This window comes from Myiozetetes cayanensis, unplaced genomic scaffold (genome assembly GCF_022539395.1).
Source record: "Myiozetetes cayanensis isolate MyiCay16 unplaced genomic scaffold, myiCay2020 scf17, whole genome shotgun sequence".
In the NCBI taxonomy this organism is placed as follows: Eukaryota; Metazoa; Chordata; class Aves; order Passeriformes; family Tyrannidae; genus Myiozetetes; species Myiozetetes cayanensis.
The window spans coordinates 4,705,468-4,992,975 of NW_026087378.1; the positions used below are offsets into that span (position 1 = coordinate 4,705,468).

At 48.7% G+C, this 287,508-nt stretch overlaps 3 protein-coding genes and 1 long non-coding RNA gene across 10 annotated transcripts in view; 2 read left to right on the forward strand and 2 right to left on the reverse strand.

Annotated features, from left to right (window-relative positions):
• The first annotated feature begins 52,756 nt into the window (after positions 1 to 52,756).
• Positions 52,757 to 115,796, forward strand: NR3C1 (nuclear receptor subfamily 3 group C member 1). The gene is given in 10 exon segments (XM_050312253.1): positions 52,757 to 52,888; positions 54,852 to 55,013; positions 55,016 to 56,039; positions 91,719 to 91,882; positions 95,870 to 95,986; positions 100,713 to 100,991; positions 103,462 to 103,606; positions 109,251 to 109,381; positions 112,195 to 112,352; positions 113,192 to 115,796. Coding segments are annotated over 9 exon segments (2,319 nt in total). The 5' UTR covers positions 52,757 to 52,888; positions 54,852 to 54,865; the 3' UTR covers positions 113,345 to 115,796.
• A 9,578-nt stretch (positions 115,797 to 125,374) lies between these two features.
• Positions 125,375 to 237,282, reverse strand: ARHGAP26 (Rho GTPase activating protein 26). 3 transcript variants are annotated; one of them, XM_050312254.1, is made up of 23 exons: positions 236,973 to 237,282; positions 218,688 to 218,783; positions 217,676 to 217,737; positions 217,216 to 217,287; positions 215,950 to 216,051; positions 213,212 to 213,322; positions 212,264 to 212,368; positions 211,519 to 211,648; positions 211,054 to 211,154; positions 208,278 to 208,372; positions 200,149 to 200,227; positions 184,737 to 184,773; positions 178,984 to 179,049; positions 178,197 to 178,271; positions 173,381 to 173,468; positions 172,227 to 172,285; positions 171,295 to 171,400; positions 157,566 to 157,725; positions 153,852 to 153,990; positions 149,572 to 149,725; positions 130,700 to 130,810; positions 128,824 to 128,915; positions 125,375 to 126,968 (listed from the first exon to the last, which is right to left on the reverse strand). In XM_050312254.1, exons 1-23 carry the CDS (start codon positions 237,124 to 237,126, stop codon positions 126,880 to 126,882), a joined length of 2,283 nt encoding a protein of 760 aa, XP_050168211.1. In that variant the 5' UTR covers positions 237,127 to 237,282; the 3' UTR covers positions 125,375 to 126,879. The 3 variants fall into 3 exon arrangements, with proteins under 3 accessions (XP_050168211.1, XP_050168212.1, XP_050168213.1); XM_050312255.1 differs by lacking the exon at positions 130,700 to 130,810 and having other exon boundaries at positions 236,973 to 237,255; XM_050312256.1 differs by lacking the exons at positions 125,375 to 126,968; positions 128,824 to 128,915; positions 130,700 to 130,810 and adding an exon at positions 130,817 to 133,501 and having other exon boundaries at positions 236,973 to 237,256.
• A 14,308-nt stretch (positions 237,283 to 251,590) lies between these two features.
• Positions 251,591 to 287,508, reverse strand: part of LOC126638418 (uncharacterized) — a 72,934-nt gene continuing 37,016 nt past the window's right edge. The window contains exons 1-5 of one of the 4 annotated variants that reach the window (XR_007628591.1): positions 276,620 to 278,250; positions 274,828 to 275,021; positions 272,410 to 272,503; positions 252,068 to 252,332; positions 251,591 to 251,711 (exon numbers count right to left, since the gene is read on the reverse strand). This is a non-coding gene — a long non-coding RNA (uncharacterized LOC126638418). The other 3 variants (XR_007628590.1, XR_007628589.1, XR_007628592.1) reach the window with 3 other exon arrangements.
• On the forward strand, positions 253,445 to 276,393 carry FGF1 (fibroblast growth factor 1). Of its 2 annotated transcripts, none has more exons than XM_050312278.1 (4): positions 253,445 to 253,537; positions 270,102 to 270,294; positions 274,189 to 274,292; positions 274,995 to 276,393. In XM_050312278.1, exons 2-4 carry the CDS (start codon positions 270,126 to 270,128, stop codon positions 275,187 to 275,189), a joined length of 468 nt encoding a protein of 155 aa, XP_050168235.1. In that variant the 5' UTR covers positions 253,445 to 253,537; positions 270,102 to 270,125; the 3' UTR covers positions 275,190 to 276,393. The 2 variants fall into 2 exon arrangements, with proteins under 2 accessions (XP_050168235.1, XP_050168234.1); XM_050312277.1 differs by lacking the exon at positions 253,445 to 253,537 and adding an exon at positions 256,134 to 256,213.

A 287,508-nucleotide genomic window follows, 5' to 3' on the forward strand; every position in this document is an offset into this window, starting at 1 on the left:
CTGTGGTCTTTGCACCGTGTAAAGTGTGTTTAGACTCTTTGCTCCAGTGAAAAATGAGCTGTTATCTGTGCCAGGACTGAAGTGCGAGGGAGAAATCTGGGACAGCCACAGGGGCTGCCAACGGAAACAAGCGGTGGAAGATCTGACTTGTTTAATTGAAAACACATAAAGCAGGGACACATATTGAGAGTTGCTTGTAGTGGAAAAGTGACCAAAAGTCAGCAGCAGCTTCGGAGGGGCTGATGGACATGGCCTGGAGGATTCTCTAGGCTGTCCAGACTTGCTCCACACGTGTGAACTGGGAGAGCTGGGCTGCTGAAAATTATGGAAGTGATCTGTATTGCCAATAGTTAGAGGGACCTCTTTGTCAAATCAGAAAATGAAAACCCTGACAAGAGTGTTCCAGGTTCACCAATGAGCAGCTCAACAGCAAATGACCTGAAGTCTTGCTGTGTTTGCAAATTTGTCTAAATAATAATAATAATAATAATTAAAAAAAAAAAATCCAAACAAAGGCCCAGCAGTGGTTGTCCTTGCACTGTAGAAGGGACTTTGGGAGTGTGGTGGGAGTGGCCACAACTGGCAGTGAGGTCACTCCTTTCCCACAGTGTGGCAGGAAGGATCTCCTCAGCACAGGTGAGGCAGCGCTCGCCTGAATACCGACTTGTGCTTGTGGGTTGAGGTGACGTGCAGGGAACTCCAGAGGAGCTTAACACCACCAAGGTGAGAGCTGCAGCTTGGATTTGGGCCCAAGGCAAATAACAAGTTGAAACAAGGTGAGGAACAGGGTCATGCCACCAGAGAGGTGTAAGAAACTGACCCTGTTACACACTGGGCGCTGATGAATTAACTTTAATGAGGAAGCTGACGGCCGAGGCACGGGCGAATGTTGTTTGGTTTGGTACAAACTAAACCCTTTGTTCATACATAGCACAGATTTACACATGGAAAAAAGGCTGCGGTGTGTAGTCAGCAGTTTTGGTTGGTTAGTTGAGTTTTTTGGTTAATGCTGCGTCAAAAACAATTGAAAAGCCACAAGGCGTGTGCAGGAGCTCTTGCATGAGTTGTTGCGGATGCAGGCTCCCCCTGACTCAGAATCTTCAGTTCCACAAAGTGGTGTTTGTGGCTGCAGGGCACCACTAAGTTAGTGGCCCCATGAGGGTGCAGAGAAGCCACACACAGGGGTGGCCCACTTGTACCTTCTGCCACCAAACCACCTTTGGCGAGCCTTTCTCTGGTCCACGTCCCTCGTTAAATACCAAGCACAGCCTTGTCTTTAACTTCTGCTGCCTGATAGCCAGTTAAGGGACCTTTACAGACCCACTTCTGTCTTCCACCCTGCAAGGCACATTCCTCACATCACACATGCAGCCCCCAAGCTCCCATTTGCTTGTCTGCTTTGACTTTGCCCCCTCTTCTCCTGTACTTTGCACCGGATCGAGGTGTATCCTGAAATGCAAATGCATGGAAAGGCCACCCAACAATGGGATAGTTATTGTTTGAGAGTTTTAATAGCAAATACTTTTTTCTTGCTGGCATCAGCAGTTACAGGATGAAAAAAACAAGGAATGTTGTATTGTCCCTAACGAAGTGACATCATCTGTTCATAACCGTGCTCTGATGGGGAGTCACCGGAGGGAACACTGAAGTGATTTGGGGAGTGAAATGAGGAGGTGTTGGATAACCTTTGCATTTGCTAAATCCAGCTACAATTGTCAGGGAAGAGTGGAAAGTATTGATAAAATAGATTTCTCTCTCTAATATCTTCCTTTCCAAACTGAAGGGCTGCTAGAAAGTTCAGTACAGTTCTGTATCTTCAAGAATTGCACGTGCTGTGACAAATGTGAAATTTGGGGGTGCATGGGAGCAGCCTCACGGAACACAGTTTGTATCCTGGGCAGTGAATCCACTGACTGGATCTGGGGAAAAATAAATAGAATAACCACAGCTTTGGATTCTCACAGAGAAAGGGGAGCAGATTTTTTTTTCCCTCTGCCTCCTTTTCTTTTGCTTTTCACGTCTCACACACACACAGGGACAGATGGTCCTTCAAGGAATGTGGAATTGGACTCAATGATCCTTATGGGTCACTTTCAACTCTAGATATTCTGTGATTTTGCTTTGTTTTTCCTGATTTCTAATTTACTCTAAATCTATCTGATGGAGCAGAAGCACCAAAAATACAGAAAGTTGCCATTTCTGTGCCTGATATTTACCAGCCCTTCAGTGTGACAGGCACCCATTGCCTGCACCACGAGCACATCTGTTATTAGAAACAGCTGCCAGTGGGAAAGTGTGAGCAGCGTGTTCTCTATGGTTACCCACAACACAGGAGCTGGAAGATGAAACACTTCAGGCCAGAGGAACAATTCATTACCTCAGACACACAGGAAATGCGCACCAGGGCTTTTCAAACCAACAAATATTCACACTGAGCAGTTCACCTGCCTTTGCCCTTTCGGTTGTGTCACTCCCCACTCATCCCACAACCTTCGCTCATCATTTGCCCCTCTACTGTCTCAGCCTTCCCTCTGTGCCACTTCCCCCCCCATTTTCCTGCCTTCCTGCTGGAGCAAGCCAGGGATGTTGGCTCCTTTGGGATCCTGCTTTGGATCCATTTTCCAGCTGGCAATGGATGGATGAGTGTTGGTGACACCTGAAGCTTGCACCCAACAAAATGACTTGGCCCTTGCGGGTTTGTGCTTTGTAATGTAAGAACACTTTGGCTTGCTCACGTTAGCAGAGCAGATTACAGAACTGGGGGAGATCTGTGTGATTATTCAGTTGGCACATTTAGAAACCATCAGAGCTGGCTGCTGCTCTGCCATGGCAATGAGCGTGTGTGTCACAGCCCTGCGATGGGAGGTGACAGATCTATTTCAGAAGGTGCTGCACAGAGCAGCTCCCTCTCACCTCCCTTGGCAACTCAGTATTTCATCTCTCTAATCTCTGAATTACAGATGATCCTTGTTGCCGTTCGCAAATCCCAGATACTACACCAGCACTATTAATTAGCATTTTTCCGTACACCGTGAGGTGAGAAGTTGAATGCTTTGATGGTAATAAACTGACTTCTCAACTTGTTCACCTCTCATATTCCAAATACTTTTAATGTTAGGTCAAGAGCCTTGCCAGGCCCTATGACAGTGTGTGAGATTTATGTTCGTATATCAGCCCTTGTTTATAGTGGTTGGTTACCGTTCTCTGGGACCTCTGTCACTGAAATAAAATGCAAGGCAGAAAAAGTTTTTCTTGCCAAGAAATCAGTCCGAAATTTCAGAGGAACAAGTAGTTAATGGTCTGAGTTTTGTGATTTCCTCCCCCCTAAAAGTTTACAATCTGTATGAACAATTTGCAACAAAGCTAGACAAGCATCACACATTGCTCTACAAACACACAAAAGACCCAGAATACCCAGAACTGGGGACCTGACCTTCCCCCATGGTGGAAAAGGAGACTAAATTCTGGCTAATTTTACTCACATGGCTTTTCTGATTACTTCACTGCAACAGATGTACTAAAATGGTGGTGTTGAGATTGGAACAGATCCTGCTTAAAAATCAATTAGATCATAGACACTTGTAATTCTTGCTTTGTTGAAGAGCCATGGAAGGGTTTCATGGTCGGTCTGATCTTCAAATGAAGACTTTTGGCCTAGTAATGAATGTTAAGTAAGTAGGAGAAAAGGCTGGCTCTGAAATAGGGATAATCTACACAGGAAGCAAGGTCTGACCCCTGTTTGGCTCCTGTCTCAGACACAATTACTTCTAGAAGCACAAATTAATGTACGGACCAGACCTCATCACAGCACAGGAGTGAAATCACTTCACATAAAAATGCTGGAAGAGAGGCTTTTAGCAAGAATTGCCTGGATTACTCTGATCTGGCCTCTGTGCAGGACTTCAGAGTGACAATGATGTGGCTGCTCATTCCCGGTCACTGCCCATGCACAAAAAGCATTTGTCCAAAGAAACAAATGGAGCAGCCATGGTCACTGTTCTGTCCTTGGGGAACTGCTGGAATTTACACAGAAAGGTCAAATTAATAGCATAAACATCTTCCAGTCTCTACTTTTACTTGATTAAAAAGAATCAGATATTAATTATTGTTATTCATTAGACATGTCAATCCCAAATGAACCGAATGGAAACCATTAAACTCTAAGTTCAAGGATTCATTACCAGAGTGGGAAACCTTTTATTTTTCTTACAAAATAAAGTAGCTCCTCAGAATTTTCGTCTGCATTTGTTGGAAGAGCGATCTTCCAACAGTGATGGTGTTGAGAACCTTTAGGTGTTGCTTCCTCAAGAATCTGAACTGGCACTTTTGGGCCCTTTGGGGATTTGCTTTCCCATCCCCATTTTATTACCAAATACATTTTTCATATTTTTGCTGAAAACTGACTTAACAAGTTACTTCTTTGTAATTTTTGACATTGTACAATGTTTGTTTTACAAGAAAAGTTGTTCTACTCCTCCAGACTATGTTCAGGTTTCTCAAATAGGTGTTTTATTCCCAAGAAATGCTTATATCTGTTCTTATGTGGCATAGCATGAGTTGTGCAATTACAGTGCTTCCATGACAAAGCTTCCCTGGTGTAACTATTAATCTTTAGTCATTGCAGATGTCTCTTTTTCACAGTAAAAACAACCCTCAAGCCAGCTGTGTGTGTGCTGTGTCATAAACACCACTGGCCACTTGTGCTGAGGTGTGCTCTGGGGCAGCTGGGAAAAATACCCCATTTAATCCTTTGGGAGACAAAGGTTTGATTAAACCACTAGTTATTGGTTTTTGCAATTATACCGATGCAAGGAACTGTAGTTGTAAATGCATTTGGAATGATTTGCAGCTGCATCACTTGGTTTGGTTCAAAAAGAGTCATAAAAATTGCTGAGCAGAGGGAAGATGAGCTCTGTGTGAGGGAAATTTGCACTCTGTGAGTACTGAGCTCTCTCTTCTCCAGCATTTTGGGCCAGGCAGTTCATGGATCATATTCCCCTCCTTGTCAGCAGGTCTCTGCCTGAGAATTGGGTCTGTGCCGCTTTCCAAGTCCTGAGTCCAGCAGCTCCTGAGCACAGGGGGACAGTGATCCCCACAGACCTTGCCCCTCAACTGTCCATGGTAAATTAGGGACAGCATTGGGTTAAGTGTCGAGGAAGAATGTACAGGTGTTCAGAAGAGTTAAAAAACTTTCTTCTGAGAACCCTATCAATGAACATCAAATGCCAAAGAGTTTTTGTAACCCCCTTGAGTGAGCTTGGGGATGGCCAAATGGTAAAGTCATGGTCATCACTGTTCTCCCTGGAAAACGTGTGGGCTGCCAGAAGGTGAGCTCTGTGGAATTAATGGTGTCTTATGGATAGACCACCCAGGCAAACATGCATAAAACACTTGGTCCAGGTCTATATTACAGTCTTTTTCCAGTATAGCCATGCTGGGCACTGGGGTGGTAGCCTGGGATCTCTCACCAGCAGAGCTGTGCTAGCAGGAGCAGAACTTTTTGAAAATCTGAAAGAAGAAATTTACTTTTATTTTCATTGGAATCCTCTAAGTGTCTTTGACAACCATTGCCATAATATTGTTTATACAAGCAGAGGTACCAATATATGAAGTATGGAAATATTGCCACAGTATAAACACGAGAGCCTGAGATCCTCTCGAGTATCGATGGGATGTTGCCATTCTCCTGACATATGGTAATGTTTTCTCCCAATAATCTCCTGCAGAAGGAGTGCTGGGCCAACCACTCATACGTTCAAATTCCATAAAATATATAGCAGAGTTTATAAAGTTATTAGAACAAAAATGGGTTTGGAGCTCTCATTTCATTGTACAATATGCGGCTTCAGCAAAAGAAATCTGTAAACAGATATTTTAGCTGAATACAAAACTCTATTTAATATTTACTCTGACAATCCTAACAGTGGATTTCAGCCAACATGTTTATGCAGCTCCATGCCTGAAGGTTTCTACTTCGGGTTTACAGCTGAATGTTTTCCTGTGTGATGGACGATTATTTAAAACTGCTGCTCTCCCCAGTCCTCAAAATGCCAAAAGACAGTTTTTGTTGCAAGCTGTAATTTCAACGTCAAGACAGATTCTGTGTGGACGTCATGTCAGTGTTTGTACACAAGGATTGGATCGTGGAGGCTCCCCATGCAAAAGTAACAGAAGAACAGAATCAGGTCCTTCAGGGTTCAGTTAGAGAGTAATAAATAATATTGATGTGCATCTACTAAATAATTATGTTTGCTAAAATAATCAAACTGAGGCACTATGCCAGAATCTTTATGGCAGTTAAAATTCAACATTAAAATTGCTTTTTACAATTGCTGCCTGTAGATCCAGCACTGGGATCGAGCCTGTGTAAAAGTCAAATGAAAACAGCTTTGTTTGGCTCCAAGTACTTGTTAGTGTCCCCAAAATCCGAAGGAGGCTTCAGGAGAGAGACACAAACAATTCACTAGTAACTGGCTCGTCAATGCAGAGCTAATCAATGCAATTAGCTGAGCTTGGCTGGATGATTAGGCTCAGCTTTGAGCAGACCACTGTCACACGCCGTATGTGCAACCCTTTGCCATCAGCAAAGTCATAATACTCAGAGCTCCTGCCCATCCTTTGATGCCAGTATTAAATTACTTCCTATTCCATCTGCACAAGCCGGGTTGATGTAAAATGATATGAGAGGTGTGCAAAGAAATAGGTTTTTAAGGGTAATTTAAATGGAGCACCCTGTGAAAGGCCTAAGGAAATGCTACTGAGCAGCAGGGAGCAGTTGATGTGATAATGGAACAGAGGCAAAATTATGGAAATTACTGTTCTTTAAGCATTTATTCTGAATATAAGCCAACATTCTCCCCATCTATAGAAGATGTAAAGCAGAGTTCAGAGTGGCTGGGACACCTGAGCTGCTCTGGTTGCTTTAGTGGCTGACAGTGAGTTTATACTGAGGTTGGAATTTCACAAGGATTCTTGTCCATTTGCTTGTCTAAGTCTACACAGAGAAGCAATCAAATAACGAGATTAACACAAATTCTGGTGCACTTTTACTGATTACCACTATATGACTTTATAATTATTCTGTGGCTCCAGGCTGAGGCACCTGTGAAAAATCCTGTGACTGTATTAATGGAGTTTCTTCTTGGAACTTTTCAGAACATTGTTTCCAGAACTTACTCTTCTTAATTTCCTCTCAGTTCTACAGCAAGCCTTTGGTGCTTGGTGAGCCTTTAACTATATGTGTCTAGGTGCTATCACATGAGTGATTGGAAGTGCATTGCATGAGAAATGATGACCTGTGGAGGATGACCATCACTGAAGTTGCATGTTTCTCCAGTCTGTGCAGAGCCTATACTAATTAGAAGGATGTAAAAAAAAATAATTATATCACTTATTCTCATCTCTGAAACAAAAAATTTCAGAAGCTGCAATTTCACTGTAAAAATTGAACTGCTCTACATTTTTTACATGTACAATGAGATGGAGTCTGGGGTTTGACTCCATCTCATTGTACATCAGCTGTAATTTTGAGTGTTTGGACTTGGAAGGACAAACCACTGGCACAGGCAAACTGAGGCATGTGGGCACAGGTGGTCCTTGTGCCTGGGCTGGCTGGGGATTGTGGCGCAGTGCTGGGGATGTGGTGTCAGGAAAATGTGACTTCAGGGTTTTCTTCCTTGACATGACTGAATACAACTTATGTTAAGTAAATATCTTCATGCATTTTACTCCAACCTCTGTAACCAAACCTAAACAGAGTCAATACAACCTTGCCTAAGAACATGTATTTTGGTTTGGTTCCTAATTTTAACTTTTAGATAAAACTGAAGAGATTTGGCTTTTACCATTGTTCTTAATTACGAGCTGGCATCTGACCTCTTGTGAATGAGAGCAGGCTGGCTGCTCTCCGGCAGCTCACTGATCTAGGCCAAGTTGAAACATCTGACTATTATTATGTAGCCTTATTGACATACTGGTTAGAGAGTCTCTGAACAGAATTGGAAGAGACAGTTTTAATATCCTCTGCAACAGAATTTTCCAGGAATAGAGGTGTGTGTGTGTCTTTAGGTACAGTGCAGGCTCCATACACAATTTTACATCAGGATCCCAGAGCCATCCTGCCGGGGAGAAGCCGAGGGCAGCAGAGTAGTAGTAGTTACCTTGGAGTAAATGTGGGCTCCTCCCAGGGACAGAACAACTTCCCTGACCACTACCCCACAGCTTCTCCTTGCTTGTCTGCCCGTGTCCCACCTCTGCCCCTCGGGATCAGGCTGGAGGCAGGCAGCAGTCTGGCTGTTCTTCGCCTGTGTGAATATGAAACACAGCTAGCTCATGGTTTCCAGAGATTTGAGCTAGAAACATATTAACTTATGATATTCTGGTTTTCATAAGTCTGAGGTTTTATGATGTTTTGAGATTGTTGTCATCTTGATTTATTTTCTGGGCTTGAAAGGTTTGAACTTGGTTATCCATCTTTAGGTTTGTGCCTGTCTGCTCAGCACTTCCCTGCGCTGCTTTGGTATTTTATCTTCCTAGAAGATTACTCTGCTGGAGTAAATGTAAGGATGGCAAAACCCTCTGGAGGCAGCTTGGGCTGGTTTATTCAGAAAGAAAAATGCAGTAGATTTTCAAAAACACTGCCATGGGAAAGAAGGGAAGAGTCTCTCTTTTGGAAATCTCTTGCACAAAAGATGTAAAGGGTGGGATCAATACCCTCTTCCCATGGTGTCCTTCTCCCGCCAGAATCTGCACTAGTGCTGCCAGTGGTCTGGTATGTGGGAAATCAGACACTCAAACTGAAATGGTCTTTAAGAAAAGTGTGAAGAATCCATCCACTCATTTACGGTGATTTTAATCTGGAAGGTGAGATGAGTATTGCCGGGAACAGTAACACAGTGAGGTGTGAATGGCACCACTGGTCTCAGGGGCGGTTCTGGTTCTCCTCTCCCTCTCCCCCAGCACTGGTGGAGGGTCTGTAGCAGGACACTTCCTTCTCCAGCCTCACCTTAGCAGCATCTCAGCCTTTCCCACCACCCTACTCCCAGCAGAGAGAAGGTTCTGGAAGGGATGGGCCATGTGGGCTGATCCAGTGCAGATGGGCTGCCCCTGCATCACTGTGATCACTTGCAGGGCATGTTTTTAATACAGAGTTCAGTACCTGGCTTGAATTTTTTGCAACTGTCAGATTTGGTTTAGTCCCCTTATTCTTTGTCTAATGAAGACTGTAGAAAAAAAATTTCTTTTTCTTTTTCTCCCCATCTGTTTGATGCTGCTCCAGTACCGAGTGATTCTGACAGCTCAGGCTGAGAAAGGGAAAGAGCCAGATCTCCCTTCTTGTCTTAACAAAAGCATTTTGGGGTCAGTTCTTCAGCTTTGCAAAAATGCAGCTCAGGAACATTCCCGGGTTTCTTGTGCCAGGAGAGCTCTGTGGCAGTCTCTTCAGAGAGCAGGGGAAAGTTTGTGCTGAGATAAATCACCACTGCCAATTTGACAGCAAATATCCATCTTCAGCCCAGAGCACTTAATGGCCATGAGCTAATCTTCATCATAAATACCAGTTCCAATTTTGCTTCAAACAGGTGGAATGTCAAATGGTGAGTGTTGGCCAGCTGAAATTAGTTTGATCTTGATCAGAACCACAGTTGGAGCTCTGGGTCTGAGGGCAAACACAAAGATTATGTGTCATCCTGCAGAAAAATGATGGATTTGCTGTGGGGGAAGAAAGGAACTGAACTCCTTTTTTCCAAGACCCATAGTTGGAATTATTCCAAGTAGACTTTGTCTGTTCCATATGCAGGTGAAATGCACAGGTTTTCCTAACATTCAAAGAAGATCTGTGAATTTTAGACAAATTATTATCTTCCAGATAGAGAGGGACTTCCAGCTCCAGGGAAGGAGATCTGGTGCCCCAGCTCCTCCTCTCCTGCCTGTTGTGTTGTCATTCGCTTTGTGAGCACAAGACTTGCAGGGACTGTCTGGAGTCGCTCAGGATGGCCAGTCCCTACGACACCCATCTCTGCTCACCACACCACCAGAAGGGACGTGGAATTCCTGCCTGCCTGGCCTCCAGCCAGGCCCTTGGCTCCTGCCTCAGTTTCGCTGCTGGGCTGGCAGCAGGAGGAGGATGGGAGGGTCTCATACCAGCCTGATTCAAGCGTTGGAAGAAGGAGCAGAGGATTCTGCTGCCCACAGTCCTCATGGTCAGCTCACAGGGTGCAGACAGGCAGCTCTGCCATCCAGCTGCAGGAGCATGGACATGGGGCAGTGGCTGCTGGTGCTCTGTGGAGACAACTTCCCAATCCCCAGCTCTCCATTACCCTGCCTGGCTGAGTCATGAGCACATCACTCAGTTGTTTAGGAGCTGCAACTCCTCTAACTCAGCCTTATCTTTTGCCATTATATTTATTTTTTTATATCCTTTCCCCTAGTTCCCTGTGAACTCCAAAATTAGCCAGCACTGTGTTTCCTAGCCTTTTACCAACTATGAGAATGGTGCTTTTTGGGTTGCTAAAAAAGAGTTCCAAGCTTCCCTAACATCATCATGTATTAAAAGCATAAAGGAAGGCGCATGCTGTGCTGGAGGGACTTCACAGGCTTATTTTTTTGTACCAATGAATGGCTTTGAATCAAGCTGTAATTGAGGAGTGACTAATACTGAGGGCAGAGATTGTCTTCTTCTCATATTTAGATCTTGTACATCACTTTTATAATAATGCTGAATAATAACAACAGTACCGTGTTGTGGCTTCTCCGAGGATTTCAATTTGTTTATTAAGATTGCTCTATCAGTCCTTAAGGGCTCTTAGAGAACCAGCATGGCTTGGGAGATGCAGGACTCAAATCAGGATTAAGCAATGGAATGGAGAGCTGGAGGGATGGTGCCCAAAAAGGTGGCTGTGCTCCCCTCCCCTGCCTGCTGTGCCCACGTGTGCATCCCCAACACCCCGGGCATGTCTCCCTCTGGACCCCCTGAGCAGTGGGGAGCAGGGAAGGGGAGCAGGGTGGACAAAGCCAGTCCCCATGCACGGACCACCAGCATACCTGCTTTGTGCATCTGACATCACACAGGGTGGGCAGGGAGGGGAGTGGGCGCTGCTGCTCAGAACCAGACCTCCCCTAGCAAGGTGAGGGAGGTTCTCTGTTCCTGCAGTTGTATGTGTTGTTTATAAATACGTGATGTACTTAGAAAAGTGCCGTTCAATTTACCAATAATGCTGTATTTATTTTTCCCAGTTGTCTCTAGTCACTAAGTCAGAATTGTGCAGCCGATTGGCTGCCTGCAATGGTTTCTCAGGAAACTGGCAATTAAGGAGCAGGAAAAACGTCTGTGAGTCACAGATACTTATAAACAAGCTGAGGGGATTGATTGGGCTGCAGCAGGAGCCACCAGAGCACCTCCAGGTCCCCGTCCACAGCTCTGTGCTCTGTGTAGGCAGCAGGGGCTGTTCCCCTGGCAGGGCTCAGGGAGGGCACAGCACCACTGGGACCACCACTGGTACCACCATCCTGGCTCAAAGGGGTGGCTGCCCCACCAGTGCCATTTTGGAGTTCTTCACCTGTGTTTTGGTCCGTTCCCTGCCCTGATGTGGTGACTGTCCCCAATGCCATCACACTCTGTGTCCCCTGTGCAGCCCTTGCAAGGCCCGTGCCTGTTCTGCCTCTCCAGCTGCAGGCAGGGAACCCACTGGCACCGGCTGTGCTGCAGATTTGAAGAAGGAAAGAGAACAACATTCAGAGTCCCTTGGCCATTATGCTGTGTTTCTGCTGGGAGAGAGGGTTCCCTTTGCCCCAAACTCTTCCCATTGGCTTGCAGAGCCATGCAGGAGGAGCAAGGCTGGAAGAAGCTTGGCTGAGCTGTTGATGCTCCCGTATTGCACTGGCAGACCTGGTGCAGGAACATTTTGGAAGGGAAACAGCCTGAGGAAACCTCGTTTCCCTCCTCTCTCCTAAGCCCCCTAGTCTCCCTCATGGCTCAGTAGCCATTTACTCCTGCACTTTATTTTTTTAGGGATGATTTGAGACTGCCCTGCAGCCTCTTCATCCCCACCTCTGAAAGGCCTGCCCATGGGGTGAGGGTGTCATCCCAGCACCCACACAGCACAGGGCTGGGCAGGGGAACCCTCCTCCCACCCGTGGCAGACCAGTCCCCTGCTCCATGTGCCCTTTCTTCTCCTTCCACCCTTGCTGCAGCTCTCCCAAGGGGGCAGGGAGGGCACAGGCAAAGACAGGGGCCTTGCAGAGTTACCTGAACTAGTAAATAAACCCCAAAAGAAGTAATAACAAAATAAATGCAAGACCTATGCAGAGCCTGTGAGGAGCACACGAGGCAAGGGCCCACCATGGGCAGCCTCACCCACTGGGGCCATTGGCACCCTTGGGAATGGCCATCAGAGCCACCAGGGGTGACCACTGGCACCTGTTGGGATGCCGTGCTGTGGCAGTGGGACCCTGAAAGCAGCGAGGCACCGGCCAGGGCAAGACAGGAAACAGCAACTGCATTTTTACAGCTCTTTTGCTATTTAATCCATATCCATTGGAAAAGCAATTTTGTCCTGAAATAATTCGTCTGCTGTCATATGGGGAGTTGATGATAGAACCAGAAATAGATTCCCCCACTGGTAATGCCTCGTGGTGTGCTGCTTTGAGCGGTGTTACAGACACAGACTTGCTCTCTTTTCTTGTCTTTTATCCCCCAGTTCGACAGAAATGTTCAGAAATTTCAGAAATTTTCTTCTCTTTATTCTTAACCTGTCTCTCAGTGCTACACACAACTTAATTCCTGTCAGTGCTCCCATTATCAGTTTGGTACATTCTGACATACATTAGTCTGGAATATAAAAATCTTATTTCATATTAAAGCTAATCTAGAATTTTGATTTAATAAATTGGATCATGCTCAAGGAAATCAGAGTGAAATATCAGCTTGTTAAATTTCATATCACCAGCTCTCTGATAGGTATAATACGACAATTTCTGGTGAATAAATTATCAAAAAGTTTTATGTGCTGCGTCTAATCTCAATTTCCATCAGATAGAAATTACCACCTACCTCCCAAAGGATGGATTTTTTCTTATTATTCTTCTGTACAACTGCAAAATTAATTATACTGTTTGGGGTGGGAGTTTATGAAAAAGACACAGAGGGTGGTTCTTAGGGAATTCTCTTATTAATGTTACTTCAGCCATCTAAATAAACACAAAGGATTCACTTTGGAGGGAGGTAGAGTCATCAAATGCTTTGATTCTTCACATCAACTCTGTCCCACTTCAAAGCCTCATCTTCATTATTTGGCACCAACCCTCAGCTTTATCAGTTTTTTAAACACCATGTTATGCTCAGCACTTCGGAGATATTTTCCTGAGTGGGTTGTTTTTTCCACTGGCCCTTGTTGAGCTGCATCATTATTCTCCATCTTAGCAGCACTCTAATCTTCCTTCTAATTACATGTAATGAGTATTTTGGAGTTGACAGAAGTACATCAAGACCTAATAATAAAGAAAATTACTAAATCAACTCTTCCAGTTACATTCTATTAGCTCGGATGGTTGGCATCTAGTAGAAATAAAAATAGACATTATTAAAATCCTCCAATATTCCCTTGGTATTTCATCCCCAACCCCACATTGTTCTTCCACAGTCACATCAACAACAGATTTTCTGCTCAAGTCAAAGATTTGCAGAGTTAGAGCAGAGTAGTGTGAGGCCCTGTCTGTGCTGGAGACAAGGCCAAAACACAACTGGCTGCCCTGGGAGCAGATTTATCCCTCATCTGGGAAGCTTTGGATTAATTAAATACACCCATAATGTATGAAGGTGTTATAGATGGTGACCCTCAGCACACAGGAGGAGTGAGGGCACTTAGCACTTTAGGATAAACATCTTTTTTTCCCTGTTGATTACTGAAAAGAAGCAAATTTGGTTCATTCTCTGACTGAAGGGCAGAGACTTTGCTCTTGTTTTCTTATCACATGTTGTATTATGGCCCCTTTCCATAGAGCTGGTTTTAGTGTAAATATAAGAATTAATTATCACAGCTTTTTCTTCCATCCACTGCAGTCCTTCCAAGTTTCCTACCTGGTGATGCAGCCATGGGTCAGTGCAGAATGAGCACTGCAATGTCTACCTCTCAGAACTGGAAAAACTCCAGAGGTTAAAAGAATCTTCGAGCTGACGTCAAGCCCAAGCCACAGCATTTGCACTCAAACTCTCTCAAAGCCGGGAGTTTGGGTTGAAGCTCCTCTGACTTTGGAATCTAAATGCAAACATAGTTCATAAGGTTCATGTCACCCACAGGGTTACCTTGTCCTCACCTTTTTTCACAGTCTTGCTTTTCTTCTGCATGTGCAGCCTGTTACAATGCAGTTGAAGTGTTCAAGAAGCACCTCCTAGCAGAGAGGCGAGAGCTAGAGAAGATTTAAATACTTGACCATGTTCATAGGTCTCTTTATGTCTTCAAGGCAATCTCAGAGGCTCGGACCTGCCTAGCCAGGAGGAAACTCCTGCAGTGCTGCTTTCCCTGGTCCCCAGCTCAGACTGGCCTCAGCTACAGTTTGGAATTGATTCCTTAAACTCAGAATTAAACATGAGCCAAGATGCAGCTTTCCCATGTTTTGTGGCGTTGAAAACCACGAAAACATGACAAGGTCTGACCTGTTCAGCTGCCTCCACTGCTCCCACAAAGAGTTGGCAGATGAGCAGCTGAGTCCATATTAATTTCCAGATGTTTGCTTTCTGTTCCCCACAAAGAGCCATATACTTTTCTTCCTGTCACTCAGGAGTACCATCTCATAACAATGAGACTCATCCCAGCAACCTTCACATAGTCTGGAAAGTCATTTCCCACATACAATGCTGAAGGAACATGTCAGATTGGAGGTGCTCCCTTGTGGAGTGCCATTTGGAAGCAGGAGTGTGATCAGACTGAGGGATTGCACATTAACTGCTTGAGTGGTGGAAATGAAACCTGTTAACAGCTCGGCTGTTCCTCACAGAAATACGGCCCCAGTGTGGCTCAACCCAGCTGATCTTTCCTCAAGACAATTATAGGATGCAAATATTTATAAATCATCCATTTATTTTATGCCCTTTGATACGTTTAACACATTCTCTGTATTTCCAATAAGGCTTGAACAAACACTGCCCCTTATGCCCCATTTCCCAGCCAGGCTGACTGGGGGGCACAGAGAAAGGCTCATGATCCCAGGTCCTCCCGTGTGCCTCTCTGGGCTGGCCAGGGTGAGTGGTGCTCTCTCACAGCCCCTGTGCCCATCCTGCTCCAGCTCTGAGCTCCCCAGCTGGAGAGGTGGGCTGGAGTCCCCTGCCTTTTGGAGGAGGAGGATGATGTCCTCTTAAAATTTTCAGCAATGCACTGGGAAAATTGAACCAAAAAAAAAAAAAAAAAAAAAGGAAAAAGAAAAGAAATCCCTTCAAAGCTGCAGGTGTTGAAATGCAATGAAAATGAAGTGATTTACCAGCTTCCAGTGTCACTAGTGCCATCCTTCCCCTCCCTCTGCTCACTCAGGACTAACGCAGCCCCACAGACCCTTCTCCCCTGGACAGTTCTGTGGCCTTATGGGATAAGGTGGCTTTGTCTTTCCCTCCTTTTCAAGCTGGAAGCTGTGAAACGTCACCATTTCTAGTACATTGTCAGGAAAACGGGAGTTGGGTGCAGAACCTGGACCCACACTGGAAGTGTGTGAATGCTTCTGCATCTGCAGAAACACACAGCCCAAACTGAGAGACTCAAAAACCATCTTGTGGTCTGTGGGAATGACTGTCCCCCTCCCTCATCCTCCCCAGCCCCGAGAATCGCCAGCTCCTGACACTTGGGGGCAGGGGGCCAGGCTTCCAGCCAGGCAAGGGCTGGGGCTCCACTGCCTTGGACTTGGAGCTGGCCACATCAGGGACACTGTGATTTATATATCCTGTCCGAAATAATGGTTTCAGCAGAAGAAAAACACCGATTGAAATTGCTGCTGTCACTTCTGCTTCCTGTTTATAACGTGGGATTCGGTTACGCAGATGTCAGCGGTGGCATCGCAAGCGCTGCATCTGCCCTGGCTTTAGGTAGGGGAGAAAATAAGGGAACATGAGCTCTCAAATCACATTTTGGTGCCAATATCTTCCTTAGCAATAAGGGAAAGAAGAAAAACAATTTCAGGAAAAGGCAGTATATAAGCCACGGTCGCTTCTGAAGCAGAACAATTATTGTTGCTATAAAGGAACCTGTGATGCATCATCTGCTCCTTAACAACTCCTGGGAGAGAAGGAGGGTTATCGAGGGACTCAGGGGGGTGAATCTCTAACCCCAATCTTTAATAAAGAGCTGGAAAGAGATCAGGAAATTATACACTTGTAGAGTTGATCTCAATGGTAAATGCAAGTCTACAGAAATTAATAAAGGATGAGGTCACCCAACAGCTGGAGGAGTTCGCGTCGGTTGGAAAAAAATACTCCAGATGGCTTTTCTGATTTATTTTTTAAAGGAGTAAGGCCTTACCTGACAAATCTGTAAGAATGTTCTCAGCAGCTGAGAGCGGAAATGAGGTGAGATGGACAGGAACAGCAACACACCGGGATCCAAACATAACTCAATATTCCTGCAGACAGCGGGCAGAGGGCTGAAGGGCATCAGCATGGGAGGGGAGCTCAGAGCTGCATCATGATGTGCCCTCGAGCACTGCCATGGAAATTTAACTAGACAGGGATGAGTTACACAGCCTTGTTGATGGTGTTCATGAGAAAAGAAACTTCCGTTGTACTTTTGGGGAAAAAGCCCTCATTCCTCTTACCACCCCTGCCCCACTCCATGCAGCAGCCAGCCCTAGTCAAAGGCTGCAGTGGGCCTGGCAGCAGTGGGGTGGGCCAGGGGCACCCCCATGCCTGGGCACAGCAGCAGGGACCCCACATCCCATCTGTAGAGCTCACTGCTGTGCCAGAGGCTTGTTCCCTGTTGGACACTTGGGAGGTTCATGCAAGGCCAGGGAACATGAGAGTGATTTCATATACATTCATGAGGAATTTCTGGCTGGTTGTCAGAGAGCGCTACAGCGAAACTCCGGCTGTACTCGGGGGGTTTTACAGACTGTCCTGCATAGCTGGATCCGTACCCAGCACGAGCTCGCGTTTGAGGTTGGAGCCAACTGGTATGTACTGGCTTACACCAGGGTTCGACTTGGGACTGAGCAGCCATCCCAGATTACAGCAGCCTGGACTGGCTCCAGGAGGTACAAACTGCAGAAAAACATTGTTTGAGTTGAGCTCAATGCTGTGGTCAGGTTTTAGTAGCAGCGAGACCCTGGGTGGGTGTTGGCTGCTTTGGGGGCTCCTGGTCAGCCCTGGGTTGGGTCTTGGGGCACATTAGGGGTGGCAGAGGGCTGGGCTCATGCTTGGGATCAGTAACAGAGGGCTTGGGAGTGATGGGAGGCTGCCTGGGACCTGCCTGGAACCCTGGAAGTCACTGGTTATTTCTGAAAATTGAGGGGACGGAAATTGCTTAAATAGAAGAAAGTGACTGACTGCATGGTTTCATTCTGTGTGCTGCCCCATGGGATGTTCAGCAAGGAAACAGAAATGTCAGTATTTGCAGGATCTGGATCTGCCCTGAATTAGAAACCATGTTGAGAAGAGAACTTTGTACTGGGGACGTGAGTGAAAATAGGGATGATGCATCCAGCTTGGAAACAGTCTGTCAGCAAGGTGCCCCTCTGTTCTTTCTCTAACATGGTACTTACCCACATTTAGCCATGGGATGGCCAACTTTTGAGATTTTATAATGAATTTCATGGCAGTGTTTTCCTTAGCTGACAAGACTTTTCTTAGCTCTATTGCCAAGACCCACACAATACATAAATTTCTTTTGGTTTTACTACAACATATTCTTGTATTACTTTAGCCCTTAAATTGCATTAAAATTGCAGACTGGGAAATGCAACAGAAAAGAACCTGCAGCAAGTTTTCCCAGCTGGGTGGTCTCTCTGTCAGACTCTATCAATCCTGCAGCTCCAGGCTGCAGCTCCCACATTTTCCATAGAGAGCTTTTGGTGAACTTTTAGCACTGAGCTAATTCTGAGCTGGTGTGAGCAAGCTCTGTTGATGAGAATGAGGTTTTACAAACCACGGATTCTGTCACAGCAGAGTTTCTTGACCTTTCTCTGCTGAAGGACCATCTGACAAAAAGTGGGTCACCCTCAGCCTCCTCCTTGCTCCGCTATTGAAAGAGATGTGATAAGTAAATAAACATTTCAGCATTCAGTGAACAAGATGTTACTGTGCTAAAGAATCGTAACAGCACTGTGGTAACTGCAGAGGCTGTAATTAGTCACCAAGAACCACTGGAAACTGACACCTGACCCTGCTGTGTGCAGGCCCTGACATGCATCTGCCCACCCAACTCTGCTGCTTTTTAAATAAGTGAGTTGTTTTTCAGCTGATTTCTAATGCTTTATTAACTTCTGCATAGCACTGGTGTTTGGGGGATGGACTTTATCCTCTGGTTTTGCTCAGCTGTTGTATCTGTCTCTGTTCGTTAGTTCTGACCCACCAGCCCTTCACACCCTGATGGATTTCCCAGGCCCTGTATACTCATATATTTACTAATATATTTACTATATATTAGTAAATACTCAAATTGATTAGCTGGAAACTCATTCTGTTGGGCTCTTTCTCATCAGTTCCAGTGTGCTCAAGCTGCCCATATGCAACATCCTGAGCTGGGATCCAGCAGCCAGGGAACCCAACTGGGCCCAAAACACCTTCAGGTCTTCTTGTCTGTCACCTTTATGGCCAAGTAGCAAAAGATGTTTCAGACAGTGTCAATGTTACCTTTTGTAATCAAAACTATAATTTCAGTCTTTCTTTTCGTTCTTTGCTCTTCATCCCTGATGACTGATGCATGCAGGGGAAAAAAAGGAAAAACCCCAACCTTTGATCAGTCACCCAGAGATTTCCAACCAGGACAAAGAAAAATTTAGGATTTTAATCATTTTTCTTTCCATTAAGAAGCTGGCATGTAGGTGTATGTCTAAGTCCACACATTGTTGTCTTTCATGTCTTCACCCTCTTTTGATTTTCCTTTTATTTTTACTCCTGGTTTTATTCTGTCTCTCCTTTATTAAATAGTGACAATTTAAACCATCTTTTTTTTAACTCATTACCAGTTCATTAAACCATAATACAAAATTTTTAAAGCTGAACTGCAATGTGCACAGCTGTAAACAGGCAACAAATACATTTGTTTGTTGGCATCTGGAAGTGTCCTCCCCCAACAGACTCTCTTAGAGTCATTTCCTAATTTTACTGCTGACTAACTTACCAAAGTCGTTCTTTCTGTCATTAGGAGAAAAAGAAGAGATATGAAAAAGTAATTTATTTCCAGTGGCATCATCTATTTTTGCTAAATCAGTAGCAGGTCACATTGGCTCAGGAAGAGCTCTCCTTATCCTTCCAGTCAAAATGAACCTTCGCTATGAAAAGCAGCATCGTTACCGTGTGATTTGGGAATGTTGTTAAAAATAAATAGGGATCAGGGAGAGGTTGGGCTAGAGAAGCAGCTCATATCCCTTCGTGTGGCTGCAAATGCCTTTTTTTCCACCATTCTTGAGAAGATGGAACAAGTCAGGAATTATTACAGTAATGTCCCTGTCACTCTGAATAAAACATGAACAAAATCAGTTACTCTTCCTTCAGATTGAAGCAATTATTTCATGTCTCCTTGCACGAGGCCATGTGTAACCTATTTCCGAGCGCTGCAGACAGGGCCATAAAGGATGAAGAAATAACAGCTGGGACTAATTGGAATTATGGTTGACTTGATTCACTACGTTTATTTATTTATTTGTGTGTGTGCAGGGAGGGGAGGAAAGTTTCCTTCAGTATGCAAAATATTTAAAGGGAAAAGAGCCGTGGCAAGTCTGTCGCGCGATGCTGGTGAGCTTGGCTGGTTTAATTAACCTTTCCACATGAATCCAGCTTTCCATTCCGGAGCTTATCACCTCATTAACACGAGTCACTTTCTCTGTGCCATATCTGTCCTCTCCACCCTGTAACACCAGGGGAGACGTGACCTGCTCCCCCGTGACACGGCATCTGACAGCACCCTCAGCCAAACCAGGGCTGACTCTTCCAGCCCTGTTTGCAGGGGAAACCTGTTCCTTGGGAAATTGAAACCCCTGCACTGTGTATTCATCTGCATTGAATTATTCATAGGCATAAGGGGGCAGCTCTGAAAATATTCAGGTTGCTCAGGCTGAAAATTAGGAAGGATTTTGGGTGCCTTGTTGCAACCCAGTGCCCAAACAGGCTTTGTGGGGCTCAGGGAGGTCCCACTCCTGGGGGAGCTCAGGAGAGCAGGCAAATGGCTGACAAGCTTGTGGAAAGTGTCTCAAACCCAGTGTGTTTCTCCAGACTGTTCTGACCAAGTGGCATTTTCTGCCAAAGCCCTCTTTTTTCTCTGGAGACCCCCCCACTCATGGAACATGGGATCTGGCCATGACAAAGGCAGTTTTGCCTTGGGGCCCATCACGGAGGTATCTGTGCCCTGTCTGGGATGTCTGGGAATCAATCCCCATATTCTGAAAGCAGAAAAATGATACTTGGCAACACTGTGGGGGTGTGCAGAAGTTTAATGTTTACAGGATGTTTCGGAAATGCTGTAGACTCCTCATTATAAATAGGTACAAAACCTACTGAGGCTGAGCCTGTTGGGAGCAGAGCACACACTCATTTTGGGACACTGTGGGTTAATGTGGTGGTTTTTCTGCCCTACTTTTTTTTTTTTTTTTTCCCTTAAGATGTGGCAGGATGCTGCTGAAAATGTATAACTCAGGGAGCTGGAAAGAATTCTGTGAGTTGTAGTGAATAAACGCAGAGCAGGGAATATAAAATATATGTTTTTTTAAATATTTATTCATAGATTAAAAAGTCAATATGATTGCTGAGATGAATGCAAAAAACTTTAATTAAAACCAAAACAACAATGCTCTCTTTCAGTTGCCGTAGCAGCAGAGAAAATGTAGGTAAACATCCTTCTTTCTGAAAAATGATCTTGTTCCTAGCAAAGACCATCACCTCCCTTTCCCAGTAGGAATGTATCACTCTGCTGAAGTGAACCATGAAATGACACTGTGCAAAGTCCTCCGAAGTCAACATGAGCCTTTTTGCTGATCTTGCTGGACTCCAGATCAGGAGGTAGAAAATTATCTCATTTCATTAATTAGTTGGAAGAAAATTAATCATCTCCTTCTGATGCATGAAATTTCTAATACTGATTTCTCGTCTCCTGGGTGGTGTGTGCCAGAGTCTGGGCGAGCTGTGGCTCGTGCTGCCGTACAGGCCACGCTCGGCTCAGCCTTTGCCGTCTCCTCCGTGGGGACAGAGACTCAGGACTTGTCCTTCGCCTGCAAAGACAAGAATTTTGAACCTCGCTGCGTTTCCACGAGCCCATGGAACCAGGGTACGCTTAATCCGTCTTACAAAGAACACATTTCATCAAATTATAACTCCATTAATATTAATAGCATATTTCAAGACGAAGAGTTCCGCTGAGCATCGTCTGCTCCTCTGACTTTCACTGCTGGGTGGCTTCTCCCACCCTGACACTGCTGATCATCTCCCACCACGGCGCAGGGCTCGGGTGCTGGAGTGAGGGGGATGGGGACAGGGATGGAGGGAGCTCCCTGCAGAGCTGACACCCAGGACAGCAGGTGCCTCTGGATGCGCAGCTCCCACTGTCCCCACCTTCCAGTAGCCAGCATGGAGCTGCCTCGGTGCAGGATGCCATCAGTGATGGGCAATGACTTCGGGTACACACCAAGAAGGTCCCCTCTGTGTGGGATAGCAGCTCTCTGCTGGGACTGGGCACCTACAGCTTCACAGAATCAGAGAGTCATAGAATGGTTTGGGTTCAGAGGAACCTTAAACATCATCTTGTTCCATTCCCTGCTATGGGCTGGGACACCTTCCACCAGACCTGTCCAGTGTGGCCTGGAACATTTCCAGGGCTGGATTATCCACACCTTCTCTGGGCAGCCTGTACCCAGTATTCAGAATAGGAACTCCACTAAAATTTTATCAACCTGTCCAGCGTCTTTGAGCCTGGCCATGGGCAAGGTGAGCCCCTGCCCCAGAGGGTGCAGAGCACAACTCACACTTGGATTTTAAAGATGTTTATGAGCTGTTGAGACCTGAGCTCCTGGGCCCTTAAACTGAGTATCAGAATTAGAAACCATTACTGAAGAGTTTTACGAAAATCAACTCAACCTTGACTGTTCATAAACATGGCCTGACATTTCCCTCACTGCCTGTACACAGTGGGCATGTTTGAAGAGTCTAACCCTATATAAAGGCTCACTGTTATGAAAAATAATTTACATTGGTTCCTTTCCCAAATATATTACTTACAACCTCAATAAGAGCACGTGGTATTTGCATTTCCAGTTCCAACCACGTGTTTCTATGAGAGCCCACTAGAATAGCTGGAGCACTTTATTCCATCCATATACCTTGGTAGTTCCCAGTTCCACTGGGCTTTCTTTATGGAAAAATAAAATTCTGAGTTCCAAAATCAGTTTTCCTTTCCATGAGGAGACAATACAAATAAACTAGTTAATATAATGCTAATTTCACTCAGGATGTTGGCAACCAGAATAGAATCAGAGAGTCTCAGAATGGCTTGGGTTGGGAGGATCATCCAGTTCCACCCCCTGCCACAGGCAGGGACATCTCCCACTGGACCAGGTTGCTCCAAACGCCTGTCCAATCTGGCCTAGAACACTCCCAGGAGTGGGGCAGCCAGAGTTTCTCTGGGTAATATAATGCAATAATAATATAATTCAGCTTTAGGTTTCATTACATATCAGCAGGTGAAATACCTATTTGCTCATTTTACCTTCAAGTCCTGAAGAAATGAGCACTTACTTTCTTCATTTACTTGTCAGCTCTATTCATTATAGATGCACATTTTCTAAGATAAGTATCCATGTCTGTGTTATAATTAAGACTGGAAAAATGTATTGGGTACAGGTATCATTTAGCATTTCTATTCGAATTATTCCTATTTTCAGACAGTTGTGCAGAATCATAGAATCATAGAGTCATAGAATTAACTGGGTTGGAAGAGACCTCCGAGATCATCAAGTCCAACCCTTGATCCAACCCCACTGTGATTACTAGAAGGGGCATTTCCAGGATTATCCAAGTTGCTGCATTTTCCTGCCTGCCTTGTAACGATGTTAAGAGACAGCTGGTCTTCTGCCTTCCACAGGCAACAGATGCCTGGTTGGATAAAGCGAAAAAAAAACCCAACACCTTATAGCTCAGGTTTGTGTCCTACTCTCAGGAAACAAGAGCAAATGGAGGCAGTGAAGTTGTGATTCCAAGAAAATATTCCCAAGCAGGGATCTAGAAGGGTGCATTCTCCTTCCATCTAGATCCCAGGATATGTCAGGATAGCCCTTCTTCTGTTACCTGCTCACCAGCACTGGTGAAGGTGGCAAAGTGGTGGTGGAGGTGGCAGTGGGTGTGATGGAGGTGGCAGTGTGGTGGTGGTGGTGGTGGCAGCCCTCAAGGACATGCTTGGGCTCTCCAGTAGCTCTGTGCACTGCTGACACAGCTGGCTACAATCCAGGTTGGGATTGGGATGGGAATAAAAAGAATGCAATTGTTATCACAAACCATGATCTCATCCAGCCAGAGACCAAATATTTCCTTGCTGAATAGAAGGTCTGTTCTGGCGTTTTATTCACTGAGGCAAATTGAACCTGACAACTCCTAGGAGAGCCAGAGGAATCACAGAATCATGGAATCAATAAGGTTGGAAAAGATCTCCAAGACATTGAGTCCAACTGTTCCTGCAGCACTACCAGGGCCTCCACTGACCATGTCCCCAGGTGCCACATCCACATATCTGTTAAATCCCCCTAGGGATGGTGGGATGGTTAAATCCCCCACCACGACCCTGGGCAGCCTGTGCCAGAGATGGACAACCCTTTGGGTGAGGAAATTTTTCCTAACATCCAATCTAAACATACCCTGGTGCCACTTTACTCTGGTCCTGTCACTTGTTACCTGGGAGAAGAGACCAACAACCCCCACTGAGAGAGGCATTTCTAAACACCTTTATTCCCCCTCCTGAGTCATGTGCATTCACAGGAGACAACCTCCCTGAATCATAGAATCATAGAATCCCAGAACAGTTTGGGTTGGGAGGAATCCTAAAGATCATTTAGTTCAACCCCCTGCCACAGGCAGGGGCACCTTCCACTAGACCAGGTTGCTCCAAGCCCCATCCAACCTGGCCTTGAACACTTCCAGGGATGGGGCAGCCACAGCTGCTCTGGTCCCAGTAGAGGGCACAGCCCATCCCATGACCACAGTGGAGGGGCTCTGGCCCCAGTTTTTAGGAGCTCACTGTGCTCAGGGGCAGCTGCCTGTGCTCAGGACCCACCGGGAACAACAAGCAGCTTCTCCCTGGCTGGTTCTTCCCTTTAGAAATTGTGAGCTGGTGAGATGGTGTTCAAATGAGTTTTTGGGAGAAGCAGCTTTGCTAATGTTGCTTCGTGGAGTGTCTGAGGAATTGATTGTGCAGGCAAAACGTAATGGTTCTGTTTGAAGGGAAATGAAAACATTCCCTTTTCGGCTCTTGCTGGAGCATAATTATGGGGAAGCTGTTTGTGGCACAAATGCTCTGTTTGCTGTCCCTCCCAGCCGAGCAGACAGCGGGGTTGGTTTAGATTAAGGTCTTTCATGCGGCTCAATTACCACAAATGCATGGTGATAAGGAATAAGGAATATCAAAGGAGAAACAGAATAACAGGCCCTAAAATTATGTAAATAACTGATAGAAGAGTGTGGTAAAGATGAATTTTTTTTCATTTGGATATATTGAGTAGTTATATTTGCGGAATTACAGCATCTCTTGGGGCTTTTCTAACGCTGTGGTTTGTATGTGCTACACTCATGCCTAACTAGCTGTCTGCATGCCAGGAACATTTTTTTTCCCTTTATAAATGACAAGATTTTGATTTCGCACCACAGTTACATCTCCCGAGATCCTCTTAATGTGATGACAATCGCAATATTAGTTCAGGCTGTTAATCCCAGGGCTCCTGTATTTTAGCATCTCCCCAATCTCATCAGAATTATATTATTTCAAGAATATATTGTTGTGTTTATCTTCATATATATCCCATAAACAATGCTGATGAGCATCTGAGCAATGGTCAGGATAAATTTCCAGAGTGGTGTGAAGAGCTGTACGTGGTACATGTTGGCATCCTGCATCCAACCAGGGCAGGCTGTTTCAAAGGCTCTGTTTCTTCACGTAGACTTCTTTTCTTTTACTTTTTGTTGTTTCAATTGACATTAAAAGTAAATTCTGATTATAAATACATCTTTGCCTACACGAAAAGATTTCCACAGTGCAAGTACACTTGGCTGCTCCACCTCCAGAGCAGATGCTAATTTAATTCCTCTCTGGGAGGTGACTATCCTGAGAAAGGGAAGCCAGCTCTAAGGCAGAGGTGAAGGTAATCAAAGAGTAATTTCAGGCCTGGACAGGTCAGCTGATATAAATTAAGCCTTGAGGATGAGAGAGAAATGGTTGTGGGCGTGAGGAGGTTCAGAGGGTGGTGGTGTTTCTCTGTGGAACACAGGGCAGGAGGCTGGAGAAAGAAGCTCTGGAAAGAATTCAAATACAGGAATGACTTCGGGGCAGGGACTTGGAGAACTGGAGGAAATAACTAGTTGAGGAAACAAGGTAAAAATCTTTATGTAAAAATCTTTTCTTCATTGGAAAGCTCAGACCATTGAATCACCCTTCATGTAAACTAACTTGCATTTTCTGTAAGGTGGTTTGAGAAAGGATCCACAGGCATTGTTACAGGATGAGCAACAAGGTCACTGTTTGGTTTGCTTTAGGCTACTGTGGGGAAATCACCATCCAAAACCTCACAGCCCTGCAATCAGGGATGGAATAAAAGAGGAGGAGCAGAGGGGAGCGTTGGTGGCAGTGGGGACAGGACCTCCCTACCCCTCTCCTCTTGCTGCCAAAAGTGGTAAAACTGTGGGCAGAACAACTGCTGAAACTAGAGCAGCAACATGATATGAGGCTTTGTGTAGCCTGTTGTTTTGCTGAGAATTGTTTAAATGATTTTGTTTTGTAAACCTGAGACTTGTCAGTCACAATCTCCCTTGGCTGCACACTTTGGAGAGGGTGGAGAACAAACCAGTGTGTTTTCCCATTGTCACATGCCCAAAACCTATTTCCTAGAAGCAAATGCCTTTCTAATGTGTTTTCCCAATGTCTTTTTCTCAGATTTGCAATATGTGAAGGAAATTAAGCTACTATGAGTGCCAGCCAAAATGCTGTGTTGAGAGCTGCACCTCTCCAGGTGGAAACCCAAGACCTGGAATGGGAGCTATTGAGCAGGTAAGAGGCAGTAAAAAGGAAAACAGTGTGTTTGTGCATGAGATAATTGTTTTCAGGTAATTCCTGTATAAGTGCCATTGCTTTGGGCAGGTCTAACACAAAGCTGAGCTATTGTTTGTGCTCTTGTGGGTTGGCAGTCTGTGTGCCTTGGAAGGGGCCACAGGTATCCACAGATCCTCAGAGAGCCTCAGGGTTAAGGCTGGCAAACAAGAGTTCAGAGGTGATTTTGCCTTTTCTAAGAGCCTTGGAGAGAGGAGTTGCCTGGTGCTTATTGCAGTCTTCATGTTGGGAGCTTCAAGGGAAAATTCCTCACTGAGCCATTCCCTCCTCAGGTGGGAATGGTTTGGATACCTCTCTATGAATTCCTGGGCAAAGAAAAACCATCCTGGTGTTAGAAAACATGGAAGTTACTTTGGTGCTGTGTCTGTTGTGGATTTTGGTTTATTAAAAAACAAACAAAAAAAAGGTGGTTTCTGTGAATACTTTGTATATACTTGAGTATGTTCAAGGTGAGTTTGTGCTTGGTGGAGCTCAGCCATGGATAGAGGCTGAGTCTAAAGCTTTCAAGCCTGGAGAGATGTTTGTGTGTTTCCTTCTCGTGCCAATGACTGTGATTTTATCATTAACCAGATAAAGTGGTGTTGCCTGAAGCTCTGAATAATCTCCCCTATCTTGAGTTGTCTTCTCTTCCTGTATTTAATTAGCCTAATTTTTTTTTTTTTTTTGACCTTCAGGCAGAGTATAGATCTGGCTGTAACTTTAGAAATACTATGTGACTCCAGGAATGACTCTGGTCAATCTGTTCTGTGCCACAATTCCTCTATGCTTCTGGGAATTTCACCTCGTGAATTTGGCAATAATTGAGGAAGAGTGGAGTGGCTATCTCAGCATGCTGTCAAATTAGAACCAACACATGCTATTGCCAGTTCATGCTGTCTTCATTTTTGGTGTAAAGTAACTTACTCCTTCTGATTTGGCACAAATTAGGGAATGTCTCTGGGAGGAGCAGAGGGGACAGGAGCTGGCATGTCCTTCCCTGTGCAGCTTTGGGTCCTCCTAACCCAGGCTGGTGGTTCTTAGCTGAGTAACTCTAGATGTGCCTTTCCCCCTCCCTCCCCTTATAAAAACCTGTCTTTGAGCAAACACGAGCCTGCAGTGTCGCTGTCCCCAGCCTGCCTTTTGTGCAGACCTACATCCTCCTGTTTGAGTGGGAGCCACCATGTGATGACTGTTTTGTCCTGCTGGTGCTCAGGCTTTGAGACCCAGTGATGAACTTGGGCCTCGTTGGTCTCCTCTTCCCGCTTACAGTTTTACAGGCTTTGTCACATTTCCCCATCCCCAGCAGTGGCTCCTCCAGCCTGAAGTCATGCCCAGTCATTTCTCACACAGAAGCTCTTTCATACCTTTGCTCATCTCTTTCTGCTCCCCTACAGTGATGCAGTGAAGCACAAAGCCACTCTCCTGGACAGAACACACAAGGGAGGGGCTGGTTATGTCTTTCCAGAGCAGGAGTGTTCCCTTTAAGTGGCTGCTCTTAGTTCTCGTAATAGTCTGGCAAAGTTGCAAACTACTTAATATATGTTAAGTTTAAAGAGCATAGAATTTTACCTCCCATGCTACTGCCTAGGTCTGTCAGTAACTCAAAATCTAAAACACTTGGAAGATCTTGTAATCACTAAATATTAACCATGCCCAGGGCAACTGGAGCTTCCCAGGGCTTCCTCACCTGGATGTGGGAACTCTGGCAGGCCTGGATTCCCTCTCCTATGCAGGAATTTTACATCCACATTTTAAATTTACATCTCCTCACTGATAAATAGGCTCTGGTTACATTTCTGAGCCCATGCATAGGAAGCAACTCCCATTCCTTGTCTTTGCACAGAAAAGAAACTGGAGCCTCCTGCTCAGCCTGAGGTCTCCAATGCTCAGCTCCATCTCCTTATTTTAGAAAAGGGACTGTTGTTTCCACCAGAACGGTGTTACAGTAGAAAACCTACAAAAATACTTGCAAAGCTCTTCAGAAATTCTGCAAGTGGCCCAGAGCTTGCTTTGTCAAAGAATTTAAACATGTAGTCTTGACATGTAAATATTTCCAGAAATATTTCCTGAATAAATAAAATTCCTTCCAAGATGACCTCACCCCTTGGCAGAGGCGAGCGCCTGTACTGTACATCTTCCAGAAGGATTCATCTGTGCTGTGGTTGGGCTGTGGAGCCCCTGCAGCTCCTGCCAGCTTGGCAGGCTCCAGTGGGATGGGACACAGGAGTCTGGAGTGTGTCACTGATGCCAAGTTCATGGCACTCAGTTCTAAAGTCTCTTTTCCTCTCTTAGTCCCATCCTTCTTCCAGATCTGCAGCACCTCTAGTCCCAGCCATGTATAGTCAAATGTGGGAAAGCAGGACCTGAGCATCACTAGGGTTTGTGGTCCATAAATCAATTGGATTATATAATTTCTATATCTTACCTTGTATTCCAGATAACCAAGGCTGGAATTGGATTTGTCTCCAGTTTCTGGTTACTGGGGGCTGTGAGGAGTTATTCCCACTGATCTGACCTTCCAAACCTTATGTTGGTTCTTCTGTTATTTTTGGAGTTTTCTTTCAGGGTGAGCATCTGTCTCTGCAGCCTCTACCAGCTCCTACATCATGCTCTCACATACTCCTAAGGGAAAGATTTTCCTGCTCTAAACCTGAGGCAGTCACTTGCAGGAGATGTGGGACATGACAGACAATAAATAAATTTTATTCATAAATCTCTCTTACTGCTGAAAGGGGTGTTTCCCAGTTCAGCATTTGGAAACTTTCACCTGACCCTTCCTTCTGACCAGTCCATTTCCTACTACTTCCTACATTCCCACCAGTTGTATTTCTCTCTCTCCAAAGCAGCCCTAATGTGGCTCTGGTGCCTCCCCTTACTCACCTCTTGTGGTATCACGGAGCTGTGTCCGATTTCTTGCTGTGCTGAGCAAAGCACAAACTATTTCTGACAATTAAGTCTTTATCCAGTTATCTTCAGTTACATTTTTGCAGCACAGAGGAAGGGGAAAGCCTTAGTGACTATCTGCAAAGTCTCTGTTCCCCCTGTTGTGAGAAAGTTGATGAGAGATTTTCAGCACGTGCTGCCATTGAGGTGAGCAGCTCTGCCTTCATTCCTTCTCTGCTTGTCTAAAGTAATAAAAGTGGTAAGAAATTAAAGTAAGTTCTTCAGGTTTGAGGAAAACATAAAGAGTTTCCCAACGGGCATCTCTTCAGGGAAGGTGATGTTAAAATCAGTTTAGTTTCTTGGCCAATTTATTACTCATTGCACCAAGCTCAGCCTTCACCGTGTTATCAAAATACTGTAACTGCAAGAATCGAGTAAGGCTGGCTGGAACACAAGAGCATAATTTTTTGGAAGACTTTTAAGACTTTGAAATTTGTTTGCAGTGCACGTTGAACACAACAGAGTACTTATGGGAAAAATAGAAAATATGTGACTCCTGGGTGTGCATTTGCCTCCCAAATAACAGCACGTTGTGCTTATCTGGCTCAGCACTGACACTGATGTCAAGGTGGTGTGTGAGATGTGCTTGTTCCTTGCTGTGAGAAGCCCCCAGCTCCATCCTGTCACATGGGACTGGGTGCTATTAAAGTCTGTTGTGGGGAGAATCCCCTTTTGGCAGGTGCTGGTGGTGCCCCTGGCAGGGGACTGGGAGAGGAGCCACTGTCAGGGCTGAGCTGTGACACTGATGACATTGGGAAGGAAGCCCCGCCAAGCTCTGAGCACAGTTTATTAATCCTCAGTGACTACACAGATGGATTTAATCATATAGAAGTCTCTTCATACGTGAATGTTTGCTTAAATATTTCTTGCTGATTCTTAAAATACTGACTGGAGCTCCTGCAGAACATGAGCACTGGTGTCCCTAGATCCCTCCAAGTATATGAGCTATGACGTTTGTTTTCCACCTGTGGCTCCATAGCTTTTCCCCTCTCAGCTAATTATTGCAGTTCTTTTTAAATGATGCATTTGGTATTGAACTATGGATTTTTAAAAGTTTTTATGCTTGTCTTAGTTGGAAATATGTTCTGGCCTGACTTATAATTCCCTCTGCAGCCTTGTTGGAGTCAGGTAATATACACCAAAGTATGAAGTCAATAAAACTGTACTGTAAGTCACCGTGGATGTAAAGATTTTTTTTTTTTTTTTTGGTAATGAACATCTATCCCAGGCAGCCAGAAATCATTTCAAAAAATTCCAGGCCCTAATTAAGGAAATTGTTTAAGAATGTCTTGGGATTTAAAAGTATGCCAAGGGCCTTGCCTTCACAGAGCTGTGATGAGCAGGTACTTGAGCACAGACTCCGAGGGGTCCAGGAGCCTGACTCCCCACCCTGTGCTCCTGCTGTGGGAGTGGGAGCAGCGGTGAAATAACTCTGGTCAGTGTTAATTGAGTGAAATGGATTTTCCTGCCAGCTAGAAAGCAGAGGGGGAATATGCATCCCTGTGTCTGGGAATTGTCACAGCTGGAGCCACATTCCAGGCTTCCCGTGGACATCATGAGTCTGTGCAGGTATCACAAAATTTGTAGTCAGAATAGAAGAACAGTTGAAACAGAACCATGAGCTCAGGGAAGCGAGTCTGAACCAGAGCGATTCCTGGCTCAGTTTGCAGCCGGGTTTCCTGAGATGATGAAAGTTTGAACACTTCAGTGCTCTTGTTCTTTTCACAAGCTGCCGGTAAAGGATTGCAGCAAACCCGTGACCCTTTGGTAACCTCTGGGTTTCCGGGACACGGAGAAAGCAGCCAAACCCCAGTGTCCTGCTGGGAGCAGGGAATGTAGGGAGCCCTCATGGAGCCGATGGCAGCGCAGAGCTCACCAACCACCACGGGCAGGTCAAAAACCGGGGCTGAGCAGCCAACACCCTGTCCAGGGCTGGGACTCAGGGCTCCGAGCTCTTCCTGTTCAGTGGAAGGATGTTGTGACAGAGAAGCATAGCTGAGGTTCCTGGAGTGGGAGGAGCAAGGCCAGAGCTCGTGCTGAAATCCAAGGGAATTTTTTCACGGTTTTCCCCACAATGCAGTGTCATCCACAGAGATTAAGGGACTGGCTCACCAGGCTGGAAGCAGGATCCTGAGGGGATCCCACCTGAATGCATCCTGGGTGTGGGATGCTGGGATAACCCCCTCTGGCATCAGGATCCACCTGTGTGGGGGCATTCCACTTCATCCAGCAAACAGCAGCTCCCACTCATGGTTGGGTTCGAGTGACCCTGGTTTGGTTACATCTGCAGATCTCACCTTCTGTCAGGTTTTATTTCCATCCATAGCCTGTGCCAGTTTCTCCCACTGGTCCTGCCTCTGGAGTCTGCTTAGGTGCAGGGAGCAAATTCCTTGATCCAGTGGGGTCCAGCTCCAATGGAAATACCTCAGCCATTGGCCTCTCAAGTGTTCAGGAACCAGAGGCAAACCTGCCAATGGCTGAGCTTGAGGCATCCCATTTCAGCTAACACCTTTATACTTGGGGAGGAAATAAGCACATTTCAGGCTCCCAACCCTTCTGTGGGCTTTACCTCTGGGAATTTATGGCAGGTAGCTCTATGGGAGGGTTGTTTGCATTCCAATCCAAGTGTGGTTATTTATAAAGCCAAAAAACAAATACAGCACTAGATCAGTGTGTACAGATTTGTTTTGGGGTTTTTAATTGCCTTTTTTATTTGGCTGCCTCTTGCAGCTAGGGGTGGCGTGAGCTGTGATCCTAAAAAGCAGCACTTGCCATAGTGTTCCTCTAGAGAGGCACTGTCCTGTAAAACCATGGTAGCATAACTTAGAAGTAATATTTTTGTTGAAATGATTAATTCCACCTAATTCAGAGACCCCCTGACCTCAAGCATAGGTAAACCCTTCCTAAGGAGTGTAAGACATGGCTCAGACCATCCGTGGCTGGAAGCATCTCTTGTATTATGCTTAACGTAGAAGTATTTATTTTTAGACATAATTTGAAATAATGTATTTTGGTTTAGGGATAACTCAAAAAGAATAATTCCAGTAAATGGATCTGTTGTAAATAGTTCATCCCAGTGTCAGTCTTGTTTCTTCAGAGCTGATAAAACTGATAGAGTCAAAGCTTATTCAATCTCATAAAGCAAATGAGTGATTCACAGGCTCTGTCTCTCCACAGCGACTCTATTTATATGATACGAGAATATTATATAAATACCACGTCTTAATCATACATCTGCATTCACTTTGATGGGAAGGCAATTATTTTTCCCAAGCACAGTCCTGTTCAGTGACTTCCTACCACACCAGAGATTAATTATTCCAGAAACAAATGTTAAAATACACTTCAAATGGTCAATAACATATCGTTGTTCGCTGTCCCTGTCCCCCCTCCCGTGGCAGGGACAGATGTGTCCCTGCAGCTGGCACTGACAAGGGCTGGTACCTCCATCTTCTGGTGCTGCAGCAGGGTCAGGCCATGGGTGTGTACCATCAAATAATCTGTATTTAGATCAGGAAGGACTTGTGGGTGGGTTTCTGTCATAGCCCTGGGGGAGGGACCAAGGGTTCAGGATAAACACTGTGTTATGCTCTGCAAAGCAGCCACTGAGTGGTACCAGGGACCCGAGGGGAGAGTGGAGCTGGGCTGTGGGGCCCTGGGCTTTGAGGGACTCTGCCACCACCACCTGAACTGCCCCTCACCACAGCAGATGGAGGGGGAAACAGGCTGGTAAATGCCTCAGCCTATAACGCATGGAGGAAACCAGGGCTCCGACAGCTGGGCCTTGGGCCATCCAAGTTAAAGCTTCTCTGTCTTCCAGAGCTGTTATGCTTGTGTACACAAATATCCAGAGGCAGGGAGAGATGATCCTTAGTGCTGGGGAGCCAGGCTTGGCTCGTGGCCTGGGCTGTGCCTGGGACTGAGCGCACAGGCTGAAGAGGTGCTGGTGACACGCACAAGCTGGTGGTGGGGGATTCTCCCACGTTCTTCTAGAACTGTGCCAACTGCTGAGGCACCCAGAGCTGACCCTGGGGGAATTTTGGAGGATAACAAAGCCCCACCACTGAGCTCACACAACCAGAGGGCTGGACCTTGAATGGGACAAACGGCAGCTTGGGCTGTACCTGGGTTGTATCTGTCCTGAAGGCATCAACCTTCCTGGGAGAGGGACACGTTGGTCTGCTGCTCACTCCTCCAGCAGAGGATGTGTTGGGAGGACCAGTGCAAGGACAACAAGCTTGTTTGTAGTCAATTGTTCTCAGCAACTTCAGACAGAAGAAAAAAAAGATCAAATCCTATCATTTGTATTTTTCTGTTCTGGGGCTGATGCACAAAATGTTCTCCGAGCTATTTGTGAGGTATTTCTGTCACCATCGTGTGTGTGAGGCAGCAGGAAAGGCCGAGAGCATCGTTCCTATGGTGCCCCCACCCTGGGGAGATGCAGGAGCTCATTCCCTATGCAGTGACAGCTCCTGGTGTGTGGATAAAGGGGGGCCTTGTGGTGGTCCTGCCCACCCAGCACTCCCTGTCTTAGCCCTTTGGTTTCTGTTCTATGTTGCCTGCTTTCTGGTTTGGGTTTTTTGTTGGTGTTTGTTTTAGTTTTTTTTAAAGTAGGATTGGAAAAAGGAAAATGAAACCACATAATTGTGCAGGCTCAGGGAACAAAGCTGGGATCGGTGAGTAGATTCTAGCATTGATTTTTTGAAAAACATCAAAGTGACTCCAAACCAAGCACTGAGTTTGCAACATGGAGTCAGGTTTCATTTTAAAATATTTTTTTTCAATATCCAAGAATTACTGTTAGTCTATGGCCAGTGGCAGATGTTATTTAAAAACACTCGTGTTTGTTTTCTGAAGGCAAATTGTAGATACTTGAGATTTCAAAGCTGTTTTCTCTGAGTTGGTGCACAGAAATATAGAGACACATTCTGGACCAGCATCCTGGTTCCCATAAGTGCAATTCCATAATTACAAGCTAATCTGTAAGTGTAAAAGAAACAGAAACACAAAATAGATTCAGCTTTAGCAGCTGAAGGAGCCCAGGGAGATGAAAGGAAACATGTAATGCTTTAAATATTAAAAAGCAGAGCAAGGTTTCTAAAGGGTTGTGAGGAACTTGGGGGTTGCACTGCCTGTCACAGCCACACAGAGGCTTCTCTTCCTCTGGAGTACACAGGGATGGGCACCTGTTGTCTCTTTGCATGTCTTGCTCTACTGCAACTCCCAACCATCCTGGCAGATCCATGGGGAACTCCAGGCAGTGAGGGCTGGCCATCAACTGGACAAAACCATCCCCCTGGTAGGTGGGAATTGAGAGGTGCTGAGGCTCCTCCCTGGGTGCTCTGGGTCAGCTCAGGTGAGCCTCAGAAAAAGGCACCTGGCAGCTGTGAACAACTGCCTTGGATTAATCCTTATGGAGGCATTGCTGAGTTTTTTAATTTTTCAGTGGTATTTGGACTTGCCCATGGGAATGTCTGTGGAGGGTGCTTCACAACCTCCCCCAACAGAGCAGTGATCCTCTGCTGTGAGATCATCCCCCCAGAGCCACAGCATCCCTCAGAGCTGGAGCACTGCCTCTTCCACCAGTGCCAAAGGCTGTGCAATTGTCTATCCCAATCTCTTCCAGAAGCAACTTGCTCCCATTGATTGATCTCATACACGGGCAAGGAGTTAATTTTCCTTTTTTTTTTTTTTTTTTTAGCTTACATGTGATCTGAAATTCCAAATGACGATTTACTGCTCAATTTACCATCCCTGCAAGGTTCTCATTGAAGTTTATCAGGCAGGGCTTTGGCCTGGGAAAGCCTTGTACCCTGAGCACCTGAATGCCGCGGAGCGTCTCGCAGTGAAAATACCGCTGTGCTGATGTCTCAGGTGCTGTCATTTCCAGCCCTGAAATTCCTTCTTGAGCACAGAGACCTGTCACCATTATGTTTTTTGTTACCCACGAATATTGTTTTCAGCCCAAAGCATCCCATGGAGTGCACCTGCCTCACCTACTCCCACGAGCGATGCCGGCAGGTCCCGGCACTGCGGGCGTTCCACAGATCTGTCTGCAGAGCTCCATCACCCTGACACATGATCTGTTTTTTTCCTAAAGATGAAAAGAGCAGTTTCTTTAGAAGTTTCTTATTAAAATGCATAATCTTGTTGAGCAAAACTATCTTGCTTTTAACTTGTTGGGCCTTTCATCGCACGTTTGTTCTTGCTTGATCTACAAAGTGCTTTAACTTCTGCAGAATTCCGTGGGTGTCAAAGTCTGTTTTCTCGTGCTTTTGGCTCAGGGAGGTTGGGATGGGAATTATTGCAAAGACAAAGCAAATGTCCCAGTGTTGGGCAGGTTCTTCAGGCATTTGTGGCCTCAGGCTTTGTTGTGTTTCCTTCTCATAATAAATGGGCCAGGGCCATCACCCTATCTCAGAGTAAGGATGGCAACCATCCTGTGCTGGACACTGGGCAGAGAGGAGGATGGAGATAGTTTCAGACCTGTGTTTTATTGTAAACTGTGTTATCTGGGACCTAGAAAATTTCGGATGCCAAGCTGTTAGGATTGCTGCTACAGTCACTCAGGCAGATAATTAGCTCACTCATTCACGACATTAACAGGAATCAGAAAATTAACATGAGTTGGTAATTGTGCACTGAATGTCTCTGCAAGGCAGGGGCTGCCCACAGCCTCAGTGTACTGGGATGGAGCTGACACCTAGATAAAATATCTGGACTCTATCAAATATTCCCATCATAAATTAAGGTCGTTCAGGTACTAATTTCAGTGACATGATCTTATTTCTTTTTTAATTTATCCCTAAATCCTTGGAATTTATGTAATTTCATCTATATTTTAGCCAGGCAAGAGCCTTTAAAAATACTCTCCTACCATGTTTGGGGAAAAAAATAAATAAAAAAAAAGAAGAAAAACAATCTATGAAAGGAAGACTGGCATTAGATTACTTCTGCAGCCGGAGACCATCTTGCTCTTAAAATATATCAAAAGCCCCTCTCATTGAATTGTGTACATTCTGTCCCTGAAGATCTCAGAGCAGCACTGACCTCAGAAGGTCTGTGGAAGAGAAGCCCTTTATGTTTGAATGGGTGTCCTGACATGTGATGAAGAGATTGCCATGGAAAACCTGCATTTTTTTGATGTAATCAGAGAAAATAAGTGAAGAAACCACGTAAGTCTGACTCATAGTTACTGCTGCTCAAGGCGGTAGTAATCCCTTGCTCTCAAGGCATGGTCAGAGCTTTTTCTGATTAAAAATAATAATAATAATAATAGGCTGTTAAATTTAAATAAGGACATTTAAATCCAGTGGTGCTCCCTTAGCCTCGCGGGTTCAGAAATGTTCAATTAGTGCACAAAACAACCAAACCCCTAAAAGCTCCTCCTGTAGCTCCCCAGCACACACACAAGCATTAGGACTGACAGGTCTTTTGTGCTGAACGACTGCTCTTCCCAGGGGAAACAATCCACACTGTGGATACAAACAGCCGGAGAGCACTTTGCATTTGGCACTATTATCTGATTATATACACATAAATCTGCTTATAGAACTCTACCCCAACAGCAGAGCATTGTTTTCCAGCAATTTGCACTCCCTGGGCTGAACCCCTGCAGACCTGCTCAGAACTGGTTAACCCTTGGAACTTCGGGGGCACCAAGGTTGTTTTTAATTTTGTTTTATCTAAATTATTGCAGTTATATTTCATTCAAATGGTCTAGTCATAGGAAATGTTAAATTTTCAATGCACACTGTAAATTAAACTGAATTTCTGATTCTGTCACTGGGCCGTGACTCTGCTGCTATGTGACTCTTGGTTAACAAAGCCCCAGGTCACTGAAAGGAAAATTATTTCAAAATTGTCTTAGTGGCAGAGTGGCCTGAGACCTGTCTCCACAAGGAAAAAAAACACAGGATCAGGCCTTAAATCGGTAGATTTTTTTCAGTCTATAATTGGAAAAGTGAAGAGAGTTTTGATGAATGAAACAGATCAAGAAAATACTGATTTTTTTTTTGGTGGAAACTTCGGACTTTTTCAAAATACCAGTATTTCAGGGTGGGAATGCAAATCATCCTGACAAGCCCCTTCGAGGGAAAATTTATCCGACGGGGGGAGGAGGGGCAAATAAGAAATACCTGAAGAGGAGGTGGAATGTCTGTGGGGTGGGTGGGGGTCTGGTCCTCTCCAGACAGGTGGTTGTGTGTGCTACCTGCAGGCACCTTATGTGTACCAATCTCCAGAGATGTGTGTGTGCCATGCTTAGCCACTTTCCCATTCACTCCTTCCCTAGGGAGTTCACACATTTTCCCAAAGGTCACTTAGGCAATTAACTTAATAGTCCACAGTGTCATTCAGCAACTATTTAAATTCCCATGAATGACTGGAGCCCAAATGTTCCTCCCCTTGGTTAACTCTTTGCACTGCTCTGTGAATACTCCAGGTGCCAAGAGGGCACATGGTGGGATTCCTGGGGTTGTCCTGTGCAGGGCAAGAACTTTAATGATCCTTGTGGGTCCCTTCTAACCCGAACAGGGATTGAAAGGATGGGATGATGTGGACAGCAAATGGTTGAGGTCTGAGAGGTAAGAGAAGGAGTTTAACCTCATTAAGTAGCTCCATTACAACAGGAAGGGTGAATGTCTCAGCTGGTACAAACATTCCCCAGCTTACAAGGCAAAAGTGACAGCCCAGCAGAATAATTGGAGAGACTCTTCTTGTGGCAGTGGCAGATTGTTTCTGGAAGCGGAGAAATGGCTGTGTAACGGGAACGGCAGGTTTTCCTGGAGTTCTGGATGTTGTACAAGCTCTTTTCAGACCCAGCAGACACAAGCGGAGTAAAATAGGGTTTTTGAGTGGAAAACTGCCAATTATTCCAGATTGTTGTGATAGTTTAGTGATTCACACAAGACTTTAGTAGACTGTTAGTGAGAGCTCCTTTTACAAATGCTCTTCGGGTTACAGAGCCTTTTTGGGAGTAAAACATACACATTTGGAAATCAGTCTTCTATGCAGTTTTTTCAGCTTCCTGAGGATTTTCCGTGTATCAGCAGGATGGGCAGGGGGTTCCACTTGGCCATGAACTCCATGGATGTGCCAGGGGCACCAGGAACTCCAGCAGGCACAGGACCAACTCCCTGACAGCAGGGGGGAGACAAGTGGGGTTCAGGCTCTGCTGCCATGGAATAAGTGACAGAACAAGAGGAAATGGCCTCAAGCTGTGGCAAGGGAGGTTCAAGTTGGATATTAGGGGAAATTTCTTCATGGAAAGGGTTGCCCAGCCCTGGCACAGGCTACCCAGGGCAGTGGTGGAGTCACCACCTCTGGAAGGATTTAAAAGCTGTGTAAATGTGGCACTTGGGGACACAGGTTAGTGGTGGCCTTGGCAGTGCTATGATTCTCTTATTCTCTCATGATTCTCTTATTCTCTCATGATTCTCTTATTCTCTCATGATTCTCTTATTCTATGAATACACAGGGAATGCATTCACCAAAGAGGCTGCCAATCAAACAAGTGTGTTTTGAAGCTGACTAACAACTTGGTATCATGGCTTGTATCCTCTGTGCATCAAAATATTAACTGAGGGGAGGTAAAGTGGCTTCTTTCAAAAATCCAAAGGTGCTGGATGGAGTTATCCTTGTGGTTAAATGAAGGTAGGAAGAAAAGAAGCACTATATTCACATTTTGTTTACCTTACTTAAACTTCTCACTAATGCAACGTCATCAGATATGAGTGATAGAATGTACATGTGACATCAATTCTGTTACAAATGCCAAAAAAATTCTTTGCAGTTTATAGAAGCCATGACAGATCTTTAAAATAAATGATTTTTGTGTTTTTTTTTATTTTTATTTTTTTTTAACAATTTTGCAGTGTTGGCAGTTTAAAGGATCTGAAAATTGAATCCATCCATCTGGCACTGGGAAAACAAACATCATATTTGTCTCTGTATTCTCTTTTCACTCCAAGGCTTAAAGATGCTAAACACAACCAAGTAAATGTGAAGTGGCAGGGGAAGGGAAGGCTGAAATCTCTTACTCCTCAGGATATTAGCTTGGACAGGTTCTAAAGAGATGATTTCACTAATTTACCGAAATTCCTCCTTAAAACTGAGAAATTCCAAAATTTATACAACATCTGAAAAGTGCAATATGTGTAAATTCCAGGAATTCATCAGACAGTGCAGGGGTCAGTCTTATCCTCCTGAATGCAAGGCTGAGTTCCTTGGCGTGGAACCATCAGAGCCATGGAGGGATACATGAACCCATGCTGGTGTCCAGGGGTATCATGGAGGCTTTGCCAAGCAAGGATAAGTGGCAGCAGTGCTGTTCCAAGTTAATTATTGACACCACAATAGCCTGAAGCTGCTCGCTGAGGACTCCGTGGATGCTCTGCAGCACTGTTCTCACTCTCTGCCTTCTCCAGTCTCCTGCCTCACAGTTCTTCAGCCATTTCAGGGGCGATGGAGATGTTTTACCACCACTTTTGTCTCCTTTTGGATGTGGGAGGAATGACAGGAGATGCATGACGGTGTCTCACCAGTGAGTCCACCTGCTCCCTGCATAAGTTGTGCTAATTAGTAAACGCAACAATCCATAGATTCTCTTCTTCCATGTGCAGAATGAAATAGTTCCAGAAATTCTGTTATCCCTGGGCCTCCATCCTGAAGTGACCATTCCTGGATCCCCTCAGGGCTTTATGCACTCTGCTGTACATGGTTCTATGGGTGATTTCTTTCATTTTTCTTTCCTGGGCTATAACGGGTATGGCCATCAGGAAAGCTTTGGCTGTGGAGAGCAGGTCCTGGGGCTGTGGGTGTACCCTGAACCTCTGAGCTGGAAACTTCATATGCCCAATGCATGCAGCTCCATGTCAGGAAAACCTAATGATTAACCTGTCTGAGGGCCTGACCCATGTTGTCTCACCTTCCTTTTATGTGGCAGTGAGTTGTTTTACTGATCAAAGCATCACCCAGCTCTTCATGGGTCAAGCTGAAGATTTAGCAGCCTCCCATAGAGAAGGATAACCCTGATACTGCTTCCCTCTAGAGAAGGTATTTTAGCCTTCAACAGAAGAAAATAATTTCATTCAGATACTGATGAAATTCTGAGGAAAGCAGTCAGAAATTGAGGTTGTCAATATTTATACCTGGGTTCAGGTCAGTTGAGGATTGATCACTGTGCACTTGTTAAATGAGAGAAGCTGTGAAGAGTTAATCTTTATCAGAAAATCATAAGCACCCTGGCCACATTATTTCCATTAAACTCCCTCTCCCCATCTATAACCTTGGTCACATAATTGGGAATGAAAATCATTATCTATTTCATTCACATCTGCTATTAATTTTTTTGAAACCTCCTTTTAATCTGATTAGAACTTCTCCTCTAAAGCAAACAAATTCTAAACTCAAGGCTAAAATATCAGGTTAGCTTAGTAATTCACATAATATTTTTATTTTCTCTTCCTAATTGAATTTGTACATTGATTTGTGTTACTGTTCTCCTGACCAGTTATTATCAACCGTTTACCAAATGCCAAGGGTATGCAATGCACTGGGAAGACACTGATGGCAAATTGCTTTCCAGTTAATATATCCCATCACTTCTGTCCCTGCCCAGGCAACCAGCTGTGCGTCTGCTCTGGCTTTTTCTCCCCCTGTTCAGCTCTAATAAGACTTTTTCTTTATAATTTACTGGGAATGTTGTCTGAAATGGTAACTCTTGAGGACTGGCTGTGTATGGATGCCCTATCCCCGGGAATGTTCAAGGACAGGTTTGGACAGGGCTTGGAGCAGCCTGGTCTAGTGGAAGGTGTCTCTGCCCATGGCAGAGGGATGGAACTGAATGAGCTTTAAGGTCCCTTCCAACCCAAACCATTTTGGGATTCTGTGTTCTAATTTTGAGGGAACATCCTGCCTGGCCGGTGGCAGTACAAGTAGAAAGATAAGACAATTTATTATGTGTCCTTCATCTCCTCATGAGTATTCCCATTATTTTCCATGGCTCCAGGCTTGCCAGAGCAGCACAGCAATGTCTGGAAGGAGCAGACACGTGGAACGCACGTCCGCTCCACAGACCTTTGGTTTCCTGTTTTCTCCGCCAGTTATTCAGAAAGGTCTCTCCATAAAAGCAGCCACAGGTCCCTTCAGGGAGATGCCTTCTGACAAGCCCAGAGTGCCCAAGAGGATCCTGCTGTTGGGAACAGCTCCTGGCCCCACTGGAACTCAGTGGGGTGGTGGCTCCTCACGCCAAGGGCTGAGAGGAGGGACAAAAATAACCTGTTGAGTTTCACTTTCATTCTGGGTGAGGAGAACTGGTGGTCTCAAATAGTTTCACTTCATAGAAATATCTTAATAAAGCTGCTAAATACTCATGTATGAGCTGACTTAGCACTTTAGGAAGAGCTATTCTGGAGGAGCTGGGGGTGGTGGGAGGCAGAAATCCCTGAGCCCCCCTCAGCTTTTGCTCAGGCTGATCGGAGCAGCGACAACATTTGCTGTCATCTGGTCTCCAATTTTCTTGTCTCTTTATCTCAGCCTTTCAAGGGTTACAGGCATAGCAGCATTTTGGCAAGGAGACCAAATGTAATGCCTTTTTATTTGCCTTCTGCAGTTGTTTCAAGACTTGTGCCTTGTTATGCAGTAATGGAAGAAGTCAAATACTGACCTTTTGTATAAGCACAAAAGAGCCTTTTGGGGCATTATAAAAACCTCTGAGGATTCCTGTAGCTTTTACACAAGTCTGTATAAAAGTAACTGTTTATAATTGGCTCTTTCCTTCCCCTCTGATGATGACTGAAAGTTATTCTAAAATTAGTATTTATTGTTTTATTAGTAACTATTTCTCTAGTCTTTACCTTCTGCAGATCACAAAAAGGATTCACGATTATAAACGCTATTTATTAAAAAAATATTTCTCTAGTCTGTAACTTCTGTGGGCCACAAGGAGGTTCAAAATTTTAAATTATGATAAATGTTGCACTAGTCTTGTGAAGCAATGCAAGTTTAGAGAAGGGAGAGCTGAGCTGTCAAGCCTCTCTGCCTTCAGTCTCAATCATCCAGTGTGTTCCTCCCCTTTTTAAATTCTCTGACAAAGAGGTGTGACCGACACGGTGATTGCTGAGTTGTGAAGCTGAAGTGAGAGCAGTGGGTGAATCTCTCCCTGTCTCCAGGGCTGTGTCAGTGGTTCAGGTGTTTTCCTGTCAGGGCAGATGGACTCGCTGTGGTTCTATGAACATTTCCTTGGCTTTCCCGATGAGGTTAATGCACGCCATGACCGCTTGGAAAGCTTTGAGAAGGCTGTGCCCATGGATGCAGGTGGCATGCAGGGCTGCTAATTAAGACACCAAAGGGAAGTGATGTCAAGGTTTGGGTGGCATCAGACCATCTCCTGCAGCCAAATGATGCAGCAAGGCTCAGTATTTGACTGTTCAAAGCAACCAGCGAGCTCCAGCTCCTGGGAAACCTGCAAGAAATGTTTGTAATAATTTCTAGCGAGTGCTAAGTCTCAAGTTTTCTTGATCTGTGCTAAATCCCATAAATCATCACACCTGTAGGACTTCTGCCATCACGTAGCCCCTTCGGCTGTGACAGCAGGGGTGTGGTTGGCTCTTACCTGCAAATTAACAAGAAGTTCCACACCATACTTGAAAAACCAGGGAAAACTTGTTTTGCAGGAGAACCTTTTTTTTTTTTAGGAAGCTTTGCATTGATTCAGGAGAGCCCAAGCCTGCAGCTTTATTAGTGCCTCTAACCCAATTAACCTTGCTCATGTTCTCTTGGGTAGAAGTTTGCAAATTGAGGAGTTTAAATCCTGCATGTGAGTCTGTGCTGGGGCAAAATACCCAATTCCTCCTAATTAGCCAGAAGCTGAGGGTTGCTGTCATCTCTCTGCAAGGGCAAACCAGGTTCTTGTTCATCTCAGCATGAACCTGGTGGTTTCCTTGTACTGACACTTAGAGCAGAACTGGCCCCATCATCTGTCTTTGCTGGTTTTTAATAAAAGGTCAGATTTGTTCCTCTACTTTCTTGCTCCTTCAAGGCAGCTTTCATCTAAGACAAATTGAGCTCTCCAGAGAAAGCAAGAAGTTCCTTTAAGGGGTCCAAAAGTGTTTAAAATATGGAAGCAAAAGGTAGGAGGAAATAGATCCTATCACAGCAAAGTGGAGTCCCACAGGGATCTGTGCCATTCCAAATACTCATGAATGACTTGGAAAAGGAGAGGAGGTGGCAGGAGGTGACAAACTTGGTTGCTGAAAATAAGTTATTCCAAGTAATAAAACCAAAATCTAACTGTCAAGAGTTGCAGAAGTGCCTGACCATACTGAGAGAGCAGGTGATTAAATGCCAGGCTGAATTTACTACCAGAAAATTAAAATACTACAAGGAAATGCAAAATGCACAAAGAAAAATATATGAAGGTGTGCAATGACAAGCTGTAAATTAGGTATTAGCATTGAGGAAAGAGTCACTGGAGATACAGAGTTCTGTGGAAACAACCTCACTGCTGGCTATCAGAAAAATTAACTGGAATGTTAGGAATTATGAGGGAAGGAAGAGAGAAGAGCATTGTGTTACCACGTCTTGTGTATTGTGTGTACATCTGCTCCTCTCAATAAGTATATTCTAGAATTAAAAGGAAAAAGTCAATAAATGTTAAGGCAAAAGAACAGCTTTGGAGACCACACATTCCTGCTTGATTCCTTGGAGCTGGAAATACAGGTGACGCTCCTGTCACTCTGCATCTGCCCCAAGTGAACTTTGTGACACATGGAGCGACATCAGACCCATTTCAGAGCCATTGTTCCCACATCCTTCAATAAAACTTAAACTAAATCCTGGCTGCAGCAAGGCCCAGATGTGGGACACATCAGGAATCCCCTGCTGCCAGTCCTGCTGAGGGTGACACCAGCCAGCCCCACCTCAGGCACACATCTGGAGGGGAAAAAGAGGAGCTGAAGGTGGCTGGTTTGAGGCTATTTCTGAACAAAGAGTGGGAGAGGCCCTGCTCTTAAAAATATTCTAAACGAGGCTGTTTCTGAGCGAGTCGCTGTTCATTACACTGGAGTGTTTCGGAACCTCTCATAAGCCTGGGTTTTAATGCTCCTGCCAGTGCAGAAACTCTCAGGTAGCAAAATAACCACCTCTTCTAAAGGGCTATGGGTTACCAGAATGTTTAGGTTGTCTCTAAACTTATCTTCGAATAAATGAGACAATATGATTTGATTTTCTTTTTATTTGTCTTTCTTTCCAGCACTGCAGTGTCAGCACCGATTTCTGTGAGTTCGGGCTGATGCCAAACACAATCCTACCACGGAAATACCTTGGTAAGTCTTTTGGTTTTTTATTAGATCTTCCAACTAAAGTCACAGAAGAAGCCAGCTTAAAACTGAAGTCCTTTAAAAGTTATATCCATGTAAATGCTGGAACAACACAACACAGGGAGTCAGTAGGATGGAACGCAAAGAATAAGGACAATTAATTGCCTACAAGGACTTTTTCCATAAGAAATTAAAATATGTAGACCTTATTCATTTACACTCTGTTCTCTTCTTGTCTCCAGAAAAAGCATTTTAATTTTCATGTCCTGTCTCCTTACCAACTGCCTTTGAATTCTCCCATTTCATGTGTGTGATATTTAGGAAAAGATTTAAAAAATCCTTTCTTCATACAGAGCACCTACTGCAAGTCCAAGAATTTTTCCCCTTGGCTCTTGGGTTTGGCTCACACTCTGAAGTAGGACCCATCTGGGGTACTAAACATGGCAGAGTTTGGAATTATGTTTTCAATTTGAACAGGGGTCATATCTCTTGCAGTAAAGGCAGATGTTTTAAAAGGTATAGGAAATTTCATAAAACATTTTTTTAGTGGTAACACTTTTGTTTTTCTCATACCTTTACTTATATATTTCACTCCTGAGTCTGAGCTGAAAACTCGCACAGCGTCACAGCCTGAATTTCGTTTCACTAGTGAACCCAGTTGCATATAATTCTGGTTTATTGCTGACAAGCCCTAGATTTATAGAACGTGATTTGAAATCATGAATGTGAGGAAGTAGGACTTGCTTTAAAACAAAATAGGTGTCAGCCTACTGTGTGGTGCACTCCTGCAATGAATCTGCCATGTTGGAGTTATACAGGAATACACACCTCCGTTCTCTGAGATTCCCATGGAATACACACCTCCTCCTTCTCAGATTCTCCCAGCATGTTGGCACAGCGTCTGCTTTGGAATTGTGTGTTAATTTGCCCCTTTGCAGCACCATGACCACCAAAACATTCCAGAGCAAAGAGAGGAACATCAAATCCTGTTTTTTAATCATTTCCACCTGGCCAGCTCTTTACACATGGCATTGGTGGACCTCTCACAAGAACTGGTGAGCAAGGTCAGTCCTTCATCCCACAGTACAGTTTACCTGTCCAGGTAATTCCACCTGTACCGAGCAACAGTTGAGCCAAGATAAGCCTGCAGCATCACAGGGAGCTCCCACAGTGCTGTTGGGTGTTTGTAACACAAGGAGCCTGTACAGCCCTCCTGCTCACGGAGGAGCTGCATTGGTGATGCCAACTTAGCCCAGACTCCACTAAAATCTGTGTGCCGCTGGCTGCTGGTTTTTATCAGGCATTGTGCTGCAGGAAAAAATAAGGGTGCAGTCAAAGGTGGTTCTTTTCTTGCAGGCATCCTGTAATTAGCTCGAGTTTTCTTTTCTTCATAGAGAGGTCTTGATGCATAAACCAAAAGTTTCCTCTTCCTTGCATGTTGTTGCCAGATGTTTCTGGAAAACTTCAAAACAACAAAGTTGTTTGTGTGTACTTACACATGACTTCACCCCAATGCCTGTCACAAAGTGCTCCTCCTCAATTAACCCAGTTAACACCCCTGTTTCTGACCAGTGCATTTCCACTGTCTGTCACAGCATTCTGGAGTTTCAGCCCTTTGTCACAGATCTAAGCCCCAGCACTCAGAAAAGCTTTACAGAAGTGTAACCTCCTCTGATGGATCTCCAGCTGCAGTTGTGATTTCTTTTTTACACAAACCAGCTGCAGAAGGAAACAGCTCTCACTGTTTTTCCCTGTAGATCCTGAGAGGGAAGGATTCAGAGCTCACAGTTGTTCTTGGGGCTTCAGTAAACCCTGAGGACCATCTCTGGAAGTGTTCATGGCCAGTTTGGGCAGGGCTTGAAGCAACCTGGGCTAGTGGAAGGTGTCCCTGCCCATGGCAGGGGGTTGGAGCGAGATGATCTTTAAGGTCCCTCCAACCCAAACCAGTCTGTGATTCTATAAGGTGAAGAAACAAAGGGATTCAAGATAAAGCAGATCAATACATGTAAAGTATTGAAAAAACAGTGAAGGAGGATGGCACAGTGGAAGAACTAGAACAGTGATTCATGTAGAAACATATGACAACAGAAAAGGGTTAGCATAGGAATAAAAGACAGAGAAAAAATGGAAAAAGTAGAAAAATACAAAAAGTTATTAAACTGAGGAGGGCACATGGGGAGCACAACACAGCCCTTCTGTGCCTCAGTCTGTGAGCTGCTAAAGTTAATGGCAGAAGCACCTTAGAGTGAGCTCATACCCAGGAGTCCTCTCTGACACATAAGTTTGGAGCCACGAGGATGATGCTGACGATTTGCTTGTGAAGGAGCACACTCCTGAGCCTGTGGAAACCACAGCTGGGGAACGTCGTTGTTCCATTCTGTCTTAGCTACAAAACTATTGACAGGCTGCAGGCACTGGCCAAGAGCCTTTGATGGATATTTGAGAATTAAACAGAATTACTCACAAGCTGATATGAAACAAAACTGAGCTCCTTACAAGGCAACTGAGATCTTAAAAGATTTGGGTTTGGGAAGAGCATTAGACATTGGGCATATCACTACCATTTTGTAAGAGACAGCAGATTGCAAAGGGAGGAGCAGTTCTTCCTATAAAACTGTGCTCCACCTGACCTGTCCATGGCACAGCTCCAGAACTGGCATTTCATAGGAAAAGGCAATGCAATCCTTATTTTTGGGAGTACTTCCAAGTAGGCTTAAGGCCTTCTGTGATTTGTTATTTGTGGACTTCATAGAGTATTTATTCCAAAAGCGCAAATTCTTTTTTCTGTGTAATTCTGAACAATCATCTTCCAATAACTGATATCTCTCCAAATATTTATTTAGTAAGATTTTACTTCATTGATGTGATTTTTGGTCACTGGTGCTAACATGTCCTTGGTTTGACGAAATTAATTTCATTCCCCACTGTCTTTGAGATGTAGTTCTGGTTCTTCAGCATCTGCTCCTTTAGCTTATCTTTATTGGTTGAAGATATTGAATCAGAGATTGAATCCACCCGTTGTGTCCATTCCAGTATTTTGAGTGAAATGCTGGCAGATCAGTCCCTCAGCCTGCAAACTTCTTTGTCCTGCCACGGTAAAGGAGATCCATTCAGCTGTACTGGATCTGCACTGAGCAGCACCATCTCATACACAGATTTCTGAAGAGTCACAGAGAAAGTTGCTGCTATTCTAATCCATGAGCACATCACTTCATCTGGAAAAACTTCAATCCTTTTTTCCTAGGCTGCTTCTAGCTCTGCAATGATTTAGTGCAGGCCCAGGGTGGCCCATCCGTGTTTGCCAACAGGGGCTCACGTGTCTGTTTTGCTCCTGCTGGGCTCTCAGCAGTGCGTAACCAAAGAGATTTCCCATACTGAGACCGTACTGCTGAGTGATCATTTACAGTTGTTTCCTTGAGTCTTGAGGGGGTTAATTTTGTCCCCACGTCACTCCATATCTGGATGCCTCCTGCGCAGTACGTTCTGCACGCTCGCTTCAAACTCAGATGTGACATGATCTACTTATCTCTGGGTCCCCCACATTGTCCATAGTGTCCCCAGGCAGATTTATGTCAGCATCTGGCAGCCACAGGAGTTCCCTTCAGTGCTTCAGATGTTCTTTCTGACCTTTGGAATGCTGTACACAAAGCTGAAAGTGGCTCTTGCTTCCATGAATCGCCTGATCTCCTCCATGAGAGTCATAATTATATATTAACGATTTAGTAAATTACTGCTCTTCTATATTTTAATGTCTATATTTAGTGTTTATTAAGGTCAAGGCTCATTATCTCTGCAATATTATTACATTGTGGCATAGGAGTGTGTGGTCATTTATAGATTTTTGAAATCTATTGTATGACAATTGGCAACACCCCTCCCTGTAGGCTCCCCAGGACTCCTGGGGTGCTGGGTTCCTGCCAGACCAGCGCTTCAGAAAAAACAAAAATTACAAGTCTTTTAAAACCTAACTTATTTAATGCATTTTTATAAACTAGAAAAGATGGGTTTTATTTAATTGTGACCATCACCATATAACACATTTGAAGTTGTTACGCATTGGGTACACGTTACTCTTGTAAAACAGCCAGGACACGCAGCTTACCCAGTTTTTACATTCCATTTATTTTTACAGTGTAGGAGTGCCCTAGGGAACACTTCTGACTGGAGGAGAATGAGGGAACGTGGTTTGCTGGGGTTGTTCAGCCTCAGAGGATAACTGTGTGAAGCCACAAGGATTTACCCGGTGCCAGGTGAGCCAAAGGCAGTGGAGCATCCCTTGGTCACTGCCCTGTGTGACGCCATGGGCTCTGGGCTCCTCCTGGCTCAGTAGCGCTTGTAGATGAAGAAGTGAAAATCAGTAACATTCTCTTCCCAGTTTTATATAGAGAAGCAGAAAATATCTGACATATTTGATCTACTCAGTTCAATACAAAACATTTAAAAGGGAACAAATCTCAGAGACAGAATCCATGCGGATGCAGGAATGTGCAGACCATGGACTCTAATGCCGGATTGAACACAACCAGAGCTACAGCTACAGATCGTGAGTTTCACCAACAACGACCTTGCACTGAATGCTGCTGTGCTTAGCAACAAGGGAAAAACATCCTTCAGGAGAGGGAGAACAGGAATCATTCTGCCCTGGCCAGACCTCACTCCTGCATACACCACACTCCAGCCCCTCTGTATTCCAGCATGAAGAGCCTGTAGGATGGACTCTGTTTCTGCTTCCTTCTGTTGTATGGGTTCCCAGGCTCATGCTGGTGGATACATTCATAGAATCATCAAGTGGTTTGGGTTGGAAGGGACCTTAAAGCTCGTCTCATTCCATCCCCTGCCATGGGCAGGGACACCTTCCACTAGACCAGGTTGCTCCAAGCCCCGAACAACCTGGCCTGAACACTTCCAGGGATGGGGCAGCCACAGCTTCTCTGGGCAACCTGAGCCAGGGCCTCATCACCCTCACAAGAAGAGTAAAATTCGGTATAGTAATCTAAAATTGAGTCATTTTGGATCAAAGATGACATTAAGATATGGAACTATTCATTAGAGAAGGAATGTCCAACCCATAACTGTGCAAACCCAGCTGTAATTAAGCATCTTAGCGGGTGTTTATAAACAGATGTTCTCATCTAAATGTCTTAGAAACAAACAGCTTTGTTATACCAGTTCCCCATAACCACAGAAAGCGACGTGATGCTGGCAATGAGCAGAGTTACAGCTCTCCTCTGTAGGCTGGTGTTCTCCCACATGTACCCTCATATCTGAGCTGACCTAATTTCAGGGGTAGGATGGGTCCCTAAATGCAAGACAGTTTCTGCAGTAGAATATTCACAGACCAACCAAGTAAATTTTCCAGGTATATTCCCAGGAGCACATTAGTATTTTGTGCTTTGAGACACATCCTTGCCTTTATTTAACACCCAGGGCCCCTGCAACATCCCCATGCTGGTGACAGAGGTTTCACAGTATCTGAACATTGACTTCTGCTATTCTGGTTCCCTTGCATGGGAAGAAGTGTTTCCTGAGAGCTGTAAATCCATTGCATCATTGAAAATGTACCACAAGACAGTTTTGAGGGTTATTTTAAAAACATCTTTCAAAAATATATTAGAATAAAGAGACAGCAGAGGAAGAGCTACAATTTTTAGAACCATTTTTAATAATTTTTTTTGGAAAAGAATAATATTAAGCTAACATTGCATGCATGTGTTTTGCATTTGAAAAGTTAAACAGCATCTTCCAAAAGTCAATGTGGCCTGGAAAAAAACTTAAAACTTTAAAAAAAAAAAAATGAGGGCAGATAATTGTACTGTAAAATCCATTCTTCTTACAGAAGAATCCCAAAGTCTGCATTTAAACAACTGATAAGACAAAACCATCTTTCACTGACAGAACCTGTATTGTGTAATTTGTAGGCATTTTTAGGCACCCGCTGCTGGGCAGCACAGTCCCAGTGCCAGCATTACCAAGTCACTATCTCTAAGCAAAATTTATGGTCCCAAATCAGAACGACAGATCTTCACAGATGGACAATTGTCATTTCTCTTTCCCTGTCATCAGAGTTTCTTCCAAAGCCAAGAAGATGCCTGTCCTACATTGACAAGACAATCTCTTCTCCCTCTCTTTCTTCTCCAAGGCAGCAGGATATTTTACTTTGCTGTTTTACTTCATTGACATTTTTAACTCTTGGTTGGCTACTGTATTGACAGTTTCATGTCTTTTCTTGCCCAGCACATGTCCCTCGGGAGCAGTGGGTGGAAACGGCTGTCCCTGGAGTGGGCAGACCCAGACACTGGGGATGTCCCACCACCCCAGCACTTTGTTCTTCAGGTGTTTGCAGTGCACACCCAACATTAGGCCAGTGCACTACACATCTGCTTTTTTATTTTATTTGAAAAATGTCAAAATTTGTTCACCTCTCAGTGAAATGCTGCCATAATTCATGGTGTTCACCCATTTGTCTTAATGCAAATACCCATATGTCCAGTGCTTGCCAGGGGACAAACAAATGCTTCTCCCTGCCCTGCAGAGTCTCAGTCCCACAGCTTTTTGTGGGGAGATTTTTGTCTCTTTTCATGGATTTGCCCCAAAACACTCATGCAAGCAGACACCTGCCTCCAGAGCTGCCCACGAGCCCTGAGGTGCCTTCTCCGTGGCTTTGTGCCCGTCTCCAGTGCAGACCCCCACACCTGGAGCATGGGGTTCACTAGATGAGAACCCGGTGTAGTGGATGTCCCTGTCCATGGCAGGGTGTTGGACCAGGATCTTTAAGGTCCCTTCCAACCCAAACCATTCTGGGATTCTATGAACTCCACTGGGTGCCCAGGCGCTGTGCTGGGGAAGTGGGCAGCTTGTGAGGCCTCATCCATCCATTGTGGTGGGGACAGCTGGGGAAGCAAAAGAGGAAAGAATCACAGAACAGTTGGGGTTGGAAGGGACCTCTGGAGATCATCCAGCCTAACTCCCCTGCCCCTGGAGCAGGTGACACAGGAACCTGTGCAGATGGGTTTGGAATGTCTCCAGGGAGGGAGACTCCACGTTGTCCCTGGGCACTTGTTCAGTGCTCTGCCACCTTCCATGGAAAGAAGTTCTCCCTCATGTTGAGGCAGAACTTCTTTTGTTTTAGTATGTAGCCATTGCTCCTCGTTCTGTCACTGGGCATGACCAAAGAGAGTCTGGCACCATCCTCTGACACCCGTTTATGATATTTTTATGGATTGATGAGTTAGATCACCTCTCAGTCTTGTCTTGTCTTGTTCAGACTAACGAGGTCCAGCTTCACAGTCTCTCCTCATAAGAGAGATGCTCTAGACCACTCATCATCTTTGTGGCTTCTGCTCCTTGTCTCTCTTGTGCTGAGGAGCCCAGAACTGGACACAGCATTCCAGATGTGGCCGAGCAGAGGGGGAGCATCGCCCCCCTGACCTGCTGGCCACACTCTTCCAGCAGCCGCTCCGTGGGGCGCGGGTGCAGGCGGGCGCGGGGGGCTCGGCCAGGGGGGAGCCGGGCGTGCGGGGCCGCGGGCTGCACTTTCGCTCCTCGGCCAACAGGTCGCACCGTTCCCCCTCGGCTGGGGCGGGCGGGCGCTGCCCCGCGGAGACGATCGAGGAGCGGCGGCGGGCAGAGCCGAGCCCGGCTGAGCCCAGCCGTGCTGAGCCGAGTCGAGCCCAGCCGGGCTGAGCCGAGCCCCGCCGTACAGCGGTGGCCGCCCCTCCAGCAGCCGGCTGTCTCCACTCCCTCTGCACGTCGGGGAGGCGGAGGGAGGGAAGGAGGGAGGGAGGGAGGAGGGGAAGAGGAGGAGGCGGCCGCCGCCGTCGTCCTCCATTTTGTGGCGGGGGCAGAACCGCCGAGTGCGGCGCTGCCCGCGGAGGGACGGGGCGGGGAGCGCGGGGGGGAGGGGGAGAGGTCCGCGCAGGCAATTAGCGCTAATTAACAGAGGGGGCGCCGCGGCGGCGGGCGGGGTTGGGTCAGGGTCTGAGGCCGGCGGGAGGAGCAGCAGCAGCGGTAGGAGCAGCAGCGGGGGGAGCGGTGCTGTCGCCGCCGCGGCCCCCGGAGGGGCGGCTATTGACTCCCCCCCCCCAACCGGCTGCCGCCCCCCGCCACGGGTGCGATGGCTGTGGGCGGCTGAAGGAGCCCCAGCGCCCTCCCCCGGACGAGGTAAGGGCGGTGGGGGTCCTGCGGGGGGCTTCGCTTCCCCCTCGGGAACTTCCCAGGAGGAGGGGAAGGGGGGGGTGGCGGCGGAGGCGCCCCCGCAGGAATGCCCGGGGCGGGGGGAGCCGAGCCGAGCCGCCCCCGGGAGGATCCCGGGGCGGGACGGGAGCGGGGGCCGGCGGCGGGGAGTGGGGACCCCTGGCCCTTGGCCCCGGCGTGTGTCCGTGGGGAGCGGGGGACGCGGAGGGGGAGAGGGAGCCGAGACCCGTGCTGGGCTGGTTTTGCAGAAGTGGGTGTGCCAGGAGACGGCTCAACAGGTCCCGACACATTTCTCTGAAAACTGTACTTTGTAAAGGCGATTTTATTGCAATCCGGTGGTTTTAAGTGTTTGCAGCGTTTTCCTCCTTTGGGCAGACTCTAGCAGCTGGTTTTTGACACGTTTCCTGCGCTGGATGGTTCCCTGCCTGGGGGATTTTTTTGACGTTGGGGGAATTGTCAGATGGAATAACTATATTTTTCCTTCCCTTCATGTAAAAAAAAAAAAAAAGAAAAAGAAAAAGAAATAAAGAACTAGGCAAAGCTGGAGGTAGATAGTTACATTTTTCGAATCGCTGTTGCGGTGTCCACCTTAAACAGCCGAGCAGTTTGGGGGTGCCCCGTTGCCGTCGGTGTCCCGGCTCCCTGGACACGACCAGGAGACCCATCGCCCCAGGAACCGGGGCACGACACGCACGGGACCCCCATCCCGGCACATGGCAGGGCCGCGGGAGGTGCTGCCGAAGGCCCACGAAGGGTTTTGGCGTTGAGCCTCCCCCGCTCGGGACGATTTCCCCAAACCAAAGCTCGCCGGGGCCACCTTAAAATTTTACACGTGGGGCCTTTTTGTTGATCGAGCCTTAACTCTGGCACACAGAAATAGCAGCGGTGTCGGGGGCTGGGGAAAATGGGCGGCAGAGCCGCGCGTTTATGATTAAGACGACTGCAAACTTGTGAGTTGGGTCAGTGCGCTCAGGGCGTGCAGCCGTGGCCGGGCTGGAAGTGGGGCATTGCCCCTCCGCCGGCTGGGACTGGGCGGTGCGGGCTGAGCGCTCCGAGGGGGGCCGTACACAAACTGTATAGGAAGTTTGCCGGAGAATTTACAGTGGTTCTCCAAATATTTATGCTCTCTGCTGGAAGAAAATGTAGTAAATACAAACAGACGAAACTTGGGAGATTTGTTTTCGGTGTGTTTGTTGGAGAGCCGCCGTGAGCGGGTAAAGTGCTGGAAGCTAATAAAAAATCCGGCTTTATTTTGAACTAGCTTTTATTTATACATTGGAGATGTATTTAAAGAATTATGCACGGTTTACTTCGAGATTAGTGAGTTGCATTTTAAGCTGAACCCGTGCGAAGATGGCAAAGGCTGTTTCGTGGTGGGGAGGTTGTGTGACTTCTGGAGGGTAACAAACCACGGAGGTTCTGTCTGTCTGGCTCCGGAGGCTCCGTGCTGCTGTGAGTGGGGGACCTGCAGGCAGTGAGGGAGCTGACTGGGAAAGGTAATAAATGTGCTTCTCCCCTGCTCAAGGTGTAATTAAATACCAGGAAAATTTACCTTGCAAAATTTGTAAACCAGGTCCTTTAACAATCCTTACACTTCCTTTGAGCAGGGATGGGTGACAGAGCTGGAGAGTGAGTGCAGAGAGGTGTCATGTGCTGTAGCCTGATTTTGAGTTGTGTGCAGATTTAGCAAAGCTTTAAAATATATGCTTCCTCCTGACCAGACAGGAAAAAAAAAATTTAAAACCCCTGAAAACAAGCACTGTGTTTGAGGGACATGGCACGTGTCAGCTCATAGCGTAGTCTGCCCTGCCTTCTTTCTCAGAGCAGTTGAACTAGGCTCGCCAGGCGAAGGATTTAGAGTTTATATTTTTAAGCTGTTATTAATGTGTCCTTGCTGTGCTAACTTTGACTCCTTCTGATCTTTTTATAGTTAATGGTAAAGTAATGGATTCCAAAGAATTGCTTAACACGTCGGATCAAGACGAAACAAGGAAAAATGCTCTCATCAGTACCAAAGGAGGGATCGTGATGGACTTCCATCCACCCTTCAGGGGTGGAGCTACTGTCCAAGCCCCTGTGTCTACATCTCCTCTCCCGCGTCTTCTCAGTCAGATTCCAGTCAGCAACCTGCTTTGGCTGACTTCTCAAAAGGATTAGGAAACAATGTGCCTCAGCCAGACCTTTCCAAGGCAGTGTCGCTCTCGATGGGACTGTACATGGGTGAAACAGACACAAAAGTGATGGGAAACGACCTTGGATTTTCGCACCAGGGCCAAATCGGCATCTCTTCTGGAGAAACGGACTTCAGGCTCTTGGAGGAAAGTATTGCAAGCTTGAACAAGTCCTCGAGCCTGGCCGAGGACGCAAAGGGAGCCGTGTCTTCTGAGGTGCCGCTCGAGCCGGATTTCCCAGGCATGGCCGGCCGCAGCGCCCCTTTAGAGTCGGGAACTGCAGTCCAAAGCCAGGTTGGCTCAAATGGTGGCAACTTGAAGTTGTTTTCTGAAGACCAAAGCACCCTGGATATTCTCCAGGATTTAGAATTGCCACCAGTATCGCCTGGCAAGGAACCCAACGGGAGCCCGTGGCGGCTGGACCCGTTGCTCGATGATGGTGGTTTGCTGTCCCCCATATCTGCAGATGATGCCTTTCTCCTGGAAGGAAATCTCGGCGAAGACTGCAAGCCTCCCATTATATCTGACACTAAACCCAAAATTAATGACCATGGTGACCTTTTACCCAGTTCCAAAATGCCAATGCCTCAAGTGAAAACAGAAAAGGAGGACTTCATTGAACTCTGTACTCCTGGCATCAAGCAGGAAAACATGGGCCCACTTTACTGCCAGGCCAACTTCTCTGGGTCAAACCTGCTGGGTACGAAAGTCTCGGCCATCTCCATCCACGGTGTCAGCACCTCTGGGGGACAGATGTACCACTATGACTTAAATACTGCATCACTCTCTCAGCAGCAGGATCAAAAACCAATTTTTAATATCATTCCATCTCTTCCTGCCGGGTCAGAAAATTGGAATAGGTGCCAGGGATCAGGGGACGAGGCGTTGGCTCCTCTGGGAACACTCAACCTTTCTGGCAGACCTGCTTTCTCTAATGGCTATTCAAGGTAATTAGTTTTTGTTGCTATTTATTAAAATGCTACAAGTGTGTTTAGCACAACCCTGTGCATGCTGGTTTGCTGTTTGGTTTTTTTCCTTTTTTTTCCTTTTCTATTTGTACGTGTGGCTGATCAGACTTCTCTGGGGAGTATTTATTTATTGCCACAGTATGACAGTAGTTTTAACCAACTACTCAACTATTGGTATTAAAGGGATAAAGAGAGGAGGGGAGCTAGCATGCTTTAAAAAGTAAATAAAAATAAAACTTTCAGGATACTGCCTAAAGGGAAAATTGAGTACGTGGTAGCAGGATCCATATGCAGACAGTATGGAAGGAAGTATTTAAGTGTATACAAAAGCTGCTTCGTTCCCAAGGGTTAGAGGATCAATCACTGTGGGCTTTTTTTTCCTTCCTAGTGTTACTTAAATGTTATGCACAAAAATAACTTGGTTGCCGGGTAAATTTCTAGAATTACATTTTAAGCTGAACTCGAGTTTTCGTTGTGCTCAGTATCATATTTACCTTACATGGACAAGAAGATTCCGAGTGGGAAATACTCAGCAGCTTGTTCAATAACGGCGTTAAAAGAGATAAGAGTATTTGCAGTCAGATTTAAACTCTAGAGTAGAATGGTAGAAGGGCTGCTGGGAGAGGGATTTGGGAGCAGAATGGATTAGGGGAGCTGATTAGTAGTGCCTGTGGCAAGTGCCTTGGTAGTTGTATTTTCTATAAGTAATCCAGAGGTGCAGATATTCGAACGTTCCTTGAGGAGTGAACATGGCCATGGCAGCTCAGTGGGCAGCTGTGGCCGTCTCCGTTCTGATTCCAGTGGGAACACCCAGTTGTTTGTTTTCAGGATCAATACCCAGTTGCAAGTTTTCCTTAGGATTTCTGTGTGAACTCCTAGTTGTAAATTTTCAGTATGAATACCCAGTTGTAGGTTTTCCTCATCTGTCCTGTGTTTGAACAACTGCTTGAAAGAGCAACGTTTGGCCTCCGTAGAGGCAGAGGATTTTGCTTTGGAGTCTGTTAGAAAATGGCTCTACAAGTCCCTATACATAAACCCAGTATTTGTAGGCTTTTAATGAAGTATTTGGTTTAACTTTCTGGGTTTTATTGCCCTGCTGGCAATCAATCCGCAGGGTGTTCCCTGCCAGTCCCAGGGCTTTCCCTGCACGATATTTGCTCCCTTTTCCCGTAGTTGGAATGAAGTGGGTGAGGATTTCTTCTTTGTTTCAGGAAGACAACTTTTAGCTTAGTTTCACTCTTGATTTTTTTCATAGATTTTGATTTTTGTCATCAGTACATGCTTTTTTCTTTCTTTGAAGTGTTTAGAACAATTTGTAGTGTAAGGGGTCCAGAAAAGAAAATCAAAATTAATGGATAGATTTCATTTTGATATATGAATATTGAGCATACCTCATTGTTTATTTTGAGAGAATAGAAATCCTTTCTGCTCACATTTTGTATCATCAGTGCAGTTCTGCGTTTAGTTTGTTTCGTGGGGATTTTTTGGTGGATTTTTTTCCCCTGCTCTCACTGTATCTTTAATGACAATCATAAACTCTGTGTCAAAGTAAAGTATTTCTACACTGGGGAGGAGGGCATCAGGGACTGTTTAACAAAGCAGATTCCCTGGAGATAATGGAAATGTCAGTTTTGGGAACAGTTCTGGGAGTTGCTGCATTGGTTGTGTTATGCAGAGCCCAGCACACACAGAGATGTTTGTCCAGCTTTGGGGAATTTCAGACACCAGTATTCTGTCCTGTGTGTGTAATCCTGGAGGGATGAAGATCCCACTCAGGCTCTGAACGTGGGCAGAGCTGATCCTACAGGGAAAGGGCCATCAGTGGGAGATGTTACCGGTGCTCTGTGGGGCAATTTTGGGAGGGTGTTTGTGTTGGCAGGGGCAAGCAGAGATGGGCAGGAGTGTGGGGATGGCTGGCAGAGTCTGGAGGAGCTCTCGGGACAGCCCAGGGAACGTCCTGGGAATGTCCCGGCAGCACCAGCACCAGCTGCCTCCACCACTGCCGGGTGTTATCCACGCTGGGCCTCACGTGTTGACGTTCTTGCTTCCTGCAAGGTCGTCTTATATTTTATTGCTTCCTTTTTACTGTAAGATAATGGACTTTTATTTTTTTTTTTCTTTATGGAATGTGTAAAGAATTTTGAGGTGGCTTCTAACTGAGTTTTGCATAAAAATTCTTTATTCTCGGCTTTAGGGAAGGTGTTCTTCCTTCCCGAGGATTTTTATACACTAAAACCGCAAAGTCCAGTTCTAAAAACAGCATTGTTTGGGTTTGCTTTATTATTTTTATTCCGTAACATTCAGGCAGCTCCATCATCTTTTTACAATGTTTGGGATACTAATGAACCATGGGTTTGATGCAGGAATTCTCATTCTTCCTGAACCTTGTCAGAAATATTTGGTCTAAACTAGGTTAGTTTAAGGTGATGTATTGTGGGTTTGTTTGTTTTTCTTGCAGAAGATTTAACAAAATTGGCATTTGTTTTAGAAACAAAGGAAGGGCTCTCTTGCCAGGTTCCCGTGGTCTGTTTTTTTTTTAGGTACTAATTGTGAGAGGTGGAGGCCAGGATTTTGAGAAGCTTAGGTTCCAATAGGAAATATTTCTTGGTGTTGGTAGAATTATTTGGCTATTAGTAACATAATAATTACAGACTGAACATATGGGAAGAAAAGCTGCAGTTCAGTCCTGGTGTTCAGGTTGTATTTAATCTGCCTGTTTAATGGGAAGCTTGGAATGTCTCTTTATATCCACACAGGCTGGAATTGATGTCATGCCATTTTTGAGTGGTTTTGCTTCTAAGGATAGCACAGCATGCTGGCTTTAATGAGACAAGTGATAATCAGGCCTGAGAAAACTAATCAATTTTAGTGAGCAGCAGGAGGGATTCTGAAGTTAACAAGCAGAATGCAAACTTCAGGAATTTGATTAATGGGAATGAATTGGCAACGATCAATAAATAGCTGTCTGTGGAATTGTCAACCAGTGCTTGTGCTGATGCGCAAATTTTGATGCTAAAACACTGAGCTGCAGCTCCTCAGACTCCAGATCTTGAACAGCAGGGAGACTCTGGCTGGCGGGAGGGCTTCGTCTGGGCTCACTTTGGGGTCTCCAAGCGGAGTGAACACGAAAGGTGGATAGAATAAAAGGGAGGAAAAAAGTAGGCTAATGGAGGGATTTTGCCTTAGATTTTTCTTTAATGGCAGCGAGACAGCAGCTGGGAGAGGAGTAAATCGCATTGAAAGCGTTTGGTAGATGCTTCACTGAAGAACTAGAGGGTTTGCTGGGGTCTGTTTCTGATGGGATGTTGTGATTTATTACAGGTGAAATTCTTCAATTTTAAGGAAATGGTTTTAGCAGCACACACTCATAGGGCTCTTGTGTGGTATATACATTAAATCCATTGCTCAGCTCCTATTCCTCTGATTTCCTGGAGATGTGGCTTGTTGCAGAGAGAGTGAAGGACCTGGGGAACCAGCCTAGCAATGCAGAGTTTGCTCTGTGTTCTTGCTCGGAGTCTACAGCCAGAATTCACAGAAACTGGGCCCCACTGGCAGTGTTACGGCTTCTCTTATTACAGTTGAAATCATTCCTAGTACTTAAGCTTGTGGGGGATAAGGATCATTAAGGAAGTTTAAGAAAGGGCAAGAGCTGAGAGAAGCCATTAAAGAGAAGGAGAGTCTGGAAGGGGGAGAAGTTTTGCTGATCGGTCACAGTCCAAAGCCTTGCTTCCAGAAGTAACCTTTCTGCCCTCACTCCTGAACTGGGATTCTTCTTGGACTCAGGTGTTGTACCAGAAAGAAGGGGAAAAAAGGGATTGTTTGCCAGCAGTGGTAAAGGTCAGTTGTCCGTTTGTCTTCCCGCTTTGTTGCTCTCGGCTGTTGGCCAAGGCTGGTGGCTTGGCAGGGCTGGATGCAGTGCTTTAAGTGCTGCCTGACTCAGCGGTATATAATGTATGGGACATCCGGAATTTGGTCTTTTTTAATAATTCTATTTTGATATGAAACCCAGACATGTTATTTGGAGTGCTCGGGGTTCCAGCAGTCTGTGTTGTGATTTGTCAGCTTAATGTAATACCGTACTTGGGGTTTGAGTCTGGAAGTGCATGGCAGAGAATCCAGTTGTTTTGGCAGAGAGGGGTGAATCAGGAATGTTCTGCAGAATGTGTTCTAAGGTGCTGTGAGAAGGTAGCCAGGTAAATGAGAGGTCATCTAAGATGTAATCCGCTTTTCGCAGTTTGGGCTGATCCTCTCATTGAGCTGATTGCTGAGTAGTCTAACCCAAATTGTTAAATTATGCTAATTTATTTCCCTTTATAATGATCTCTATTTTAAACTGAGTTCTAGCTTCTAAAACAAGCTGATTTTTGTTGTCCACTGAGCTTTTTTAATCTATCTTCATGGTTGAACCTCTGGTACTCTCCTGCTGCCAGTGAAGGCAAAACTGTAGTTAATTGAGCCCTACTCACGAATCTTCTCAGAAATGTGAAATACAGGTGTTACACGACTCCTACATTATATATTTACCATGATGACTTTATTGGTATATTTACCTATATGACTTTTACACTGTGAGAGCAATTTGTCCTTGAGAAGCAAATTTCCCTTCTTTGATTATTGTTGCTCATTTTGGAAATGAACAAGCTGTGCCTCTTCTACATGTATAAGTAACTGCAAGGTGGAATTATTTTTATGATGTAAAAGGTCCCCAAGTCCTTCTGTCTTCCTGGATCCCCTTGTATCACTGCTGCTCAGCAGGGTACTAACTCTTCTGCTCCCCAGACTCTTGCTTGTGAAGTACTGGAGACACAACTCTATTCATTTTGGGGTAGGTGAATCCTGCCTCAGCCACTATCCCACCCTGATATGCTGGTCTAGCTTAACATATGTGTTCTGCAGACAGTTTTAAAGGTGTTAGCCTTAAGGTAAACAACACACCAATAAATCCTGTTTTCAGTCCAAGTCACGAGCAGTGGGAAAGCTTTGTAGAGCCGTAGTTACAATTGTCTTGGGTTTGTGCTGTTAAAATAACTGCAGGTATGTTACCTCTGTCGTACAGAAACGAACCTGGAAATGCCTTCCTAAAGTGATCAACTTGGAACTGTTCTCAGAAACACAGAATGAACATGCGTGCAGCGATGTAGTTTCTGGGAAGAATATTTCAGTGTACTGAACACTGTGCACCAGGCTCAGGGAGCTTGGGTTAATCTGTCTTTAGTTTTCCAGCCTTTGTCTCCCAGAGTCTCCAGTATTCACAAACTTTAATCTTATTTACTGAAGTATTAATGTGTGGCACTGTGGCATGTACAGATTATTGTTCTCATCCCAATGGTTTTCTAGCTGATTCACTCTAGTGTGATATCCATTGATACCCATTTATAACACAGCCTTTGCTTAAATAGCCAAGGCACCCGCAGACCAGGAGTTAATCCTGTTCTCAGTGCTGGGTTCTGGAAATACTGGTCAGATGCTGTCAGTGGATGGCCTCATCCCCCTGGGACAGGAGTGAACCAGTACAGCTGGAATAGATGACACATGCAAAAAAAGTAATTTCAGCTCATTGTCTTGGCACTGACTCTGGAGCAGCTTATTTGGGTATCTGTGGGAAAAAAATGAAACGCAAAATCTACAGCTTCTTTGCCTGTTTGTGAGGGTGTGACAAATTGTGACCGTGGCATTGCTGGTCCACCTGCAGAGGGATATCAGCAGAGGGTGATCTGCACAGAGTATGCTCCATCCATGTGTTGGAGCAGTTTGGATATCACAGACTTAATTAAAAGGAAACGGGGAGACTGGATGTGCAGCTCTTGGTGCCTTTGGCCAGGAGAACGTGGACGTGCAGGTTGTCCCCCGTGTGTAACCAGCCCAGCACCTTGGTAGTTACTGGAGAGGCGAATAATTTGTGCCTCCAGAAGTGACATGTTGAGTTGGGAAGACCATTTAGCACAATTACTGCGTCTCTCCTAGAGATTTACCTTCTTACCTCACCTTCACTCCAGAGGTGTGATATTCCGCCCGTCCCTCCTGCATTCTGACCCGACTCAGCTCACGCTAACCTCTGCCGTGATGTTTTCTGCTGGAATTCCATCCTTGGCTGAAGCAGCGTCTCCTTGCGCTCAAGTCGTGCCCTGTACTGCTTGAAATAGAATTATAAATATCATGACAAAAGATTTTCCTTCTGCTGCCTGTGACCTGTCTTGCCAGGCGTATCACCCGGCTACCTCACGTGTGCCAGAGGTGCGTTTGGCAGGAGCAAGGACAAGTAGCTGCAGCTTCCCAAGGTTTTTCTCTGGGAGAGGTAATGCTGGCAAGCACCTGGAGTTGAGTCTTGGAATGGAGATGATGTCAGGTTTGCTTGTTGCTCGTGTGTGAGACACGAGTTTGGATTCCAGGACACGGTGTTACTTACCCAGGATGTCATGTAGAGTTTTATAATACTGGTGCCTTAAATCAATAATCAGCACGATTGTGTGGATTTCTGGAGGAAATTGTGCTCTTCAGAAGTCATCTCGACATCTTGTGTGGAGAACATTTCCATACCAGCCAACTGCCCTCTTAATATAGTCTGTGTCAGCTGGTCACCATGAAACCTCCATATTCCAGCTGTACCTACAGAGCTCTCAGTCCATACTAAATCTTCCTAGAAAATGACAGTCCTGAGGCACTTTGAAAATTGATATCCAACAAGCTACTGATATTTTGTTGTGGAGATGAAATATCATATGCAGCTTCCACTTTTTGATCAAATATCTCAGGTTTTGGGTTTTTTTTGAGATTGCAAAGGCAAAACTACTGGTGGGGAAGGATTTCTAAAATAATAATCACATCTTTCTTGAATTCAGTTGACTGCTACTGTAATTTAGTAAAGAAACTGAGTTTCATATTGGATTATACAGTAATACATTCTTCATACTATTTGTAATATGTTTGTACAGTTACTGTGTGTCAGAAAACAGCTGGAGATCATCAAATTTCTGTACCACAGTCACAGAAGATTTAATGTGAAACTTGGGAACAGCGGGGCACCATTTATTCTCGTGTTGCTTCATTCAGATACTTCTTATTTCTGGTTGCTTTTATTTGTGTAGCTAAGTTTAAAGTTAGCAAGTACTGCTCAGGATGTGAGTTTAAAAGAGAAATGAGGGCACAAATGAGTAGTTTGTCTCAAAATACTGCCTGGGAAACTCAGAAATGTGTCACAGTGTCAGGGAAGAGCAAATAATAGAGTATCAATGAGGTATGTAGTTGATTCAAGTAAGCAAATAATAAAGAGTAGCTTGGTTTTCTTTTTTGTTTGGTTTGGGCTTTTTTTGGAGGATCTGAGATCTGATACTTTGATTATTGGTCTCAGGAAAACTGGGGAAGGTCTTGCTGTTGTCCTTATCTAAAAGATCTGTTGTGATCTGGCTGCATTGGGACTTTGGTCTTTTCTTATTAGAAACTTGGGGGTGGGGGTGATTTGGGGGATTTAATGTGTGTGTTGCTGTCTCTGAATATTTGAATCCCTGTTTCTCCTGGCAGTATTCATGGAGAAGAGGGGTTGGAACGTGGATGACCTCTTTGTTCACAAGTGGGCAGTAGCTTGGCTGCATCTCACTGGTGAGAGGGGTGTGAAAATGGGACGTCTGTGGTTAGAAATTCTGTGAAATTTTTAGAAAATGAGGTTTTGGTCTTGGATGAGGATCCTCCAGCCATTACATGTCTCTTGTCCAGCTGTGTGAGTTGGGTATGACGAGAGAGGACTGTGGTGGCTCTCCTCTTTCCCAGCTGGGAAGGACACGGCTGCTTAGGGCATGTGTACACCTGGCCTTGCTTTGGACTTCAGCCCCTTGGGAGCTCTCCAAGCTCTGCTTCTTCATGATGGCTTCTCCATGGCTTCCCCTGCCATCACCACCTGCTTTGAGAGCACCAGTGTGAAGTTTTGGGGTCCTCTGTGATATTTGTTGCCAAGCTCCAGCGGGTCCACTTTGCTGTGGGCTGCTCTGCCCTGAGCCAAAGCTGGAATCAGTGACGGAAAAGAGCAGCTGATGTGGTTTATTTTTGCTGTCACGGCCTGGAGAACCTGCTCGCCTGGTGTGATTGTGTGTAGGGATGTGGTAATAGGGTCTGGTACGACTCTGTGTCGGCGGGGAGCTGTACCAGGACCGCACTGCCAGCGTGTCCGATGCCGCGAGTGCCGATGGCACATGATGGAGCACCATCAGGAGATCAGGAGCCTCTCCAGGGTGTTTGGGGTGGGGAACAGGAACAGAGGGTGCCACTGGGCTGAGGAGGCTGTGCTGGAGCTGCTGCTGTGCCAAACTCCATGTAATTCATCCACTGACACCTTTAAGAGAGGAGAACACGTGGTGTGGCTGTGGAGGAATTTGACATTTCAGTGGATGCAATGTCAGGAAAGGGTTGAGGGATCTCTCCCATCACTTAAAAACAAGATGTGTGTGGATACAGCTGTAATGTGTTAAACGCTACATTTTATTTTTGATTTCTGTAGCTTTTCATTTGGTCAGATGGTGTAAATGCATTACAGTATCTTTTACACCAGCACACCTATAACAGGCACACTGTCCATTGCTGTGTACCTGCATATTTTTAGCTTGTGCTTATTTGTTTGTTTTCTTCTTCTAAGACTTTACTCTTATCTTTCTGAAGCAATTAACTTCCTCAAGCCATCAGCAAAGGCTTTGAATAAATCAGTGCTGAAAACGTGCATGTGCTGCATGCACACGTGTGGATTTGTTGTGCAAGAACACAGCCCAGGCATGTTAACTTAAAAAAAAAAAAAAAAAACTTGCAGACTTGATAGTTTCATGTCTGATTTCAGTCTGCATACTGATTGCAGTTTCATATTACCTGGATGTTGTTTTCTCTCTTATATGTTTTCTGTGGGTTACTTTGGCTGCTGGGACCTTTGATGGTTTGTTTTGCCTGTTGAATTTCTGTCAGTACTGTGTTATGTATGAATTGCTCCCAAATTAAATGCATTGCTCCCTATGAAAGTGGTGCACTTGTAGATATAATTAGACTTCTTTTTAAATAAAGAACTCTGCATTGTGGTTCTCTTAAAACATGGAGCAGATTAGAATATAAACCAATATAAAAAAACCCAGTCTTATCTGATAACAGGCATTTAAAAGGCTTTAAAAATTGGAGATTGCAAACTTGGTATCCAGAATAGGTTTTGGATGCTGGATATGTGAGGAGGAGTATGGAATTTCACTTCAGAGTTTAATTTTAGTAAGATAATTAAATGTTTATTGAAATAATAATACTATGTATGAATGACCAAATCAGATTCCTTCTGGGTGCTAGAATTCCTTATAAATTGGTCTTTAATCAGTGGGATAAACTTTACTTAAAACAAGGATTAAACCAACAGGTGAGTCAGCTGAAGTCTGAAGTTGGCTGTGGGAAAAGAGAGAGGTGGGAGTGGGCTGTGGAGCCCTCTCTCTTGGGCAGGGAGCTGAGTTTTCAGGAAAGGTGGAAATCAGACAGTGCTGACATGGAACATGTAAACTGGTGCCTAGAGGAAGTAAGCATTGGCATTGACCCTCAGCAAGGGCATTAGAGGGGTCTTTGGGACCCCCCAAACTTGGCCTGTCATTGTACCCTGTAGTAAAAGCATCTTCCAAAAAGACTCAAATAGTCACTGAGGTTGGAAAAGACCTCCAAGATCATCGAGTCCAACCTGTGGCTGATCACTACCTTGTCAGCTAGACCAGAGCACTCACTGAGTGCCACGTCCACTCATTCCTTGAACACCTCCAAGGGATGGTAACTCCACCAGCTCCCTAGACAGCTCCTTCCAATGCCTGACAACCTTTTCAGTGAAGAAATTCTGCCTGACTGACCTTTTTTGTATCGACAAGTGGTGAGACAGAGCTTGTGTGAAACAGAAACTGAAATGACCAAGGTCCTGTGGCGTAAACAGGTGGAGATTGACACTTGCTGGTGTGTTGAGGTGAGATCTGTGTGTGTAGGTGGTGGCACCATCGCTCACAGCGAGGTGTTCATGTCGGAGCCCACCAAACCAAGTCTGGCCAAGCTGCCGACTCGGCAGTTTCTGGTGGATGTGTCGCCCCTCCGTAACGCGAGTGAGACTCAAATGTGGAGGGCAGCTGGCTGTGTATAAGAGATGGGGCTGCACCTCGTGTGTTCAAAGGGAAACTAGAAGTGGGAAGAGCAGACAGTGCAGTCAGGCTGTGCTGCTGCAGGTTTAGGGCCCTGTGGGGTTGCACAGCCCTTCCCTGGTGCAGAGAGGCATCTGCCTTGGGCAGAGGCCGGGAAATGACCGGGTGGGAGGAGGTGGCTGAGGGGAGGAGTTTCTGCTCAAAACCAGAAGACAAAGAAATTTTGGTGGCAAGAGATGGAGTTAGTTAAAGACTGTCCTGAGTTGCATCTGGAAGTGGGGGGGGGGATGGTTTAAAATGGCCTAAAGAAATTAGCTGGTTTTTACTGTAAGTACTGTCAGAAACATATTCATCTCTGTGAAACAGTTTTTTCATGAATGCAAGAAACTGTTACCAAATTTCAATTTTAAAATGTTTTAAGATCTTGATAAGGAAACTCCAAAGAGATACGAATTATTTTTAGGATGCTGTTTTCATTTATTTTTTTCTATGATCGTCTCTGGTTAGATGATCTCATTTCTTGATTCCAGCAGAAAACAACTGTGATGAGGCTGAAGGTTCACACCACTTATTCTTAATGCTTCAATTTCTGTAAAAGAAATTACTAATTTCCTGTATTTTCATTCAGCTCAGTAGGATTAGATCTTACTAATATGCTAAATTACTGAATTGAAGAGAGTAATATGTACTGTGTATGAAAAGAGTGGTTGACAGGGAAGTAAAATAAAAAAAATCAACAAAAAGTGAAAGGCTGTAAGTTAATACTTAAATGAAAATAAATTAAGTAAGTTGTTTTTACTACCTTACTGGGATTTTCAAACATAGATTAAAATCAGTTTGTAGAGAATGATCTTACATCTTTGCCTTTTGATTTATAAATGATGTAGTCCCTTTTGGGGGAAAGGGGAGACTTGTAATACTTTTTGGGTTATTTGTTTTGACCAAACAGTACCAATAAGCTTCAGGTTCAAAAGAAAACTGAACATTAAATTTGTGCTCTCTGTTATTTGAAGCAGCACAAAGCATGAACGTGATCGTGGACCACAAATACGTTCTCCCTCATTCTCCCTTGGTGCTGGAATAGAGCTGTTACTTTAATCCGTATTTCACCAAAAGCCTTTTCGCTGACCTACTTTGTCCCAGCCCAGGATTCTGAGAGGTCGTTTGGCCACCCTGACTGTGTGGGAGGTTATCTGGTGTAGGATCTGACTCCTGCTGTCATTTGAGGTCCCTTGGTTTCATTTTCGTGTCGCTTTATGAATTCTGCCCTTCCTAACCACGTGTTTCTGCTAAGCCCCACACATCTGCCATTTTCTGAACTGCCAAGGAAGTTCCTCTGACACCTTTTTTAACAAAAACCATCTGACAAGTTCTGTGCTGAATTAGTCTCCAGAGCTGGAGAAGACAAATCTGTTCTCATGCAGTACCAGGTGATTTGCAAGTTTGGTGCATGATTTAATGAAAATGAAATTTAATGCTCCAACTCTCTCCTACAAAATGTAAGTGTTATAAAACCCTGCATGCTCGGAGTTCTGTATTTTGGGTAGCAGAACTTTCCTTTTTCAGTTCCTATTGAAGGGAGCAGTTAATATTAGGATTGCCTGCATGGCGACATCCTGAGTCATCGAGATACTTGACAGCTACTTTCCAACCAGAGCAACTGGTTTGACAAATGAGCTTGGACCTATTTTATCACTTTAGAGATAAATTTTTGAAGACTCTTTTAACGCATTAAAGGTTGGGACAGCTGATATTTTATTAAGTAACAATCAGGAGGTTGCTAAGTCCATTTATTTTTGTGCCTTAGTTTGTTCCGTGTTGCAGATCAAAGCTCCGGTTCAGTCACACACCATACCAGTGGGGAGGAGGAAGTGACTGGGTTTCTATTCCTGGCTGACCCCAGCCTCGGAACCGAGGAAGAGCTTTAAAGGAAATGCAACATTCAGCTCTTTGAATCTTTCCAAGCATTCAGAAGTGCTACCAGCACTGGCTTCCTGCATGCAGCATTTCAAGGTGTGGACCTCTTAAAACTGCTGTCCTGATTTCAAAATGAAACCAAGGGAACAAGGGAAGCCCTAAAACTTCATGCAAATAGCAGAATTGCGGTTGCAAATTTTATCAAAAACATCTAAAACATTCTATTTTTACCCAGCAGGCAGCTGTGCAAACCAGCCGGGGTGGGAAGCAGTGGAAGGAGGTTGGGTGGGCAAGGGATGCCCAGAGCCTGATGCGGCTGCTGGCACACTGTCTGGAGTCCTTCAGTGTGGGCAGGGAGAGCTCTGTGGGGCTGAGGGAACATCTGCGTGGGGTCACTGCAGTGTTAGGGATCTGCTGGGTCTGGGTGGCATTTGCCCAGCAGCTTTGAAGGATCTACCAACTGCAAAGATGTCCTCTCTGATGAACCAACCATGGTGATGAGGCTGCTGGGGGACCTGAAGTTCCATAGGACCTGGAGCGCTGTGGGTTGGCGAGCCCAAGCTTCAGCCCTTGGCACAGGAGTAGGTTGCAAACCTGTAAGGTCACCAAGCACGTGGAGTCTCTTGCGAAAGAGCCATCCTTGCTCCTGGAAGGAAAACACCGCCTCAGCTGATGTCCTGTGGGTTGCTGTGAGGTTGTCAGTGAGCTGTAAATCCAATCGACCTGAATAGATTAAAATTTTTTTTTTTCCTTTGGGACTTTGACCCTCTTTCTTGCCAGAGACCATTTAAAAAGAAAGAACTCAATGACCCCCACCTCCCCCAAGTTGTCATGGGACTGGAAGAGCAGTTCTTTTGTTGTCCAGAGAGCTGGGGAGAGAGTCGGAAGTGAAGGGCAGGATTTAGTGGTGGCTTTTCAGGATGAGGAGTCACCCGCCTGGTTCCCTGTGGGTCAGTGCTGAGCAGGGGACTGGAAAGGGAACATGTGGAGATGTTTCTGGGTTAGCTGATATGGAGCTATTTAGGTTAGAAATCTCTGAAAGCACCGTGAGCACAGAGTCGAGCAGAGGGGGAGCTCCAGCTGGAAAATGTGAGGCTGTAAGCCTGGGGAATATTATCTATGCATTGCTTGCACAGTATGGAGCTTGGAGCTGGCAGCTGGGACTTGGGAGGGCGTTATGGGTTGTCACTGGTAGTTTTGGGAAGCCCTCAGCTCAGTGTGCAGGAGCAGCCCAAAAGGATGAGGGGTTTTGTTACCAAGAAGGATGAAGGGAACAACCCATGGCTGTATTCGATGAGCCTTGGTGCTCTTGTATCCCAGCGCTGTCCCTTCCGTACTGCCTGGTCCTAGGTGGGGATAAGTTCTTAATTTGCTACCAGAGCACTTTTGTTGATGTGTTTGACTCCAGTGCTTAAGAAATTGCCCCCAAATGTCATCAAGATAAACAGCCAAAACGGAGGGGAGAGAATGGGAAATCCAGGGTGGTTTTGGTGATGTCTTTCTGCACAACATTTGTTCCTTTCCTCATTTTTAATACATGGGTGTGAATTCCCCCTACCCCGTGTGTTATATTCCATACTTCATTTTGTCTTTAAAATTGCAAATAAATCAAGGTGATTATGGGAAGCAAGCTTTTCCAGCTGATGCCTGGGGAAATTCCTGGGCTTGAAAGACATCCTTCACTTGTTTCCTGCTGTAGTCATCGTTCCAGAGACATGTAGGAAATTAAAATCTTCTGTTATAAAGATGGGTTACTCTGTCATACATATTATCACCAGTAGTTTCCCTGGCTGTCCCTGTCGTCCCCACACACTTTGGATTGCTGTACCAGCACTGAGGAGTTGTTTTCCCTCCTATGCTGCTGCTGTGGATTTGCCACCAAAAGCAGCCAGACCCCAGTCTGAAGAAATCTAAATTCTTCTCACTTAACATCTCTGCTTTCTCTCCAGCTTAACTGCAATATATTTGTAGTAAATAGAGTAAATACAAGTTTATTAGGATTAATACAAATTTTTTATTTAAATGTAATCTTAAGAAGTGATTTCTCCAAATGCAGCATACATTGTCCTTCAAGAAAAATGAGACGTTGATCATGTTTTAGCCATTCCAGTAGCTTATTTTTCTTGGTTTCCTAACAGCAAAGGATAGAACTCGGTTGCTCTTGTATCTCTAATCGCCCTTTCCCAGGGAAGGTGATTGTGTTTGTTGTTCCTGTGGTAGCAATGGGCTCTGGTTCTTCCCAGCTCCTCATTCCATGGGTGCATTAATCCGGGGGGTTTCCACACTGAGAAATTGTCTGTGGGGAAGGAGCTGGTTCTTGTTTCCCATGTGCAGTTGTGTTTGTTTGGAACGTGCTCTGGTTGAGTCTGGAGGTGCAGAAAGTGCTGTCGGGAAGATCTGTGGGATCCCACCAGCTGATCTGAGAGGCCTGACCAGGTCCCTTTTCATACATTCTCCTTGTGTGCAGTACATTGTGTTACTGCTGTAACACATTCATCATCATTTCCCATGAAGATGAATCTGTAAGTTTTCCCAGAATTGTAATTTTAGTGAATAAAGCTGTTCTTGATGCTGAAGCAGGGAATGGTATTGGGAATCCTGTGCGTATTTGTGCCCTGAGGGTTTTTCCAGTTCTTTCCAATAGAAAGTCATCGTGCAGATACTGCAAAGCATTAATTGCTTGGACTTACCCTTGTACAACATGTGAAAATTAGGAGTAATACAAACAAGCTGACGACTAGATGCTGTGTTGGTAGAGGGTGCTGTTAAATGGGAATTATTGGCTTCTCCAGATGGTACTTTGAAGACTTTTTCATGCCTCTAAGTGAGACCAGACTGGGAGCAGTCAGTGGCCCCATCTTCCCTGGCTGCTGCTCTGCTCCAGGACATGTTGCTCTGCTCTTATTTCTGGAGCTCGATCAAGCAGTGTTCTCAGGTAACTTTAAAAAAAGTTGTGGGTTTTTTTTAAGTTAGTGTTTGGACAGTGATGTCCTTGCTGGAATATGTCACAGTTTGTCCACAGAAGTGGAAAAGCAACACTGTGTGGCTACACATTGGGGCGGTTTCTTCAGGAAAAGCTGGGCTACTCAGTATCCTCCTTCTCACAGCCCTGTTCTCTTGGCCTGAGCATTTGAATTTGTTTTGACCCTTCAACAGTACATGCTCATGTTGGTTTGTCACCATAATTTTCCATTTACAGAAGAATACAGCAGAATGTTATTACTTTCCTCTTTCTGCAGGTGACTGAGTTGTCACCTGCCTTTATTAATGCCTTTAGAGCATCACACTCACTAAATGCTGATGTTTGGTGGGGGGTGCTGTAGATGTTACCATCCCTCTCCTCAAAAATTGGAGTCAAATATTTGATTATAATTTTGTAGCGCTCCTAAGATTGAGATCATTGGATCCCTGAGTTAGTCAAGTCTCTACTTTCTTTTTTTATTACTAGTGGCACAGTGAAGACAGGATCCCAGAATGGGTTTTGTTGGAAGGGACCGTAAAGATCATCTCATCCCACCCCCTGCCATGGGCAGGGACACCTTCCAGTAGATCAGTTTGCTCCAAGCCCTGTCCAACCTGGCCTTGAACACTTCTAGGGATGGGGCAGCCACAGCTTCTCTGGGCAACCTGAGCCAGGGCCTTACCACCCTCATGGTGAAGAATTTCTTCCCAGTATCCCGTCTAACCCTTCCCTCTGGCAGTTTAAATCCTTTCTGTCTTGTCCTGTCTCTCCATGTCCATGTTAAAAAGGAAAGCGGCTTTTGTCTCCTTCCACATAACCTTTTGCCACTCCAGATTTCATTTTTCAGGCCAGTCAGTGTGGATTGTGTAATTGCCTTTGGTAAATAAGCAGTGTCTGAGTTTGCATTTGACAGGACAGGCGTGTTGGCTCCTTCTTCCTATCCTAGTGATGCTTGTTTCTGTTATATCACCAGCTGTGGTTATATCACTTAGTATATGCAAGTAAACTGTACATTCTTCATTACAAAACTTGTATTTAATTACATTAAAAGGCAAGCCTAGAAGGGCCATATTTAGTATTTTTTAGAGCAGTAACGTGTCGGAGTCTCAGTAGACATGCAAATGTAAGACAAACACTTTGAGTCATGGGTTTGAAGACCGTTGGTCAGTCCCAGCCTGTGGGACAAGATTAGGGTGTCTGGTTATGAGAGATGGTCGAGGATCAAGTCTTCTCATTAACAAACTTCGATTTTTGTAACTGTCCATCTAGAGCAAGAAGAGATCGAAGCCACTGTCACTGGCCAGCTCCTTATCACCTCTCCCCCAGCCTGGTCCCAGCTGGAATCACGGGAGCACGATTAGCACTTGCCGATGGGCATCACATGCAGGTGCAAATCCAGCCCAGCTGCTCTGGGCACGAGGGACAGAGCAAGGATCAAACACTTTCTCATTGTCTCTGAACATCCACGGTGCCTTTTAGGCTCATTAACACAACATCTATGTGCTGGCAGTGGTTTTTGGAATCTGTGGTGGGTTTATGCAGTAGCTGTGTTTGGCTCGGCCTGCCGGACTGGGGGTGCTGTGACAGCAGCCCATGCTGTCAGTCACTGTGGACCTTCCACAGCTGCTTCTCCCTAAAGAGCCCTTGGACACTCCCCCAGTGCCTGAGGTCAGTGAGGGTTGCAGGCCCCAAAGCTTTATCTGCTTTATACAAGTAGAAGCGAGGAGAAGCTGCTTGGAAAAGCCACTGCTTCCCGGTTTGGGAAGAACAGAGCCACTTCCCAAGGCCATCCTGAGGCTCCAGCTCGTATTGGCACATGGCAGGTGCCATCCAGTGAAGCCAGGACTTGGGCACCAGGACTGCAACTCCCAAACTTTGTGTGCAGTAAAACAGACAGTGTTCTGTGTACAGTATAAGACTTTGCCTTTGGAATATTTACCAGCACCCATAAATTGGTCTTTTTCTCTTGAATCATAAGATTAAACCTGGTCTTAAATAAGGTAAGAAATGTCTGTGACATTTGTCTGCTTCAGGTTTGAATGTGCTCTGTGCTTGTGCTTGCTCGAGTAGCACAGAGCCCTGAGAGAGGGAGTCTTTAATGGGGAGCATGTACATAGCAGTGTTATTTCTCTATAATAGTACAACTCCTGCTCGTATCTAAATGCTTTTGCTTATGTGATACATAAGAGTTTTAATTTTACATTAAATTTTTAATATTTTTTTTTTTAATAAAAGCTATACCAATTCAGAAGTGGCTGTAGTAGACATCAGCGGGGAATACTTTTATCATTGTCTGCTTTGTTCTTCCTTCCTCTCTGAACAGAAAATTCGGTTCTTTTCTGGATCTGTGGATGCTCTCTGGAGTTATCAGTGGTTAGTCAACAAGTAAACACGTACTGTACGCGGGCTGGCGGCCAGCTGGCCCCGTCCCTCTGCAGCTCGGGACTTGCTCTCAGCCCCAAAGAATGCCTGTTTGCTTGGTCATTTCCTTTCCTTTCAAATACAAAAAAATAAAACTTTTTTTTCCTCCAATTAAATTGCTTTCCTGGCCTAAATATTAAAATCAAGGAAAGAGCCACTTAGATATTGGGGCTTGGGCAATTTGGAAGGAAACTTTTGAGTTTGCTCAGAAGCCTTCGTGAAGCAGTTGTGCAGATGCTGGGCTGGGAAGTAGCTGCGCTTGAAATTCATCTTTTTCTCATCTTTTCTTTGTGGAGCAGTTTTAACACTGATCTGCTGTCCCAAGCCAAGGCCTGCATTGTTTGTGGGAGGTGTTGGGGCACACACAACCCTCGATGGCCTGTCCCCTGCCCCTTGGCCACTCGGGCACAGCTCCTGACCACAGGCTATCTGTGTCCCTGGCACTGAGCTTACTCTGCTTGGAAAATCACCTTTCACAGGAGTATTTTCTGCATGTTTTGAACTCCAAGGTGCAGAAGGTGGCTCAGAATGTCACATGAAGCTCTCTGGTAACATAAAGTTACCAGGGCACACCTGGCCACAGTAACCTGGCGTTTTGCACGACCCTGACTACTTTTCTTCCCATATTTGAATGGTCAAATTTCTGTCACGTTGAGTTGAAAATATCTGTGTTTTAAGCTGGAGAATAATTAGACTGAATGCGTGCCTGTAATTGATCTCTTTGCCGGTGTAATTATACTAGAGATTTGCCAGGAAATCTGCTTCCTTTCCCGTATCCCTTTCCTTCCCCCCTCAAAACATGCTCACAAACTCCAAAACAAAATCCTTCTGCTGGGAAAGCCTCAGCACGTGGATTGAGAGTCATGGTTGTGGCTCCATTCTTTGACCAGAGAGGGATTTTTTCCAAGGGCACCAATGCAACGCGTGTATTATTCCTTCCAGCTCATGGATTCTTCAGTCTGGGATAATGTATGGGCAGGTTTGGAATGGGCTGCCCAGGAAGGAGGAGTCACCATCCCTGGAGGTGTTCAGGGAACGACTGGATGTGGCACTCAGTGCTCTGGTCTGGTTGACAAGATGGTGATTGATCACAGGTTGGACTCGGTGATCTCAGAGGTCTTTTCCATCCTCAGTGATTCTGTGAATCTGTTTGCTTGATGGCCTCATTTCACCAAGTGCTACACATACCAAGAAATTTATCACTGAATGTTAATCTGCTTTTACAAGGAACTTTACAGTAATTGTTTCTTAAATAGTACTCTTAGATATAATCTCTGTTCTTGGCCTCTAGTTTGAGGTCAAAAATCAGAGGGTGCCTTGGCAATGCAATTGAAACAGCAGTGCAAGTATTCTTGGGGTTAATTTACTTCTTCTACAGAACAATATTTCCAGCTTAATTTGTCCCTGTTTAAAAGAAGATTCTTTGTCCCTGCAATGCTGTTTTGTAATAGCAGTTGCACTTCTGGCAACTACTGGGCTGGTTTTGCCTCCTTGGGGGTGAAGGAGCTGCCTCCACACCCCGCCAGTTGTGCTCGCTGTGACAGTGGTGAGGGGGAAATTTTCTCAAGCCTCTTGCAAGGCTTGAGAAAGTCTAAGGAAGAGACTCAACATTCTGTATCTTGGGAATCAAAGTAGTGGAGGTTTTTAGAAGAGTGAAGACTGGTAGTAGGAGCCACCTTCTTTTCCAGCTACCTCCAATAAGTGTGAAATAAAATGCTTATCTTACGCAGGAAGAGTGTGAGGGAGCTCGCCTTTAAAAAGTGTGTGAAAACTTTCTTTTCACATTGTAATTCAGGATTGAATTTAAAGGCTGTTTTGGAAGCAATAATGCTTAGTAGAAACTGGTTTTGAGTATTTTAAATGCTTTTCTCCATTATTAATTTTCCATTTGGAACACTTTAAAGCATATGAAGTCCATTTCCTATCTCCCCGATCATGTTAAGATTATTTGGTGGTTTCTCTGATCTCAAGGCCTTGGTTTCTGTAAATGACAGCCCCTGTGATATTTGTAAAATGCTGTTTTTTACTTGGTGGTGTTATTAAAAAATGTTGAACAGAAAAAGTCAGTCTGAAAGGAATGAATGTGGGTATTTCTGACTTTGCAGTGCTCTCAGGTGGCTCTCGATGTAGGATAAGGAAGGAGCTGGTGCTGCAGCAGGAGAGCAGTAACCATGGGTTTATTCCGTGTCTTGAGAGGTTTGGGGAGAAGAAAACTGAAGCTGAGCACACTCATTACTGGCTGCAGTTAAGGCTGTAATTAGTCCTTTGTCAGGCTGTGCCATGTGCAAACCCTGTACAGCTTCAGGCATCTGAGCATGTTATATTCCCATAATAGCCAGAATATTTAGAAAAGACGTGCCTGTATGTGTAGGGTGTGTGCAGGTGGACACAGCCACAGGTACGTCCCCCAGGGCTGGTGATTAACCTCTGACAGCCCATTAATGGTGTTCTCCGTCTTTCTGGAGCCAGGATTTCTCACCTGGTGTTAGGACTGAGCCATGGAATTTGTTTCCTCCTTCATCAAAGTCCTTTAAATATTTCAAGTTTTGCTTTTAAAGCTTGAAAACACTACCATGTCATGGTTTGAAGCTCAGTTTGATCATGAGATTTAGTAGGTCATTTCCTTTCAAATACTAAAACATTTTTTTTTCTCCAATTAAATCACTCTCCTGGCCTAAACATTAAAATTAGGGAAAGAGCTCCTCAGATATTGGGGCTTGGGCAATTTGGAAGGAAGCTTTTGAGCTTGGCTTAGAAGCCTTCAAGAAACAGTTGTGCAGATCATAGAATCCTGGAATTATTGAGATTGGAAAAGACCTCCAGGACCATTGAGTCCAACCTGTGACCAATCCCCACCTTGTCACCCAGACCAAAGCACTGAGTGCTACATCCAGTCATTCCTTGAACACCTCCAGGGATGGGGACTCCACCACCTCCCTGGGCAGCTCCTTCCAGTACTTGACTGCCTTTTCCATGAAGAAATTCCTCCTGATGTCCAACCTGGACCTCCCCTGGCAGAGCTTGAGGCCATTTCCTCTTGTCCTGTCCCTTGTTCCCTGGGAGCAGAGCCCGACCCCCACCTGGCTCCCCTCTCCTGTGAGGGAGTTGTAGAGAGCGAGAAGGTCCCCCCTGAGCCTCCTTTTCTCCAGGCTGAACACTCCACATACCGAGCTTGGAAGCAGCTGGGCTTGAAACCACCGTTGTTTTCTTTTTCTTTTCTTTGTGGAGCAGTTTAACGCTATTTTCTGAGTCAGAAGTGCTGCTTTTCTTCTTTAACCCTGTGCATTTCTCAACCCAGAACAGATTTTCTGAGAAAAGAGAGATTCTCCTAATTGTCAGGCCTTAAGCGAAGCTAAAGGAAAAAGTGCCAGATGCTGCAGGATTCATGATTAAAATTGCAAGAATAAGCAATCCAAGAAAACACTTATCATTGTCTCCTTGGAAAGGCCGGCCGGCTTATCTCCGGCGTTGGCCTCACCCGCGCTGGCTACAACCGAGATGAAAAACTACAGCCCTTTGGCTTGATTTGTTACTTCTTTATGGATTATTGCAGGGGACAAATGGCTTAAACTGTGACTGTTCCAAGCTTTTTGAAGCACCACAGTTTCCGAAATGCAGAGAAGTGGCATAAATAATGGAATTCGGTGGGTTTGTTACTGTTGTGTTGTCAGAGACAGTTACTGTATTTCTCTCATGGTGCTTGCTTGGGTTTTCTTCTGAAACCAGGGAGTCCTCAGTGTCCACAGCTTTAGAAGCCACTGGGAAGTGACAATAGGTCACATCTTGGAGAATCAGTTCTTAGGCTGTGCATACAGAATAGGGGTTAACAGGGAAATCTATAGTACCGATAGGAAAAGCTGTATTAATGATGATGTGTTCACCATCAGGAATAAGAAAATACAGAACTTGAGATATTCCTTCCTATCAGTTTCAGTATAATTTATATTCAGGTCTTGGTAATCTCATCTAAATTCAGGTGTGCTGAGGTCTCAAAGTCAAGAGCATAATTATCCAAAGTTTAATTTTCTGCATGAAGCAGTAGCAAGGAGAAATAGTCTGGGATTGTTCTTTGCTGTTCAGTGTCTCTCTGTACTGCCTGTGTAGTACCTCTTTTGGTTCCTGAAGTTGGGTGGAATGAATTTGGATAGTAAGTCTGACCCTAAATTTACATATCTTTTTTCACACATATTATTCTTAGGATGTGTTAGATATCAGTTATTTTGATTTTTCCTTTTCTGTGATGGTGGCTAATTTGTTGATACTCTCAGTTGTATTTTCAAAATTGGATATCTGGAGCACTGAAACATTACGACTGTGTCCATCCTGTATGATCCAGATATTGCTCTCAGCCAGATCCTGTATTGCATAGTCACGAGTAGATTAGATGGAGGAGGCTTCCCCAGGCAAGGTGAAAAGAGCAGCCCTGTGGGCTCCTTTTCTCAGGGGAAGGACCAGCACAGCAGAACCCCATCTCACACCCCAGTGGGTACCACCAGTGGTCCTGCACATGCATTCACAAACCTGGATGAATCCCTCTCCAAACAAGTGTTTATCTGCAGGTTTAAGCAGGGCTTTCCTCACACAAAGAGTTAAGTGTGCAATCAGTGCAGGGTTTGTTCCTGTTGCAAATGTTGTGTTTGTCGGTGTGACCTTTGTTTAATGTTTCTCAGATGGAACATGTAAGTGACATAAGAGCAGTTAAGAAATAATCTGACAGATTTTAGTGCAGCCTGGAAATACTGCAAGGCCTTGATCATACCCTTTTTACTGCAGCTTAAAAGTACTCCTGAGTTGACTGTACCTTAGCAGAGGCTTTTGAGAAGCTGGACTGGGAGCACAGTGCTGGAGGAGCCAGGCTGGTCCTGTGTCCTCTGCTTTCAGAGCCCTGTTTGTGTTGACATGTTTGGAATCTCACATGATGCTTTGGTCTGAACTACTGTTGAAATAAGGAAAGATTAGCCACTTTCCCATTTCCTAAAGGTGTTTCGTTACTGGGTTAATTCCTCTGAAGCTTCACTAAGCTTCTCTTATTTGGAGTGAAAAGCTTGTTCTGTGTGTATGATTATGCCTGTACGGGGTCTGCACTCTGGGAGTTTCAGTGCTGCTTTGGTTTGTTTCTGTGGTACTTGCTGCTGAAAAAGCTGATTGTAAAGCTGGGACTGAGGAAAACGATGTGTACCACAGTGGGGTCTTCGCAGTAATGTCCGACTGAATTGGATCTTTTTTTGCTCCTTGGCTTTATGTTAATATTTTTAAAAGGTAGGATTTGACTGATGGATGAATTGACTGATCATCTGACTAGTTGAAGGAATTGGCAGATAAACCTTTTTTTTTTTTTTTTTTTTTTTAATCTCCCTATCCTGCATTTTTAGCTTTGCCAGATTTTGTCTCTGGCATGCTATTTTCAGGTACCCATAGCACTGTCTGTGCTTTGAAATTCTTTGTAGCTGCAGCTCAAGAAGCGGGTTTTTGTGTCTTTATATTGTTTGGCTTCATCAGGAAAACTAATGCCACACCTGTTCTCTTACAGCCTGGAGCAGAGTCTCTAAACTGAATAGGAATGACTTAAAAACTTACTGCAGCTGTGGATGTAATATACATCTCATACTACGCTGAGTAAATCTTGGCCAATGACCATGGTTAAAATGTTCTATTCGAGATACCAGGGCCTCTTCCACTGTGGCAAATCTGAGTTGACCAAATTGTCAGTGGAAGATAATGGTGGATAGTGAGGAGTTGTAAAATATCTGTCATGGCCATCAGGAGCTTTCTAAGAGTGCAGCTAGTTGTGAAGAATATTGAAATTCAGGAGAAGAAAAGAGAGTTTCCCAGCAGGGAAGTTTTTAATTCTTTTCTGAAAGAATGATGGAATTCCCACTGTTTGACACTTGCAGTAAGTGCAGCCCCAAAGACACACGAGGTGCTCTGGGAGGAGAGGGATGGAGTGGAGGTTGATGTATAGGACTCGAGGATTGTCTGACTATTACTGTCCTGAGGGTTGTGTGAGAGAGGTAAACAGCCCATTAATGAAGTTTACAGATGGAGTTTAATTGGGAGGGGTTTCCAGCGCTGCTCAGGAAGAGAAAATACACAAAGAGGCAGAGATGAACAATGTGGCCAGGAAATGGTGTGGGGTTCAGTGAGGAAGGAATAGAGCTTCCTTCAGCTGACAGGGAGGGGGAGAGGAAGATTATGGAGGAAAATGGGTGAAATAATGTGAGAAACCCAAGAGAGTGAAAGAAGGCAAGAGCTAGAAGTATCTTGGAGGAAAAAAAAAGACAAAAACAAAAAACCAAACAAACCATAAAAAAACCCAAACCACCAAGGCAAGAATTGCTTGTAAAGTCCGGGCGTGTGCAACAGGAGGGATGTGGTGAAACATTTTTATAGTCTCGCGTGTGTGACATGGTTGCCAAGTGGAAATAAAAGCAGGTAATAACCTACAGTGTGTGCATGTTATAGCAGAAATTGTATCTGTAATTGCTTAACAGTGTTGACAAAAGTAATTACAGCCCTCTACTAGATCATTCAATAAAGTTGACTTGAAAGTGCCATGGAAATTACATACAATATACACGTCATACAGGTCTGCGGTGCTATTCCTTGTGTGACCTCCTGAGAATATTACACCAAGTTTAGGTGCTTGATATTGTGTCAATAAACAAACTCATGACATGCTTTTCTTCCTGTTCATGTGGGGAAGAGTGGTTTCGTGTTTGTTCTTTGCATCATCCACTGTGTCAGAGGCCAGTTAAAATGAAGTGAAAGGGTGTTCTGAAGGGTGTTAAAAGTGGTTATAAGAGTTTGGGAAATGCCTTTTAGACAGGTTTGCTTGGTTTTAAGCTCTGTTGTGTGCACACAGAGATCTGGATATGAAGGATAAAATGCGCTGAAAGGAAATGTGAATCATGAAGAAAAACGTTTTGGTAGCGTTTGCGGGGGGAGGCCTTGGCCTTTCCCTCAGGGGCCTGAGCCATCACCGTGCTTGCCCGTTAGCAACTTTCTGATTTTTAAGTCGCCAGGAATTTCGAATTTCCTCCTTTTCTTTCCTGCAAACGTTCCTGTTCCTTCTCTAAGGTGGTAAAAAAGAATCTACGCTTTCAAGTGATGCTGCTGATGACTAAGTGGGGAACATAATCCACATGAGTTGGTGCTGGACCTCAATTTGGGCCTTTGGTGCTGAGAACATACTGCAGTCGTCATCCTCTGTGACTAAGATCTCAAAGTCGTCAGAAGTATTTTTGTCTTCCAGCAAAGTACCCAAGATATGATGATTGTATCGTTTCTTGTTTGTTTTTCGTGCTCTTGAAAGCTGTCACGAGAGCTGATTCCCTCCTCGCTGGATTATTGTAGCAAAAGCCCAATCTCCCTTCCCACTGCTCTGCTCTCATTAAAGCCAGCTCAGGCTCCTCCTCAGCTTATGTCTTTAGCTGCTCATGAGTTTGCTGAAAATAAGTGGATATAATGTTGAATTTCCCTCACAGGGGATCAGAGCATACTGAAAACACACCTGAAATTGGGGTAGAACAGAATGGAAAAACAGTGAGTCAAATTGAAACCAACAGGAATGAACCATTACTACTCCCATTGGTAAATGCGGAGCGCCTGTGTGAGTTCATTTCAGGTCACATCCATGTGAAACACACCTGTGTTTTTAAAACATACACCAGGAGTATTTATGGGCATCTCTTCTCCCAAACAGAAGTCTGTCTTCAGGACCAAAACAGTAACTTCTGGGGTTTACATTTTTCATTTTCAGTTTTAGGTTGAGCACTGGCTGAAGCGAGTGACCAGTGTGCACATTGACCATCCAAACTTTCAGGAATATGTCACTGTTAAAATCCTCATTCAGCGATTGATTTATTTTGGAGGGGAAAAAGTTTGCTTTTCCTTTCTACAGACATTGGGAATATAACAGAGATTTTTTACTGTGAGATAGGTTTTGGTTTTTTAGCTGCCTCTGCTAAAAGCAAATGTCATTTAAGGAGAGTATTTTTCTTGCTTGAGAACATTGTTTAAACTCTGGTTTGGCCTCTTTCTTTTGGTTCATTGGTGTTTTTTGAGCTTCTGGACTCCTGTTCAAAGTTTAAAGAACAATAACCAGTCAAATGTAAAATAATGTCAATTGAACCAACCTATGACTCAACAGTCAACCAAGTCATCCTGGACCTGCACCAAATGGACTGAGGCCAAAACCTAAAATTGGCATGTGTCCCTGTCCCTCTTCTCCATAGATTTCCACTGAAGCAGAGCCCAGGGTGCAACATGCTGGTTAATATTCCATAATAAACTGCTCCATGTGTAGATGTATGTTTGTCATTGACAAAAACCATGAGGGCATGTTGTGCAAGGCTCACCTGGAGACGAGGAAATGGGGTTTGTGCACTGAGGAATTCACCAGCTTCAGTTTCTTCAGTATAAATTCCCCTCTGAGCAGGACTTCCTGGAAGGGCTGGAGAAGGAATTAAGGAAGAAACATTCCTTTCTGCTTCTCTTGCCCTCTCTTCATCTTTCCTTTCTCCTCTTCTTCTTCCTCCTCAGAGTTAAGGTTTTATTTATGCTCTTTTATTTGTGTTTATTGAGTTGTATTGCTTTTAATGTCTTTGTTTAATTCTTTTTGTTGTTCTTATTGTAAAGCAGAAATTAGCTCTGCAGTGCTGCTAAAAGCACAAACTGGTGGGTAAGTCTGTGTGTAAAATTCATAAAAATCCGTGTCTGGACCTCTGTTAGAGGGTTCTACTGGAAGCAGAAGAGTTTCAATTTTATTGTGGTTTTTTTTTCAGAATAGCAGAAATGAATTTTCTAGTTACCAGTCTAAATTTATTTATAGCTTTGTGACTATTTATTTGACTATGGAAGGATTATCCTGCAGCTTTGGGGCTGTTCAGGGTGGAGAAGAGAAGGTTCCAGGGAGACCTTGGAGCCCCTTCCTGTGCCTAAGGAGGCTCCAAGAGAGCTGGAGACAAGGACCTGGAGTGACAGGACAAGGGGGAATGGCTTCCAACTGCCAGATGGCAGGGTTAGATGGGATATTGGGAAGAAATTCTCCCCTGTGAGGGTGGTGAGGTCCTCCACTGGTTGCCCAGAGAAGCTGTGGCTACCCCATCCCTGGAAGTGTTCAAGGCCAGGTTGGATGGGGCTTGGAGCAATGTGGGATAGTGGAAGGTGTCCCTGCCCATGGCAGGGGGTGGAATGAGATTATCTTTAAGGTCCCTTCCAGCCCAAATCCTTCTGTGATTATATGTTTCTATTGCAGTTTAGTTTAATCTTTTACTGCCTTTCTTTCAGTGCCATTAATATTTTTCCATGTACGTTAGAATCAGCTTTCCAGATGTCTCTCCTCCTTTCCAGCAGCATCATTTTGGCTGCACACAGTCCTGTGATTGACACAAGCACTGCACATGGCTAACACTGAGGTCATTAATGGAACAAGTCCTGTTAAATATTTTAAGTTCAGTTCCTCTGGTACAACATTAATGTGTGTTGGAGTTAAGGGGTCAGATCCTTTTCCGATATATGCTGACTATGTAGGATGAGCCAAAATGCTGTGGCTGGTCTGAGCTCGTGGGTCTGTTCTAATAACCACAGAACATCTCGGTGCAGGGGTTCTGCTGCTGCTGAGTTCAGTGTTTGGCATGTGGAATTAGTGTGTTAAAGGGCCTGTGTTAAGACAGTAAAGTTTTGAAGGGTATATTGGCTCTTGGTTAGTTCAGAAAACTAAGAAACTGCTTCCAAGACAGTGTCATAAATGTAAAACACACCTCTGGGGCTGCTGAGATCCAAAACAGAAATCACAGAATCACTGAGGCTGGAAGACCAATCACCACTTTGTCAACCGGACCAGAGCACTGAGAGCCATGTCCAGTTGTTCCTTGAACACCTCCAGGGACAGCGACTCCATCACCTCTCTGGGCAGCCCCTTCCAATGCCTGCAACCCTTTCCATGAAGAAATTCCTCCTGATGTCCAACCTGAACCTCCTCTGGTGCAGCTTGAGGCCGTTTCCTGTCGTCCTGTCCCTTGTTCCCTGGGAGCAGAGCCTGACCCCCACCTGGCTCCCCCCTCCTGTCAGGGAGTTGCAGAGAGTGAGAAGGTCCCTCCTGAGCCTCCTTTTCTCCAGACTGAGCCCCCCCAGCTCCCTCAGCTGCTCCTCATTCTGCATTCACAGACTGAGTGGACGGGACTGTTTCATGGCGTGCGCTTAAAATAATAATAAAAAAAATCTAATTCTACTCAAGATGTTTGCACTTTATTCTACAGAGTGCATTAGTCTTCCAACCATCTTAGTTCAGGTGCACCTCAGTCTGTGAGCACCGAGTGTGTACCTGTGCACAGGGAGTGGGATGTGTCTGCAGGATTGAGCTCTTGAAGGGCAGGTTTTAGAAGATTCATAGCCTGCCTGTAAATATGTATAGATTGTCATCCAGCAAAACATAAAGAATTTGGAAGACCCAGGATGATTTTATTCCATATTCCTATGTAAAGTTTTTATTTAAGTATAAGGGTGCTGGCTTCTGTCTGGCTCTATTTTTGCTACCTCTTTATTTAGGGAAGCAAGAGTGCACAATGAAATTTAAAAAGAAACACAACACAAAGCTTTGGAAAAATATGTTTGACTTGATTCGTATAGAAATGAATTCTACCCTTGAAGGTAAGACTTTTTGGCTGATTTATTGGAGCACTGTAATAAATATAAAAGTTTAGAACACATAATTTAATTATCATATTCTGGCCATAAATGCTTTAGGTCTGTAGTACATTTGAAATCCCAGGAGTTCTGGCTGAGGTTGCAGCTGCAACATCAATTACCATTTATCCATTCCAAGAAAGCTTTGCCTGTGCCCTTGAAACCTTTACGTTCTGGAGAGTATCCAAACGGGAACAAGGCGTCGCGTCGCTCTGTTCGTGCTCCGCTCTCCTCCTGAGCAGCTCCAAGATGGGAGCGGACGCCATTTCATGGCGGGCCCTTGGTGCCGATGGCTCTGGAGCTGCCAGCGGCTCCTCCGGGCCCGCCTGGCACTGCTGTGCTGCTTCCAGAGAACTCTGAGTCACCTGTGTGTCCTCGGCAGGTTTGGGAATAGGTGTCGTGCAGGCTTGGAGAGAGATGGAAGCGGCCAGTGGCCGTGGGGAGCCGCGCTGTGTCCCACGGTGGGTTTGCTCCATGCGCTGTGTTGGGAATCGCCACAAATTTCAGTTCTCATTCCGTGCTGTTGGTACTTGCCTGCCCTCTCGCTGTTTATTTTTATTTAATAGAGTATTGATTGATGAGAAATGAGCTGGCAGTGCTCGGAATGACAGTCCCTGCGGCCTGTGCTGAGCAGGGCAGACACTGGCTCCTGGGAAGCCTGTTCCCAACAACATGTGTTTGGCACTGAAGCACCACTAAACTAAGGGAATTGCTGTCTGTGCCTCTCCAGAGAGGCCATGGTGTCAGGCATCACGTTTTGGGGTCTGTGTGTGTCCAGCATTCCTGTCCTGGGAGTGTGTGTGCCCCTTCTCCAGCACCCCCAGCCTGATGTGATGCCCGTGCTCCCGAGAGCTTCCCGAGAGCCCTTGGGAGTGGAGGCTTTGGCTCAGGACTGGCGAGGGGAAGGCAGGACTTCCTGTGCATTCAGAGCCTGTGTGTGCTGGGTTTTCTGATTAAATTTATTCATATACATAAGGAGAGCAGAGCTTAGATTTGCAGTACAGGTGCTTAAGACCTCTGGATTGTGCAGGGATCAAACCCCACCAGTGCCAAGGTGTGACTGGTTTGACATGATAATTTCAATTCATTTTGTTTTTCAATAGTAAGTGTATTTTTATACATAAAATCCTACATAAACGATAGATGTAAAGCCATTTTGTGAACGGAAGTCACTTTTTTGTCCTGAACTCAGTGTGGATACTTTGGTCAAGGTCCTTGTTAGGATGTACCCGTGCTGTTGGAAACATAAGCAGAACTGTGTTGGTGTTCGAGGTGACCGTACAGAACCATGAGTCCTACAGTTTTCGTTGTATGAAGGGATGATAAAATGTGCGTTGTGCAATTGGAGGGTAATTCTGAGACTTTGCTGCTTTAGGAATGTTTCATATTTTAATTTCTTCTGTGAGTTAAAATCCCAATACTTCGCTGGCAGGATCATTTACCCTGATGGTGTCAAGAGGAGGCACAAGAGTACCTGCCCCACCAACTGCACAACAAGTGCTTTTCTATCTCCAGCAACGAAGGAAATTTGGCCATGGCCTTCCAAAGTGACACGTCTCATGTTGGCCTTATCTTGGCCGTGTCATAGACATGTTGCACAAGATGAGACCGTTAGTTCAAAATCTGGTTTCCTGGCTTATCAGGGATTTTTTTAATACAGTGTTTATCTGGGTGTGTGATAAAGGAAACGGTGTTAATCGTCCTGGCTCTCAGAGCGGCTGGAGACCAGGAGTGCTGGGGGATTTTATTCACAGGCTTTGGTTAAATACTGTAATCCAGAGTAGATTTTTAGTTTATTATGGCATCATTGAGGACGTGTTTGTCATTGAGACCAGCACTCCTACCAAAGCAATCCGGTCTCTGTTTTAAATATGAAACAGGAGAGAAATCTGAAGAATAGGTGGGTCTGTAAGGAAGTTGTTTGGAGGGTGGGGTTATGGGTGCTGAGTGCAGTCAGCACCCCAAGACGCTTTGGCTTGGGGTCCATGACCACGTGTTAAATGCTTCTGACAGTCCCTGTGTGTCCCCTCAGTGGCACTTGGCCATACCAGGGTCTGGCTCTGTGTCTGCACAGCTCACAGGCAGCCTGGGAGGAAAACGGGGGTTCTTACCAATTTTCAGTCTCTTTAAACTGAAATAAGAGCATTGAAAGAGACAGAAGAAACCAGTGATTCAGTTTCTCAGCAAAATGAATTTCTGGAATTATTTTCAATTGGCAAACACACTTCTGGTTTAATAGTCATGACAAGTCTAGTGTCAACAGCCTTGGTTTAAAATTTTTTCCTGCTTAAACTGAAAACTACTTTCCTGCCTGAGTGGGTACGAATAATAATTAATAGTTTTTCTAGTTAATGAAGAAATAAATAAGCAATTCAAAAAATCAGTTGGTGTCTGCAGCCGAGTGTTTACATTGTTCTCATTGCTGGAAGATAAGGAGGAGGCCCAGCTGGCAATGACATTGAAAATGGTTTCTTTACTCTTAGTTCAGTGATACCACTTACACCGATAAGTAACTGCCTTGTTAAGAGTGTGTTCACTCCTGAGGTGAGTTGTGCTGCAGAGCCAGCATGTGCAGTGGGCCGTGTTTTGGGGTCTGGGTGTATCAGGAATGAAGGAAACTCAGAGATTTGAAACACTGGAGTAGAAACAGGAGTGAAATGAATAGTCCCATCAAAAGCCTAGTCAGAATAAACATAGTAAAATTCTGAGCTGTTTCTGCCCATCCTAGACGTGCTCTATTCATTGTTTTCCTTGGAGCTGGCACTTGGGCATGAGCAGCATTTTCTTACAGGTGTGTAGGAGCCAGTTGCAGATGTTCTGGGTTTGTAATTTATAACGGCACTGGGGAATCTTTTAGTAGTCTGTAACTCTGAAAAACCCTTCCATGATGCATTTCCCCATAACTTCTTTTTGTTAAGGGTGACAATTGCTAAGCTGATGGCTCCTTTTTGACTGACAGCCCCCAGATTTCCTGAGCTGCTGCTGCTCTTACTCTGCAGCTTGCAGCCATTTTCCTTAAATGCAGAGTTTTTAACCAAGTTCTCTTTCTATTGCACATGCATAATTTGCTGTTGGTGCAAATTTAATTCACATTTTTAAGAAGACACTACCTAGTCTTCACCAGAACTGTGCTCGGGCATGGCACATTTTGGGCAAAACGTGATCCAGGCTGATTATTCCAAGCTTTCATGTGGTGGTAAAAGAGTTGCATGTTCTAGACTGTAAATGACCAGTAATTTTGTTCCTGAAAGTGTTCATCTCGTCATTATCTTGCTAGAGTTGTTTCCCATAGAATCATGGAATCCCAGAATGGTTTGGGATAGAAGGGACTTAAAGCTTATCCTGTTCCACCCCCTGCCATGATCAGGGACCCCTTCTATTGGACCACGTTGTTCCAAGCCCCATCAAACCTGGCCTTGGACACTTCCAGGGATGGGGCAGCCACAGTTTTTCTGGGCAACCTGTGCCAGAGCCTCACCACCCTCACAGGGAAGAGTTTCTTCCCAACATCTAATTTAAACCTAATCTTGAAACTTCAGTGGTTCTGGGACTTTCATTTTAATAATGCAACATAGCAGGAAGGGAGTGTGGTGGTCCCTGTCCCTGTTCTCTTGGCTGTCACAGCCTGGCCAGGGACTGAGGTGCTGGAGTGTCCGACTTGCCCGGCCCCGGGACCGTCCCATGCGGGAGGACAAGGGACCTGTGGGAATGGAGACCCCAAGACAGGAAAACCTCCCACCACCATAAACGTTGCCACACCCGGCTTTAGTGCAGTTTGACCCTTGAGCTGGGTTTGAAAGTCTCTGGTGAATGATTAACACTGAAATGGCTTTAGTTAAACAGCTTGATTTCTGCAGAGCTCGTTACTGGGGCTGCATCTTCGTTAAGGTTTTCCATTTTACCCTCTTCATTAAGGTTTTCCATTTTACCGACTTCGTTAAGGCTTTCCATTTTGCCCCCATATGTTTCCTTGACTGGAAATGATAACTATATCTATACAAATAAATAAAATCAGATTATATATAAATAGTTTTGAAAGTACGTGGTAATGGAACCCACGTAACAAGTAACACCTTGCCTCTCAAAATAAAATTTCGTCAAAGTTTTTGCAAATTTGGAACCCTTAAAATTTGGAGGTTTTTCCCCTCTCTCATCTATCATGCTTGACTTTTTTTTTTTTATTATTTTGATAAGGCTGATAGTTTAGTAGATTTTTGTTGCATTTAAAACCGTTTCTGCAAATACTGCAAGGTAGCTTTTCTATTATTATATTATCTCAGAGTGTAATTCCCCTGTCTTACCTCTTCCTTAGGAAGTGGTTGGTTGTCTTTTACTGCATATAACTTTATTAGTAAAATATTCGTATTAAACATCAGTCTGCTTAGTTGTGACTCTTGCAGGAGCCCTTGTGCATGATAATCCCTCCTGGTTGTGTTTTACAACTAGGGGCTGTTGGTGGCTGGCAGTTCTCCACACAGTTAGCAAATATTGCCCTTATCTGATACAGCCAGGCTGGGAAGATATGCCAGGAGCCTGGATTAGATTGCTGGCTACTGCTTTATTAATCAATGTAATAATTTATTTTTAGTTTTCTAAGTCATATCATCTGTTTTCTTTCTCATATTACACTTTCTGTGGTGCTGGTACAGAAAATGAGCCCTGTTTAAAAATTAAAGGTGATTGAAAAGTTTCATTGGAATATGTTTGGCACTGCCATGGTTTCCCTGACAGCTGATGAATGTTTCCTTAAAAATGCTTTTGTCAGAAACTTGAGAGGTATAAAGGGTTTTATTTTTGTATCTAAATTAGCTGTCTTCAAAATTATACATAGAAAGATGTTTCGATCTTATTCTGCTTTTAATCATTTTAATGAAGCAAAGTTCTCAAGTTATATTCCTTATTTAAACTTACAGGCTCCCAGCCTATACTTCAATACTTAGTCTGAAATAAGAAAAGGAGTGACTGGGCCTAAAACTTAAGAGAAAATAAGGCATCTTAGAGTAGCTCTTGACTGGCCAGGGATTATTGATTGTGGGAGGGGGGTTGTTTGGTTTTGGGGTAGGTGCTGGGGTTTTTTAGTTGGGATTTTTTGCATAAGACTCTACAAAGTGAAGAAACAATTCAGTTCTTTTTTCCAAATGGATCAGTAAGCTGGAAAAAAAAAAAAAAAAAAGAAAGAGAAAGTAATATATGTATCACATGAAAGTAAGGAAACCTCCATGCTTACAGTGTTCATTCCTAGAGGTCTCTGCACTTGAGGAAGGCAGACGTGCTGGGTACAAATCAGGATGAGCGTGTAATTAAAGATGCATGTTTGTAAGGACATCAAATAGAGGGAACTGGGTTGAATTACATTCCACCATTGCTTGGATGCTGAGGGCTGGATTGTGCAACCATAGGGTTTTATTAGACCTTTCTGTTCTTTAAAAGAAGAGAAATTAATTGGAAAACCCAGCAACGCCATCCCATGGCTCATAAACAGGGATACAGTCCATCAGTGAGCTGACAGACATGCTGATGGTGGTTGTCAGCCTCTTGGTAGAGTAATAGAGAAGTGCTGCAGCATTCCACAAATATTTTCTGAATGCAGAGGAGCAATGTGACAGATTTGAGCTCCATTCCAAGTTCTGGAAAGAAACATTCTTTCCTTTGGGAAAAGAGGGGCCTTTTTCTTCCCTTTTTCCTCAAGGCTTACTCATTCTCCTTCATTCCCACTGCTGGCCTTGCCTGTTGAGGCCTTTCCACCACCCTTTTTCTGCTCTGCTCTTCCCACTGTTCTTCTAGCGTGTTGGAGCTGTTGCAGTGCCCCTGTCCAGTGTTTTCTTTTCTGCTCAGCCCTCTACTGTGGCTGAGATACAGCTCAGCTCCTCTCCTAGCTCAGACACACTTTTTAGGGGGATCTACATGTATCCTACGTCTTTGCCTGCCTGTGTTCTCTCATTTTTTCCCCTAACCCAAGTAATTTTCACTTTTCTCTGCCCTCTGGTTCCGTTTTTTTCGAAGTGAGGACTTCATTGACACATTTATTCTGGTTTGACTTTGATCCCTCTGTATTTGAGTGGGAGCATTCCTGCTCCTTTTTATTGCCTAAATCCCTCTTGGAAAGAACAAACACGATGGCAAAGTCCTTTGAATTGCTAGAGGGCCATTTCTCAGGTACTGTGGGGATGGGACATATGGACCAGTTCAAAAGCAGAGACTCCCAGGTGTCGAGATGTTCTAATTTGGGCTGGAATTTAAGGTTTGTGTGAACATTTGAGAACGGGGTGGGGGGGGGGAGTTTGAAATGTGTGACCAAATCTGGTCAGACTTTTTTGAGGAGAGGTAAAGGAATTTTCCATGCAAAAGCTAGCCCACATACAAATGTTAAGCCCACACTGGGGAACGTGGATGGTCTGGAGAGTTTCCAAGCAAAGGCACCAAAGTCTTTAAAAAAGTGTCATTTTTCTAGCTTCATCTGGAGAGTGGCTGGAACCCTGGGGAACAGGATTTTCTGTGAAAAGCATTTTAAGTGAAGCAGACGGTACAGAAATTGCATTTTAGGAGTTTAAAACTCTGTTGGAAATCACATAATCACAGAATGGTTGGGGTTGGAAGGGACCTCTGGAGACCATCCAGACCAACAGCCCTGCCAAGGCAGGGTCACCTGGGGCAGGTGACACAGGAATGTGTCCAGGTGGGTTTGGAATGTCTCCAGAAAGGGAGACTCCACCCCTTCCTGGGCAGCTGTTCTGGGGCTTTGCCACCCTCCATGGAAAGAAATTCTTCCTCATGTTGAGGTGGATAAACTCAAGAAGCTGGGCCTTACAGGAGGTGTGGGGCAGCCTCCACAGCACTCCACAGCAGGGAGTGCTGTGGCTGGGGCTGTAGCTCAATAAGATCAACCTCTGAACTCTGGCCCAGCACTGCTGGCTCAGCCCTGAGGATTAGGAGCAGCTCCAGGGTGATTACGATGGACTGTTTGTTGTTCTAACAGGAATTTATTTTTTTTCTTAACGAACTAACCCTTCGTTTTTAGCTGGGCTGTGTGTTTACATTGGAAAACCAGGTCCTGATGTTAGGAATGTATATATGTTCTTCTCCTAAACTGCTGTGGTGAAGTGATCACTTGTTACTATGAATATTTATCAGTATATGGCCCAACTTGCACAGCTTCTTGCATAACAGGATCCCTGTAGAAAACTCGGTGATGGTGCTGGAAGCGGAGCCCTTGTGCAGATTGCGGGGAATGCGACAGTAATGGAAACAAGATGGAGTAAGAACGCGTTTTAAGAGTCAATTTTAAAGGCTGGGATAATTGTGCAAGAAACTTGGCTTCAGAAATGTGTAAGGGAAGGAGTCTTGACCCAGCCAAATAGGCCATGAAAAATCCATACAGTTTTCTTAGGTTTTACAGAATTTTTTGTTTAACTCATTCAAGAGTCTGGTGCACTTTGTGTGCAGAACTGTCCCGCTGGAAGGCGAGGGCAAGCCATTTCTGCAGGTACCAACGTTGTGTTTGCCTCTATCCCACAGATCTAAATGAAGTGTTTTTCTGCTTTGTTTCAGCCCTGGAATAAGATCAGATGTAAGCTCCTCTCCATCCACAACCTCAGCTACTACGGGACCACCTCCCAAGCTCTGTCTGGTGTGCTCCGACGAGGCCTCCGGGTGCCATTACGGGGTTCTGACATGTGGCAGCTGCAAAGTGTTCTTCAAAAGGGCGGTGGAAGGTAGGACGTGCTTTGATGAGTTTGCCGTTTAAAGATACGAAACTCCCTGTACATATCCTCCACGTTCAAACCATTAGATCACTGATCTTGTCATAGTAAATCACACTGATAATGGTCCATTATCCGAAGCGTGGGTTCCATTCACACTGATAAAATGCTCCTATTCAGTCCGTGTAAAAGGATTTATTGTTGTCTTGGCTTTTGTCTGTTTCATGTTCTTTCACTGTTGTTTTTGTTTATTTGTCCCATTTTTATACAGATATTTGTCTGTGTGCATTAGATTTGTAAAGTTTGTGATTTTTCAGTTGAAGGTTAGCTGGTCTGTACAGAAAATTGTACGTAAAAACTTGGTAAATCTGTTGTGTGTGAGGTTGTGACATTTTTGCAGTTCTTCTTGTAAGCAGTGTTGGTTGAACTGCATCCATGTCACTGTGTGAGTTGCAGGTATTTGGGTAGCAGGGACATGTGTGTGGTTTTGGAGCATTGAGATTTCTACCTAATTACAGAGAGAAAATCAGTGTAGAAGCTAGAGATGATAGAAAACTAAATGTGATTAATGGCTCAGTGATTCTGGGGCTGCATCAGTAGCTATTTTGTAATGGACTAGCTTGTACCTCAGGGTGTGACTCTTGACTTCAACATCAGATGCAGTAAAGTTGGAGCATATTCCCAGTGTCTCTTAAAGGATGGTGATTCCTGAGTTCTGAATAAGAATGTCATTCTTAGTTAGAGCCTCCAGGGTTTCCTGTCTCGTGGCTTCCTCGTGCATCCTCCACTGAACCAGACTCATTCTCTGCTGATGTTTTTGTAGGCTGGGATCTCTGGAGAAGAGGGAAGGCTGTTTGATCAAGACAAGCCATCTCTTCAGTCTTTAGAAGCAGCACTTTCCCCCAGTTCCCAGCTAAATGGGTGCCATGGGGAGCTCTGTGGAAGTGCAGAGCCTCTCAGAGGGACCGGAAAAGTCAAGTTCACATCACAGTTTTTGCCTGTCACAAGGGGAGGGATGTTGGCCCTGGGGGAGCTGAAGCTGTTCTGAAGTATAACGAGGCAGTAGGAGCTCAAGTGCAAAGCACTTTATTTAAAGCAGATAATCATCTGTGCCTTTGATTAAAATCAGGTCACTGGAGATCCCTCAGGAGACATATTATATGGCAGCTGGATATGTGACATAGCCATGATTTAGCCTGCTCTCAAGCTTAAATAAATCAGAAAAGTATTGATACAGGAAAGAACCAACCCAGTGATTCCTTCTGATCAGTGATGCAACTTGACTCATCGTATATCAGTTGTATTGGTATTAAAAATGTAAGCAGGCTTGTGGCTGAAAAATGGCAATCAGTTCCTCAAGGCTTAATTTGCTTCCATTTTTATTGTTCCGCAAATTATCCCACCCTTCACAGGATCACAGAATCATTTACATTGGAAAAACCCTCCAAGATCATCAGGTCCAACCTTTTACTGATCACCACCTTGTCAACTGGACCATAGCAGGAAGGATTAAGGGCCCTTAATCCTTCCATCAGATATCATGGATGTTTTCAGGAGCCCTTTCAGGATCTGTTAGTCCTGGTCTTCACTTTAAGGAACAAATAATTTGCTTTTGTCTTTTATAGGCTTTTTTTTTTTATTAGTAACACATGTAAAAGGAATTTGTTTCTGCAATATCCTTTTTATTAGTAGCTGCCAGGCACCTGTTAGTATTCAGATCAAGCTGACTCTGCACACTGGTTATCCAGCCTTTAGCCAAAGCCCTTTTTTCCACCTTTGCCTCCAAGCCTGTGGACTGTGACAGAAATAATCACAGAAACTGGAAGTGTCAGTGTCTAGAAAGTCCATATAAACTGTATTCCTTTCAGCAAAGAATAGAACTAGAGGAGAAGAGGGAGGATGAAGGTGGGAAAGCAACTATATATTTATGCACAATTCTTCACACAGACAGGCCTTCAGGAACCCAGAGAGGCCAGAGGTCTTGTTTTAGCTCTGATTTTCATGGTGTTTCAGAGTCTAGAGCCCTCGTGATCGAGTTTCTCCTGTCGCAGAACCAGCCCTTTTCACCTCCCAACACGTTATCCCAATATACCAACCTGGATCTTCAGCACTCCTCCCACCTTCGCTTCCTCGCCTTGGAGCAGATCTCACACCTCCCTCCACTGCAGATTCCCCCAACACCTCTCCCTCCTGCTGTGCTCCAGATTGGCTATCTTCGTCAGCAGTTTTAATTCCATCCTCCAGAGTCCTTTGTCTGCAAGTTCTAACCTTTTTATGGGGCTGCTAGGCTCAAATGAGCAAAGAGTTGTGCAGTGTCATAGAGCATCAGAGCCCCCGACACCGATGGACGCTGCAGACAGTGCGACGTTGTGGAATGGCCAACCTCTCTGTAAAATGCCCCTGTGTGCCCCAAATCCCCTTGGAAATATCTCCATTGGCTCACTACTGGTTTTTACCAGGGTATCTGTTAAGTATCTTTGGGTTTTGAGCAACAAAGAGAACTGAAGCGCTTTCCTTTGGCACGTCCTCTGGGCAGCACTCAGGCACAGAGATCAGTTTCCCTTCATTTTCCCACAAGATGTTCATGTGGCAAGAAGGCTTTAATATAATGTAATTCAAATAAACAGTGTAGCTTGCCTCCAGAAAAGGCAAGAATAGATGAGAGAAGTAAATAGAAGAAACCAAACCTTCATGGAGAGGAGCCTCTTTGTTAGGAATAAAATGGCACAACAGCTCAGGAAAATCTTCACCTGAAGTATCTGTATTGTTGTGTGAAACTGTGGTCTCATCAGACATCTTTGAGAGACATGGAATTGTAGTCTCTGCTCCTCTGCAGTGCTGACAAATTGTCATCAGTTTATATTTCTTGTGTGTGTACAGGTATATTTGTTTATATGTAGTAGGGTACTAATGGCAAACAGAATGGTGAGTCCTGGATCCTTTGTCTAGGTTGATTAAACACAAAGATTACACAAGGGTCAGGAAGGCTCCTCTTCCCCAAACGGAGGAGGTGGGAGAGTTCATTCAGAAAAATGTTCAGAGCTTCCTTGGAATATCCACTTGAGACACTTCACTGAAGAAGTTTCACCAAAGCCATAGGAATGGACTCTGCCTACCCATAATTTTCACAGCTGACTTGAAACAAATTCCTTACCCAAGCTGTTTTACTGTGAGAAGGCTCTTAAACTCTGTTGTTAATAACTCTGTATTTGGAAAATACATTTGTTTCTCACAATATTGTACTGTCAGGACTTTGCAATATGGTGTAAAAGCCCAGACTGCAGCTTTCTGCCCTGTAAAGAAATGTATTTCCTGATCCCTGTCTGGGAGAAGGATCTATCCTTTAGTAATACCTTTCCCTTAGTAAGTTATATGGAGGTATTTGGTCACATAATTCAAATAATTAGGACTATATGCTCTTCTCTTGCCATGCTCTTAACAGCTAAGAAATAGTTACTTAATTTCTGTAGTTCAGGTTGTGGTTTTAGGGTCACTTTTGCTCTAAATCTGTGAATCCAGAAAAACGTCAGAGAACTTGGTTTGTCCAGGTCAGGCTGCAAGTTAAACACGGAGAAGGTTTCATGACTTGCAGACTGATGAGGCTGTGTCTGTTCTCTGTAGAAATCTGTCCAAGTGTATTCTCAAGATGTGCTTGTGAACGTTATTTATGCCTCTTGTCAAACTATTTAGAGAAATGGGAAACCTGCTGTAGAAAAAACATTTGGTAAATGTAAGGGAGAAACAGTTTTAAAAATAGAAGCCTGATACTAACAAATCAAAAATAGGATTTTGAACTAAATTTATTGGCTTTGGGGTCTAATTATGAGAAATCTGTTTGGATATGTGAAATCAGATGTATATTGATATTTTTGCAAGACATGGAGTGCAGTAGGTAAAGGTCTTACATCGTCCCCAGACCCTTAATGACTGAAGGGATGAATGGCTTCAGCTACTGCTCTACATGGGGAGCTTACAGTTGCTTTGCTTTTGTGCACACAGGGCAGCACAACTACCTGTGTGCTGGGAGGAACGACTGCATAATTGACAAAATCCGGAGGAAAAACTGCCCTGCGTGTCGCTACCGGAAATGTCTGCAGGCTGGCATGAACCTTGAAGGTAACCGTGTGTCCACATCCCTGCTTTGGGTTGAAATCCTACCCAATACCCAGTAAAGGCCAGGCTGCTTAGGAAACAACGATTGGAGCAGCACTTTATTATGTTAAAAGCAAGTGCTGCATTTCATGAGCATTTTAACGAGAGGCAGGAGGTTCTCGTGCTGTTTCTCCTGTCTGTGCTCGGTTGCTCTGTCTGTCGGTGTGTTCAGTTAGAAGTGAGTCATACACACAAGCCGGGATTATTTTTTATTCCTGTCAGCACAGATATATATATATGTATCGTTGCTTTCTCGTGGAATATGAGACAGGAGAGTTCTTGGGGAACACCTGGAGGGAAATGAAACACCTGCAAGGAGATGTGCTGTCTGCCCATCCTCACTCAGGAGAGTGACTTGACACTGAAACCAGTGGGGCAGGAGTGGGGATTATATCTTCAAACCAAAGAAAATGGAAGTATTTTTGTTGGTGCTGTGGATTCTTCCTAAATACCTGTCAAAATCTCTCTAGAAAAGGTCGGTTAAGTAAATAAATTTAACGTACCAGTACATAGTTGTTCTCTGCTGAGTCCTCAATGACTTGTGAGAATCTGAAGGCCATGTCAACTAGAGATTTAGCAGCAGTTGTAAAATGGCATAAAACACTTTTATTAGTGTCAGCTACATTTTATGCTCGCTATTTTTCCATGAGCAGCAGAGATTAACACAGTACTTCCTAACACAGTTATCCATGTGGTACTTGTAAAATGAAAATTGTCAGATAAAATGAAAATGTCAAAAATATATTTGTCAGCTCCCAAGGATGAACAGAATTCCATTTCAGTCAGTGATAATATCCTTTGGTAAGATGTAAGTGGTGAATTAAGTTAAAGAGAGAGATGAAGCACATGCTGGAGTCCATGTTAGCACGTCCTTTCTTCCTCCTCTGCTTCCAACCTCCTTCAGCAGGATGGAGCACCAGGTTTTCTGTGCTGCAGGTGCCTCGATCTGCCCCTTCCTTCAGAGCAGAGGGAACAAAGCTGAGGGTCTGCAGTGCTCTAAGACCCACTTATAGGCCCATCCCCTCCTTCAGGATGGAGATTTGCTGGAGGAAGGGATGTTGCTGCTGGGTTTGTTACCATGATCTGTGTGCAGGATGGGAAGGCACAGCCAAGATCTACAATAGTGGGGTCTAAAATAAATCCCTAAAGCACATGAGGTCATCAGTGAGTGTCTCCCAGGAGCTGGATTTAGGTTTTGGCCACTCCCAGTGGGCTGGACCTCACACTTCAGAGATCAGAGCAGGACAGATCTCTTGCCTACTCTCGGTACCCACTGGGGGCAGGTCACTGTCCTGCTGGGACTGGTGTGGCTGGCAGCAAAAACAGGGAACAGCAAAGACTGAAGACAGTTTAAATTATGCAAAACCCCAGAGTTTTTGCTTTGAGATGGAAAAGAATGAGTTTTGGTTTAAGGCTTGTTTCTGTTTTTATTCTTCATAGTTGTTTTCAAAATACATCTATGATATTCATGTATTTATTTTTAAGAATGAAGCACTTCATTAGGTATAGTATTGTGGTAGTAAGATATAGTGCTCTCATAGTAAGCCTTTCCCTTCCTGCATCAGTTTGAGTAGACACCAATATCGCTGTGTTAGGACACAGAATCAGAGAATCATGGAATGGTTTGGGTTGGGAGAGACTTAAGCTCATCTTGTTCCACTCCCTGCCATGGGCAGGGACATTTCCAGTAGACGAAGGTTGCTCCAAGCCCTGTCCATCCTGGCCTTGACACGTTGAGTGGCCCCTCTGCAGCAAAGAAAATGAAATGGAATGACATCGGATGTTTGCCACTTCTCCGCTTGTAGGTTGGAGCCCTTCCAGTGTAGTTTGTCTGAATTCTGGCACAGAGAATCCTAGAGAATAGTGAGGTTTGGGAGGATGGAGATTGTTATGTAAGTTGCTGGAGAAGGGCGGGGGGCGGGGAAGTTTTTATATCTGAGAGGGAAAAAGAGTCTTGAAATTCAGCAACACTAAAGTGGAAGAACTCGGAGCAGTGTGAAAGGGTGAAAAACACCCTGAAAACAAGGATTTTTGGGACAGATCTGAACAGATGGGGAATAGGTCGTGCAGAAAAGCAAACTGGGAGGCAGCATAAAGTGCAGCAGAGACTAAAAAGCAGTTTATTTTATCTTGTCTATTTTAGGGTCACAGTTCAGAAATTACTGTTGTTTAAAAGAGAATTAAATTTGCATACTTTTTAGACAGTCATTTCTTTTTGACAAATCCCTTGCTGCACCCTCAGTGCATAAATAATGGTTATAGCAAACCGGTGAGTGACCAAAAGAGATCTCAATATCCAGCCTGTCGGTTCTTCAGCCCCTTTCACTCACCTGATGTGCTGCTGGACTTCTTCTGTGAACCCACCCCAGCACATACTGAGGGTATCTCAGTTTCTAATACCTACAGTGGACTGCGCTAATGTATTTTAAAAGAAATTTAAATCCTGACCTTTTCCTGTCCTGAGATAAAAGTGGCTTCTTCTACCTTAGAAAAATATTACTTGCTGATTTTCTATTGGCCTTTTTTATCACAGAATCAGTAAGGTTGAAAAAGACCTCCAAGATCATCAAGTCAAGTCATCCCTTTGGCCCTGCTTATCACCCTTTTCTAGAACTTTCTTTATTCTATTGCATGTTTTTTTGGGCATAGGGGACTGGAAAAAGAATCAAACTATCAAGCTGCAGGTACCAGAGAGTTACACAGCAGAATAATGATATTTTGTACTCCAGCCTTTATTTCCTTGAGTTCTCATTTCCGCTCCCACCGTTAATTGGTGTTCTTTGGCACCCTTTCTCTTTGTGATGTGTTGGAAGAAAAGATTTATTGTTAGGTTTTATGCCTGTAAAAAGTTGTCTCATAATTTTTTTGGCTTTTCATGCTGCTTTTTACTAGCTAAACTTGGCAATTTATGAGTTTTTTCTGCAGTCTTCACTTGGAATTTATTTCAGATTTTTGAAGGATCGTTTCTTCTTTCTAATCCCATTCCTTGCCCTGCTGTAACCACAGTGGGCTTATTATAAATCTCAGTTCAGCAGGAAAGTACCTGGCTGTCTGGGGTGGTGGTGGCAGGTCCGTTGCCCACCTGGCTCAGGTGCAGGACCATCTGCCCACGGGGCAGGGAATAGGAAGCCTGTGCAGCCTGGGTGGATGCCAGACTGTAGGAGGTTGGGGGTGGTTTGTTTGTTTTTAACAGAAAATTTTGGATGCTTTTCTCTCCGTGCTGAGTTTATCTGTGGGGGTTATCTCCTGTAACGTGCCCTAAGGAGCTGGGGTTAAATTAGTGGTCTTTTTATATTTGAAAATAAATTATAAAGCAATACATTATCTCAACCTTCTTTTTTTTTTTTTTGTGAGTTACAGTTATATATCTAAGTCAAGGCTAGTAACACAGCCTAATAAAAATTCTTGCATAATAATTCACCTTATCAGATCTATTTATTTTGATTATAATTTTATTAGGCTTTCTGGGCTGGAAGTACTCCATCCAGGTGTCTGCAGGAAGCTGAAGGCATGTGCTTCTAAATTTAAGTCAAAGCAGTTCATTTGCTCCTCAGAACATGGATAATGGGGCAAAAAACAACAGAACGTGCAAAGGATTTTGGAGCAGCCATTTCAAAATTAAGGCAATAACAAGAAGCTCTTTACTCCAAGGAAATAACTGTTGCTAATCCCCTATGGCAGGTTTGGCATATGTAGCCAGTCTGCAAATATTTGGGAAAATGCAATTTATGCAAGATCTGTAGAGAATTCCTTGTGTTTAGCATTTGGTTTCTGAGGGCCATGTTGTAGCCAGTGGGTCCAGGAGGGATTTTCATGTGTTGTTACACTGCAGGGTTGGTGCATTTTGGATGCTGAGAGATTCTGAACGGGTCCAGAGGAACTTTGAATGTGAAACCACATTACGTGATGCTTTTATGGGCTACTGATTTATCTCAGAAGTTCCAGAGCAGAAATCAATTAATTAACTGAGGCACACAGGGAAACAACTGGTTTCATTTGGTCTCTGTTAAATAGCATGTTCTGTGTGGCCACCTCCATCCAGGAGAGCCAGAGCCAAGCAGGAGACTCCATTATGGACAAGATGCTAATAAAATTGTTGCTCCAAGTTTTTGTAGTTTACAGTTAACCTCTCTGTGTGATGTTTTATTTATTTGGCGAACGAGTTTTATGGTTTAATTATGCAGCAGTGATTTATATGCAGGAGAAACTGGCAAGAGAAAAAGCTCCTCCTGCCCAGCATTTTCAAAAAAAAAAACAACCCTGTTTTCCCTGGCTCACCAGATCCAGTAATTTCTTACCCATTAAATGTATTTTTTTTTCCTTTCTTTTGCCTGGTTCCTATACTTAATATCTTCAGGAAATGCAAATATTTCCAATGGTAGGATTTGGCCTTGTATTTTAGGATCAGCCTTGTAAGGTACCTGCAGACATTACTGAACATTTGGAAACAGTAACATAAATGTGACTTTCATTAAAATGTAAAGCAAACTTACTTTCAATGGAGTCTCAGTTAGAATTCATGTGAAGTTATTTACTTTATGCACAAATGCTGTGCAGGTTTCAGTGGCCTGGTCCCAGCTGCAGGGGAAAGGAGGGGAGAGGAGGGAAAGCAGCATTTCCTCTGCTGTGTTTTTACTGCTGTGTGGTCACTTTCCATCATCTCACCTGTGGCTTACCCAAACATTCCTAGCTCGAAAAACAAAGAAGAAGATCAAAGGACTGCAGCAGGGAAGTGCCACGGGAACACGGGATGCTCCCGAGGCATCCGGGAACAAGAGCATCGTCCCCGCGTCGCTGCCGCAGCTGACGCCAACGCTGGTGTCGCTGCTGGAGGTGATCGAGCCCGAGGTGCTGTACTCGGGCTACGACAGCACCCTGCCCGACTCCAGCTGGAGGATCCTCTCCACCCTCAACATGCTGGGAGGGCGACAGGTGGTGGCTGCAGTCAAGTGGGCAAAGGCAATCCCAGGTAACACACAAATATGTTAATTGCTGAGTACTGTCTTCTTATGGCACTTAAAATCTGTATTTGTTTTCCTTCAAAGCTGTACAGGTAAAGTTTTAGTAATATCTGGGCTTGTTCATGTCTCAAATGCTTCTGGAGTAGAAAAGTAGAAAAAATACAGATGCAGAAATGTGTTTACTGCAAATTAGGTCATTTTTCTTGAACACTTTGACTTTTGGATCCTAAAGTTCCTATTTAAATGGAGATTTGTTTTAAAAGTAATATAGAGAACTATTTTTATTAGCTCTGTGTCCACTTTTTAGATCACAGAATCGTTTGGGAGGGACCTTAAAGCCCAGCACCCTGCTACGGGCAGGGACAGCTTTCACTAGACCACGTTGCTCCAAGCCCCATCCAACCTGGTCTTGAACACTTCCAGGGATGGGGCAGCCACAGCTTCTGTGGGCAATAAATAATTATTTTTTGAATCTTTTTAGCAAGTCCTCTTGACTTTTACAGACCAGCACTGCTGTACTGCTTCTCTGGGTCTGTGTTCATGGATGGTTCTTTTTTCACTCCCCTTCACCATATCTGCAGTTTTTTCTTGACTGTGAACAGGTGTTTGAGTGTCAAATTCCAGGGTGGAAGTCAAGATGTTCATTTTTCTCCCCAGCTCTGAGCAGCACAGTTAAACTGACTCTTACCTGGGGAAGGGGAGAGGTTTGTTGGTGTTTTGGCTCCCACCTGAAGGCACAGTTAGACACGGAAGGAGTGATATCATATCTCAGCCTAGGACATAACACATGGCATCTGTCTCAGGAGAGGCCAGGGCCAAGGATAGCTGAAGATCTGTTTATTCCTACAGAACAAAGACCAGTGTTTATGTCCCTCTCGCTCCTGTCAGTCCTGTTACCTACCTATTCTCAGAAACCCTGGCAAAAACACCTCCATGACGCATGTGTAGCCCAGAAATAACATCACAGAACAGGTCTGCCAAAAAAAAAAAAAGAAAGAAAAAAAGAAAAGAGTCTGATAATGAGATTTATGAATCATAATAGTGCCTCTTTGAGCAGAGGAAATAAATTAACAGTGGGAAAGAAAGGCTGGAAAACTCAAATATATCTGTATCCAGCAGATATGTGACTGGAGAGGTTTGTGTGTGTTCCAGTTGACAAGGTGGTGATTGGTCACAAGTTGGACTCGATACCCTTGGAATTCTTTTCCAACCTCGGTGATTCTGTGTCAAGGCTGTTCACACTGAGCAGTTACATGGGATTAGCTCAGTCTGCTCTAGGAGAGATTCACATGCACACACTTCCTTCTGGGACAGGTCTTTGAGAGACCATCTGGTATTCCCAAATCCAAATTTAGATTCCATTTTATAAAACACATCGTCTCTGCTGAACGGTTTTCCTAATTAGCCAAACCCTTCAGGTTAGAGCATATGCTCTCAATGGAAATGCCAATCTTCTCTTTAATAACTACATTAATAGCAACTATTCTTATCATTTTTATCTCCTTTCTTTTGTTGGCTGAGGCGCTTCCTCATGAGTGTTTAATTGTATATCCTGCTCCTGGTTGTAGCCCATCAGCCATGCTGATAGCACGCCAGCATTCCTTGCCAAATCCTTTCGCTGGGATTTCAAAATAATCTTTTCCTGAGGAGGGTTTGAGCACAGATTCAAGGTTTGACCCTGTAAGATTGGAATCGCTTTGAAACCCTTTGTATTTTTGAAGCAGTACCTGGTTGTTCCTGCTGTCTCCAAAGCCAGGAGCTGTGTTTGAAGCTGTCAGACGGACCAAGTTTGTTCTGTATTCATCTACTGGCTGCTGTCTGTTGGCACATCTTCAGGAAGCAGCTTTTTAGATGTTCTGAGCTCTTTAGATGTCAGATGCTTAATAAAATTAGATAAAATCAACTTGAATTCGGGCTCTAATAATGATTCAGTGTGGCATGATAGATTCCTACTAAATGTAGGCAGGATCTGATAGGAACTTGTTGTAAATCCAAAGCTGCCAGCATTTTCAGACTGTTTGAGGGACCATTTGTCAGATTTTACCTATTTCCTCCTTGCTGGCTTGGCTCTGTTCGTGCTGCATATGAGATCAGAAGCAGTTAATGCTGGTAACTAATGCAGTACTTATTTTGTAAGTTCTGTGTACAGTGGTTGAATAAGAGCAAAATTTTACAATTCGCCATTTATTGTCTGGTGGACTGCTCTCGTGAAAAGTAGGAAGCCCTGTTATTTTTGGAAGGCAGCCCAGTGAATTATAGTGTATATGAAATACAATTGTTGCCTCTATCTGACTGACCATCAGTTCTAGATAACCACATACACATATATTATGATTTTTAAATATTACATCCCCTTTTACTCCCTGTAGTGCTTATGCACTGATAAGACAGCAGTTGTGCTGCTCATAACTCTGGTCCTTTTCCAAGTCATGCAAGTTACAACTGACACCACCCCCCCCTCAATTTTTATTTTTCTAGGTTTCCGAAATTTGCACCTGGATGACCAAATGACCCTTCTGCAGTACTCCTGGATGTTCCTAATGGCTTTTGCTTTAGGCTGGAGATCCTACAAGCAATCCAATGGCAATCTCCTGTGCTTCGCACCAGATCTCATCATTAACGAGTGAGTAAGACCTGCCACAGCATTTCTGGGGTTTGCACTCAAGGGGTGAATCACTGGGTAACAAATCCTTGCTGAGATCCCAGATCTGCCTGTCATTTGCAACTTGTTTTTCTTTCAGCAGCTTGCTTAGCGTTTTTAACTTAAGTCAAATGAAAGAAAGGTAATTGAGATATTAAGTGTATTTATATCCAGGAGTTTTTGTGGGAGGTGTTTGTGCTTAAATGTTCCATATTGTGACTGTTCCAGCACCATTCACTAGAATCATTCATGTTATCAGAGCCAACACAGTCAGAGCTAAAAATATGTTTGGGATGGAGAGAAAATTTTGGCAAATTGCATAATGTTCTGTCTGTTTAGTGTATAAATGTGGCAGTATGGTCCTACCAGTTTCCCAGAGTTCCTGATTCCTTAAACATTTCTATCTGAGCCTGATTAAAGTAGGGCTGAAAAGACAAGGTTATAAGTGGAACAACCTGCCTGATTTATATTTTCTTGTTGAACTTTGTTATCAATTTTCAAGCAGAGTTGAATTTGGTGGAATATTTGGACTTGTATTTTTCTTGCACCACACATCATTATCCTTGTATTTTTCCAAATTTGTGTTGTGAAGTAACTACTGTAGAGGAGGGAAAGAGGGAATTTGGGATTGTTGAAGTGATTGCATCTAATTCATGTCTCTGTTCCCTGGCCTTACAGTGGAGGCAGTACCATTGGCATGCTTTGACACAGCCAAAATGTTTTTGGTTCTGTTGCACTTCAGAATCAAATCTCCCAGATATTTTCCACGTTAAAAAAAAAACATAATTGTTGCATTTTCTGTGGGATCAACCATTTACATTTCACACTATTCCTTTGTCATGTTTATTTATTCCCTTCCTTTATTGTTTCCTCAGCGTAAATATTTATTCAGACTTCTATAAACTATAATCATTACCTTATAATATTAACTTCAGAAAAAAGGTGTGCAGGAGATGGCAGGTGAGGGCCCATGTGTGTACCTGTTGTTTATTAAAGTGCTTAGAATGTATCTCTGGAGCAGAACAGTGTCTGTGTGGTGAAATTGAAATAACTGATGTTGTCACTAAGTGTAACAACATCTACTTTGCCTTACGTCAGAGGTCTCCTGCTGTTTTATCAGTGAATCAAAACCATAGATCTTCACAGCCAGGTGTTGATACTCTTAAAAAACACAAAACTGCAAGGCTAACCCTGTTATAACAAACAGTAATTCTCAAATTCCTTCCAGTTACAGTTTGGTACATAAATTGTAGATCAGAATGATGTTTGTTTTCAATAAAACACATCGACTGAGAGAACTGCAGTTTCTTTTCCAGTGGGCTAAAGGTTCTCCATAAAACTCTCTGGTCATAACTTTTTATGTCCCATCCCTCAATATAAAACAGAGCCACCTTGGAGTTCAACGTGGCAATCACTGACTAAAAATAAAACCACTGCAGGAGTTATAAGAAGGTTTTGGAGCAGGGAAAGCTGGAGGGGCACCTGAGGGCTGGGATGTTGGGCTGGACAGGAGAGGCATCCTGGCCACGTAAGCAAAAATGGACTTGGATTTTACTGCAAGAAGAAAAATGCCCTTGGATTTGAATGATCAAATGTGGCCATGTAGGATAGATCAGGTAATAGTTGGTATCTGACAATGGGGCAGGGGGATAACACAGACCAGAGCGTGCAGAGTTACTTCCATGGTTACAGAGAAGTGCAGTTACTTCTGGTTTAATTTTCAGGTTTCTAGAAATCATTCTTTCCGTTTCTGAACTTTAAAGCCTTGTTATCATATTAGGTACAATTCAGTGTCTTCAGCTTCAGGAAGGGAACTCCCATCTTGGAAGGGGCTCCAGGCCTTGGTGGTTCAGTTGGACCTAACTGCAAAATACTTTTTTAAGATTGATTTATTTATGGGATTAATTAGACTTTCTTTAGCTTCATATATCTGCTTAAGCATCTGAACAACATCAGTCTTTCATGGATTTATCCTTGGGCCAGCCCTGGCCAGTATCATCCTGTGTAGTTACTGTTTACTTACATGGAGTAGCAAGATCAGGTAGCTCATGCAGTCTGTGATGGGAAAGAGGATTAAATTCTGTTCTTCTTAAATCTTAGGATGGCAGCTTAACCATTTACTCAGTCTTCTCCTAAAAATTGAATATTTATTGAATATTCCACTTTTATGTCTGTACTTCTATAATTTATTTATTTTTTAATGGAGATACGTCTATACTAGCTGATAATATACGTGTTCACACACAAAACTCAGTTCAAGTTGTTGAAATATGGCAACTGAATAAATCTTAGGCTTTAGGCCATTATTTACTACTTGGAAATGGTTTAAACTTGTGATTTTGCAGTATTGTATAACTCTTTCCCCAGTCTGTGATTCAAAACATGCCCTGCTGGAACTGGCACTGGTGCCGTATCAGCTTTTGGCCTCTAGGTATGTCACAGTGTGCCCAAAACTACAGTGAGCACAGTGACAGTGCACAGTTTTGTTCATCAAGTAGCAAATGCCATTTAAGTGCTGCCCAGCTTGAGAAAGAAGTTCCTGTAAGTCCTGGGTCTCAGGATTTTGACTCCAGTTGCATGTTCATCATCACAGCTCCTTGCTCTGAGATGTGAGGTCACTTCCATGGTCTTGTTTGTCCTTCCAATCTCATCTGCCATACAATAGAATATCTGTATTGATGTATTTGATTAGAAAAATAACCAGTGATTACAGTTTTATAAGCAATGTTTTGTCAGTTCTCTTATTCCCCAAATTTTTTCCCCAGTGCTCTTTTGTAACTCCTTCTGTGGAGCCAGTGTCATCTGGTGTTCAGAACACCAGTGTCTTGTTTACTGGGTTTTAGTCTTTCACAGACTTGACTGAACTGAGTGACTCACAGCAGTGTTGAAAACCCATCACGTGCTTTTATCATCCACACACGTCCCCCAGAGCAAGCACACGTATATCCATGTGTTCCATGGGCTGGGCTGAGCTGGAACACCACCAGTGCCCCTTGGGGAGCTGGTCCCTAAAGCAGAGGGGTATTGGATACTTACAGAGCAGGGAGGTGATTCAGGTTGGACTCAAATGTGCTGTCACTACAGCAGGATGCCTTCACAGTGATCAAATGCTGCCAGTCACCTCTTTGAGGCTTTTTATGTGCCTGGCAGTAATTGCAGAAGCCTTGAGCTTCTGTAGCCCTGCCAGTGTCCCTGGGGAGCTCCTGAGGCTCCGTCCGGGCTCAGCAGCTCCTGAACTGCCATGGGGTGCAGCTTCCCTGGGATTGCTGGTCCTGGGTATCCCAGAGCTCTGCTTGAGAGCCAGCATGGTTCTGTGGGTAGTTTCAGCTAAGAAGGAAGCACTTGTGGTGTCCTCACTGAGTAGTACAATGCCTATTTTAATTAAGTATAGCACTGAGTTGAAGCATTACATGTGCTCTGTGTGTGGGTAAATTAATCCTTGGAGGTGGTAAATGGGCTGTGCAGGGAGGGGAACCAGGATCCTGGGCAGGCAGGGAGAGAGCCCCGAGCCCTGCCCTTCTCCAGGTCTGTGTCCGTGACCTGAGCCCTGTCCCTGGGCAGGCTCTCTGTGGCAGCTGAGATCATCTGATGTGCCCTGGCCAGGAGATCTGAGATGGGAATGGCTGGGACCTCTTCCCAGAGCATCTGCCAGCATTAAGGACGAGGCAGTGAATCAGCCTCCTCGTGCTCTGACACAGCCAGATCCGCAGCCTCCGGGGCACAGGGCAGAGCTCATCTGTGTGCTCAGACCTCGCTGAAGGGAGGGGGCTGTGCCTGCTCTCATTTTTTGAGAGCTACAGTTTGCATAGCCCCGGTACTGCCCAGAGCTGGCATGTCTTCCTGTGGATTCTCAGCCTTGTGGATACGGTTGCATTTACAGCAGACAGAAACAAACGACAGGCTGACCCATTTCATAATGTTTATTTTAACCTCCTGCCCAGAAATGGGCATAGTTTTACGTGAGGAAAACTGCTGAGCCCTGTCAGAGAATGTGTTTAAATTACTCAATTTCAAATCTCTGAGATGCCCTTTGATACAGCCCGGAGGGGTCAGGACAGCATTTGCCAAGCAGCCAGATGGTGGCTTTGTGTCAAGTGCCCTGAGAAACATCCCAGAGCCCAACATTGCACTTACTCCTGTTTCAAGCAGCTTTACCTTGTGTGCACTTTGTATTTGTGCTGCTACTCCTTGATTATGGAATCTACCGTAAGTCCAGTGTTTCTGGGTTCATGTGCAAGCCCACAGACTGTAGCTGTAGATACAGACACAGGCAGTGCCTGTTCCACTCGAAAGGAATTGTCTAACAGCTCCATTTGGAAACAGTGGGGTTTTACACTTGTGCTTGTTCTAGTTTAATACTGTTTCAGTAGCTTGTATTTCTGTCTTTCAAACCCCCTTGGAATTCCTATTCCCTCTGGTTTTTGCACCTTGAGAAAGGTGTAGTTCTTCTTTCCTGTCAGGGTTTTTTAAGATGCTTGTTGAGGGTGCATTGCATACTCCTCCTGCAGGGCTAAGGAAGGGATAACAGAAAACTGACCAGCTTTGAAGGAACTGTAGTTTCATAACCAAATCTTACTTTTAACTTTCACAGGGATCCCTTTTTGTCTCTGTGTAGATTTTAATATTGAATAGGTGATGACTTAGGAAAGGTGACACATTGTTAATGAGAAATAAAGTGCTGACATCACTGCAGAGAGACTGTGTACTCACTGCATGGGAAACAGATTATTTTGCCTGTCTTTACCAAAACAAAATCATGGAAAAGCATAAATCTGTCTTACCCTCTTCAGAACTAATCTGTTCTTCTTCATTTCCCACCCAAAACTAATTCTGTAATATTCACAGTACCCAATTGTTGTGTCAAATGAGGTACTACTAAATAAAAGGAAGTGTTCCCATCTTGATGCAAGGTTTTATTGAAACAGGGAAAAAACCCCAAAACAATATATAATGTATTATTCTGATTCCAAGATTTTCCTTTGATTGTCAACATGGCTTTCCATTTATGGTTAGAAACTTGATTATTACACTACAAAGGTAATGACATTTAACTGCAGCACTACTCATCACTTCATGAATGTGGAAGGATACAAGTGTAAAAAATTGAGAAGTTACAGAAGGTTGCTGCTGTCAGTACTGAGGAAATACGTATTAAATTGGGTGCATTTTGCAAAAGTATTTAAAGAATTAGAGAAATCTCATCTCTAGGGTAGCACACCATCATGTTTCGTTAGAGAGATGAAACACCTTGGGACTGCCAGGCTTGCAGATCTCTGTCACACCGTGAGCAAACGCGATTTTTGTGTCAAGTTTGTGCTGACGTCTGTTGATAACAGAGCTTTGCTGATGGTCCTTGGTAGAGACAGGCTCCCTTTGTGGCGCTGGGATTCAGCACGTCAGGCTGCCTCGTTCCGCAGTGCTGGGCCGTGTTTATCTGTGTAACCAAGGCAATCACCTCCGTGGGCTCACGAGCAAAGGGAGCGTCACTTGGCTGTGCGATGGCTCACGTACAGCTTATCGTCTGCCTCTGCGCCCCCCGCTGCTCTGAGCACAGCGTGGAAACCCAGAGGTGTAGAACCTCCAGGTACCTGGACATGTCACTAATTTCTGTGCTTTTATTCCTCAGGCAGAGGATGAATCTCCCATGTATGTATGAACAATGCAAACACATGCTTATGGTTGCCCGAGAGCTCTCACGGCTTCAAGTCTCCTACGAGGAGTATCTCTGCATGAAGACATTGCTTCTCCTCTCTACAAGTAGGTGAACAGCTCAATTCCCAGCTCTTGGCATTTATATCTACAAAAGTATGTGGTGGACTTGCAATAGATACTGTAAGATAGATTTATATAATATGCTGCGTGGTGGTTTTTATCTTTCAGTAAGATATGCTGGAGTAAAGTCACAACTTAGTAAAATTCTGTCTGTACTGCAGGAAAGGTCAAGTGTGGTGTCACAACAGTCCTTTTAGAATATACAGAAATAAACTAATATGAGACAACATAACTAATACAGGTTACTGTATGTAAATAACTTTTACAGTGTTATTTTCCCCCTCTGTTGACATCACTGTTACCCAGTGACTTTGTTTTTGCTGTGCTCTGTGGGGCTGTAGCTCCCTGAGGATCTCAGCTGCAGCCCTGGCTTGGCTGCAGTCCAGAGACTCACCCAGCAAGGAGCACGTGTGTGTGTGTGTGTGCCGGGAGTGGGTGTGAGCCGGGCACCTCGCCTCACACCAGGAAAGCCTGTGCCTCTGTGTCCTGGGAAATCCCATCCCACGGCCGTCACGGCGATCCCTGCAGTCCCACGGGGCTGAGGGAGCTGCCAACGTGCTCCTGCTTCTGCTTGTCAGATTGGTTTCAGTTCAGTGCAGTGACAGGTGTCAACGGGCTTGGGAAGAAGCAAGAGCAGCAGTGCAAGTCAGGATTTTTCAGCGTAGTACTTCTGCATGGGCTTCATCGGATGGTTTGGGCTGGAAGGGACCTTGAACAGGATGAAAAGTAAATACTATTGAGTTTAAAGAGTTCATTACACAGAGGGTGTAAACATTCCTTATCTCTAATATTTCCAGGGAATAACAGCATTAATTCTTCCAAAGAAATGAGAACTTGTTCACTTTGGTCTTTTCCCTGATAGGAGCAGGAGGAATGTGCACCCCAGCGCTGTTCACATACAGGGCAGGGAGTGATGGGTGTGGGCAGGGGCACTGTGGTGCCGTGGCCAGTTCCCCCCAGTCCGGTGCCTCAGGAGTGGTGTGGGGACCACTGGGCTGCCATGGCCCATTGCCCCCAGCCCAACACCCCATCAGCCTGGCAAGGCCCGGCACAGCCTCACTGCCAAGCCCAGAACTGGAACAAGGGCTCTTTTCACTGGAAACTTTCAGCCTCTCACAGCCGTGGGCTTTGTAGGAACTTAAAACCTCCCCAAAACTGCAGATTTAGAACATTTTCTGGTTGATTCTGAAATCTCTCCCAAAAATTCCTTGAGTGTCTCTGGTGTGGTGTAGGCCAACTTTCCTTACAGGAATTGGAAATTTCCTTAGAGAAATTTCCATGGCAGAAGTGGTGACAAGGCAGCGCTGGCAGATTTCAGCCCATTCAGGAGCGAGACCAGGCAGGCGCTGGTGCTGCCCCAAGAGGCCTCTCCATTTGATTTACAGTGAAAGACAATATATCTTCTTTTTTTTTTGAGTACATACATTGTGTAAGTGGTACATTGTGGAACTTCTGCAAATTGAATGGCTGAAAATTGTACAGCTCTTTAATCCACGACTTTGCAATTTTAATTGGTTTATTGTGTTTTTGTGTTAAGTTTTCCAAGAGAAGAGGAGGGGGAGGAGTAAAACAGGAATCCCACACAGGTCTGGACATGTAGCTCACACACAGACATAGCTCACAGACCTTTTACGTGTGAATTATTGAAACAACAGATGACTTGTTTCATCTCCTGCATAGGCAAGGCAGACAAGAGACTTCAGCATCTCTCAGAAGCTGACAGTGCAGTGAGGGTTGAATTTTCTGAGAAGGGGAATGTGCTGTATGGCCTCTGTCCTCTCTTGCTTTCAGTCGCCTTTGTCTCAGCTGTTTCTCTTCTCTGTCTTCAGCTCTTTCCATTCACTTCACCAAGGCAATCAAAGGCTTCAAAGGAAGGATGTTACGAACCACTGGAGTCCATGTTCTCCTTTGTCCGGGTTAGTCCTTGGCCTTTAAGGAGGACCATCCTCATAGGAGGATGTAGGCACAAGGACTTAACCTGGATTTGACTCCCCACACCTTACGTTTTTGACCCCCAGATCCTCATCTTCCCAGCACTATCTCCATGTCCCATCCCTATTCCAAAAAGCTCCGTCCATGCCCCGGTTCCTTCATGGCTTGGGCAGTCAGGTTGTTGTCCAGTCTGTCAGTCCTTGCCTGGATGCGTTACTTGATCCATGTCAGGAGGCTTGGAACTAGATGATCTTTCAAGATCCTTTCTGAGCCAAGCCATCCTGTGATTCTGCCCTTGCTCTTCCGCTGGCATGCAGAATTTTTATGGAATCTTTCTAATGTCACGTTTCCTCAGACATGGAGAACACGGGAACTCCAGTCCTGATGGTTCTTCATCAAGGCACTTCCAGGCCTCCATGGACTGATCTCTTCCCTCTTGGAAGGATACCTTTGGGGGTTTTAGTTTTACTTTGCAGCAGTCCTGTGCTTTTTATTCAGCTAGTCATCAGTCCCAGTTCCTGCTCTTTCCTTGTCTCTCCGCTGTCATTTCAGTCAATCCTAAGCCCTTTTTCTTCTGGTCATTTTCATGGAGTCACAGACTGGTTTGGTTTGGAAGGGACCGTAAAGCTCACGTCATTCCAACCTGGCCTTGAACACTTCCAGGGATGGGGCAGCCACAGCTGCTCTGGGCTGCCTGTGCCAGGGCCTCACCACCACATCACAGGGAAGAATTTCTTTCATATTTCTAACCTAAATTTCCCCTCTTACTCCTCGTCCTATCACTGCAGTTTCTGATGTAAGAGAACTTAAATAGTGACACAGTTCATAGTTTTATAATGTCTTAAAGGTTCGTATCAATGTTACAGTTCCCAAGGAAGGCCTGAAGAGTCAGTCTCTGTTTGAAGAAATCCGGATGACGTACATCAAGGAGCTGGGCAAGGCCATCGTGAAGAGGGAAGGGAACTCCAGCCAGAACTGGCAGCGATTTTATCAACTGACTAAACTGCTGGACTCTATGCATGATGTAAGTCCTGAAAGGAATGCTGTAGGCATTCCAGATAAATGTGTTGGGGCGGTGACAGTGATCTCCTCTAGGCTTTTATTATTTAAAGGGATAAATATCACGGGGGAGGAGGAGGTCATGCCCCCCTACTGTCTAACTAAAGGTGAATTGACAGCCATGAACATGCTTCTCTCAGGCTACTTCTGCAGTGGAATCCACAGCAATTAATTTTATAATTCATTTAATTTTCAACCTCTTTAGTTTTTAAAAATTATATTGCTTTGAAATGGAGGAACTCAGAAACTGTAAATAATTTGCAATAGTAGCAGAGATGTGAAGTTTAAAACCTACGTTGTCTCAGAGACAACTAGTAAAGAATTTATGGAATAGTTTGAAATAGCACTGAAATAATTCCTCAGTGCTGTGTGTGGTATTAGCAGGACTCATTTGGCAAGGAATTTCAGAATTCAGTCTGTCTCCTTTGGCAGTTTAATTCTAAATTACACAGAGCAGTCCAAGCAGTGTTTAAAACAGGAAACTTTGGGACCTCAAAACTACTGTTTTTTTATTTTTTGCTGTACCAGGCATCTGGAAAGATCTAATTAAGCTTATTCATGTATATGTCACTTATCTGCTGGAATGGGAATTGATACCAAATCTCTTTGGTGTTTGCATCTGTTTGTTTGGTTTATATTGGAGTGCCATTGACAAGAATTAATTAGTTAAATGAGGATACCTATGCCTGTCCTGTTGGAGCAGGAGGTGCTGGGTGGGTAGGGTTTGGGTGGGAGGAGGATGGATGTGAGTGGTGGTTCTGTTCATCTTCGTGTGCAAGTAATTCTTTGCCTTATCACTTGTAGGTGGTTGAAAATCTTCTGAGCTTTTGCTTCCAGACATTTTTGGATAAATCCATGAGTATTGAGTTCCCAGAAATGTTGGCAGAAATCATCAGCAATCAGATACCAAAATATTCCAATGGAAATATCAAGAAGCTCTTGTTTCATCAGAAGTGACTGCCTTAACACAAAGGGTTGCCTTAAGAAACCGTCACTCGATAGCTTTGTTTTGTAAAGAGAAAACCTACAGAACTTGTTCCTTTTGTCCTCGCAGCGGTGTTTCTTTTGTAATTATGCACTACATGTGGTTTACAGAGGGCCAAGAGTTAGGCTGGAGAAGCAGTGGATTTCTCCCATTTGGGAAAGAATTGGGGAGAAAGGAAAGGCAAAGAAATCATAAATCGTATTTGTAAGAAATTTTCTCTCTCCCCTCGTGCACCATCCCCGGATGCATCAAACCACCGGTGACAAGCTCTGAGGCTGTTACGAACATTCTGCTAATTAATTAATTGCTGCAGTTGGCTGGAGACAATTTTTTTAGGCTTTTTTTTTTTTTTTATTTTAGTAAAGTGTTTTGGATTTTTTTTTTTTTTTTTAAAGTTAAGGTAGCATTTTGGTTTATGCATGTAACCTGAAGAAAGTTTACAAGTGTATATCAGAAAAGGGAAGTTGTGCCTTTTATAGCTATTACTGTCTGGTTTTAGCAATTTCCTTTAACTTTATATACCGTGAACTCGGCTTGTTCATTTTTTCTTACATAATTTTTTTGTAATACTTCAAGATGCCTATTGTACAGCTGGTTTTTTAAGGTGGGGCAGCTCGTAGCTTTCCTAAACGACCTCTAGACAGTAAATCCTCGAGTAGATTCGTGTGAAAAAGGGTTGGGCTTTTCTAACCTAATCGCTTTCAACTGTCAAAGCGGCTACAAAAATTTGGCTTTTTTAAAGGGCCAGGGTGGGTGGGAGAACACTCTCAAATCTCATTTCAGTAGATCCAAATGAAACGAATCCTTTTGGTATATTGCAGAAATGTTGGATATGCAGATTCATAGAAAATTAACCCAGTCCTCACTGGATGTAAATGAGCAGGTTATTTTATATATTGAAAAAAAAAAAAAAAAAAAAAAGAAGCCTGATTTTTGCATATGATGCAACAGCCATAACGCAAAGAGTCATGGGCTGCATTGATGCCAAGAAGATCAGTCCTGACTGCCCATCAGGAAATTTTCATGAAAATATGCATAGCTTCAGAAAAGTTTACTACTGTGTGGAGAAACTCACATTTTCTATACACTTAAACCTGTCATCACACGAGTATATCTGGAAACCCCCACGGACAGGGGAGGTGGACATGTGATTGCACCCAGTGGTTTGGGTTTGTTCTCCTGGACGGATTCCAGAGTCCTCCTCTCCGGGGAGATGTCCGAGCGGCCGCACGGCTGTGACTGGATATCCCAGCTCCAGACTCACCTGGTTAGAGACCCAATTCCACATCTCCACCCGTCACTGACTGCTCCATCCTCTTTCCTGGAGAACAGGAAAGCTCCGCTACTGAGTTCGTGGTCTTAGAGTTGTCCGTCAAACTTTCTGTCTTTGTAAGGCTGCAGCCCTTCACACTGAATTCCTGGCGTGCCATAAATTCCCATAGGCCTTGTGGATTTCTCCTTGTTGCCATTGATAAGGATATTTTCCGACGTTTAGAAGCTGTAGTAGCCTTTTCTACGTGCACCTTAACAATTTTCTGTATCTCAAAATTGAAATATTTACTAAGCCACTCTAAAATTTGATTTTTACTCAAAGTGGCCAGATTATTTGTGTAATAGAAATGAGAAAGATCATCTGAGAAAATACAAAACCTAATATATTTTTATATTTAGTTATAGTTTCAAATATGTATAATCGGTATATTCGCTGATCCGAGAAAAGAAGGGAAGGGCTACTGCAGCTTTAAAAGCAATTTATTAAATGATTGTAAAATAAGCTTGTATAGTGTATAATAAGGATGATTTTTAGATGACAGATTGCTTTATCATGATACATGTAATTATATTTTTTGTAGGGGTCACAAATAGATGAGTGGGAACCCGTTCTGTGTGGTTTGGCTGGAGGCAGCACCGGAGGCATCGGTGTTCGTATCCAAAGAAGTGCTTTGTTCCGAGGGGAAAACCTGTGCTCCGTGGGTGTTTGTAGGGTTGGGTTTGTGTTTATTGAATCACTGTGTAAAAATTCCTGTTGGCTTTGGGGTGGGATGCTCCTATCTGTATGGTCGGGAACTGCTCCCGAGGCATGGCTGAACCAGAGCCCTGCTGCAAAAACCGTCAGCCAGGACACCCAGCTCTGAACTCCCCCCGGGGGAATTTCATACACAGCCTCGCTCCCACAGCAAAAACAGCTTCAAAATTGGGCAATAATCCACATCCAGGTGCCAGCAATATGTAAATACAGAGCATGGGGTGTCCACAGCACATTTCTACTTTCAGCAAACATTGGTTTCCAACTGAAATAGGAAACTCAAATTCTCCTTTCTTAAATCTCTTTTTGAATGCTATACCTATTAAAAAGGATCCTATATTCAGTACTTTGGAGTAAAATAGCACCTTTAATAAAAGAAAATAATCATTCTCTCCTTTGATCTGTACAAAATATGTGCATTTTGTAACAGTTAAAGGTCGGATTTTTTAATTATGACATCCAGCCCAATTCCATGGGAATCCTCATGCGCCCGGTTGCGATACAGATACAGATAGGAGTTTGGTGCTGTTGGGTTTTGGGGGGGCTCTTTGGTTCAAAGGAAACCTGTTGTTACTTTTGAGAATGTTTTATAAACTTGTATCCCCAGAGCCCTCGGTCGGAGCCTGGGGCACAGCGCGGGTCGGGGTGCACGGACCCCAGACTTGGCATTTTTGCCAGCAAAAGCAACTGCAGTGAACTCCAACAGATGATGATGGAGTTGGGGGTTGGAACTGGATGAGCTTTAAGGTCCCTTCCAACCCAAATTCTGGGATTCTGTGATCCCCCTGTGAGAGAACTGGTCACGTAGGAGGAGAGGCTCTCCGCCCCTTGTGTCTGTTTGCCTGTATATTCATTTTTAGTCTGTGGATTTAAGGAAAAACAAAGGAAACTGTGACGTTAGAGAAAGAATCGTCCTGTACGTGCTGTTCAGTTCTAAACTTCACCAGTGAGAAAACGTAGTGCTTTAGTCAGCAGTGAGAAGTCCATGTCCTGTTATCCGTAGTCCGTGTAGCAGTGGGTAGTCCCTGCACTCTGGATAAAGCAGGGAGAATTCTGACTTTGGCTCTTCAGTGCCTTATCACAAAGTGCACGGATCCGCCCAGGGACGGCGGGGGCAGCTCAGGACGCGCCGGGCGCTCGCAATGGCCTTACGGGGGGACACCGGGACAGGGGGGCGCTGGGGGGCAGCCACGAGGGAGGGCAGAGGGAGGGGGGCTGGGAATAGGTGCCAATTGATGCCGAAAAATGACCTCGCCATTTTCACAGAGGGAGGTAGGAAAGAGGAGGAAGTGCCTGGATGGACGTTGGCTGCGGGAGCATCCCGTAGTCAAGTTTTAGCGAGGGAGGACTTCAGGGACATGACTTAGAGTGAGATTTTATAAAGATTGTATTATTCTATCCCTGGAAGTGTTCAAGGCCAGGCTGGATGGAGCTCTGAGCAACCTGGTCTAGTGGAAGGTGTCCCTGCCCATGGGTTGTAATGAGATGGTCTTTAAGGTCCCTTCCAACCCAAACCAGTCGGGGATTCCATGATTATATACCAGTCACGCTCTATCCTTCGCCCAGTCTGCAACCAGGGGTTGCTGAGCCATCGACATCACATAGGAACCAAATTTTCCAGGAAGGTCGAGAGCCTCTCCAGCCGGAGGCCTCGTATCCAAGGAAAGGCTGTGTGTGTGTGTTTGTGGAAAACACCCCACCTCCAACAACCTGCACAACAGCAGAGTCAAGCGATGGGTCATTACTCTATTTTGTATATTAAACAAAAAGATATATACTGGGGACAAATCCTATATCATACCGGTGTATGGCATTATTAAAAAAATCATTATTTTTATCACAGCGATTTTAAACAGCATAAAAGAAAAGAAAAAAATTAAACCAGTGACTCCTGTTTAAAAATAAAAGTTGTAGTTTTTTATTCATGCTGAATAATTCTGTAGTAACAAGTCTGTAGTTTTCACCTACTCAGTGAAATGTTGGACTGTAAAAGCTTGTGTGGAATTGTTGAACATTTATTTTTTCATTTAAATTTGCTGTTCTGGTAATACAAAGCCACACATCTGTACAGAAGTTGCAGTAAATGTGAGCCATTTACAGCAATGTCGAATAATGGACAGAAACCATATAATAAAATTCTGCTTTTTTCATTAAATGGCTCCAAAATGCTTTTGTGGAGTTTTTGCTGTGATCCTGGAGAGGGTTGGGTCCAACAGGGAGTTGGTTCATTTGTGTTGGTCTCATCATTCACCTCATATGCAGGAATCATTTGCACTGGAGTGAATTGCCACTGTAGAAGTTCTGGAGCAGGAGAATTTCTGATCGTGAAGTTCAAATTAACAATTTAATTGAAAATCACATGTTTTGCCTTTGCATTCTAATGTCTGTTTTCTGGAGGAAAATCCAGAGCAGGAATGTGCCTTGGAGCAGCCTGACCTGTGCCCACCTCAGAGAAGGGCTGAAGCTGCCGGGACAGTTCAACTGAGGAAAACAGCACAAAATGTTTTATAACTAAATAAAGAATTGATTTAGGTTCCCAGAACAGCTGCAGCTGCTCCATCCCCAGAAATGTCCAAGGCCAGGTTGGATGGGGCTTGGAGCAACCTGGGATAGTGGAAGATGTCCCTGTGCATGGCAGGGGGGGTGGGACAAGAGGAGTTTAAGGTTTCTTCCAACCCAAATCACTCTGTAGTTCTATGGTTTAAAATATAGTCTGTCACTGCAGTGGTTCTCAACTCTCTGATATTTGTCAAAGTGTGATGAAAGCTCCTTCCCAAGGCAGGTACCTGATGCTAAATATTAGTGATGGAAACAAAGTGTGCTACAAAGTCTTGGTCATCGCCTGGGGGAGGGTGTGGATTGGGGTGGGTGTTCTGGGCAGGGGATAGGTTATGGGAATCCAGCCTAAGGGGTCCTGTGCAGCAGGATTATACCTTCCCAAAGGCAGGATTTAACCCAAATTGTGAAAAAGGACTTCCTGTATCAGCAACACTGAAAGGTACTTCTGTCTGGATGTGACATTGCACTTGGTTCCAGAAAGTCTCAGCCCCAGAACAGAAAATGATGCCATGAGGTTCCTTCCCTGCCATGTGGCTATTGGAGTTTTCAAATATCAATGTCTCTCCAACCCATCAATAACTCAAACCTCAGCACAGCTCACGCCTTTACCCCCTGAGCAGCAGAGTGAATCGTGCTGTAATAAAATCTCACTTAACTGCAGCGTAAAAGGCCGAGTTCCCAGCAGGGAATGATTTCTCTGAATTGTTTGCAATTAAAACAAAGCTTACATAAATTTCCCTTCGGTAATTCCCAAGCTGGATGGCTGTGGATGGGGGTCAGAGGCAATACAAGAATGGGATTTATGATAACCACGTTTATTTGTGAAACAATTGTGGAAAGATTCTTTAAAGAGCGACATCAGACATTAGGATAAAATAACTGCTCTGTGGCTCATGAGCTCCAGCTTCATGGCAAGTGCATCAAGTCCTCGATGTGTTCACGGTCCACATGAAATCCCACTTGTCCCATTCCATTTATGAAATCATTGACATCAAAAACATCTGTGGAGCAGGTTCTGATTCCTTGCAGGGTTTCTGCCCCTCCAGTGCTCTGTCCCACCACGCTGGCCGTGGCTGGAGCGTGGCCACGGTGCTGCCCTGCCCTGGGAGGGTGGGTTGGGGGCCATGGGGCTGCAGCCCCTCCTCACCTGCTGCCTTACTTTGCAATTAGTTGCTTTCTGGAGCTCTATCCTTAGCTTCCAAGAAATTCGGATGAAGCCCAGCGTGAGATGGTAACTCATGATTTCTGTTGTGTTCACATTATCCCAATAAAACAATGGCATTTCAGACTGGTTTGGAAAAGACGCCATTAAATGCCATTTTTACAATTTTGACATTTAAGATTTGAGCTCTTGAGTTTGTGTTTGTCCCTGGGATGGTCCCCAGCAGGCCAGTTTGTCCATGGTTGTCTCCCCTCTGCAGTGGGAGCTCACAGAGCTGTGCCATGTAATGCACAAATACTGGGATACTGCAGAACAGGAGACTCATTGCCTGTAAATTACTGGTTATTCCAGAGGGGCTCCCAGACGTTCCCAGTGTTCTTATCATGATACCATCAGGGACTAGACTGGGAGGGAACCCAGGACTCTGCAGGTTCAGGTCCTGCAGTGCTGCTGTAGGGATCCAAACCATTTCAAGTCCCTAAATCCAAGATGTAATCATGCCTTCAGACCCAGCTGGCCCTCATTCCAGGGGTGTCTGCTGGTACCTGTGCCCATCTTGGCACCAATTGGATGCTGAACTGCACAAGGGCTCTGGCCAGATCTGTTTCATGGAACCACAGATTCATTTGGGTTGGAAGGGATCTTAAAGCTCATCTCATTCCACCCCCTGACATGGACCTGGACACCTTCCACTAGACCAGGTTGCTCCAAGCCCCGTCCAACCTGGCCTTGGACACTTCAGGGATGGAGCAGCCACAGCTTTTCTGAGCAGTGGTGGGGTCACATGTCAACAAGTGTGATTCATTTCCTTGTCAGGGTTACAGATAATTTCAATTATCGGTAGACCTGAAAATAATATATCTACTGCATGTCCATTTTAAAATAAAACCCTGTAAATATTGAACTTGTCAAAGTGAGACTGGAGGAGCTGCAGGGAGAGGAACCCTCTGAAGACATTAGAAGTTCCCTGATGTCCAATGCCCAAGTCCATGGAAAAGCGGACAAAAATCAACCTGGAGGAGGGGTAAATATCCTTGTCCAATCCATCACAGGCCTGGCACAGCTCCAAAGCATAATTAAGGATATTCTCCGAGGTCACAACAGGGAACTGAGTTTACAAAATAACGAGTAAGTGGAGTCCTTCTAATTATGGGATCTGCTGATTGGAGATCAAACCACATGAAAAGGTAGGGGGAAAACTGCTGAGGCAGCATCGAATGTGGGCAGTAATTGCGTGGCTGATGCAGGAGGATGGGCTGAGACTGGGAAAAGTGGCCTGGTGAGCCCAGTGACGGGCACTGGGAACGGGGGATGTGTCCCCAGGGAGTGGAGCATGGAAGAAATGAGTCCCTAAGGAGCTGAGCACAAGGGGGATGCATCTCCAGGGGACTGGACACGGGGGACTTCATCCCTGAGGAGCTGAGCACAGGGAACTGCTGCAGAGCAGGGGTACAGGCAGTGACACAGGTCATGGGGAGAGTGCTGATCCTGCTGTCCCTATCCCCCCAGGGTGACTGCCTTGGCCCCAGTGTGCCCACATCCAGGCTCCTGCAAGAACCCATCCGAAATTAAACCCCAGCGTTTTTAATTCCTCATTTCTCTCACACCCTTTCCTTTTTTTCCCCTTCTTGGCTCGCAGGCAGAACTTCCACAGCTGAGCTGCAGCCAAGCTGCACGTGTTCCTACCCCAAACAAACACAGGACTGGCCTACGAGGCTCAGACCAGAGCAATTACTAAAAACAATTTAAAAAAATCCAACCAGCCCAACCCAACCCTTGACAAGACAAAGAAAACCCGGGGGACGAGGCTCTCACACCCTCCCCTTGTGCAGAGATGCTTCTCCCCGCCCCCGTGTGGGTCCGTCCCTCGCCCACCCGCACCCACTGCCCTGGGGCAAACCCAGCCCCTCTCCGGGCAAGGGGAGGTCGGGGGTTCCCCCTTGGGGTCCCGGGGGGCTCATGGTGCTGCTGCCCCAGCCCTGGGCAGCGCTCCCTCCCATCCCGCTGCTGGGATTTGCTGAGCATAATGGGGCTGAAACAGCTCAAAGCTGCTGGGCTAAATATATCGTCGTTGCCGGGGAAATAAATAATAAACAGCGGCTCGATTAGGATCTGGTGGTGTAATTGGTTCTGCTCAGGGTGGCTGGAGGGCAGCCCCGGGGCTGGGAGCAGCAGCACTTCAGGTACCAACACAGCAACAGTTAATGAACAAAAGACCCAACAAACCCCAAATTTTTTTTTTTAAATAAAAAAAAAAAAAAAAAAAAAAAATAATAATAAAAAAATAAATTCAGAAAACCCCAAACCAATTCCCCCCCCCCAGCAAAAAAAAACCCCAAACACCAAAACCATCAAAAAAACAGGATCAAAAAATCCCCTAGAGGCAGAAGCAGCACGTGCACCTCCCAGACCCAGAAATATTTATTATATATAGATAATGGCTGCAGCAAAATGAATACGCTTTACAAAGCAGCACAACATCTCCGGGATCTGTGGGAGTGGGACAGGGCAGGCAGCTGTGCCTCAGGAGCAGCCAAGCCCCCGTCCCGCAGTGCCCGCGGTGCCCCCAGCCCCGCACAGAACGGGATCCCGGAGCAGGTGTGGAAGCGTCGCCGCCCGGCTCGGCTGGGTGAGGAGGACACGGCAGGCGCTCCCTGCTCAGCCCAGCCCTGGCCGCCGTCCAAGCCGGTAGCTCTCCCTCAGGAGTCATTGTAGGTAAACAGCATTAGAATGAGCTTGTTTGCACAAGAGCTGCTCCGGCAGCGGCTGGAAGGACGAGTTACAACCAAACCCACAGCCCGCAGCTGCAGCAGCAGCGCAGCATCCCGGCAGGATGGGCTGCAGGGACATGGGATGTCGCCGGTCCCACCGGCACAGCCCCGACCCCTCAGCTGGCCATGGGCACCTCCTGCTGCGGCAGGGCCGGGCACGGCAGCACTTCCCGCTGCAGCCTTGGGAAAAGATCCTCACTGGCCGCTGGAGCAGCAGGAACCAGCCCAGGCGGCCCACGGTGCCATCAGCTGGACAGGAGAACTTACCTTTAGGTGTGTTTGTGGAAAGGGACTTTGGACAAGGGCATGGAGTCACAGGACAAGGGGGAACGGCATCACAATGACAGAGTAGGGTTAGATGGGATATTGGGAAGAAATTCTTCCCTGTGAGGGTGGGGAGGTTCTGGCACAGGTTGCCCAGAGAAACTGTGGCTGCCCCATCCCTGAAGTGTTCAAGGCCAAGTTGGACAGTGCTTGGAGCAACCTGGGATAGTGGAAGGTGTCCCTGCCCATAGCAAGGGGTGGAACAAGATGGTCTTTAAGGCCTCTTCCAGTCCCCTGTGCCAGGGAGACACTCTCATTGAGGGTTCCTTCACTCCTACATTCCAGCCTTTCTGGGGCTCATTCCCAGAGCCTCTCTCATCACCCATCACTCCTTCACTGCTCTTCACTCACAGGTGGTTGTGAAGGAAAGCTCTGACCAACCTGCAGATATTTGACTGCCCTGGGTAACAGCTGAGCCCCCAGGGCAGGGAGGGGGAAGCAGCAGGCAGGAGACGATGAGGGCTGTGGGGTCTCCCAGAGAGATGGACCCACAGCAGCAAGGGTCCAGAAAGGGACACAGAAATCTCCCTGTGGAGATGGGTTTGTTCAAATTGCACCTCGCTCCCACCTCCAGACCCTGTTCTGCCATCCCCTCCTAATCCAAGCCCACGGCTGGTCTCCAGGACACCCGGCTGCTGCAGACTTTTTCCCCTTCCTGCGTGCGTCAGTGAGTTTAGAGCCCAGGTGTGATTTTCTAGACCCTTTTGTCTGAGGTTTAGAAGCAGAATAAGCTTCATTAGCAGGAGGGAGGATTTACAATAAGTAATAGGTAGGTGCTACCTCGTGAGCCGTCAGCATTGTGCTAAATTACCAGCTGCTTTGCCAAGCTCATCTGCAAACAATCAGCTCCTCACCCAGAGAATAGAGCCTTAAACAGCTATTTCTTAAAAAAACCCCTTTGCTTTTAATCTTTATTTCCCAAAAGCTAAAATTTTGAATTAGCCCAAATGTACAAATTATAATTGCTTTGAGATTTCTGGTTCATTAAAATAATTAAAATACCACATGCTCGCTAATAAAGCACCACGTCCTTCCACCAGGCTCTGGGTTTGTGCAGGTAAATTCTTCCCTTGGCTACAGACCCACCTGATCCACTGATGTGCTGAACTGCTGTCAATGAACCAGGGGGTTTGGATGCTTTTTTTGGAACCCCAATCCAACCACAACCCAAATCCAACCCAATCCAATTCAACACAACCCAATCCAACCACAACCCAACACCAAACCCAATTCAACCCAACCTAATCCCAACCCAAACCCAATCACAACCCAACAAACCCAGCCCAACCCAATTAATCCAACCCAAGCCAATTCCAACCCAACCCAAATCCAGCCCAATCCAAGTGCAACCCAACACCAAGCCAAAACCAATCCGAGTACAATCCAACCCAAATCCAACGCAAACCCAACCCAACACAATCCCAACCCCAACCTGATCCAAGCCAAACCCAACCCCAAGCCACTCCACCCCACCCAAAGCCCCAGCAGGCAGGGCACTGGGAGGTGTGACAGGAGCACTGGCAGTAGTCTGGGTGCTCCCAAACCATCTGAGATGCTTCACTTGCTGATTCAAAACTCCAGAAAATCAGTAAAGAGACAAGGGCAGCCTGGCCACGGGCAGCCTGTGAGACTTGTATCCTTTGACCTGAAACATGGCAGGGCCAGGGATGGCAGGAGAGGCTCTGCCCATGGGCAAGGCCACCACCCAGCTTTCGTATCACTTTGACCGATGACTTCAATATGCCCCGTCAGGCTGGTTTAAAAAAGTACTTCCTATCTTTAATTTGTCTTGGAATAAACCGATGTTTACGACACTATTAAAGCTGGCCCAAAATGGGAACATTTAGCAAAGCGTTCCAGCCAAATTTTTCTTTTTGGAAAGTTTTAATTAAAAAAAAAATATTCCACTGGCTCTCCTGTAAGAGCAATAACTTCTGCTTCGGCTTGATTTCCCTTTCCTCCAGGAGACGTCTCGTAAATACGTCTGCGTGGGACTTTTGTTCCCAGAAACCCTCTAGGTAGCACATCCAAAAGCTCCCATGTGCCTCGGAAAAGGAATTTACTCCCGTCTCAGTGTAACAGGAGCATCTGAGGAGCCAAAGGGGGACACTGCATGGAAAGGTTTTGTGGGGACACGGCTGGCAGCAGCCTCCTGGCACCGGGTGGGCTGTGCTGGTGCTCACACAGCATTGCTAAACAGGCCCTTAAACACTGTGTCCCTAAATAATGCCTTTTGGAGTGGTTTTGGCATGTTTGCCATTCCCATTCATCCACAGCATTCTCTGCTCTGGCAGCATCCCGTGAAGGCAGGAGTGATGATGGAGGAGCAGCTCTGGATGGGACGGTCCCAAACACAAGCAAACAGTGATGACAGATGAAATATGAAGCTTTTTTTTAAAAATCCTTTCCATTAGTCCTTCCCACTCCTCTCCTACCCTCTGGGAAGGTGTTTTTTTACATCTGCCCCAGGCAGGGCCAGCACCAGCTCCAAGCACCAGCACCAGCCAAGGTCCCAGCACCAGCCGCAGCCATGGAGTGATGCCAAGGCAGGATAAAGCCTGGCCTCATCCTATGCCAGGACTGGATAAAGACTGGCCCCATCCTCAGCTTCAGGAAAACCAAGAAACAGCACAAATGATGACCATTCAGTCCAAGGATGGACATGAACCAGCACTGTGCCACTGAAAGGCTGCAATTTACCCTACAAACCTCTCGCCCTCTTTGTCCAACACCCCAGAGCAGAGACCTCCAGGCAGGTGGGGAACTTCACCCCTGCCCAAACCACACCAGCCAGGTGAGGAGCCCAGAGCATCCCCCAAGGAATCGAGGTGTTGTGGAGAGGGTGTGATCCCATGGGAACAATCTGTGCTGCCAGCCCTGGAAATCAGGAAAAAAACGATCGACTTTTTCCTATTTTTTTTTTTTTCCCCCAAGACAAAAGCCCAGGAAGTTTAATTACTGTGGAAGAAACGTGAAGAGGGCTGAAATTTCAGCTCCCTCCTCTCTCAGTGACACCACGGAGCAAATGAAGCAGCAGCCCAAGACTCAGGGAGGTTGGGTGGTCAGGGTGTTTGGGAGCGTCTCTGTGACCGGTTTTGAATGTCCTTCACTTCTCTCATTACAGCTCTTCTAAAAATATCAAATATAGATCGTTGCCTCGTAATATTTTAAGATACTCTATTTATACATTAATTCTTTCAAAAATAAAAAGTGACACATACAGCAATTCAGTCACTCATAGTCTTAAAAATTGTTACAAAAAGCCACGACATCCATCCCCAGGGCGGCGGCAGCGGCGCTTTGGTGCAGGACTCACCACCATGGGCTGGGGGTTCTTTTGAGACTTTCTTTTATAAAATATAATAATTCCAGCTCTCAGTATCCTGGCTCTGCAGTCAAACAGGGCTCCTTCTTCCACCCTCCCCCGTAAAAATGATCTGGAATGACGAGGGATTTGCACAGTCGCTCTGCTGAGCCCTCGCAGTGTGTCCACGGAGGCAGGCACTTCCTCTGAGGGCAGGCAGAGCTGAAGGGCTCATCCTCTGCTCTCCACAGACCCCAGGTTGGCCACAGCAACAGCAAATGCTCTGTGAGGATGGAAATAATTCACCTTGCACAAGCAGCACTGCACAGACTTGGCACGGACAGACAACACACCAGGCTGCAAGCAAGGAATCACCTAAAAAGCGCTGGAGAGTGGCAGACGCAGCTCCAACACGGCACATCAGCGGCCTGGGCACTGGTGGGAGCATGGATGTGTCTGTGCAATGGGAATTGGGAAGTGGAGGTACCAAATAGCCAAAAACCAGGAGCAGGGTTTCTCTGGGACTGCACCAGGAAGGCAGCATGGGCTGCTCACCTCGCCCAGCACTGAGGTTTATCTCACAAAAATCGAAATCCTTAAAAAAAAAAAAAAAAGAGCTTGAGAGGTTTGGTCCAAAATATCCTCACGCTGCCATGCCAGCACCTGCTGAGCCCCACCAGCCCTGAGCCCCCACAGGGCCCACCCAGGGCTCGCTCCTGCCTGCAAGACCCGGCACTGCGGTGGCACGAGGAGGGCGGTCACCTCACCAGGGCTGCCCCAGCCACCACGGGGGGCTCAGCCCCCACAAAGCGCTGCTGCAGCCCCAGCCTGGGGTTTGGTGTCAGCTGAAAGCACCCCACCCCTTCCCCTGCCCCCAAGGTCTGGGTGCTCCCTGGCAGCATGGAGAGTGTTGCTCAGGCTGGCTGGAATGCAGGGAAGGATCTGGGAGCGCAGGAATCGCTGCTGGCCGTTCCTCCTTGGCAGGAACACTGGTGGGTAGGGGTCCCCCAGCTCCCACTGATGCTCCATGCAGCCAGTGAATGGTCCTGCTGTGAGGAACACCCGGCTCGGGGGCTCTCATGCCATTCACAGTCCGCAGGCCCAGAGCACGTGGCTGCAGTGTGGAGCTGTCCCTTTCCTGGTTTTCTCACTGGGATGTGGGCTTCGGGCACCTCTCCATCTCCTCGGGGCTGCTCCCACCCAGCCCTGGCGCACACTGGGAGGAGAGGAGCATGTCACGATCCACACAAACATCCATCGCAGTGGGCACAGGGATGTCCTGGCCCCACGTCACGCAGGGGCCTGCAGGACTCGGCCATGGATACCATGGAACACTCAGCAGTGGCGCTGTGTACACCCAGTTATAGGAACTCCACATAGTTCTCGGGGATCAATCCTGTCTTGCCATTGAGGGTCCCTTCCAGCCAGCCAGGCTCCTGGGATGGGTGAACTGTGGAGAGAAGGAAAGGGCAGGTCACTGCAGGAGGGGATTGGGGCTGCTGCTCCTTGTGTGCTGACAACGCCAAAGCCGCTCTTGGAAGAGAGTGAGACCTTTAATTTGTGTTTATTTTCAAGAAAGGAAAACTAACAGAGTTAAAAATGAGCTTTGGGGTCCCTTCCAACCCAAACCATTCTGTGATTCTGTGAACACACCAAGGGGCTCAGACAGCTGAAGTGCTCTGTCTGTGCCTGCTCTCCCGTGGGACTCCTTGGCCTTTCCTTCCCCAAGCGAATCCCACCACAGGACCAAGTGAGCAGCACACTCGGCTGCAGATGGCGTGTCCACATATTACCTGGAGCTGCTGGGCTGAGGGAAGTGAAGCATTTGGGATAAAAACAGGGGGTTCAAAACTTTCTCCAGATTTGGGCTAAAATCTCTCTGATGTTGGAGAGAACATGATTAACTCCATCACATGGTGAACTCCATCACATCATAACCCTGCACATCCCGGCTTGGCCTTGGCCCAGTCTGGGAGGGAAACTGCATTAGTGAATGCTCCTGGTGGGAAAGCAAACCCTGCAACCTGATTGTGTGCAACCAGAAACCTCATCAGTCCTCAAAAGCCTTTCTTTATTCAATCAACTCCTGAAAATGTGCTGATTTTGCAGGACCCAGGCCAGGGTTACACCAATGCAGTGTTTTGGAGCTGCCCCAGCCTCACGTGACTCTGCAGGTCTGACTGTTCACACCATGTCTGGAATCAGCGTGAATAAGACATGAGTTTAACCAGAGCTCTCAAACATGCTGTGATTGACCACGTGGGTGTTGCTCAGTGTGGGCAGCAGTACCCCAGCATCCTGTTGGATAAAGCTGCTGCTCGGTCACAAAGCTTACAGTCCAACTAGTACCTGTCTGCATGTATTTCTGAGAGCCCTTTGCCTTTGCTGGGGTTTGTAAAGCCCCCTGACCACAGCAAGACCCCCACCAAGCTGTGCTGGTTCTGACTCCAGCCAACGTGAGCCCCGACTGTGCTGCTGAGTGACTGGAACACACTGTGTACTTTTTCCCTTGAATAATCCATTGATTTTTATCAGCAAACATAATGTATTTAATTCAAACTTGTTCCCCTCCTAATTCCCCTCCGAGCTGCTCTGATTCCCACGGGCTCTCAAAGGGGAGACCATGTTTATTTATTAGATGACTATGGAGCTGCTTAGATGAAGGGCTGTCTTTAATTCACATGGATTCATTATCTTCCCCTTTCTGCTGTATTCTCCTCTATATCCCAGGGCAAAACCAGTGCCTGTGGTAGCAGCTTCCCAAATGACAATGCATAACATATAAAAGCCAAGAACTACTTGGAAAGTAGTAAAAAATCTTTTCTTAACACTGGGATTATAGCTAAGCCAGAGCTGCTCAGTTCCATGGGGCACAGACACTTGGTGCAGGAAACAGCAAAATCTATGTTCATTAATGTTGCCTCTGACTAAGCAAAGCCCACCTATTCCAGTGCTCAGTATCCAGAGGGACAAAGCACATGATACTTTTCCATCTTCTGCATGAAACATGACAGCAACTGCATAGAATATTTCTGGTGCTGGTACCTGGAATCTAATCTCTTCTACCCAGAAGCCATCCAAGAACGGCTCTGTGCGTGGCAAACACTGGGGCAGTCCCAGCTCACCGGGTTCTCCCCTGAACTCAGAAGGGTCCGTGCCCATGGGAGGATCCGGCACAGTCACACAGCCTCGCTCTGCCGGTGGCACCGGGCACAGCTCTCGCCATCCCGCCTTCCCAACACTCCAGGAACCACATCCTAAACACTGCACTGAAAAATGAGCCCACGTGTAGCCCCAGGACTCACCGTTGTCGAACACAGTGCCGGCCGTGAAGGAGAGCTCCGAGTCGTGCTCGGCTTTGCAGGCGTAGAGGGCGCGGGCCTTGCGCAGGGGGGAGCTGCAAAGAGAGGGCACAGGTTGGTACAAAACCACCCAGACAGACCAGCACACCCTCCTGTGCCCTGTGGTGCCCACAGAGCAGCAGCCCAAGCCAGGGTTCCCAGGAGAGCTCCATGCACTGGGCTGGAGCTGGAATGTTCTGTGAGTCTCTGAGGGGCTGTCACCAACCAGAGGCTGGCACAGAGCAAAGGTGTCACCAGCCCCGCTCTGCCAAACCCATCACTCCCAGGTGCAGCTGCAACCACAAGATTTCTCAAGGAAAAATTAGCACCGGGGGAAAGGTATTTCAAAACAGAAAACCAAGCAGGTCCGTGAAGAATTTGCTGCACTTCTTTAGAGACTGTACCTGAAAGTAAAAAAGATTTAACAGCTATTAGATTTTGCTGGAAGTGTCAGTGTGCCCACGCTGTGGGGGAGGGAATCGGAGCGCAGAGATGCCAGGAATGGAGTGATCCAATGGAAGAGCAGGGAAAACGAGGGACCTCAGGGTCCCAGAGCAAAGCACAGGCGTACAAAGCTGTCCCCACACATGGAGCCTCCTGGGTTTGGGATGGAGCAAGGCTGGTGCAAAGCTGGGACACTGCCAGGCTATGGTGATGGTGACAGTGCCAACCTGCCCAGGCACTGGGACACCCTGCCAGCCAGATCCATCCAGCACTCCACAGGCTGCTCAGCCAGGACACGGCCAAGAGAAGTGATGGAAGTGCCCTCCGGGAGCTGCTGGGGTGGGGAACAAGGCGTCACCATTCCCAGGTCAGTGCTTTCACCAGCTTTTATCTTTCCAAGGACTTGAACTTCCTCAGAGTTCCCTCTGAGCAAGCCCAGGGAAGCAGCAGTGCTTTGTGACAAAACCAGTTCCCCTTTCGCAGCAAATCCCAGACCAGGGGAGCTGAGAATGGTTTTGGCTTTGCTGTGAAGAGAGCCCCGAAATGGAGGTCTCTCCTCTCAAAATTCCAGCTGCCTGACACAAGCAGCTCCCAAACACTTAAAACCCAGGATGGGCAAACAATCCTTCCTCTCCAGAGGGTCCTTCACTGCTGGGGAGGCACCACTCACATGGAGTGCTTGAGAGACCATCAGATGAAAAACAAAAGGTATTTTCAGACTTATTACCTCGAATTACTCAAGTTGTTGGTTTTCTCCTCAAAAAAACACCTTTGCAGCCTGGTGACCCTGGGCCCAGCCTGCCCCTTGCCCACTGGCTGCTCTCTGGCTGCCACTGTGCCCAGCCAAGCCCTGTGGGGCTTTCAGGGATCAAAACACTGGACCCTGATGGTTCCTCCCGTTGGGTTCGTCCCTCCAAGCACACAGACACGGGCAGAGAGCAGCAAACACCTGTGCTGCCCCATGTCCTTCACCGTCCTCAGATCCCAGATGAAGCAGTGGCCAGAAAATGAGGGATGACTGTGCTTTCCAAAGGCTCTTTACTCCTTGTAGGACACTTCTTACCTGTTGCAGAGCAGAGCAAAGCCAATGCAGGAGCTGAAGTGGCCAGAGAAAACCACCGAGACCGGCAGTGACACCGGGCACTGTGGCCATGACCTGTGAGCACCAGCTCCTGCTGGCCTGGGCAGGAGATTCCCAGGAGAGGCCCTGGGGGGGTCCAAAGGGTCTCTCCTGGGGCAGAAGGGTTTGAAAGCTCCTCTCTTGCTGAGTGCAGACAGCTGTGTTGCAGGGGTTCGAGCAGGATGCGAAGGGAAAGGGAAGTGAAGTGGGGGAAACCGGGGAAATTAAACAGAAATAGCAAAAGCAACAGAAAGCAAAGCGAATTGTGCAACAGACCTGATGGGGGATGAGTCGCTGGACGTAGAGGAGGTGGGCATAGGACTTGATGGCGCGGAGAACATGGGCCAGGACGGTGAGAGGGGTGACGTTGGGCTTGGATTCTGAGGGCTGCAAGACATAACCAGAGACCTTATCAACGTGCAACCACAGCAACAAACAGCAACCGAGAGACAGAGAGACGACAGCCGACGATAGCAAGTGCCTTGGGAATATTCAGAGCATGAGACACAGCTACGAAATGAAGTGCCAAGACCTTGGGAAGTGTTTCAAGGCCGGATCTGCATTTCTCTGGACAACAAGAGCTGGATCTTCCAATTAACCCCTGCTCCATCATCCCCTCTGCTGAGGAGGGGTCTCACTGCTGGCAGCCCAGCCACTTACCTGCCTTGTATTTTCCCCAGTGCTGCCAGAAATAGCTGCTGGTATTTCTGGACATTATTTCTGTGACCAGTCTCCACCCCCTCTGTATGTCACTCGTTGCAGTGCTCATGCAGTCGGTGCTATAAAAATGTCATTGATTCTGTTTTCAGTGTTTTACATGGTACAACTCTTTTTTTCCCCTCATGCAAACAGCTCTGATTCTTCACTTTCAAGACACAGCTGTCAACTGAAGCTGAATCAATTTACTGAACTGGTAAATGCATGCAGAAGTGTTTGGTTCCTTCAAAACTGTTCGATTCAGGTCATTCTCGGGTTCACTGAAAAACAATTGTACTAAAATACCAATTTGACTCTGATTCATCTACTGTTTCTATGTTTAGGAACTCATTGGTATTCCCTGTCCAATTCAGATTATAAACTCCATCCATGATAAAAAATCCATGATCAGAAAATCCTCTCCCCATGCAAATGCTTCTGTAAAAGCAAGAAGTTTTGTGAAAGGATCATGGTTTATGTTTTTTTCCTGGAGAGAGGGATGGTACCTCTGATCACGCAGGCCTGTGATGAGGTAGGCACGACCCACTGGCACCCCCCAGGATGCCCTCATCCCTGTCCCTGAGCTGGGGCCTCCCAGGGGAGAGGGAAGGGATACAGGGAATGGGGGCTCCAGAACATGTGGGAGAACCTCAGCCCTGCAGGAGCAGTTCAGACCAACAATTTAACCTTCTGTAGTGTCCTCTGGCTGCCACCACACAGGGATATTCATGACACAGACACTTTCCCCCTGGAAATTGGACTACCCCTGCTTAAGGCCAAACTCTTGGCTTTACTCCTCACAGGAGCTGTGTCACTGGATTCAACAGACACTGATGAATTCCCTCTAGAATTACAGGCAACACCTTTATTATGTCAGAGGATTACACGTGTATAGAAACGGGATATGACAGTGCAGAACCAGAGGCTGGAAAACAGGGAATGCTCACAGGCAGGCTATAACCAGAGATCCTCAAAATGTTCTGCTAATAATAATCATTATTTAAGAACAATCTTTTTGCATTTTTAATCAATAAAACTGTCTTTTGAAAAATGAGTAATTACCTGTTTTCCTTGATCTTCAGCAAACCTGACAGCCATTGGTACTTACCCGACACTCAATCTACTCCCACCTCCAAAGAGAAGGACGTGCTACCAAGACCACCAAGTCATCCCAAATTGCCAAAATGAACCCTTCAAGCACCAGATCTTGTGAACAGATGGCACAATAACTCCCTTCTCCAAGAGGAGCCTGGCCAAGGTGGAACTTAGAGGGGTGATGAGCTGGTGACCAAAATGTGGCTGGGCCTGACCCACTGAGAGTGGCCACCAACACCCACCAGCCCTCCTGCCACTACACCCACCGTGGCTGCAGGCAGAGGGCCTGGGGTGCAAGAGGACATCTCACTGAGTGTGCCAGTGTGGGATGGGCACCGTGACATCCCACTGGGTGTGCCAGCGACGGGACAGCCACCACCTCCACCACTGACCCTGGTCCTCCTCACTGCATGACAGAAGGAAAATCCAACTGCACAGGGCTCTGGGACTAGACATTCCCAATGCACTCTCTGAGATGAAATCATGTCAAAAGAATGCAGCTCTCGCTTCCCCTAAAGTCGCTCTGTCATCGCTCCACAACTGCGCACCCGCTACACTCATGGCAGCGGGGAATGCAGTCAGCAGGGTTCTCACTTATCTCTGCAGTGGTGGGTAAAAAAGCCCAACAGCAAGCACTGGCACTCAGGCCAGCCTCTGCCTAAGAAGTTATCAATGATTTGGAGTGGGATTTTGGTGTCTTTGGATCCTTGGTGGCAAAGAAAACACTCTCCATGCCCACCACACCAGCAGAGAGAACTGTTAACTAATTGGTGTGCAGACCACTCTGTTCCCATCAGGTTGCTCGCTGAAGAGATGAACATGGTCTTACAACGGCCAAGCTGCTCCTGTGCAGCTCTGCAAGTCCTTCCAGCACATTTCCTCAAGAAGAACCCATGGATACCTCAGGACCCACCTGAGCTGCACCCCAGCACTTACAGACCTCAGGGTATGATGCACACAAAGGGTTCATCTCCCTTCCATGAAATACAGGTATTTATTTTCAAGATGCTGCTTGAGTATCTCCCTTCTGAGTTTATGTAAGTGCAAGACCTGAGTCCTGTCTCGCTGGAGATGTCAGTGCACGTGATCAAACGGACTATCCCAATGTCTCTGACATTTTGGAAAACAGTTTTCTTGTAGGATCCAATTTCCTTTGTTTCTCATGGAAAGAGCAGAGGTGGTGAGAGGCTGGGGGGAAGTGCTGGCTGCTGCCTGCAGGCAGCAAATGTCATCTGGACCTTTTTTTTTCCTTCTTCTTACTCGGGAGGGCTTTGCGAGGGGCTCTTCCTGTTGGGTGCACAGTGGAAACAAAACAGAGAAAATTGCTAAGAACCAAAACCACCAGAAGCAGCAAACAAAGAAGTGGCTCAAATTAGAGTCTTCCAAGGTGGGAATGGACATTTCCTCAGCAGAAGCAGCCAAGGGAACTCCATGAGTCTGCAGTCCAAGGCATCTCGCCTTTCCTGCTGGTCCATCTGTGCCCTTGGAAGCAGCGACTGAGACCCCCGTGGGGAGGAACCTCTGCCAGGCACGGGCAGGGTGAGGAGGACATTGTGCCACAGCCTCTGTGGGGGACACCTGCACCTTCCACTGCATGTGCCCTTCTGGCAATCCCACTCTTCCAGCAAATAGCATACTTAGAAATGAATTTAGGAGCTAAATCCTCCTCCCTGCTTCTCGTGCCTGCTGTACACACTGCCTTTCCCATGCAGATGTTTAGTTTGCTGCCCAAACATGTTAAAAAAAGCAGTAACTCTTGCTTCAAAACTGCTGGACTTGCTGGAGCTAAAAAATGTCTTTTCTAACCTGTTTTCATAACCTGCCTTTTTCATTCCTCTTCCTCCGCAATCTGCCCCGGCTGCCTCGCTCTCCTCACCCAGCTCAGGCCCTCCAGGCATGTGCAGCTCTGAAGGGCTGTTCTCAGCAGGTTTCCAGACAACTTCTGCTGCTTTGTTCTCTGGGCTGAGAGGACATCGTTTCCACTTCAAACATGTTTACAACTTGTTGTTTATTTTTGTGGAACTGGGGGCTATTTCTGACACAGAACATCTCACAGCTATGGATGGGCAGAGCCCACTGAGGGATTAAAGCCCTTTCATGAAATCACCTCAAGAAAAACAACAATATTCCCTTTCTGACATGATCAGTACCTGACTGCAGCATAATACATCAAGGACCACCCAGCCCTTTACTCCCTGATCTGTTCCTCTAGAACAAAGCTGCAGAACATAAGGTTCTTCTCAAAGATAACCAGAAAAAAGAAAATTACAGTTTTATATAATGCCAGGGCAGTTCAACTCTGCTGAAACAAGGACAAGACTGCAGCTCCCCAGCAGACATGGCTCTGTTGCCTAAATGAAATGGGATGCAGCCTTGGGTTGGGAAGCTCATGGAGCTCATGCAGTGCTGCAGGTCCTAGCAAAGCTTGGAGTGGCTGCACTGTGGGTCAGTGAGACACCACCCCATCCATATGTGACTACCAGCTCACAGGGCTCCAGACTGGCAGTGTTCTTCCTCTGTTTGGTACTTTAACACAAGAAAAATTATAAACTCTCTTCAGAGTTATTCTCTTGGGAGTTATCTTGCTGCATGGTCATTTGCTTGGAAACAATGACACACTTAGGGAAATAAATGCTGTTGTCAGCATTGCTTGACCAAACTGGTCCAAAAAAAGCTCAAATTCTTCAGCATGGACCTTCCCCACATCTCCATTTACCAGTTCCCTATTTCCATCTCCAACAGCACAGATTACAGGATCTTCTTTCCAATAGCACGGACATGTCCCTCTGTAATCCTGGTGACACCCAGCACATGGGTTTGTCTTGTCACTTTGCTGCTTGGCTGAGTTCCCACATGTAGAAATATCTCCCTGCTTTAGTCATTTCATAAACCATCTAAAAGCTTTTCTACTTGAACAAGAGAGAGGCCAGATGAGTTCTGACTTTGGAGAGGAGAGCTGTAGTTGTTGTCTCACTTAATAGACATTCCCATTTCCAAACGCAGCCGGATGATGCTCAGTGGTGCAGAGGGATGTGATGACTGCTGGCTTGGTACAGAATTCTGGCATGGAGCTTACAGCCTGCTGTTAATGCTAGAGAAAGTGAGTGAATAAGCAAAGAGTCAGCAATGGATGTGTTTTCAGCATGAGTAAGTGTTGGAGGCATCGCAGGAAGGAAGTCTGCAGGGCCAGCGTGGTGTCAGCACAGGTGTCCTCCCCAGCAGATGAGATCCAGGTGATGGGAGCATCATGTCATCTTAACATGGAACAGTATTTCATTAATAGTTACACAATTTGTTTATAAGAGAGAATTACCAGCATCACCAGCAAGCTACCGACCCACCAGTCACTGCTGTTATGTGGGACCAGGATTGGAAGTGGGATGGGCAGAGCAGGGGAACAGAGGCAACCACAGGTCCACACTAATGGGGCTTTGGGTCCTACCCAGCACCCAACCTGGACATGATATAGAGTCACAGAACGGCCTGGGTTGGAAGGGACACCTTCCACTATCCCAGGCTGCTCCAAGCCCTGTCCAACCTGGCCTTGAATGCTTCCAGGGATGGGGCAGACACAGCTTCTCTGGGCAACCTGTGCCAGGGCCTCACCACCCTCACAGGGAAGAATTTTTTCCTAATATCCCATCTTACCTTGCTCTCAGTGGGAAATCATTCCCCCTTGTCCTATCTCTCCAGGCCCTTGTAAACAGTCTCTCTCCATCTTTTCTGCTGGCTCCCTTCAGGTACTGGAAGGTGCAATTAGGTTACCCTGAGGCCTTCTCTTTTCCAGGCTGAACAATCCCAATTCTCTCAGCCTTTCCTCACAGCAGAGCTGCTCCATCCCTCTAATCACCTCGCTGGCCTTCTCTGGACTCACTCCATCCAACAGGTCCATGTCCTTCCTGTGCTGGGACCCCAGAGCTAGAGGCAGCTCTGCAGGTGGGGCCTCACCTGTGTGGGGCAGAGGGACATGTTCTGCCTTGCTCCACCATTTGCTCAGCAGTTGTATTTTCTGTTCCATCAATAACCCCCTCCCTCTTCCCCTCTGCCCAAAAGGCTCTCAGTAGACTCAAAATCGAGCTGGAGGGTTTTATGTTGAACTGAGTGCTTTCAAACTGTGTTAAAGCACTCAATTATTAATAGAAAAGTTGTAATGTGGCAGTAGGAAGCCAAACTGGCAGTTTAGGAGGGAAGTGTTGGTAAATCAGGAGCCAGCATCTTAGTCACGGCTTCTCCATCGTGCTGCAGCTTCTAGCACGAGGTAATTCTGCAAGTCTGGGTGCATTAGTCACCAACAAATTGTGTTCACAATTAAGGAGAGCTCAACAGCCCTCCAGAAATCGCTCATTCTCTCTGGCATTCAATGCACTGCTATCTTACGCCCCCCAGAAAAGAAAACTTTCCCATCTGCCATCCCAACAACCATATGGGATTCTTGGAAAATGAAGGAAATTAAAGTCCCTGTGGGAGCACAGCTCCCAGATCAGCCAAGGGGGAGGGGTTGGTAGGACCAAATATTTGAGCTAAACATATCCCATGCACCAGGAGGCCCCGCTGCGATGCTGAGCCAGGTTTGCCAGCCACAAGCAGCTCAGACCTGAGGTATGTGGGTGAGGGTGGCCTCGTTTTGGGAAACTGGAGCTGCAGGGAAGGTGACTGATATGGAATGACGCTGTCCTTGCTGCCAGCCACTGTCATCTTGCAATGGGGGAGGACAGACCCGACCCCCTGCCCAAGGCTCTGTTGGGACCAGCCCTGCAGCACCACCCTGGGAGCCCAGCTTTGAGTGCAGGGCAAGCGGATTTGGTCTTTATTTCCCAAAAACAAGTCTCCCTTTGGCTGGCAGAGCCATTCTGCTGCAGGGAGCCAGGAGGGATGCCTGGATTGCCCAAGGGAAGCGATGCCAGGAGCCGACTGCTCTGCCCCAGGGAGTCTCAGGCTGTCACACAAGCCTCAAAGGAAAAGCCATGCTCTGCAAGCACCCAAGGAGGGCAGAGATTTTGGGATGAAGGAGAGCAGAGATTTCAGCACTGCAGCAGCAACCCTCCCCACGAGCTGGTGATATCACCTCTCCAAAGGGAGAGAAGTTCCCTTTACTTTTAAAGTAATTTCTGGAAATGACCAGAACAGCTACTCCCCACCATAAAAAATTCATTCCTGGCTAAGGAATATTCCTTGCATAACTTGATAGGAGGCCATTTCCAGGCTCAAATCCTAACAGAAAACAAAGACAGTTTATTTAAGCCTCATCAGCACCACAAGCTCAAACTCTCATTTTTTTACCATACAAATATTCTCCCCGCAGTGCAAGGAGCCAACACCTGCCCACGTAGGGCACACGCAGTGGGAAAAACAATGGGGATTATCTGGGCCTGAGAAGGTGATTCAAGAATAACAGATGAGTAAAGCCACTGCATAATAATTTTCTACATTTACTTGATTTCCCTGATTTCCTTTTGTTCATCTAGCCTTGTGCTGCTTTGCTTTGCAGCTTTCTGCAAACACCAGTTACGGAAGCTGAGCGGGGCATTTCACTGCAGAACCCAACCACCACAATACTGAAATGATCCAACTTTATCATGTTTATCAAAAGAAATACCATTTTTGTTCTGTTGTTTCTTTTTTCTTTCAATTGAAAACACCAAACTTCATAATAACATTTTTGCCTCAGCAGCTCTCACCAGCAAAACTCTCCTCTTCCTCCTCCAGTCACACATCCCCTCCCAGTGCAGCCCAGCTGGGAGGTGTGAGCACCACAACCCTCCCAGTTTACTGGCCCAGCCTCAATTCCTCTCCCTACAACCAAGCTGGACATGTATTCTTGGAGAACCCTTCCCAGTAATAAAATACAGTAAAGATTTTTACATTCAATTCACTTCTTTTGGTGGGTTATTTTTCCACTTTTTATTCCTTGTGCTCTCCCAAATCTCCATGTGCTGCACTAACTGCTCTGCCCAGAGTCTCCCCAGAGGTCTCCAGCACAACCTCCTGCTCAAGCAGGGGTTGGAAGGGGCCTTAGAGACCATCCAGTTCCATCCCCCCACCATGGGCACTACACCAGGTTGCTCCAAGTCCTGTCCAACTTGGCCTTGGATACTTCCAGGGATGGGGCAGCCACAGATTCTCTGGGCAACCTGTGCCAGTGTCTTACCAGCCTCATAGGGAAGAATTTTTTCCCACTATCCCACCTAACCCTGCCCTCTAGCAGTGGGAAGCAACTCTTCCTTATCCTCTCACTCCAGACCCTTGTCCAACGTCCCTCTCCAGCTCTCTTGGAGCCCCTTTAGGCACTGGAAAGGTCCCCAGAGTCTTCTCTTCTCCAGGCTGAACAGCCCCAGCTATCCCAGCCTGTCTCCAGAGCAGAGGGGCTCCAGCCCTCAGAGCATCTTTGCGGAAAAAAAAAAAAAAAAAGGGGATAAACTTTCCCTGCTCCTCAGGGTTCCCAGAGTCAGTCTGCAGTGCAATCTCCAAGCATCGTTTGAAGCAGGTAACCCTTCCCCTGCCCACATCTCCCTCCCCTCTGCCCGCTCCCACCCCTCAGGCTGGTGTGGTCAGAATCCAGAGGGATTTTCCTCTCCTCTGCAGGGGACACAGCCACCGGTGCTTCTAGCAAGTGCTGGTGCAGGCAACAACAAAAGATGAAACACTGCTCCTTTCTCCTGTCAGCTCCTTTCCCACTGCTGGCTACACCAGCCGGGACACCTTCCCTGCTGGACGGCCGTGGATCCCTCGCTCCCTGCGGAGCCGCGGTGCTGAGCAGGGAGTGGGATCGGTGCCAGTGTGCGGGGGCAGGCGGGGAATTGGCAGCGGTTCTTGTGCTCCTGACAATGTCCCAGCTTAGCACAGCCCTGTCACCAGTGTCTGCACAGCAGGGTGAGCACGGCCAGGGGATTGGGTTACCCCCAGGTGAGATAAAGCGGTGCCGTTACAGCTCCAGCTAATTTATAAAGTTAATTAGGCACAGGGATCTCCTTTCAGAGGAGACAGGATGTCTTTGTGAGAGAGCAGCCCTGTTCTCCTCGGCCCCTTCGGGGGGAATTGTCAAGCCCTTTGCTGGGAAATCGGATCGCCCGGGAGGGGTGGTCACCCCGGGACAGCCGCCCCGCGGGGGTGGTCCCCATCTGAACCCCGCTCACGCTCCACAGCCCAGCTCCTTCCCAGCCCTGGCAGCTGGAGCTGCCGGGCCACTGGGGAGGTTTGGGACGTTTTCAGCACTTCTAGTGCCTGTGTGGTGCTGCTGGAGGCCAGCACTGCCTCAAAAACACTCCCACAGCCGTCAAAAGACTTTTACAAGACAGAGTCTGGGCTACATCCTCGATTTTGAATTCGATCTCCCCATAGAAAGAGAAACCAAAGAATGCGTTCGGCCGTTTCGCTAATATATTTCATCCAAGGTGACATTTATAGGTGGCAAGAAGACCTAATGTACCATCATTTTGCTTTCAGCAGGCTCAATAAAAATTTTGGCTGGGCTTGAACTTGAGATTCTGCCCGAGGGAAACTCAGATGCCAACTGAGCAGAAGAGCCGGGAGTGGAGTTGGATAAGGGGGCTGAGTAGACTGGACCAAACAGAACATCCCAGGACTCTGAAATCAAAGTGGGGAGGCAGGCAGGAGAGGAGAGAGAGAAAAAGAAAGGCAGGATGATGATCCTGAACTCCATACACCAGTGTAGAGCACTCAGCACACACACTCTGCACACATAGTGCCTGCAAGTGCCCTGGGGAAGGCTTTGTTGCAGCATCTTTGATTCCTATATCCATCCCCCCACAATGACCAGGACGTGTTTCAAATCCTGCTCCATTTGAAAGTAAAATTTCCAGTAGCCAATATTTGTCTGAGGCTATGCAGCGATCTCCACACTAATTACAGGAATTAGGAAAGCAATGGGAGTGCAAGGTCTGTGTTGTTTTTGGTTTTTTTTCCCAGGGCTTTCCAGAAAGCTGCCTTTTAAGCATTATGTGCTGCTGAAGTTTAAGGTGCTTTTTTTTAAATCTCTTGGAGGGAAATCTAATTTAATTCAGCTTGTGAGAAGCACCCTTAGATGTTCTCAGAGCATCACCCAAATAGAACAGTGTTCTTCAAAGGCAGAAACTTCTGAGAAGTCCCCTGAGAGGCAGCACTGGGAAAAGCTGTGGATGGTGGGAGTCAGGCTGGAGGAGCTGCAGGATGTCCTGGAGTGTGGAGCCTCTGAAGAGGCTGTCGGTCTGTCTGTCCCCTGCAGACACCCACACATCCCACATGCAGAACAGTACCCACACACACAGTAAGGCAGTGGATTCAAAGCTGGGAAAGGAATGACGGGCACCTGACCCCATTAGTGAAGGGCTCTCAGTCTGACAAATTACTCTTGTTTTTAATGGATGAGCCTGGAGAAAATATTTTGACATATGACCACTGGATCACATGGGGTTGGCCACAAGGCTGGAGACTTGTTTTACAAGAATATTTGGCTTAATTTTCAAGTTCAATTTGTGGAAAGTTTCTAGACCAAGAGCCAACTGAAAAGTGAAAGAGCTAAAGCTTTGCACAGTTGTTGTGCCAAACTCCAGGGCACGTGAAAATCCCACACAGCAAAGGAACAGATCCCAACTTTTCCTCCTACAAGCCCTGAGGGGCTGGTGGAGGCAGCATCCCGTCAGCACAGGGCTTCTACTTGCCCAAACATCCCACCTTGAATGGAAGTTTGTCACTTCCCTCTGCCCTCCCCAAACAAATCCTGGCTGCTGTGGCCCACCAGCATCGTTCTTTTCCACACATCTTAAAATACCTCATGGAAGCATACAGATGGCTCAGAAAATAAATCCTGGATTATTTAAATGCAACATGGGAAGGAATTCATAGAATCATTGAGATCTGGCAAAAGACTTCCAAAACCAAGATCAAACTTTTTATGAAATATATACATATACATGTACAGAGAGAGAAATTTTAAGACATATGGCCATCATCAAATAAGCCTCAGGTATATGTATCTGTGGAGTTTACTGAGTTTGCTGCTTGTGTTTTCCATGAGCCAGGTTTAAGGACATTTGCCAGAGCCCTGAATCACTCTGGTTTATGGAGCTTTCTCACCACAGGCACGATCTAGGACTCCCAAGCTAAAACTGTTTTAAAAGAAACAAACATGCAGACACTCTTGAAACAGTCTGCACCAAAAAAAAAATAAATAAGTCATAAGATAGTTTGAATATTATGTCATTTGGAATCAGCCAAGCAGCAGACTGGGAATTTAAGGAGCTTTTCATAACTAAAAGGACTGGGAGATAGGCGGGTTCTGTTCTAACCTGGCAATGATCTCTGCTCCTCCTGAGCTCGAACCAATCCTTGTCTGAGACACAAAATCCAGTGCCTGCAGCCACCTGCTCCACCCCTATCTCCTCCCTGTCACATACCTGCAACATCCCTGCTCCTGGGAATGCCCAGGGCCCCCAGAAGATCCCCAGAGCAGGATTTGCTGGCTGGAGTATCTGCCTTTTTCTTCCCAAAATTTGGCCTTTCCTCTCTCCCAGGCCCCAGCCCACCCTGCAGTGCTGCCAACCACCCTTCACTGTGCTCAGGACGAGCCATTGCAGCAAACCCGGTTTTCTTTTGGACACAGAACTTGACGCCTCATTTTTGCTGTGCTGTCCCCATTCTTTTCTCATAAACTTTTAATATTTCCTGTCACTCCAAACAGGAGAGGAAACACATTTGGGGTAACTTCAGTCCACTCAATGTCAAATGCCACAGGCTGACTTTCAGCTGCTGGGACAGTTCCTGGCCACAACCACTCTGCCCTCCAGACAAAACGATGAGCAGATCTGGTTTTAGGGGTGTCCCAGGGTTCTTCCCCGTTCCCACGAGCAAAGCAGCAGCACCTCGGATCTCTGTGAGAAGATGGGAAAGAAGCCACACGAGAAGGTATCTCGAGGGGAGGGGAGACAAAATAACTGTGTATGGTGACACTGCCCGGAAGGCAACACTGTAAGCAGCAACTTCCCTGAGGACCGAGGGCTGGTGACCCAGGGCTGGGGACCATCCAGGGCACTTCTTGCACCAGCTCCAGCCATCCCACCCCACTGCGACCACAGATTCCAGTCGCAGCCAGGAAGAGGTCTGCTCCTCTTATAAAGCAATTTAGATAAGGCGTTTCCGGAGCAGCTCTGATTACAAGATTTCACATAATCCCTAAAAAATGCCATTTATTGTTTGGCAGCCTGAAGATCCGCCCCTCGGGGCTGGCCTTAGTGATCCAAACCCAGATTAGGCAGAAGCCCAGAGTTCTGGGGTCTGGGCTGAGCTTTGCAGGGCTGCACAGAGCTGGGATAGAGGGAGATGCTGCCCTCCAGCCCCATTTCCCTCTGGGGTTTGCTGTACCCCACCTAAGGGCGCCTGGCACGCACTGGGTGCTCAGAGAATCAACTCCCCTGACCAGGGGCAGCAGAGACACACAGTGGCAGAGGAGGGTCCCAGGGGGACCCCAGCCCTGTGCTGCTGGCCCTGACACGCCTCTCCAGCTCTTGGCTTTCTCTGGAGCCACAGTGGCTCCCAGCCAGGCGGCCACAATGCGGTGGAAGGAAGAAGAAACAGCTTTGTTTTACCCAAAGCCTCGCAATTAATCAAGTTCCTATTTCCTCGCGGTCCCACGTTCTCCACCCCAAATGCACCAGGCAGCTTCCACCCGTGCCAGAGAAACAGAAAACAAAGTAAAAAAGAAATGTCTTTACTATGGCAAGCACCACCCGGATGGCATTTAGAGTCCAGAGAAATACAGGACCCTCCCAGGCAGGCTGGCAGCCCCATCCCTGCCAGCCTCTGGCCCCTGAAATCCCCTCCTGGGCACCAGCTCTTCCACCCAGGAGGAATCACAGAATCATTCAGGTTGGAAAAGACCTCCAAGATCACTGAGTCCAACCTGTGACTGATCCCCACCTCGTCAATCAGACCAGAGCTCTGAGTGCCACATCCAATCGTTTCTTGGACACTTCCAGGAGTGGTGACTCTACCACCTCCCTGGGTAGCTCTTTCCAATGCCTGACAACCCTTTTGTGAAGAAATTCTGCCCGAATTGGACTCTTCTGAGCACAAACCATCCCACTTTTAACATGACACGTGGCAATACAAACCACCAGTGCATTTTCCTGGTCTTTTTCCAAATTAAAACTGGGGCTGAATATCAGGGTGGGGAAAGAGCAGGTGATAATTCAGGTTACTCGGGGACAGGAGCATTTGATTTATGAGCAGATTTCTTAAACAGAAGTCTCAGAGATGCCATTTCAGAGGGACGTTCCCAAAGCAGCTGCCAGGAAGGCAGGATGAGGGTGGGACCTGCTCCTGTGTCTCTGCACCTCTAATTGCCATTATTCTTCAGGAATATAAACAACAGGAATGAGAGAACAGAGAGCCATGAAACCTCAGCATAACAAGGGCCTGGGAGCAAAGGGAAAGGAATTGGAGGTCAGGCAGGTTAAGGGCTCATTTCTGGCACACCACAGCCCCTCTGGATGAGGACAGATGGGCAGACACAGAACAGCAGGCACTGCTTGGTCTCTCCTGTGGCTCCATCCAGCTCTTCCAGGGAGGAACCAGCAGCATTTAAAGGTCTGTTTACTTCTCCTCACGTGCTTTTGTGTGTCACAGCTGATAACTGACAAAGTTATTTGCATATTTAAGGGATCATTTATTTCAAACAACCCTACCCTATCCTGTTTGATACATTGCCTCTTCCCTGGAAGGGTTCAAGGTCAGGTTGGACAGGGCTTGGAGCAATCTGGTCTGGTGGAAGGTGTCCCTGCCCATGGTGGATGTTGGGACTCAATGAGTTTTAAGGTCCCTTCCAACCCAAACCATTCTGGGATTCCATGATTCTGCACTGGTTTGTTTCCTGCTGGACTTGGATTTGGGATGATGAGGGACTTCACAGCAGAGCAGAGGGATGGGGCAATGGGAAGAAGGGGCTGTCTTTCACATGCTGCAGCATTGCCCCAGTCCCACGGCTCTGATGTGCTGTTCCCTCTCCCACTGCCCCACAGCTTCCTCCCAGCCACTTAGAGAAGTCCCTGGTGGAGGCTGTTTTGCAAATACAGTAATATTTGAAATTTCTCTCATCTTCAGGCATGGAAGGAGAAATGCTCAATTTTAACTGGGATGCTTAATGAAGATTTATTCCAGTCCCGTAAATCAAAAGCATGTGGGAATAACTGCTCTTCCTTGGATTAACTGGGTTATTTTTTCATGACCACTAGACCTTAGATGGGCTGCTTGTTTCTTTCCATACCCATGGAGGGTAACAAATAGCCATACTTGGTCAGTGAGAAAATAAAGTTAAATGCAAATAGAAATGCACTGACTAAATCTGAGTTTCCCAAGGTTTCTATTTCCCTAAATGCCAAGTCCCTGTGGTGAAGGAGGGGCAGCAAACAGCCTGGGGGCTGGGGGGAAGGAGTGCAGGCTGGCAGCATGAGGGGCTCAGCCTGGTCCCTATGCCACCAGTGCCCTGAGCCCATGGGAATGCTGATGGACCTTGAGAGCTGTAGAGAGCAAGAGACACTGAATATGGGCAGGGGCATTAGGCTGGTGTTGCACCTCCTTCATTGGAACCATCCAGTACTACTCACTGCCATGGGCAGGGACACCTTTCACCAGATCAGGGTGCTCCACACCCTGTCCAACCTGTCCTTTAACACTTCTAGGGAATGGGGCAGCCACAGCTTCTCTGGGCAACCTGTGACAGGGCCTCACCACCCTCATGGAGAAGAATTTCTTCTCAATATCCCATCTAACCCTGCTCTCTGGCAGTATGAAGCGATTCCCCCTTGTCCTCTCGCTCCATGCCCTGTCCAAAGTCCCTCTCCAGCTCCCTTGGAGCCCCTTCAGACACTGGAAGTTGCTACAGTCCCATTTTCTGGGCACAAAATAACAGCAGCCTGTCTCCACTCCTGTGGAGCAGCAGCAAGAAAGGGTGGATGGAGCAGCTCATCCTGGCACTCACCCATGACAAGATGACAGAGGGGTGCACAGCTACTGCTGAAATGGGGTATCCTGGGACCCAGGCAAGCATCTCACGGGCCAGCTGGGAATCTTGAGTGCTCTGCCACCTACCCCAGCCCTCCCTGTGTGCCTCTGGCACTCCCTCCCATCCGAAAAGCCAAGGCAGCAGCCCGTGGGTACCGTTTGCACATGGAGTTCTTGGCTGACCCTCAGCTGGCCCCAGCCCACCTTCACCAGCTCTGCACAGCCAGAAATGACTGTGAGAGCAGACTGAATTCCTGTGACTCCACTGACCTCTCCAGCCTGTTTTGGCTGCTGTTTACTCCCCAGGCTGCACACACAGGTTGCTCAGTTTGCAGACAGCGTGACAGGAGGACATCCAGGAGCACCCAGCACTGCCCAACAGCTAATTCAGACCGAGGCATTATGGTTATTTTAAGCACTAGAAGGTGATTTTAAGGAGGCTGTACGTGTAACACGACCTGGCTACTGCTGCCCTTGTTTGCAGCACCCACCTCTGACCTGCCCTCAGCATGCTGAGCAGCTGCTCAGACCCACAGCACAGCAGGGCCGGCACACAGGGAAGGCTTTGAACGATACAGGTGACACAGCGAGACCAACGGACAAATAAAACAGAGGAGAAAAAACAAGTAAACTCCAACCAAGGTGTTGGTTATCTACAGCAATACCTCCACACCAGAGGCTGCCCAGGCAGAGCTGCCAAGGCACTGTGCTTCTCTTAAAGGGTTTAAAACTCACAGTCTTAAATATTTCGATTTTAATTGCCATTTAGTTTGAAAACTTTCTCCACTTCAGCTGAAGTATGTGTCTGTGCTACAAGCACGGTGCTTTCTGCTTCAGGTTTTGCCATGTTCTCTAAGGAGGATATTTTCTGCGCAGGGAGGATAAAGAAATCTGACGGGATAAAGAAACCCAGTGGGATACAGAAACCCAACACTGCCTTGGACACAAATGCCTCCCTGGGGTTTGGTGGCCCCAGGAACCACTCGCGGTCTCCAGGCACCCACAGCCGCAATGACAGCTCCTGGCACAGGACAGTCCCGCTGACTCACCCGGTACAACTCCTGCCCAGAGCAGTTTTTCCATAAAAATAAACCCAGCCCTAATAAATAAATGCATTCCCATCGTAAAAGCCCGATTGGTGGCTGGGAAGGGAGAGCCTGCGCCCTGCAGCAAAACCATTTCCCTCTGGATTGGTGAAAGAGGACTGTGCTCCAGGGAAGGCATGTCAGAAGGACCCCATTCCCCTGGGGAAGGGGACAGGGGTACCAGCACTGAGGTTGGGGGATTTAATCCCAGCACAGTCACTGCTGTAACACCATCGCGCCCAGAGACCAGGGAAGAAGCGACACACGCTCATGAGGGGGATTTAGGAACTGGCGCAGCTCCCGGTGGAGCAGACCTGGGGGATACATGAGCATTTAGCAGGGAGCCAAGAGGCTTTTGTAAACAGAAGCTCAAACAAACATCTCTCATTTCACAGATGGTGCTCACAATTTACAGCGTTGCACATTTAAAGGCCAGCTTGGGCACATCGGTGCTCCCTGCATAAGAAATCCCCCAGACCTGCAGGTCTCAACGCTTGTGCTCCAAGGAGCCTCCCACTGAGACCCACAGGAGTTATTTCCACAAGAACATCAGTTTTCAACCTAGTAAGAAGTAAGAACATCAAAATGTTCCTTCCCTGTTCCCCAGTTTGTGTGAGTGCAGGCTCCCAGCTCAGTTGCCGGTCAGCTCGTGGGGGCTGCCAGGAGAGCCAAACCCTCCTGAATGGGGCCTCAGCACGATGGTCCACAGCTAAAAAATTACAGAAAATACTGAAGAGTGCAAGAAAAAGCCCAAAGTCCTGAAGCAGAGCCCAGAGATGAGTCTCCCAGGACCAGCAGAGAATTTGGCAGAGTGTTTGAAGGAGCTCAAAGGCCAAGGCACCTCAAGACCCTCACCATGGCCACAGACCCTAATTGTGGGCCCAGTAATTCCAGGGGAGCACCAGAAACCCTCGCACGGCAGCACCAGATGCCACAGCCTGTGGCAGAGAGGCTGCCCGAGGCTTCCTGCAAAGCCCAGATTACTCAGCTGCTTGGAAAAACAGAAGCAGCTTTATACAGACATTATTTGGGCAGCCCCGCTGAGCAGCAGGGATGGAGCCACTGGACACTGGCACCATTCAGACACCCTGCCCCGACCCAGCCCGCAGCCACAGGGCAGGGGTGGGGACAGACCCACTGCTGGCAGCCCTGCTCACTCTCCTCATCCTCACCACTGCAAAGCCACCCCCCCACAAGCACTGCCCATGGAAGGCAGAACCCCACGGAGCTGTCAAAACCACAGGCACAGCCTTTGCTCCCGGGCAAGCAGGCACAGAGGGGTGAGTGACGTCTGAACACACAGTTTAATCACAATAAAATTAAGTCAGATGCCTCACTGGAAGATTGGATTAAAGGGATTTGATTTAAATATTTGGGGTCATAGTGGATATCTGCCTCGTGGTACTATTCACTTTAACACTTACTTTTCAAACTTTAGCTCAACATGGACCAAAAAAAACCTCATGTGTTCCTGCATGTGCAGAAATTATCCCATAATCACTGGATTTGAGGAAAAGCACTGAATGCCACAAGCACTGTCAGAGCCATGAGCTGCCAGAGCTGCCCTGCTTGGCCCTGTTTTACTTTGCAGAACTAGAGGCCCCTGAACTGGCACAAGCACCTGGTTCAGTGCCAGTCTGCTCACCTAATCCCTTGGGAACAGCACGGTGCTTCCGCTCCCCAAAGTTTCACACAGCTTTAACTGATTTATTCTGCTGAATTTCTTCATAACTTCTGTTAAGAAAGAAACTATTAGGAAGAGGCAGCTCTTGGAATCTGAAAAACTGTGAATTTGGCAAACAATCCTTGTAAGGTTCCAGCAAGACCTGAGCTCAGAAACCTTGCTCTCTGATAAGCCACACCATTTTTTCCCTTTAAAGGGTAAATAAACTGAAACCATCCTACTGGGGGAATGGGATGTGAGTGACTCCAGAGCTTCAAGCAAACATGAGACAGAGATGCATCTTTACTCCACATATAACATATGTAAAGCACAATCTTGATTTGGAAGTGTCCTACCTTTGGATGCTCTATCCTGCCCCTGGCAGGCAGCTCTCCCACAGTGGGAAAGTCCACAGGGAGCAGGCATGGCATGGGGCTGGGCCTCACACAATCTTGCTCCCAGGAATGCTGAGGAGAGGCCGGTGTGGTGCTCATGCAGCTCAGGGTTTAGTGGCAGCGATGATGAGGAGGGAGGCAGAGCAGATGATGAAGCTGGATGAAGCCTGTCTTGGCTGCTCCACACTTACCTTCCTGCTGGGAGACCCCGGATGGGCAGGGCCTGTAGCCATCCCACCTGCTGGAGCGAGGGCTGGACCCTGAACCTCCAAACCCAACCCTGGTGCCATCCAAGCCAACAGCCAAGAGATTCACCATCTCTGCAGCACCTGCCCTGGCACTTGGCCGAGCCCTCCACCGGCATCCAGCTAAATCAGGAATGTCCCTGTCGGCTCTCAGGGGACGGGGGCTGCTGGGGATGAACAGGAACTGGAAGTGTTTGAGGCCTGTGGGAGGACCGGAGGGGTGGGAAGGAAGGTCTCCCTGAACTGAGAAGGTCGCTGCACGCAGCGAGGCCACGAGCTGCCGTGGTGGGAGCAGCGTTCCCGCCGGCCGATCCACAGGGATGTGCAGGGGCGTGCCGAGGAGCACCAGGGGGAAACTGGGTTCAGCTCCTGAAGATCTGAGCAGATCTTCACATGACAAGGAGGGGAGGTTCTGTGGGAAAATGCTATCGGGCCCGGCCAAGCCGCGGCAGGAAGGAAATTCCCCCAGCGGAGCCACCATCGCGCGAGGGCTCCGCTGCGGCAAGTTCAGGGACTTCGTAAATAACTCGGCCATCCCCAGGGAGGCATTGCTAAGGTCGCTGTTTTTTCCCTTGAACTTTCCAGATGAAGGAAGCAATAGCAGAAGCAACAGCACAGATTTGGCCGGAGATCAACTGTACTGACAACAGTCAGAGAATTGAACTCAGAAGAAAAGTCCTTTGTGTGTGTTGGAGTTATCACCAGATGGGCTGAGCAGCACTGGGGAGTTCTGCTCAAAAATATTCCACACGGGCAAAACCCCCAGAGCTGGAACTCACTGGCAGATGTAACTCACAGTAACTAATTCCACCATTTAGACCAAGTTAAAAATGCAGGGCACATGCTTGGTGCCCATTAAAAATTAAAATGTTAAATTGTATTCTTCAGCAAACTGCTGGGATTCAGAGTAAGAAACAACCCTGATTAAAGATTAAGGATGGAGAGTCTATAAAACACTAATTACCACTGTACTTACAGGGAATTTGGCCTGTTGGGCTTAATTACTTCTAGTTCAAGATCACTCGAGTTCAGGCTGGGCTGGGGAGCGCTGTTGGAGTTGAGGAAGCTGTTTACATTTGAAGAGATGACGGATTCCAGGCTGGAGTTGATGATACTGTTCCTGTTCTCCTCTAAAAAACACCAAAACCCAAGAATCATCAGCTGCCACTGAAGGCAAAGTAAAGAGCAAATGGCTGCAAAGTCATCGAGTGTTCCCACCAAACCCCATCCCAGGGAAAACTGGGAGCATCTCCCCAGAGCTCACAGCTAGTTACAGAGATATTATACATTAAACCACAAGAAATTCCAGGAACTCTTTGGTTCTTTCAGTTTTAAGGTACATTTAAAGCACCGTTTTTAGTAAGAAAATACGCACTTTTCTCAAAGCATTAATATTTTATATTCCCAAAGACGTCCAAAATGCCCCAACCTGAAAGAAATTAAAATGTCAACTATGCACAGGAATGGATCTGTGTGACTAAAATCAGCTCCCAAGGGATGGAGTGTTTGGACAAGAGAGCAGGACAACACTTTAGATCAAGAACAGGACAGATCACCCTAAGCTGTCTAAGGACCTAAGTTTATCTCAGCAAAAAATGCTTCAGTCTCATACTTGATGTCACTACTGTTGCTCTTTCCTGTCCAGGTCTAAAGGGGAAAGGTAATGGGGTCTCTGCTCCATTTCAGCCCAGCTCTTCCAAAATGCAGAGCCATGGTGGGACAAAAGCCAGCTTTGTATCTGAAAGGGAATGGGATGTGCTGGGCATCCCCCAGCGCTGGGGGGATTGCTCTGCTGACAGTCCAGAGCTTCTCAGAGATTCCTGTTTCTCTCAATCACATTAAGAGATTTCCTCATTATTTGTGTAACTTCAGCAGTGAGCACTGACAATATTGTGCATCTCAAGCCGACACCACAGCATGGGCCCCTCCTCATCTCTGCCCCAGATCCCCTAAAATCCCATTAACTCATTTCCAGGAGAAGCTTTTTCCATATGAGCAGTAATTGTAATTGTGAGAAGCAATTAGCAACACTGATGGCACGACAGCAGCCCCAGGCAGAGAACTGCTGCTTCTGGAATGATGCTTTCCTGAAAGACAGGCAACTGCTGGAAAAGACAGAGAGCCCTACTTCAAGGATACATCTTTCCAAAATTATTTTTCCAGCGCACAACAATATGGTCCAACTACAACCATAAAGCACATAGAAATATGGAAATCCTTGTTCTCAATCCCCCTTAATTGCCACCTCTGTCTGTGCAAGGAGAACATGCAATATTCATCCATATCCTGTGCACGTTTAAAGAGTGATAAATGAGTACAAGAGGAACTCCTAGGATTTGTGAAAAGTTAATCCTGAGCACACAGCAGAAAGGAACTGCCTGTAAAACAGCCTGGCAGGAGTGTTGTCTCAGAGTTTGAGGCAGCTCTGCCACTGCTCCAAAGGGAAAAACCATATCAGCCACAGGTTTGTGAATGTCCAGAGCAGGGTCTGACACTCTTTGTCCTGCTCCTTTGCTGGAGCTGCTGCAATTCCCAGAATTCCCAGATACCTGGACAAAATCAGCAGCTACACTGCAGCAGGACAGGGCTAAACCTTGGTTTATCTGAGGTTGAGCTTATCTGCCAGAGATGAGCCAAAGCCCAGGATGTGTTAATTTTGTTGATACATGTCAACACGTTCCTGAAATTGGGTTTCATTAATCTTGATCTGCAATGAGTCACCATGGGGACAAGCAGCACAGACACCTCTCTGTCCCCAGCTCTGTGAAAGTTGAAACCTCTGGGTTCAGCAGGCACCAGCACCTTGTGATGAGAAAGATTATCTGTGCAGAAGACAAAGACAGAAAAGTAAAGAAAAGCCAAGTGTGGAGCAACACAAACATCGACATGCAGACATAGGAGCCAGCAGACGAAATGAGAGAGAAATAAGCTGCCTAAGGACCTAAAAACCCCAAATCCCTCTATTTTTGTGTCTGCCAGAGCAGGTTTTGGGCAGCCTGTGACAGACCACCTAAACACACATGACCAAGCCCAGGGATTGCTCGTGCTGAGCCCGGCTGGACCCAGGGCCAACCTGAGACCCTGAGTGGGGACTAACACTACAGATTATTATTTCCAAACATTTTCTACCCAAGACTGAAGTGCAGGAATAAGCTCCATAAGCCTGACAGATCAGTGTGGATTGTCTGCCTAATCTCCACACCAGCTACCAGCCAATATCGAATTAGAGTCCCCGTCAGCCACGGAACTGGAAGTGTTTCAGTAAAGGGGAAGGGAGATGAATGGCAGAATCTGAAACTCCTGCTTTATTTTATTTCCTCCTTTTTAAAAGGCTGAAACTGTGTTTTGCTTCATGTTTTTAAATGCTTATGTGGAGGATTCTTCACTGGGAGATTTAATTTGGTCTTACAGCTACAAGAGCAGAACTGCCTTTCAGCTAAAGAGCACTTGCAGAGTGCAGAAGGGAGAAGAGCCACTTTGCAAAGAAGAAGAGCAAGAGATCCTATCAATAAATCAAACCTGCAACTTTTCTCTGAGACCCCCCTGGGTCAGTTGTGAGCAAAAATGGAAATGTTTAACAACAAAATAATCACTATAATCATAGATTAATCATAATGATCTAATCCACTCCCTTGCATGACCTTGTCTTCTGAACATGATAAATTTTGACTTACACACAGCTTTGTATGATGAATTCTAGTGAAAATTTTATAAAGATATTGGACTTCAATAAACAGATTTCTAGTAATGGAAAATTCACTGTCCCACTTCACTTCTTATGGTAAAATCATTCTCAGTCTTAAAAAAATATGCATCTTGTTCCCCTTTTGAATGGTTTTAGCTTCAATTTTCAGCTTTCAATTTCTGTGGTGCTCAACTGTGCTTGAGCTGCTGCCCAAGCCCTCGTGCTTCAACCTGATTTTGAGCCTTGGCCCATCTCTGGAGCAGTTAGAAAGAAAAGAAATGAAAGAAGAAAGGAGTAAGAAAGGAAGAAGAAATGAAGACAAAAGAAGCCTCACATTATTCCTCAAGTGACATGTGCAGCCGAGATAGCACACACTGAATAAAATGGTAGTGGCTTCCCAAAGACACAGGAGGAAAACTGAGAAAACATTGCTTCATCTGGGAATAAATAAATGCAGAAATAAATACATGAGCTCAGTTCCTCTTCTAGGCATGGGGAGGATGGCACACAGAGGCTCCAGCAGCCCATTGACCCTGGAGTGTGAGAAGCAACTGCTTAGTTAGCAGAAAATAAATTACTGGGGCTGAATTTTTCAAAAGGAACTTCTGATATTTGAGGCTCCTCCGACAGTTGTGCTACACCATTCCCAGAGCACGCTCTGGTGCCACCACTGCTTCCTCAAACTCACACGGATCGTTCCGGCACCCTCCGAAAATGACAGTGCCTGGTAATTAACAGTAACTCAATCAGACAAACCCACATGTTTTGAGAGTCAGCAAGTCCACAGCGACCACTCTGTCCACGCTGGCTACCTCCAGCCCTCCCCTGCTCCTTGCTCCATGTGTGCCTGTCCTGCTCACCAGGACGCCCTTGCTTTTTGATCAAACTGGGGGAGCTCCCAGTTGGTTCCAGGAGCACATGGTCTGGATGAACTAGAGAGCTGGGAATTGGGTTTATGCTGTAATGTGAAGCCACAGCCTGAGCAGACACATTTCTGCCACCCCATGAGCAGGGATGGGGCCTTGGCTCTTTCACCCAGATATCTGGAGCATCAATTAGTGACATAAATGGAAAGATGAGCTCCAATATTTTTAAACTGCCGTGGTACATAATCCTCAGGAAAATGCCAAACCTCCTGGCCAAGTTTTCCTGTCTGTAAAAGGCAAAGTGCCTGAGGGCATCCCGAAAGGGTTGCCCCGTGGGGATGTCGGCGGGTGGCCACCCTCGGCACAGGTGTGGCACCCGCGTCCTGGCAGCTGATGATGGCGATGATGGGGGCGAGGAACATGAGAAGGGGAACAGACAGGGGCCCGTCAGGTGGGGAAGGGACAGCAACACTTTATCCCGTGCTACGGCAGCCTCGTGTCGAGCCCTGGTTAAGGGCTCAGATGCCAGGAGAGCTTCACACTCCCCACCAATGCAACAGCAGAGGAAACCGAAGCCTGACCCCGTTATGGAATCATCTCTTCCACTGGCAGCAGTAGAACTGCATGGGAATGGCACGGGAATGACAATCTGTTAGGCATGATTAGGACAAATATGGAGGGCTGGGAGGGCGGCTGGGCACTTACGCTTCTCGTTGGGCTGGGGCGTGTGGAAGAGCGTCAGCGGCCGCTCGCTGCAGGAGGGAGGCTTCGAGTCCGTGCTCTTCTTGCGGGATAACAGCAGCTGTGAGTTTGATGCCGGAGTCTCTGGCGCGGTGTTAAATATCTGTTAAAAATAATAAACAAGTTGTTCTCTGGCATCATCCTTCCAACAGGACAGCTGCCCACCTGCCTGGGCTGCACCGCTCTAGAACCGCTCCGCAGTGCAGCCTCTGCAGAAGACATGTGTTCAATGGGGCAACATTTTGGGTAGAATTTCCTAAATTCCACATTTCCACTCTGTCTGCACTCCTCTATTTTGCACCCAAGATGCACACTGCAGAATGGGAAGAACCCTGACACTCTGGCACTCTGCTGAATTTTTGGGGCTGCAGACGATGGCGAGTGTCCCATCCCATGGACAGACCAGCCATCACTCCCCCCATGCCCCCTGTGGCGCAGCCTTGGCGCCCGCACTCCCACGCCTGCAGGCCAGCTTGGGAAAGTCTCTGCAACTTCCAGCCACAGCTGTCAGAAAACTGAGTAATCACATTTTTCTCAAGGGGATGGAATTTTAAAACTGCATGAACCCAAAGAGAAGCAGTTTTGTTGGCTGTTGATATTTGGTTATTTGTTGTTCCTTTTCTGGATCCCCAGGCTCAGACAACAGCAGCCTCCAGATCAGCTCTCTCAAGGTCTCCCTTCATTGCTAGAGCCCATTAAACCCCATCCCTCAGTGTCTTTCCCCCTCTACCTGCCCCTGCCAGACAGTCGACCAGCATGGACGGGGTTCCCAATGGGAAAATTGCTTTTTGGCAAAGCTCACTGCCCGCCGCAGCATGGGGTGGTTCCTCTGGAGCACATGGCCATTGCCACAGTCACTGGCAGCCATCACAGTGGCCACCAACAGCCATGGCCAAGGTCACCATCAGCCCTCTCCAGTGGCCATTACATGCCACCAGCGAGCAGAGCCGCTGCCAGCAGATAATGGGTTTGTTTCATGAAACAACAACATCATCTTCACACACACACCAGCCCTCCACGATGATTCCTACAAAGCCCTGATAAAGTGCCAGGATGCCTCAGCCAAAAATGTCAATGTCCTGTCCCTCCCAGAAGCGCGCAGGGGCAGCGGGAAGGGCAGCACTTGGCCCTTGAGAGGAGTTGATGATCCACTCCCAGCAGATCGAGCACCACATGGCCAAGGACATCCCTCTCTGGCCTTTCTGAGGACATTGTTCCCCAGCCTCTCTGTCCATAGGGACTCTGTCTGGGCTCAGGATCAGCCCTGGAGCTGACAGCTGGGGTGAGGCACAGGAACTGGAGCTGAGTCCCTGTGTCCAGCTCCTGCGCGCGCAGCAGGGCCCAGCACCGGCCCGGTGAGCGCTTGGATCCGACTGCACGGTGGGACAGACGGAGAGATCATTGAGCCCTTCCTGGGGAGCTCTGCTGTGCTCATTCACACATTCCTCATGGGTTCAGGGATTAGTGGAGAGAGAGGCAGCCCCATTCACGCTCTCTGCAAGAAGCACCGAATGTTGTCTCCCACACGCCTGCCCACAGCCATTCCCACTCCGCAATGGCTGGTTCCCAGTCTCCCCGTTGGAGTCTGGGGGATGGTGTCTCCCCAGCCTCTTGCACGGCTGATGCACCACGTTCTCTGCACCCCCATCTGTCCTCCTCAGCACCCAGCAGCTCACTAGCACCCCACCAGCCCTGCCCAGCACATCCCACAGTCCCAGTTAGCCGGGCTATTCATGGCTCATTGCTTACCACGTTAAACCCGACACAGCTGCACATGCTTCAGGTGCCTTCCTTGGCTCTGGGACCCACCATGAGCCCTGTGCTCAGCAGGCTAAATACAGCTCCTGGGGGGCAGGAGCCTCAGCACAGGGGTTGAAATTGGTCCCAGGGCACCCTGCGTGCCCTGGGCTCCACTCCCCACACCCAGCACGGCCACTGCCTGCTTTAATGTGCTCTTGCTTTCAAATTGCTTTTCAGTAATAAATTCAACTTGGGAAATATAATGAAATATATAAACCAAGCAAGATAAAAGTATTGATTTATGAATTGCATTTTATACAACAATTCCCACAGCACACTTGAAAATAAACTTCCAGATTTCTGTTTCAGGTTGGGTTTTTTTTTTTTGGTCTTTTATAATAAGAGAAGATATAAATGCTCTTCAATGAGGAACTCAGTGACTAAAAGCAGCCTCATTTCAAATGCAGCTGGAACATCATTATGAAACTATTTTGCTAAAACCTTCAGCACTGAGATCTTACCATAACTTTGTATTTCTGTTAAAGCCCCCAGTCAGCCCAAATATCTCATGACCTGCACTGCACCCTCAACAAAGGCTCTCCAGATGCTCTTGTGGAAGCAGAGAGAGGTGTGGGCAGCACAGGAGGCATTACAGAGAATTAGGTATCTTTTATAATACATTAATGTATCGTAGTCACAAACACATGGAGGAAAGGCTGAGAATCACTCATGGATAAATCCTGTTCAGCAAAGTGATGCTGGGGTTCGTTAGGAAGTGCTGAGCAGCAGAGCAGGGCATGTGGCTCCTGCTCAGCTTCCTTAGGCTCCTGTTTGCTCTACTGCAACACCTGACAGGCAAACAGAGCCATCATCCCTTCCTTACTCCCCAGGCCCGGATCCTACTCCCATCCCAAGGTTACTCCACATTTCCAGAGGATCTGGTGTCAGACCCATGGGAGATGGCCCAAAGGGCAGCAGTTCCCAATGGTAGCTGTAATGTAAAGCCAAATGCAAGGGCTGCAACACTTTGATGCACAGGGACCTTCCTGAGGAGAACATGCCTGAGCTCCTCCATCCCAAATCAATACCACAGCCTTTCTGTGCCCACAGTAGCAATATCTCCAAGAATCACAGATCCTGTCTTCCTGACCCCACTGGCTGCATGTTTGAGGCCCCATTGCACCACCACCCTGGTCAGGGCAAGCTGATCGCTACGTCTACCTTTCCAGCCCAAATGCACAAATTAAATACTACTTTCCAACCAAAACCAGACTAACAAAAGGGCATAATCATGGAACTGGATGAATTTAGAAGAAAATGGTGTATTTCAGCACATGCAGCCACCCCATGCAGCCAACTGGGAGGGACATCCAGCACCATGGCCCCACCAAGCCAACACTGCTTCACCGACAAACAACATCCTCATGGCCAACAAACACAAATGCATCAGGATTCAGGAGATCAGTGTTGTGGATAAAGCCAGTACTTGATAAACCCAGATTTACTTAGCAAAGCAGGAGCCAGCCAAGTAAGCCATCTTGCACTGGCTTCCTTTAGTGCTCATCTCTCTTGAAACCAAGGACAAATACCTATTGAACAGTGGAAAGGGGGAGAAAGAGTATTTCTGTGATGTAGACACAGACATGCTGACTCATACTGGGATGCCAGAAACAGCCTGTTTACACAACTACAGCCCAGGAACAGGCAATTTTGGGACCTCTGTGCCCTCCCCTGAGCTGTGTCCCTCACTAGTGACAGTGCCAGGCAGCTGCCAGCTGGACCTTCCCTGGCACAGCCCCCCCACCTGCAGCAAAGCTGGCAGCGCTGCTGGTTACAGGGAATGTGGGGGGCCCTGGGAGAGGGAGCTCCCACTGGGAAAGAGAGGTCAATTCCTTCCCATAAATTGATGACACTGAAAGAAGCCAGGGAAGCCATTACCTTCTCGTGGTTTTCTATTAAAATCTCAATCACGATGTTCTGGAATTTGATGTCCATAATGGCAGCGACTGTTTCCTCTTGAGGTCGAAGCAGCGTCGGCCCAAACACCACACCCAGATTAGCAACAGTCATCAGGTTCTGCTTGTGATTATCTGCAACTCTGGGAGAGAAAAAAAAAAAAAAAGAGAAAGAAAATGAAGTAGGTGATGGAATTAATCTGCAGGGAAACCCCTCTCTGCTCTCCCCGACTTGTGGCTGGCACAAGGCTTACAATGCTGTTTACATTTTTTACGCTCCTGGTGAGCTCCTTGAAGGCTCAGCCATGTGGAAAAGTACAAATTTAACTGTTGTGTTCCTGGAGACCTTTCAGCCTCCATGAATTGACTAATCCCACAAAACCCCAAGCCCGCACCGGCCACTGAGCCTCATGCTGCAAACCACTCCCAGGAAAACATCTTGAATCATTAATGCTTAAAACCCTTCTGAAAACAAATTGTTGGACCTCTGACACACGCTGCTCTCCAACTCAATGAGTGACCTCATATGTTCCAAAGGCCAATTCCTTCTCAGCCATTCCAGCTCTGGGCTGCACCAGAGGTCAGCCCCATCCAGGCCATCCAGACTGGCTGGGAGGTTACAGTGGGTCTTTAACCCCAGATCCCCATGCCCCACATCTGCCCTTCTCCATCCTGCTGAGGAAGCCACCTGAGATGAGAACCTGCTCACCCAGGGACCCACCAGCACTCGAGCTTCCTCCCTGCCACCTCCATCTCTTTTTTGTTCACAGGAGGGCACAGACCAATTCAGAAAAGTGAAGCAGTTCACACTGAGGATGTGGCCCTGGTCTTAGTGGTGCAAATCCCCACCAGCCCTAATGGGGCACATCCTCTGCTCTGTCTCACCCCGAGGACATGCCACTGTGCACTGAGGACACAATGCATGCAGGACGCAGCCCAGCAGCCCCCATCCATGTCAGACCATGGATGCAGAGACCAGGTGCTCGGCTGCCCCGTGGTAAAAGCCTGGTTGAGGCATGGACAGAACTGTCCGGGTACCGTGGACTCTGCTGAGTCACACGGGGACACGTGAGGGCGGCGCAGCCGGGACCTGCAGCACAGCCCTGCAGCCCCATCTCCCCGAGTCTTTCTTGTGGTTTCTCCTGACCTCTTCAACCAGGAAATGCGGCGGCTTCAGGCTGTGTGCTCACACAGTTTCAGCCGGAGGGGGTTATAGTGTCTTTTCCCTTCACTCTTTCTCTCCTGTTTCCACGGACAAATGTAGGGGAGGAGCACAGACTGGGCTGCCCCAAAAATTCATTGCCATGAGCCTTTACTATTGATCTTGGGGCCAGGATATTTGTGTGCATGCTCAATGTATTTCAGTACACTGTAAGCACAGGCTGGGCTTAAAAGGAAAGATGCTTTTCATCCTTTTCCAACCAAATCTCACTTGAACCAGCAAAGAACTCATTCCTCATCTCTATATACAGCTCCTCAGGCAGCAGATGGGGACCTCAGCACAGAGGAGGGCTCAGGGCTGCTGGTCTAGCTTCTCGAAACAGCAGCATCAGCCCTGCTTACTGCCCAGGCAAAAAGCCTCACTCCAGTGCATGCTACATCCCTGGAGAACAGCCAGAGCTGTCACCTCCACCGAGTCTGTGCTCAAAGGTGGGAGGTCCTGGCCAAAGCCCCTTGGGAGCTGGTGGAACCTCCCTCTTACCCGTAACTCCCCCCACTGTCAGGAAGCTCTGAATATTTTATTGCAGGTGTGTGGGAAATCTCCAGTGTCAGTAAAAGCTGTGGGAGATGGGCTGCCCTGGAGACGGGCTCTGGCACAGAGATGACAACCTTGCCAGTGCTGAGGTGATGTGCTGCCCACAGGGCTGCTCTCACCCCATCCAGGCTGGACATTGCCATGCCCAGATGGGCACAGTGCCTCTCACCATCCCCGTTCCCGCCACAGCCAACCTGTGCACGGTAATGCTGGCACCACCCACCGTGACTCACAGAGCCCTGGAAAGGGGGAGCAAACTTGCCTTGGGGAGTCACAACCCCATGCATCAGTGAGAAACTCAGAAGTCCAGTAAGAACCATTATACACTACATAATACTTCTGTGAGGATTCAAACCTTCCCCTCACTCCCACCCATCTCCTCACCAAGACATTTTCGCATTGCAACATCTACATTTCAAACACACATTCACGTGCTCCTAACCGGATTTGGAAAACGCAATTCAAATGGCTTTGAAAAGTACTAATAAAATAATAATTTTAGTGATCTTCTGTGGTTAGTAAAACAATGTTCATTTATAAAAAAAACAACCAAATTGATCTAAGTCATACAAAATTAGGTCCCTCCATTTCTCATTACCGTTACCATGTCCTACATCACTCTAATAAATTGCACTGTCACCGGCTCATTACGGCGAGGCAGCTGTGCGTGGCCTGGGTAATTATTTCAGACTGAGCTATTAATGGCTTCCCAGGCAGGACATGGTCCTGCAGCACCAGCCTGCCCAAGGAACGTCCACACATCCACATGGGTGGCCCTTGCCTCCATCACCAAACTCCACTGTGTTTTATTTTGCCTCTGAAAGTGTGGGAGCCATTCTGCAGCTGTGCAATCTGGCTCCTTTCTGGAATAAACCCTAGTGGCACATGAACTCCTGATCTGCATCCCGGGTGCTTCTCCAGCAATAGCCTTCCCCACACTGGGTCACCACAGCTACGCTCCAAAACATGATCCACCTTTCACATCCTTCAAATTCCACATCCATTACCCACAGGATGATTTACTCTAAATTATAACTCTTCATCATCTTTTGTACTAGGAAGTAATGCCACAGTTTCTAAAGATGGGGTGTTCTCAGCCCAAAGTGAGCTTAATGCTGGGGCTGTTCAGCAGGGACCAGCAGTGCCGTTCCTCAGCTGCCCTTTAGAAGGTTTCCAAGCATTCACTGTATTTTCCTTTTAACCTGCTGTTTCTTCCCTGCCCTCAGTGCACTTTGAAAGAACTGCACTAACATTAACTTTGATGGGCCCTTTTTCCACTCCCTCTCCATACCCACTTTGGAGGAGTCACATCCAGCATAGGGAAGAAGCAACAACTAATGGAGGAATGTGCAGAACCTCTTCACTCCTCCTTGGGGCCCACAACGGGCTGAGCTACCACTGGCTTTTGGACTCTGGGCTGTGCCTCCTCCTCTCAACACAGGATGGTTCCCACATGCCTCCCTCCAGGATCAGTGGGAGATCAGCCTGGCAGCACGGGACAGTCCTTGGCCAGGGGAATATCTGCACTCAGCAGTGCCTCCCCAATGAGCAGCTCCACGAAGACCTGACCCACTTGGTGCTGACCCAGGAGCCATGCTGGATGCTGCCAGCACCCAGCCAGTGGTGCTGAGACCGAGCCCGGGACACCCTGGGCCGGGAGCCCGGTGCTCCCGTGGGAGCTCCATCCCTGCAGGTCATTTCCCGGGGCATCTGTGGACGCCGCTCATTTTACACTCACTTTCAGCGAAACAAAGGAGAATGGGAGCGGAGTAAATCCATGTTGTGTGGTAAATTAGATTATGCCCAGGTTGCCTGGATACCGTATAATCACCGCCATGACCAACCGCAATTTAATACAGGGTAACTGGTAGCCAAGGATCAGCACAGGGAAAGCACAGGAACAGTAAATATTCCCTGGCTGCGCTGGCTCGTGGTCGGCACCGTGTAGGGGAGGAGAATAGCAGCGGGTGCCATGGGCGGGCAGCACAGCACGGGCCCTCACTCCTCTTACTGAGATTAATGAATTTGGCCTTTTCAGCCTGCTCAATGGCTCAGACTCATTTTCATTGAGACCCAGTCAAAGAACTCATTTGCTTCTCCAGCAACCTACACAGGTGCTTCCAGTCCTCCCAGTAAGAGCCAAGATCCAGCACCAGCCCAGTGCTGGGACCGTGCAGCTGCTGCCAGCACCACAGCTGAACATCAAGCACAGGGCCCAGGACAACACAAAATGGACCAGCATGAGACTGCTGGGCTCTGACCTGGCACCAGTGGGATCACTTGACACCGGTGGACATGGTCCAACCCCTGCCCACTGGGCACCAAGAGCCACAGAGCTCCATGGGGGCTGCTCCAGTGGATGCCACGGGGGCACCCAGCTCTGCTCCCCACAGAACTCCTGTTTCCTGTGTCTGGAATACATACTTTGTGCATGTATTTTATATATGTGTATACAATTTTATATATATATATATATATACACACTTTTATGTATGTATTTTATATCATCATCATCATCATCATCATCATCATGGCTAGGCTTCGCGAACGAAGATTTGAGAAGGGCTCTACCCACGCTTGCTACAAGCACCTGATGGCTAAAAAGGCCAATGCGAGATAGACAAGTCCGGTTGCATATTTTATATATAAAAAATACATGTATCTGAGTATCAGCCAGAAGCACCATTATTAGTTCAAATATCTTCCCTGATTCAGAACAAAATCTCTGAGCAAACAACCATTTGAAGGGAACAAAGGCAAAGTCTGGAGTGTTTCTATTTCCGTGTCTGGGACAAACCTTTGAAAACAAAGTGCTTGTTGTGGCTGGCCTAGCAAGTCCTTAGAGGATGGAAAATAATGCAGCTAATTCCTATTGCTACAGGTAAAAATCCATCTCCTGTCTGCCATCACCAGTAGAGCTGTTTAACGTGAAAAGCCAGTCACGCAGAGGCCAGCAATTCCCAAAATTATTTAGGTTGTTCTGGGTAGTTTGATAGAAACTAGCTTTGACTCCGGACATGCATGAGAAGTAAAAAGCAGAGGGAGTGCAGGTAGCAAGCTGGGCTCTGAAGGGGACCTGTGGATCCACCATCCTGGGTGGGGTGTTGGCGTGTGGCAGAACTGCACTTTCCCACACTAGGGAGAGCCCACCAGGGCAGCAACTGAGTTCCCACCCGGTTCATCCAAAGAATCATAGTATCATGGAATTATTTAGGTGAGAAAAGCTCTCCAGGATCATTGAGCCCAACTGTTCCCCAGCAATGCCAAGGCCACCGCTAACCCACATCTCCACGTGCCACATCTCCATGGCTTTTTAATTCCCTCCAGGAATGGTGACTCCACCACGGCTCTGGGCAGCCAGGGCTGGACAAACCTTGGCATGAAGGAAATTTCTGTTATATCCAACCGAAAACTCCTCTGGGATAACTTGAGGCCATTTCCTCTTGTCCTGTCATTTGTTATCCGAGGAAAGATCAGACCTCCACCTGGCTCCATCCTCCTGTCAGGGAGTTGTAGAGCACGAGAAGGTCGTCCCTGACCCTCCATTTCTGCAGGACGAGCCTCCCCCAGGCCCCTCAGCTGTTCCTGGTGCTCCAGACCCTTCACCAGCTCTGCTGCCTGTCTCTGGACACGATCCAGAAAGCCCCCCTATGGCAGCACAGGCTGTGCTCGGGGAGGCTCAGCACAGCCAGGCTTTGTCCAGGTGGAACCCCACAGTTCCCTGCTCCCAGCTGCCCCCACTTCCAGCCATTTAATCTGGATATCACCCAGGAATGGACCGACAGACACAGACGGCTGTGAGCGCACACAATTGCTGGTATTTATCAGACACAATCTAATGAGTTCTGGGAAATGTTCCTGGGTGCATTTAACTCATCCCTGCACATTATTGAGTTTAATTGCGCTGCAGCGAATGAGTGTGTAGGTGGAGAGTGGGTGAGGGGCCGGGCTGGTCCCCACCCGGCTTCATCCCTCTCTGAGGGGCTGGCAGAGTTGTATCCCAGGAGATGATGGCCCTGCAGGTCCCTGGGGATGACTCACTCTTGCTCAAACCCACGGTGGGTTTCCCAGCCTCGGGAATGTGTCCAATGGCTACAGCAGGTGTTTATTGCAGGTGGGTTGCGACCACGGCGCCCAGCTGGTGAAACCACCTGTGCAATTCCACCTGTAGCAGCACCCACTGGTGTCCCAGGCAGCTAAACTGGTTAATCACACACATTCCTAAATCATTCCTAAAAAGGTTGTGTGCATCATAGGAGGTGTCAGGGACACCGGGCTGCAGTGGCTGCTGGGAGATGGCCATGGAAAACCAAGGAGCATTGCCAGCTCTGCTTCTGCTCATGTTTGAAAGGCACCTGGGACAAGGGTTAGTGGTGGCCTTGGCAGTGCTGGGGTAATGGTTGGAGTCAACGACCTCAGAGGGTTTCTCCAACATTCACGATTCCCAAGCCGGAGCACACAAGCACAGAACTGCCACACTTCCAAACTGCACAACCACCCCTTTATCCTGCTCTTGGGGGCTCTGGACTCGACCGTACTCTTTGGGCTGCTCTTGGATGCAGGGAGCTCTGCAAGAGCCAGAGGAGTCTGGAGTGGCATGAGGTCACTGGGCTCACTCAGCCACACTGTGGGAATTGGGAACATCTGGAATATGGACAAACCCTGCTGCCTGAAGCCCAGGCTCTGCAGGCCACAGGCTTACAGCTCCGCACCCTCCCCAGCCCTGCCGCTCTGGCGAGGAGAGCCAAGCCTGAGGAATGCAGATGGAGGCCAGCGGATCCACAAGGAGGACAGATCACCAGGGAAAGACAAGGGGAAACTTGCTGAAAGCAAAAACCTTCAGAGGCAAAATTGGGGACTAAAGGGGTCCCAGCAAGCAGCCACGCTGCTCTCGGGTTCCCTGCTCAGGCAAGGATCAAACCTGTGCCTGCACTGATTCCAGGCGCTTTGACTTGCTCCAACAAGACTCTTTTTCCTCTGGGTGAATCTGGCCACAGCTGGATGCTTGGGTTCACTCCCAGGAAAAAAAAAAAAAGGGCTCATGTTGCACTGAGAAGATGCCGAGGCCAAATGTGAGGTTCAGTATCAGCGAGTCCGATCAGTGTGAATTCCAAACGTGCTGCAACTTGCAAGGAAAACACAGAGGGACCTGCAACACTGCTCCAGTTCAGGCTTACCAGACCAAGCCAGGGTGGTTTCCAAAGCCATCCTCTCTGTCCTTTCTGGTTTTGGGCAATCTGAGCTTACTAGGGGATCTCAGAGGGATCCCAGACCTGCTCAACAACCCACAGCCCAGGGCTGAGTGGTGCCGGGCTGGCACACTCCCTGCACCCCATCACTGCATCAGCATCACCCCATCACCCTGGTGAAATCCACAGGCATGGCCACGACTTGATGTTAAATGTCACTGTGGTTTCCACCTGCACAAATACAGAAGCCAAAGGGGCCTCACCCTCAAACATCCCCAGGGACAGGGTGGAATGGGGGCTGCCACGGCTGCAAACACCATCCCCTGTGCCACTGCCATCCCCAGTCCCAGTGCCCCAGCACAGCCCCTGCTGAGCGGGCAGGTTTTTCCTTCAAAAACAGAACTCACTGCTGCTGTCACAGTGCAATAACAAACCCACACGGCCAGCAGGGCAATGAGAGCCCCAAGGAGAGGTATAAGTTACAAACAATCCTTTGAAAGATCTGCCGCCACGGTAAGCGCTGTGCCCAAGTCTACAACCTGCTGCGTGGAAAACAGCCAAAGTAAACGGGCTGCCTGGGAGCCTCCTGTCAGGAACTGGCACTGGGGTGAGCAAGTGCAGCTCCCACCGTCCCTGCAGGGAATCATTCCCAGCTGGAGCCAGGTCATGGGGCCACACGCAGGACATGCCTGGTGCACACCTGTATGTTCACACGAGTGCAGTGGCCACGGGGAAGGAGAACACAGAGGGGGTTTGACTTTTTTCTTTCCCTTACAGGTGCTTTGGAGCACATTCACTTCACAAATGCAAGGTTAGTGGCCACTCCTCCAAAATACTGCATTTCATAAACCAACAACTTTGGAAGAAAGGGAATACAGGAATAACCAGCTTTGCAAAATAAACTCAGTCTTGGTGAAAAACAGCAGGAAAAATGCTTGTCTCACCTTTGCCAGTGGGACAAGGTTTTGCCCAGTGATTGAAAACACCCCTCAATCCCCCAGTTCTGTGTACCCTGCCACGCACACATGGGTTGGAACAAGATGGCTTTAAAGGTCCCTCCCAACCCAAACCTTTCTGTGATTCTGTGAGCTGGAGATCCCGTGGAAAACTGCAGCTCAAAAACAACTTGGTGCTGGTGATCTCTGGTCTCCTTCCTTCTGCTGAATAAAGACTGGACTAAATATCTCTGTAACTGAGTTTGGTTCAGTGCTGGGTCTACTCATACAGAGCAATCAAGGGATGTGCTCATTAAGACATCTGCATCCCACTCTGTCTGAGGGGGACGGCGCAGACGCCACCAGGGAAAGACCAGTGAGTTATTGGAAATCTTTTGCTCGCTCTCAATTCAGTCTGTTTCCATACACAGTTTCAGTTTCACTGTGATAAACAATTAAAAAGAATTATGTGCTATCAACAACCTCTATCCACAACACCAAGTTCAAATGCAAGCCCACAAGCATTCACACACGAGGAATGCAAAATGCCTGGAGATCCTGGGCATCAAGTGGGAGCTCATCAGAGATGTTCAACCACAGAAACTCCCCAGCAAACCTGCCATGTGCTGCATTATGAGCTCCTAAACCATCATTACAGGTTGGTGACATCAGCTTTAGTCCAAGACCCCCCTTATCATACCTACAAACATGAGTCTTGTGCGGGAAGAACCTAACAAGAGGTGCTGGAGGCTCCAGAGCTCATTCCTCTCCTGCTAAAAACTGGGGAGCCTGCAGAATATAAAAGGACCTTTTGGAGAAGCTTGGAAGGAAAAGCTACCGGCACACACACAGCTGCTCCATGGACAATCCAGGCTGAGGGGGTTAAAAGTTCATTTGCAGAAGCAGAACAAAATCTTTTGCTAATTTACACATTACAGGAAGCCAAGCCCAAAAAACCCAGTGAACACCTACAGGGTTTTTTGTGGTGGTTTTTCTTTTTAATTCTGCAGAATCTCAAAAACAAAACCAGAGGAGTAAAAGGGAGGCAGAGCAGGCAAGGGGAAGGCAGGTACAGAGTGCTGCAGGGCACACTGTGCTGTCTGAACTCTGTGGAAGCATCACCAGCTCCACCAAAACAGATAAGGGAGAGGAGAGCAAAGGGGAAACCAAAGGTGTTGCTGTGCTCTGCAAGGCTCTGACACCTCTGGCTCCAAAGCACAAATCATACAATCGTGGAAACACAGAATGGGTTGGGTTGGAAGGGACCTTAAAGTCCACCTATTTCCAACTAGGGAAAAAGGGGCAAAGAAAGCACGTCAGGAGCCTGACACGAGCCTGAACCAGGACAGCCAAGCCCCAGACAGGATTCTCCCATCTCCAGAAAGGCAGCACATGCCTACAGGGAGTCACCTTCCATATGACCTGCCTTTTGCTACCTATGGGAGCACCCAGATCCTTTGGGTCACTCGAACTCCCAGGGCTTTGTCCAGGGGTCAGCAGTGCTGTGATCCAAAAGGAATAAAAACAGACACTGGGCAAAAACATGGCATTCCCAAAGGCAGCAACGAGGATCACTGCCTGGCCCGGCCGCACCGGCTCAGAGAATGCTCCCTGTTCGCTTTTGGCAGCCAAATCAGGTGAGGAGCATATGAGAGCGGAGCATCTCAGAGGCCTCAGTGGCTAGTGGAAATTTCCAGAATGTCCGGGACAAGAATGACTTACTGGAAGCAATACATAAATCAAGCAAATGAATAGTTACCAGACAGCAGCATAAACAGCTGCCACGGGGATGAAATCAGACCTGCTGTGCCAAGAGGCGTCAGCCTCCTCGCAGGCTGCACCTTCGGGGAAAACCAGGAAAACAACCCAAGGAGAAGCACATTTCTGCCACCCCTGGTCTCACACAGGCATCTTGGTGGGTTCCTGAAGTCGTGGGCACAGAGCCCACCATGGTGAGCACCGGGGGCCGGTTCCCAGGGGGCTCTGCAGGGCAGCACGGCTGGGAGCGTGGCACGGGGCTGCCAAGGCCGGGGCTGCTCCACGCCGAGGAAAACAAGCACTGGTTGTATTTTTAGGCAGAAGACCTGGAGGAATTTTTTTCTTCTTCTCCTTTGCCAACAGTCCCTCGTACACAGCAGTGAGCCCTCCGGAACACACCACACACCATGTCCGGCCCCTGCCCTGTTGCACCAACATGGGTTTTGCTGGATCCCCGACTGCAGCTGCCCTGCAGAGCCCATGGAAACCATCGTGCTAATCAGCAACAAACAATTTGTGCTAGAGATAACAATCACTGTCTTCTTGGTTAAAAAACGTAAACTAGAAAACACCACTGGAGCAAAACCAAAAGGAACCAGTCGGTGTTGGCCAGGTTGCAGCTGGGAGAGATTAGAGATAATTAATTCTGCTAAATACACGTACACACAGCTCAGCTGCAGCCTCCTCCATGTCCTGACCTTGGCCAGGAGAGGAGTGGGTGCACGGGTCAGGGGACACCTGGGGCAGCGGCAGCGATGCTGGGGCAATGCCAACCCACAGGAGGGTCTGGGAGCCCTGCAGAGGATGCACGAGCTCACCACCACCTGTGTTGGAGAACTGGACTCACTGTCACGAGAACAAAGCAAAGCTCAGGTGTCAAATTATGGCCGTGCACAAAAACTAATTCCTGAAATGCTTGAAACATAATCAGAGTGAAATCCTCCTGCTCTGCACCTCCACAGCACTGACTCCTGGGTGAGAATGTACATTAAAAAAAGAAGAAAGAGATAGGGATGATATTGCAGCTCCACAAATGAAAACGGCAATTTTCTGCAACCAGCTCAACTCTGGCAGTGCCTCTGCCAGCCCAGCAGCACTGTGGGAGCCTCACTTAGCTTTGACTTACTGGACAGAAAAAAAAATTGGTTTGACCATAGAACACCTGAATGGTTTGGGTTGGAAGGGACCTTAGATCTCATCTCATTCCACACCCTGCCATGGGCAGGGACACCTTCCACTAGACCAGGTTGCTCTAAGCCCCATCCACCTCTGGGAAACCTGTGCCAGTGTCAATCCAGTCTCACTGACTGTCACCAGGATGCAGGAACAGGCTCAGGGGATGGTCCAGGCTGTGGGTGCTTAGGTTTTCCTAATGACATCTCCTCAGAAAAGCACCAGAACAAAGAGATCTTCTTGCTCTCAGGAACAGCAAATCACAGCTGGGTTTATTACAGGGATTCTGAGAGTGTGAACATGTCCCAGCAAAAAAAATTAAAGGGTTTACCTACTCACTGGTCAAGGAATAAAACTGTTATAGCAAGTTTCACTGGAACCAGGGTCTGCAGAGCAGGGGAGGGAATTGCAGCATTACACTCTGGATGAAGGAGCATGGACAGGAATCACTCCTGCTCTGTGTGTCTTAATGGATAACTGCCTGGACACACAGACATAAGATAGTCTGAACAGTCTTGGAAATGCAGTAAGAGGCAGAAATCATGTTCACTTTCTACTGATATGCACTTTTCTCTCCATCCCATCTGGGCCTGTTCCTGAGATCTGTCCTCTCCTTCCTCTGCTAGTCCCTCTCACTGTACTTCGATTTTGGGGGGCACCCAGCTGCCACAGGGAACCCACTGCATTCCTCTGCTGTGCAGGAGGAAGGGCACTGCTGAATTACCTCAGAGGCACTTACCCTGTCTGATATTGGTGTTAATAATTGCCATTTCTCAATGTATCTGCTTTCTTAGCACAGTTTTATTACTGTTAATAACTGCAGCCCCATCACATGAGGAGCCCCACGTCCCTCGTCAGAGCAGCAGTGCACCGGTGCACGTACACCCCAAAAACCCAGAAGCCATAAACCAGCGAGGACAGGCTCTTTTTCTATTCAACTGACACAGCCCAAGTTCTGTTTTTAGTGTCAGAATTCTCAGCAGCAAGACTGTGAGAAATATTTTTTTAGCTCATCTGATAAACACGCAAATCTTGATTATTCATATGTTACTTAAAATAAAAAACCCAAACAGAAACAGATGAGACAATCCCCTCCAAGCAGCGTGGCCCAGTTTGGCAGGGCCAGGCAGCAGGCCTTAGCTTTGCCCATGTTGGCTATGGGTGCCCTGCTCTCAGCAGCACCCAGACCCCGGCTGGTCCCACCCCTCAGAGCACCCCGTGGGACAGCCAGGCCCCATCCCTTCTGCAACACAGTCCCTCCCTCCAAACATCTGTTGCAGATGTGCAGATTTATCTCCACTCATGCCTTTAATATGGTTTTATGGCACTGCAGCCTCAAACAGCTCATTTAGAAGAGTTGTGGCAACAAGCCCTGTCCCCAGCTGCCCCGCAAGGTACCCCTTGAGCAGGGTGCTGTTCCCAGATCAGGGTGATGCTCCTGGAGCAGGGGCTGCAGGACTAACACCAAAGGGATGCTGTGAGTCCATGCCTGGGGCTGGCTGTGCCTCTCCCTCCGCAGCCCAGGATCCCCCAGAAGTGGCACCAGGGCTGGGAGAGCTCAGCAGAGCAGGCTCTCGCTCCTCAGCTTCCTGCCTTTCTCTGAGATAATTTTTTTCCTATTAAATAACAGTATGATCTGTTTCTCTTCCTAAAATAGCAACACCACCACACTCGCTGTTTGTTTTGTTTCAGTTCCTTCCCCACCAAAACAGCACAAACCCCACTGTACACCTGCCTCCCCCTCCGTGTCTCACTCCATCACCAGGGTTTCCTTTAAATGGAAAACACTTAAACAGTTTTGCATTCCTCGCACACACAGAATCCCCAAATGGTTTGGGTTGGAAGGGACCTTAAATCTCATCTCATTCCACCTCTCTTCCAGGGATGGGGCAGCCAAAACTTTTCTGGGCAATCTCATCTGGCCAAGGGGAGCACCCAAAAGAGCCTGGCTCTGGCTTCAGGCTGTAAATACGGAAGGTTTGAAACCAACACCTAAACCAGCTCTTTGGTTTTTAACAGCCTTGCCAGGGAGTCCATGGAGACACAAACCCATGTCACAAGAAAGCATCTGGAGTTGGTTTTAAGCCTATTTCAAGCACCATTTGTTATTTTTTCCCTTAAACAGATAACTTGGGTTCTCCCAGACCTTCTCCTAAGCAGTCATCCCGATTAACTCAATCCCCAGGTTTCCCAGTCCTGCCTCATCCCTGCTGCTCTTGCAGCACCAGTGCAAACTGCAAGAGCAGGTCCGACCCCGCAGCCTTGAGGCTGCCACAAACATCTGATGATGCTTTCACTTTTAAAACACTAATCAAAGGTTTCCATGGGAACCTGCAGGAGCAGGAAGAAGATGGGAAATTACAGGTCAGCTCTATCGCTGAAAGAAAAAAATTATTCCATTCCTTTGCCCTCGCAAAGTTTCAAGGTGACCCAGAAATACTGATTCATGGGGGTGCATAAAGGTAGAAAATACGCCCCAGAGTAGTTGTCTGTTGGGCAAAGAAATCACTTTTAGTCCTTCAATGCCAGGTTTGATCGGAAACCCTGTGAGGAGCTGCACGTCCGCTCTGCCTCCTGGGCAGCCAAACCCCACTCCAGGCCATAAAAAGCAACACGAGATTCCCAGTAGCTTACGGGTTCCTGGTGCCGACACAGGGCCGGGGGCTGGTCGGGAAGCCCCCTTCCCTCATCCTTGCCTCCCTCATCCCTCCCCTCCTCATTCCTCCCTCCCACCCCACTCTGTCGCTCAGCCCTTGGTTCACTCACACATGGGTTTCCAGTTTCTTGCCAACCAGATATGACTCAACACCACACACACACACACAAGGAAACTTTTCCACCACTACTAACTTTCAGAGGAAGTGGAAAAAGGAGAGAAAAACACATCAGTCATAAACGTACTTTGCCAAGTGGTTCATGAGCAACTGCAGCATCTGCCTGTTTTTCTCTGGCAGTCGATGAACGAGGTTGTGGATCTCTGACACTCTGGATTCCTGATTCTCCAGTTCTGCATGGGAAACAGATGATTTATCTCTGCATCAAGGGGCTTGTTATGGGAAGACTCATTAACACTAACCCCAATGACATCCCGAGGACCTGCTCACACCCAGGCATGGTGTAGATACTCTCCATGGCACTGCTCCATCCTACCAGCTCCAAGCAGTTGTTTCCAAAGGAAGACACTTAATGGGCTGAAACTGTGAGCCAAGAGCAGATGCCACGTGAACAGCCAGTGGTGAGCAGGGCAGGGCAGAGCTGGCTGTAACCAGAGTGACTCCAGCAATGGGAATATTGTCAGGTTCCCTTTCTGTATGTTCAGTGTGCCCAGCAAAGGTCAGGCTGGAGCATCCATTTGGATTCACAGGTACTAAATGAGAGCTGGTGGCAGAGGCCACCACCGCTGTGGCCACGGACCACGTGAGCCCCTCATGGCCCTGGCTCCTTCCATAGCTGCCAACAGAGAGTTACCTGCTCCCAGCAAAGCCCCTTTTCCCAGGAAAGTGACAGGAACACAGCACAGACATCTGAACCACCACTGGTCCCATCAAACACCCGTGGGCGTTGTTTGAACAACAGCCTCCCCCGCCTTGGCAGCTGATGGTCACAACAAGCGGGAGCCGCCGCCAGCTCCGCGCTCCCAGCACCATCTGTGCTTCCTCTTCATCTGGTCACCTCCCAAACAACAACCTGCCCCGTGGCTCTCCATTCTTATGCTGCTTTCTGGGACGGGAGCCCGGGAGGTCGGTGGGGAGGCAGCAGGGCAGAGGGAATCTCAGTAACTTGCAAATGAGGCTCCACTTTGGGAGCAGGGCCATAAACATCAACAAACTCACTCGCTGCTTTGATGAAGCTCCTTTGAAACTGGTACATCATGAGGGGCCCTGGGAGCATTCTGGAAGATAAAAAGGAAACAGGCACAAAACACATCTGGGGAACACAATCCACACACAGAAAGCTTTGCCTCTACCAGAAATTCAGCTCCATTTTGAAAAGTGCAGAATTAAGCAGCAGCAACTCTAATTAATTCCCCTCATCAGAAGGAATAAGATCTATGCAAGTACCTTTGATTTATTCATCACTAAATTAATCTATAATTTTAGCATTCCTTCAGTAATATGGAGTTTCACTGCATTACTGAGCCCGTGACTTCCAAGTAAGTTTAAAAATAAATTAAAAAGATAAACAAGCCTAGGTGTAAAACTTTCACTACCTCCATTCCCATTCAATTCCCCTTGCCCCCTCCCACTGCTGCATCCCTTCAGAGGGTCACACTGGTGCTGCCCACATTCCTCTTTGCTTTTCCAACAGTTCAAACTCTGGAGCAAAGGTTGCCAATCACGCAGAATTCTGTAGTGTTCTCAGCTGAGCTCCACCATGCTAATTACAGTCATCACCCTAATTGGATTTAGCCTCTCTCTTGTGCTCCCTCACTCTGTCAAACACAACCCAGCACACACAGCAGCCACAGAGAGCAAGAAGCTGCGGTCACAGCAGGTAGAAGCATGTTGTGGATAATGAGATGCTGCCGGCTGCCAACACCCGAGCCCGGTGGGAAGATACCCAGGACGATAAAGGCATCGACTTACACACAGAAATTATAACTACAATAAAGCTCAGCACCGCGTCTGGAAAAGCTCTACAGCTGCTGCCCTTTACACAGCACTGACCCCACCTCCTGCCACGAGCTCAGAAGGTGGAAGTCCATTGGGAAAAGCTCAGGGAAAAGCTTAAATTAAGGCAGGAAATGCAAGAATGAACTTTTAAAATCATGTTTGTATGATACGTGCGTCTGTCAGAGATGAGTGTGTTCCCCAGATTATACTCACACACGCTGGAAGGTCAGCAAAAAGCCAGAATAAATCACCTAAGAGCAGTTTCTGCTCTGTTTCTATCATAGTGCTGTCGCTAAAGGTTTGCAATAATGGGCAGTAATGTCCCAGACCATCACTGAACCCCTCCTGAAGCCAGGTGAGGGTTTTCTCCTTACCTCAGGTATGTTTTCAGTGCACTAGTAATGGTCTTGATCTCCCACTCTGCACAGATCTCTGTGTCTGTCTCTGTGGCTGTTTTGGGATCTAAGGAAGAAGACAAAAAAGACAAAAGAGAAGCAAAGTGAAGACAATTCCATTTTGTGCCAGCTCAGCTGTGTGGAGAGACTGTCACATCCCATTTTATTTGCTATTCCCAGCCCAGGGTTCACAGCCGACCCCCACAGACATGTCAGCAGGGGAATGGGGTTCATCATCCGGGATGGACAACATTCACTGGGGTGGGACAAGAGAAAGGAAAGGGAATCATCCATCCCAAGCAAGGACATGGGCAGTTTGGCTCTGAGGGCGACAGGACAGAAGGCACAGCAGCCTGTGGTGCTCAGTGACAGCGGTGACAGCCGGGCACAGACAGGACATGGACCCAGGGCACAGGGACATCATCCTGCATCCACCTCCTTGCAGAGGCAATTACAGCCCATCTCCTAAACAGCCACCATCAGGCCAGCAGGAAGTGGCCTGGCCATGGATACCTCAGGCACAGCACTGAGTCCCAACACGGCAATGGCTCCGTGCCAGGGTGAGGAGCACCACGCCGGCCACAGCCAGGGAGAGGCAGGGCATGGATGTGCCCCCTGTGCCCCATCTCCCCTATGTGGATGCTCCTCCCCAAACACTCTTTGCTAACTCAGTGCTGGAAACGCAGCCAGGATCCTGCTCCCACCGAAATCCCAGGGAAGCCTCTGCGGGGATCCCGGGATCCCATCAGTGCCAAGCGTCCCTGGGGAGCAGCGCAGGCGCGGGGGCTCCCACCATGCCCAAGGCCAAGGCTGACACAGCCACAGCTGCTCGCACCATCTGCTCCTACAGGCTCAGCTCAGGGGGTATTTCTGCCTTTTCACAGACACAAATAATGCACTTTTGAATTTTAAAGCCCCAGGTAAGCGTTGGGTAATTTTCAACCTACTTAAAAGAATGCCCTGATTAGAGTGTGGCTTTCCCTTGGAGCAATGGGTTTATTTTAATTTTAAAAAAACCCAAAAACATCAAGAGGTGCACCTGGAAAAGTAAACATGTGAGAAATGTATATTCACACAAAGATCATGTGTGTCTCAGCAATCACACAAATGAACTCCATCCTCCCATGTCAATGCTGAGGAAACTTCCTACTGCACTGCCTTTATAAGAAGGAAATTTTAATAGAGTCAAAATAAGCTTAGCATAGTAAAAAACAAACAAACAAAACCCATCAAAAAAGTTCCACCTTTTTTTAAAAGAAACTTTTTAACTGAAGGAGAATAGACAAGTCCAGACTGTGCGTCTTTGCAAAACCTCATCCAGCAGCTTCTAGGCAGGATCATGGAACGCGAGGTGAAATTCCACAGTCGGTCCCATGAAAAGGCTCAGAGCAGCTAATCAGTTCCCCTTGACCTTCAAATTTATGAGTCTGCAAAAAGTGAGCGCCGTGGGCTCCAGCTGCAGCATCTGTCTCCTCAGGCAGCGATGCCGCAGCCAGAGCCGCAGCTCTGCCTCCCACAAGGACACACTTCCACAGAACTGGGGTCAGTGTGGGGTAGAGGCTGGAAAGGCACCCATAGCCCAAAGTCAGCATTAACCCTGGAGCTGCTTTTTGCTGCCAGTCACTGATCTGATGTCTCTAACAAATTTCTCCAGGGCAAGAGGAACCACCTGGGGCACCACCTCATCACCCAGTTGTAATTCTCACCAAGAGACTTCCAAAACCACCACAGGGACATTCCATCCCAGCACTGAGGGGCCTGAAGGAGCCTGTTCCCAGCCCTTATGGCCCATATGGGCAAGGAGCAAGAGCAGATCGGATGCTGTAACTCATCCCAGTGCTGAGTTCAGACCTGCTGGTGCCCCCACTGTCCTCTGACACACTACCACAATAAATCCTTTCACAAGAGCTCCCACTGATAAAAGTTTGGTTATCTGTTGGGTTTTGTCCTCCTTTTGATGGCACCTGGTGCCGGTGAAGGCTGAGGAGATGACCTGTCCCTGGAAGCACCTCCCCACTGCTTCACCCTGGTTCAGACCGTGACAAGCTGTGCTGCCTCAGCCTGAAACCCACAGGCTGGGGCTGTCCCTGATCCAGCTGCTGCCTATGGGGAGATGGTGCTCCACAATCCCTGCACCGACCTCCTGCAGGGACACCTCATGCCAAAGCCCTTCCCGGCAGTGTCACTGACACCAGCTCAGGGAAACTTGATCTTTTTGCCATTTAAACTGTATGTGAAGCAGTAATGCTGCCCACATTCATTTCTAAATATAAGGGAAACCTGATGTTGTAAGTACAATTTGGCTCCTCCGTTCACAAGGGCTGGATCCGAACCGGAGTGTCCGAGCAGAGCGGTGCCGCTGCCGGCAGGATATCAGAGCCCTGAGGGCAGCAAGAACAGATGGGGTTTGACAAGAGGCATGTTTCTGTGTGACACTGACTTCACAGACAGCCCAAACACGGGGGCTGAGGAAGATTTAATCACCCACAATTTGGAGAAAGACATGGAGTCATGGGTTTGCAAAGCATCCCAACAACGGATGGCATGGGGGATCCCCAAAGAGTGTCCTGCTTCCAGCCCCCACTCGCCTGTAACAGGGCTTCCAGCATCAACAAGTAACGAGGACACGCCAGGACAAAGGAAAACCACCAGCAATATATCACGGTGTTATGAGACACGAGGTCGACAGCTGAGTGGCTTCAGTCGCTGAGGAGATAACGGATGCTGGATGGCATCCAAAACTGAATCCCTCCCAGCTCTGGAGAGCTTCACCCAAGCAAGTTCTGCCATCTGTCACAGCCCCAGGACTCACCAAGACCAAGACCACCCTTAGAGGAGAGTTCAGGGTCCATCGCTCTGCCAGCCCACAGGATGAGGTGCAGCAGCATGACAAGCATCACTAGAGGACCTGGTTGTGGACCTGCTGCCCCCCTGAGCACCCACCCCAGAGCAATGCTCTTCATCTGATGCTCCAAAGCAACCGTGCCCAACGTGTGCCATGGGAGAGCGCTGGCTCCCCCGCCAGACCTGGGGGGCCACAGGGCACCTTCATGTGTCCCACAGCCTGTGCCAAACTTCTCTAATAAAAGCATCAGTCACCAGCTCTCGTGACTGCAGCAAACTTTCCAAATGCCAGAGCAAAGCTGGCACACGGAGGTCCCCTGAGCCTGGATTTAGTGCCGTGCCCTTCTGCTCCAATCACCCCTGGATTATCAATTTTCCATAGGTTGATGCTGACAGCTGTAACAGCCACCAGGGGCTTGGATCAGTGAACACCTCAATGGTGGGAAAAGAAGGGGGAATTGGAAAAGGAGAAGGAAAATATGTTTAAAGTGAAACACAACAGATTAAAACTTCCTGTGAGGAGAAATGCGTAGAGAAAGGAGCACTGGAGTTTTGTGAGGGCAAGGAAAATGAATTCTTGTAGCAAAGGAATGATAATAAGTGAAGGGAAAGACGAAAGAGACCAGAAATGCCACTTATTTCCCTCAAGGAGTAACAAAACACATTTAATCGGGCACTAACAAATTATTAAGCATTTGTTTTCCCATTCCCACAACAATTTCATAGGTGGTTTCGCCAGGTCTGAGCAGCACCAGACAGGACTGGCCAAGAGGCAGCTGCCCTGCTCCAGCCCAGATGTGTTCTCTCTTCAACCGTGTGTCCAAGACATGCCTGGACAGACTGACAGACTGCCTAGGGCTACAGCTGTGGGATGGAAATGCTGACTGCGATGCCAGGGGCTGAAATGGTTTTGTCCCATATAGCCTGAGCCAACCTCAGCACCAGCCTGGACCACAGCGAGCAGGGAAGGTGCTCTGGAGGGGCAGTAAACAGAGCAGAGAGTGGGAGGGCTGAGTTCCTCTTTGGGTCAAGAATAACCCCCAGGCTGTAGCTGACATGGAACTGGACTGGGAGTTAGGATAACGATTTCTTCAGTGCAGCCCAAAAAGTGTGACCCAACACAGGGCTCTGCACCATGGTGGGTGATGGAAGCACGATATTTCCAAAAAGGAACCACTCCAGGAAAAGTCAGCCATGGCGTCCCAGACCTGCCCCAGGAACAACAACCAGCTCTCAGACACAAGACCTATTTGCTCCTACACATTCCAGTGCTCAGATCCAGCCCACAGGAATGCTGGTTCAGAGCACAAAGGCACTGGGAGCAAACACATCCTCTCTCCGACCATCACATCATGTCAGAGGTGAGAGGCTCTGAGGCTGCTGGGCAGACACAGGGGGCTGCACAATGTCAACACCAAGCTCTGTCATGGCGTGATTCAACAGCTTTTCTCTCCCAAGCATCCAAAACTGCAAGGTCCAATGCCTCAGGCACGAGGGAAACACATGCTGGAAAGGTCTGGGCAAGACTGTGATAAACAGGCACAAGAAGGTCCATGGGGAAAGCAAGAAGTGCCACAGGCAGCATGCGACACGCAGGAGAAAATAATTTCAAAGTGTGCTGGGAACAGGGGGCAGGTAGGAGATGAAAACCCAAAGCTTTCAGCTATTTCTTTGAAGATTTTGGTTTGCATTTGGGAAGGCTGCCAGAACTCAGAGTGCATGTGAGCAGGACACCAGTGACTGCACCAGAGACCTCATAGAGCAACGTCCTACACGAGTCCTACCTTCTGACCTGCCAGCGGTGCCCAGGGACCTCCCAGCCTCTACCAGCACGTGGTCCTAAGGGCACATTCACCACAATTAGGGACTCCACCAAGAGCCTCTGCTCCCAGCTGGCAAGACTTCAAAGCCACACAGTCAGCTTGCCTTTAACAAAATACCAGATACTTACCCATTAATATACTGAGCAGCTTTTGAACTCTGGAGTTTACTCCAACAATCCGGTAGAGACCCTGCTCATTGATCCCTAGGAAAAATAAGGAGCTTATCAGGAGAAGGTCACAAGAGCTGCTAATATTTCTTTCATTTCTTTGGCTTCTCAAATAGCAAAGCCACTGAAACCTTCTCACCAGCTACATACCAAATTATATAAGAGGGTAAAATTTGGGGTTGATATAAAGGTTTTTATGTATTAGAAGTGTTACACTCAATTAGCTCAGGAATAAGGATCTAAGAATGCCTTTCCTCCTCCCCACGGCCATCAGGGGAGCTACAGCTTGCTCCGTGAAGGATCTGCACTTAACAAGGGCAGTTTGGGAAAATTTTACTGTGCCACAGTCTTCAGGTTGAGGTCTGTGCCTTTTGCATTTCTTCACTCCCCCATGTGGGGCCAGGATGGAGTCTCCACAAGGGGCTTTGGGGAAGCAGTGCTGTGCCCACCTCTGTTATCCCACGTGCTCTGCAGCATTCCTGCAGCAAGGATGCTCAAATGAACCCCTGGCTTTGGTCTCATCCCCTCTTTTGCACACCCAGTGTGTTACTGCCCAACTCTGCCCCAATGTTTGCTGAGTCCAACCACAGGGCCAACGCGTGTCTCGGCAACAGCATCGGCCCAAGCACGTTACTGGGTTCATCTGATGTGGGTCTGAGGGTTAATGAGTCACTTTTGTCCATGAAAAGAGCAGGAAAGCAACTGCTCCACTACCAACAGCTGCAGGGCTGCCCCAAAGCTGCCCTACCTCTTGTTTCCACAGCGTGGATGCACTTCTTGATGATGCTGAAGCCGATACTGTCCAGCTGGGCAGCTGCAGGGAAAGAGAAGAGAGAAGTGATGAACACCTGGCAGAGAGACAGAGCACAACGCTCCTCCTGAATCCCTGCCATCCCCAGCAGTGCTGCACCACTGCCCAGAGGAGGTAGGGAGGAGGAGAAGTAGATAAATGAGGTGTTCAGGGTAGAAAAGCCTGAGTACAGCAGCTTGTACCGGGTGTAACCCAGGCAAGCACAGACACTGACTGTCATTCCAGCCTCCATGTCCCTCTGAACCAGCCCCTCCACACCCACTGAGAAGCAGAGCCCTGGGCTCTGCCAGGCATCTACCTCTGTGGATGGTCAAAAATTACTTTAGGATCAAGGTGAGATAACCCAAACTTGTCTGGAAAGTTGACAACAGATTGCTTGGAAAAAAGGAAATAATACATTACTGACACAACAAATCCCCAAAAACGGCAGCTTTCTTGATGAGTCCCATGGAATTCCTATACATCCTTTCTGCTCTGCACCCAGCCAACCAAGCCACACGTGCTGGAGAGCAATCCAAACCAAACAGTTCTGTGATTCTATAAAACGTGGAGGTAAAAACATCACATGGAGAGGAGAGAGCTGACAGCATGTGATGATGGAAGAGCATTAGGAATTGGGAGATGGGAACAAATTTTGGGTCAAATCCCTGTCTGAAGCATCTCCTATGCCCAGTGGGAGGGAAACTGCCCCTGGGGTGCCCATCAGCACTGACCCTAATCCCTCCTGCACAGCCCAGGCAGCTGCTCCTGCCCTCAGCGAGGCCAAAGTCCCATGAGCCATCACATACCATCCTGCTCAGCCTCACCCAGCACAGATGTGCACAGTTCAGATTCTTTTATTAGCACAAATGACATATTTATTTGAGTAAATTAGGGTGTCCCAAAGGCAGCTGACTCTGGCTGAGACTGAGAGCTAAAACATTGGAGTTAATGGGACGTACAACTCAACTCACTCGTGCCAATGCAGGTTTTCACTTTTAATTTCAAGGAATTAACTGCACACAGATCCAAACACCTGCTGGAAAAAATTCATCCCACAGACAGCTTTCCACCACTGCCTGGAAAACACTGCTCACAGACAGCTATTTGTTATGGAAAATTACTTCCTTCCTACAGAAAGGTTTGGGAAACCTTCCATAGGAAGGAGACCCACAGAGAAGGGTGTGCAAAGCTTCCCTGGGCTCCAGACTCCAGGGAATGCCGTGTTGTGAGAGACACAACTCATTCTATGGAGAGCAGGGCAGAAAGGGATCAGAGCCCAGGGCTGGCACTGCCCTCACAGCAAGGCACGTGCAACTTCCCTCCTTTGCATTCCCCCTGCTCACATCGTTTATTCACACATGGATCCACTGCTGCTCCATGACCAGCTGCCAGCTCACAGTTGCATGGAGCAGTCCCTTCCTAATCCCTTGTTTTGAGTTCTCTGCTGGGGGTGTTCTTTGTCTGATGAATGGCACAAGGACCCAAAACAGTGCAAAGTAAAACAGCTCTATTGTGTTTTTCTGGGCAAGCAGGCTTTAGTACCGAGCCAACATAAGCACACGAGTTGCAGGATGCCTGTGCCATAGGACATGTGGATATCCAGAAACTGCAGGGCCCTTTCCTGGGCACCTGGAGGGCTCCCAGCACCACTCTCCAAACACAGATACAGAATAAAACCAATGTGCCTTCTGCATCAGCAGGGCACAGCTGCCATACCCCAGATCACTCAGGTACAAGGGTACCTGAGAAGCACAAAACCACAGTGTGGAAACTCTCTTGTACCAGCAAACCTTGTTTAGCAGGTCTGATCAGCCTTGGCTTGGCACTGATATGACCCTGACCTTTGGGTGTCCCTGCGTGGTGCTGTCCAGCCAACACGGATCACTGTTTCAGGCTCTCTGAAGAGAGAGTTTGGTTTATGCAAGAGCCTGGTTTATGCAAGTGTCAACCCATTTCATAAAACAACAATTTTCCTTTTGTCCCTCACATGTTTGGACTTGAGCAAAAGACACCTACAACTCCCAAGGCCAAGTTGGACATGCCTTGGAGCAACCTGGTCTAGGGGAAGATGTCCCTGCCCATGGCAGGGAGTGGAATGAGATGAGCTTTAAGATCCCTTCCAACCCAAACCATTCTCTGATTCCATGATTCTATAACCCTGCAGAGCCAACTGCCTCATGGCCAAGCAGGGCTGGGATCCCACCTCCCTGCAGCAATAGCAGGGGCAGGAAACCCAGAAGTCCCCCTGGATGGAAGTGACCTGGAATAATCCCTCTAAGCAGATGAATAAGCTCTTCCACTCACTGCCGAGCTCTGGATCAGGAAAGGTCGGGGATTTATTTGCAGTAGTTACATCCAGAAATAATATCTGATTAAATATCCAAAGTGCCTTTATTCATCCTTAAATTTAACTTTTAATGAGCATTGTAAAAGCTTGATTTCCCCTCTCACAGAGCAGCTGCTCTTTATCTCAGTCATTTACCCAATGATTCAGTTCAGCAACAGCCCAGATCAAAGGCAGATTTGGATCTACTGCTGTCCAGATCACAGAATCATGGAATCGTCTCAGTTGGAAAAGCTCTCTAAGGTCATAGAGTCCAACTGTTCCCTCAGCACTGAAAAGGCCACCACGAACACGTGTCCCCAAGGGCCACATCCATACATCTGTTAAATCCCTCCAGGGATGGGGGACTCCATCACTGCCCAGGGCAGCCTGTGCCAGGGCTGGACAACCCTAATTTCCAACAGTCCCTGTCTGCCTGTCCAAGGGCAAGCGAAAGAGGCTCCCTTGAGGCTCTCTTTCCCCAGGGAAGCATGCGAGACCCAGCTCCGAGCTCTTCCTACAGCAGCAGCATTCCAGTGCCAAGGAGATGCACTCCCCAGGCTGTAATTAATCTACCAGAGAAACATTTTACATCGGCAAGAGTGATACACATCACCTGTACTGCAGCTGCTGCCCAGACACACCCCCACACTCATCTGACCTTCAAGTAGCATCACATCTCTAGTGCTAGTGAGTTGGTCTCATCCCATTCTATTTTTGCCTAGCAGATTATTTCTATTTAATCCATTAATTCCTTTACTTTACGCTGATGTGGCATATCAGAGCATCAGGAAGGGGGCAGGACTGAATCAGCTCTTTGCAGCTTGGCTGGCTCCAGCTGTGTGTCGGTCGCAGCAGTGCAAGGTCAAAGCAGCTCCTCTGCCTCCCCACCACACGTTTTTGTGCCATGCAGTGATCACTGACTTGAATTGTTTCAAAGACTTCAAGGGAATAAGAGCCACAGAGGTGGGGAGAGACCAAAAAGCAGAGACCAGAGAGAAATGAGCTTTCAAGTCTTACCAGAAATGAGTTTTCAAGTCTCAAACTATCAGTGAGCTGCCAAGTTTGGGAAAAGGAAGATTCAGGGTTAATTTAGGTTAGATAAAAGGAAGAAGTTTTTTACAACAAGGGTGGTGAGGCCCTGGCACAGGTTGCCCAGAGAAGCTGTGGCTGCCCCATCCCTGGAAGCGTTCAAGGCCAGGTTGGATTGGGCTTGGAACAATCTGGTGTAGTGGAAGATTCCAATGCCCATGGCAGGGGGTTGGACTAAATGACCTTTAAAGGTCCCTTCCAAACCAAACCATTCCGAGATTTCGTGACTGTGCCTGCTGAGAGTAGCCAGATCCACACAGATAAGGGCACTGCAGACAGGGCAGCCAAGGGTTTCAAGGCACATGAAGAGCTTGTGAAAATAAAGACAACTTTTGATGGGGTCCTCAACTAATGGGGAACCAAGTGAATGCGGAAAAAGGAGAGGGAAATAGGGAGAGAAGCGAAAGGAGTTCTTCTGTGCTTTTCCATGCAATAAGCACAAATGTCCTGGAGGATTTGTTTCCACAGAGCAGGACAAGTCCTTCTGGTTTGCAAACTAGTTCATCTAAATCCTCCCGGCTCGCGTGGTTCAGTGACACCCACTCACCCCCTCGGCACGGCTTCCTCCCCCTCCCAAAGCAGATTAAGATAAATCACCTGTGGGCCGATGGCCATCTGGCCACTCAGCAGGGTGTAAAACCAAAAGCTCTGTAAAATTAGATAGTGGCCAAAAAGTGCCACTACAGCACTGCGAGGTGCTTTCACACTCCCATAAGTACGAGCAGGAAGCAGAGGTATAGAGGTTTCCAGGGTCAGGAATTGCATCCGGACCCACTCAATCAACACACTCATTTCAAGTCCTTATAGGAAGCTCCTGTATCAAGGGCTGCTGGCAGAAAGCCAGTCCCTGAATCAATTTTAGAGTGGCTGGTGAGGCAAGCAGAGCTCCAAGACATGGATTTAATGAGGGCTGAGGCAGTCAGATCTTTGACCACACCAGCCCAGCCCAACTGGAGGGTTCAGGAGCATTGTTATGTACACAGCCAAGGGTTCCAACCCTCTTCCAGAGCCAGGAAGGACAGTCTGTGGAGCAGACAGGGAAGATCCTTCTCATTTTTAAGACAGACCATCAAAATGGTCTCTTGAGCCAAATCTCCAGGTACAATCCTGGCAGAGTCAGGGGCTGTGTGCAGGGAACACAGAGCGGTGACAGCTCACAGCCAGGTAGGACAGAGCTGAGCCAGTCCTGGTCTCTGTACCTCAAAATCTTCTTTTGCCCCTCTGGAAAACTGAGACAAGATGAGCTGTTCTAGTAGAGTTCCTACCCCACAGGGCATTGGCCATGCTGCCCTTCCTGAGTGTGAGGCACAGCACTGAGCTCTGTGAGGATCACCTGGGATGCACAGAGCCAGGAGGAACACATACAGGAAAGGATGGATGTGCAGCTGATGCCAGGGAGGATCAAAGGGAAGGAAAAACCACGGCAGAGAGAGGAGAGAGGGGAAGAGGATGCTTTGTGCAAGGGCTGAAATGGGTGTGAGGAACATTAGCTGCAAATTATACCGATTACTGTGAGAAAAATGCTTCGGCTCAAGATGAAAATGGTGCGTTGGAGGCAGCACAAAAATGAACCATGGACTGACCGTCAGCCCAGGCCGGGCTCCTGCATGGCCGGTGGTTTTGAGGGAAGGAGGGAAGGGATCGAGGTTGGAGTATTGCAATTATGGCAAATCAAACCTACTGGGAAATGGCTCAATTAAGGGTTTTAAAATACAGGACGTCAGAGGCAGGACCAGGTGCAACTGCTCCTCTAGGAAGAAAAACAAGTGCTTTCTTGACTCTAGGCTTTGATTACCTGAACTACAATAAAAACAGCTTTTTTATTTTTAAGGGCTCTTGTTGACAATCCTGATGAGATGGGACCTCCTCACTCCTGTATCTGTGCTCCAATTCCCCTCTGGAAAGGCATGTTCATACCATACATTCTGGCTCAGAAAGGAAAGCTGGTGCCACCTGAACTCTCTGTTGAGCATCAGAAGCAGGTTCCAAGGCCACCCCTGCACTACCCTAGGGACATCACGGTTGGGGCAGGACGGGACACACCCTGAGGGGCAGAGGGAACTGCCTCACACTGCTCTCTGTGGCCCCAGGTCCCACCATCAGGTTTCTGCCCCTGGTCCCTGCTGGGTACCAGACACAGCTTTCCTTGGGCTACCCTGTGCTGCCCATGACAATTCTTGTCACCCCCTAGCCCAGGGGAGCCCAGCACAGCCCAGTGTCACCAGAACCTCCTGCTAACCCACCACACAGCTCAGTCACCTCATAGGGATCAGGCTTGTGAAGAAATACTTACTGCCTTCACTCTGATTGTCCTTGTTCGAGTTGTACACCTGGAAAACACAAGAAGAAAGTCTTATGAGGACCTGGGCTCCAGCTGGGAAGGGTCTGCTGACATGCCTGGTGTCACCCCCATGGTGTCTGCTGCCAGGACTTGCCTCCACCTCCCCTAGCAACAAGGTCCCCAAAGACCACACACAACCTTCTGCACCCAAAGGCCACAGCTCTGGAATTGTATTAAAATAATAACTAGGATAGAACTTACAACAAGAAAATGCAAATAGCGTGGACCAGGTAAAACCAGAACTACAGGGCTTTTTAAACGAAATGAAGGTGGGGTTGGACTAGATGACCTTTAAAGATCCCATCCAAGCCAAACTATTCCATGATTCTATGACTCCTGTTCTGGAAGACACACATCAAGGATATAAACCTGGAGCAAAGCAGGCTTTGCCTTACGGGCATTACAGGAACCTCTGGTAGGTGCAGGTCAGACATGGAGCAGGCAGCCACCCTCCTCAGGTGCTTACAGCCTGAGCAAATGAGTCAGGCAAAGAGTACAAGAGGAAAAGAAATGTCATTAACTTAGAGAAGACATGAAGTGCAGCAGGGTGAGGCAATGCATCCAGCACTGCCCGCAGCAGAGCCACCGCCAGACTCCATCCCAAGCCTCTCCAGCCTTCCAATGTCAGAGCTCCTCCTCCCATCCCCATCACCACCACAGCTTGGCTACTTGAGATGAAAGTGATGTTTCAGTGGATACAATTAAAAGGGAAAAAACACAGGCAGAAGGTTTTAATCATGGTGTGAGGGTGGTTTAAAAGTCCAGCATAATGCCTATAACAGCTGTAAGAAGATCAGCCTTTAGACAGGTTGTATTTCTCCAGCTCAACAGAGTAAAATGGTTTAAAATCATCCTTCAGTACTCAGAGTCCCTACAGGAACACACACATACCCCCCCTAGAGCTCCAGCAGTGTCCCAGCTGGAGCTGACTCCTGCACCATCCACAGGGCAGGACAAAAAGCCAGTGCAGGCTGTTGGAGCTGCATCGCTCACACCCTTCCTCTGCTGGGAACAGGGCTGGAAGCCCCCTTCCATAGGGAGCCGGCACAGGGAGCTGCCTGCATCACATGCTTCCTCTCAAAATAGCCGGGGGGGGGAAGGAACGTTTCCAAAGGCCGTGTTGATAGCAACACACGGGCAGCAACAGCCGCACGGGAGCGGGGACGGGAGAGGCGCCGGGCTGCAGGCTCGGCTTTCCCTCCATGGGATCCCAATCCCTGATATTAACACTGAAGGAGGGAGGGTCTGTGCTTCCAGCGGGGTCTCCAGGAACTCCAGCAGAAGGATGAGGCTGGGGAGGTGTGATGTCCTCAAAGGTTCAGTGACAGAGGCCGCCAGGCACGTGCTGTTCACCACAGCAGAGGTCACCATGGTGCCCACCCTCAGTGCCCCAAAACCAGCCCAACACCCCCCCATCCAAACCAAAAACACCCCAAAAAGGCTGTGTGTCACACAGCACGTCACCATTAGGGCACATAAACAGCTTCCTTCCCTGCAGGTCACTGAAACACAGGCTATTCCTGTGCTCTCCTGCCTGTCTGGGCACCAGCCAGAGGGCAGTAGGACACCTTGGATCAGATCTGTCATCCAGGACATGCTCAGGGAAGCACAAATCTAGTGGAACAGCTCAAAACCAGGGGTTTGGGCAGACACTAACCCTTCAACACTAATTCCTGGAATAGTTCCCAAATAACACCTTCACCCTCCCTCCCTCCCAGGGCACAGGGCTATGCAACGCAAGACCAAGTAGAGATGATTGTTTGCAGGAGAAAATCCATCAGGCCACATCTGGCAAGCAGGGGATGATTCAGCAGCAAAACCAGCTGCAGTCAGCAAGTGAGTTTTCCTCTAGGAACAGTGTTTATATCAAGAAAATAAGTGAAAAGAGGGAAGGAAATCACCCGTGGGTTCCCCTGCCAGTAGTGCTGCCCAGCAGCCCCAGCCATGGTGTCAGCCTTCCCTAAGGAGGTTTTTCTCTCCAACCTCTGTTGGAGGGCTTGTTGAAGGGACCAGGGACACAGCCTGAGGTGACTCTTACTCAAAGGCTTGCAGACACATGCTTGGATCACACCCAGGCTTCATGCCCTGGCTCACCCCAGACACACAGCTAACACTATATACAGCGAAGGATGGAGCTTGGAGCCACCTGGTCTAGTGGGAGATGCCCTTGCACATGGCAGGGGGTGGAATGAGATGAGCTTTAAGGTCCCTTCCAACCTAAAGCATCCTGCTCGAGTCATGGTGCACAGCACATCAGATATAGGGAGATCATCTGCCTGCGCATTCGCTGTTCCAGTTTGGATCCACGAAACAATAGAGATTGTTAATCACCAGAGACTGCTCCTACAACAAGGGAAAAGGGCAGGTAAGGAAACAACATGCTTATGCCATTAATTGCAAAGTGTGCACACAACAAGAAGTTTCATGCAGAGGTCAACTGCAACCATAAAACAAGGAGACACTGTGATCCTGCATCCATCTTATTGAGGACAAACCTTTAATCCATTGTCTGTGTTAATCCACTAACACCACTCTACATCATCAGGGTTTTAACTAAGCCCCAAATCTTTTTGCAATGGCTAATATCCTTTAATATCCTTTTGTTTTTCAAGAAAAGCATTACTTTTAAAAAGAAATACTTTTCCTAGACTGCCTCAAATCTTTTGGAGAGAGATTTTTCAGGGTAAGAGAAAGTTTCCAAGTCTGAGGAAGGGGCTGCTGTGTAAGAGGTCCAAGAAGTCCAAGAGGAAGGCTCGTCCAGTGCCCCAAAGGTCACATCTGCCCCCTCGACAAACCCTTGGGCTCCTGCCCAGCTTGGATCTTGGGATGTTAATATTCTATTCTTTCCAAAACAGCTCTGATAACATGCTTAAAGCACAGGCTTAAAGCACAAGGATGCCTCTGAAGATTAAGCCTCACATATAAGACAGTCAGTTGATGAACCAACCTCCCCCTGTGAAAGGGTGTGGAATTTTAAAGAGGTTCTTGCTATTCCCTACACTACACACACAGCACCGAGCCTGGGCCTGTGGCACCTCTGTCCCAGGAGAGATGGGCACCTAGCTGGGAACACATGGTCCCAGCTCTTCTGAGTCCTCTTCCAAACAAGTGCCAAGGGCTGGATTTGATTTTTTCCCACCCAACATCCTCTCTCTTGCATGTCTGCACACAGTTCCCGTGCTCATGTTGGCTGTGGGCTGCCTCCCACGGGACACAGCACTGGGACGTGGGGCTCCCAACGCCTGTGCCAGGTAAATGCGAAGGGATGGCGCAGTGACACCTCACAGGCTGACAGCACCCAACAAACACCCAACGTGGGAGGGCTGCCAAGCACAGGAAAAGGCCAGGCAGGAGCTCTGCAGACACACACATCACCCAGCATTGAGCCAGACAATAAAACACCATTAAATAAGTGTATTTTTATACCCACATGCTGTTTTCTTGTTGTTAACACACTCTGGAGAAAACAGACCTAAACCCAGAAAGCTTGCAGTGAAATAAAAAGCTTCTTTCACTTTTCAGTATTAGTCATGGACAAAGGGTGGGAAATCTGAGGGAAAGAACATCACTCAGAGGTGAAGAGCCCATGTCCCACAGACACGTGTGGGAACAGGCTGGGTTATAAAACTCAGAACTCGGGCTAGTGACTAACTTGGAGACAGATCCCTGCCCTGCAGCGCTGCAATGCTTTAATATCACCCTCTCACTAATTATTCCCATTTGAGTGCCAAAGAGCCAAAATATCTTTACTAAGCAGTTTCAGAAGTGAAGTATATAGAAAAAATATATATTAACCTAGTGCAAAACCTGCAGACCTTGATGACTTGAATTTACTTTCCTAAATTCACACTGTAGATGGTCAAATATCCTGAACAAAACCAGACTGCATCGTTTCATCAGCAGAAGCTACTGCTTTTTCTTTCCTGTAGGATCACTGCTGTTTGGAGGCTTAAACAAGGCCTTTATGAGCTATTATTGAAAAATTCCAAGATACATCTCTAAGTAATCCAGAAGGATAAATTTTATAAGAGCACAACAGCAGTTGCAACTCATGACTACTTTAACACTTGCACTATGCTCAATTATGAACTTGATATTTAAGATAATTCATCAAAGAACAAGTTATTTCCTTTGGTTAGATTATTTCACCAAATATACAGGAAATCATTTTATAGGGATGATTAAGAGGTCTACAGTGTTCAAGGGTGTGCTAGAGGAACACACAGCCCAGGAAGCACCTCCAGCCATCGTGCTCCCTCGGAGCCGGTGATTTGAGCCAGAGGGTAACTCACTCACAGCCACAGCCATGTGTTTGCTCCTCAGTCCATGTCCCCACCTTCACGTGCACCAAAGTTTGGGTAGAGGCAGCAACACAGACACCGCATCTGCTCCTGCCCCCTCCAAATTCAGTCCTGCCATTACCACATCTACACATGATGCCGGAGCTGTGGGTGAGGCAAACATCAGCTGTGGATTTTCCTAATCAGAAATGCTCTGAGAGCCATCATTCAGAGCTTAAAGAACCCTTACAGCCACTGACAGTCACCATCAGGAGCCTAAAACACCTCTAGAGACACCATCCAGAGTCTAAAATACTCTGCAGACACCAACAGCGACCACGCAAAGCCTAAAAGACTTCCACAGGCACCGATGCCCACCATCCAGAGCCTAAAATAGTCCTACAGCCACTATTCATCATCTGATGGCATTTTCTGCTTGTGCACAGATAAACCAAGAAGAATCTGATCCATCAGTCTTCCAACCTGATCCTAAATAAATTGCACACGTGAGCGTGCAAAGAGCAAACGGGTGTGTGGGTGGTTTGGGATGAAACTGGATTGTGGGAAAAGAAAAGGAAAAGGAAGTAGCTGGGGGTTGGAAGGGGAACTACAAAAAGATGATGTTGAGTAATTTAATGTTTATTTCCTCATTTCAGGGGTCACACTGCTGTCCACAGTGTCCATTAACCTCCCCAAGACACAGACTGTGCTCTCGTAAGGCACTTTTAGGGGTGCCACGAACTTTCTGTGAACACACATTTTATACAAAAAGCAACTTCTCATTTAAAATTCCAAATCCAAAATGGCCCAACCTAAGCTGCATCTCTTAGAGCTTGCACAGTGTTCAGCAGAGTTCCCAAAATCGTTCAGGTTCCAACATCAGCATGAAATTCTGTGCAATGGCTAAAATCTAGAGGAAAGAATTGTCCAGTTTCTCAGATAGAACAGAGATTTAAGGAAAGCCTCAGAGACCATGAGGCCAGCAGACCTGGTTTGGAGGGAGTGCAACCTCCATCTGAGAAGGATTTCAACCACTACACCCTGGAGTGGAAGATTCCACCTCACACTTCTTTCACTCGTGCTGGGACCTTCCCTTCAATCCAGACTTTCCATCTGGACTATCAGAAGGGGCCAGTCCTGCCAGAATTCCCTGGTCTCCCTGGAGAAGCATGGTGTTTGCAAGGCCCAGAGCAATGGGAGGAAATGCTGCAGTATTATGCAATTTCCTTGTGATTCATATTCAAAAATCCTCAAAACAGCCAGGAACAAGTCTTTCAACTTTCAGCTCAGAAGATGCACGAGCCAAAAGGGTATAAATAGATACTCTCTCAGATTTGGTAGCCCAAGTGGCTTCCCAGCCACCCAGGATGGTCTGAGAAGATATGGGCAGGAGGAGCACAGACATTCCATGAGGGTGTTTTGCAACCCTTTTATAAAGGAAAAGGGAAAATGGGCTTAAAACCAGCCTGGAGGCTGGAGTCCAGCCATTCTGACTGACTCAGCTGGTGCTGGGGGGTGTCTGCAGCACCCCGAGCACCCTGGAGCTCCAGCAGAGCCCCTGCACAAGGCCTCACTCAGCCCAGCAGTGGCAAACACAGGATGGAACTCTCACACATCCCTTTTCCCACCTGTTAATTGCCCTACAACAGAAGATCCACTTGGAACAAGTCTTTCCCCTTAATGTCTTTCTCACTTGGACACCAGTGATGCACCTGATTGTGTCCCTGCACTCCAGAGCGTATCCCATAGACAGCCACACCCATGGTGCACACAGGGATGCCCAGAGTGGGGCCAGAGCCTCTGACCACCCAGGGAGCCCTTCAGAGATGGCATAAACAAGCCTGGGGAGGGGAGGGCACCCCGCAGCAACAGGGAAGGGGAAAGAGGAAGGATGGACAGGAAGAAAGAAGAAGAGAAGAGTGAGATGGCACAGGTATGTGCCACGCCAGGATCCTCTGCACCTGACACCCGAGCTTGGCACAGCACTGCAGAGATGCTGCGTTGGGACACAGCCCAGAAGCAGGATCCCAGCAAAGCACGGAGCAGGGCAGATCATGTACAAAAAGCCTATTTCCTTATTAAAAGCAGGACACCTGGCAACCTTGATGAAATCAGCCCTTGTTTCTGGCTCTGCCTTATCAACCCTGTTCTATTTTTGTCTGACAGCCAGGTTTTTGTAGTACAAGCAGGATTTTCAGAGCTAGACTACACTGTGTTGTGGTTAGAAATAACCTTCCTTGCTCTGCGAGCCAGAAGGATACAGATAGGAGTATGATCTCTCCCAGCCCACATCCTTGCAAACCTCCCTGCAGCGGCAGAGGAGGAAAAAACATGCCTTGCTTCCCAAGTGGAGAACTTGGCAGGGCAGCAGAAACCCACTGTGAAATGCTGGTTTATGTCATTCAGACGAGGCTGTTCATTTGGAAGAGGGTGGCCAGGGACCCTGGCAGCTTCTTCCTTCCTTCCTTCCTTTCCTCCCAGCCTACTGTTCATCACTGTCGGAGTCATCTCCCACCTTGTGTCCCCCTTTCTCTCTCCTCCTCCTTCCTTCCAACACGAATTTCAGCTCACAACTCCCACCCAGGGCCTGATTAAAAGACGAAGAAAAGAAGTCTATCAGAAGTGAAGCATCTGGGGGCTTGAATCCTCTACACGGGTCCTGCTCTCCTGCCTCTTGGAGCTGAACTAAAGGATGGTTCTAATTAAAAACAAGCCCACGTTTTATTACAAGTGCAGGCATTCCCAAGGGCCTCCGGAGCCGAGGCCGGCCGGGCTCCCTGCCAGCCAGCTGGGCTGCTTAGCTCAGCTCAGTTATATAACCCACCATGTTTGTCACCCAAGGAAACAATTACCTGGGTCAAACTAAAGGAAAAAATTACCTGGGTCAAACTGTCAACTTCCCACGTGTAACTGCGGAAAGGGAATCCAGCAGCAGCTACTCTGGGGGTTACACGGACGTAACAGAGGATAGCATGTCAGATCTATGGCAGCCTCAGAATAACGCAGCTAAAGGTCAACTGCTTCAGTAAAATACATTTTTGGAATAACTAAAGTGCCTGAAGTTTCCCAGAGCAGCATTTTTAGGCAAGCCCAGGAGAGCAAATACGTTGGGATCACTCAAATGACTGATTAAAAGTGAAAACTTCTATCAGTCTAAGCTTCCCCTAAGTTTTCTAGGATGCTTGAGCAACAACTTGCACATCCTCCTCCAGCAGCTCTGCCCTGGAGCCCAGCCAGCCCCAGCCAGCACACACGCCCTTCCTCCTCCCAACGTCTGCTGACGAACACGGGCTCTCAACACATCAAAACCAGCCTAATTTTAAATGACAGTGTCATCTTTATTTTTAAAATAACTGTAACACAGCCATGCCTGGCGCTCCTCCTCTGTGAAAGAAGTTTGACACTGCCCGGGTGTTCCGAACAACGCTGGTGGCTTAGTGCCAGCACTGGTTAAACTACCACTGGCTGCTGGTTTAAACACTGTGCAATCCTTGAGCTGAGACCACTTTCAGTCCCCTGTTGGCACAGCTGTTGATGAGGGGACTCCTGGGTCAGCCATGGGGCTGAGGCTCTGGGAAAGGCCAGTAGAAAGGGGACACAATTCCATCCTTCTGCTCCCATGGAGACCCCTGTGAGCCCAGGGTGGCTGCAGAGGTTTCTCGGAGCAGCCCTGGGAGGCAGCATGGGTGGTTCCTCCCTGGAGCTGGGAGCCAGCCCGATGGAGACTTAAATGGTGGTGTCCCTCTCCAAAACTGCAGCAGGACATCTGCCCCTTTCCAGACAGAACCTGAAATTCCACAAAACTAATAACCTCCCTGGGAAATCACTCACCCCAGCACATGCCCAGCACCCACAGCTGCACAGCACTCGTGAGCAGCATTTCTACCATGTGGTATCCAACAAACACTGGTTGAGGCACAGAGTGGGACATGTCCACCTGCACACTGGCACGGCCTGAGCCTGTTGCCTGCTGGCTCCTGTCCTTGCTCCCAATCCTGCTCCTGCCAGAGTCCAGCATCCCAGCTCTGCACAGGGATCTGCCAGGAATGGCAAATCAAGGGTGGAACAGAAGAGAGACCAGAAGGACAGAAATAAGATGATTAAAACAGTTTCAAAGGACAGGCCTTCTCTTGGGGCTGCAGCTGGGAGAAGAAAACCCCCTGGGTCATGGACAGTGGTGAGGCTGCAGCAGGACAGGAAATCACTGCTTAAATCCAAATGTAAGAACCAATAAAGGAAGAGGGCAGTTTTGCAACTCATTGTACGATGAAACATTCACTTTAATTTTTAATTTAAAATAGGAAACAATACTTTTAATAGTCTATTCAAACTGTCAGGGGAGTTTGCTCTCCTAAAAACTAGCTATTCTCTAAATTTCTACATGTTTCTTGAAGTGCCTGATCAAATCATTCTAAGCAGACGTGATGAAGAGCAGAGAGGAAGGCAAAGCAAGCACACATTCTTTGGTCTGTCACTCCAGCCAAGGCTCTGTGCCTCCCTGCAGAGGTGCCAGCACAGCCAAAGGGTGGACAGCAAGTTCCTACCAAACTATGCAATGAAATCTCGGGATGCAACCCCTCTGCACCCTTCCCTTAGGCTGGTTCACCTCTCCAGGCCCAGACTCACAAACAAGTTGCCACATGTAGCTGATCCGTCCTGTTCCACACACTGTGCTGCAATCCAGGTTCAATTAACCAACATTACCCAGGTACTCTGCAGACTCAACCCACCTCTCACCACCACGCTCACCTCTGGCCTGAACCCCCAAAAACCCCAAACCCCATGGTGCAGTGGAGCTGGTGGGTGTCCCACACAGGAGATGAGTGTTGTATGATGTCCAGTGGATCAGTGATGGGACCTGCACTCGCATCCCCATTCCTCACTCCTCTGCAAGTTTCCCTTGGGGGGGTATCAGCAGTAACACAACATGGGAGATGTGCAGCAGAGCCAACACCATCTGCCAAAATCCAGGAGAGCAAAATCCAGCTGGTCTCCTGGGACCAATTGAACCCATTTCCAGGCAAAGCCAAATGTTCGTAGCCAATTTCTGCAGCACAGACCCCCAAGGAGGAGCAAGGAACGCATTAAAGAACTGATGAGGTATTCACAGGAGAGCTACTGCTCTGCTCCTGCACGTCCCCAACAACATAGGGGGAAGAAGAGGTCAAAACTGTGTGGCAAGGCACTTTTAGGTGTGTAAAAGCAATCCAGAGGGCTCTTTTCTCTTTTAAAAATCATCTAGAATGCTTCTCTCAGTATTGCTCTCTCTATCACCCAAGCAGCTTAAGCAAAGGACAAAACCTGCCAGCCTGAAGCCAGCAGTGACTGCAGCTGGGTGAGACAACAGCCAGTGAAGCAGCAGTCATTGGAACCAGGAATAAAAGCCTGAAGTCAAGGCTTAAGACCTCACTGGCTTAAGTGCTTTAGAAGCAAAATAAAAGCTTATGAACTCCACGTAAAGTTACTGCTATTACAGGCTTAAATGAGTTACCAAACAGGGGAGGGAGAGGGAGGGAACAGTGGGAAGAGCACGTGATACAAGAACTAACATGGGAAGTGATGCATCATTCCGTCTGAAAGCTCCGGCTGATTCTCTGAAGATCCTCTGCTACCACCTTGTCTCCAAAAAAGACTATGAATTTTCTGGAGCGATAATCTTGAACTGTGGGATGCAAAAATAAGCCAAGCAGGAGTTCCCCCGGGCCAGGTTGGGGCCCAGTGGGACTCACCACCAGTGCGGCTCCACCGAGGCAGTGCTGCCGCTCCGGGAGGCAGCACGGATGCTCCCAGGGCAAGGAGAGACTGGGCACCAGTTCAGGGAAAGTTCACTGGGTGAACTTAAGAGATTAAGAGCAGGCAGAGTGGGGAAAAAACGTTCTGTTGAGCAAAGAGAGAGAGACAGGGAGATGGAAAAGCAGCAGTGGGAATGACTCAGGTCATGGAGAAAAACAAAAAAAAAAATTGCTATAAGAAAACAAACCCAGGCAAGATGAAGGCCTTGAAAACCTGCAAGATAAAGAGTACACAGAAAAAACATCTTCTCCAGAAAGCTGACAAAAACACACGTCTGTGGGATCGGGAGTGTACAAAGATCAGCATGGAAAAGGCTGTGAGGAAACAAGCTGGAGAGACAGACATGGACCCAGCCCTGAGGCGAGCAGGGGGAAGAACAAGGTGATCACTCCAACACTTGTCCCAGGCTCCCCGTGCAAAGAGAACTCGGCCAAAGACACCGTCTGTACGCAAAGATGCTCTGGGTGAGGATTTTTCTCCCTGCGTGAGGATTTTTCTCTGACAACTGAGATGGAGTGAATTAAAAGGGCAAAGCAGATCTGCAGCTCCAGTGAGTCCCAGCCCAGTGAGGGGGTTGGGCAGGGGTGTGGTGGTAGGTGCAAGGTTGCTCCCCAGCAGCCACACGGGCGCTGGGACTGAAGTCCTTCAAGTTAATTTACTTTTTGAATGAGCCAAAATGACAGGAATGCCGAGGTTGAAAGCACTGGAGTGAGTTCAAAAGACATCATTTCCACTGGGAAATAAATCCCTCACCATTTTGTATAATTAGACAAGGAAAATGAAAAACAATTTCAGAAAGAATTCCCAGCAGCAATATCCAAGGAGGAGGTGGGACGTGCATTGGGCAGGAATGCGGGGCTGGGCTCTGCTGTCACTGTTTGGCACACAAACACCACACAGCATCTCCAGAGCAGCAGGGGTGAAGGAGCTCCTCGATCACTGACCTGTTGTCCCACCTGGAGCGTGGCTGCGGGGCTGGGAACAGGACCACAGCATGGAGAGCTCCAGAGGAATCACCACCAGCCTCAGTGCACGGCCAGAGCTCCTGGAGGGCCACTGCACCCAGCCCACGTGGAGGAGCCAACAGAGACCCTGAGTGGGACACCCGCAGGGAAGGGAGTCCTGCCCCACGGTGCCAGACTGGCAGTGGGTGGAGAGATGTGACCACACTGCTGCTGCTTCACCTCTGCTCCTCTCACCAACCCAAACCCACCACCAGCACCACAGCACAGCTCCCAGAACGGTGGCAGAGGTCACTGTGGAAGCACCCAGCCTCAGACTGGGGGGACGTGGAGGGGCAGGGAGAGGGGAAAGATGCCCATGGCTGTGGAGGGAGGAACCCAGAGACCTGACAGGTTCTGAAGGTCTGTACTCTCCTTCTCTCAGTGCACCCAGATTAAACGCTGCCATCCCAAAACTATCAGCTTCTTGTGTAGGGGCAGGAGGGAGAGGTGGTTCTGATTTGGGGCTGTGCCAGGTTTCGGGGGAAAAGCCGGGAAGTGAGCACTGTCCCCATCCTGAGCAGCCCAAATGCAGGAACTGGGGGCAGGCTCGGGGGGCACGTCCCTCCTCCAGACCTCCAGTTTGTGGGACAGGGGGGAGGGCAGCCCCAGCGACCCCGCAGAGCCCTGGGGTGTGGGGGGTCGTGGCCAAGCCCACACGTCACAAGTGCCATGAGTGGCCGGTCTCAGCTGCCCTCTAGTGGGGAGCAGCTGCAGGGCACCGACATCTCTCCAGGATGGCACAGAGTCTCAGAATCATTTAGGGTGGAAAAGACCTCCAAGATCACGGAGTCCAACCTGTGACCCATCCCCACCTAATCAACAAGACCAGAGCACTGAGTGCCACGTCCAATCATTCCTTGGACACCTTCAGAGATGGGGACTCCACCACGTCCCTGGGCAGTCCCTTCCAATGCCCAACAGCCCTTTCCAGGAAGAAATTCTTCCTGATGTCCAACCTGGACCTCCCCTGACACAGCTTAAGGCCATTTCCTCTTGTCCTGTCCCTCGTTCCTTGGGAGCAGAGCCCGATCCTCACCTGGCTCCCCACTCCTGTCAGGGAGTTACAGAGAGGGATAAAGTCTCTCCTCCACTCTAGCTACAGGCTTGGCAAGAAAACCACAACCTTACCAAAATGCTTACCTTGTTCTTTGTCACAAAATACACTGTCTAATTTGTGCCTCTCCTAATCTTGCAGCCCACCATCAGCTAACATAGCTTTTATTCCTGACTCAGGTTCCAAGGAAGTTTCAGAATTACTCTGGCCTCCACCATATACATTTACAAACTTCATCACCAGAGCAGTAAATCTACAGGAAACTGACCTCAGTATCTTAATAAAACCAAACACCACTGACCCACCGTGGAGTTAGCAATTTCTCCTATTTCCAGCCTCTGTAATACCAAAGAAAACCCAAAGTCAACACAGGGGGTTTATCCAAATTAATAACAAGTGGTAAGAGTTAACCGTGCGATGAGAGTTGTCTGGAGGCTGCTCCGGCTGTGAGATACAGCATAAATCTTCTCAAGTTGTGACAAATGTCTTGGCTAATGCAGCCACATTCTATGTTTAGATCTCACTAAGATGTAATTTGACATTTGGGTTTACTTTCTTCATTATAATTAAGAAATAAACTCCAGTCCACGTTAATCTCTTCACAGCCTGAATTTGCACATGGAATTACTGCCCCCGCCATGCCAAACCTTCCCCACACTCAACAGTCAAATCAAAGGAAAACCAGACATTCTTTCCAGTAGAGTTCTTCAGTTACAGAAACAAAGTCAAAGCATAGGATGGATATTTCTAGGAGTCTAAAGGTTAAATCCTTGTCTCTTGTTCAAGGAAATCTCTGTGGAGAAGGTAACACACCCCACCCTGGTGTTGCAAGATAAGAACCCAAACAGAACAGCCCACAACTCCATTCCTGATGGATGCAGGAGGATAACTGAGGACAAGGAGGTGCCTCATTTGTCAGCACGCACCACCTTCGTCAGTTAAGTGCCTCTTGGATCTGTTTCCATATGGGCTGCATTCCCATGGCTCCCACTCCACACCTGGAAGGCCAGTTTAAGCCATTAGCATTTAAGAGCCATGAGGTGTTGCATTAACGCGCAGCCACAACCCCTGACACGCTGGATGAGCAGGCTGCCCTCAGCTGATGGGCATGATAGGGAGGAACAGCAACACACAGGCGGCACGAAGACCTGCGTGTTTTTGAAGGAGCTCTCATAACCACATTCTGGAACAGGATAATCCAGGCAGTCCTGTGCTGGTTGCCCCACAGCTCCTTTCGCACGCACAGCGCTTTGCAAGCACCCAAAAGTCTCTGTCTGCACCTCTACAGAGTGGCTCTGCTCGTGTGCCACATCCTGGTAACATCAGCAGGTCAGCACACAACTGGGTGACAATATTCCAGCAGTTCCTGTTGCAGGTGACTGGGTTTCCCATCCCTGCAACAGCAGCTCCCAGCAGAGGTGGGCAGTGGGAAGCAGGTGAGCAGGCCGGAGCAGGACAAGGGAGCAGACTGGGAGCAACAATGCACATTTTGCTCCTGAAGAAACGGAAAATATTATCTATTCGGTCTCCAGGTACAACCAGAATCAAGGCAGGGATTCATTTAAGAGGGATCAAGACAGCTGGCACCTGGAGCTGGAGGGGGTTGTCTCAGTACAGCTTCCCCAGGGCTCAAGAGCCAAGGTGGAGGAGCTGGCTGGTTGTCCCAAGCAAGGGTTTCAACAGGTGATAGAAAAAGGGAGCAGAGGCTGTCACAGAGTCATCAAATCATGGAATGGTTTGTATTGGAAGAGACCTTAAAGATCATCCAGTCCCAAACCCCTGCCATTGGCAGAGACACCTTATACTGGACAAGGCTGCTCTGAGCCCCGTCCAACCTGGCCTTGAACACTTGAAGATGGGGCAGCCACAGCTTCTCTGGGCAGGGGTAAATTGAAACAGAAGAGGTTCAGCCCAGAGATCAGGAGGCCATGATAGCAGCCAAGCTCGAGCCCAGGCAGGTTGCGCCCTCTCCTCCCTTGAATGCTCTCAGCTCCCAACCAGGTAACACCCCGAGCAACCTGCTCTGAGCAGGAGGTTGGACTAGAAATTTCCCGAGCTCCCGTCCTACCTGAATTACCTGATGGATCTACGATTCCAGGCTGGGACCTGGCTGTAATCCACAACGCAATCCTTTCCCTGAAATGCAGGGCAGCAGCCTTCCACACCCAGCCTCCCGATCTCTGAACCGCTGTGTGTTCTAAAAGCGAGTGCTTGACTAAGCCCAGCATGTGCTTTCCAGCACTCTCAGAACAACCCCACATTTCCACACCTCACCTGGCTTCAATGAACATTTTCTGTGGTAAATAAGAACCTTTCCATGGATTTGGGGGGGGGATTTGCTCAAACCAGTACCAGTCTGTGGCAGTGGGCTGTGCTGGGATGTGACACCATGCTTGCCACATGGACTCCACTCCAACTGCCAGAGCCTGACTCGAGCCCAGAGCACAGACACCCAACTCCAAACCACATGAGCTGTCACAGAACAGCCTGGGCTGCTCTGGCTCTGTGCACGGCTTCTTTTCGTGTCCTGATATGCTTTTGGCCACGCCAAGGAATGGAGGTCACAGGCTGGTCTTGGCTGCTCGGTGGTGCCGTGTGTGCCACGGGAGAGCCCCACGCCGAGCCAGGATGGGCCACACCAGCACCTGCACCCTCCGAGGGACCCACTTGGAACCAGTCAAATTTTGAGCTGGCAGGAAGGTTTGAAAACGCATTCAAAAATAAAAACTGACAACCTGCAAACCTCCAGAATCCCTTCCAGAGGTGAGGAAGACTTTGGCAGGGCAGGAGCAAGCACGGGGAACAGGGGCCACGCTCCTCCGCTCACACGAAATGTGCAATTCTCTACCAGACTGAGAAACGGCTGCCAAGGAGTCGCAGGACTCAAAAAGCCCTCGAAATCTACAGCATATTTTCTTCCACTGCTCTTTTTGCCATGTTTTCCTTTCAGCACAGCAGAGCAGCGTGTTTGTGCTGGCCAAGCCTACCCTCCTCCTCTCCACCGCACCTTCAAGCAATCCAAGCACAGGAGATACAGTATTACCTCAAATATTTAACTAAGGGATTAAACTATTCTCTTGGCAGGAGGCAGGAGCTGCCCCACGGATACAGCTCTCACGCTGGCTGGCAGGCACGGCACTGCGTGACAGCGGGCTCTGCAGCAAACAATCTGCCCCGGGCTACCAGAAGCTCTCCACAATTTTCTCTGCTTTTTGGGTACTATCTCTGCTCACCGGTTCCCGGCCATCCATTGCCTCCATCCACAGCCTCCGGTCTTCTTCCGAAAGTGCCTGCATGGTGATGACGCCCGGCCTGCAGAGAGAAGGGGGATGCCGTAAATAAACTGCCGGATGGAAATCAAAATAAAATTAAATAAGCAGAGATAAATTTCCCATGAGAAGAAGACAGAAAGAGGACAAGCTTCTTTCTAGCCAAGTCCCAGCAAATGGGGCTGAGCCCAGCCTGACCTCTCCCTGGACATGCCTGCAGGTTCTGACCAGGATCAGCAAGCAAGCAGAGGACATCTCCAATGATCAACACACCTTTCCAGTGGGTTTAGTGTAAGAGCTGGATGCCAAATTCCTCCTCTGGCCCTCAGCCAGACAGTTCACCTGCCCTGGGCTAAGCAGGTCCATCCAGCAGCAGCAGAAGGCAAGGAAGGTAACCAAGGAAGGTAACCAAGCAAGCAGGAGCCCCACACCCCAGCCCTCCATGTCCCACCACCACCTCATGCACCAGCTCATGGAGGGGACCTTCTGCTGTGAGAAGCATTACATCCCTGGAATGTTTATGCCAGCATTGCTGTGCAAGTGCCCTGACCCTGTCCATACCCTGCTGTCACAGGCAGCAGTGGCAGTGAGGCTATCCTGGACTGTGCACCCCTTCAGCAGTAGGGAAGTACTGCAGGAATCCTGTCTGCCCCAGGGTGCTGGTCCTGCCCCTGCCATCACACACACAACAGCCCTGAGCTGCCCTGTAAATCCAGTCTCCAGAAAATGATGGCTCATTTATTGTAATGAGAAGGGGAAAGGCCTGAGTGCTGCACACACAGCAGAGGAGCCAGAGGACAGCACTGGTCCGTCCCGCCCTCACCCAAGGGCCAACGCCACCACCACGCTCCTGAGTGAATGCTACATCCTCTCCATGCAAGGAGTTAAACCTCAATTACCTGCCCTGATAAGCACAATCAGCAAGGTCAGGATGGATTTAACACACAGGAGAGTGTTTGCACAACCCCAGTTATGGTGTGTGTTTGCACCGAAGCCAGTGCTGTGCTCCCACACCGTAGGCTGGCGACTCACTGCACCTCGCTCGGCTGCAAGCTGCCAGGATTTCCATCTCCACTTCCCAGCTCATCCCACAGCCAGCTGATCCCAACACACACAGCCTGGCTACTGCTGTACCTCCTCAGCATCGTGCCTTTGAACCAGGTCTCCAGCTCCTAAGGGGTGGCCGCATCCCATCCCACCACTGCTCCCCACAGCGGGGCTGGGCAGAGCCCCCAGGCTCAGTCAGACAGTGAGATATGTTCTGTGTGTCTGCTCTAGTCCTGCTGCTTCCTCCTGGGCTATTTTCAGACGCATTAGCAGAGCACAGAAGCTATTCCTGCTGGAGAGCAGGCAGAATCCCTGGCAACGGGGAGACAGAGGCACGGCCCGTGCGCTGCGTGGCTCAGCAGGCTCGGGGGGGCTGCTGGTGCTTCTCTGCTCCATGGGAACTATGACAGTGGAGAACCTCTGACACTGCTCTTCCCACTCATGGCAAAACACAAGGCTCCAGAATGGCAGAGGAGTCAGGATCACTGCTCTGGGGTCCCAGGATGCCGCGGCACAAGGTGGGAAGAGCGATTAAACCTTGGGAGCTGCCAACCGCCTGCGGAGAGCAGGAGTGTTCCGCAGAGCACGTAGGCTCTGTTCAGAACTAAATCCTCAAAAAGTGATAAAGCCTGGGAAGAGAGGTGATTTGCAACTTGCACTTCCCAAGGGTGATTCAGCAGGAGAACGTGAGCTGCACCAACAGTCTGCAGAAGCCCTTTGGTCCTTGATAAGAGCCGGTCCTCTGTTAGAAGAGTAAACATCAACGGGGGCTTTCAAGTGGTGGGTTTGGCCCGTCTTCTGTTGCTTTGTGGCACGTACAGGCAAGGAACAGAGAATTAACCCCTCTCCCTGACTCTGCTCCCTATCCAACCCACCCAGCCACTGGCTTTCAGCACGTGCAGCAGCCCAGCATTGTCCCACCAGTGGATGCTGTGTGCTTAGCCTTGCACCAAGCCCAGGTCCAAGAAAACCAGACATAATGTGCTTGATCTCTGTTAATCCCATTGGTGAGTCAGTCAATATTCACCAGCTTAGTGGTTTGGAAGTTTACTCACTTTGAAGGGAAGAGGAAACCACTTAACCATTGCCCCATCTGAGAGGGAAAATACTCCACATCTAACAGCAAATATGTCCAAAACATGGCACAAAGCTCCTTGTTGTGCAGGTACAAAGCAACTGAAGAGCAGTCCCTGGTACCTGGGGAGCTGAATGGTCGCTTAAGACAGGGCTTAAGTCTAAGCCAAGCTGCTGCTGAAGACACAGATATCCCAGGCAGAAAGCCCTGGAAGGGCTCTTGCTGAGCTAGGGAGACACAGGCAAATGAAATACTGGGATTTCTGTCTCTTTAGCCAAGACATTAAAACAAAGAATTTTAAACCCTTTATTTAGGGTACACTGGAGCGGAGTACCAGCAGAGTTTGGTTCTGGTGTGGCAGTCCTGGTATCTGACGTGCCAGGTTCCCTCAGAACAGGGCAAAGAGGTGATAACACAAAAATGTTTTTTTCTGACTCTAAACAGATAACAAACAATTCCTCTGGCTTCACTTCAAAGTCAGACTTCTTTACCAGCATAAGAGGAGGGGCTGCAAAACTGAATTAAACCAAATTTCCATTGCAAATAGCTCTGCATTTCCTCCCCCAGTGTTTATTTGCCAGGGCACCCATTGCATCACTTTCCTGAGCAGAACCATCTTCCTGGTTGTGATAAATTTAAAATGCACCCACACATTACGCCTCATTCATAATTGATGTGGCCCATGCCCACAGAGCACCCTGTGCTTACAGCCAGGTCTGATGGCTGGCGCTGGATCAGCCTCCTGCCAACACTGTCAGCATCAGCCTGGCTTGAATACTGCCTGCAGCCAGCCTCATCCTCATGGAGTCCTCACCTGGAGTCTCCTGGAAGATCAACTACTTTCCAAAGTGTGCTTGTTAGATTAGGGATATATCTCAGCTATCCAGCCATGGGGAATATATCCTGCTGTGACTTATCTCCCCAAAAGATAAACAAAACGGATCTGTCCTTGTCCCCTCCCCCAACAAATCACCCTGAATACTGGGGGTCATTTATGCAGATAATTATTTATACAGGTAATATACAGCAAATACAGATCCTGCTATGGGGCAGCTCCCATCCTCCCCCAAAGCCTGACGTGGGATCCAAAGCCTGACATGGGATGCACCGGATCCACACGGAGGAGCCTGCCCATCCCAGCCAGCCCACAACTGTGGGACAGCAAATTGGGACAGCACAATGCCCTCTTGGATCTGTCATCCAAGATGCACAAACGGGAGCTCTTGTGTCAAACAACATCAAGGAGCTGCTGATTCATTCCTGACCTGCATCCTGCATTTCCACCTCCAGGCACCAAACACCTTTGCCTTCTTCTGAGATGCAAAGTGGAGATTTGGGATCAGAAGGAACCCATTTCTAAATGGAGTGGCTGCAGGAGGGTGAGACCAGAGCAGAATATGGCAAACACTTCACAAGAAAGTATATTTTCAATATGCTACAATCTAAAAACGGAAGACTTTTCCATATGAGACCACACAGGAAATTTGAATTTTCTCAATATCTCAGCTTTTGTGACAAACAGCCTGGCCTTAAGGAGCTGTGACTAAGCACGCCGAGAAAATGAGAAAGTCCAATAGCTTTTCCTTCTTCCAGAAAAACAAATAAATAAGGAAAGTAATAGAAACAGATAAGAACTTCCAACTCTTACAGCAGCTTATCACAGTGAGACAATCTAAACTGCTGGATGAAAACACATAAGAGTGGATTAATAAGAGGGGTTGAGGGCTGAGCGGAGCCGAACATGCAGAGATATTCACAGTCCCAATCTGAGAAGAGCAAGGACCCCAGACAAGACCCCACGGCCACAGGCCAGGGCACCAGCAGCCAGATGTGGACCCAAAACACAGAAGAGGAAAGATGGAAATAAGGGGCAGACTGCGCTCCTGAGCTCAGAAAGTCTCAGTGTCCGTGTAGAGCTTAAAGCACCATCAGAAGTACAACAACCACCAGCACGTTCTGTGGGTCCCTGTGGCTGCCGACAGGAAAGGATCCTCATCCCTCATCACCAGCCCGCCTGTGACAACCCCCCAATGCTTTGTTTTAAAGGTCACTGGAAAGGCGACACCGGCAGAGGAACAAGCACAAGTTGAACTGCACGTGCTGTCCAGAGCACCGGTGAGAGCCACCGTCGGAGCCACGGACACCAGCAGAGGTGGGGTCCCTGCCAGCCACCCAGCCTCAGTACAGGGAAGTGGGGAGCAGGTCCTGCCATGATCAGGGTGGCACTCAGAGACACGCAGGTCTGTCAGGTGCTTAACCAGAGCAACAGCCTTCCTAGGGAAAACCATCTGGTCACGGGAACGCTTGGCAGGGTGCCTGGCAGCTCACTCATCCCAATTCAACCACCTAGCCACTGCCATGCCAATCCTTCTCTCAGGAAGAATTTCTTTGTGGAAAGGGTTGTCAAACATTGGAATGGGCTGCCCAGGGAGGTGGTGGAGTCACCAACACTGGAGGTGTTCAAGGAACAACTGGGCATGGCACTCAGTGCTCTGGGCTGGTTGACAAGGTGGGGATGGGTCACAGACTGGACTTGATGATTTTGGAGGTCTTTTCCAACCTCAGTGATTCTGGGATTCTATTCTACAATCACACTGCCCACAGAGCACAGTGACAAGCCCCCTCAGGAGCAGCCCAGGGGAATGGTGGTACCTGCAGAGCTCACTGCCTTTGTGAACGACCAAACCCCCATTTTGAAAACCGCCTGCTCCCAGAAAAGCCAACTGGCACGTAGAAGCACTTTGCTTCTGTCCCAGAGCAATGACCTACATTATCCTAAATGACAAAGCCTTTGTCATCAGTCAAATGGGATACTCCTCCTCCCCAGGCTCATATTGTAAGACACCGGCTGTCATCCCTGTTTACTTTGTTTACAAACCTGATTTAACGTGCAGAGACTGTAAATAAGTTTAGTTAATGAAAAAAGAGCATTAACAGTAAAACACAGTATCCATCACAGCCAGTATCCATCACAGTATCCATTTCAGCCAGACACTAGAACACCATTCTGGGGCTAATTTTGCTGTAACAAAGCAATAAAAAACTTGCTACAGTGAACAACAGAACTATTTGCAAATGCCAAGGCCAGGCTGGATGGGGCTTGGAGCAACCTGGTCTAGTGGAAGGTGTCCCTGCCCCTGGCAGGGGATGGAACAAGATGGCCTTTAAGGTCCTTTCCAACCCAAACCATTCTGGGATTCTCTAATTCCATGGCAAGGAAGCAATGCTGTAATAACAGATTAGGTTCCAGACTTTCATCTCAGCAGTGCTGAATCATCTTTATAGGAGAAAAAAACACATTTTTTTTTTTCCCCCCTAACAAGGAACAGCTCTTAGCTGTTGCTATTTAGGGTGTTATTTATAACCTCCAGCCCTGCACCCCATGCCTGAGTACCAGTTTCCCAAAACGCAACACTGACAACAAGCCCGTTTCTGTGTGATGCCTTTTTCGAGAAGGACCAGCCAAGGCTGCCACCTCCAGGCTGTACCGAGATCCAGGAGCTCCAGCTCCCGGTCCCTGTGCCTGCATCAGCACAGCACCAGGATCACACTGTAGGACACCCTACAACACCCTCAAGTCGGCATGGACAGTCAGTGAGACCAACACAGCCTCTGACACAACCTGTCGGGCCATAATTAAACAAACTGAACTAAGCCAGTGTGTGCACAGAGAGCTTAAAACACAACTGAATAGGCTTTAAGAGAGTCTGGGAGTGAAATGGACTTCACATTGTCCACACAGCACCAAGTGACATGAGGAACTCACTGAAAGCCACCGAGTCACACCTGTGAAAGGGGAGAAGTGCTGTAAGTCAAACCCAGAGTGTATGGGAGACAGAGAAGCACCTTGGGCATGTTTGCCTTCATTGTATCCAGACTTCCTGCATGGGCCCCAAGAACAAGACATCAAGTTTCTAACCTCTCCAATAGTAGAGACAATAATAAACCACCAAAAAAAAGAAGAAAACTATCCCAAAAAAACCCAGCTTGTGGCAAAAAAGCCCACAGATTGGCATTCTGTGAACACAGGCACAGCTCCAGCCAGTCCTTGGGCAGAGATACCCCATCATTTATGGTCCCACACTTGGGTGGAGATTGTGAGCTGAAGTTATTGCCTCTGCTTGGGTCCTTATGCTGGAGATGATCTCTTCCAGCATGAAATGGAAAGTGATGCTTCCAGGGAGGATAACTCCCTGCTGCCTGAGCCTGGCTGCCCTCGAGAGCAGCAGGATGGTTCTCCCAGGTGAGCCCCAGCACCTCTGGCTGCAAACAGGCCCCTCTGCACCACAAGCTCCAGGTCCTCCATGTCCCCAGAGCCTTGCACACTGCCAAGCCCCAGTAATCCCAGACTAACAAGGAAACCATTCCTCAATACACAGGATTCTGTAAAACAGGCCAAACCCTGACTGCCAGGCAAGGTGAAGGTGATCTCCAGCAAACTCTGACACTGACAGCATCACCCAATGCCCTGATGGTGCCCAGATCTATCCCAGGAAGAGGGAGACAGGCTGAACACATCACACTCCCTTTTACACATGACAAAACCTGTTGTTTCCTCTTCTTTTTAGTTTATCTTGGGAATAATCTATATTTTAGATATCTAATGAAAAATTCTGATAACCAAAGTATGCAGAGCTCCCTGTATACTGGGGAGAAGCAGCCTTTTCTTTCAGGCATCCTGTTCCCCTGCCCTCTTGGACAGGAGCAAATTCCTGCAGCAGGAACAAGTACATGAAACGAGTAATTCCTCAGGTGCCGCTCCCCTGCCATGATTACATGGAGCAGGCAGATTTTTGGAGCAGCTCTCGATCCCATGCCTGGCAGGCTCCACACATCAAGGGAAGGTTCATTTGCCTCTGAAAAAGCTGCAGAAGAAAACTATTGTGGTGGTTCTATTCTCCTCCTCCCACTTTTAGTTTGATTTTCACATTATAAAAAAATATCCTCAGGGCAGAGGAAAAAAAAAATCCCTGCGTCAGCTGAAATACTGCAGCTTTTTGGAGGAAAGCACAGCTCCAGAGAGTGGGAGGCAGCCCCGGGTTATCTTATCCCTCAGCCAACACAGGCACAGCTCCATCACCCCAACCCCTCCCTGCCACGGGCTGGCACCAAAATGCTGCCGAAGCACAAGCTGGAAAGACACCATGGGTTATTCCAGCATTATTCAACACCTCGGATTTCCATGAGCTGGGGTTTTTCCAAGATCTCCTGGGCATTCCTGCAGAGGGGAGGACAGCTGGACCACTGACAGGCACAAAACTGGGAGGACACAGACACTGAGTGGCTTTGGAGTGGGCTTTTGTGAACCATGTGAACTTCCTGCAGCGAGAGAGATCCAAGGCAGTGACTAATTCCGCTTGGAAGAGCAACTCCAGCCTGGCTTTCCTGTTTATATACATAACCCATGCACGATGCTAATTGATATGGTAACAGGCTGCTGTAGAATGAATCCACACATATCTCTGGTTCAGCTGCTAAGTGAGAAGTCACAGCAGAAGCATTTTACTCCTTCAGGAAAAAGAAGTGAATCCAAAGTGCCCAGAGGCACGAGCCAGACATCCATTATCTGGTGGACCAGCAACAGCCACGCTCCAGCACAAAAGCTGACCAACGCATACCCAGAGCTGGAAAGAGGCATCACATCCCTGCCAAAACACCCACAGATCATCTTTTCCAGACTGAAAACCATTTCCCTTGCATGGCCAGAGCCTGCAAAAGTGCTAAAGCACCATTAAAATCAGAGAGACTTGAGTAAACTCGGCACCTTGTAAACTGAAGCACCAAATCAATACACAGAGAGCATCTGGCTGAGAGAGGTGTGATTCCATGGATTAATGCTTTCCATTCACAGAGGATATGACTAAAGGAGAAGAGAAACATGGAAACTGCACAGGAAAGCCAAGTGCACATGAGCACAGCCCTTCCCTGCACACGGTCACCGTAACCCCGGGTTTGTCCTCTGGGCACTCACCGATCCACAGCTTCCACATCGAAGCAAAACCTCTTCTCGATCGAGTCTGTTTTCCGCCGTGTGCAGGATTTCAGGGTAACGGCTTCGTCTTCTCCCTGAGAAGAGACAAAACTGCAACTGAGGCCAAGAACACCTGCCTGTCCCCAGCACCCACCGCTGTCAATGAACAGGTTCAGACCAGGGGAGATTTAGGAACATCACCCTGTTAGAAATACCTGTTTATACCTCTGACATAAGAAGTAGCCTTTTCACTCTTGTTTGGACTAAAAGTTTCAGGAGGAGCCTTCCCTTCAGGATGCCCATGATCAAATCTGTGCATTAAGCATCACATAGCCCATGTTTCAGGCAGGCAGGGAGCGCTGAAACACAACTTCTAGGCAAAGTCAGCTTTATTTTCCATTACTGAATGATACACCATAGACCTGGCTGTCAGTTTTCACTCCAGGCTGCATTTTTGGCAGCATTCTGCACACAAGGACTCTTAACAGGACCAAACATGCCTTTAAATGTTTATTATATAACAAAGCAATGACAAAACCATTCTCTCATGCAGAAAATGCCTCTCTGCATCCAAGTTGTACTGGCTTTCCACAGGCTGAGCAGCAATCCAGCAGGATCCGTGTGCACTGCTGTCCTCTGCTGGAGGAAATCCTGGCTCAGCCCCTGCCAGCACAGACATTTCTCCTGCAATTGTTAAATTCCACTGATGACTCAAGAGAAAATGAATTCTGAAGGAGTTCCTGGAGACAGACACTTTTCTGTGCTCTCTGTGCTGTTCCTGATGACACCTTGGCTGACCACCCTGTTCCCTGACATCCCCATTTTTCTAGGAAACATATTTATAATCACGGAATCGTTTAGGTTGGAAAAGACCACTGTGATCATTGAGTCCAACTGTTCCTCCAGAACAGCCAAGCCCTCCACTAACCCATGTCCACACATGAGACAACTACACATCTGTTGAATCCCACTAGGAACGGTGACTCCCCTGGATTCTCACACAGAAACATCCCACCCCACCATCAGACAACCGAAACACTCTCCAACACACAGTCCTGCCTCACCATCCCCTCTCCCTTGCTGATCCTTTCTAAAGAGTTTGCAACCATCCAGTTGCACCAGTCTTCCTACCATGTCTCCGGGATGGCAACTATGCCATAGTTTTCCTGCTGGCTTCCAGCACCTCCCGTTCCTTGCCCATGTTGCAGGACATGCCACCTTTCGGGGAAGAAGCCCTAACTCCTATGTGACCATTCTCATGTGCTTCTGTGGCTTCTAACACATGAATAACCCTCGTGTCCTAGACAAGGGACCCAGAGCAGACTCAGGAAGACAGACCTGAGAGCTTCCTGCAGGGCATCTCCCTAGGGTTCAGCAGAGGCCACCTGCCCCTGGTCCTTCCCAGCCTGGCCTGCTGCCAGCACCAGGCTGCTCCCATGTTGCCCAGCTCCCTGTCCAGTATTCAGGGAATGCCCCCATTTCTATCCCACTAATACCCAGCTCCAGCCACAGCTCAACGCACAGTCACGAGGGGCTGATACCATGAGCAGTGTCCTCTGTGACCCACGAGCCATGAGTCTCCTCCTGCAGCACCTTGGCACCTGCTCCAGCCAGACCATGAAATTCCCTGCAGCACAGCCCCCAAGTCCCTGGGCTGCTCCACGCTTGGATGCTCATGCCACTCATCACCAACAGACCTTGGGGCCCAGCCAGAGCTGCCCTGGCACAGGCAGTGTTTCATGCCAGGGTGGTACAAGTCACAAGTCTCTGGGTGAGCAGCCACAGTGGCATGGCTGGCACAGCACTGGAGTGGGGCTCCTGCAAGGTGTGAGATGGGCAGTGCCTGTGCCCCAAGTGCAAGGGGAGCCCTGGAATGGGAAGAGCCCAGATGAAACACTGTGCAGCCACTGACGATTACAGGGCTGGGATATATTAATGTGGAGCTCTAATGAAGATGCTCCAAGGCAAGAGGAAATTAATTTTAGAAGCTGCCCTCCCCACAGCAGGAAGCCATGTGGGAGCCTGTCCAGCTCCCGAGGCGCTCCCTGGCAAGGGAATTGTGTTTGCAAACCGTCCCAGCTGGGAACACTCCGGAGGAGTCTATTGTTCCTGCAGTATAAAGGAGCAAAGCCAGTGCTGGATACAGCCCCAGGAGCAGTGGGCACATGGTGTTTGCTGGTCCCCCACATCCACTGCTCCCCCTGCTCCTCACATTCCCTCGGGGCTGAGGGGAACTCCAGACTCTCCTGCGGCTCTGTCCAAAACAAAACAACTTCACTGGCCAAGTCATAGGATCATCAGAGAATCACAGAATGGTTTGGGTGGGAAGGGAACTTAAAGCTCATCTCATTCCAATCCCCTGCCATGGGCAGAGACATGTTCCACTAGACCAGCTTGCTCAGAGCTCCATCCAACCTGGACTTGATTAAGTTATAGGCACTGGGGAAGGTGCAAAATAATGAAGAGGTTCTCTTGTCCAGGTCTTGGAGCAGGAATGAGGGACTGAGAAGCAGGCACCAACGGCACTGCAGCATAGTGGGTTCATATGGCAAAGATCTGAGGGCTTTGGGGGGTTTGTTGACTTTTTTCTTTCTCAAACAAGGTGCCAAGTTAATTCCCATATGGCACCTGATCAGTGAAGTCCCACTTCACTGCACTTGTGCCACCTTGCCATAAAGGTGACACAGTCTGGCTCCCAGGAGAGCCTGCAGCCAGCAGTGCTGCATGTTTCCCAGGAGAGCCCTGGGACAGCATCCTGCTCCATGCCAGCACTCACCCCTTTTCCTCCTGATTTCTGGTCAAATGGCACCATCGTGATCCGCTTCGATTCCCTCTGGTACGTGCAGTAATGCTTCACCCAGGAAGTCCCAAAGTGACCTACAGAGCAAATGTAGTTTTTATTCCCAGAACCAGTGCCCTCCCATTAACAACTTGCTATGTTTAATGATCATTTAACATGACAGATTCCTATACCTACACTTTCCAGTTGGATTAAGTGTTATCACCCTCCTTCTGTCCAGGGGAAAGACTTTTACGAGGCACTGGCAGTGACTCTCCCTCCCAGAGAGAACCCAGCTCCTGTATTCCCACCTTAATATCCCACCCATTAGGCCAATCTCTTTCTTTCAGGGATTCTGTACTTGCTGAACCAGCCTTCATGTCCTACACCCCAACAAACCCCTTCCCCAGACTCCCACCCACCACATTCCCTATCAGGCAGCTCCGCCACCCCAACACCTACGCTTCTCCTGCACGTAGAGATAACCCTCCATCGTGTAAGGGCTGATGTTTTTGTGCTCGTGAGGATTCTCCTTCATCTTCTTCATCAAAGCTTCAACCTCTGATCTTGTTCCTTCAAAACGGTTTCTTGTCTGCAAATTAAAACAGGAATGTCTTCCCCAGTGCATGGACCCACAGTGGGCTCTGCAGCACAGAGGCACCACAAGGAGTGGGACCTCAACTGGATCCTTACAGCCATGTGGGAAACAGGACAGGGGAGCCCACTGACAACAACAGGACAGGTTTGCTTCCTGGGCCTGAACTGAAGCTAAAGCAAAAATATTATCGTAACTCGCAAGGGGCTTCCAGTACTTAAAGGGGACTTACAAAAAAGAGTGAGAGTGACTTCTTCAACGGGCAAATAATGATAGGACAAGTGGGAATGAATTTAAACTAGAAGAGGAGAGATTCAGATTGGATGTTAGAAAGAAATTCTCTGTGAGAGTGGTGAGGCCCTGGCACAGGTTGCCCAGAGAAGCTGTGGTTGCCCCATCCCTGGAAGTGTTAAAGGCCAGGTTGGACAGGGCCTGGAGAAACCTGGTTTAGTGGATGGTGTCCCTACCCATGGCAGGCAGTCGGGACTAGATGAGCTTTAAGGTCCCTTTCAACCCAAGCCATTCTGTGGTTCTATGACTAAAATACATCAAAAGGCGAGTTAGCTTGGCTGGACAGTGACAGCAATGGGCACGTGGCACAGGCACACTCACGTTCTGGATGCTGATTGTCAGCTCTGTCTTGAAATCGCTGAAGTCCTTCGCAAGCTCGTAGCCGTGGTGGTAGAACGTGAAAAGCCCCTGCAGAAATGCCAGCAGCTGTTTTGGGGCAAAACGAATGAAGATGGTCAGTGGAGACCCACAGCTGACCCCAGAGCTGCTGCTGCCAAGGGGAAGGGGTCCTGCAGCCCCTCCAGGCAGAGGGGCTCACTGGTGGGCCCTGGGGAGACGCCCTGCTCCTCATTTCACTTTCACACCTCCTCTGAATGGGCCCCGAAGCCAAGGCTGTGTTTCCCCTCCCCAGAGTCAAGGCAAGACCCCAGCCCAGGACCCCACACAACTCTGTCCCCCTTTCTGCATCACCCAGGCCCTGGAGTCACAGGGAGCACAGCCAGGATGTCAAGCACAGCAGGCAGCACACTGTGCCTCTCCCAACTCCAAGTTACTCCTGGATCAGCAGGAATCACCTTTGCAAAGAACTGGAAGGTCTGGCCTCTCCCAGAGCCGCTTTAAAGGACTTAACACCTGGACAAAGGTACATTTTAGAAAATATTTTTTTCCTTATTTCTGTCACTTCTGCACTCTTCTTTCCTTGTGAACATTAGTTATAATTTGAGGTTTTTTCCCAAATCAAAAGTGTTTTTCTTTTAATTGTTCAGGCCCCTCAGCCTAGCCCATTCCAATAAGAGTGTCTCCACAATAAAAAATTAAATATTGAAATGCTTCCAGCACACACATGGCCACTGAGCCAATGGTTCTGTGCCCCAAGGCTCCCATGGTGTTTTCGCCCCTCAAACCTCCCTCTGTAAGAGGGGCTGTGGGGTGAGGCTGGAGGCCCCAAGCCTTCCCACCGCAAGAGAACCCACACCACAGCCCAGCTCCCCATTTCACCACACAATCCCCTGGTCTTTGCAGGCTGAGGGGGCTTGAGCACTCACTTACAGGTTCCACAAACTCAAACATCTTCCTCTCCTGGACCTCTTGCACCTTGAAGACGTACTCTAGAGAGACTTCGTAGAAATGCTGGCGAACCTGGTCCACCTGGCTGTCTGCCTGCAGATGGATTGGAGAGGAAACTCAAGCTCAGTACCGAATGGAAACACTTGACCTTCTGACCACAGCACACCTGGGTCTGATGGCAACGTGGCCGTGCAGAACAAATTCAGCTTCAGCCCCCAGTCCTGGATTGGCCAGATGGCATAGTGATAAATATAAACCTGATTCACATGAACATGCTCTTCCTTCAGACGAGAAAAATGTTTTTGGTGACTCATGTTCTCACCTCCCCGACAGCTGTGCAGAAAACACGCAGGAGAGGCGAGGAAAATGGGAAATCATTGCACACTTGACAAGAAAAGGCAATCCTCCACTTTCTGGAAAGCACCATGACGGAATCTGCCAGAGCATCCCAGGGCAAAGGCGGGTGGCACATACACCCACCACCAGCATGTCACTTTGGTGGATCAGCAGACAGCAAATCCCCTCTGCTTTGAAAGCCCAAATGAGCAAAAATAGGGATATGCCCCAATCCCAGTGCCTAAAAATAACCTGGTCACACACACGGAGTGGAGCTGCTGCACCAAAAGCAGTGTGAGGGACACAAGTATCCCTGGAATGTGACACAGAATCTCCAAAGTGGTTTGGGTTGGAAGGGACCTTAAAGACCATCTTGTTCCAAGCCCCTTCTATGGGCAGGGACACCTTCCACCAGTCCAGATTGCTGAGGTGACATTTTGCAAGTGACACTTCGCATAGAGCAACCCAGGGTGTCACTGGGGTTTTGCACTCACAAAATCCAGCTGGCAAACACCCTCCTGGATGTGAAAAGCAGCTCATTCCTGTGACACACCCATGAAATGTCCTGTTTTTCTCACTGACCTGCCACCATTTTTTGTGCCCACAGGGTGCAGGCTGAGGGAATCAGCAACCTGAGTTCTGAAAAGCAGAAAACATGATGTAATCATGTAGCTCTGCCAGGAGTTAAATGGCAAATTAGACTCTGCATGTTGTTTAACTGGTCAACAGCCAAAGCAGCAGAGAATTCCCATGGCCTCCTCCTCTCCCCGCCTCACCACAGCAGCTGCACATGTGGCTGCTATCACCCTCCAGATGTGGACAGCAAGAGGTTAGGAAACAGAAACCACCAAATCTCCTGCACACAAACACTTGTCTCAGGACATGCGGGGGTCCAGTGGTGCTCCAGACTCTCAGAAACAGGTGGTGTTAATTCCCAGAAATCCTGCAGCCACCAGCACCTTTCCTGTGCACTCACCTGCACCACCCCAAGAGCCACGTGGCCAGCAGGGATGGTGATGGGCAGCCCCCAGGGAGGTGCCAGATGGGTCCAGTGCTGCACCACGCCATGAATGCCACATCCACGTTTCACAACCCTCATGCTGGATACTCTTTCAAAGGCATTCCTCTTCAATGGGGCCTGAGCCATCAAAACCATGTACACTTGCCAGTGTCTCAGGGAAGCAGGCCCCAGCACCCGAACTGGGAGCTGGTTCCAGCAGGCTCCAGCCTCCCTCCTCCTGCCTCTCCAGCAACAGCCCAAGTCAGTGTCTGGGGTGGGAGATGCCACCAGATGGCACCAGCAGCCAGCACTGATCCAACACACCTGCACAGCATCCACACACAGCCACTGCCTACATCCTGCACACATCCCCACACAGCCTCCACCTACATCCCACCTGCATCCCATACTGCGTCTCCGGGCAGCCCCGCAGGGCCATGCTCTGTCCAGGGCACAGGATCACACCTCTAAAAGCCACCATTGTACCCTGACAGCCATGAGTGGATCCTTCTCTCTCTGGACAGAATTCTTTCCACTCCTGTGCCCCACACCAACGTCTTAAACACAAACTAAACCAGGGGTTCAGTGGTCATTCAAAAGCCATCATCCCCTGGGACACAGGGGTGCTTCCATACGGGAAGTTATTTACCAGCTGGCTTTCAGGCATATCTTCCTGCATTCTGACCCCTCCTCAGCTCTGATTTGGTGGAAGATGATTATCTGTGCCACAAGTATTTCTGCTCTCAAGTTCCCAGCTCTACTGGGCATTGTCCCATCACCTGTGTTGTCCTGGTGCAGGAGCCTTGTGCCCACCAGTGCCCCCAGTAAGGGATCAGCAGCACACCAGCACCATGCCCAAAGGCAAGGGCATACATACTGAGGGGACCAATTGCAGCATAGGGAATTTCAAACTTGGAAGAAGTGACTGAAAACTCAGTGTAGTCATCCAGTAAGAGCATTTGGCACCACAGCAACCCACATCCTGAGTCAGGGTTGGCTCCTAAAGCAGTTTAAGGCACTAAGCCTGATCCCTCCTCCCCTGGAGCCCAAAGCAGCACAGCCACTTGCAGAGGAGATCAGACATCCTTGATTTGTGCTGGCACACGGGAAGCCTGCAGCAGAACCAGTTCCCTTCTGTTACACTCTTTAATTATAAACCCTCTCTCCTTTTTGATTGCTATCCCTTTTGGGATCTCTCTGATTTACTCACCAAAACAGCTCCATTCCCTTTCATTAAGGAAGAGGGGAAAACCCAGCACTCGCAGCCAGAATGAGGGAAAAAATGAGTTTACAGTCAAGGGAACCATTGTTATAATCTGGGGAAGGCATTCAAAAAGCTCTCCACAGTGACAGCCAGACATGAAAACCCAGAGGTTGCTCTCACCTCCTGAAGCTGGGATTCCTTCTTCTTAGAAGACAAGTTCAAGTGCTTTTCTAGGACACCACAATACTTCTCAGTCTCCTTGTCATATTTCTTTTTGGCGTCCTACAAAACAGAACAAAATGTGTGTCACTGAACACAGCGGCACTGGATTAGCCGTGAGGACCCATGGCATGCCTACAGCACCCGGTAGGACAGCACATCCCAGCTGGGAGTTAACATCAGACAGGACCATGGCCTGGGGGCATCAGCTGGAAGCAGGTGAAGCTGCTTTTATCTGTCAACATCAGGCACCTACAAGAAAGCAGCTTATGCTGCCAAAATCCAAGGCTTGAGGGAGCCCCTCCTCTACTTCTGGGGACCAACGCTTGGTAAAACATCCAGACCAGGCCTGGTCCAAAGACAACACAGTGAGGAAAGTGCTTTTGAACTAGAATATTATCACAATTTCACATCCCACCCTTGTCAATCCTCGCAAGAGCTTCTCCTTCGTGTCACTCAGGACTATGACACAGTATGGCTGTTTATGGCAGGAGCGTTAAAAAAGGATGTCAACTTCACTTTCTTTTGTACCTCCCATCCCAGTCAGGCAATCCCAACACACCAGTACAAAACCCATGCCGGCACCTGCTTATAACCAGCTCCCTTCTGGAGGACTCCTCTCTGTCTTTTGTTTTCAGCTGCATGAGGCAGGGCAGCACTGCTGGGCTGGGCACCCTGCTGCCGTGCAAACGCAGCCCCAGGCACTGGCATGAGCTTCTTGCAGGCAGCAGCAGGTTGTTATAACAACAGGGGAGCAGCAGACAGTGGTTTTCATTTCAGAACAAAGGCAGGAAAGAAAGTGGGGGGGTCAGGCTGTCTCACAGCCACTCTCAGCCACACTGGCGCTTCCCCGTCCTGCCAGAAGCCATCTGAGTTCCCGTGCAGCCACCCAGTGACACACCAGGGTGGGGAGTGCAGACCAGGGAGTTTGGGTGATTGGGAACCCCTCCAAGAAAATCCTAATTCTTGCTTGGAGTAAGGAGAAAGCTCACTTCAACTGGTATGTGATTTTTGGCCCTCGGCATGTTACTTGGTTGTGGGTGAATGCAGAACTCCCAGGTGAACTCCTGGCTCTTCCCGGGAGCTGGTTCATCTCTGTGTCCCTCCCACAGCAGCACATTGCCTCCTCCCATGCCCGTGCCCATCCCTGCAGTGTGCCAGGTCCTGGCCACCTCTGTGCTCCTCTGCCTGAGCTCAGGCTCCCAGAGGGGACAGTGGGTTGGTTACCTTGGCGGCCCCGATCTGCTCCTTGCGGAATTTCTCCAGCGGCGTGATCAGCACCTCACTAGCATTCTCGATCTGTGGGCAAAGACAGACACAGCTCTGCTGACCTGTGCTGCTCAACAGCCTTTCCACAAAAACCCTCCCACAGTCCACAGACACTCACAGGCCTCACCCCTCCAGCTCTGCACTGGCTGAGGGGCTTGCACCAAACCTGTGAGCCCTCCCAGCACCAGCACCGCCCATTTTCCAACAGCAAGACTCCATTTCTGATGCTTTTCAAGTGTTCCCCGGCCAAGGCCACCCTCCCCTCCCTCTGCTCTCTGCTGTGGCTCTGCCATGGGTGAGGGAAGGAGCACCGGGGTGGCAGCCACTGTCACCTCAGTGCCCAGGGTGCCACAACAGAGCTGTGGGCAGCAGCAGTGGTGTCACCATCCCCTGCTCCCGGGGACAGACGGGGCCCTACCATGCGCATCCGCTCGTCCTCCAGGTTCCGCAGCACCGTGGCAAACTCCTGCAGAGACTTGGCTGGAAGGGATACAGTCAGCATTTAACATTCAATTTTTTAAAAAAGAGAGAAACTGAACAGTTGGGTTTTTTTGTCTGTCTGTGTTTTGGGGGTTGGTGGTTTGGGGTTTTTTTATCCTCTTTGCTCTCTCCCTAGAAAGGTTCCAGCTGCCTATGTAATGAACTGGCAACAGAGCAACCCCAGGACCATATTCCCACCTCCAGAAAGCAACACCCTAACCTCAAACCTGCCCTAGCCAACAGCTGGTCACTGACCAGCCCCATGGCACAGCACCGGTCTCAGCTGTACCCAGGGCACAAGGGACAGGTCACCAGCACAGGGACCCGGAGCCAGTGAGGAGCTATTTCTGCTGAGAGACCAGGCACAAATAAACAAGTGAAGTTAAATCAGGGCTAAAGCTCCTTTGCTCTCCTGGCTCCAGACGATGTGCACAATAAGCTCTGAAAGTCCAGCTAGAGCAAGAGCAGGATAATGGGGAGAGGGAAGTGGCTGAATCTGCTGCCCTGTGTCAGGAGAAGCTCCATGGTGGAGCGAGGCCCAGTTCAGGGAGCACTGCCAGGCTCAGCACTGCTGGTTCCCACCAGCACAGGGCCCTGTGCTCCTGCAGCCAGCAGTGAGACTGCTGCTCCTCTGCTTCAGGTCACAGCCCCTTGCAATGTATGGAGCCACAGCCACACCCAGATCCTGCTCTCTAATACAAAAGGTCCAGATAATCAAGATGGTTTCAGATACAGGCAATCTTCTCACTTTCTTATCTGGCAGTGACAGATTTAGGCCAAAAAGAAACAAGTGATTCCCTGGGAAAGGCTTTGCTGATGTTGAATCAGGAGGAATATGCCATTTTCAGAGAGCAGGAAAGCACACAAATTCCTGCACGCCTTGGTTTCCCCCCGTGCCCTGCTGAAGCATCTGGAGAGTGGTCCAGGGCACCAGGAGTACCAGGACTCACCTATGCAGATCTCATCATCCGTTTCAGCGTCGCCGATGCAACGGAATTTGAACTCATTGAGGGAATCCGCAAACTTGCGCTTGGCAGCCGACAGATCTGTGAGAGAGTGGGAGCAGGGAAAACAGGGATGTTAGAAATGGAAAAGTCCCCCAACAGCAGGATACAGGCAGGCACGTAATCCCAGCTGGCAAACACGCACAGAGGGACCCGTTCAATGGGACACAGAGAAACCCCAGAGCACCTGGGTCCTTCTGCCCTTCTGCATCCACCCCAGGGACAGGGCCCTACAGCAGATGAAACCTCAAAACACCACGAGAACACCATGGGAGCCCAAGCCCAGAGCCACGGGGCAATGCCAAACGGTGACACACAGTGACACTGCCCGTCAAGAGATGGCACCTCTGCCAGGCTCCCAGTCCTGCTGAGGGAAGGCCCCACAGACAGGCAGTAATGCAGAGGTTCATTCTTCTTCCCAAGCTGCAGATTCTCTCTGAGATCTGGATCCTATTAAGTTCTTACTTGCAGCGACCTGAGTGGATCCAGGACTGGCTTTTCAAACCGGCCCCATAACCCAGCACATGCAGACACGGTCCTGGGCACCACGAGGCCACTGGTTCCAAAGGGAAGACACAATGCTCAGCGCCCTGAGCATTTCTTCACTCAAAGCCCAAAATTCAGTATTTTTTTTCCCCCTTTCCAAGCACCGGAGGAAAACATGCCTGCACACAAAGGCTGTTTCCTCCTCTCAGACACCGACAGCCAAGAGATAATCACAGCAGAATCCAAGTGTTTTGCTTTTCCCATGGGATAAGGCACTTGGCAGCTTTCTCCAAGCATGAAAGCTCTTCTCCCAGTATTCCTGCTGACAGGCCTGGGGTTAATCCTGCCCAGTTCAGTCCTGGCTGCCTTCACACAACTGCTTCCTAAGGCAGCAAAAAACCACCAAGACACGGCAGGCAGAGAGAGGGAAGACACCAGGAGCTTTCTCAGTGGAAAAATTCAGAGAGGGGCTTCTCCAAGAAGGTTCACACATAAACGGATTTGCACTTTGCTCCCTGGAGGATGGAATGAGCACAGCTTACACCCTGCCAGTGCCTGGAGCTGCTGGGAATCTCCATCAGCACCTACAGATGCAAGTCACATCTTTTTCAGGGGCAGTTTCCCCAGGTGCTTCTGTCAGGGTTGAAAAGAGAGACTCGGGGGTTGGAGGGTTTGCTCCAGCTCTGGGGCTCAGTGAAGGGCACTGGCACAGTCCTGGGCAGCTCTTCCCACTCCCCACCAAGGGCTCATGCTGGTGCTGGGGGGCCTGGGGACTTTCACCCAGTCCCAGAGCCAAGTGGCCTCCTGCCTCCTCTGGAATAATAACAAAGATGACGTTAATGACTCAAGGAGCCACTTCCTCCCCCCCAGCCCCTTGCTGACTGGCAGCCACCAGCCACACTCTCTTCACACATAGCGTGGCTTCCCTGAGCTCTTGGCCATGTTACATGTGACACATGCCCACGCAAACCCAACCACATGTGACACCCCTTGTGCCCACTGCCAGCTGGGCAGGACCCCAGAGCCAGAGGCTGCTGCAGCACAGGGATGAACACCCAGAGAGAGCCAAGCTCCCATGGCCCAGGGCAGGGTCACCATCCCTCCCACTCAGAGTGAGGATGAGGTCGGGGCTCTGGGACCAGGCAAGAAGCCCTTGGAGCCAGCAGCACTGACAGCAATAGCCCAGGGTGCTTATAAATAGGCAAGGGAAAGGCAGGGGGTGATGGAGATAACTCCCAGTGCAACAGCGATAAAGGATAAAATTAGCAGCAGGATCGGCCAGAAAGGGAGAAAGGGGCACCCATGCCCGCCCTGTGGGGCTCTGTTGTCCTCCCTGTCAGACCCACCCACACCCTAGCATCCCCTTTTCCTATAAGTTGGAACCTCTCAGCTACATTTGGGGAAAACCCCTCCAGTGGAAGCTGGAACACGTGGCGAGAACAAGGCAGCCCCTCCACAGGCCAGCTCAGCTCCTGAGGGTTCTTCTTCCCTAGGGCTGTGAACAAGAAAACCCAAAATCCTACAAAGGCTCGACAGAAACTTCTGCTTCCTCTCATGCACGGGTAAAACCACCCAGACACTGCACATGAGTCACAGCTGGGCTGTGCCAAGGGCTCTGGAAGTTTTCCTTCCAAGTTCTCCACTGGCTTGATCGATCAACTGCAACATCAGGGAAAACCACCACAAAAAACCTGAAAAATCCTTCTGCCTGAGCAACACAACCAGCTCGGGTCACAGTCCTCCTCCTCATCTTCATCACCTTCTACGGCTCCCCCTTCTCATCAGTGCTGCTGGGGATGGGATGATTCCCTTCGGGAAAGTCCACTTGACAGGAAGCAGGCACACTCACTACATGCCAGAGGCCCAGCTGCACAGCTGTGGCAAACAAGAACCTAAATAAAATGCCCTTTTAAATGTGATGCATCCTCCCCATCCACTGAATCCTTGACATCCATGGCATCCTCGACATCCACCACAGGAACAGCAGGAAGGAGGATGGCTCCCAGCAGGACAGAAGGCAGCAGCCTCACTTAACCCCTTTGCCCGTCCCTCCTCCCTTACGCCCAGCTCAGGGGTCACCCCACATTCCTCCTCCCTCTGCGGCCAGGGAGCCAGGTAATTGCTGGCTGGATTCCTGTTCCAGCCACACATCCCCAGGCTCCCTCCAAACCCAGCTGAAGCCAATGCTACTCCAGGCCCCAGCAGCCCTGCAAGGGATCAGCAGCAAGGGAGCCCCTCGTGCTCCCTCAGACCCTCCTCCTCAGCTACTGAGGGTCAAATCTTTCTTGGAAGCGGTTGCTGCGCAAGAGGATGTCAGGCAACGAGCCTGACGTGCTTGGTTTTTACATAAAAAGCCCCTTCCAAAGGAATTTGGAACTACTGGGAAAGGCCGTTTCTAGAAGGAAGATGTGATTTCACAACCCCCAGCAACAACGGGATGACCCCATCCCAGCCAGGTCTACAGCTGGTGCTGCAGAGGGGCAGCCCCCAGGACATGCTGCTGTGAGATGGGGCAGCTCTGCTCCCCAGGGCACAGGTGCCTCATCTAACGTGTCCCTGGTTCAGGTGATCTGGCACAAGGAGCCTCTACCACTTTAAAAAAGTTAAACCACAGCCTTGCCACAAGCCATTCTCTCCTGGTCACTGGCTTCCAGCTCCTTCCTCAGCTTTATTCCTCAGCTGGACACCTCACCTCTGTGCAACACCCCTGCCACACCTCCCTCTGAGTGTTTAAAACCTCTTCAAGCTTTTCCAAAGGGAACAGAGATAAGCTGTGCTGAGAGCACGGACAGATAAAGAGCAGTTGCAGTTCCCTTAAACCAAAACTCATAAGGAGTAGAAAAGAAATTGGAACTCTTCCACCTGCATGTTCTGGATGGACGGCTGGGAAACGTGACCCAGGACACAGAGGGGAACTGCAACACAGCAAAATGAGATGTCGAGCAGACAAATGCCTAGTCCTGCTGCCTGGTCCCGTGTTGGAAAGATCAGGTTGGCCAGAGAAAAGTGAAACTGCTGGCTCAGAGGCTGGGGCTCTCCCCACAGCTGACTCTGCAGCCAGTTTGCTACGTAAGCTGGAAAAAGCAAAAGGCTCAGCTGGGCCCAGGACAGGGGCAGGAGCAGGACGATGCCGTGGGTGGTTCAGGTTAAAGATAAACGTGCTGCTGGGTCTGACCACGAAGGGTTAATGCTGCTGCAAAGGGGAAGCAGAGGATGCTGCTGCAAGGCAGGCTCCAGACTCTGACAGAGGCTGTGCTCACACAGAGCAGGATTTCTACACTTCCTGCAAAGAAAATTGCTTAATAGCCTATATTTAATGTTCAAGTGGACAACAGGAACCAGGACTCCTGCCCCTTCCTTCCCCCGTGGCAGGGAACAGCAGGAACAGCAGGCTCAGGCTGCATGTCCCCTGCAAGCCCCCACAGAGGGACAGGAGGGTCCCCAGTCCCCTGCTCCTGCCAGCAGTGACACCGCCCATGTCCCCAGATGGGTCTGCCCTGGGAAACACCCCAAATGCAGGAGCCCAGAGAGAGTAGATCTGGGGGTCACCACCAGAGACCCCGCATTTGGACGAAGCAAAAGCAGGACACAGCACTTGGCCACTCTTGAGGCACCTCTGCAGCCCCACAGCTCCCCAGCCACGCAGCCGGCACAGAGCACCCCCACGGCAGGCAGGGGCCAGCCAGGATGGGTAATCCAGGGAACAGCTGCTCTAATCAGCAGCCAAAACAGCCGGATTACAGCCCGCCAAGGGTGCTTAGAAAGCAGCAATATGGTGTCTATCCCCACAACAAGCACCCAGTGAGCTGGGGCTGCCGGCACAACGCCAGAGTGAGCCACTGTGGGGTCACACGACACCTCCCGGTGCCCAGGGATGGGGGTTGGGAACGACTGAAGCTGGGAATGGCCAACTGGACCTGACCCATAGATGCATGCGAGCACTCTGCATGGGACACTGTCCAAACCTGGCCCTGCAGTTCACACAGGAATCTAGCAACAAGCAACTGGTGCCTAAAAATCAGTATTTGCAGCTGCCAGCATCAAGTTTTACCCTCCAGTCCCAGCCCGTGCACTGCAGGGGTTGGCACCAAGCATCAGGGCAGCATCGTTAAACACTTCATTTGCTCCAGGAGGTTTAAATCCCCTCTTTGCACTTCCCAGCGAGGTCAGCAAAGCCCTGCTCCCACGAGACACCGCAGTCCTCTGGACCCAGCCCAATCCCCAAGTCCCTTCCATAGAGAATTAGCACTGATTTGTTTATTAAACAACTCCACTAGGCAGTTGGAGTTAATCAGTGATTTAGGATGGGACAGCAGCTGCTGGCAGGTTCCCCCTCTGAATCATCATTGAGTAAATACATAAACCCAGATGGGCAGAGCCTACCCCACCTCCAGTGCAGCTTCTGCTGTCATGTTCCCACACAAAAGCCCATGGAGAGGCTGCCCTGGCTCAGCACGTGTCAGACATGGAGGTCTGAGGGTGCCAAAGGCAGTGAGGTGAGGACAGTGAGTGGTGCAATGGGCTCAGTCCCTGCCGTCACCCCAGGCAGAACTCCTGAGGTGGGGAGAGCATCTCTGCCATGACCCCACACTGCCCCCCAGACCTCATTTTGGTGCCTCTTCCACACACACAGCCTCTAGCTGAAGTGCAGCACCATACCTCAGCTCAATGGCACACACAGGGAGGCCAAACCCCTCTTTCCCAAATCCCAAAACCTAATTTTTACCATGGGAAGTATACAAACACACACACTCCCTACAAACCAGGGAAAAACCCAGAGCTGCTTGGACGTTCTAAAGCGCAAGAAAAACTGAATGACCTGTCCAAGACGCCCCAAGACTGCAGATCCAGGAGGATGAGCTCCTGCCCAGCCTTTCCATGCAGCCACAGCACTGCTGCCAGCCGAGGCATCCCTGTATGCCTCCCTTGACACACTCAATGTGGCTCCGTATGGCAACACGTTTGCCAGAGGGACAGAGAACCCTTTGTGGGCTGAATGGCACCATTGACCGGGCTCAAACAGCAGATCAGATTTGAGTAACACGTCGAAGACATGAATTATTTCCACGGTATTTTAAGGGATAAAGGTTCTGCGCTTCATGAAAACAAAGTTCTCCCTTGGAAAGGACTGCCTGGCTGCACAGTTAAAATTATCCCCCGCTGCCCACCAGCCCAGCACCCAGCCACGTCACCGTGCCACCCCCAAATCAATAAAGTTTGGAGTTATCTTGGGAGCTTTGCCAGGCCAGGACATTCGTGCAAAGCTTCCCAATATTCCTGATGAAAGGCAACGAAGATCCAAAGGAAATGAAGCCAGAAGGATTGTAAAGTCCCAAGCTGCCAGCCCTGCATGTCCAGTGTGACGTCCTGCAGTGGGACTGGGGCTGCAGCAGCTCTGAGGTGAGAAGCTGCTCCCTTTGGCTCACACTGCTACAGCCTCCCTTCCATTTCCCCCCAGTTTGAGGAAGCTGACAGTCAGTCAGAGTCCTCGCCCTTCTGCCCCACTTCTCCACTCTGCACCAGCCCTGGACTTCTCAGGCTCTGGAGCCCCAAGGCCAGGGCTGAGCCTGCTCTGCCTCAGACACCCAGAGCAAAGGTCTCACCACTGCTCTCCATCCTTCCTGTTCGCCTTTTCTTAGCACTTGTCCACCACTTCCTATTGCAACAAAGCCCCAGCAGCCACTTTTGTGACTCAGATCCTTATCTCACAGTGGCAAAGACGCTGCAGAAGCCCAGTTCATGCAAACAGCTCTGCCTTTCCCCACTCACAGCCTCGCCAGGTTGTGACACTGGTGGGAGATAAACTGGCCCAGGTTTATCAAAACAAAGTGTCCCTGACCACTGCCAAGGGTCCCACCCGAAGAGACCCTCACTTCAGCACTGGGCATGGGAACCATCAAACCTCTCTATCCCATCAGGAAAGGAAGGCGTCGGGAGACTCCCATCTGTCCTGCATGGAAACTCCGGATGATTTTCTCTACTTGCCCAAACAGGATTTTTCAGCAGGAACCACTCCAAAGTGAAGTGCTCTGTTTTGTGCCCGGCAGAGCCTGGCCCTGGCCCAGCTCTGCATTAATCAGGTTATTTTAATGAGCTGCTTAGGGACATGGGGGAGGGTGGACAGGGGTGATGCTGGGTGGGGATAAAGGACAGCCACAGAAGACAAAATGTCCCGAGAGCTCCCGGCGCAGGTGCAGGGTTGACACAGCACTGCAAGCCAACCCTGCCTGCAGTCAGGACAGGGAGGAACATAAAACCCATAAATGATGCAAATGAACCCCGGAAAGGCTTCCCATTCCTGGAGAGGCTAAGGAGACAGATGTCTGCAGCTGCAGGAAGGCACAGCCTAACACAAGTCCTCGCTCCCAGCAAGGAGCAGCCAGACTTGGAGAAACACGAGAACCTGTCAGAACCCTGCCAGCAGCACTGGGAACTGCTACAAGATTCCTGGGATGGCCCTGGAAGATAAGGGGCCTGAAGCCAAGTACTGCCAACCCAGCAGGCAGCTTCCAGGCTGACCATCACTGTGTCAGAAATCAGCCCATCAGATCAGCACAGCCACTCTCTGACCGCCCAGCACCGAACAGAGCCCTCCATGCCCCCTGCCCAGGGGGTTTCCTGGTGCTCTGCATGAACAGGGCAACATCCCAGTCCTCCCACAGCCCCCAGAGCATCACTGCCCACAGTTCCCAGTGGATCACAGCCCATCTGCCCCCTGGGACAGGGTAGCATCGCCCAGGTGCCACCCCCGCTCTCTTGAACTCACCCTGGACACGGAGCATTTCATGCACTTAGCAGCAAAACAAAACAAAACGGGATTTCTCCACTTCCCCACCCAACTCCATGTCTGGCACTTCTCCCTGTGCTTATTTTTGTTCACATCCTGGTGTTGTTTTATGACAGAGCCCCCCGTCCCATCCCAACCAGCACAGTTTGCTGGGCGGGTGGCCAAGCATTGGAGCAACAGGAGCTCAGGTGGGAGCAGACAAGGTCTCTGAATGAAATCAAATGTAAATATTCACCACTCCAAGACAGAGAAGGGATGCATCCAAACAGCAAACACAGGCAACAGCTTAAGTGCCTGGAAAACATCAGGGACGTGGTAATGAAATGGAAAAGTACTGCCCCAGCTGGCATTTCCATGGGCAGCCAACTGCACGAGTGAACAATGTGAGGAAGCAGCAGTGAAAAATCCCTGTGTCCCAAGCAGGGCCAGGGATTTAGGCACAGCACTGGCTCAAAGAGAGAGATGGCAGACCTGCAGAGCACGGCTGTCCCACTGCACCAAGCTGCCTGACCTGCAAACCCCAATCCCTGAACACTATTCCCAAAACAAGGGGTTTGAATATCACATTTACCTGCATGCTGCCCCACTGCTGCTGCTCCAGGCAGGTTGTGTAAATGCCTTCAGCCTTACACCTGTAAAGTGCCTCTAAAAAGCAGGTGGAAATGCCATGTTTTTCCCAGAGCTCCCCATTTCCCCTAGTTCCCTCGATGGGGAAGGCAGGCGAGTCTGTGTTAGCGTAACACTGCCTTGATAACTGTAATTTCTCCTCTAAGCCTTTTCCTCACTGTGCCAGGGGAGGTTCAGGTTGGACATTAGGAAGAATTTCTTCACAGGAAGGGTGGTCAGGTCCTGGAAGGGGCTGCCCAGAGAGCTGGTGGAGTCACCAAACCTAGAGGTGTTCAAGGAACGACTGGATGTTGTACTCAGTGCTCTGGTCTTGTTGACAAGGTGGTGATCAGTCACAGGCTGGACTTTATGATCTTGGAGGTCATTTCCAACCTAAATCATTCTGTAATTCTGTGATTCCCCTCCTCTCCAAACCCTGGCACAACCCACAGGAAGGCTGCAGATGACTTTACCCTCGTTGCCACAATATTTCATCGACTGGAGCCTGGAATCACATTTCATTAGGACAGAATGCCCTGCCCGAGACAGCTAATCGATTTAGAGGACACTAATCCAGAAGAAATTTGCTCCTGACCGAGGCAATGCCCATTAGCAGAGCAGAAGGCCAAGTAGAGGTCTGGCTGGGAGGGGGGTCCTGGGATGGGGGGGCTATGGCAGAGCCCCCCACCAGGCATCGTGCAGGGCAGAAGCAGATGCCTCAGGCACAGGCCCCACATTTGGATTAGTCTGTTATTAAACCTAATTAGTTAATAGGTGGGCCGCAGGGAGCCAGCTTGTTTTCTCCAGGGGCAGGCGCCAAATCATAGGGGTTCCCAGGGTCCCTGTGCTCCATGTGGGGAGGGGACCCACACCCTGTCCCTGCAGGCAGGACAGGAGGCTTTCCCAGCACATCCCAGTTGGCCCATAGTGTGGGGCAGTGCCTCCCCTGTCCCCCCCTCTTGGGTCCCCATCCCAGGGGCTGTGCCCACAGACAGGGCAGGGAAATGGGGTCAGCTCCCAGCCCCTCCAGAAGTGGTTCTGCACAACCTGCTTCCTTCTCCTCCCAAGGAGGCTGCGGAAATCCTTTTGTCTCCAGTGCTCCACCACGTCAGCTGTAAGAACAGGAAAAATCCCACCGTGTTCACAGGAACATCACTGGCAAGTGAGTCAATTTTTCCTGCTCTGGCAGGAAAAAAAATATAAATTAAAATTTCCAGCAGAGCCTAGGGAGGCACGCAGGGTGAGAACAAGGATGCACAGCCCAGGGTGCATCATAGAATCACGGAATAGTTTGATTGGAGAAGCCCTTTAAGTCCTCAAATCCAGCCGTTCCCCCCCAACACTGCCAGGGCCACCACTGACCACATTCCCAAGAGCCACATCCATACATCTTTTAAATCCGTTCAGGGATGGTGACTCCACCACTGCCCTGGGCAGCCTGTTCCAGTACCTGATCACTCTCCTGGAAAGGAAACCTGGATTTTCTCCTGGAATTCATGGGAGAGACACCCAATGCTCTCCTCTGCAACGGTTGGATTTTTTTTTAAATATTGCTAAGCAACCAGCACTCAGCGAGGGCATCGCTTTGGACAGACACTGTTTCAGCTAGAAAAAGAATATAAAAACAGCAAAGGGACACTGTGGCGGGCAGTGTTGTGGAAAAGGCACATGCCAGCTCGTTTTACAGGTCACTCAGCTGGTGCACAGAACCCTTCACACTTCCATTGTTATGGATAATGGAATAGCAGAACAGTTTGGGTTGGAAGGGACCTTAAAGCTCATTTCATTCCACCTTCTTGCCATGGGCAGCGACACTTTCCACTATACCAGGTTCCTCCAAGCCCTGCCTGAGGGTCCAAACCGCAGGGAAGGGTGAGGAAGCAGCATCCAGACCCTTTGCTGGCCCCCTGTCCCCATGCTGGCACAGGCAGCCCCGGCCCCCACACGGCACGGCTGTGCCCGCCGCTCCACGTGCGGGAGCCAGATGGTCCGGAGGCTGGTGTGCTTCCCACAAACTCCAGCTAGAAACCATCTTGGCATCACCACAGAGACATCCCCTTCCCCCTTGGCATCAGAGTCTCCACAGTGCAGAGCATCCTGCAGCTACCATCCCTCCCCAGTAAACATCCTGCACCCCAGACATGCCATGACCCCCCAGCTCCCACCAGCAGGTGGGAGAGGAGGCAGAGCAGTGCAATTCCCAGTTTCTCCAAGCCACACCTGGGACCATCCTGGCTATTAAGAGCTTGGGTGATGCCCTAAAGATCCCATCTCGTCAGGAGTCCGCAGGCCCGGGGTCACCAGCCACTTGCACAGAGCAGGTGGAAGCACCTTTGGCACAGGGAGCATGCCAGGAAAACAGGGAAAACAGCCTCGTCTGCGCCGGCCGCGGTGACAGCCGCTCGCGTGCCCGGGGGAGGAGGAGGATGATTCACGCTGAAGTGAACAAGCTGTGCAGGTTTTGGTACGAGCTCCCCCTCGCTTTGCCTCCCCTCCCACCCACCTCGGTCACGCTACAGCTACTCATCACACCGCAGCTGAACCCAGATCCTGAAAAGTGATGGATAAAAAAAGGCGGAACCCGGCGATGGATCCCTGGCACAGCCCGTCCTCCTGCTGTCCCCCACCGCTGTGTGGTGCAGAAGGGGCTCAGAATACCCCAAATCAGTCCCACAGCACAGGCAGGGTTTGCTTGGCCACACTGCCACTGCCCCTCAGACAGGGTGGGGGGACTGAAGCCCCTCTGCTGAGGTGGAGGGATGCCAACCCCTGAGCACCCCTGCCCTGTTTTGTGCAGGGATGCTGCCCTGGCCATGGCAACCCCATGCCTGGTCACGGAGTTCAGGAAGAAGCAAGAAGCACACAATGATTTTTTAGGGTGCCTGTGCAGAGAGGGCGCAATCAAAGGGGTTGATGATCCCGCTCTGCCAGCCAGGGAGGGGGCTGGCAGCACAGCAAGGGCATACATTCCATCCCAGCTAAGGGCTCCTGTGGGCTGGCATCAGCCACGAAAGCACCACGTGTGCCAACCTGCAGAAAGCACAGGGACACGCAGAGCCAGCACCGCTGCTGCCTCCCACCCTCCCCGCAGCAACCATGGGAACGGCATTTCCTCTCATGGATTCCCAACGTCACTGTGAGCTGCTACCCTCAAAGGAAAGAAAAAGAAAAGAAATCTAAAGAGCCCACTGCCTCCAGCCTGTGTCCAGGGCACACAGGTGATGCCACACGTTGCCACAGGTGATGCCATGCACGTTGCATGCACCTCTCAGTCTGGCGGCATTGCAGGAAGAACAAATGGAGACAGAAGATGCAGCTATGACAGCACACCTGCAGCCTCGGAAAAACACTCTCTTGACCCAAAACAGGCAAATCTGCTCCATGCTGGAAGTGTGAGCAGGATGCAGCAGGTACCTGGCTCCCGGTGCTGGAGGAACACTGGGGCATCCAACCTGCCCCTTCGCATTCCCCTCCCCAGGACCATCCACCTCCAGCTCAGATTCACTTCCTGGACCCTGGGGTGTGACCTAAGGCTACACCAGCTCTGGCACCACAGCAGTTCCAGCCCTTGCCTCTTGAAGCTGCTGTTTATCCCAGTCCATCCCCCTCCAACCCAAAAGGCTGGTTTTAACCCACAGTGGGGCACACGCTCAGTTGCAGGTGCCATGGCCAGGCAGCAGCACACACAGAGCCTGCGGCTTCTCCAGGCTCTATCACCACATCAGCGTCAGGACATGTGCCCAGAGGTGCTCTGTGGCACACTCCCAATTAAGGAGATCTCCCAGCCCTGTTAATGAGCCTTCTGTCAGGATAATTTAAAAGATGTAATCACGACACAGCCTCTCCTGCACACCCAAACCCTTCCGCTCACCAGCTTCCCTCTCCAGCACTGCCAACAGGCCGGATCTGGCTCCAGCTCAGCAGCTCATGGTATTCGTTTGGTGGCTACCACAGGACTCAAGAAGTCCACCCCAACTGGGAGCTTGGCTCCCACCATCAGTTCACAAACTGAAGGGTCATGGCTGGGGCAGGGGTACCCCTGGGAGATGGGTGAATGGTCCCTAGGGATGCTGTGAGGAACCTCCAACACAGATCACAACCACAGCAGCGCACATGGGTGAGCCACTGCAGCATCCAGGCAGGGCAAGTTTCCCTCTCAGGCAGAGGCAGGTAGGGTAAGCATGCAGCCCTCTGGAGCCAGCACTGCAGGCATTACAATTCCTCCAGGGCTCACAGTGCAGGCCCACCATCACAAACAAAGAGCCTCTCCCAAGCAGGAACACATTCCTGTCACTAATTTCCACTGGGAAGGAAGAGCAGGAGCTTTAAATTTGTCCTGAAAATGAAGCAGAGTATTATCACCTGTCCTACTCCTCGTTTGAATAAAATCCCAGGCAAGCTATTAAAGATGTGGCTGCACAAGCCACACAGGTCATGCAAAGAAGAATTCCTCAGTGCCTTTAGCCCTGACTGGGCTGTAATCACATCCCTCTCCTTGGCCCAAAGTATTCCCTACACCAAATGTTTACCACAGGAAGGAAGAGGAGAAAAATACATCCTGACACCACAGGGGAGCCACGTTACACCTTGGCTGGGTGAACAAAGCAGGAAAAGTCAGAAGCAAATCATTTTACCAATCAAACCCCAAACCCACGTGCTTTCCCCCAGACCAGCCCTGCGGTTTGTTCGCCTGGCCAAGGTGGGGGAAAGCCCACGGGGGGGCCTGGCTGTGCCTCACCACACTGGGGGTGCAGGCAGGGACTCCAAACCCTTCTGAGCACAGGGCAAGCTCCTTGAGCAACACTGGCTCCCACCACCCAGGAAGGTACTGGAGTCTCTTCCCGCATGGACGCTCTGGGAAATCCTCCTGTGCCGCAAGGCAGCAATTCCCCAGCTCTGGGAAGATGCCACAGGTGACTCACCTTGGCCACCTCGCACCCAATGCTGCTCATGGGTGGCTGGCACCAAGTGCTCAATGGCAGCAGCCAAACATCATTTCTCACGGCACAACCAGAGCAGAACCAAGTGCCAGCGGTCACAGCAACCCAGAGGGGGGTTACTTTTGCACAATACTCCTTTTCCTCCAAACATGAGCCTGCAAAGTCCAGGACTCTCCTGGCCAGCAGCACAGCTCTGAGCACTCATGTTTGCACCTGCACAAACAGGGAGCCGTCCCTGGAAAGACCAGATCTAACTTTGATCACTCCACTCCTCTGCACAAACGTGGTGGGAAGCTTTGGGCTTCGGGGACCAGAAGGGCAAAAAGGATGAAAATAACCTACAATGGGCTTTGGGTTCCTCCTCCTCAGCACCAGTGGGGCACAAGGAACTGGGTTACAAAGCAACCCAAGACAGGGCATGTCTTCCAATACAGCCGAGGGCTTTGCCCCTGCAGAGGCACACAAGGGCATTTTGAGTGCACGGCACTCTGTTACAGCCTACCTGCCCTCTGCCCACCTGAGTCAGGGCTCCCCCAGACCCACTCCCCACGGGGACCGAGTGTGCTGAGCCAGGGGCCGTGCAGAGCAGGAAGGGAGAGGCAGTGACGGTGGCAAAGTGGGCAACTGAAGGTATCGTATTGGCCAGTGAAACGTTTCCTTATCACCCGCCTAAGCCTTGTTTAGTGCAAAAGGGAATTAAGTAAACACTGGGCAAAAGTTTCACTTTCGTTTCCAGGCTGTTGCACAATCAGTGCCAGCTCCATTCACTGCTGCCCCACAGCCATGGGCACAGCTCTGGGTACAGCATTGCCAGGACACAGCCACGGCCGTTTCATAAAGGATTGGCTTCACCAAGATGCTGCTGAGATGTGGAACAGAACCTGTGTGCAAGAACATCCCCGAGCCCAGCACACCAACAGCATCACCAGCAACCACCCCACTACCCCACTTCACGTTTTAAGCTGCACAGCAACCCTGGAACTGGATTTGTCGCAGGAAAAACCCCACAGCTGCAGCAAAAACCCTGCTGGCATCACCGGCCACCACCGCCACCCTGGTGCAGTGCAGGCACACAGGGGTCATCCCGGGGGGGCAGCTCATTAAAATCACACCCTGCAGGCACAGACAGAAGGGCGACCACACTTCTCAGTCAGCCACATGCACCAGCTGGAAACCTCAGCTGGGAGCAGGGGAAAACCCCAGGTACTCACTGCAGCCAGGATGGGACATGCTGGTGGAAGGCAGAGCTGGTATGAGACCTGTGAGACAGTACCACAGCATCTGCCCTGAGAAGCCAGTGGGGCCAGAGAAACCCCAAGGCTGCTGCAGGATCAAGGTCCACACCAGCATCATTCCTTTCCTACATCCCTCTTCAGTCCTGCCCTTCCTCACTGCCAGCCACAGCTCTGAAGTGACCCAGACAAAAATCAGCCAAAGCAAAAGTGATCCAAAACACCACACCAGCCTAACTTTGCCTTTTGGGGCAGGGCACCTCCACCCTTCCCATGGGAGCTCAGGGCACGGTCCAGCCCCTCGGGGTCCAGCCCTTGTGCCCCTCGTGGGGAGAGGGTTCACAGAGCCAGCCCCATCCCAGTCCCACCACATAAATGAAATTGCAGCCTCTGCCATGGGAGCGCGGCAGCAGCCGGGGTGTGGACGGGTTCGGTGGCTTCAAATTAGTGCCTGGGAGTTGGAAGAAGCAAAACAAACCAGCAGAAACGTGGCAGGGCACTGGGCTGCACCCAGCGCCTGAAGGGGATGACAGCCCCACTGCCACGGGGACACGGGCAGGACAGGGAGACAGGGAGGAGGAGGGACAGGAGGAGAGTGCCCAGCTCAGCCCCCAGACTCAGCATGGGGGAGATGATGGCTGGCAGCCACCTGCACCCCCACTCCTCCATCTTTACATGTGCTGCCTGTCTTCCAAAGCAAGCTGCAGGCATCTCTGCATCACCATCTGGGCACCTGGGCTCCATATCCTCCTCCATGGAAGCAAAAGGTCTGGGACAAGCTGCTGGCTGGGACACAGCTCCCTGCCTACCCCTTTCACAAGCACAGGGGCACACAAAGGGACAAAATCCTTCAGCATGCCTGTTCCTGATGGTCACCACAGCTCCTTCACTAGAGAACGAGTTTCACGGCATCCAGGCTTCGAGTTCATTATTTATGTCACACTCGAAGTCTTTGCATCTGCAAAACTTTCTGAATAATTTATGGTGGTGGATCAGGGAGGAAGAGGGACACGTTTTGCTGAAAACCAGGTCACTCCGAATACCAGCCAAGCAGCGAAGGGAGACAATGGAAACGGGCACAGAAACTCACTGGGGAGAAAAAATCCAACAGCATTTATCTATATACACATACACACACACTCCAGAGATGCCCCCGGCATCTGAAGACATTTAGGAAGACCAGTCCTTCAGCAAATGAGGATCATTTTCAATCTTCTAAATTTATTTTTTCTCTAAGGGAAGGATAAAGAGCTGTGAAATCAGTCCCGTTTCCCTCCATACCTCATGAAGGGCAAAAGCAGGGCAGAGCAGCCCCTTCACCAAACCCTGGCAGAGACACTCTTACGTGCCATTATCCAGCCTCACCATCCCTGCATGCTGGTGTCAGCATGGGAGCCATGAGAGGCCGAGCGGGAAACAGGAGAACACTCCTGCTCAGCACTGTAAGGGCTCTTCCCCCCTCCTGCACCTTCTCCCATCACCATCGTCCCGGCCCGTCCAAGCTACCCCTCGCCGATACACAAGGAGTTATGTTCCCCTCACGCCCATCTTCAAACAAAGAGGATGTGAAATGTTCAGCAAAGGCAAGAGGAAGGAAAATGAGCAAGGATATTGCCAAGACCTCACGTAACTCTGGTTCCAGGACACTGTGCTGTGCCAAGGGCCCAGACACCCTCCCAGCCCCTCGCTCCAAGGGTAGTGTGCCTTGAGCTGGGGGTCTGCTGCTCTCTGGGCCTGCCTGCCTCCACTTCCACATGCCAGAACAGCTGAGGAGCAGCATGGAGACAATGACAGCTAGATAAGGCCACCATGCCCAGCAATGAATGAGGAGATGAACAATTTGGAGACACCAGAGAAAAATAAAAGCTGGCTAAGAGAAGCAAGCACCAGTCACGGCCAGGAATGGCCCCAGATATCACCTGTACTGACTGACAGGGGTGACATCCCCAGCCCTGAGCTGTCCCCAGATGGGGGGACATCATCTCCAGACATGAAAGCAACACCAAGCAACAGGCAGCAGAGCAGCTCCCTCCTCCTGCAGCATCTCCATCCCTGCCAGAATGGTCTGTAAGAGCTTAGGCAACGTGTCAGACCTTGGACCCACCACACACCAAGGGTAACACACATGGGGAGAGCTGGGACAGATCCTGTCCTGTGCCAGCTCTGCTGAAGCAGTCACAAGCATCACAGCTTGGAGCAGCCCCTCAGCCAGTGAAGTCACTCCTGCAGCAGGAGAAGGATGTACAGAGCAGCTGAGCATCCAGCCAGGAAGGGGACAACCCTTCCCAGCATCCCAGGCAGTGCCCTGCCCCACACATCCCCAGACCTTCCCCCTAAAATGCCCTGCAGACCGTGCCACACGTGCAGGGGATGTGGTCACAGCAGCGCCGGCGCCTGGGCACTGATTCACACTCCAGCAGAATCGGCGTTATTCCTGTCCCTGCAGCCGGGGCACCCACGGAGCAACCCCCCGGCCCCGCGCAGGAATTAAGGGCTAATCCAGGAACGTATTCAATAGCGGCTACAAAACAATTCAGCCATAAAAACATCCTTATCTCCAGAGGCCGGCGAGCGTTCTTCCTGCCCCAGTGCAGCAGCCTGGGGCGCGGGGCCGTGAGGCACGGCCATGGCCAGCGGGACAGGAGCCCACTAACAGCCACGAACCCACAGGGGCTCACAGCACACCCCAAAATACCTGCACACAGCGTGACTGAGCAAGGGCACAGCCAGCCCCCTCAGCCAGCACCTGCTAAACATGCCCAGTGACTAAACACAGAGCCGAGCACCCTCGGGACCCACCAGTTAACTCCTAAAATGTATTTTCAGTGAAGAACAATGCTGTAGGATAAATGCTGTAGGGATAAAATGAACAGTCCAGGCAAGGTCAGGCACTGGCTGCCTTGAGCAAATGCTCCACAGCAGAACACATCTCAGACCTCCAGAGCTGTAAAACTGTTGACAGCTGAAGGATTTGGGGTTTATTTTAACCCAAAATGCCAAGAATTGGTACAATAGGGGTCCACATAACCCAGATGTTACCAGCTGCTACTCCAGCGTAGAAGAACTACACACACAGAGCTTAGTGTGAGATCAGAAAGGAAGGGAGCAGAAGTCAGCTCTCCCAGGAATGGACAGAGTGGTGGGCTTGGCCAGAGCATCACCTGTCCCCCCATCCCAGGGTGAGAGCCCTGCCCCACAGCCCCACAATGACCCTACTGCATCCCCGAGGCCAGGCTGGGGCATGGCAGGTGATGCCACAGGAGTTCCATGGCACAGATCTGTGTCATGTGTCCCTCTGTTACCCCACAGCACCGACTGGGGCAGGCTGAGCCTGGCAAGGTAACCACGCACGCTGCCAGCCTGAAACCCCTGGCTGGGGAAGTGCCCTGTGATTTGGGCCCAACCTTAGCTGTGGGGACAGGAGTCAGCCCAGCCTGGGCATGAGGGAGAACAAGGATGCTGCCAGCCACAGGTGAGGGTCTCCCCAGCTCTGGAGCCACAGCCTGCATTGCTGCATCCCCCTCCCACCCAGACCCACCATAGTGGTTTGCAGCTTTGCCCCCCCACACCATCTACACTTCCCCACGAGGGATGGAGGGGTCAGCCCAGTCAGAGCCACAATGGGGCACCCCCCACCCTGAGCAACGAGGGTACTGACAACAACTGGGGGGGTGGGCACAGCACCAACCCATCACCCAGGCAAACCATCCCCAAAGGATGCAACTGCTGAGGGCCACGGACTGGGAGTTGGCAGACCAGGACTACACATTTCCCGTGACCATGCACATCCTGGTGGACCAGGACCAGTACCAAACATGTCCCAGTGGACCATGCTCATGCACATCCTCATGGACCAGGACCAGAACCACGCACATCCCGAAGGATCCATCCTGATGGACCACACGTATTCAGACAGACTAGGACCAGCACCCAGGACCACACATGTCCCCAACGACCACGGCCAGGCACATCCTGATGGATCATGCACGTCCCGCTGGACCTGGACCAGGCACATCCCAATGGCCCAGCCAGACCACAACATGCAGGGGGGACAGGGTGGACGCAGGTAGCCCCCGATGGAGCAGGAGCCCCCGGCCCGGCCCGGGCAGCGCGGGGAACAGCAGGCGGGCCGGGGGAGCAGCCAGGGGTCGCGGGATCCCGCCCCCGGCCCCGCACTTACTTTTGAGGGCGGCGACGAGCGACTTCCCGTCCTTGATGAGCTCCTTGATGAACTTGTTGGTCTTGTCCAGCTCGGCCTCGTGGGAGCGCAGCCGCTCCCGGAACTGCGGGCTGTCCAGGCAGCACTCGCTGAACTCCAGCGCCGGCAGCCCCATGCTGCCGGGCACTGCGGGGGGAAACCGGCAAGAAACGGTGAAAAGGGGAGAAAAACCAGAGGTTTCCTAAGGCGAGGCGCGCAGCCGGCCGTGCGGGGAGCCGGCGGGAGAGCGGTGCCGGGCCAGGCCGGGCCGAGCCGGGCGGAGCGGAGCGGGGCCGGGCGGAGCGGCGGGAGCGGAGCCGCGGCGGGGGCGGAGCTGCCGCCGCTCTGGGGCCGCCGCCCGGGCCGGGCCCGCGCCGCCACCGCGCCACGCCCCCCGCGCGCCGACAGCCAATGGGCGAGCCCCGCACCGCCCCTCCGCGCCCTCGCCGCCGATTGGCTGAGAGGGCGGGTCCGCGCTAGGCCCGCCCCCGCGGCTCCCGCACCTGGGCCGGACCCGCCCGCGGGCAGCGGCGGCACCGCCGTGGGGGCCGGAGGGCAGCCCGGCCCTGCCCCGCTCCCGCCCCGCTCCCCGCGCCACGGCTCGGCCCGCCCGGGGGGAAAGCCGCGCCCCGGCCTGCGGGAACGCCGCTCCGGCCCGCCCCGTGCCCGCCCGGGTGGTGGCTTCGCACGTTTCTCCTCCCATCGCACATCTGTGGCGGAGATTATTGCCCGGTTTAGTGTGTGTGAGCTGAGAGAATAAACCCTTAATCTCCTGGAAGGGCTGGTCGTGGAGGGGCGGCGGGAGAGCCAGCACCACCGAGAGGCTGCGGGACCCGACCCCATGGACGTGTGCCATGACGTCCCCAGAAGAGCACCGTCCCAGGGAGGATGGCTGTCCCCACTTGTCTCCATGGCTGTCGTCACACACTCACCCGGTCACTTCTCCCTGCCGCCCGTTTCCTTCAGGAACACGTCAGGAATTTGGCTCTGGCGCAGCAGCTGCCTCATCACCTCCTTGCCTCGGCTGGGAGCCTCCAGGAGCAAACTGCAGCCCAGCAAACTGCTCCTCGTCAGTCTTTCTGGCTGCCATAAGGTGGATGGTGGCAGCTACTCACTAGGAGAACGGGAGAGACCATCAGTGCCAGCTCCACGGAGCTGAGAAAATCAATTCCTAATATAAACAATGGCACCAAGTCAAGCCCAAGCCATGTCAAGCCACCCTGAGCCACCCCTCGGGCAGAGACATGCACAATGGAGCCATCGGTGACCTCTCACCCCAGACTGTGACAAACAGACACATTTGTGGATAATCCCCAGATGACTGGAATTCCCCTGTTCTCCACCCCAGCCGTCCAGGCTCACGAAGAGGGCGAGGGCGGCGGGTGAACACGAGCCCCAGCGCAGCGCTCGTTCCAGATCGAGCGCGGCATTCCTGTCAACTCAGCCATGAAACACGACGCGGGGCCTGTGCCAGCTTCAGGATTTTCTGCAAACTGGGGAGAAGGGATGGTCTTGCACAAAGCTTGGGCTGACAGGATGGGCCCCAGCCCACGCCTCATGTCAAAAAGTTAATCCACCTGTGTTTTCCAGCGGGTGGATCCGGGCGCAGGAACCTGACACCAGCTCAACCTTTTGTCTCTGCTTTTTTTATCCACTAAAGCACGATTCTCTCAATCTTCACACCACAGCCTAATTCAGGCTGAGTCACCGCCTTCAAATATGGTTTGCGAGCCACATTTTTTTGGATGAGGCCTCCTAATTATAAAAAAGGATGTAATACTAATTACATGCTTATCTTGTAAGCAGGATATAAAGTTTAATGAGCTGTCATTTATGCCATATGCACGCAGCCCCATAAAAGCACGAGATGTTATTATTTGGATTACATTCCTTAATTCTACACTGTACAAAGCCACAGGAGCATTATTTTGGTTTTATCCTTCTGCATCACCATTGTTTTCGTTCATATTAAAAAGTGTTCCAGTGCTTACTGCTAATAGAGAAGATCCTCTAACTAGATTTGTAGGACACTGCCTTAGAGGATCAGAATATTTGGGGCTGGAAATTAAATTTTTTTCAGTACTTTTCCAGAACCACAGAAAGTGACAATGCTCAGACTGTCCTTTTCTGATGAAGACAGAATCAAGGCCTTACAAAGCTCTGTCACACATGAAGCACCACACACACCACAGGACTGGAACTGAGGCCTCAGGCAGGCAGTGAGGACTCTTCTTCCCTTTTTCTGGCTTCATTCACCAGGAGACACTCATTGTGTTTGAGCTCCAAGTGTGGGAGCAGAGCAGGGCAGCAGGCACTGGTGAGAAACAGCCATGGACATCTTCCAGCTCTGTTTTCCTAGGACTGTGCTTCCAGGGAAAGAATATCATCGAATATCCTGAGTTGGAAGGGACCAACAGGGATCATCGAGTCCAACTCGTGGCCTTGCACGGGAATCCTTCTATATGCCTGAAGGAAAAAACAAACAACCAAAACCCCCAAATTCCACATACTCCTGCCTGTAACTAACAGCAGCTGCAATCCCTGCCATATTTGCTTGCTTTATTTTTTTAAGCAACTGGATTGTCTCACCCCAAGCGAGCCAGGTCAGCTGGACACTGTGAAGGGATCCAGTAGCTTTGCCGTTATCCCAGCAGAACCCTGCCCACGGATCCCTGGGGCACAGTGCTGGGCCCAGCAGCTCAGCGAGCACTCCTCCGAGCCTCTCCAAGGCTGTGCTCACACATCCTTCCCGCAAATGAAAGCTGCGGCCGCCGTAATCCCACACTCCCACCCCTGCACCCGTCCTTGACCACACATTAGCACATTCTCCCTCGCTCAGTCACCATCCCGCATCCCACAGCTCACTCGCTCAGGGAACAATGCCAGCAGAAAAACTAGTCCAGCTTTAAAAAAAAAACACCAGCAAAAAAAAAAAAAAAAATTCTAAGAGAGCAGTTTCTACCTACATGAGCTGATTCTGGGATCAAGTAACCCCAGGTGCAGGGGTGGGAGCTGCCACAGCCAAGCAGGAGGAAGGGGGAGATTGACAGTGGGCAGGGTCAGAGGAGACGTTAGGAAGAAATTCTTCCTTGTGAGGGTGATGAGGCCCTGGCACAGGTTGCCCAGAGCAACTGCAGCTGCCCCATCCCTGAAAGTGTTGAAGGCCAGGTTGGACAGGGCTTGGAGCAACCTGGTCTAGTGGAAGGTGTCCCTGCCCATAGCAGGGAGTTGAAACCAGAGGATCTTTAAGGTCCCTTCCAACCCAAATCACTCTATTATTCTTTGACTGCAATAGCATCAGATCAGTCCCAGCTGTTCTTCCCAGCACTCCCTTGCCACCAGCGTTATCTCAGGGTGGGTCACACAGTGAATTAAACAGGTTTGTTTGAAAATCAGCAACTTTTTTTAGAGTGAGTTTTCCACTGCAAACATTTCCCTCATCTGAACACAGCATCTCCCCACCTTCCCACTGCTGCCACATCCTTGTGCTGGCTGCAGTTATTACTGCAATTGCTAACACGAAACAAGAAGCCCCTTCTCATCCAGGAAAGCTTTCTGTCAGTTAAGTGACACTAGTCAGGTAAAGCCAGAGTGACAGCAGGAGCGGGAGGTGGGGAACCAGCCCCATCCCCACACAGCAGCTCTGAGCCCCTGTGTCAGTTCCCAGCATCTCACATCTGTCCTGGAGCGACAGAGCCCTGGGGGGAGGCCAGTGCTGAGCACCAGCATCCACACACAGGGACAGTAAGCCCTGCTGTGGGACCTTTTAAACCTGGTCATCCTACAACTGTCTTGCCTTGGGGATGACCCCCCTCCCAGCAGCATTCCCACTACTGTGAAAATCAGAACCAGTGTTACAGGGGGAAGGAGGGTTTGAAACAACCTACTAACCGGGTCTCACAACATCAGTGGCTTGGGCACTAATGCATTTCAGCAAGTCCTGGGAGACAACAACAGGCATCCTGACTGTCAGAATCCAGGAGCTAAAGGAGAGGTTTCTTGGAATTGCCCTCAGGCAGCAATGTTCAAGGTCTATTTATTATGTGACTGTACATCACACGTCTTCCTTGCTCCCAGGATTTTTTTACTGAGCTAGGCACAGATGAGGCATTGTATATGGCAAAAATAAAACAACCCTGTTCCAGATAACACATTAGACCATCGCAATGAATCGCCGTGAATTCCCTGTTGTAAACCAAAGGGCATGTATTGACCTGTTGTACTGACAGCCTTCCAAGAGACCTGATCCCTGGCCATGCACCTTTTGTTGGCTGTGAATACAACTCCAGGGTTGCATTCAATACAACACCAAGGGCTTCCCCTTCTCCCATGTCATCCTGGAAGTGTGCTCTGGGTGTTCTTATTTCATACTTTTCCATGTGACTGCAGAAAACAGCCTTAGTGACACCTCCAGTGTAACAGAGTGCTCCCTCCACTGAGCATTTATGAGCTATACATATAACTATCATGATTTTACATATATATATATTTTACAGTGGAACAGTACTTTTCCTTCCCGCGTTGCGCCTCTAGCAATCAAACATGGATTTCCACCTACTCAATTCTTCTTTCCCTTCTCCAGCTCACTTTTCTCCTTACAGATTCTCCTCCTGGCCTTCAGGCAGATTTGCAGGGGTGGGTGAGACAAGACAGAAGATGGGAACAGCAGTGACACAGCTCAGCCTCTGCAGCAGGACAGATCTCCCTGAAGTGAAAAGCAAACCAGGCTGGGGTCCCTGCTCCATCTACAAACTCTCCTCAGCTCCCAGCTCACACTTGTTAACCTCCAATAATTTTTTGCAATATTCATCAGTAGCCACTTGTGCTGCCAAGTCTTCCCAGACACCAGAGGTTTGGTAACTGGTTTTGGAAGCTGGTTTGCCTTTAAATGGGAATATTGATATGATATACTATTAGTCAGCCTACGATGTCCTACTTGCTGCAGTGATCTTCACATCTATCTCCTTCCAGGTCCCTAAATCAGTGTTCGTGCCTTGGGCAATGAGTTCCTCTTCCTTGCAGAGAGCACAGTGCTGTAACCATAGCTGCTATGAGCCTGTCATCTATTTTAGCTAATTGGCTTTGCCTCCTGCTCGTGCTCTGCAGCACTCGCACCCGTCCGGACATGCCCAGGACATGCCAGCTCCTTACAGCGCCGCCTTTGCCAAGCCACTCACCTGGCACTTGCCTCTGGGAGGCATCTGGGAATACCGAGGAGAGAGCAGGAATCTCAGGGACAAAGCCCACAGGCAGTGCATCCGAGGGGAGCTGTCTCCAGGAGATGCACCTTTCCCTTTCATCTTCTTGGCAGGTGTCAGAACAGATAGACCAAGACCCAGCTCCTGGTGCAGCAAGCACAGGGACACTCCTCAGGGTGAAGGGTTTTCTAGTGCTTGTGCTTTTAGCCAGTTTAGGAAGTTGTTTCCCTTGATTCCTTGTTAAAAATAAAAGCAAACCTTCTCAGTACTCTTCAGCCAGGACACTGAGCAGCCGTGTGTATCCCTGACCCCCTCAGCTTTGCTAACCAGGTCCATCCTTTCACACTGCAGAGGTGGCACTTTGCCACTTGATTTTTGGCACAATTCCCCAGAGTGCTTCTTGCCTCTCCCTTCCCCTGACAGGGTTTGGCGTTCCTGCTGACAGGACACCAAACCAGGATCCTCCCCAGAGCACAGGGATACTCACAAACCCCTGTGGCTTTTCCTAGCCTGATGTTAAGCTTTGACCTTTGTTTCCAGGATGATCCTCATGGTGCTGGAGCCAGGCTTCCACACTCAATGTTTCCTTTGTCTCTCCATAATCTGGTGATGGTATTGATGATGATCAAAGGCACCATGGGAGCCTTATGCTGAAGCACCATGAAAAGCAGCTTTTAGAATCACCGTGCTTGGGTCTGTGGTCACCCTGCCCTGCCCAAGAATGGGACATAAAATAACTTACAAACCAGAAACATTATTTTAAAGAGCAATGCCTTAATGGGGAGATTGCAGAGGCTCATTTTCCCAGCAGCACAAGTCCCTGTTTGAGTCAAGCCACAATGACCCGTTCTCTGTCTCCCGTTGGAGCAGCATTCCCACTGTAAATGTTAACAGCGCTGTGCACACATGTGGGACAGAACAAAGCTCTGCTTTATCACCCGCCATCGCGGCGTGAGCCAGTCTGTGTTACAGATCACGAAGGCAGTGGCTGCAAGGTCACAGCTTCTGGAGATGTGACAGTCGTTCAAGCACAAAGAGGAGGGTAGGACATTGCTGGGTCAGGAGGCTGGGATGTCTAGAGGCATTTAGTACATTTAACATGATGCAGGAAGATCACACAAGGGAATTTCGTACAACTGTACAGGTTGAAAGGGATCTTCAAGATCATCCAGTTCCAACTCCCTGCCATGGGCAGGGACACCTTCCACTAGGCCAGGCTGCTCCAAGCCCCATCCAACCTGGCCTTGACCACTTCCAGGGATAGGGCAGCCACAACTCCAGTGTTTACTCATGTGTATCTGTATATTTAGTTACCTTCAGGCAAAGACAGGGTTAGTGCTGCTGAAGATCACCATTCCCTTGCTTATGGTCCAGGCTACATCTCATCCTGAGGGAAGGGTGAGCTTCCAGCATCACCATTCCTCTCATCTGTGGTCTTTCACCATGCTGTCCAAAAGCTTCAGTGGCTCCTTTCCCTCCAGGCCTCACCTGCACAGATTCTGCAGAGCAGAGCGGTGGATATTTAGCAAGTGGGTGGAAGAAAGGAATCTGCTCTCTGCAAGTGCCAGAGATACTGTCAAAGGAAACATAACTACAGGCCCCCAAGAAAGTTCTTACCAACAGAAAATGATAAAGGATACATAAATAAGAAGAGTTTCAAGCTTGGGATTTTTCTAGTGAATTCCTTAAGAGGGGAGGGGTACACATAGCACACAATAAAGAAAATCCAGGATGCATCACTGTGATGAAAATGTCTTTTTGGAAGAAAGAGCTGGTCACAGATGTCCTCTAAGTTCTCCAGGAAGAAGATAAAAGGCCTGACAGGTGCATTTTGGGCAGGGACAAGGTATCAAGCAGCTGCCCAAGGTACAGCTAAACATAAAAAAGCAAAGTCAGAAACAAGCTCTCAATTAAATGGAAAAGTGAGATTAGTCATTAGTCATGCCCCTGGGAGTCACTGCAGCACAGGAAGCTGAAATGGAAAAGTAAGGGAACCGAGGGCTATGAAATCTTCAAAGATGTCTATGGAAGAAGTATTTAAGCAACAGAGTTAATTATAGAAATGACAAAGTCTCATTGTCAGGAAAGGCCAAACAGTCTGTCTATTCTTGCTTTTATTTTTTGGGGAATACAAAGTCTACCTAAAGTCCCAGCCAAGCAGCTGCCACTCATTTCCTCTCCAAACACAAAATATCAGCTTTATCCTTGTTCTTCATGGGAGCTTTGGTCTCATAATGCTCCATGGAAAAAGAATTCCACAGGTGTTACACAGGGACTTGTGGTGAGAAGAAGGAGCAACAGGCAGGGAAGCAGAACCCCAAGGAGCTGGAAATGTAGGAGTAGGTCATACTCTCCCAGAAAGGCTTAGATGTACACCTTGGAGACAGAACAGCAACAGGCAGCACACAGAAACATAACTTGCACCAAGCCCAAACCCAAGGCAGGAAAGGTTTTGACCATCACCTGCATTAAACACTCATATGCCCCATTCAATCACCTTGCCTTTGGAGGAGCTGGAGGCAAGCCCCAGTTCATCCAGGAAGGATCCCAGCAGGTACCACTGCTCCCAGGCTGGGTGCCCAGCACAGCCACAAACACTCCAAAGCTCCCTAAAAGGCTGCAGCCCCCCAGAGCAGCAGCACTTAAACCCTGCTCCGCCCTGTATCCCATCAGCACTGACTCACTGCAGCTGATCCCTCTCCCAGCAACACCTGGGGAGGGTCAGCCCTTCATGGGGAGCACCTGGAAGCTCAGAGTCATAGAATCACAAAGGGACCTTAAAGGCCATCCTATTCCACATCCCTGCCATGGGCAGGGATTTTCTACTAGACCAGGTTGCTCCAAGCCCCATCCAGTCTGGTCTTGAACACTTCCAGGGATGGGGCAGCCACAGCTTCTCTGGATAATCTGTGTCAGTATCTCACCACTCTCATCATCTCTTCCTTATGTCTCATCTAACCCAAGCCCTTGCCTTGACCAGTGCCAGCCCAAGGCCAGAGGAGCCTTCACCTGTCCTGTGGCTCAGTTCTCTCCCATTCTGACACTGGAGCCAGGGTGCTGCCTGCCCTGCACTGTTCCCAGCTTGGCACGGCTTGCACAGACCAAAGGGATCCAGCTGGGACCGAGCCTGCCCCCTGAGCTCAGTCCCCAGTCCCACACGTGCTATGGGCTCTCCTTCTTCCTGTGTCAAAATCCAGTGGCAGTCTGGAATCAGACTGCAGACATGCAGGGGATAGCCCATCCCTAAGGATTCCTGTGCCTAACGGGCCAGGATCCATGCCAGGAGGATGGGGGCTGCTTTTCACAGGCCCCTCTGGAGGGGTGTGAATCTGTACAAAACCTCCGACCATTTAAGTGGCGTTATATTATCACAAGAAAATTCCAAGGAGAGGAATGCTTTCCCAAAATTTGTATAACCACTGGAAAAAAGTCACAAACCACTGTGAAATTGAGCTGAAGCTGTGTTTCCAGGAATTAGAACCAGAAGTTCCCAAACCAAACTCTAGTTTCCTTTTTGGAGGGGCTCCAGAGATGTCTGCTGTGCATTAGCCCTGGTACGACCCGTACGAGGGATGTAAGCGCTGCCTCTCCCTGTGTAAATAGTAATTTCCTCCTGGTGCTGCTCAGTGGTCCCAGATCTCAGTGTTCCTTCTTTTTCTGCCTCTGTTTCTGTAATGTGGATGGAGATTTTCCTCTCTCTGACACTCAGTGACCACCCCTACATGTGCCACTTTACAGCAACTCCCTACTGTTGGCTTAAGCACAGATCATTTGAATTTTAATAATTAAGCAAGGCCACTGCCTTTCCTGCATAAAAATATCTTCAAACAGCTTCTCCAGATTCCTGTGGAATTCCCCACTAACTATCCCAGCCATTCCTGGAAGCCCAGACAAAGGGCTGGAGTTCAGAGGAGCCGATCCCTGTGGCCCCCCTGCCTGACCCTCCAGGGGCTGCAGCCCCCCAGGGTCACCATACCCTGCACCCAAGTCACCTCCACCTGTCCTGAGCTCTGCATGTCATTTCTCCCCTGCTCTGAGTTCTCAGGGGTTGACATTTCCTTTTCCATCTCTCAGCAGAAGACAGGGAATGGTGGTTGAGCAGGAGAGGGACTGTGAGGGTCCCCAAGGGGCTGGGTGTGATGGGGTCTCGGGATCCCAGGGGTGCTGAGCCAGCTGGCCAAGAGAAGCTGAAAGGGGCAGGATCTGACAGGCTGCAGCCAGACTGGCTTTCGAGAAAAGGCAATAAGAACCAGAAAACAGATTTGCAGTTAATGAATGTAAGAAGGAAGATAAGGAGCTGCCCTGTGGGGAACTGTGCCAGCCATCCATGTGTCCAGCAGCCCAGCCCACAGACAGAGAGCAAACGAGGCTTTGAATTCAAGGAAGTTTTGTCCTGCTCCAGGGAGGTGGCTTCTTCCAAACCCAGAGGATCAGGGGCTGGAGCTCAGCATTCATGCTCGATGTCCTGCAGAGCCTGCCCATGTCCAGGGCTTTGTGGGGGGTGGGGAGCAGAGACTGGAGTGTGGCACTGGGGGATGCAAACTCCCAGGACTGGGTTTGCCTGCAAACCAAGGGGGCTGTGGGGTACAGCATCCCCTAAGGAGCAGTGTGCAGTGAGACACAGCCCCAGTAAACATCAGGTAGTGTTAAACTGGTTGTGGGGGCTGAAGTTCAGTACAGTGCTGGTACCTGCAGCTCAGCAGTGTGACATTCCTCTACAGCCCAGAGCTCTCCAAGGAGATGGATGAGGACGGACAGTGCCATTCCAGTGATGCCAGCAACAGCCTGGTGCCTTCCTTAACCCACTTTTACCATGGCAGCACCAAAACACATCACCCAGCCAGAAAACCTGGCTGTCCCCGCATTTTGGTGTGGTGGCTTCATGGCACTGCTGGGGGACAAGGAGACTGAGACAGCACATGAGGCAGCAGCTGTGGGAGCAGGAGAACAAATTTATCCTCATCATCCCAATTATTTTCCAGGCACATATTTCATCTTCTCAAGGTTATGGTGTGAAATGTCCTCCTAGCGCTGGGTATGCCTGGGCACGCGCAGCCCCCAGGGCAGGGGCAGTAACCAGATCAGCTCCTCACACTCACCTTGCCAAGCAAACCCCGTGTTTGCTTTCACGCTGGCAGAGGACGTGCCCTTGAAACGTGCAGATAAGATACTGATGATGGGGAGCAATTCCACTTGCTATTAAAAACACCCAGTGACTGGAGAGCTCCTCATCTGATACCTGCTGCAAGGGCATGGCAGGCACCACAGCCGCCTTGGGACGTCCCACGGGCACTGCACCCATGCCGGGCACTGCAGCAGCTCCAGGAGGCCCCGTGGGCATCACTGGCTGCTCCCCAGGCACCACAGCAGCCTCAGGGAATCCCAGAAGTGTTGCTACCCACTCTGCCCATGCCCAGCCACACGTCAGCTTCCTGGGGCCAGCATTGAAATGCCCATCCACCCTCAGCACTTTCCTTTCCAATATTGCTTCTCAGAGAGCAGCAGTCCCTTTCCATACAAAAAATGGAAACGAGTCCCCCAGATACCAATCACAATTCCCAGTCAACTGGTCTAGCCCTGGTTCCCCTCCCGTTTGGGTCCCTTTGCTGTCCCCATCCTGTGGCAGGACACAAGAGGACCAGGGGCTCTGCAATCCATTCACATTCCTGTTTATATTCACTTGGCTTCTGAGATATGGCTTTGGAACTGTAAAAATATGTTATTTACTGTACAATTAAATATTTGTTTCCTAGTGGGCTGGACTTGGGTGAACTGGAGTTTCTACAATACCCTTTAAGCATGACTTACAATCTTCCTCTCTGCCTTCCTTTTTTTACCATTAATTCCCTCGCTCTCCATGCCTTTAGAGGCTGCTGTGAGCTTCGCTGGGGGCTTTACACAGTAAAAAATGAAACAAAAATTCTCAAAGGAACAAACACAAAGATTTAAAAGATTACTTTGCAATTGGATCCATCCCTCACTAATTTGATCTGCAGGAAGTGCAGTGGCAAAATGAATACAGAATATTTTTTAATTATTCAAGAGTACTTCCCCTGCGCGTACATCAGCCCAGCCCAGGCACCCAATTACTGTATTTTTAATGATGACAGTGCCGTGACATATTCGAGTGGACTGTCACAGCCTCTGCCTGTGGATTATCTGCTTCACCAGCACTTCCCACGGCGCCGTGTTTAGCTCTGGATGGCTGTTGTTTCCAGCAGGAGCCTGGCAGGGCAGGGCTCAGTTTCCGCCAGCCGAGCTCTGCCCTGGGCTCCTGTGTCCCTGGCAGTGTGTGACACGTTGTTCAGTGGGGATCAGACCAGCTCAGTGTTTCTGTCAGGTTGCTCATGTTTGATCCGTGGTGTGGTTTTTGGGGTTGTCCTTTGCAGGGGCAGGAGTTGGACTCGATGGTCCTTGTGAGTCCCTTCCAACTCAGGCTCTTCCATGGTTTTATGATCCAGGTGACTCCTAATTTTGCTGTTTTCTGGATATACATCTCTTAAACACAATTCAGTGTAAAAACCAAAATTATTTCCTTCACTTCTTCTAGAAGTGGGCGAGTTTCCTATTCATTTGGTACTTCCCAGTTGGACACTGACCACTCCATTTCCCTGTGCATCCAGGGGCCACAGAGTGGTCAGACCTCCCAGCCGGGCCAGACGCCCCTCACACTGCACAGACCCACACTCAGCACCCAGGACAAGGCCAAACTGCGATTTTCTGGGTTAATTGCCAGGATGCCAGTGCAGGGGAGAGACAGAGATTCCTTTGTGCTGGCTCCAAGTGCCTCTGTTCCAGGAGAACGGCTTATAACCGACCTTGCTTTGTGTGCCCAGCCCTGGCTTGACACTGTTTGCACAAGTGGCTGGGCTGACAAAGACAAAATCAGGAATTCTTGGAGATTTTGGGCAGTGAGGTATCTCCTGGAGCAGCTCTCAGACACAGAAGTCCCAGTTTTCCTCAGGGGTTCAGATCAGAAAATCCAATGCTGCAATGAGCAGAGCTGACATTCCTGGGAAAGCTGCTGCTCCGGGGTCCTGGACTGCCCTCCTTGCCTTCCCTCATCCAGCAAGGGAACAAAAAGCTTCTGATGCAGCAAGGCAAAGAAAGTTCCACCAGTGGCACACATTAGGAGAGTTGAGATCCTTCAAGTCCACCCATCCGTCCAGCCCTGCAGCACCAGCACCCAGTGCCCTCAGCCCTGCTGGCACTGCCGGAGCGTGGCCTTCATCCTGCTCATGCCCAAATGAGGAGAAAAAAGTCTGTTTCCATTGTCAAGCACATGGGAAATAAAATGAAAGCCCAGCACGGCACAAGGACCAGCCAGGACAGCTCTGATGGGGCCCTTCCTAGAAGGGACTTTCCCACCTTTCCTTCTGAGCCACCACTGCCAGTGACACCGCCCACGCTCACGGAGCCGGTTCTTCCCCAAGCGGGAAGAAAGCTGCCTTGGCTTGGCTTCCAGTAAAGCAGGGCAACTACAAAAGCTGTGGAAACCACACAACAATCAGAGGAAAGAGGAAAGTGATGCTGATGAGCAGATATTGGCTCTGAGCCTCACCTTGGTGGGGGCTGGGAACAACAACAGCTCTGGCAAAGAGTGGATGAAGGAGCAGCAGCGATGCACCACTTCCTGCTCAGAGGAATTACCTGGGTGGCAGCAGCTCCCAAAGTCAGGAAGGATAAAGGCAGCCAAAGCTGGATAACCTGAGCCCAAAGAGTGTCCTGGGCAGTCCGTGGTTTTAGATATGGATATAGATATAGATTTGTGTTTATATATAAGTGGCACAGGTTGTCCAGAGAAGCTGTGGCTGCCCCATCCCTGGAAGCGTTCAAGGCCAGGGTGGACAGGGCTTGGATCAACCTGGTGTAGTGGAAGATGTCCCTGCCCGTGGCAGAGGGTGGAACCTTTAAGGTCCCTTCCAACCCAGATCATTCTATGATTTCTATGATTCTCTATTTTGCAAGACTGGGATGAGGGAATAGCAGACATGCTGGTGGGCTCTTGGCAGGTCTCAGGAAAAGGCTATGTCAGTGGATTGATGCTGTTCATGATGGAGCAGGAACTGCAGGGAAAAAACATCACTGGGAAGCAGGGGAGGAGGACAAATGATTTCTGTCAAGCTAACTTGATCTATTTTTAGATAAAACTGTAATTAAGTCAGTACTTGAAAACAGCAGGACTTTTAAGGTAATAGGGCTTCTGTTACGTATCTAAATACGACATGGCACATATTAAATGAATCAGGAGATGTCTGTTGTCTCTGGAATGTAATTACAGGAGAAGAGGCCTCGTTTGGTTAGTGTATCCAGGAGAGTCCTTTGGGAATCAGCTCTTGACTCTGAACTAGTGCCGAGGGGAGTAAACAACATTCGTTTCAATTTGTTAAAATACAAAGACCCCGAGTCATTCCTCAGGATGGGTTGCTCCCTCCTGGGAAACGGCGACTGGGAAAGACCAAAAGGGTCCTGGTGCAGGAGCTGGGACTGAGAGCAGTGTGCGAGACCACGGCAAAGACAAACAAAATTACTGTGCTGTGTGTGTGGCTGGGCGATTGACAGGTTTGGGCAGAGATCAGAGCGAGAGGATCTTAATGAGGAGCTCCTGCCTTGCTTACAGGGGCAGAGCCCCATCCCCACCTCATGCAGGAAGCAAACCCAAGCCTGGAGCAGCTGCAGTGGCTTTTGGAAGCCAGCAGAGGTAACCTGGGCCCCGAGCCTGGAGGTGAGTGCACTGCCAGCTGGGCACATGGGTGTGCCACCAGCTGTGCACAGTGCCAGCCATACCTGAGATGGATGCACCACGAGACGTGTATATGGGTGTGACACCAGGTGCCAGATGTGCTCAGTGCCAGATGTGGTGCACTGCCAGATGTGCACATGGATGTGACACCAAATGTGCGCAGTGCCAGATGTACCTGCTGCCACTTGGCCAGAACTGCCAGCTCTGCTGCCACCCAGGTACGTCCCAGCTGTGGATGCTGCACCCGCATGAGCCTCAGATGCCCCATGGCTGCCAGCTGTGCCACAGCCACGACAGCTGTGCCAGGGCCCCAGCTGTGCCCCTGCTCTAGATGTGCCCCCTCGGTAGTGCCGCTGCCCACTTCCCCCTCTGCCCTGTGCCCCAGATGTGCCCTATCCCCCAGCGGTGCCCCCCATCCAGCTGTGCCCTATCCCCCTGCGGTGCCCGATTCCCCATCCAGCTGTGCCCAGATGCTCCAGCTGCGGCCCCGCTGCGCCCTCTGGCGGCCCCGACGCCTCCCTGCACCTCCCTCTTCTGCAGGGTTTTCTCTACTCAGTAATTTTATTCATCTTTTCCATTATTAAAACCTCTGTTACTTTTATAAAGTAACTGGTTTCCCCCGGAGCCCTCCCCAGAGATTGTTGCAAAGGGGAAAAGTGGCTTCCTAAGAGTTGATGGTTCACAAAATTCACCTCGTTATTATAAATACCATAATTTGCAGCGAGTGCAACAGAAAAGCTTTGACTCTGGTGGGGTACATGGTGAAAGTTCTCATCCCCCCTGAAAGAGAACAGAGCAATTAATAGGTGTTGGAGAGGAATTCTTTATTAAGTCCTTATGTGACATAAAACTGGTTACCAGCAGTAACAAGAAAACAATTACATATATTCTTATATATAAAAAAATTCTTAATTTTATAGTTTTATATATTTAATATGCATTTGATGTATTTAATGTATTTTATATGTATTTAATATATCAAATATTAAAAGAATAAAGAATATTAGTTAAAAAAAAAAAAAAAGACTGGGAAACAGGCTGAAAAAAATGGTTCTCTAATTTTTGGACCCGAATTTTTCACTTGTGTAACACACCTCTGGAATAATCCATTTCTCTGTAACATAAATCATACTCACTTCTGACTGAAGTCTCCCACGGTGGGTCCTGTCCTTCGTTTGTCCCGTGCTGCCATGTGCCACCTGCCCACAGTGCTGTGGAGTCAGTGCTGAAACCCCCTTCTTTCATAGCTGAACTGGGGAGAGGGAAATTCAGGTTTCTCTGAGACTTGTCAACGAGTTTCAGTCATGCAAAGGCCCAATTTAGGCAGCCAAACAAGCCGTGACAGCACCCACTCCTCCTGCCATCCGCCGTGAAAGGGCACGGATGTGTCCGCAGTGACACCTGCGCATGGGGACAGGGAGAGCCAGTGTCACATCCCAGACATCCATGTTCTGCCACACTCCTGCCCACGCAATGGGTCACTCCTGCAGCTCCCGCAAGCCACAGAGCCGGGCTGCCCTTCCCCAGAGCCCCACTGACCTCCCTTGATTTCATCCAGGGGGCTGAAAGACATAAATGGGATTAAAATAGTCAATCCTGACAGTGCTGAGCGTTTGACACCAGGATATGCCCAAGGATGTCCCCAGCAGAGCCCCCAGGGCAGGGGTGGGCAGAACACAGCATGGACTCCCAGAGTTCTCCCCCTCACCCATGTCCTTGCCTGTCCACCTCCTCCAGGCGCTGGTGGGATGCTTCCAGCGGCAGGAGGGGGACGATGGGCAGCACGCAGAGCCAGGGCTTTCAGTAGTTCATTCCGAGGCTGCTACAAGCTCTGAGCATATTTTTAATGTATTTATCTTCCGTCAGCTTCCTGCCAGGCTGGTCTGGGGGTAAACGGACAGAAAGAGGCAAATGGTGCTGGGGAGACTCTGACTGTGCAGCTGAGCCAGTGCCAGCAGAGCCCTGGGCCCGAAGGGCAGGGCGAGGCCAGGGGGTGGAGGGGTGACTCCATGGGGCTGAGGTGTGCTCACCACAGCCTGCTTTCATCCCCCCTTGGCTACACAGAGCAGAACACAACAGAAAGGGCTCTGCAGCAAGAGAGGGAAAGGGCTGGAAGCAGGCACAGACCGTGAGCCAGTGGCAGGGTTTCACCCCATCCCGTGGGCAGGCAGGCAGAGGTCCTGGGAGGGCCTCCGGGAAAGGGGGAGGCTGGATTCAATCCTTGTCTTTCACCTGGGCTGGAGTCCAGCCCCAAAATAGCTGTCCAAAAACAAGATCACATGAGAGGAAAAAAATAGCAAGGCGAAGGATTATCCATACTTCCTTGTCCTATGTGGGTGCAGAGCGGCAGCCGGCACCGCCAGCCACGGTGTCGCTCTGGTGCCCTCCGGCAGACACCAGCCACTGCCCAGGACCCGGCACATTCCTGGTGCCTGTGCCCATCTGAGGGACCCTGCCTTGCTCTGGGACACCCGTGAGTGCTGCGAGGGGTGTGGGTGCGATCGCTGCAGGAGCTGCTGGCTCCGGGAAGCGGGGCTAGGGGCAGGGTGACCCCAGCTTCCCAGTCACCCCATCACCCAGCCCTGCACACCCCGACTGACCCTCAGGTAAGTGCCTCTTCCAGCATTCCCCATTTCCCCCTGGCAGAGAACCCTGCAGAGCCACAGCCTCCCGGGGCCTTTGGAGCCCCTTCCCAAAGAGTCTACACCGCACGGTCCTGGTTCCTGAACTCCTGGCCAAGCTCGCCAGCTCGGCCACATGTGTGGCATTGGGGAACAACTGGCATTTCCTTTTCCTCCTTCCAGCTCTGGCAGGAGGGGCTTTCTACCACGGTGCAGTTCCCAGCTTGTACTGGGCTGAGCGGTGCTCACTGACTCTTTCCAGGAATGCCACTCTAAGAGGGATGGAACCAAAGCCCAAGGATGGGAGATCTTCTGGGTCTCATTTAAAATATGCAGGACGTTTTGTCTAAGTTGTCTTTGCTGCAGGACCATGGTTTGCGGGGATAAGGAGCTGCTGGGGCAGCAGGTGCTGGGGCTCAGCTGCCCGCACAGGCACTGCCTGTGTGAGCTGGTGCCAGACAGAGAGAAACACCTACAGCTTCCTTGGGGCTCCATGGTTAATTATTCACTGTGCTTCCAAACAGCTCCAGGAAGTGTGTATTATTTATGGGACTCAGAGCCAAGGAGGCTGGTGGGTGTTTGAGGCAGTGAGGTGAAGAGGTTCTTTACCCCAGAGGCAGGAGCAGGAGAGGAACAGCCATCCAAATCCATTCTGAGTGCCTGGGAAATACCACTGGCACCTGCTGCAGCTGGGACTGCCCAGGCAGGGCCAGACTGAGGAGGGCAGAGGGAGGCAGAGCTGCTGCCATGGCAGTGCCCCGCAGTACCACTCATCCCCTCAGTACCCCCATCTCCTCAGTGTCCCCATCTCCACAGTGTCCCCCATCCCTCCAGCTCTCACTGCAGGGCCTGGGGCTACTGCAGTACTGTTGGTGTCTGGATTTTGGCCAAGTCTCCTCTCCCCTCGTGCCCGGTGCAGATCCCACTGCCCAAGCCTGTGTTTGTTCCACGTCCATGCATCACTCTGGCTGTTGGCTCCGTCCTGGGGCCGTCTGCCTTCAGGACAGGCAGAAAGGACACCATTTGGCAGGACACCATCTGCAGCACTCCGTGCCCTGCATCGCACCAGGGCTGCTGAATGCCAACCACAACCAGGGTACAAGGGGAGCCAGGCAAGTGGGGAAGGCTGGGTTGCAGGGAGGGGCCAGTCTCCCTGCAGCTCCAAAACAAGGGGGGTGATCCCTTGAGTGAGGAAAAGGAGCAGCATTTCCTAATCTTCCTCATATACTCAAAACACCAGTGCCTTTCCTCCAGGACAGACAGAGGCAAAGCCAGGACTGCCATTCTATGAGATTCAGGAATGTTTGGCTATTTTTTTATTATTATTATTTCCTGAAATAGCAGGAGGAATGTGTGGGATTGTTCAAATTGAAAAAAAAAAAAGGAATAGTGCTATAGCAGGAAAGGCCATAGAGTCCACCTGTGCTGTGGGGTGCATTAACAGCCATCTGCACCAGCCACTGGTAACCACAGTCAACTCGGGAATGTTTTATCCAAACGTCTGGGCTCACGGCATTTCCAGCCCGGAATGCCTGTCCAAACACACTGGCTCCACGTGAGCCAGGACTAAAAGCCTATTCTGGGCGAGCCTTAGATAACACAGCCTAAACACCACATCAAAGCGCTCGTGGAGCCCGGCCAAGCACTGAAGTCATCGCTCGGGCTTCATTAGCGCAGCAGCAGCAGCAAACACGCAGCGACCCGCAGCCTCACACCCCACACAGCTGCACCCCAACATGTACCGCCACTGGCACCCCATAAGCCCACGAGCCCACTGCTGCCACTCCACAAGCCCATCCTCCTGGCATCTCATGAGGCCACAAGCCCACTGCTGGCACCTCACAAGCCCACCACTGGCACCCCAAGAGCCCACTGCTGTCATCCCACAAATCCACCCTGACATCCCGTGAGCCCATTAGCCCATGGCTGGCACCCCACAAGCCCAGCCCTGGCACCCCAGCAAAGCCGATGCTCCGGCACAGCTGCCCTACGGCAGAGCCAGCACCGGCACCAGTTCCCGTCCTTGGGGACACGGAGCTGCATTTTATCCTGCTGACAGCGCTCTCGGGAACACTTCGGCTTTTAAGGCCAAGCTCTCACAGTGCCAGTGGGAACACAGCCGGCGTAGCCCTGTGGCCGCCCCTGCCCCGGCCCCTTCTCTGCGGATGCCCAAGAGGAGGGCAGGGACTCCCATAGGGAGGGCAGGAACCCCGTTGCCTCTGCCCGGGGCACCCGGAGCTGATAGGGATGAGGGGGGTCATAGCATTCTCAGAGGGTACTGAGACGCCCCGCAACGCAGGAATGTCAAGGAGCGCAGTGATGGGAGGGGGAAACTCGAGGGACAGGAATGCTGATGCTCCTCCGACATTTGGGGGATTTTCTCCGATCCTGCTGGCCGCGGGGGCTCAGCCCCCGCCCAGCCCCTGTCCACTGGGCTGACCCGTGGTGGGGCAGTGCATGCAGGTGCCCTGCTCCGCTGCGGGAGTGGATGCGATCGCGCACTGCCGCCCCTCTTTCCCCCCCGCCCCGCGCATCCTCCCGCCGCTCCCCCGCCCCGAGGCAGCTCCTCCTCATCCTCATCATCCCCGTTCCCTGTGTTCCATCCCGGTTCTCCCCGCGCGCACTCGCGGAGCCGCAGCCGGGAGCGCCGCGCAGCCGCCGGTAGGTGCGGGGCGGGGGTGGGGCGGCAGACCCGCACCGGGGCGAGACGCGGGCGGGGCTGAGCCCACGGGGGGCTCTGACAGCCCCACGGAGCGCCACGGGAGACTCACACATACCCTATGGATCCCCATGCATGCTCTGCCAGCCCCACGGATCCCCACTGGCGGCTCTGGGATCCCCGGGGGATGCTGGTACATACTGCACCGAGCCGCACGGCATGATCTGGGTTCCCCATGGGATGCTCTGCGAGCCCTATGGATCCCCACGGGAGGCTATAGGGTCTTCACAGGATGCTCATACATGCCCCACGGATCTCTACGGGGTGCTTTGCCACCCCCACAGATCCCCATATGATGCTCTGCCAGCCCGAGGGGGTGTTCTGACACACTCACGAATCCCAATGGGATGCTCTGCCACCCCGATGGTATTCTCTAACACCCTCACTGATCCCTATGGGATGCTCTGCCACCCCCACGGAGCTTCACAGGATGCTCAGGTTCCCCATGGGATGCTCTGCCAGCCCCATGGACCTCCGCAGGAGGCTCTGGGATGCCCACAGGATGCTAGTACATGCCACATGGATCCCCACGGATCCATGCTCTGCTACCCTCACAGATGCCCATGTGATGTTCTGCCAGCCCCATGGGATTCTTGGAGTGAGGGGGCAGAGGGAGGTTCCGGAGCACAGGGGTGGGGTGGGGAGTGGGGAGGCAGCAGGTCCCTTCTCCAGGGACAGCTTTAGGGAGTCAGTGTGCTGCTCTCCTCGACTGCGACAAACCCCCCCAAATCCTGCAGGTGCCCCCAGACCCCGGGAGACAGGAGCAGTTCCGCAGCCAGGAACATCATTCCAAATGACACTCTCCAAATTACTGCAAATTCACCTAAAGCTCTGGGCAGAAGCAGAAGCCCAGATCAGAATTCAGACCGAAATATACAACAAAATAAAAACATTTTAAATGGCAAATCACAATATTTGGGCCATTAAAATAACCAAAACCAAACAAACTGAAAAACCCCCAAACAAACAGCAATGATACAGTGCAGTGACACAGCAGTATAAATGGATCATTTTTGATGAAAAAAAACAGAATAAAATCATAGAACCATGGTAAGACTGGGGCAAGCCATAGCTTCTCTGGGCAATTAAGGATGATTAGGGATGCTCCATCCCTAGAAGTATTCAAGGTCAGGTTGGGCAGGGAGCAACCTGGTCTAGTGAAAGGTGTCCCTGCCCATGGCAGGGAGTTGGAACTGGGCGATCTTGAAGGTTCCTTCCAACCCAAACCTTCTAGGATTTATAGCTGAAATAACACCATATTATCCCGATGGGCCTGTCAGCCCTGACTCCTCATCACCACCATGCTCTGAGCTGTGAATTCTCTCAGCCGAACCAAAGATGTCAAATATAAAGACAAATTGCTGCAAGGCTCGAATGACCCTGGCTGGGGGTGCAGCTGTTGTCAGGGCTGAGCCTCCACATGCCCCTGGAGTCACATGTCCCCACTGCCACCTTCTGCCACCTGCAGCCCCTTGGCCCCTTTGGGCCATTTAGCAAAGGGGAAACTCCCTGATAGAGCAGCACAGAGCAACAGCTCCCCATCCCTGCTGTGCTGAGGGTCCAGGGTGCTGTGGGGCTTCAGCTCTGGAGCCAAGTGTGCGGCTGATCAGGAATAAGGGCAAGGAGCTGTAGCCAGCTGCACGATGAGCTGCCTCAGCTGGGAGGAAGATCAAGGTCTCAGGAGTGGGAGGAAGGCCAGAGTAATTTAGGGAGCTTAGGAGGAAAAGTTTATCCCCTGAGCTGGGGTGGAGCTGGGAAGGAAAGTTTATCCAAAGGACTTGCAGAGTTCTAGGTCTGGCTGGGGACCTCGGCAGACCCAAACTCTCTCCAGCCCAAATCCAAAATCTGTGTTCCTGCACATCCCGAGCCCAGAAGGCAGAGGAAGCTGGGCTGACTCGGTGTGCAAGGAGAACAATTGGACATTGTGCTGCCTTATCGCCACTGAGCCCCGTCCAGCCCCGAGGAACCGATTAAACTTTAGACCCCTCTTTGCACAGACCTTCCCGTATGTCTCATGTGCCTCTTCGACCTCTCACCCCTTTCCACCCTCCTCTTTTTTTTTGTCTTTACTTTTCCTTTGGCCTCTCTCTTTGTTTTGGCCTCCTGCCCTTTTCAGCCTCTGCATTTCTTTCCCCCTCCCACCCTTTCTTGGCCCTCTACCTTTTTGCAGCCTCTATTATTTCTGGCCTCATTTTCTCTTATGGTCAATGTTCTTTTTCTCTTGCACTCCTTTACTGTTTTTACTCCCCAACTTTCTTTGTGACTCCACTTCTTTTACAGGCTTCTTCTCATCTTTAGCCTCCATTTCTCTTTCGGTCTTCCTTGCTTACTCCATCTCCAATCTTTTTTTGACCCTCCTTTTTTTGGCCTCAAAACACATTAGCACTTGTACTATATCTTCCAACTCTTTTCGTAAATATTCCCTAAAGGAAAATGTATATTCCAGAGAGGTAGACCCTGCCTTGACCTAGTGGGCTGCCCGTGAGTAGCGGCACATCTCCCTCCTGGGCACAGTAGGCACTGACTCATGGCTGGGGCATTTTTGGGAATCCTGTGTACATTGTCTGCCAGTGCAGAGCTGTCAGGGATTATTGTGAGGCCTGGAGGCCTGCCTTTCAAATAGAAATCTCACAAAAGAAATCTCTTTGCAGAAGAATTTTTTGAAAACCAGTTCAGCGAGAGAAAAAGAGACACTATGGCTTTGTCACAGCCTCTGCTGTGGATGCAGGAATCCTCCCTCGCCCCCTTTGTTTTACAAAGGTGCCTGCCTCGCGTTTCTCAGCAATGGCAGTTGCTATTTTTTCCCTCGTTCCCAGCATTGGTGTCTGTTGGTTTAAAGAACCAAAGCAAACACTGAGGTGCAGAGCAGCCGCAGCAGCAGTCGGTGACTTGCAGGTTTTGTATTCTCCAGATTCTGTTGGTTTTAACAGGGAAGGTGGCGCTGCCCACCAAGGGGTGGGGACTGCCTCGTGCCTGGGTCTAGGCAGCCGTAGCCTCCAGCCCAGGGAGGAGGCAGAGGCAGGTCCGTAGCATGCAGAGCACCCGGCATCTGCAGATGACAAAATTCTGGCTGTCACAAGCTTTGCTTTTCTCTCTAAAAGCTTGCTAAGAAAAAGAGTGTAATAAAATGCTTCATTTCCACCTGTTGAATGTGGCAGATCCTCACAGTGCCAGGGTTAATATTTGGGAATTCTCTTGGGAAAGGACCCTCCCCTTTCCCCTGCTGTTTGTGCTGACCCAAATCCCCAAACCCATTCCCTTGCCCAGGGTACACACTGGACTAAGAAGGCTGCCCAGGAATGGACCAAGCAGAGATCCCATAGACAGCATTCCCAAGCTCACAGTACCTGGGCCTGCCAGCTAAGCCTGAGGACAAAGATCAGAAAAGAGGAAGAAAAGGGTTTACTGCAGAAGTGTTTCACAGGGTGCAGAAGCTGGGCTGGTTGCTGTGCCCAGGGTGCCACTGACTCATGGAGTGACATCCAAAACCCTTTTGTCCCCTGCAGACTCCTTTCAGAAGTGTTGTCTGCTGTGAGGCTTTGCCCTTCGCCCACAACGGTCTGGACACACAGTTCACACATGACTCACAACCCACTTGCACTCACAAAGTCTGTCCTGGCTCTTAATTTAGATCTGTACCTCAAGAGCTGAAATCTCAGATCTTTCCTTCCCACATCTCTGGGGTTGGTAAATCCACCCGTCCCACCTGCAGACAACCCTTGCCAGCTCTCACCTGTGCAGGGACGTTATTTCTGCAGAATCACAGAATGACAGAATCATTCAGGTGGGAAAAGCCCTCTAAGATCATTGAGTCCAGCCATTCCCCCAGCACTGCCAAGCCCATGTCCCCAAGTGCCACATCTACACATCTGTTAATCCCTCCAAGGTGGAGCCAGCCTGGCAGTGACCCATATGAGGGGCACAGTCCTGCGCCTGCCCTGAAGGATGAAGGTCCCACCGGACACTCCCAGCCCAGGGGGTCAGGCAGGCAGCTCACCCAGCCTGCAAGCCCACATTGGGGGCACAGTCACCCTCACCCACTCAGGGTGGCCCCCAATTGCACAGTGAGCTGTCTGAACCGTGCTCAGTCACAGAACAAGAGCAGGAATGCAAGCTGATTCCCTCCTTCACTCTCATCCTCGCTGCCGTGGCGGACGGGAGGGGGAGATCTTTACCATGACAAAACCTGCTCTGTGCATCCAAAGATGAACTCCAGATCCCAGCTGTTTGCTTACTCCAGACTCTCTGCATGCCATAAAACCCCTGAAAATTATGCTGATCATGGGAGCTCAGTGCTGGATGACCCAGCTGCTCCCTGCCCATCTCCCTGCCACATGTTGCCTGAGACAGTCACTGAGGGCACAACCTTCTGCATCCCTGCATCATCCAAGCAGAAGATGGAGCACCACACACCCCTCCACAGGTTTCCAAATCCCCTAGACCTGGTGCAGGACCATCCCTGTATCTGTGACTGGCAGATCCCAAGGCTGCCCTGCTTTTACCTAATCCAGTTTTGTTTTTCCCCGGAGAGGTCCATTATTATTTTGTTATTTCTCCAACACCTGCACACCCCCACAGGGCATTTGGGTCTTCTACACAAAACTACTCAACTGGGTACATTTTCCAATAGAATTTCTACCTCCCTTTATACTTGAGCCTCAACTGCAGGTCAAATCTTGGACATAAAATACAAGTTTTTAACATCAAGTAAAACACCCTCCCTTCCCCTTCCTTAATATTCCCATTGCTGCAGGGTGTTCACAAAAGCTTCCGACTGATGGGAAGGGAGGATGGATTGCTGGCTGCCAGACTTCAGACAGGGATTTTGGAGCTCACACCTAAGCTGGTGTGGGTGTGATCCTTACCAGGAGCACACGTGTAGGTGTTCACAAACCACAGCTGGGGGATGCTCAGTGACTCCCTGGGGATCCTGCATCGCAGTGTGGGGCTGAACATGCAGCTCATGAGTGAGAAAAAGGTAGAAACTCATTGGGGTCCTGGTGATGGCACCTCCAGCTGGGCAGGGGGCACAGCAACTGCTGATCCCAAAACTCTGCCTAGTTGTCCCAAAGATTTTGGTTTAGTTTTGGGTTTTTTCCCCACTTGGACAATCCAGGGCATCTTTCTGCCTCTATCTGCATCACAGCAGAAAAGTTGTGGCTGCCCCATCCCTGGAAGTGTTCAAGGCCGGTGTTTGGAGCAACCTGGTCTAGTGGAAGGTATCCCTGCCCATGTCAGAGGGGCGGAATGAGATAACTTGGAAGTCTCTTCCAACCCAAACCATTCCGTGATTCTGTGATCCTTGGCTGCATCCCTGTGGGCCAGCCTGACCCCCAGCTTTCCCCTAAACCAGCTGTGGAAACACTGGGCACAACAAACATCCCGGTGTCTTTAGACTGCCCACTCAGGGGCTGGAAATAGCCCGTGTGGGTGTCACCTCTGGGGCTGAGGTTCAGCAGGTAGTTAAAATTGCAGCCTTCTCTCCTGCACCATGCTCTTTGTGGTGGTTTATTGTTTACAGAGATGAGAAAGGGTAGAAGAGACTTCAAAATATATCCCCTTCCCTCAGAGGACTCTGTAATGGAAACCTGTAGTAGCATCCAAGGCAGGGCACTATTTTCCTTGGAGCAGTGTGGAAGCACTGCCTTCTCCTGCCTGTTGTCACACAGCCTGTGGTCACAGATGTCACAGCAAGGGCCAAATAGGTGCCCATCTCTATACAGACACAGGTGCCTCGGTGTTTCCCTGTCTGGGACAGGAGGACCAGAATTAGGGCTGTACCTTCCACCAAGGTCTGGCAGGTCCTAGGGTGTGACTCACACTCCTTTCTAGGCGGGAGATGAGGGTGACAAATGGAGAGCTCAGCGTCCTCGGCCTCCAGAACCACCCACTACTGGAACTGAGAGTTCTCCAAATTTTGCCTAAAGACCACAAGTCAAAGCAGTGACCTGTCTAGCTCTACAGACCACAAGAGGTGGAGATGCCCAGCTGCTCTCCCTAGTTTACTACAGTGGCTACTTATCCACACTAATTATTCCAGGTTTTTTGCTAACCCACTCATTTGCACTGAACAAAATTCAGCTCTGAGCTTGCCTTGCTCTGATCTTTCATCTGAAATACCCCCTGCATGCTCTTATGCACTGCAGCTTTCCACTGAAAGGCATTTTCTCCAGTCCCAAAGTCATGCAGATAAGAAAATTATTATTTATTGGAGAATTTTCCTGGTAATAGCAATTATTATCTCAAGCTTTTATTGCACTGTTAAGTTATTGAGCAACAGTGTGCACTGGAAAACACAGCCCAAGCTCCTTACTCACACAGCTTGGAGGAAAAAAAACCCAGGAGGTAGCATCCATGGGTACTAGACACTGAATTTAAAATAAGATATTGAGCAACAGAATTTAGAACAGGATTCTTCCAACCAGTTTTACTTAGAAGTCAACAAGAGCAGATGTACAGCCCTTACACAAACATTGCAGGATGAACATCATTAATTCCCTGCACATTTTCATAGTAAATCACTGCTGAGCTTATGCTGAACGCAGGAACCAAGTGATTTTCCTTGGAACAACCCAGACTGAGACTCTGCTGAAGGAAGTTGGATTTCTGAGCGATGATATGTCTACTGATGGTTAACCACAAGGATGGATGTGGGGTTTCACTTGGCCTGGAGATGAAACCCTCGATTCCAGCATCCTCTGCTTCTTTGGGGAAGGACACAGTATAAAGGCTGAACCCAAACTCAAATCCCGGTTTTGAAGCTGGAGCCAACCCTCAGCTGGGCTTGGCCACCTTCAGATGGCCAGCTGCAGGAAGTGCTGCCTGACACCGCACGAGCATTCCTGCTTTTTGCTCCTAATTCCAGCCTCATGAGTATAAGCAACAGCACACGGAGGTGTCGGACCCGTCTGAGCGCCGAGGGGTTGGCGAGGGCTCGCGGCTGACGGACGGTGACCCAGAGACCCGGTGACCAGGCACGTACCTGAACGGGGCATCGGCAGGAGGCTTGGCTTGGGATGGGACAGGAGGGCTCAGACAGGGCATGGTGCAACAGGAGAACCAGATCACCCCTTGGATTAAGAGCATTGCTAGAGGGAAGTTTTGGGGCTAGAGTCTGTCACTTGGCGTCATCTACCCATCCTTCTGTCCGTCCATCCGTGGGCGAGAGGGGCAGCCACACCTGCAGGGCCAGCCCAGACAGGACAGCCAGAGCTTTGTGGTCTGACACTGTGCCCAGTGTCCTGCACGGACACTGGGGGTGGGTGGCAGGGGGATGGTGACATTTAAAAGCTCTGTGAAGTGTCACCCAGCTTAACATCCCTCCTGCCTGCCAGGAACCGGGTAGCAGGTTCTGGGCAGGGTGTGGGTGGGGACCCCACTGCAGGGACCCCACTGCGTGGAGCTCCCCAGCCTAAGGGCTGCTGAGCAGGAGCCAAGGGGCACATTGAGTGCTCCCTGCCCCCAGGAGCTTCCTAACTCATCACAAAACATTTCACCCAACAACTCATCAGCTGTTATATCATCTCCTGTGGTTTCCTCTCCCTCCAGACACTTTTCCCTGGGAAGCCAAGCTCAGGCAGACCCAGGGAGGAAAGGCACCCACAGCCCTGCCCTTAACCAAGATAGCAAACACCCAAAACAAGGTACCTGCACCTGGTTCATCATCCCTGGGTCCTTGGCAGCTCTGGCAGCACAAAGCCACCCTCCTTGGGTGACAGAGATGAGACCACAGCAATGGTGTAACTCATGGCACGTGTCACTGGCTGCTCCCAGCCAGTTCCATATGCCAGAATGAGGTGCTGGCAGGCAGCGAAGCATAGGAGCACAAATAATGGTTTATAATGAACTCAGCACAAGCCTGCAAGAGGGAAAGGGCACTTTTAAAGGACAGGCAGCACCTGCCCTCTCCTGGAGGAAGGAGGAACCCTGGGTGTTTCTCCACTAATTGCCTTTTGTAATTAGAACACCTGTTGCAGTGTAGCAGAGCCTCAGCAAATCCCCTAGGATGAGTTGGGAAGCACTGGGTGTAGCTGTCACCTCCTGCCAGTTTCCTGCACAGTGGTCACAGTCACGGCAGTCTTTGCTCAGACCCTGGTCTGAGGGAGGACCAATACCTGCATCTGCAGGGGAGCCACAGCCATCCCTGGATCCTCCTCATAACTAAGCAATGGCATTGCCTTTTCTGCCAAGTCCAGAGATGTCCCCTGGTCCTCTGGGAGCAACACATCCTACAGTCCATCCTTGGTTGGAGGGACTGAGCTTTGGCAATTCTCCATCCAGTGTGTTCTTTCCATCCAGCAGGTCCCACACATCTGGCTTGCACTGGGAGTCTGGGCTTAAATCCCCAACATGAGGTGGTGGGATTTGTGTCTGCAGCCAGCACTGCTCGTCTACGTGTCCATGCTCTTGGTCTGAATCCAGATAGGACACAGGGGCAAGACCTTCCTGGCACAGCTCCTGCTCCTGGGCTGGATTGACTCCTGGAGCTGGAACTGCAATTAAGTTAATCACCGGATTGCAAAGGGCCGTGGGTGGGGAGGTGGGAGAGGCGGGAAGGTAATTAGAAAGTGGGTCATCTTTTGGTTTTCCTGTCTCCCCACAGACACCACCAGTTTGATGGGATGTTGTACTGGCTGTCCCAGCGTGAGGCAGCATCTGGGCTGTCCCAGGCTCACAGCCCTGCAGAAGTCATGCCAAGCTCCAAGGCAGGGTACAGGACTTTCCCCTGGGCATCCCTACAGGCACAGGATTTTCTCCCTTCACCTGGGATGGGTTGACCCCTGTCCCTCCCTCCCAGGCAGGATGCCACCTTTACCCAATCTGGCTTTACCATGATGCTCCTGGTGTTTGTCATCAGCCATTAGTGACACACACTCAGGAAAATACTAAAAGTTTCACCCCTGTCTGTTTTACCTGCCACAAATCCAGCATGACCAGAGTGGAATGACTGTGTTTCCTGCTGGAGAGCAGGAGATGATGACAGCAGGCATTAGTTAAATTGATTTCTACAGTTTTGGTCACACTTCATGCAACATATTCCACTTCCAAAGGGTAAAACCTGGCTGATAAATATTTCATTAAGCAGTTAATCACATTGCTAGAGATAGAATCACCTGGCCATAAACAAGACTAGAAACGAGCCAATGCATTCTGCTGATACAGAATGACCTATTACATATTTATTGTATGCTTTACCTAATCATTTAAGTCCTTCTAAGAGGATGCATAGCCAAGGAATTCAAGTCGTGCCTTGCACCATGAGCCCTCGGGATGGGAGGCATCTGATAACCCCAGACCTACTGTGCTGCCACTCCTGCAGCAACCAGAGCATGAGGAAACCTCTGCCTGGTCTCTAATCCTTTCCTGGATGAGAAAATCTATCCCATGTAATGGATTTCTAAAACTTATGATTAATAAAATCATTGTTTATCCAAGAGATGTTTACTCCACATTCCCAGGTGTTCTCAGATCACCCCAAAGCCGTAATGGGCAGCCCACAGGCTGCTTAGGGAACCCTCAGGACAGACAGTGGGTGGAGGAAAGCCAGAGTCTGAATTCATAAAGAATATTCTACCTGTAGTAATTGCTTTTGATTCCCATATGGAGTGTCTGAACTGCCTGGGAAGTGACTGTTCTGTCCGGGTGGCTGCAGTCAGAAGTGAGAATGGGAAAGGAGCTTATCAGGCAGTGATGCTGTCTGATCCCAGCTGAGTCACACACCCAGGTAGAAACAGGATTTCTACTTTATTGGAGAAAATAACACTTTCCAAAGTAAACCAACTGGAGTGTTTCCACTGAACTCACAAGAGCTGGGTTCGGGAGACGCTGATCTCGTTGATTGACTCTTAGGAGACTCCCGGGTTTAGCAGGTTCACATCTCTCTGGAATTCTCCTTCTAATTCTCTGCATGATCTTTAGCTGATCATCTAAATGACAATTGTGATTAACTGCACTTTTCATCACTGTAGCCACACAGAGACTATCCAGAATATTTCTTTCCAACCCCATATAAAGGATTGTGTCCAAGGACAATTTGAAGTATTTGGTTATACTCCAATCTGGTTTTAACCCAATAGGTGAGCTACTTCTGCTTTCCTCCACTTAGTAGCCAGGTATTTTATATCTAAGGAAAAAAAGCTAGGCTCACCTTAATTGGCCACCTCCCAATTTGAATCTTTGCTGGCTACTTAATTTGTGCCACAGGAACCACAGAGAAGCCACAAAAGTTCCTGGCAATCCAGACATGCAAAAAACTTTTGGACCATTAGCAATCCTCCAAGTTGCCATCAACACCACCTTTGCAATGCAAGCAAAGGGGACAGCAGTGCTATCTAGTGAAGTCTGCATCGACTTTAAAACAGGAAGGGAAAAGGACCCCACTCCTTTTCCATGGCTCCCAGCCTGCACTGTTATTTCGGAACTCACACGCCCATTATTGGCAGTGCAACCAGCCCTCGATGCTCAGACTCGGATGCTTGCAGAGTCTGGGATTTCACATCAAAGCCACTGGTTTGGCCAGTGATAAAGTTTGGAACCAAAGCCAAACTTCTCAGAATTTCACAGCTATTCCGGTCCCATGCCGGGCTCATCTCCCCTCAGTGCTGCAAGGAGCAGGCACGCGGCAGTGCTTCAGCCACCACAGCTCAGCAGGACCTGGATCAAATGAACATTCGGGTTTAACTCTCTTTTTAAGTCCTTTTTGTCCTTCAGAAGGCTATTTCTGATCCTTTGGGGTGCTGACATCTCCTTCCAGGAGAAAGAGCTGGGTGCCACCAGGCTGCTGGTGGGACCCTCTGTCCCCTGTGCCACAGACAGAGAGAGCTGGGGCTGCCCTGGAGCAGGTGCCCTGGGTCCAGCTCCCAGTGATTCATTCTCTGTGGGGGTTTTCTCTTAGCACAGCACAGGAAAGCTGTTACACAGAGGTGCAGGAAAGAGGAGCCACAAACACAGCTGGTCTTGGACAAACAGTCTCCAACTCAGCTCCAACTCACTGTCCTAGTGCGACCGGCGGGGTCAGTGCTCAGCAGCAACAATCTCCTACAGCAATCTTCTCCTGGAACATTTTCCTTTCTCCATGGGGCACCAAATAACTGCTGGAGTGTGGTGACTCTCAGCTTTGCTTCTTGGAGAGAGCTCTCTGTTCTGCTTTGAGCTATTTAATAGCACTGTTGGGCTTCTACCCAAAGAAATAAGGCCCTTTATGTTGTCTTTGGTTCAGGTTCTCTCTCTCACTCGTGCTTTTTAATTCCCATAAAAACCTAACATGTTCCTGCCAAAAGTATAATTGTAGGGCCATGAGTGGTGGTGTGTGTAGAGGAAGAACTCCATGGTCATAAAGTATGAGGAGAGCGATAGTGTTTAGCACAGAGACAACAGGAGCGGAAAAGTGTTCATTCAGCTTTTCTGAGGCAGTTAAGGCAGCTGGTGAGCACTGGAGTCATTCTAAAAATGGCAAAAAACCCTTAAAGGAAATAAGTAATTATGAAGAAGCTGTTCTGGTCAAGCCACCCAGAGATGCCCTCAGACCTAGAGGTGACCATGGGGAGCATCCAGCCTGTTCCTCGCTGCTGCTGGCTTCAGGGTTTGCTGAGATCCTGATTGGAGCTCTTGGAGCTGGGATATTTCTTTCTCAGTAACATCCATCATCAGCCCAGGAGACTCCTGAGTGCCTTTTGCACTCAGATAAAGGTTCAAGAAAAGCTTTGGTTCCAGGAAATTACACAACGCCGCTGATCTTGATTAACGCTCAGTAATGCACCAGAGCCCCCTGGGCTGCACTGGGTGACTTACAGGCTTTCCTTCAGAGAAGGAATTGGCAAGGAAAAACAAACTACTGCATGGAAAGTACAATCTCTTGACAGGAAAGTAAATTTAGGGACCAAACACTCAGAGAAATACCTAATTCACCTGACAATGGTGTTCAAAAAGGATTTTGAGTTTGTATTTGGCTGGTCCATCACCTGCTTTTGAAACCATCAGGAGCCACAGACCTTAGGAGCTGTTGTGGGTTGATTCACCAGTCTCAGAGAAGCAGGGGTTTGGCCCATGTTATCACTCCAGAGAGCACTTCCCAAAATCCTGGTCTGTGTTGAATGGGGTATCTGAGAGCAAGGAATGAAGTCTGTATGAAGCAAAGCTGGTGCAATGGCTGGGAGTGCTTTCAGCAACAGCCATACATGTATGTCCAAGGTTTCAGCTTTTAGCAATCCAACTTGCAGATGTTTTTATCCTCTGCAGGCTTCTGGGATCCATTTCAACGAGTAGTTTCCCTTTTTGCAGCTGCATTTGTAGATTTAATTACTGAAGAGTTTAGAGCCAAATGTTTAGAGATTCTATGTATATATATGTGTGTGTGTGTGTGAGTGTGTATTGCAGAGAGTTGCCATCCTTAATATCTCCCAGGGCACTCCAAGCACCACAGCAAACCCACACAGCGTGGTACTGGCTGCATCCCAATGTACCAGTAGCACAACTCAGTGCTAAAGAGACATTTTTACAATCTATAAACACATATAAACAGTGACTATAAAATATTTTCCATAATCCAGCTATGGGAATACATGACATTTAAAGTAATTTCCTGTATCTAGATTTATTCTGTGCCATGTCTTTTTCTGTTCATAAATCCACTTCTCTCTAAGCACTATGGAACTCCACATATGAAAGAGAGAATGAATTCACAGGAGATTTTAAGTGTAGTTTGTAGGCTAGAAACATGAATGTACCTGGAATGTGTGTGGGACTCTAGTCATCTCCCATGTCATCTCCTGATGACACAGCTGTGAGGGCAGTTGTCACCCTCAGACATCCACAGCATCTTCTTCTTATCAGTCTGATGCCTTCAGGTTTTTGCAGTGTCAGCTTAAACATGGATCATGACCATACAGTCTCCTACAAAATGAGGTTTCAATATGATCTTCCACTAGACCAGGTTGCTCTAAGCCTGGTCCAAGCCTTGAACACTTCCAGGGATGGGGCAGCCACAGCTTCTCTGGGCAACCTGTGCCAGGGCCTCACCACCCTCACAGGGAAGAATTTCTTCTCAATATCCAATCTAACCCTGCCTCTGTCAGTGGGAAGCCATTCCCCCTTGTCCTGTCACTCCAGGCCTTCTCTAAGTTCTTCTCCAGCTCTCCTATAGTCCCTTTAAACACTGGAATGCTGCTGATATAGTCATGGCATAATCTAGACTCACAGTTCTTGTTTTTCATATGCTCTTAATCACTGTCTGGGTAATCCTCGGACTCACCCCCAGGCAGTGAAAGCTCCTGCCCCCTGCTCATCTCCCACCACGACTAATGTGTGTTCTGACCTTTTTTCTGTGTGTTCCTGGGCCAGGTGAGCTGTTAAGTGCCAAGATACGAGCAATATTTACTACCTGGCATGCAGTGGGTGTTGCAATTCCTGGTCATAATTGTGTTTGAGAGTCATAATAGCGGAGAAAGTTATTACCTGGGCTCCCTTCCCGCCTCTTGTGGGTTCCAATCAGACACTGGGTGTTTTTCAAATTGGTTTTTGAGTGTATAATTTTAGCACATACGTCAATAGAAAGCAGAACAAAAACAGAATTCACTATGATAAAATTAAAAGGACAGAGCCCCTCCCAGTGAGGAGACAGCCCCCCGCCACCTCCCACGCTGGAGGAGCATCACCTTTGTGTCACTTTTTGTCACTGCCAGAGCCATCACCGCTGTGAATCACCTGCCCTGCAGCCAGCCCGGGGACCAGCAGGGACCCCCGGGCTCCCCCCTCCCCGCTTCCCTTTAAAGCCCAGGAGCAGCAGCCTGTGCCCAGCACTTGGTGCCACCCCTGCTGCCACATCTCTTGCAGCCCGGCCGTGGGAGAGGCTGCGGGATGGCCGAGGGAGAAATCACCACCTTCACTGCCCTGACAGAGAAGTTCAACCTGCCCCCGGGGAACTACAAGAAACCCAAACTCCTGTACTGCAGCAACGGGGGCCACTTCCTACGGATCCTCCCAGATGGCACAGTGGATGGGACCAGGGACCGAAGCGACGAGCACAGTAAGCAAACCCATGGGGTCTTCTTGGTGCCCTCCTTGCTCCTATGATTCCATCAGCTGGGATGGGGGGAGCTGGGGAAGGCAGGCTCTGGACCAAGGTTTCTTTAGTCCTGGTGGTGACACACCTTCCAGGAGTCACACATTTATAGCCCACAGGCAGAGCAGGGAAGGCACAGTATGTGTGCTATAAAAGTACAGATATAAAGTACATAAAGAGATATATGAAGTATTAAATATGACACTGGTCACCACCTTGTGAAAGGCAGGCAGATACAGGGCAGGCAACACTGATGCAGAAGGACTGGGTCACACGGGAAGCTGGCAGCTGGCACAAAGGGCTTAGAGCAGCCCTGGCATCCCACATAGGAAGGCATCACTTGGAATTCTGTGCTGTTTCTGCATTTGCATCTGTTTGCCACAGCATTTTAACAGGTCACCCATGGTCAGGGTCTCATGTCACCTGTCCCCATCCTTGCAATCAATGATGCTGGTGGTTCCAGCCCACGGGACTATGGGGACCTGCTGCTGGGAGAAACTGCCCCCACAGATGCCATCATTTGTCATACCAAGGAGTCACTGGGAAGTTTTATGCTTTTTTAGCTCTTGCACTGCCAAAAACTCTTCAGTGGGTTTTTTTTAACCCGATGCCCAAGAGAGCTGGACCAGCCACACAGCAAAGCTCAGGGGTGCTCCGTGGTCAGCAGGACCAGGCTCTTCCCTTTGGCTCTCAGCAGAAACCTCTGGGTACCATACCCTGAACATTTACTGGAATGTGACTGGGACCTGCCAAGCTCCTATCTGATTAGAAGGAAGGGCTGGGAGGAGCCAAGTCAGCCCTACAAAGTGCTACAAAAAGTACTTTTATTTACTTTAAACCACAAGCAGCACATGTGGCTTCTCCCCGAACTTAACCTTTCCTCTCGCTATTATTTTAATGACAGGCAGTTTATAGTTGAGTTTTAATTACAAACACTGTCTCCCACCACTTGCCCAGCACGAGGCAGTGCTGGGGCATGGATGAGGATCAGCTTCCTGAGGCTGGATGAACACAGAGTGGGGTTCCAGACTCCAGCTGGGTATGAACCCAGCACATAACCCTGCTCAAACCCCTGGGAGAGTCAGCCAGGACAATGACCCGAAGGATCTGCAGGAGACAGGACCATGCTCACAAGACGCACAAGGAGAGGTCATATGAGCTCACCCAGTGTCTCTGCAGCATTTTCCAGAGGTTTTGCTGGAGTCTGAAGGAGAGGTGAGGGTCAAGATGGCATCTCCAGGGACAGGGGAAGCTACCAGGGCCTTGAGCATTCCAGCTCCTGCACCTCAGCCTCAACTTGCCATCTGATGGCATGGATGCTGCCACACAGCCCAGACTTTTTCCCTCTGGAAAAACAAATCCATCACCTGGGAATGAGCTGGTCTCCACGGCTGCATAGCACACACGGGCAGCGAGTGCAGGCAGGTCCTGCGCCCCAGCACACTCCACACCTCCCCGGCTGCTGGCCTGGGGCCATGTGTTTGAAAACCTCTGCCAGAAAGGAACCTCCTGTAAATGATCTCATAAACTTGGATATAGGAATGTACTAATATTTACAGAGGAAACTCCTGGAAGGGCTGCATGCCAGCAGAGCAGCCCTGCCATGAGGTGCCCTGCTCTGAGCACCGGCGGCTGCCCATGGTCCTGCCCCTGTGCCTGGGAAATGCTGGAGCTGCTCAGCACCATTCCCTGGAGTGCAAGGGGAGCAGCCTGGACTGTGACCAGCACCATGGGATACTCCCACCCAGCTGGGACAGGCACCTGCCAGCCCCAGGGAGGGACAAGGCATGGGAACACCCACAGCTCATTGGGAAGCCAATGTGCACAGAGGCATTATAGTCTGCACTGAGGCTCTGCAAACTGCTTGAGCTCATTTCGCTCTTGACAAATATAAAAAATTCTTATCTTTACCTTGGCCTTGCCAGGTGCTAGCCCTGGAATCAGGGAGGATCTCTAAGGAGTGCAGGAGTCCCTCCAAGCCCTTGTCATCCAGGCCAATGTCAGGATTCCCTCCCTGCATTCTTTGTTGTTATGTGTGGGCATCCCAAGCTTGCACTGTGAAATGGGAAGAAAACTTACCAGGACATTGCAGACACCTTGGGACGAAGCTTGTTACCACAAACAGCCTTATTTTTCCTGTTTCATCCCATTACTTCATGGAAGGAAATCAGACCTGTAAAAGGACATAAGAAGCACAAGCTCCTTCCTCCGGACCCACCGTTCTCCCTTCTCTCTATGGCTGAAGACCTCAATGTCCCCATTGGCAGCTGGAGGGATCCTCACTCCCCTCTCTCAGGAACAGCTTTTAGGAAAGGATCATCATTTTCATCCCAATCCCCTCTTTCCCCCGGATTGCTCCTGGGGCTGCAGCACCCGAGTGAATGTACGTGGCCTGGAGCTTTCCCACTGCCTAAACCAGGCATGCACTGGGACTGTGTATTCCTGCAAATCTGCACCCACACCATTTCCTAATTAGCCATCATTTACTGGCAAGAAATGAAAAAAAGAAAATAAGGAAGAATGTGAACAATTACAGCAAAGATTTCACTGGGAAGAGTGTTCTGCCAGGCCGAGAGGTAACATTGCCTTTTACCTCATCTAAATAAGGATAAATAAATTAAATATAAACAGGAAGGAAGGAGCTGGAGCTGAGGCATCCGTTCATATTTCATTCAAACCAATCTAAATATTGCTGTTATAAATCTCATGAAAAAAAACTGTCTAGGAGATGGGAATGATCATTTGGAAGAGCTGGAATTTGCCAGTCACACTAACTACAGCCACAGAGCCACAGCCTCCGCACCCACCGGTGGGGCCACTAATGGCTCTGGCTGCAGCGTTCCTGCCCACCCATGAGAGCCCCATGGGCTCCTCCCTGATCACACAGCACTGGAGAACTGTCCTCCCAAGGCTTCTCTCCAACTAAACAGCCTTTTCCTGATAAGTATATTCAACAAGTACTTGAGCCAAGTTTTAATCACTTTCCAAGACTCCTGTAATCAGCAAAGTAAGGAAAAAAGGAACCAGACGAATGGAAAGTTTAAAGCTGCTGGGTGAGGTACAGGATGCTGAGTAGAGCAGGATGCTGCAGCTCCCCTGCTCACTTCCCTCAGCACAAGACCAAAAAAGAACTTTTTTTGCCCTGGAGTTTCTAGCTGTGGTCCAGCATCGGGGATGGGGATGGAATCCGGTGTCCAGTGGCTGCAGGGACTGAGGTAGCTTCCATTGCTCCCACTCAGGCTGTGCCCTGGCAGACCCAGGTCCTGCTTCAGCATCAAATCCATGTTAGCATCACACATTGGGACAATCTAAGGTGTGACTACCTACAGGAGGTACTTTTTAAGGATGAAGATCAGACTTTGCCATTTCTCCACTCTCCACCTACAATGCCCCGAATAAATCCAGCCAGAGCACAGGGCTGGATGGGATATGCTGGATCAGGAGTTTGCACTGCAGGCATCTGCACTCTGCCCATCACTGGTTTAGCTCTCAAAATACTTCTTCATATGTCACTCCTTAAGTGTCTTGTCAAACCACATGAGAAATTTGTAAATTAGAGCCAGAATTAAAACCCCAATCTCCTGTGTCCCATTCCAACATCGTAACCAAAAGGCTGCCCTTCCTTTGATGTAAAATAAGGGGAAAATTGGTCTTTGGTTCCTAAAGGATGGCTGTGGGGTTTCTTTGAAGGAGAGGGTACAAGGAGACACTTTTATTACACACTGTACTGTTTCCTATAAACACTTTATAAGCCAGGCTTTGGAACAAAACACCCTTCTAACCTTCCTAGCAGCTCTTTTCCCCCCTTTTCCTATTTTCCTTTTACTGTTGTTGTTATTGTTTCATTTTTACTTCCAGTCCAGCTCCAGCTGAGCGCAGAAAGCGTGGGAGTGGTGTACATAAAGAGCACCCAGTCGGGGCAGTACCTGGCCATGGACACCAACGGGATGCTCTATGGCTCGGTAAGTGGGAGGATCCTGTGGGACCAGACACAGAGAGGGCTTGAGGTTTGCAGAAATCTCATAGCTCTGAGTAATGCAAACCACAGGCAATAATTAGGCTCTGTTTGTGATTCTGGCAGCTGGACAGTCGCTCTGCATCTGGCTTTATTTTGGGGGGAAATAAATAAATAACCAAATATCGCCATTACCGCCCTGCCTCTGACAAATATTGGATTTCCTATCTGATGTTTGATAAATATTGTGTTTCATACCTGGAGCAGCAGCTGCTCTGCAGCCCTTCAGCAGCTGACAGCTGGGCTAGGGGAAGGGGGATGGTATGAGATGATCTTTAAGGCCCCTTCCAACCCAAACCATTCCATGGTTCTGTGCTCTGAGCCTGCAGCTGCCACCCCACAGCTTAGTGCCAGAGCAGGAGCCAGGGCCAGGCTCAGCTTATGGAGCACGGGGCCAGACTCGATCACTGCCAAATAAAATGTCCAGGCCATAGATATGTTGCTGCAGGAGTGGCCCAGGGGACAAAATCAAGGCTACTTACCTCCATGCTTTATGATGAGCTTTACTGGGGCATGGAGATCTCAGAGGTGGGTCTGGACAGCATCCTATCAGGGAGTACCCGAGCTGGGATTACCGCATTAGGAACACACATCCCCATCCCCACGGCATCGCCCCTGCTCACTGTCATTCCCCCGGGCTCTCTTTCAGCAGTTACTGGGTGAGGAGTGCCTGTTCCTGGAAAGGATCGAAGAAAACCATTACAACACGTACATCTCCAAAAAGCACGCTGATAAGAACTGGTTTGTGGGTCTGAAGAAGAACGGGAACAGCAAGCTGGGGCCGCGGACTCACTACGGCCAGAAGGCGATTCTCTTCCTCCCGCTGCCTGTCTCAGCCGACTAAGCCCCGTCCCAGCAGCTCAGAGATGACCCCAAATACCAAAACCCAACCGCTGCCGCCTCCTTAGAGCTCGTTAGAGCTCCGAGCTTTAGGTCAAGGCTTTACCAAAACTAGCCAAAGCAGAGCTCCTCAGCTCTGCACAAAGCTTCGCAGAGATGAGGGGAAGAGCCCTGACACCCTCCCAAGGGCCACCGGCCCCCCTGGCTCCCCCTGCCCTCCGCTGTCCTCTGTTGTGTGCCATGACCACGCTGCAGATCCTGGGGACACACATGGACCTGCCCCAGGCAGGCACCCAGAAACCTGCCCAAAGGGCACCCCAAGGTCACCCCAGTTACCAGAGAAGTGCATGCTTTGTGTCCCCAGGCATCCTAAGGCAAACCCCTCCTGGATACTGTGTATTAACGTATTTATCTATCTAAGTATGTAGCTTCTAACGTGACCTCAAGCAATCCCAGACTGCACCATCAGTCCTGTTATCCAGGGCCAGCCTGGTGAATGCTGGCCAATATCCTTGGTGTGTTAAGCTGAACAAGCAGGCAAAGCTCCAGACCCAGACCTTGGCCTCCCTCACAACACCTGTAGTGCTGTATTTTATGCTAGTACCTGCCACATGTTATTATTATTTATTTATTAAGTAAGTATGTCTCTTCTACAGTCTGTTCATAGGTAATTCCAGGCACCAAAGCCCCTTGATGCTGTCTCAGTGGCAGTGGCAGTCAGTGACTGGTGTGAGGGTGTCAGGAAGGGGCTGCGTGACAGTGGCTGCACATCGCACACATTCCCAGGGGGATTCCCCCACTGCTCTGGTGTCTGGCTACATGGGGCTCTAAAAATGCCACTGGAGCCCCTTGATGACTCCCAAACCTTGTGAGAAGCTGTTTCTCCTCACCTGGCATGATGCAGCTCAAGAGCCACTCCTGCCACTGAGAGCATCACAGGAGCACCAAGCTGCCACACTACACCCAGAGCATCCAGAGCTTCTCTGGAAAACCTGTGCCAGGGCCTCACCACCCTCACAGGGAGGAATTTTCCCTAATATCTAATCTAAATCTACTTTTCTTCAGCTTAAAGGCATTCCCCCTTGTGTTATCCTGCCATCATGGACAGGGACAAGAGACAAGTGCTCTCTGTTCCCAGCAAACCCCAAGCAGCCATCTCTACACAAGAGAGGAATAAAGGGCACTCTGCCTTGCATATTTCTGCTACAGCAATTAGTTGCTAATTACTGCACTTTACAGTCTCTCTAATTACTGCACTCCTGCACTTGCTGGCTCTGAAACCTTCTCCCCAGCACTGATAGCATCACAGGTAATCCCAGTGCTCCTGGGCAAACAGGGAGCTGGCATGGGAATGGCAGAGCCGTGGCTGTGAAGGAGCCTGCACCAGCTCCTTGCACCTTCTCACTGCCATGTCCCTTCAGTGCTGCTTCTCACCTGTGGGATCCATGTGGAAATGGAGCAGAAAGGTGAATTTTGCTAATCCTGCAGGTACCAGCTGCTCCTCTTGTCCTTTACACAGCAACATTCCCGTAGAGCTACCCACAGGGAGGGCAGATGGGTGGTCTTGCAAGTATTTACTCTGTGCACACCGAATGCTGGAAGGACCACAGACATCAGTTTTCAGTTCTTACTTAGAATTCCCAAGAGCCAAAAAGGCACATTTTTAATATATATATTTCTACATACCAACTAAAACATTTCAATTAAAAGAAAACAATAATGCTTACAAAAAATCTACTCTGCACTGTTGTCTTCCCCCCTCAAAAAAATTAAGCACATCAGTGGGATAACTTTGGGGTTTTTCAGTATCCCTGTGTCCCAGGTAAGCCTGAACAGGCAAACATCTGTGATTTGCAATGTTGCCTTATTTTCACATCTAAGCCCCTTAATATAACTCACACCAGAGCAGACACAGCTCCCTGCAACCTTTCAGCTGGCAAGCACTACCCCATGGAGGTGTCTTCATCGTCCTCATGCGTTCCCTCATCCTACACCTACAGGGACATGGATCCCTCAACAGGATGGACCCCTCCACCTCTGCCATCCGTGCTGCTCTGAACTTGTACTCGCTTCATTGCAGTGGATAAGAGTTGAGAAGTACCTGACAGTGCCCAGTAAGGACAGAATATCTGCAAAAATCCTGGATTTCAGCCAACAAGCTGCAGCAGGAGAAAGGCCAAGAGAGGGACCCAGACACTACCGATGGCCCTGGCTCAGCTGCTCTCATGGGCCCAGCATGATATTCCCATGGCAAACTCAAAGCTGGGCAAGACAGAGCGATGTGGAAGGCCCACAACATCAACACCCTTCTTAAACGCCGTGGTTGCTTTCCCTGTGAAAGGCCGGGCTGTCACTCAAGTCAAGAAGTGAATGAATGCATGAGCGGGAGATCCAGGTTTCTAATTAAACTGGAAAGTTGGAACGTGTAATGCCAGATTTAGCTGTGCTGTCTTGCAACACCTCATTAACCCAGGGCTCTCCTCTCGTTAGGCTTCTGCCGCTCAGAAACCGCCCCCGCAGGTACACGCTTGACGCCCAACCGGGGAAAAATGTCAACACTTGGGCTGAAAAATAACCCCAGGGAAGCCACAGTAATTGCTTCAGACAGATGGACAAGCCAGGATGGCATTGCCCAGGGAAACCATGCTCACCTCAGGGAGTTTGTCCTCAGGGTGAGAGGTGAGGCGAAGGGGGAGGAAGGAGAATTATAAGATTTAATAAAATCATTACACGTGAAGATCTTTCCCAGTAAGTGCAGGGAGCCCAAGTGTGCTGTGAGAGGTTTTCTGAAGTGTGAAGGAAAGGGAAGAAAGGAAAGAGAAGGAACAAAAGAAGGGAGGGAGGCAGGGAGGGAGGGACAAGAAAATGCCAGAGAAAGGTAAAAGCTGGGTCGGTCCACATTGCACAGCTGGACTGGGCAGTGGGATGTGCTGGAGGGTGGGAACACACACCTCTGCTCCATGGGACAGATGGACCAGTGGTCCTTCAGTCCATCATGAGCTCCCTGTACATACAGGGCAGATGTCCTGTCCAGTACTCTCCATCTTTGTGTGGACATTGAGGGGCTGGATTGTGTCCAGGGCAGGCAATGGAGCTGGGGAGGGGACTGGAGCACCAGTCTTATGAGGAGCAGCTGAAGGAGCTTGGGGGGTTAAGCCTGGAGAAAAGGAGGGTCAGGGGGGATCTTCTCACTCACTACAACTCCCTGACAGGAGGGTGGAGCCAGGTGGGGGTCGGGCTCTGCTTCCAGATAACAAGTGACAGGAAAGAGGAAACAGCCTCAAGTTGTGCCAGGTGAGGTTTAGGTTGGATATTAGGGAAAATTTCCTTCCTGAAAAGACTGTCCAGGCCTGGCACAGGCTGCCCAGGGCAGTGGTGGAGTCCCCATCCCTGGGGGGATTTAAAAGCCATGTTGATGTGGCACCTAGGGACATATTTTAGTGGTGGCCTTGGCAGTGCTGGGGCAACGGTTGCACTCGATGATCTTAGAGGGCTTTTCCCGCCTAAATTATTCCATGACTATGATTTTCAGCCAAGGAAGTCCACATAGGGAGCACCAGGGCTGCTGCTCTTTCGTCTTCGCTTTCCGATCGGGAGCCGGCGGGAGCCGGGCAGGGACAAGCTACGAGGGCGGGAGGCATCGAACAATAAAGAAAACAAACAAACTCTGCCCCCCAAGGCACACGCGAATTCCGCTTTCCCTCTGGAAGCTCCGCCGCGCCCGAGCCGCGGGATGCCCGGGAGGTGGCGGTGCGGAGGCGCCGGGAGCGCCGGGAGCGGGGAAAGACCGGGCATCCCCCATCCCCAGCGCTGCCGGTGCCAGCGGGCGGACATCGAAGCGCCAACATCTGGCTCAGCATCTGGCGGACAAATGGAGCGAGAGGAGCTGAAGGGGGCCCGGGAAGAGGTGGGTCCCCCCACTTCCCCAGGGGTGCTGGTGCTGCGCCCATCCCAGGGAGCCCCCGCTGCCCCCCGCGTGGGACTGGGGCTGGCCAGGGACCCCCGTGGGCAGCAGGAAGGGCAGAGTGGGGTTACACTCCTGGCAAAACCGCTCATGCCTTAACGTGGCTTCTCCTTCCCCATCCTCTCACCCTGCTGCTGCTTTGCCCGGGAGACAGCGCTCGGCCCCAGCGTGATGAGCCAAACCAACCCGAGCAAGGGAGCCTGGAATAGTCTGTTATTAAACTCTGGGAACTGATGGGAATCCAAGCAAAAGGAAAGCTTGGGTTTCTGCTGCTTTCCTGTGGTTGGCATTTTGGAAAGGCTGCTGGAGGACACACACCGCTCAGGACAGGAGCTGTGGGATGTGGTGCTGGGCACCATGGATGCCGTGGAGCATCTTCCCCTCTGAGGCTCCGGCAAGGACTGAGGGAGTCCCTGCAATCACAGCCCCAGCCTGGCACCTCATGATGCCCATCCTTGAAGCTCTCCCTGGCCAATGAGCTGCAGCAGCACTGCCCACACCCCCATCTCCATACACCCATCTCCAGCACCCCCTGCTGCATCCCAGACCTCCCTCCTCACTGTCCCAAGCCTTTCCTGAGCACAGTTATGCCAAACCACTTCAGGATGTGCTGACTGAAACAAGCTCTTGGGACAGCACAGCTATTCCCATTTGTGCTGTGACTCTGTTTTCAGAGCCAGTATCTGAAGAGTTCCTGAGCTGTGGAGGGTAAATCTCTGGCCAGGGTAGTGGGACAGTGTAAATCTGTTCAATAAAGAGGAGCAATTTCCATAGGGAAGGTCCCACTGGGAAGAATGGAGGGATTTGCCAGAGCAAGGTCTGCCAAACCTCCACCTCACAGCATCACTGCAGTTCGTGCAGGTTGGGCTCTTTCTCAGCACGTGCAGCAATTTGTTCTGGCTAGTGAGGGTGGCTTGTGGCAAGTGCTAATCCCAGCTCTGGGGTCGAGCCCCTCAGGAGGGGGAAGAGGCCCCATCGCCCAGTCCTCACTCCTCTGGAGATACTGAGTATCCAAAAGCAGCAGCTTTGTGTAATCCCCACACAAAGAGGTGGTCACTGCTAATGGGTTTACCTGCTTAATTCTCCCCGGCCCTTCCTGGCTCTCAGGGTTTTCCCTTCCCCACTGACTCAGTGCTACAGGAAGCTCTGCTTCCCACATTAAGCAGATTGTCTGCAGCAGGACATGCAAATGCATTTATCCCGCTGAATTCCCGAGCCGTTACACCACGGCGTTTCCGGGATATGAATCCTCTGTCACTCACATCCTTCCCTGCCACATTTCCGGGCCTGGGCCACGACACATTTATCACCCAAGGCTCAGAGCATCTTCAATCCCCCTGGCTCCCAAGGCGGTTCCCCTGGGATCATCTGCTGTCACCACTGAATGCCCAGAGGAACCCTGGTGCTCACGGTAACCACCAAAACACCTCCCACCCCACTGCCAGGGCTCACCCCTGACCGGCACAGCCCCACATCAGGGGGTCCTGGTAGTGAATACACTTGGGACGAGCTCAACCCGCTTTCCACCGTCCCAAATTTACTTCTTCTCCGCAGAAATTATCCCAACATGGGTTTCCTCCTTTTGCAGGAGAGGAGCTGAGAAGGAGCGGGGAGTGGGTACCTGCACCCACACGTGCCAAAAGAGCCGGCTGCTGCAACTTGCCTCAATTAAAAGGGGTTTCTAGGCTCAGATCAAACGCTGGCCTAATTCAGGAAGGAAAGGCTCTGTCACAGCACTGCTGGGCAGGACACTGGGCAAAAAAACACAGCCATGAAAAGTTACAGCTTGATAACTCAGACTGCAAAGTCTGTGCTCTTTAGAGAACAAGGCCTCAAGCTCGGGTCCAAACCCTGCTCTCCAAGGACAGCTCCAGCTTTCCAAAGCAAATCGAAGTGCAATTCAAAGCCATCTGAATCCAATCGCTGCTCACTCGGGCAGATCCCCCTTGTCACCAAGCACGGAAATTCAATATATGGGAAGAACTTGAAACAAAAAAATGGAATTCTGTTTATTTTCCTAGTAGGAGTCTGGCCTAAACCCTTCACTTTTTGAGAGTCAGTAACTGTCGCTTCCTTTTTTACCCTCCTTTAATTACATTTCTAAACTAAATGAGAACCAAGATGAAGGCTTGGGGCACTACCACAGCCTCTTTGGCGAGATGTACCCTGGCCAAAGGTGCAATTCCAAAACAAGACAACTCCAAAACAAAACAAAACAATGAATTATAATTAAAATACTGGTTTACCAATTTTTCTCAGAGTCTGGACAGGTTTTCCCCAACACAAAAAAATCCTATTTTTTTCTAGCCAACCTGTCTAAGAAAGAGCTTGTGAAGGGCATCTATAAGGAAGGCAGACCCTGCCCTTACTGTGCCTGTCCACATCAACAGTCTGGGAAAATGCACTAAGGCACCTTGAGTTTTCCCCATCCAGGTTCCTCAATATGCCATGTGGAGCCAGGTAAAGATGGAGGGAAGGAGAGAGGGAGGGACATGTCACCTGGATGAGCTGGGCAGAGCCAGATGCTGATGGTACCGAGCAGGAAGCCCCTTGCTCAGGTTTAGGTCACCTCTCCCCCCAGTCTCCTTTCTAGATGGTTCTGAAATTTTAGTCTGGAAAAAAATGATGGTGTCAAAGTAGCAGGAAGGGAAAAACAACACAACTGCCTCACAGTTGTCATTGCAGATGCCTTTGTGTCTGAAGCAAAAGGCACATGGACACTGTGCTTCGGCATTAGCTGCAACCACCACCATGAGGAAACCCCTCACCCCACTCACACCTGCACTGCTGTGCAGGGTGACTCCAGCTCCTTCACCACTTCAGGATTTAGCTTTCCTTGTGCACCATGTAGTTTATATTGTGTTAAGCCCATCTAGACAGCAAACCATTTCCTCCTGCTTAACAGCCCTCCTGTTCCTGCCCGGGATCCACTGCACGCCACTAAGCCCAAACGATTAACACTGTCTCCACCACGGAGCAAAGAGAGGCCCCACAGCTCTTAAACGCCCTGCCCTCCCCAAGCTTGCTCTGGGCTGGGTTTCTGTAACAGGCCTTCTTCCCTCCAAACACTTGTGACACATGTTAATTTATTCTGTGCCCATGGGATGGGGCCCAGTGTGCACAGCACAGCTTCATGGACCGTCCTGCTCCCCCAGCTAGGAGCTGCTCCATCCCATTATTCCAAATCCTAAAGACATCTCTTCTCCTTCCACACTGAACTGCAGGTTTTAACCTCACTTTTTTTTAGTAAAATCCATTTTCTGGTTGCATTCAATGCTCACTTAGCTCCTGTCCACCTCCAAGGTCCTACTGTCTGGTGCTGCTGTAGCTCCCACTCCTCTTAGCTCCAGCCCCACTGCTGCCCACCCAGTGTCCCAGCTCACCTCCCCATGTAACCAACCAGAAATTACACCCCACAGAAGAGTTAAACCAGCCTGGAGAGTTGCTGCTGCCCCACTTTGCTGCCTGAACACCATCCAAAAGCAATTAGGCAGCACAATAACCCCGGTCGGGAGCAGTGAGGTTCTGCAGGGACAGACGACGCGACAGCAGCAGCACCAGCCACCCCATTCTCTCCAGGATTTTTTTCTGCAAAGCCATTTCCATTCACAAACACAAATTCAATTTTCTTTCCTCAAGCTTCCAGTGCTAAACCCCCAGCCCAGGCTCCCCCCACCTCACAGTTTGTGCTGCCTGGTCTCATCCATCCATCCCTGCAGAGTTTTTGCCCCTCCCACAGCACAGGAACCCCAAGCAGCCCTGGAAAGCCAACACAAACTGCCACTGGGACACCACCCCTAATGCTGACAAATCTGCAAATAAGTAAGTGATGACAAGAAAAAGAAAAGAACAAATAAAAGGACCCGGAGGAAGGAATCTGCCTGGGGAACAACTCCATCTGGGCTTGGCACCGGGATGCACTCACCACATCACTTGTAAAGGGACGATGGGTCCTGGTCACACAGAGCTGCTGGCTCTGACCCCGCAGGGATTTGGCCAGTTCAGACGCTGAGGGTGCAGGAATTCTCTGCTGAAACAGGGGCCACACAGACAGGGATTCATGAAAAAATAAAGTAGGTGTGTGTTTCCCTTGCTTCCCTGCCCCGGCCAGGCTGGGCAGTGACGCCGGCATCACGAGCCGGGAGCTGCAACCAGCATCACCTCAGGTCTCTGTCCCACAAAGTCATCACTTCCTGGCAGTGTTTTACTTATCTCATGTGTTTATTTTCTATATGGTTTGTCCTGAAATATGGCAGTTTGGACTTTCTAGACTTTCCTGTCCTGCTGGGGTAAGCCCAACTTGTGGGACGACACGGGAGATGGAATCAGCCAGCGCTGCTACTATTGTGCTCTGACTTCTACCAGCTCCACAGAGGTTTTGTGGGATTTGGAGGGTTTTTTTTGTTTCTCAGCTATTTTTTCTCTTATTTTTGCTCTCCCCCCCCCCTTTTTATTTTTTTAACTGAACTAGTGGTTTTAACACTTGATAACTTTAATCTTTTTACAAGTTAGAAATAGAAAAAAAGCTCTACTTTTCCAGGTTTTCATGAAAATAGGAGAATCTCTCAGGTGGGTATTCTCTGTGGGTGACTGCTGGGATGTGCCAGTGTAGCAGCAACCACAGGCCCTGTGTTTCCCCAAGTCACCACCTCACCAGGACCTTAATTCTGTGCATTTTGGGACAGAGCATCTCTCTGATGACAGCATGATGTTCAGCCCCAGCTGAAGCAGTGCCATGACCATCCCCCAACCCAACGATCAAGAATAAGAATTAAAAGAAAAAAAGAAAACCTCTTTGAAATCAGTTTTAAGTAAACAAAAAATTGATCTCACGAGCTTCAGTAACCACAAGCATAAATTTGGGTTTGGCTGAGCTTTGTGTTTTGATTGGGTTCTTCTGCATCACATATGAAGTCTATTTTAGGATGATTTGCTCGAGCAGTTCAACACATCACCAGGGCCAACAGGCACTCAGCAGTCACTCGGGAGCCACTGCTGTCCCCATGGCCACCAGCTGCCCTGGAGTGGCAAGAGGCAGAGCTGGCCTGGAGGGCAAACAAAGTGCTTTATCCCTTGCGATCCTACTACCATGGGCAAGCTCTGGCATGAGTTCTCCCGCTCATCTGGTCACTTCTCCTGCTTCTGTACATGTTCTTGGCTACACCAAGCCTGCTGCCTGTTTTTATCCACAGCCAAACAACCTGGCAGGAGTCCCTGAATACCTGTCCTTGCCCCAGGACAGGCAGCCGTGGCAGTTGTCACCTCCCCAGGTGAGGGACAGAGGCACAGCTCACCCAGCCATCTCCACATTCCCATAGCTCCAAGCTTGGCTGTAGCAGGAGGGAAACCAGAGTGTGCCAGAGCCCCGCCTGAGGAGTGTCAGGAGAATTACAAAGCTGCACAGAACATCTCACCACTGCACTTTCCGGAGAGATAAGGGCCCGGGGGCGGCATTCCTTGGCTGGAGACTGAGAGCTCCTGTGCTCCCAGCCAGAGGGAAGGCAGGGAACTGCTGACAGCCTGAACACTCCTCTGCTTCCCAGCCCTGCCATCGGCTCCAACAGCAGCTGCTGCCTGCCCCGAGTTACCTCAGCACTCACAGAACATACTCCTGTGGTCAAAAGTTACTCCTTCCCTACCTCCTGGCAAAGCTGGGACTGCTGGAACAAGGAGGCAGAGTCATTCACTCATCCTCACAGGAGAGAAGAGGTCGGTCCTGGCTGGGAGTAGAACCCCCAGGGCAAGGGGAGCAGCAGCGCCATGCTCGGAGCCTCGCAGGGCTGGGGGCAGTGCTGGATTGAGCCTGTTGCAGAAGCACGAATCAGGCACAGAACAGTGCAAGCTGCTGTGAAACAGAAGTACTAATTGCTAGGGCTGACATGTCACTGATGAGGCCGAGAGCCACACATGGCTGGGGCTCTACCTACCCTGAAAGAAATTACCTAACCGAATTCATGCCCATAAAACACTGACAGCTCATCCCCACATACTCAGTATTCAAAGAATGACTGTTGTCATCTTCCAAAACTCTCTGATTAAAAAATATATCTAACTGGAATGACTGTAGGTTGGCTTCACCTATTCATTCACCACGAGTGAATTATTCAGTTTTCCAGAACCCCAAAGCAGAAACCCTCCCCACTGAGATGGACAGGACGTGCTTTTAGTGGTTTAGCAGCTGTGCATCCTGTGTGTCCTTCGTGACAGCCACGAGTCCCCCTGCAGCACTGTCAGACTGCTCTACGTACATCTGCACTTTTGTAGTAACTTCAATATAAATATATATTTATATCTAGTCCAGGAGTTGGACTCAGTGATCCTTGTGGGTCCCTTCCAACTCAGGATATACCACAATTCTCTGATATATTTATATTTGTCATACGTTCAGGAAGGCTGACTTTTCAAAGTCTTGCAGGGCTTGGAACAAGGAACAATTATAATCAGGAAGTGAGCAGAGTGAGACATCTCCCATCTTTTTACGGAAAAAAAGTTCCATTTCTATCACTGTAGGGATAGATCTGACATTAAACTCAAGCTACCGGTATATAGGAAAAAAAAAACCAAAAGTAGTGATTCTACAAAGTAAATTCCTATTAAATTGTTATCAGATTTTAACATTTCAAGACAGATAGAAAAAGCACTTCTTACCTATAACATAAAATGATCTGGAATTTCTGTGGAAAACAGCCTGACCTGCTGAAGCACGTGGAGAAGAGCACATGGAGACAGCAGGGCCACGGCAGCACCTCACTCACCAAAGGATGGCTTTGGCACAAGTGTGAGCACCACCTTGCACAGAACCTGCTCTCTTCCTCACACAGCAGCAACTTCAACTTCTGTGTGTTCTTTGCACATCCCTGGATGGAAAGAATAATTCAAATTAGCCATTAGCTGAGATTATTTGGAATTAGTGAGGTTCTGCATGATGCTGCTGGAGCATAAAACCTGCCATGGTTGGTTGAGGAAGAGTGAGAATGGCCCAGGAGGTTTCTTAAGAGTAGTTTATATCCAGATGTTTAACTTTTTAATGAATTTTTATGCTTTTATTAATTTTATTCAAATCTGATAGATCCTTGTCTCTAAACCAGCAGCATCTGCACTGGTGTTTAAGAGCAGCATTTCCAAGAACAGATGCAGGGGGACACAAGGGACAAACCTCTCGTTCCCAGGGCTTGCCCTCTCTGTTTCCAGACCATAGCAAGCCCACACAGCAGCCTGAAATTATTTAATCCACAGCACAGGAGCCTTAACCACCTGCTGCAAGCGGAAAATGACAATGACAGGGAGAAAAGGCAAATTTTATTGTGTCTGGAGAACTGCAGCTCCGTGAAGCTGAAGTATTTAAATAGACAAGAATCTTTTGTTCAGGAAACTGAGCACTAATAATAACATTTCCTCCCGCAAAGCAGGCTTCTTCCCAGCTGCTTTCCACGGTCTCTGCCTCCTCCTGTTCTCCTGGCACTGTCCCAGACCTTATCACCCCCCTTTCCCCTCTCAGGCTACAGAACACCCCACGGTTTTCCAGGCTACCTTCACTCCAACTTTCCCTCCTCCACCAAACATACAGATTTTCTATTTGATTCCCTGCTCCGTTTTTTCCTCCAGGCTGTCTCAGCAAGCACACACCAAAAAGAGAAAGCCTCTCTTCTATGGCTCTGGTGTCCAGTGACACGGCTCCCCCTGGCCCCACAGCCTTACTGGGAGAGTCTGGTCCTGCTCACACAGACATCCCACTTGGAGAACACAGGACACCAGAGCAGGCTCATTGCAGAGTCACCACCACCATCTTTTGCCAAATGCCCATAGCTTCCCAAAGCTCAGGGAGAGTTTTAAGAGGAATGAGAGAAGACACAGATTGATGTCCCATCACCCCATCAACTTTCCAAACCCTGGCCAGAGTATGGAGGTGTTCCAGCTATCCAGCTGGAAAATATTTAATTGTTAATTATTTAATTACTTATTCATTTTCTATGGACAAGCTTCCCAAGTCAGCCCTAAAATAAAAATCCACCCCAGGACACCAGTCCTGTACATGGGTGTTGAGATCCACTGCTGTGGGAGCAGAAAGGCTCTTGATGTAGCCAGATACCCCGTCAAGGGAGGACGGGGAATTTCCTGGAGCAAAGACCAAGCCTTAATTTGTTCCTGCCAGCACAGAACAATGTGCTGAAGGAGCCAGCAGTCATTGTCTGGGAGAGCAAAGCTGTGGCTCCCGTCTTCCCACCGGAATAACAGCCCTGTCCCCACAGCTGGCAGGTTACGCATCAGCAGTGGTCCCGGGAGCTGAGGGCTGGGGGCTCCCAGACTATGGGAAAGGACAAGCCAGTGCTGGCCTTGCAGCCCCTTACTAGGGCAAAAT

Coding starts and splice junctions, on each gene's coding strand:
- FGF1 (XM_050312278.1), top strand. CDS start 270,126: ATGGCCGAGGGAGAAATCACCACCTTCACTGCCCTGACAGAGAAGTTC. Junction 270,295..274,188: donor GGACCGAAGCGACGAGCACA/GTAAGCAAACCC, acceptor TTTTACTTCCAG/TCCAGCTCCAGCTGAGCGCA. Junction 274,293..274,994: donor ACGGGATGCTCTATGGCTCG/GTAAGTGGGAGG, acceptor GCTCTCTTTCAG/CAGTTACTGGGTGAGGAGTG.
- ARHGAP26 (XM_050312254.1), bottom strand. CDS start 237,126: ATGGGGCTGCCGGCGCTGGAGTTCAGCGAGTGCTGCCTGGACAGCCCG. Junction 217,738..218,687: donor GGATGATGAGATCTGCATAG/GTGAGTCCTGGT, acceptor TATCCCTTCCAG/CCAAGTCTCTGCAGGAGTTT. Junction 217,288..217,675: donor AGGACGAGCGGATGCGCATG/GTAGGGCCCCGT, acceptor CTTTGCCCACAG/ATCGAGAATGCTAGTGAGGT.